This window comes from Lissotriton helveticus, chromosome 4_1 (genome assembly GCF_964261635.1).
Source record: "Lissotriton helveticus chromosome 4_1, aLisHel1.1, whole genome shotgun sequence".
Classification (NCBI taxonomy): Eukaryota; Metazoa; Chordata; class Amphibia; order Caudata; family Salamandridae; genus Lissotriton; species Lissotriton helveticus.
The window spans coordinates 613,795,927-614,084,284 of NC_136063.1; the positions used below are offsets into that span (position 1 = coordinate 613,795,927).

The 288,358-nt window shown below is 45.7% G+C and overlaps 1 protein-coding gene across 1 annotated transcript; it reads left to right on the forward strand.

The window, feature by feature from the left end:
- Positions 1–2,970: 2,970 nt before the first annotated feature.
- TTPA (alpha tocopherol transfer protein) lies at positions 2,971–145,554 on the forward strand. The gene is made up of 5 exons (XM_078687249.1): positions 2,971–3,333; positions 94,520–94,673; positions 115,305–115,498; positions 130,840–130,950; positions 145,048–145,554. Exons 1-5 carry the CDS (start codon positions 3,130–3,132, stop codon positions 145,219–145,221), a joined length of 837 nt encoding a protein of 278 aa, XP_078543375.1. The 5' UTR covers positions 2,971–3,129; the 3' UTR covers positions 145,222–145,554.
- Positions 145,555–288,358: the final 142,804 nt, after the last annotated feature.

The window sequence follows — 288,358 nt, forward strand, 5'->3', positions numbered from 1 at the left end:
TGCCCCATGGGAACAGTCCAGTCCGAACTACAAAAGCCATGTCCTTCCCAGAACGGAAACAAGCATCCGAGGACCGGCCCGGTTTCGAGGTAACACCTCTCATCAGCCCGGCTAGCTTGCTTCGAGTGGTGTGGAGTGCCTGGGACTCACGTCTGAGCATCCCCAGTACACTTAGAGCGGTTACTGCAAAAACAACAATGATGGACAGAATGTGGATCAATGTCACACATTCACCCCAGTCAAAAGATCTGGGCCCAAATCCATCGTTTTTCCACTCCACACCACCCTGGGTTAGACAATGGCGATATGCAAATCAGCGCTGACCCTGTGCCCCATGGGAACAGTCCAGTCCGAACTACAAAAGCCATGTCCTTCCCAGAACGGAAACAAGCATCCGAGGACCGGCCCGGTTTCGAGGTAACACCTCTCATCAGCCCGGCTAGCTTGCTTCGAGTGGTGTGGAGTGCCTGGGACTCACGTCTGAGCATCCCCAGTACACGTAGAACGGTTACTGCAAAAACAACAATGATGGACAGAATATGGATCAATGTCACACATTCACCCCAGTCAAAAGATCTGGGCCCAAATCCATCGTTTTTCCACTCCACACCACCCTGGGTTAGACAATGGCGATATGCAAATCAGCGCTGACCCTGTGCCCCATGGGAACAGTCCAGTCCGAACTACAAAAGCCATGTCCTTCCCAGAACGGAAACAAGCATCCGAGGACCGGCCCGGTTTCGAGGTAACACCTCTCATCAGCCCGGCTAGCTTGCTTCGAGTGGTGTGGAGTGCCTGGGACTCACGTCTGAGCATCCCCAGTACACTTAGAGCGGTTACTGCAAAAACAACAATGATGGACAGAATGTGGATCAATGTCACACATTCACCCCAGTCAAAAGATCTGGGCCCAAATCCATCGTTTTTCCACTCCACACCACCCTGGGTTAGACAATGGCGATATGCAAATCAGCGCTGACCCTGTGCCCCATGGGAACAGTCCAGTCCGAACTACAAAAGCCATGTCCTTCCCAGAACGGAAACAAGCATCCGAGGACCGGCCCGGTTTCGAGGTAACACCTCTCATCAGCCCGGCTAGCTTGCTTCGAGTGGTGTGGAGTGCCTGGGACTCACGTCTGAGCATCCCCAGTACACTTAGAGCGGTTACTGCAAAAACAACAATGATGGACAGAATGTGGATCAATGTCACACATTCACCCCAGTCAAAAGATCTGGGCCCAAATCCATCGTTTTTCCACTCCACACCACCCTGGGTTAGACAATGGCGATATGCAAATCAGCGCTGACCCTGTGCCCCATGGGAACAGTCCAGTCCGAACTACAAAAGCCATGTCCTTCCCAGAACGGAAACAAGCATCCGAGGACCGTGGTTTCGAGGTAACACCTCTCATCAGCCCGGCTAGCTTGACTCCAGTGGTGTGGAGTGCCTGGGACTCACGTCTGAGCATCCCCAGTTCACTTAGAGCGGTAATTGCAAACACAACAGTGATGGACAGAATGTGGATCAATGTCACACACGCCACCCTGGGTTAGACAATGGCGATATGCAAATCAGCGCTGACCCTGTGCCCCATGGGAACAGTCCAGTCCGAACTACAAAAGCCATGTCCTTCCCAGAACGGAAACAAGCATCCGAGGACCGGCCCGGTTTCGAGGTAACACCTCTCATCAGCCCAGCTAGCTTGACTCCAGTGGTGTGGAGTGCCTGGGACTCACGTCTGAGCATCCCCAGTACACTTAGAGCGGTAATTGCAAACACAACAGTGATGGACAGAATGTGGATCAATGTCACACATTCACCCCAGTCAAAAGATCTGGGCCCAAATCCATCGTTTTTCCACTCCACACCACCCTGGGTTAGACAATGGCGATATGCAAATCAGCGCTGACCCTGTGCCCCATGGGAGCAGTCCAGTCCGAACTACAAAAGCCATGTCCTTCCCAGAACGGAAACAAGCGGAGGCAGCAGTTAACTTGAAGTGCAGATTTTGTGGGCCCATGGTGAGTATGGTGTCTGTCAAATTCGATATTGTTTAACTTAAGCCCCGCCCCACACCCTCAGGCCCACATGCACTGGCTTCCAGGAGTCTCTTCAGACAGCCCTCCCATGGCTGAATGCTGACTGCAGCAGGTAGAATAAAATAAACCTTAAAATATATACGTTTATTCACATTTAAATGAGTGGAGCAACGCCTTAAAGGAGGAACCAGCCCTGCAAAGCGTCCAAAACATAGAGATGGGGGCCGCATATTTGATGTCATCGGTCCATAGGGGGCCTGACAGGAAAGCAACAGCGTACCCTTTATCCGTTAAAGGACAGATGATATCCTGACAACTAGAGGGGTTGGATTTCATCACTCCGTGTTTCACGGGTGCAGCAACTCAAGAATTACCAGGAGGCCACAGACCCACGTAAGAACAGCGAGCACCAGTGTCATGTACTATGAAAATTATTTATATGCTCGAAATTGTATTCCTGGTTTCTTTGGCTTGGTATTCACTATTCAGGATGGTGTCACCGAATCAGTTTAATACTCGGATCGCCGGTAAATAATCTCTGTGTGTCAATAAAATTAAAACAACTTGAGATAGTTTCCCCCAACCAACAACCGTGTTGCACGCAGCAACTATGGGAGGGGTGAATTCAATCACGAATGAGGCTTAGTGTGGAAACACGCTTCTAGTTTTTTTGGGTTGCAAGAACCACTGTTTGTGAAGCGGTGTCACAGAACGGAAGGAGACTGGACTGTCAACAAACACGATTGCAACGATAAAGGTCGCTTGCGAAAACCTGCGATCGTTTCCAAAGAGGTCGAAATCACATTTCATCAGATCACGAATCACGATCTCCAGGGCATTCGCATTGGGCGGGTTAACAACTACGTAGGCTGCGCGCGCGTCACGTGACTGTTGTAACCCTGGAGGCCGGGAAGGAGGAGGGCTGAATCCATAGGGGAGGGCGGATAACTTTCCCCATAGCTGCGGGGTGTATTAGGGCAGCTATCGGCATGCCTCATTCAGGCACCTTTGACGACGTAGAGGAGTGGGAAGGTGTGGGAGCGCTGCCGACCCCTCCCTGTCTCATACGTTTCATTCAACGACAGCAGCATGTCCGAAGAGCCCGCGGATTTCAACAGAGGCAACCCCAGACTCAACGATCTGCCCGGCCACACCGCAGTAGTGAAGAAGGCGATCCTTGTCATACGGCAGAAAGCTGAGAACGAGGGCTCGCGCTGGCCCCTGGGTTTGTCAGACGAGTTCTTGCTTCGGTTCCTTCGAGCCAGAGACTTCCACATTGATCTGGCGTTCAAGGTAAACAAACGCACGTTTTTGTGTCACTGATTCATATTGCTGTCTACGATGGTTTTCATTGCATACACTTGGAGTTGCTCATTATTTGCAAGGCACTTGCGTCCACCAGTTACCTTGCCTCGAGCTGTCTGTGGCTGTGATTCCTCCTGGAGAGGTTCTCAACCGATTGTGTTCCTCTGTCACGTTGGCGTTGGTGTCGGTGGGTAGTTTGTGTGATGTGGGTTATCCCCCCAGAGTTGTTTTGTCGGGTGGGGTTATTGTAACCTTCCTGTAACCTACCTTGCCTAACTCTGCAATGCTGTGTGTGTAGTGTAGTGCCACTACATGGCAGCCAGCATGGGGGTTTTGGTCTGGATGCGTGTTGTCTAATCTGTGTCAGCAATGGTAGTGCATGGCATGGGGAGTAAGTGGGTCTTGTCCCTTTCACAGTGATTTAGGTGGCTTCATGTCAGAGTATTTCTAGTACAAAGTTTGTGACTTCGTCTGGTGTGTATTGTTTCAGATCTAGGTTTTAAAAGAATGTAAACACTCTTGGTTCTTGTTTATCGGTCTCCTCTATGGAACAAGTGTTTACCTATCATCCAGTCTATTTTGCTTTTGGATACAGTGAACCTGTTTTGTTGTCTGATTCCTGACCCAATGTGTTTCAATTGTGAGGTTCAAGTGCCCCTGTACCCATATGTCCTTGCCTCACGAGTGTTGTTACTGAGGTCATCTTACCCCAAAGCCACATGCTACCTCTAATAACAATTACAATTGACTCTCCCAACAGTGGTTTTACTTGAAAATTATTTTCCTCTCAAAAAAAATGCCATTATAGATGCCAACAGGTCACATGTCATGTGTACAGCTTTGTGCCAGTCCTGGCTTTTTAGTCAATATTTTCTTTGTTTGTTGGTAGTTTTAAACCTATACTTCCAATGGTAAAGAGTGAAAGTAGAAGCTAAGGAGTGTAACATAATTTAAGTTAGAAAGTCAGGCTAACAAATGGTGCCATTCATAATATGGAGCCAGTGGTAAGTGATATAACATATGCATTCTGATCATGTTTATATGCTGGATAGTATATGCAATAGAAATTGTCGCTCAGTGTTTAATTCTCCCAGAGTACTCTGTGACATATCTCTTGGTTGCAGTGTGTCGTAAGGCCTTTCTTTGAAGTCTGTGATTACTTTAAATCATTTCGGTGGTTGGACTTCCCTGTTTAGGTCTCGCCTGTCGATGCGCATGCGCATCGAGCAAGCGAGACTATAGGGGCTCATCCAGACTTTATCTAACTTGCAAGGAATCGTGGCGATTCCTTGCAGTGCCCGTGACTTTTAAGCTCAATGCGCATGTGCATTGAGCTTAAAAGCGCGTGCACATGCCCCCAGCCGCCTGCCTTGCCTACTCTCTCTCACAGCCTCCCCCAGCTCCGCCCCCTCACTACTTGATTGCACGGCCGCTAGGCCGTGCCTCCCCTACTCTCCTCCCCCCCTCCTCCTCTCCTCCCCTGCCTGCCTGCCGCTAGGCCGTGCCTCCCTTACTCTCCTCCCCCCTCCTCCTCCTACTGCCGTGTCGCACCTCTCCCCTCTCCGCCCCCTCCCCTGCCAGCCGTGTTACGGTGAAAGGCTTGTTTTTTTACTTAGCAAAGAGAAAGAATTCATGCACTGGGATTTTTGGGGGCGCACTTGTACAACTACCTGAAAAGCGAGCAGTGAAAACACGTTAACTCCGCGTGCTTTTGGAGCAGTATTAAAACTTAACTCGAAATACATTCTAAATGCCAGCAGTAGCCTTGCAACCCTAACCCCTCCCGCAAACATAGAGCTAGCAAGGAATCTACAATGGCAGAGTAAAAAGGGCCCAACCCGACCCGACTCAGCCGCTAGAAATAATAAAGAGCGAACATGAGATACATTGTGGAGCTGTAATACTGCAAGGACGTGAATGACCGCACGTAAACCCGGCGGCCATTTTGAATCTACAGCTACGTCAATTTCCTAGGGAAGCCGCCCGCAAGCCCCTCCCCTGCCCCAGTCACAAGCCCTGCACGCCTACTCCTCGTGTATCGGTTGCTGTTGTCGGCGATCTTCATGAGCCTTTCAGCCAATCGCACAGCAGTTCACGCCTGCTTCTCGTGAGCCAGCAGGGCCTTTTTGGCTTCCCATTGGCTGCGATACTCACACCGTCTCCCAGTGCACGGACCTAGTCGTCTCTCATTGGTTGTCTTCACTCTCACTGCTGTAGCATTTACGAATCACGCATGCCCCTCGTGCACAGTTTACCAGCTCCCCGACTTCACCATGTATTGTAAACAGCAAAACTTGGCACAGACTGTACATCCTTTGACTCCAAAAAATATTAATACGCAACCCAGCCTGTTAAAACTGGTTTGTTGAAATAAATGTGTTGATGATACTTAAGAGGCAACTCTGTTTTCGACCCATTTCTTAAGGTATTTTCCAGGACATACATAAACTACTCACCCAAATAAAATGTCAAGCTGTGTTTACATGGGAAGCTTTTTATTTTGCTCTAGGCTAACTTCAAAGTGTCAGCGTTTATAGGAAAGAGGAATGCAGTATACTTGCTCCAAAGAGCCTGCTTGTGCCTTTAAAAAAAAAAAAAAACCTCACTCACCCTCAACCCCTCACCCTCAACCCCTCACCCTCACCCTCACTCACCCTCACTCACTCACCCTCACTCACCCTCACTCACCCTCACTCACCCTCACTCACTCACCCTCACTCACCCTCACTCACCCTCACTCACCCTCACTCACCCTCACTCACCCTCACTCACCCTCACTCACCCTCACTCACCCTCACTCACCCTCACTCACCCTCACTCACCCTCACTCACCCTCACTCACCCTCACTCACCCTCACTCACCCTCACTCACCCTCACCCACTCTCACCCTCACTCACACTCACCCTCACTCACCCTCACTCACCCTCACTCACCCTCACTCACCCTCACTCACCCTCACTCACCCTCACTCACCCTCACTCACCCTCAACCCCTCACCCTCACACAGTGCAATAGGTCTCGGAGCATTTGAGTTAGAGCTTTTAGAAATGTTTATGGCTTTTTTTTTTTTAATTCTTTAGCATTGGCTACAGGAAACAAAAATGCTTAAGATTTACAAAAAAACCCATAAACAATTCTAAAAGCACTAACTCTAATGCTGCGAGACCTATTGCATTTCCAATGCTTGTTTTGCAATTATTATCACTTTTGTATTGTGTTGCTAATTTGGCCGAAATTATATCTTATTAGGTGTTTAGTTACAGAAACTGCTATAAGAACAGGTTTCCAATGTCTCGAAATTCACTATAGCATGCCACGGGTACAAGGGTATACCTAAGGGTTCTAACTAGAACCTGGGGTAATTACAAAGTGCAAAAGAATGCTCAGTGAGGGAAGGAATATAGGCAGGCTAGAGGTCCCAATTCAATATATCAGAGTGGCCAGTTTGAATCACCAGGCCAAGGCTAGGGTACAGTACCTTTTTAGGTTTCGCCTGGCGAAAGCTGCGCAGTGCGCAGCTTTTCTGCGCAGACGAAATCCTAATGAGTTCAATATGTGGGGCTTTGTTCCGCCTCTGTCTTTCATTGGCTAGCTCTATAAATGGAGGCTAGCCATTGGAAGACAGAGCCGTCCGTCATTGTGCGAGGCGACTCGTGGGCGTTCCGGCAAATTTTTCCCTTTGTGCACGTCATTCTGGCCGAACACGCCCCCGAATCGCCTGGCCATCGCCTCGCCTTCCTGCACCGGCTGATGCGTGATATGTGGATTACTGCACGCACGCAGACTCTCAGTCCTCTGTCTAGCTCACGCACTCGCCGTGCCTGGCTGTGACGCGTCCTGCTCGGCGGAAGGGTTGGATCATAGCCTCTTTGGGATGCGGCCGAACTCGAGTATGCGGGCAGCAGCCGCAGGTAAGCCGACATCGACAAGGGAAAGCGTTATGTTATGTTATGTTATGTTATGTTGATTTATTATGCGCACAGATACTCCAGCCAAGGAGCGTCCCGGCGCAGAGACAAGGAGGAACATAACACAACAGGAAAATGAAGATATAAAAAAGGCAGCTAAAACAAGAATGTTTTTATAGCCCTCCGAAAGGTCAGGAGGTCCTCCAGCAGACGAATTTCAACAGGGAGGGCGTTCCAAGCTGATGCAGCTTTTACACTGAAAGAACGACCCCCCATACGGCTGAGTTTGAATCTGGGGACTACAGCGAGGGCCAGGCCCTGGGAACGGAGGGTACGGGTGGGGATATAGAAAGAGAGGCAACTAGACAAAATCTCAGGGCCTATGCCTCTCAAGATCTTAAAGGTAAGACACAGGACCTTAAAAAGGATGCGCTTCCTTACAGGGATCCAATGTAAGGAGCGAAGGACAATAGCCACCGAGCAAAATCTGGGCAAACCAACAATCGCCCTGGCCGCAGCGTTCTGAACCCGCTGCAGGCGAGTTAACTCAGCCTGATTAGCCCCAGCCAGAAGAGAGCTAGCATAATCCAGGCGAGAGATAATAGTTGCCTGGATCACCAGCTGCCTGGTCGGGGCATCGAAGAACTTGAGAACAGGTCTCAAGCCTCGTAACAAGCCAAAGCAGCAGGCAGCTGTTTTTTTGGTGTGTCCTACAAAGGTGAGGCCCGCATCCAGCCAAACCCCCACATTTTTCACCTCCGACACCGGGGTCGGAGTGGGTCCCAGCTCTGGAGGCCACCATTGGTCACCCCACAACTCCACTCCCCTTCCGACAACCATCACCTCTGTTTTAGTGGCATTTAGCTGGAGACAGTTGCCTGTCAACCAGCCAGCCACCGCCTTCAGTCCAGACTGAAACCTAGGGGCCTCATGCTCCGCCTCCCCGCTGAGAGTAACCGCCAGCTGTGTGTCGTCGGCATATGAGACCAAAGTTAGGCCCCACTGCCTAGCGACATCAGCCAGCGTCCGAACCGAGTGGGTAGTTCCTGACTTTTTGTGAGAAGCGGGATGAAACTGCGCGAATGGCGGGACTTTTTGTCGGGTGCAACTGTAACCGGCGTCTGCACGTGTGTTGAATACAGGGAACCGACCCTGCCCTCACACCCACTGTGTGTGAATGACTGCGGGCAATGGCTTCAGCTTAGATACTTGTTCACTTAAGCTGGCACTGAATTTAACCACACCAGCCGAGGTGACGTTTAAGTGCACGAAGCTGGGCGAGGATGTGGCCGAACGGCTAGAGCGGTCGACCTGAAAGCTGGGTAACCAGATTCGAGTCTCAGCAGGGACCTTCAACATCCTGTGATTTTGTGCAAATCACCTAATCTCCCCATGCCTACCAAAAATTGAATGTGTCCGTAAGTAATGCGACTGGTGCTCATGTTAAGCGGTCTGATACCGTCGGGTCAAGTACGTGCTTACAAAACTCAAAAAAGCCGGGTGAGAGTGAGTTTTCTGAAGGCACATGACACCCCCCTCCCCCCAAAAAAAATGGCACACAGAACTCTGATCATGTTGACGGGTATGCCAACATGTGAACCCACTTTCAAGGGGGTTTTCCAAACTTATCAAGCTCCCTCTCTAACAATAAAGCTGGTTTTGACCTATGTTAGTTTAAAGTTCCCATGCGACGTTGAAGTACCTGTGCTCAAATTACTTTGTGTGTGCATGGTTTATGCTTGTACGCAAAAGGTCAACTGTGCATAAGGACTGCCTTGGCGTCGACGGGGCTAGGGATTAATGGGACATAATACCAGGTTTCAATTGCGCACAAAATAATCCAGTGTACAATAAGAGATCGTCTCACATGTGGACATGAATACCACTGACAGAGCATATACCAATCCCTCGCCTAGCATTAAGAACGTCTTTCACAGGCGCGGGGCTTTCGTTTTCAATACTTAAAAAACAAAACATTGATTGGAGGTGTGTGAGCCACTGAAAGTTCGAGCCAGGCTCTGGCTCAGCTCGAGGTTCTGTTGGAACCTCGAGCCCTTAACGAGCCGAGCTTTCATTTGGCTGCTGCCTGCCTCTCTCTACCTCCCAGGTTGTGGCGCTATGGCAGGAGCTGCCGACTGAGGACCTTCGGAACTAGTTTCTTATCTCGGCTTAACATCCTGTGATTCTGGGCTAATCACTTAATCTCCTCATGCCTGTAAGCAACTGGTGATCATGCAAAGCGCTCCAATGCCATCTGGTCCAGATCACCCTGTATGATAACTCAAAAAATGCACAGAGGTGTAAAAACAAAACCTTAACAAAGAAAGACACACGGATAAGCCATTTCCTGTATGATGTGTAGAAAGTGAAACCAGAAATCCTGGATAAATCCCGACTTCCCTGCTTAAATTGCGAGATTTTCGGAAAATATTGTATTCGACCAACGCTCTTTTTTTTCAACATTATCGCATATGTATATGTGAATTTCGAATGCCATTTGTAGAAAAACCTATTGTGCTTAATGTCATAGACTATAATGTTGTTCTTCAATAATCTGGGCCATGTACAGTGTTTACATGATAATTGTCTTGCCTCTTAGTGCACTGATGGTTTGTGTTTACACGTGCCATTTTTTATAAGTGAATGACAAAACCAATAGGTCTCACCTACATGAGATATTGCTTTTGTCAATGTTTTTTAGCCATGTTGTACAGCAGTATTGTTGCTCTGCAGAAATACCTGAACTTATTTTAAAACCCCACTATGATGCAGTCAGCACTGTCAACGTCATAGCGCTTTTTTTATTGCTGGCAGGAGGCAGGGTGGGGCAGGAGCCAACACTGAAGTGGAGTGAAGGCAACAGGTAGGGCGGAAGACGTGGGTAGAAAACGCTTAAAAGTGGGCAGGGGTGTCTAGTGTCCATGTAATAGCTCGTCCGTAGGGTACAATAGGTCTCACATTTGCGAGAGATTAAGCTATGGCAATGTAAATGACAATGCCATTTATTTATCTGTTTTCAAAACCAACACTTAAATACAAATTTTGTCATTTACAATGCCAATAGCTCTAACTTTTCCAAAGGCGAAACCATTGCATTGTAAATGCTTGTTTAAAAAGAGACGGTCTAGCAAGAAGGCAAAAGGGCACTGCTGAGTATATTCCATCATTTAACCCATAATAAGACTCGGGGACTTTTTAGTGTGCAAATATTGGAAACCAAACAATAATTGGATTATCTTTGAGCATTTGGAGTTCCTGGTTTTTCAGTCTAAGGCTTTTATATAATGTGTGTGTATGTGAATCACTGGTGAGCACCGAGCGCATTTACTGCACTTTTTGGTTCGTCAGTGTATTGTCCATTGTTTAGATTAAAGATTCCCTTGACATATCTGTCCCTGGCATGCCGTTTGTCTCTTCCAATGGGTTTTGTCTGTTCATATCTATCTTCTATGGCTCTTTTGACCAATATTGTGCGTGTAGATGCTTTTACGCAGTTGGATATAACATTTTACGTCAGTATTTCATTCATTTCTTTTTTGTAATTCTTTCTTATTGGCATCCGTTCCAAAAAATAATAATATCCATCATGGGTACCGAAGAGACGGACGATCATCAATAGCAAGACATGCATGCCCAGCAACGGGGGCCTAATAAATCTAACCGCGTGGAGACAACATGTAGGAGGGATGGGGATGGGGAAGGGAGACCGCAGAACCCAAGAGGGCGAAAGAGCGGGAGTATAGAGAAAAGAGGAAGGAAAGAGAAGAAAGCTGTGAGAGATCAGTGTAGAGAGGGGAAGCCGGGGGACAGAGGACAGGTGAGCTGTGCGAGCAGGCTGCTTCAGGAGGCGGCCTGGTGGCGAGGTGAGGGCCAGGAAGGATGATGGGAAGGGGGCATGGAGGGAAGCAGGAGGGAAGCGGGGAATCCAAAGTAACCAAGAGTAGGGCCATCGCTCGGTCTGTCTTACAGAATTTTCTGAATTTCGAATGTACATAAAAAAGTTTGGAGGGACTAGAGCACATTTGTGGCAAAATACTGGCGGTGCATTGGCTAGTGCCAAAAAGGGGGTTACCCCACTGAGAAATTTCAGCCTTTACTGGGCAAGCCTTGATTATTGTTAGTGAAACACAAATGTTTCTCTTTGTAGAACTCTAAAACTAACCACTTTCATCGTGTGTTTTAAAAAAAAAAAAAAAAAATTAAATGTCTCTGCAACGACTTAGTTGCTGCTTTTTTAGGTAGAGCAGACCTACCCTCAATGCGTGAGCATTGATGGTGTCTGCTTCAGACCTAATGTTACCCGTATTTAGGAATGTGGACAGCAATGTGCCACGCGCTTTTCCTTTCCAGTTTTGACCGCGGGAGCGCGCGTCTGAGCCGCGCTTGCGCAGAGTAACTCACAGCCCCTGCTCACACACAGACACAGCCAGCCCCCACCCCTCTGCATGCACGCACACACAGGCGCGCGCACACATACACACGCACACATACACACGCTGCCGCCCCCCACCCCCCTGCATACACACAGACACGCACGCATACACACACCGCCGCAGCCCTCTGGCTCTGGAGAGATGCCGGCACTATCGTGGTGTCCCACACTGGAGACTCCAAATACCATGGCCCCCGCAGCCCGCAACATGCTCGAAGTACCTCCTGTCCCCAGAAACGCAAGCACGGAGCCCCACTCACCGGGACTTCTACTCCGCAGGGCTCTTCCGGGGAGACAAGGTGCCCAGTCAGGTCCCGCTCCGGGGCTGCTCCCTCCGACGTCAACGGGCACAGGGACACCGGCACTCCGCTCCTTGGCTTCCCGGGCGGACGCCGGCTGCACGCAGGGCTCTCCTCTCTCTGCACCGGAGCCTTGCGCCAGCCACTGCAGCCTGCCTCCTGGGAAGCTCCGGTCGCGTGTCCGTCCCCGCCCCCGTCCCAACAAACGTTGCCTGGCTTCCTGTTGAAGCCGGGCTGCGGCGGTGAGTTTGCTTGTTGTTTCAAGCAGCGCAGTAGGTCAGTTCCAGGCGGGGTATTGAAGGTGGAGGTCCTGCCATATGTAATGTTAATAAATCCTTCTAAATCTGTAGAGGTGCGCTCATTTAGAAGGCTATGATGTTGACATCTGACCTCCTCCATAGCTGCATGAAAGAACAAGATAACATTGCGTAAGTTACTTTAGACTTTACATGCGCTCCGTTTGTTGTGTCAATGGGAACCCCTGTGACTCAGTTTGTCTCTTCTGGTGTTTTCGTGAGAACAGATGTGATTCAGTTAGTTATGTTTGTGGGCACAGATGCCACTCAGTTTGTTGTGTCCATGGGCACATATGTGGCTCAGTTTGTTGTGCCCGTGGGTCATTAAGTCCATTGGCACATATGTGGTCTCATTGAAGAGTTGGGTGCTGGCAGTGGCGAGGTTCCGCCGGTTGCCGTCCCGCTACGGCCGCATTGTAGGAGGAGGGAGGGGGGGCGTTGCCGCCCCGAGACGGCAGGTAAGTGCGGGCCGCCTAAAGAGGTGACATGATAAATCTAACTTTAGTGCCGCGCCAACCTTGCCCCACTCTACAACGCTATGATAAATGTACCTCCGGATATGACTTTACCTCGATCTGAGAGTGGGTGAGGGGAGCAGGACGTCCACGGCCACACAGGTCAGTGGGGGATTGTTTTGGGTGGCAAGTAGAGGAGGAAGTGTTTCAATTATGGGGTTGTAAATGCCGACCTCCTCGGATTTCCAGTTGCAAGTCTGTGCCGTCCTACCCCCCTCCACCACCTCTGCTCTGGAATTCCAGGAATGTCGCAGGATCCTGGTAGTGTAAAGACTGACTGCTTTTTTAGGGCTGCTGGAGGGGGCCGTCCCATCCGTAATTCCACCCGGGAAGCAAGCCCTGCCACACCTTTTCTGTACTAGAAGCTGTGCACTGCACAGCCCTGCGAGCACCGTGTACTCAGCCAGGGTCTTTGGAAGTATGCGGCAAGGGCGGATCAAATAATGCAGCAGGAGTTCCTAATGTATGCGGCAGGAACATGCGAATAACGCGATACCTTTTGAAGCAGTATTACTTCTCTTTTGTCGTTTCCTTTTTTACACGTTACCACTGTATGAGCAAAGGTTACGCCTCACATTGAACGCCTAAATTCAGCCATCAGAAACTGAAGGTGGCCTGCCACTGTGCTGCATCACGCGCAGTAGCAATTTTAGTCGCTTTTGATCTTTTTGAATCGGAAACATGTTTTGGTTAACATCTGCAAATTATGCTGATTATATTGGATTATGTGGTAAATGCGGCAAATCCATTATGATGCAGAAAATAAAGTGAACTGCATGATTCCACTGGCCCTGCATATAGTGTAATGTAAGCAGACGTGCTGTGCATCATCTTGCGTGTCTCAAGTGTGTTGAACTTAATTTACATATTATAGACTCTGTTTATTCTGCTCGCACCATTAACTTGATTTTCTCTATTCTTAAAAATAAAGTCAAGTACAACAACAAGGTTGTGGATGGAATGCTTAAATGTAATCTCCGCCACTGCCAATCACTCGGGCCGAATCCCAGTCCATGTTTTTTTGCCCATTGCACCACTTTGTTTTGGACCCTGCCATATGTAAATTTGTCTTGACCGTGCTCCACTAGGAACTGATTAGCCCGAGCTACCAGGCCAGGTCCTCCCTTAATTGGAACACGACCAACCTAGGACATTGGTTCAAATATGTTCTCTCAATGTTTCAAGCTTTATTACAAATGTCACAAAAAGATGTTAATATTTCACTTCTGTTCTTGGATTTTCGTCATTAAAATACACTGAACATAATCTTCACAAAAGTTATTTACAAAAGTTTAAGCTATTGCCATTTATAAATTACAATCACTTTTATTTTAGTATTAATTATTAAAAAAAATTAAAAGCCATTGTTATTTGTAATATCAATACATCCAAGTCACGTAAATACAAAACATGTTGCATTACAAATGCTATAGGTGTCATATTTGCAAAAGTTATAACTATTGGCATTGTAAATGACAAAGCTATTAATTTAGCTATTTTCAAAAACAACACATTAATAAAAAAATAGTCATTTACAAGACCAATAGCTCAAACTTTCCTAATGCGAGACCTATTGCATTGCAAATGCTTGTCTTTATCTTCAGACACTTGTTCACACACCCATCTTAGTCGCGCATTAACTTTATTGTCCTTCTTCTAAACTATAGAGATCGAATACAGTACATTCTGATATTGTCTCTCAGATTTGTCTCTTGTGTTGTCAGACAAAATAAATCCTTATTTCTGTTGCTGCTGTAAATTAAACACCGCCAGCAGTGGGCATTTTTGGTGTTTTGAGAAAGTACTGCAGAATTTCCCTACTTTCTATACATCATAAATGCAGAACTGAAATGCAGCACTTCTTCCTACCTAAAAGGAACATGTCTATGCTTTGGGGTATGTTTAGCAAGTGCTTTGTAGGTCTTGGCCTGATCCAGTGCATGCGCTGATCTGCCCGAGACATTTAGTAGCTGCTTTGAAAAGTGCTACTTTCCCTGTGACCAGCTTACTATCACGCGCACAAGAGCGTGCGTGCATGCGCGTAATAGCAAGCTGGTGGCCGGCAAGGAAGCACTTGCGGTGACGCGCGTGCGCACCACTCGGGTTTTTTTTAGGTCATTTCGCGGCCGCACGCTTTACTTTTAGGGCTGCGCGGCCAATGCTTGTTTTTTTAAATTTAAATTCGAGGCCGCGCGGCGTTACTTTATCGGCCGCGTGGCCAATGCTTGTTTTGCTCCCCTGCCTATCCCTCCAGTTTGACAGCTCATGCACTCATCTTCTTACTTAGGACAACTGTAAACTTATAAATGCTTTGCGTCCATCCATTCCATCTAAGTGACGCTTATTTACCCCTTTTGATCGTGCCCCCGTTGCAGAAAACCCCAAATAAATAAAAGTGGGCTTTGTTTTTTGTGGAAACACGTCAGCTGGTTCCTGCGTGAGGTTTACCGGCTTCAAACTGCTTCGCAATGGTTGCGCCTTCTCCACCTGACGTCACCCCTGACAGCAAGGCTGCTGACTCAGCAGAACTGGGCTGCTGTTAGCTTCATGGAATCAAGCCAGCCATGTGCGCTTCAGCCCGGCCTGGCTTATTAACATACTTCTGGAGCCTGAGTCATCTTTAGGGAATGGAGGAAGATATCGCATGAAATGCCACTATAATGTGGAGGTGTGAAAATAAACAATGAGTGTGTCTTAAGAGGAGCCTGTCCGCTGCACTTCGAGGAAAATCCGTTGAGCAACGAACGTGAAGCCGCGGCAACTAGAAGTGATTCTCCAAAACGTGTCTCGGACGCAAAAATGGCGCTCACTGTTATTTAAATGTGGAAAAACAATGACTTACCATGACATCACCTCTTCGGAAAGCAACAATATATTCCTTTTCAGCTGTCAGCTGCAGTTATTTTTTGTTGCTTCGTGCCTAAGCTTGGGTTTAAGTCCTGTGGTTTCTCATTGTGTGTTGAAGCTACACAGCGGGGAATAAGCGGCAGTACAGGTGTCCTGTTGTGAATGAGCAGGGATAATTAATCAAGAGAATGCAACATTATTCGGAGATCAGTCTTTCTCTGTGCTGTTGCCCTGGTTAATTAATTTTTGTATCTGTATATTTACAAGTGACTACAAAATAATCACTATGAATTTGTGAACTACTGTGTGTGATGAACATCTCTCACTATTAGCACCTTCTAAAATGTGTGTGGTATTTACCTGTACTAGCGCAGCAGGCCTAGATTAGGGGCTGCTACTTATCTAGTATCTTATGCTGTATTGAGTGAAATACATTTGCACTGTTGCGCCAGGGTGGGTGACATGGCTCCATTCGGAATGGAGCCCACAGTGTAATTCCCTATCAATATGGAGTCCACAAAATTGACCTCCCTTATTGAACTGCATTATGATTGCATTTATATAGCGCTTACTACCCTTGACGAGGCGTTGTACACACTTCTGGAATCTAAGATTAGCGGTTAATCCAGGGGCTTGTGGTTACTATTGGTTATTGCTATCAGTTTTGTGGCACACCCTCCTTTGTGCAACATGTTTGGCGCTATTCCCCATTCCTGGGTTGCTGCATCCAGGTAATGCACACTATTATGCTGTTCCACTTTGACTCTTCAGGATTTCAGTCAAAAGTCCCTATATGGGGCTGCAGCACTTTTAGAAGTATGTGCCCTGAGGCCCAACTAGCCCAGTTCACGTCTTATCTGCTCTCGCAGCATTGAGGAATTAGGTGGATCAGCGACTGCCCTCGGACCGAGCACCCATGAGTCCTGCTCATTTCAGAGATGTCTGGCTGCTCGCGGCCCAACCGGCAGCACAGGCTCTCTCTCCTGAGCGGTGCTGCTTGAGTCCTTCTCAGTTGTTGGAGTAGCTCCCAGATCACGAAGATGTTGTAAGTTGGCTTTATCCAGTGGGGTAGAAGTCCTTTCTTCTCTCCTGACTTGAGCCCAGTGAAAGTGCTACGTCATGCAAAACATCCTCAGAAGCCCTTCAGTCAGTCCGGGGCAGTTCCCTTGCAGTGCGGTTCCAACCCGCCTAACACAACTTCAGTCTCTCCTTCGTGTAGTGACCTGAAACCTTTGGCACGTTGGTACCGGCAGTCTCTCTTGACATACAGGGTTTCTGCAGTACTTGGACAACACAGGTGCAGACTTTGTTGGTGCAATTTTTTGTTAAAGTAGAGACACATATATGTAGTATTTTACAAATAAGCTTCCATTGGGAAACACATTGTTTTTGGGGGAAAACAAAACGAGTATACAGGTACCGTAGATTAAGATCATGAGAAAGAATGTAACCCTTTTAGTCTGGACAAGCTAAACCACATCAACACATTTGTCCCGAGAGCTATGATGTGAAAGAGTGGCTTTTAGTGTCCTAGATGGACCCATCCTAGAGGTGGGCCAGTTAAGACAAGCATTAGCATAGCCAATAGGTCTTGCCTTTGGGACCTTATAAGTGTTTAGTTATCCAGCACAATATACTTGGTGCAACAGCATCAAGTGTTGCGTGGATAAACACTTATAAGGTCCCAAAGGCGAGACCTATTGGCTATGCCAATGCCTGTTATGCTTTATATATGTTTTTTACTTTTGAGTACTACAGGTTTAGAAGTTTTGCAAACTTTCATAGCTTTTGGAATTGGCCCAAATGTATTTCAGAATACATTGTGTAACCCTTCTCTAGTGCTAATCCTATTATAATGGCTCTTTAAATGGTTTGACTTTTTCTCTTTTGAACGCTTAACTTGATGAAGTACTGTATTTTAAAAATGCAGTTCTTGCCATTGAGAACGGTGTGTCTTTTCAGCCCCCAACCCATGTCTCAAGCAGAGTATGCGAAGTCACAGCAGGTGTGGAGCTTCAGTGGGACAGTTTCTCCTTTCTGCATGTTATCTTGATGTTAGACACGCACTTCACTTCCATGAAGTAAGACTGGAGGGATTGACCTCTACAAGACTTTTGAGACAGATATTCCAGTTGTTTGTGAAAGACAAGCACATGATGTGTTTCACTGCTTTTTTTTATTTTCCAGATGAGCAAATTCACTAAACTTCAGGGGAGGGGAGTGTACCTCATGGTCATGTATGCAACCATTATGAATGAGTTTAATTTGGTTCTGCTTTGTGTAGTCTTTTTTTTAAATTATAGGGTTTCATTTGGGGTTTATTTTTATAGACCTACATGCATGCCTTCAGGGGCACATGTGAAATACTCTTCCAGGAGGCTTTGTAAAGCATTATCTTCAGGGTTCAAATGGTGACTAGGTCATCAGCATTTGATCACTCAGACATAAAGAATCCTTCCTGGTATTCCTCGAGCGTTGCTTGGAATACATTGACATGATGTTGGTACATAATTGCGCTAAGGGAGCCACCTTATGTTGGTATTTCTGTTCCAGCCTGGCATCATTTTTCCCAATTCCTTACTCAAAGTCACAAGTCTTCACCTGCAGAAAGCCTCTTTTATTTAGATTATAGTTCTGTGTGTGTTGAGGAATCGCAGATAGTTCCTGGCGTACTACTTCAATTCTTTGATCGCTTTAGGCTTCCATTGTTACTGCTACAGACCAGTTTATATTAATGTGATTCGAAAGCTGTAGACGCATAAGTAGGGTAGTTTTGTTCTTTTGCACCCACAACCTATATTTTTCTTTCTCCAAAAGGATTTTATTTCTTCTGGAAAATGATTTCTCTACACCCTCTTAAAATGGGAGTACAGAAGAAATATTCCACCCCTTTACACTCTTAAAAAAATACATTTGGCGGGAGTAGTGTTTTTGGTATGGTTTTAGGACGAAAACCTCTGTTAAGAATGTTTGTCAATATGTACAAAGTTATGACTTCGAGTGTACTTCCATTTTTAATCGTCACTCCTCCGCCCTTCCCTGGAACACCCATGTTCTTACGCCTCAACCTACAAAGGTAGAGAATCTGTCATAATCTGTCTGCCTTTCAACATGGTATGTGAATTTAAATATACAAAATTCCCCAACCAGGTGTTGTGAATCAGGATGTGAAATTAGAAAGGCAAGTTACTTTTTTTTTTTTTTTTAGAATCCTTGAGTTACATTTAATAAAACATGTCAAGCGGGTGCTTAATAGGTCGTCCTCCGTGCTAAAACCAATAAAATGGTTTAGTCATTCAAAGAAAGGACACTTTTCCATTTTTTTTGTCACTTACATATTTGCTTGTAAGGGTATGGTGTAGTGCATGTTTTATACGGAAAACCGTTTAGGTTCTATATAAATGTTACTGTCAATTAGAAACTTCAGGACTCTTTGGTTCATAAGGTTGAAAAAACAGTTTGTTCATGTTACCCTTAAAAAACATGTCTCTATTGTATTAGTGAAGGGCTCCCCCATATTTGGAGAATTTAGTAATGGATGAGGCGCCCTTCAGTCAGCCCACGCGTTTGTTGAGCGCACAGACTGCCTTATGATGAGTGGTTCCCTTCTTGCATTTCGAATAAAAGTTGTTTGCACATCTGATACAGTATGTAATAGAAGTTGTTTGAACGTCTCATCTAGTTAGTTGTAACGTGAGCCTCGACATTTTTTTCTTTTACAGTGAATGCCCTCATTTAATTTGATTACTTCAGTTATTTTGCTTGTTGGTGTCTGATTTCCTCCAGGAAATCTGGTTTATAAAAATTAACTTTTTGAGGTTTATCCCCTGCGATATCACTTTTTCTGTATTTCTAAAGTGTTCAATTTTACGCCCACAACCTCTGTCAAAGAGCTAGTAGCTGATTTGTCGCTAAATCTAGCTGAGTCAGTTTACCTTTTAATGTATTAATCTGTTTTCTGTTACATTTTCTTGTATTGTATTCACCTGAGCGCGCAAGGGTGTTTTGAGTATAGCTCGGGCTGTACCGCCTCCATTACAAACTATGTAACCAGATGACCATTGTGTTCATCTTTTCGCTGTTCTTTCGTAATTGATACTGTTGCTCTGCTGAGGCGGAGTGTGCCTGCATCTCGGAAACCAGTTTTTATGTGAGCTTGTCAGTTTGCACATCCTGTTAACTCCTGAACTGCAGAGGCTTTTTCATCCCAGTGTTGAGCGCATTTTGATTTTGCCATTTGGGTTACTTTACGTTCACGCCTCAATAGCCTTTTTTTCACATACGTGTCGTAACATCATGGGGTTCTAAAGGTACCCGGTGTTTGTGGATTCCTCTTGAGGGGACCGAGGAAAATAGCCAAAATATATCTAAAGTTTTTTGTTTTTTTAAATGAAAAATGGCAAATCTATACTCCTCAAAAAAAGTGTCCTTTCACCCCTAAATATGGCATTAATGAAACGTTTGCTATGCTAAATCCCCATCTTCCCAGTTTATTTTTCCACTTTTGTCTTTAACCACGGTGTTGGATTTCTACTAAGAAGTGGCCAATTGTTCCAAATTTTTGTGCTTTCTAACTACTTCCAGTTTGTGGTGAAAAGGAATATGAAAGCCATGGGTGATGCTAGAAAGCTATACATCTCTGAACAGTAGACCACATTCTGAATTCAGCAAAGGGTAATTTGTGTAGATTTCTCAAGAATTTCACAATAAATTAACTGTTTAGTTAAAAAAATAAAATATAAACGAGTCGGCAAAAACAGCCATTTTTTTTACAACATTTTGATCTGTAACTTCTTGAGATTGTGGCCAATTTACAAAAGCAGTATACCATTACATCAGTTTGTCCATCCTGGCTGTTGGGTTTATATAGGGTTTGTAGGTTTATCAAGAACTAGAGGTACCCAGAGTCAACACCTAACTGAGCTACACCGTACAATAGATTTTCATTGTGACAGAGTAGAAAACTATTCATATGGTAAAATAAATGGAAAATGGAAACCCATGTATTTCTGAAATGTGGCAGCTTGTGAGATTTGAAAGTGGTGGAGCGTAAAAGTTTGTGGGGAGTGGTTTGAGCTGGTCTAGCGAGCCCACACACCATAAGGCTGGGGGGGGGGTTTCTCCATCTGGAAATGTTTGAAAAAAGAGGGGGTAAATGGTGCATTTTCAAGCAAATTTGAGAATGCAAGATAGTTAATGAACAACTGTCAAAGAGGGCTTGTGATCTGGTGCTGCAATTGGTACTTGGCAGATAGGGGTGATTGACTCTCTGCGACTTGCAAATGATACAGGAAGTTTGGTCATGCTTGTGCTATTAGATGTCAATGCAAAGTAGTACCACATGTTACAAAGTGTATAATTATTGTGGTTACTATTTGGTTTAGCTTGTTGTATTACATGATTTTTACAAGCTTCCACAGCTCCAGTTTTTTTTTGCCTGAAACTTTTTTTGTTTAAACCCTTTATTGTTTGTTTCGTTCTCTCCCTGTCCTTTATATTCGGTGCAGGATTGCGTCCTGTTTTTTTGTACATTGCTTGCCACCTCTGAATACATTGTCTTATTAAAATTCCTTGTCCGGCTGGACATAGGACATATATAGTACCCATTTAGGTCTGTATCTTATTTTTCTCTCTATATTGTCATTCTATGGACCATTGTTTTACGAAAATATTAGATGTCTCAGCAGCCTTCAACACGGTTTCTCATGTCAGGATGCTGGAGAGACTGCAAGAGATTTGGATACAAGGCCCGCGTTTAAATGGCTCCACCACTTTCTGAAAGGAAGACATCAAACTGTCCTCCTGGGCCCCTACTCCTCTCGTAAAATGCGATTAGACAGGGGTGTCCCACATGGCTCTTGCCTGAGCCCCACTTTGTTTAATATCTATATGGCACCCCTTGCTAAGGTCGTAGAGCCATATGGCTTTGAAATAATCTTGTATGCAGATGATACCCATCTGATGTTTACATTTGAGTCATACCTGACTGCTACATAAAAAGTGCTTTACCCTGGGTACGTTAGCCATCTCTGAATGGATGAATGAGAGTTGTCTTCACCTGAATGTAGACATGACAGAGATTATTCTGCTTGGAAAGGCCTCTTCTGTCTGGTCAAATGAGTGGTGGCCTAGCCAACTGGAGTCCACCCCTATGCCCAAACAATCTGTTAAGACTCTTGGTATGAAAATCGACCAAGCTCTCACGATGAAAGAGCACATTTTTGTCACCACTGGATTACGTTATCATAAAATGCGGCTTCTGCGCAGAATATTTCCTTGCCTTCAATATCTGCCAGAAGAACACTAGTACAAGCCCGAGTAATAAGCAGGTTAGACTATGGCAATGCTCTTTTGGTGGCAGCAAATGAGACGCTGGTAACTAAATTACAAGTAGTCCAAACACTGCAGCCAGGCTCGTTCTGAATCTTCCTCCTGGCAACTCTTCGACACCGCTGCTAAAAGATCTGCACTGGCTTACAATGTAAATGAGGTGCATTTTTAAGCTCTGCTCTCTTAATATACAATGCTCAAGAGGCAAAGGATCTGTAAAGGATCTGTATATCTCCAACTAAAAGTAGACCGTACCTACCCAATAGAAGCTTAAGATCACGTGAAAAAAGCCTTATTGTGTGTCCCCTGCATTGGTTAAGAGAGATAGGGAGAAGAGCTTTCTCCTACCTTGCCGCCTGTTATTGGAACAAGCTTCCACTAACTACATGTCCACACTTGTACGAATTACTGCAAATTCAGGAAATTGCTGAAAGCCCATCTATTTTAAATTCCTTTAATCCACTTTCTGCTGATACTTGTTACAACGACGAGATGCCCACAGGTGAGTTGTGCACTATATTAAATTTAAGTAACATAACATTTATTACCTGACTATGTACCTATCAAACACAAAAGCGTAAAACATGTCAAACCTTTACACGCTTACATACTGTATTTCCTTCCTTGACCAGCATTTAAGTTATAGAGGGATGAAGACACAGTGACTTATAACAGGCGCCTGAATGGAAACTTGGCCTGTCCCACAACGTTAATTGTTTGATTAAACTTGTATTTCAACTGCAAATCACAACATCAATAATTGATAAGGAAATTACCGAACAGAATGGGCAGCATTAGCATTGGAGGGGTGAGCAATTGAGTGATGCTGTAATCCCCACCGAACACCCCCTTCTTGCACAGAGCAAAAGGGACCCCAGAGCACAATGGTGGCTCCAATGATTCGTCAAAATTAAAGGAACCTGTTCAGCACAAACAAATAAAACATTCTGTACGAATGGAGCTGAGCTCCTTATTAATGTTTGTTGGTCCCTTTCCAGTGCAAATAGATCGAGGTGAGAAGAAACGAAGCATGGTATCCAGCGACTACTTCACCATTATTTCTTCAAAACATGTAATTTCCTCAGGTCTCCGAGTCCTAATCACCCTCACTTGTATGCTAAGGCTGTTTTATTCTATTGACTTTTTTGACTTTTACAACAGCAATGCTTAACTAAATACCCAGTGACTTCCGGAAAAGTAAATGTAAAAGTTACGGGGTCGAAAGGAGGAGGTCTGGGGTTGAGTAGGAATATGTGGCCAAAGGCCAAATGTTTAAAAAAAATAAGCACTCGGAGGTCATTAAGAACCCCCAGGAGAAGGGAAACAAACTGTATGTCCCACTATGTGCACAAAACCTTGTAGTTTGTAAATAAACTACTTATGGGACGCGCAAAATATGTGGGTGCAAATTATGTGCCACTCCTAATTCCGTGAAAAACGGTGCAAAACACCAGTACACAACCCCTGCTTAATTTGTGTTATGACTTCACTGTGGTCGCACCCCCGCGACCACAGTGAAGTCATAGTTCAGTGTTGGGACGTTCCACTGTGGCGCGGGGGTGCGACCACAGTGAAGTCATAACAATTTGTCACTCTCAAGAAATTAGGCCACTCACTCCGTGACAGGTCTGTGTGAAAGTCATCTGCATGGATATTCTCTTCAAATGGTCAAAGTAAATAAATTGTGCTGAATGACTGCCACTAACTAATATGTTAATAAAGAGACCGGAACTTGAACTGCACCATGGTAATGCTCAAAGTAGAACACTATCCAGAAAATGGAGACGCCAAATGTGAATGAGCAACAGTCTGCCACAGTACTACAAAGAAAAAACCCAGTATATGGCGCAGGAGGGTTGTTAAAGGTAGTTTGTGCATAATGCCTTGTCGAAGCTTATGCATTTCAACAGTATAATGTACTGGCTTTCCTAGCATCTTTTGTTCCCTTACAGTCACAGAACGGAAGAAATCTCTCGGACAATAGGGCCGCCAGAAGGCTGAAGTGAGGGATTTAGTGGAAAACTTAGCAGTCATTGGCCAATATAACCATATATTCTAAACAAAATAACACAGGGACATTAAGAGATCAAGGAGTGCTGAGTACCTAGTAAGTGCAAGCACAGACTGTTCGTTAGAATATGTAAACGCGCACACCATACCTCAGGCCTCAACGCTCTTTACATGCTGCAACCGGCCGGCAGCACCTGAAGGACTTTTTACTAGTAGTACTCGCATTTAATTAAGGGTATGGGGGGCAAATTCTGAGGTAGGCTCTGCCCCGACACCAGAAACTACATTTAGTACCATTGGCTATTTGTACATTTCTGAATTTATGGTAACTCATACTAGCTTGTGTGTCTTGCAAAATATCTTCTTTCCTTCATACTGCCTTGCATGAAAGACACAAATGCAAGGCAGTAAAATCAAATGTTCTATCATTCTGTGTTCCCACAAGTCTCCTTATAAAGACTCTGCCCCACTTGTGTGACTGGGTCTAGTGAATGCGGGAGAACGTACCCCAAAAAGTGACCTTGAAACATTATATTTCACCCAGCACAGTCGATCCTCTATTTTTTCCTTTTCAATGTGGTAGCTGTAGATTTTGAGCCCTAGTTCAGCCTCCAACCAGGAAAACCGACCATATTCAGACATTTCTGAAACCTAGACCCTCCGGTGTCCTGGATGGTGTGACTTGTGTGGTTCTAACAAGGTTGGCTTACACAGAAGCTCTTGCAAACCTAAAACTGTGGCAAAAAAGAAAACCCTCATATTTCTGTGAGTAAAAGTTCTGGAAGGTGAGGGGAGCCACACATTTCCCTTACCCTATAGTGTTTCCCCACATCTGCCGATAATAAGCATTTGCAGTGCAATAAGTCTCGCTTTTTGGGACCTTGTTTAGCTATGCATCATATTATTGATTTATATTACATTAGCCATTAAAGATATTATTGTTTGTGGTAAAAATAGGATATTGAGAGAACTTATATGCCACCACTCTCACAACCCTCAGACTATTTGTGTACTTAAGCGCCAGTAAAGTGTTTATGGGTTGCCTTCACTGTAGAATAATGAAAGTATGTACAGTCAGCAAGCCTGCCTTTACAAAATCTATCTTCGCACAAATATACAATCAGCACAAGGTCCTTTCATGCAGTCACTTGTCTAAATGTTCAAGTACAAGAATCATCTTGTACGCAGTCACACCAATGCAAGATCCTGCCATGCAGACACTGGACTCATGTGCAACAGTGCTGTGGGCATCTGCTTGGCCTGCATGATTAAACACACGGGCGAACAATAAATAGTCACTTGAGCTGTACATGATGTTATGATTTATAAATGTGAGTGGGTCAGTTTGAATGAGTTAGAAAAACTGAGTGAGTCAGACTGAGAATAAATGAGTGAGTGGGTATAACAGAGTGACAGTGTAAGTGAGAATGTATGAGCGTGTCAGTGTAAGAATGACTGAATGTGAATGAGCAAAAAATAGTGAATTCAAGACCATGTGTGAGAATGCATGAGTCCAAAAAAATGAGAATGAATGTTAATGAGTGTAAATGAGGGAATGTACGTGTGAATTAGTAAAAAAATAGTTATTATGCTTGTGAGTCAGCAATTCTTATCATGACAGGCACCTGTCACAAAATATTGGCACTGGCATACTAGAGGTAATTCTTGACATATGGGACACCCAATGCAAAATTCTGGCACTGGCATAGTGCATGTAATTTTTAGCATAAGGACATCCATGGCATATATGGGGCACCCATGAAAATATCTTGGCCCTGGCATCATTGAAATATTCTTTGACAAATAGCGGTAGACTGGGCACATTTTAATTAAAAAAAAAAAAAAAGGGGTAAACTCCTGAAGAGTGTCTTATAGGCTCAGCACACTATGAAAATATTTATCAAGATCACTTTCAGAGCCTGTGGTATTTTAACACATTTATTTGAAAATGTTGCTTTAAATGCACTGTAAGGCCCAGTTTTTTTTCTAGGTGTTCTTGGAGAAGAAGCCCCTTGAGTCCACCTGAAGGAGCTTCCTTACTGGCTTCATTCATTCACTACAAATCAGGGCAATATTAAACTCCACCACTTTAAAAGATTGTGGTACCATCCTACCATATTTGGTATCTAAACCAGCCATTTGTTGGTGTTGTGTTATTTTATTAATCATGCAGTTATTATGGAACATTAGATATGTCGATTATCGTGGTAGCATTAGGGTTATGGTCATGTGACTACTTTCTCGGAGGATGGTGATAGCTTCATACGATTTCACTTCCTGTGATGTCATGAAGTTCTAAGGGTGTGTGATGCCACTTCCACTACCCCTGCCATTTTTGTGAATCCACATCCATTTGTCGAATTTATATCATTAAATATTTTAGTTTTCTGAAGAAAATAAAACGGATGGTTGGTGTACCTTCTTTACGTGATGGGTACATGCAAGAGAGTTTAACAAGCGCGAGGCAACAAAGAAAACCAGCACTGGCGTTGCCAATAGGTCTCGCAATAGGAAAGTTGGAGCTATTGGTTTTGTAAATGACAAAGCCCTTTATGTTTTTAAAATGAACAGAAAAATAAAAGGCATTGTTATTTGCAATTGTAATAGCTCCAACTTTCCTACTGCGAGACCTATTGGCAACGCCAGTGCTTGTTTGTTGTAAATGGCTCTCTTCGCCTCCCTCGCTAGCCTCACTGCCCAGGACAAGCAAAGCAAGAGTTGGGAGAGCAGTCCCGGTGTGTTAGCCATAACAACATAAGAAACAACCTGGGGAGGCGGCAAGGGCGGCAGCCTCTTCCTCCACTTCACTTTGGTCTGGAAAGACCCGCAGGCCCTATGTGTGACGCCACAGTCACTTCCATCCTGCACAGCAGCCCCGGTGGTAGTGCTCTATTCCATGTGCTGTCCCGAGCAGAGACGAGCTGTTAATGGACTCGCCCTTGTGGAAACTAATCTCCTTCTCTCGCACCGTCGACCCCGCACTCAGCAGCACTTTAGAGACAGTTTGTAAAATGGGCAGGTTTGCTGGAGGCTGCCACACTGCTGAAGCGCTACAGATGAAAGAGGCGCTTTCGGAGGCTTGAGATAACGATGCAGCAGATGAAATAGCCCTCCAAGTTTGTCAGGGAGCGTCAATTTCGGCTTGAGACGGCCAGGCGCTGTGAGGCAGGAGGCGGTGAAGTGACAGGCGCTTCAGAGAAGAAAGGCTGTAGGCCAGGGGCAACCAGGGATGATGTGGGATAGCGTGGTGGGGGAAGAGGGTGCCTTCGTCCCCCGCATTACCCAACAAGCTCCCAGCGGGGGCTCACTGCTCCACAAACACTGCGTGACTGGGCGGGACAAATTAAAGGTCTCCGACAATACTTACAGATTTTTAATACAAAGATGAGGCTTGCCAGAGCGTCCTGGGATCAGCCTCAGACTGTCAGGCACTCATTTCCACTAAGCATCTATTATCTGCCTTTGGGCCTCGTGGCCCCTTCTCCCGTGCAGGCCAAGGGCTGCTGGGGGTGCAGGCAGGGACTGGAGACAAGGCGTAGGTAGTATGCTACAGCAAACAGCCTGGGAGCGGCCTTAAGAGCATGTGTGAGACTAGCGCTTAGAAACAGTCAGGTCAGGACGCTGTTCACAGAATGCAGTGAGTAAAACAGAGTGGCTATCGGGTATGGAAGAGGACGAGGAGTGCGGTTGGGGGCGTGTTGCCCACCCAATATGATCGCCTGTAAAGCGTACTCTGTGAGTCTCTTTATTTCTGTCTGAACTCTAGAGTATACTGCAGCGGTCGGCTCACAACGAGCGTTTCTTACAGGAAGGGATTTAAGTGGTTGCTCTACAGGGAGCCTCGAGAGGCAGACTCCTCAGTGACACATAAGTAGCCCGCAAGAATGAGTGCTAAGGGGGATTGCCAGTTGTGAGCAGAGCCTGGTGGGGGGCGGGAATGCGAGCGAGGGGAGGAAAATGGAGGGGGAGGCAAGACAGAGGCAAGGAGTGTGGCAAATGGCCGGAGGGAAGCCGGAGAGACATGGGAGAAGCTGGTAATTAGGGGAGGAGAAGTCGCAGAGCGCACGCTGGGCGAAGCCCTTTGATGTGCTGTGCGGCCGTGAATGCACGTGCTTGTTTGCTCACGTGAACTTCAAGAAAACCGCACGAACGAAACCCTTGGTTTCACGATTGTTTTGAGCACTTGAATTCTCGCTCCCTCAATGCGCTTGCGCGCATTTAAAGGTCACAAGACCTAAAAAAGGAAGCAGTGTATGAGCATATGCTATAATAATAATAATAATAATAATCCACATTTGTATAGCGCACAATCACCCGTTAGGGCTGTGTTGTCTATAAGATCAGTAGTTTTGTTTGTAATTACAGAGAAAATTGAGGAATAATTTTCAACTTCTTAATTCCATTGTGTCTATACAAATAAAATCAAGCGAATATATGAATGTTGAACTAGGAATACATGATTAGCAAATACAAATACACACAGGGAGTGCTGTAATGTGAAGACTGATTATTTGTTAGAGAACATGTTCAGCGAATTAAAATGTAAGGAAAAATGCATAGATAAATCAATTCACATTTTTTTGCACAGTATTTGTACAGATAGAGGTTTTCGTACTTTCTAAGTTGCAAACATAATAGAAATTATAGCGGTAAAACACAAGCGTGACCCGCGGCCGCGTAAGTTAACTGTTGTTAGAGAAAGGGGGGAGCAGGAGGTGAGCCCGCAAGTGGTGCACGCGCGCCTGGGAGAGTCTTCAGTTTTTCAAGCACTGCACTCATGCTTGTGGTGCTCCCCTGCGCGCTCCCGCAAGGTATATGCCGCCATAAGCACGAGTGCAGTGCTTGAAAAAGAGCTGAACGACGGCTAAAGGTCTTCTATGAATGCATCGCATGCCCGCTGTGTAGGCGAGACCTAAAAATGGTACCTGGTATTGTGGATGGGCATTGCTCCTATGACAGGAAAGGGCCCAAAATGCTATATGGACTAATCACGTTTTTCCACTCACAACTGACTCTTGTTTAGCAACTTGGGTAGCTGTTGATTTGGAGTACTAGCTCAGCCTGGACCCAGGAAAATCTACCAAATCTATAAATTTCTGAAAGGTAGATGGGATTCCAGTGTGGTATACCTCATGTGGATCTCTCAACGTTTTCATATCCACAATGCCCTGTAATTCTCAAACTTTGGCTACAATTACAAAATATCCTCTCATTTCTGTAAGGGAACGTTATGGAACCTTTAAGGAACAACATATTTCCTACTACACAGCATTCCCTCCAAGTCTCCCAATAACAATTATACATCATTTGTGTGGGTGGGCCCAACTCCTGTGACAGGAAAGAGTAAAAAACATAACCTGATCAGATGACATTTTCAATTCAAAATAGACCCTTTTTGGCACCATGACTAGCTGTTGATTTTGATCCCTAGCTCAACCGACAACTAGAGAAACCTATCAAATCTGTGCATTTCTGAATACTAGATGTCTGATGTAGTACAGTGTGGTGTGCCTTCTGTGGATTCCACAACTGTTTTTACCCTCCGTGCTCTGCAAACCTCAAATTTTGGCTAAAGCACACGTTTTCCTCACATGTCTGTAAGAAAGTTCTGGAGTCTGTGGGGAGCCACAAATTTCCTACCACCGATCATTCCCCTCCCAAGCTGCCTGATTAAAAATGGTACCTAATGTGTGTGGGTTGGTCTAACACCAGCAACAGGAAAGGGCAAAAAACGCAACATGGACACATCACATTTTTCCCAAAAAGCCAAAACCCAAAACTACTTTCGCAATCTAGTTAGTTGTGGGTTTTGGGGCTTTTCTCTTCTGCCACACAGAGGAGACTCCCAAACCTCTACATTTCTGAAAACTAGACAACAAGGGGAGTGTAGAGTGGTGCGGCTTGTTTGTGGGTCTCACAAGGATTTCTTACCCAGAAGCAAGCCTCCCTTAAAAACCTTAGACTGTAAATAAAAACACATTTTTTTCTGAATTTCTGTGACAGTTCTTGAATCTGCTGGGAGCCACAAACTTCCTACCACCCAACATTCCCACGTCTCCCAATAACAACGGTATCCTACTTGTGTAGGGTGGCCAAGAAACAGTGGCCACAGAAGGCCCTAAAGTAGTACGTGCAGAGATCAGTATTTGTTTTAGTTGCCGCATTTGCAGCGGGGCTGGACGCCAATGGTGGAAACCTACCAACCACAGACCTTTTTTAAAGCTAGACACCCAGGGCATTCTATAGTGGTGTGCCTTGTGTGGATCCCAACAACATTTTCTTACCCAAAATGCTCTGCAAACCTCTAAAGTTTTCTAAAATTATGCATTTTCAATTAATATCTGTGATGGAAGTGTCTGGAACCAGCAGAAATACACAAAATTCCTACCACCCAGAATTACCCCATTTGCCTGATAAAAACATTGCCTCACTTATGTCGCTAGTGCAAGTGACCGGAGCAGGAACGTACCATGTCGCACCATTCTGGACTCCACAGGGTGTCTAGTTTTCTGAATTGTCTGGGTTTGGTAGGGTTCCCTTGATAGGGGTCAAATTCTACAGGTATTCTCATTAGAAAAAAGCATTGGTTTTGAGTGAAAAATCTTGATTGTCCGTGTTGCATTTTGTGCTGTTTCCTATTGTGGGTGTTAGGCCCACCCACAAAAATCGGGTTCCATTTTTGTGTAAACATGTGGAAACGCTAGGTGGTTGGAAATTTGTGGATCACTGCAGATTCCAGAACTTTTCCTCACAAAACATAAAGAAAATGTGTGATCTTAGCTACTTAGGCTAAGTTTGAAGTTTACAAAGCATTGTGGGAAAGTGAGTGGGATCAGTGCAAAGTACACCAACCTGTACATCTCACGGTGTTCAGTTTTCAAAATTGTGAGGGGATGTTATTGTTTATTTAGAGTCCATCCATTACAGAAGTGAAGACTTACACTGGAGATTTTGGCAAAGCAAAAATTGCTAGCTTCAAAGAGCAAATTTTAATAACCGTATCAGAATATTGAACCCTAGAGTACTGGAGGTGAACTGTAAAGCCACATCACTGCACCAACCACTTTAAGGGCCATTCACATGCTTTTCCTGCTCCACAAACAATAACTTTCATGCTGCCAGCCGCAGGCCCAATCCAAAACAGCAGAACACACATCAACATACCGCCTCCATTCAAAGGCCTATCACATTCAAACAGAGGACAGAATCACCAGTCAAACCACCCCTCATCCAGTCGTTGACCAACTTGCACACAAACGCACCACAAGCAATCCTTTACACACATATGGACAGACAAGGTTGTCAGTAGTGGCCTTATTTACTTTTTGCGATCCATTTTAGGTCTGGCATTAGCCAAGACCTTTTTGAATTCACTAAAACTAAATGTAACTGCTAGGGACTTTCAACCTGATTTCTTCATCCGTTGCTCTGTTACATCATTCACATATTTGTTTGGCCCACTGCAGCATACAACATGCCGCAGCAGTTCAGCTCACTTATTCTATTGGCTAACTTCGCTTTAAGTCACAGGATATTTCTCTTTCCCTCCGTGTCAGGGGCTACTACGACATTGTGTGCTTTTTGAGAGTAAAAATATTTGTCATTTCAGTAAATTGTTCATTTTTTAAAAAGGGCAAGTGCGCTCCTCCTTCGGCAATAACGTTAAATTTAAAACAAGCATTGGAAAAGCAATCGGGCTCGGATTTATTTGAGTTTGAGCTAATGGCATTGTAAATGGCAATGTCTTTTCGCCATGTGTTATGGAGTGTGTGCATGTGGTGTGTAGTGGAATTATGTGGGTTAGATTGGAATTGTAGCAATGGTGGCATGCTGTGCTTTACATGAATATGTTTAAAAGTAAAGTGTACCATACTGAGATTGCTACAATAGTTAACTGTGGATGCGTTAACAATTGATGCATGCACTGATGGCTGGTGGTGTGTGTGACTGCCTGTAGAAATTGTGCACTGATGGCTGGTTGTGTGTGTGCTTGGTAAAAGACTGTACTGCCGCCTGGAGGTGTGTGTGCCTGGTGGAAGGGTGCACTGACGGCTGGTGGGTGTGTGGTTGGTAAAAGCGTGCACAGATGGCTGATGGTGTGTGTGTTTGGTGAAAGCGTGCACTGACGGTTGCTGGTGAGTGCGCCTTGTAAAAGAATGCACTGACGGCTGGTGTTGTACGCCTGGTGGCGTTTGTGGTTCGTGAAAGCGTGCATTGATGGCTGGTGGTGTTTGGCCCTGGTGAAAGCGTGCACTGACGGCTGGTGTGTTGTTGTGTGTGTGTAGTGGTGAGTGTGTAGTGGTGAGTGTGTGGTGGTGAATCTGTGGGGGTGAGTGTGTGGTAGTGAGTGTGTTACACCAATGTGGCGCACTGGTGCCACTGCACCTGCTGCAGCAATGGTAGCTACGCCACACTGGTGCCACTGTACCTGCTGCAACAATGATAGCTACACCACACTCCTGCCACTGCACCTGCTGCACAATCATAGCTAAGTAACACTGATAACACTACACCTGCTACACAACGCCATCTACCACACACTGGTGCCACTGCACCTGCTGAACAATCATAGCTAAGCAACACTACCACTGCAATTGCTCCACCTATGGTAGCTACCACACACTGGTACCACTGCACCTGCTGCACTAAACTGGTACCACAGCACCTGCTCCACCAATGGTAGCTACGCCACACTGGTAACACTGCACCTGCTCCACCAAATATACTTACACCACACCGGTACCACTGCACATGCTGCACCAATGATAGCTACGCCACACTGGTGCCACTGCACCTGCTGCACAATCATAGCTAAGTAACACTGATAACACTACACCTGCTACACAACGCCATCTACCACACACTGGTGCCACTGCACCTGCTGCACAATCATAGCTAAGCAACACTACCACTGCAGCTGCTCCACCTATGGTAGCGACCACACACTGGTACCACTGCACCTGCTGCAGTAAACTGGTACCACAGCACCTGCTCCACCAATGGTAGCTACGCCTACGCCACACTGGTACCACTGCACCTGCTCCACCAAATATACTTACACCACACTGGTGCCACTGCACCTGCTCCACCAAATATACTTACACCACACTGGTACCACTGCACATGCTGCACCAATGATAGCTACGCCACACTGGTGCCACTGCACCTGCTGCACAATCATAGCTAAGTAACACTGATAACACTACACCTGCTACACAACGCCATCTACCACACACTGGTGCCACTGCACCTGCTGCACAATCATAGCTAAGCAACACTACCACTGCAACTGCTCCACCTATGGTAGCTACCACACACTGGTACCACTGCACCTGCTGCACTAAACTGGTACCACAGCACCTGCTCCACTAATGGTAGCTACGCCTACGCCACGCTGGTACCACTGCACTTGCTCCACCAAATATACTTACACCACACTGGTGTCACTGCACCTGCTCCACCAAATATACTTACACCACACCGGTACCACTGCACATGCTGCACCAATGATAGCTACGCCACACTGGTGCCACTGCACCTGCTGCACAATGGTAGCTATGCCACAGTAGTGCCACTTCACCTCCTGCACAAGGGTAGCTATGCCACACTGGTGCAACAGCACCTGCTGCACAATTGTAGCTATGCCACACTGGTGCCACTGCACATGCTGCACAATGGTAGCTACGCCACACTGGTGGTACTACACCTGCTGCACAATCATAGCTAAGCAACACTACCACTGCACCTGCTCCACCAATGGTAGCTACCACTCACCGGTACCACTGCACATGCTGCACCAATGATAGCTACGCCACACTGGTGCCACTGCACCTGCTGCACAATCATAGCTAAGTAACACTGATAACACTACACCTGCTACACCTGCTACACAACGCCATCTACCACACACTGGTGCCACTGCACCTGCTGCACAATCATAGCTAAGCAACACTACCACTGCAACTGCTCCACCTATGGTAGCTACCACACACTGGTACCACTGCACCTGCTGCACTAAACTGGTACCACAGCACCTGCTCCACCAATGGTAGCTACGCCTACGCCACACTGGTAACACTGCACCTGCTCCACCAAATATACTTACACCACACCGGTACCACTGCACATGCATAGCTACGCCACAATGGTGCCACTGCACCTGCTGCACAATCATAGCTAAGTAACACTGATAACACTACACCTGCTACACAACACCATCTACAACACACTGGTGCCACTGCACCTGCTGCACAATCATAGCTAAGCAACACTACCACTGCACCTGCTCCACCAATGGTAGCTACGCCTACGCCACACTGGTACCACTGCACCTGCTCCACCAAATATACTTACACCACACTGGTGCCACTGCACCTGCTGCACAATTGTAGCTATGCCACACTGGTGCCACTGCACCTGCTGCACAATGGTAGCTACGCCACACTGGTGGTACTACACCTGCTGCGCAATAATAGCTAAGTAACACTGATAACACCTCACCTGCTCCACGAATGGTAACTACGCCACACACTGGTGCCACTGCACCTGCTGCACAATCATAGCTAAGCAACACTACCACTGCACCTGCTCCACCAATGGTAGCTACCACTCACCGGTACCACTGCACATGCTGCACTAAACTGGTACCACAGCACCTGCTCCACCAATGGTAGCTACGCCTACGCCACACTGGTACCACTGCACCTGCTCCACCAAATATACTTACACCACACTGGTGCCACTGCACCTGCTGCACAATGGTAGCTATGCCACAGTAGTGCCACTGCACCTCCTGCACAAGGGTAGCTATGCCACACTGGTGCAACAGCACCTGCTGCACAATTGTAGCTATGCCACACTGGTGCCACTGCACCTGCTGGACAATGGTAGCTACGCCACACTGGTGGTACTACACCTGCTGCGCAATAATAGCTAAGTAACACTGATAACACCTCACCTGCTCCACGAATGGTAACTACGCCACACACTGGTGCCACTGCACCTGCTGCACAATCATAGCTAAGCAACACTACCACTGCACCTGCTCCACCAATGGTAGCTACCACTCACCGGTACCACTGCACATGCTGCACCAATGATAGCTACGCCACACTGGTGCCACTGCACCTGCTGCACAATCATAGCTAAGCAACACTACCACTGCAACTGTCCACCTATGGTAGCTACCACACACTGGTACCACTGCACCTGCTGCACTAAACTGGTACAACAGCACCTGCTCCACCAATGGTAACTACGCCTACGCCATACTGGTAACACTGCACCTGCTCCACCAAATATACTTACACCACACCGGTACCACTGCACATGCTGCACCAATGATAGCTACGCCATACTGGTGCCACTGCACCTGCTGCACAATCATAGCTAAGTAACACTGATAACACTACACCTGCTACACAACGCCATCTACAACACACTGGTGCCACTGCACCTGCTTCACAATCATAGCTAAGCAACACTACCACTGCAACTGCTCCACCTATGGTAGCTACCACACACTGGTACCACTGCACCTGCTGCACTAAACTGGTACCACAGCACCTGCTCCACCAATGGTAGCTACGCCTAAGCCACACTGGTAACACTGCACCTGCTCCACCTACTTACACCACACTGGTGCCACTGCACCTGCTACGCCACACTGGTGCCACTGCACCTGCTGCACAACTGAAGCCACCGTCTATATAAACACAGCTGTAGTCAGTAAAGAAAACAAGATCTGCATGAAAAGAGGAAAAGTGAGTAATGTCTTTGGTAGAAGGAGAACACAGAACAAGCACGAACGCGCGCCACTCACTGCAGACTGGTGAACGCGCCCCGACCATCTGGATTCCATTACCACGGCCCCCTGACAGCTCCTATTTGAAATTTATGGACTGCCGTGCTCGTAACCGCAGACAAAATGCAGGAAATGCCCACCGTGAAATATATATGGCCTATTGCTTTGAGCCTACTACAAACACGCCACCGCGAGGACCAATTACCATGCAGATGGTAAAAGTAAAGTACTAAAAATCTCGCGCACTGAGGAATTTTTCCTGCACGATTCAGAACCCCTTTACAATACGGCTCGGAGCTCCGCCCCCCTGCTGACGCAGGGGATGACGTAGGCCAAGCCCTAAAAATTATATAGCATAACAAGCATTGACTTAGCCAAACTGCTTGTGGCCAATGGCAGACCTATTGGCTTTACCAAAGATATTTTTATGCCTGGCTTGACAGTACATCTTGCTGCTTACCTTTTGTTACTATAAGACCAAGTAGGCTATGCCTAGAGGAATATTTTTCAGTGAACTCATGCTATTGGCTGTTTGAGGTACTCAAGCTCCTATGGAGTGTTTGTATTGCAAGAGAATATTCTAAATCTAAATAGGATAATGAATCATGGCTCAATAAATCATTTACCTCCTAAATGTCCTTTCATTGTTTGCACTGTTTTTCAGGCACGGTTTTGTTTATTTGCTTCTTCCCCCTCTCTCCCCATGCTCTGGTTTATTCTTCTCCTCGTGCCCCTGTGCTGTCGTTGCTTCTTCCCCTCCCACCCATGTGCTCCTGTTGCTTCTTCCCCTCACAGCTCATTTTGTTTGTGTTGCCTTTGCCCCAACCAGCCATAACAAAAAAGTCTTATGGTGTGGCCATCCCTGGTATTATCATATAACTTATTTTACTGTCCTGTTCCCACCCTCCCTCACTTGCCCGTCTCCTCCCTCCCATTGTCCGTCTTGCCCGCCCTCCAGAAAAAACAAAGCTCCATGATGCGGCTAGCGCTGTCAGTATCATAGGGCGCTTGTTCTGGCTTTACATTTAGCCACGCTGTGGTACAACATGGCTAAACACATTAGCAAAGCCAATAGCTCTCACGTAGTCAAGACCTATTGGCTTAGCCAATGCTTTTTTTAATGAGAAGGCATGGCACAATAGCCTGTGTACAATTAACTATTACTGTTCCACGAATCACAATCAACAGCAGACAATTGTGACTTGCAGAACTGGCAGAATGGTTTTGGAAGAAGTAAAAATGGGGCTACAATATATACATACTTGCTAAATACTTCTAAAATGTGAAAGGTTTCTCTGCATCGGATCATTACATAGTTATCATGTAGCAATATCTATTATTAACTCAATTTGTTCCATCTTCTGAGTGATATTTTGGAAGGAAGAAGGCGAGCAGATTTAACCTAACTATTCTTAGCTGCATGGAGACATTCTTCAGTGTTTCCTGTGCTGCTTCTTGCAAGCGAAACTATCAATCTTCTTTTACTTTCGCATTAACCAACACTAACCATCGCTAAACTACACAATTAACGAACCATTACTATACACAACAAAGCAACCATTAACAACCATTCTTATAAGGTGCAATGTATTCATGTTTTTTGAGTAATGGCATGCAGCTTGTTAGTAAGTTTGTATAGTTCACTCAGTTGGTTCTTAGAAACCTCAGTTAACCACTATGACCGTGCGACATTCTGTATGATGATACAGTACATTTTAATGTATCCTTGGATATCTGCAAGACTATGGTGCTACCACTCTACGTATTTATTCTCTGTGCCGGTCACCACTGGCGAATTCATTAAGCATGATCCCAACAGTTCACTACTTTCCACCCCAAATCGCAGCTAGGCTGTTTCCTATATTATCTGATACAGTAATTTAGCACATGTAACCATGCTGTTCTCTTCTCCTATAATTAATTTCATTATGCCAACAGAAAAGTCCCTGTCAAATAGTCCACACTTAAGTCAATATCTCTAGTCCTGGAGCACTTTTGGGTTGTCTCTGTGTGGTCCAGAGACTTCAAAGGAAGAATGTTTCAGGTTGGGGTAGACGTCCTGCTTCCCCCTGGTGCCCACACTGAATAAATAGTGAATTCTCATGTGTAGTCCTTGGTAGCCCTACCCCTGACCTGCCTTGATCTTCTTCTGAGTTCATTGGGTGGACATTAACCAATCCCCACGTTGGGTTCCTCCCCATTCTGGGGATGGGCATTTGTGTCGTAGGGCTCCAGCCATAAAATAGTGTTGCCCCCTCCTCTCCGTGGTATTTAAGATGCCATAGAGTCCTAACTGGTTTGTCGCTGCTGCCTCTCCCAGGAAAACTTGCAAGGTTCATTGTATCCCAACCTCGGCCCGGGCTTCCGGTGAGTCCGATTTCAAACCTGCACTTCTAACTATTGTGTACACTCTGGGATACTTTGAAGCAAGTTTTTGGGAGGGTGTTGCCTTGAAAAATAAACATCCTTTTCCTGACAACTAATTTGGTAGGCTCCAGACCATCCAGGGGAAGCTACCTTGCCAGTCATGAAGGCCATTTGTAAATCTGCCTTATAAACAGATACATGCTGTTTGGAGAATTGCTGCGATGCCTTTAGGCTCAACCCAAACCAGTTAGGTAAGGAAGTTGGGTCCTCCCTATGAGAAACGCAATAAGCATACTATACATTTTAGATTCTGTGCCTAAGGTCCGGATAAGTATGGCTACTGAGTAGTTTTTAAAGTGGAAGTGCAGTTCTAGTGTTTTTATGAAAAGTTAATTGCATTCTTGCCCATTAAGTTAGCTACCTGTGAATAAATGTACATATTGCAGTTTGACATTGTGATTGTGATTGCATGTTGTAATATCATGTAAATTCTACTAACCATACACAATCAACCAGCCATAAACAACAAACCGACTGATACTTCAGAATTATACAAAAAGGACTCTCATATAAGGCATAGTAGTGGAATTGCAATGGTCCAATGTCATATACAAATGTTGATAGTTAAGATTGGTGTACCAGAAAAGAGACTGCCCTTCTTCAGTTGACTGTATTGTACTGAGATTTTTATATCCCTTTTCATAACTCTTGCGACGCCTAAAGAACAAGTGGCTACTCTGCATGTTAATTATACAGCACAGCCTAACCCTCGGTTGGGAAACAAGCGCATTGCTTGGTTTCATGGGTACATGTTTGGGAGTTGGTTGGTTACGCTTGTTTTATGCATGAGAAAGTTGGAAGCCATGTAGGAGGTTAGATGTGGGCTAGGAATGTTATGGAAGATTCTATTTAGAGCATAACCATGGATATGCTGAAGATGCGGCCGATAAAAGTACACCGCACATTCTGTTGGTTACAACACATGCTATATAGATCTGATTGTACATATAATAATGCATGACAACTGTGGGCCTCCGGTGATTTCTGGTATTTCCAGAAGTGGCACAGCCTTAGTTTTGCCACATTTGATCAGTCATCTGGTGCTTTTGAACTCTACTTTATCTGAATGCTATAAAGTCTTCAAGGATTGAAGTAATGTTTTTTGGGGCAGGAGGCTTTTATTGCTTTACTGAATTCCAGGTAGTTGCTGATCCAATTTTTCAGTTGCTGTTGCACAGTTTGTAGTGTTTACAGGTAAGTATGTTTTCCCTCTAATGTTTTTCTTATACTGAGGAATAATTACAAGCGGTGCCATTCTCAACGTTTCTTTCCTCCTTTGGGTATAAATTGTGAATTTTGATTGAGGAAAGATTGGTCTATTTTTGTGTATTACACCTTGCACAGGGCAGGGGATTTTGAAGGATATTCTTCTTGCAACAGCTTAACAGGCTCTGGACCACGCCCCCTCCCTCGAGCAACGCGGTCCGTGGTAGCTCCAGGGCGCCGCTTCTCTCCCTGTGCCCTGCTGTCGTCTCTGTTAGCCTTCCTTAAAGCTGTACTTCTGTATTTTGGGTAAATAGTTCTGTTTGTATTGTTGTTGCTTAATTTGTTCGTTACAGTGTTTTGTCCCTCGGTTTCCTCCCCGCTCCCCGCTTCCCGCCACCCGCCACCGCCACTAAGCCACGCCCCTTTTTGCCTTCTGTATCCCTCCCCGCTCCCGCCTCCCAGCTGCCCCGCCCACCCGCGCACTTCGCCATATATGGCGACCATGCGAACGCGCAGCGGTCACGCGCAGCGGGTGCGCCGATTGTGCGCCGAAGGCGCGCCAAAGGTAAGCCCGTCTGCGCCCGTCCGCGACCGGATCGCGACCAGCGCCAGGACCCCTGGCCCACGAAGACCCCGACCGACCCGCCTGACGTACTCCGCCGCCACCCTCATCGCACTCAACACCGGCCGACGCCCAGAATGCCACCAAGCCACCCCACGACGCACCCACGGACCGTTCAGCTGCCACGCCTGCAAGTTCACCTGCATCCGGACCTGCCTCGCACCAGCACCCGCCAAGTCGAACACCAGCAGCACCCACCTCCAGTGCATCCTGCTCAACACCCGCTCCGTCCACAGACACGCCATCGAACTCTGGAACCTCCTAGACGCCACAGCCCCTGACGTTGCCTTCCTCACGGAGACCTGGATGAACGCCTCTTCAGCCCCCGACATCGCCATCGCCATCCCAGAGGGCTACAAGATCGTCCGGAGGGACCGCAACGCCAACCAGATGGGAGGAGGCATCGCCATCATCCACAGGAACACCATCCGTCTCACGACCAGCACCGACAACACCCTGACCAGCGCCGAACACCTGCATTTCCAGATCCACACCAACCCGACCACCACCCTTAGAGGCACCCTGATCTACCGACCTCCGGGACCACGCACACAATTCAGCGAGGACATCGCTGACTTCGTCAGCCCGCATGCCCTCCCCTCCGCTGACTACATCCTCCTGGGGGACCTCAACTTCCATCTGGAGAACATCAACGACCGCAACACCAGCACCCTGCTCGACAACCTCGCCAATCTTGGACTCAAGCAGCTGGTGTCCACCCCCACCCACCTCGCCGGACACACACTCGACGCCGTCTTCTCATCCAGCAAAGACGTCGCCTTCAGCCACGCCACAGAACTCCACTGGACGGACCACAGCTGCGTCCACTTCACCTTCAAGAGAACGACGACCCACCACCACCAGCAACAGGCCGCCCGCAGAAGCTGGAACAAGATCACAGCAGACCAGCTCGCCACCTCCCTGAGCCAGCACCCTCCTGCCAGCTCAGCGAACCCCAGCCAGGCCGCCGACAACCTCACGAAGTGGATCAGCATCTGCGCGGACGAGCTCGCCCCGCTGAGGACCCCGCCCAGCAGACCCGGCAGCAAGAAAGCCCCGTGGTTCTCCGACGAACTCAAGAGCTCCAAGAAGAACTGCCGAGCCCTCGAAAGTCTGGAGAAGGGAACCTACACCGGACAACAGGACCACCCTCAAACTGGCCACCCGGAAGCACCACCAGCTGATCCGCGCCGCCAAGAAAACTGCATTCAAGGACCGGCTGGACAACAACGCACACAACAGCAAGGAACTCTTCAACATCGTGAAAGAGCTATCCAACCCCAGCGCAGGAAACAACGACATCACCCCATCGCAAGACCTCTGCGACTCCCTCGCTTCTTACTTCCACAACAAGATCGCGGACATACACAACAGCTTCAACAATCAACCAACGCTCACCATGACCGAACAACCACCCTCCACGCCTGGACCCCGATCAGCACCGAAGACACCATCCGCACGATGAACTCCATCCACTCCGGATCACCGACCGACCCCTGCCCTCACCACGTCTTCAACAAGGCCGACGCTGTCATCGCACCCCACCTGCGAGACATCATCAACACATCCTTCGACACCGCCACCTTCCCTGAGAGCTGGAAGCACGCCGAACTCAGCGCTCTACTCAAGAAACCAACAGCGGACCCCACCGAACTCAAGAACTACCGCCCCATCTCGCTCCTCCCGTTTCCAGCCAAAGTCATCGAGAAGACCGTCAACAAGCAGATGGCCGCCTTCCTCGAGACGAATGGATCCCTCGACCCCTCACAGCACCGAGACCGCCCTCATCGCCGCCACCGATGACATCCGAGCCCTGATGGACAACGGAGAAACAGCGGCCCTCATCCTCCTAGACCTCTCCGCGGCATTCGACACTGTCTGCCACCGCACCCTAGTACAGCGCCTCAGCAACGTCGGAATCCAGGACAAGGCGCTGGAATGGATCATCTCCTTCCTCGACGGAAGAACACAGAGAGTCCGCCTACCACCGTACAAGTCAGAGGCCTCCGAAGTCATCTGCGGCGTCCCTCAAGGATCCTCTCTGAGCCCCACCCTCTTCAACGTCTACATGAGCCCCCTCGCGGCCATCGCACGCCAACGCAACCTCAGCATAATCTCCTACGCCGACGACACCCAGCTGATCCTCTCCCTGACCAACGACCCCGCCACCGCCAGAGCCAACCTACACGAAGGGATGAAAGAGGTAGCCGAGTGGATGACGACCAGCCGCCTGAAACTGAACTCGGACAAGACGGAGGTCCTCATCCTGGGCTCCTCACCCTCCGCCTGGGACGACTCCTGGTGGCCTCCCGCCCTGGGCACCGCACCCAAACCGACAGACCATGCACGCAACCTGGGCTTCATCCTGGACTCCTCCCTCTCCATGACCAGGCAAGTCAACAACGTCTCCTCGGCGTGCTTCAACATCCTACGCATGCTACGGAAGATCTTCTGGTGGATCCCCACCGAGACCAGGAAGACCGTCACCCAGGCCCTCGTCACTAGCCGACTGGACTACGGCAACGCCCTCTACGCCGGTACCACCGCCAAGCTCCAGAAGAGACTCCAGCGGATCCAGAACGCCTCAGCCAGACTCATCCTCGACATCCCACGACACAGCCACATCTCCGGACATCTGAGAGACCTTCACTGGCTCCCCGTCAACAAGAGAATCACCTTACGCCTCCTCACCCATGCACACAAAGCCCTACACGACCAAGGCCCGAGCTACCTCAACAGCCGGATCAACTTCTACGCTCCCAAACGCCACCTCCGTTCAGCCAACCACGCCCTCGCCGCTGTCCCCCGCATCCGAAGAGCAACTACAGGAGGAAGGTCCTTCTCCTATCTGGCCGCCAAGACCTGGAACTCCCTCCCGACCGACCTGCGCCTGACCCAAGACCACCTCTCCTTCAGGAAGAAGCTGAAGACCTGGCTGTTCGAGCAGTAGCGGCACCCCCCCCTCCCCTAAGCGCCTTGAGACCCTACGGGTATGTAGCGCGCTCTATAAGTGTCATTGATTGATTGATTGAACAGTGTAGGGCCTTCAGGGCAGGGATGATGTGAGTGTGTCTGTTCAGGCTAAGTACTTGTCTGGAAGCACCATTCTTGATGTTTTGACTGTACATTGTAGAGTGTGTAGGCATACACCGGACACAATAGAGCAGTTGATGATGGACCCTGTGGATTCGGCTTGGGTAGAGTGAAATACATTGTAATACTCTCATAATGTTGACTGTGCTTTTTCTTATTAGATAGATCTGCTTTCCAAACCATCACTCCTAAGCTTTTTTCAGTTGATGTGGTTGGAGGAAGTCCAGTCTCCTTTTTCGTTCAGTCTATCATTTTTTGGTCTCGCGTGAGACCGCTCATGAGCTCTTGCATGTGAGAGATATTATATTTAACTAGAGGTTTGCAGCCCACCCATTGCTTAACTTTTGTTGGCTTTCCATTTGATTGGTCAGCATGTGCTGGCTTCACTTACTCTTCCTTTGGCTGGAGCATTAGCCAAGCACTGATTTCTTCAACTTGAGTGCTGTCCTGCATATCGCGCTGATCGAGGCACTGCTATTAATTTTTTTCTTCCTTGTCATCATTGTTGAACCTCTTACCATTTGTAGCTATTCTTTACTATGTCCACCTGAAAGAAGACCTTTTCTCATTCGAAATGGATGTTTATTGTGACAATAGATGTTATCTGCTTTTAAATGTATTTTCTCTAAAGCATAGGGGCAGTTGCTTTCTTTGATAGTTTTTTTTTTATTTTCACTCTTGGGGGGATAACTGATTTGCTCAGAATCACAGGGGTTTTGTACTGAGACCTAACAAAGATAGGCAAATCCAATAGGTCCCACCTTGGAGGCTATTGGCTCTGGCATTGCCTTTTGTTCGTGCTGTACAGCATATGCATTGAAAACGTTAGCAATAATTTTGTTGTGCTTGCGACTTGAGTTGAAACTGTTTGCTGATAATGCCGATGACCGCCTCTTTCAGAGTCTGTTTAGGGATGCTACTTGGTACGCCCACCAGCGATTCCCAACTCTTCGCATCAACACGCACAATGCATGCGCTCCTATTGGCAACCTTAAAACAACACGTCAGATCTCAGTCACAAATGCCACTTGGGTGCCTCACAAGAAATTCCTTTTATTGCTCCATGCCGATGCTGATAGAATCTCTCCGACGCCTGGGCTTCTTACCCACAATGGCAAAATAGGCCTCTTGAAATAAATTTTCTTCGATGAAATATATCGGCTTGTTCCTTTCGTAATACACTCAAAAATAAACTTCAGGCAGCCGATTCGGTGCAGTATGCTGATCCCATGCTTATCGTCCTCTTGTGATGCTGGGCACAAATTGCACAGGAGAGATGTAGTTTTCCATTGTGATTTATTGGGATCACAGCACACTGTGTCTTTTCTTCCTGCTCCTCGCCTCAGCCCCTCTAACTGCCTGATCTGGAATCTCCAGTACCAGGTAACCACACAACATTCTATCCCCCATTCTGAGCTGACCTCCATTCCTCCCAATACATTACAGATTTGTAGACAAGCTGCTTAGAAGCATAACTGCTGTGCAGCAATGTCTAAAAATAATAACAAGCATTGGCATAGCCAGTAGGTCTTGGCTTTGGGACCTTTTGTTTAACCGTGCAGCATATTAACCCGGGTGCTGTGCCCTGTGAGCTATCTCAGGAGGAGTGAAGCCTGGGAGTAGGGGAGATGGCAGTAACAATGGGCAAGCATCAGGGAGGGTGAGGAGTCATGGCTATCAACTTCAATGGGAAAGAAATTATGAAGGGGGTAAGAACGGGGGAACTAGCTGCTACAACGGGGAATCAACAGGTGAGGAGAGAAAGTGAGGAACAGGGAGTAATGAGGTTTGTTTTCATAAAGAAGGGAAGAGAACCCAGGCAACACGCAACAAAATGTAAATATCTGTAAGTGAACGGTATTAGTTCAACAGTTACGAAAAAGTAAATTAAAGCACATTTTTGAATAATTCAGAAGAGTGCGGGAAACGAAACCAATCAAGACACTCTTGTTGATAAACAAATGAAATATTCACTGAAACCTAATTTCCACACATTATCAGTATTTGTGCGCTATATCGCCTTAATAGTAAAACTGTATGTCTGTGCATAGTTAGTCTCCATTTCATTAAGAAATGCACCGTCCGGAAAGAACATTGCAGAACCACACAATGCTTCAGTTGCAGTCAGAAATCGTCCCTCCTCATGCCCACAGGGGTGTGGATTTTATAATCACTTATTAAATTGCACTAAGGCCCGATTCGAAGTTGAACAGAAAAGGGAGGGCTGCTTACCATGTATGCTGAATACCATTAGCGCGGGGTGCGGTTTTTACCACATGAGAGAGACGTCTTATTTTGAGAAAATAGAGAATAACGTGCAGAATGTATTTTAACACATTTAATTCCACATCTTTTGCGTTTTTACTAAACCTTTTACTGTAATGATCACACAACTCGTAATTCCGGAACTTGTGTAAACGCTTGTTTCCTCAGACTTAAGAGTTTAGCCCTTGACTTATAATTAGTGCCTAATACTGAACGAGGAGGTAGTCTGATGCAAGCTGAGTAATGTGTTTTTCTCATGCTTAAGAACGCGATACACTTGGGAAATTTCTAGGAACAGAGAAATATTACTCTGCTGCAATTACCGTGGCATTTGACTTGCTGAGAACGTACAACAGATCAGTGGTATTTCTCAGTTTACAGTGTAGAATAAGGGACAAGGAGGAGGAGATAAAATATACATGCACTATGCACTCTCACTGAACTTGCAATCGTAGAGAAGTGCTAAAATCACACTACTGCACTTTTCTAGCTATTCTGTTTAGATCAGTTCAGTAATTCTGCATTCTTTCTCGAAAAAGACAAAATGTTGGCGTGAACAGGTTTCACAAAAACTGTTGTAAAACGTTTGTAACAGCAGGTCCAGTTTTTTCACCTGTTCTTCGTGTTTCACTACGTTATGGTGCTTAGACCTCCTGCCCTGCGGTATTACCCCACACCCTAAATGGGACACCGTTGTCGTTATGCTGGAATACAAATCACACGGGTCCCATTCTAAAATATCTTAACAAGAAAGCAACTGGGATGCATAGCATGGATTTTCCACCTTGTGCTCTGGTTATTTTCATAGACATTTGATTATAACTACTGCACGTAAAAAACGCAATGCATAGAACACACATACGGATGAGCAGTGGTTAATATGTGATTTATTACCGTTTTGAAGCGAGACGAGGAGGGGCACCATGATCAACTCGAGGTTTTGCCTGCCCTGAATATTGGCCCCTTTCCTCACTTTGCCATAGCAATAAACAATCCATCCATCGACCCATCCATCCACCTATCAATCTCTCTGCCTGTCTGTCAATTTGTGCCAGCAAAGACATAAAAAATGCAGCAGACTCCCGGTAGTGCATGTAGTGAAATGTTTTATTCATGTGATCAAGGCAGTGAGCCGAAATGTGTGAGGTGCTGTGCGCATCCCGGCCACAAAAACAAAATTTCACTACATCCACTACCCCAAGTGCACTTTATTTTTTGTGTCCTCTCTGATGCCCATTTTGGATTTAATATCCCAATTTCTCCTACCAGAGTGGTGGCAAAACCACCAAGAGGGTCTGGTACTTTATATATATCATCAGTTATGTCATTTGAGATGTCATCAGTGATATCATGAATAATGTAATTTAACATGTCAAGAGTGATGTAATCGGTGAAGGTATAAGCAGTCCGTGATAGAGGCAAAAGTAATAGTTGGTTTTGTGAACCATTACTGCTAAATTTCATTGGGTTTTTGCTTTTGTTTTGTAACCATAACATCACTTTGAGCTTTTTCCAGTGAATTGCAGATTTTTAAATAATTATACATTATGGTCAGGGACACTGGAACTATGCAATCCGACTACTACTGCATTATCAGCATAATGAGTGATTTGCCACACTTAGCATAAAATCCATAATCTTCTAAACAGTTTGCCAATTTTAACAACAAAGTATTTCTACTTCAAATTGATCAAAAGTTGCACAAAATACTACCATACATGTTACTGCGCAGTGGGAGGCCCTTTGCTGCACAGAGGCAGGTCATCTTTCAGCTACTGACTGCTGTACTTAGGCGTTAAGAAGGTAAACCTCTGCCTATACAGTGTTAAAATGTGCAAAAATTTGAAAATAGTGAGGTCGTACTGCTTGAAAATCTGCCATATTATGGCACATAATTTGTCTTTTACTTGCATTTAATTTAATCAACCCCAGCATAATTTGGCCCTCGCCTGCTGCACAATGCCAGTAGCCCAGTGTATAGTCTTATAGGCAAAGCCAGCCTTAAAGAAAATTGGAAATGTCATTTTTGGGATCTCTAACTTTTTTGGCCCTTGCTTGACCGATCTGCAAGAAACTTGCCTAGAAGAACCCACACTGGATATACTTTTTGTTTGAGGGGTGCATGCATATTCATTGAATGGCACCAAAGCTATGAAGAAAACAAACCAGCATTGGCATAGCTAATAGGTCTCGCTTTTGGGACCTTATAAGTATTTTGTTCTAAAGCACAATATCCTTGGTGCAACAACATTAACTGTTGCAAGGTTAAACACTTATAAGGCCCCAAAGCAGAGACCTATTGGCTATGCCAATGCTTGTTGACCAGCATTGGTGGAAAGATTAATAAAAGCAGGATGACGTGTGCAAACATACTCACGCATCCACATGTATGCATCATGATGGTTCAGCAGCTGCCATGTGATGACATCTACACACGTCACCGTGCATGTATCGTGATATGGCAGTTGTCTTTTGGGTGGCGTACACCCTTGGAGCCATAAATTACAACAATCAATAAAATGTGTGCAAAATTGCATCCTTATTTAGGAGAGGCTCAGCAGCAAATTGCAGCTGTTGGACCTTTCTGAAAAGTAAAAAAAAAAAAAAGCAGGGAAAAGGGGCGCAATGAAGAGCAGGGAGAACTACAGACAGTAGCAGAGTTGGGTGTGAAGTGCAGGGGGCTTATAGAAAGGGTTAAGAAAGCAGTGGGATGAAGAGGGGTGCAATGGATGAGCTGGTAAAGCGAGTGTAATGAGGAGGGCACAGGGGAGGGATGTTAAGAGGGAGCAGCACACAGGGGAAAGTGAGAGAGGGCCTGATCACACATGCCCACCCATAGAGTGTTACAAACAGAAGAAAAACAAGCATTTGCAATGCAATCGATCTCACATTTGTGAAAGTTAGAGAGCTATTGGCATTGTAAATAACAAAGAGTTGTACTTATGTGTTTTTGTTTTCAAGCATTTAACACTACTGTTCCATAATCTGATCAATGAAATTAAGTTTATGGAAGATGCATATACGTGTGCTCTGATCTCCGACAAGCACGTTCCCTGACCACTTCTACAGACTAAGAAAAAAGTTTACATCAGCACAACGTTTAATCAGAGAGTTGTATTTACTGACTTAATGTGTGTCAGTGCTGGTGGGTATTGTGCATTTTTATGTATATTAAGTTACATGCTGCTGGGCATAAAATGCATTCCTTTCAAAGCGCATTTAAAGGGCAATTCAGCAGCATGACACCCAGAGAGGATCTGGCAAAAAACGTTTTTATTTGACAGCTTCCCGCATTGGAGAAACGTGTAAAACAAGTTGCAAAATAAACAAGGCATGAACTTTTTTCAAACGGATTACGTTTTCATCCAAAAAACACTAGCTGTATTGTGAGTAGAGACGCGTCAAAGGTTTTGCAGATTAGTGACTGATACAGAGACTCCTCCTCTCATTTGGTTCCTTTGTGCACATCGGCGATCCTGCTTCTGCAGCTCTTTGCTGTGCACTGGCAGGTGTGCAGATCTCTATTTGGGGCCACCCCAACTGCAAATATTGTAACAACTGTGCAAGAAATATTTTATGGGCTGACACAGCTGCTTGAAAGCACAGGGGCTAGATTCTGGAGTCCACAATCCAGGTAGCAGGTCTATCTACATGGGTGAGTGGGTGGTGCGACACTGACCTGCTTGGGCAGAAAGTCGTGGAGCTCGGTGCTGTTCATCTCGTTCCTGGCTACGTTGAGCTGCAGAGAGTCCAAGTTGAGCTGCAGGTTTTCCATGGTCCCGGCAAAGGGCTGCGCAAGACCGGGTGCCTGTCTGCACCTCCCTTCATGCTCGTACAACACAGCAGCGAGCATAACTGCCCTGCCACATGTGGGGAAGAACAGCCTACTGGGTGGAGAGTGCTTCCGGGGTGCCACGGCACTGCGATGGGTGTCCTAATAGGAGGCAAAATTATCACATCTTCACTCAGCATTATTGTAGATGAATGCAATTGACCACATAAGAGAATAGTGTTTGCTTCTTTTCAAACATTATCGTCTGATGTTTTTCACATTATGCATAGAATAAAAAAAAAATTTATTTTGTAAAATCATGTGTAGGAAAGTAGGATCTGCTTTTATGGTTACCCCCACTTTTTGCCTGGTGCTATGCTGTTTCTGACTAGTCTGACTGGGATCCTGCTAATCAGGGCCGGACTGGCCGTAGCTGGCCGCGGGCGTTTCCCTGGATTTCAGCCCCAGGGGGGCCATTTGTTACCGGGGCCGGCAATATTGGCCCCCTGTAACAAAAATGGACGAAATCAGCCCTAGTAAACAGCTTAGCCGCTCCCTCACCCTCATCTCAAGGGGGGGGCGGCCGAGCTGTTTGCCAGGACGTGTTTCGGTTGCCAGTCCGGCCCTGACCAGGACCCCAGTCTCTGTGCTTTCTCCCCTACACTGGTATGGTAAGTACTTAGGTACACCCCCAGATTGGATACTGTTGTACCCTTATCAGTCCCTAGTATATGGTACTGAAGCACAGGTCATAGGTACACCAGGGGTCTCCCATGGGCTGAAGCATGTATTATGCCACCGATGGGGGACCACTCAGACTGTAACTACAGTCTTGCCATTGCAACTTGTGTAAGCTGGTACTAGCACCACTTACGAAACATATAGGTTTCACCTATATCTAAGGTCACTGCACTTAAAACCTATGAGTCACCTTCATGAGCAGGACTCCCCTACAGCCTACGGAGTCCATTCTCCCGGGTTGTAGGTGCAACAGCTGTATAACATAGAGCAGCACCTCGTCATTACTCGATGACCATCTCGAAACTGGCTTGAACAAACCCTATCATGTTTGGTATCAAACCTGTTGGAATCATACCGACACACCATAAACGGTGTGAGAGGTATGATTCCATGCACTGTAAAGCTCTTTCAGAGGCCCTCAGTGCTCATGGTACCAGTCTTCTAGGCCCGGACAGCACAACAAGGCTGCTGCCGACCAGAGACCCGATTCTGCCCTCCTGCTGCTGAGCCAAGCTCGAGCAGGGGAAGGCTGAACAATAGGTATCCTATCACAGGAAGGTGTGGCCACCTCCCAGACAGGGTTTAGTGTATTGGGGCCAGATGGGAGCGCTTGCCAGCGCCCATCAGTCTGCTTGAAGGGCACATTCATTTGGTGCCCTCCTTGCATAGTCCAGTTCTATCAAATAACACAAGAAGGGAGTGTGAAGGGTAATTCTTAAAAGAGCAGAAGAGGAAGATACGTCCTCCTCAAGTTATATTGTCAAAAAACAAAGGGATCCACCATTATGGGAAAGTATAAAAGTGTTCCTCCAGACTACTTGTGTCTCCTACAATGGTGGAAAGCACACAGCTTTGTTTAAATAAAGCTTTGTTTTTTGACAATTGTCCAGTTCTAACCAGCTCAGGGAGCCCTTGGCTCCGGCTTTGGCGTGAAACTGAACAAAGAACATGGGAATATCCTCCCCACTGTCTTATCCCCTCGCCTGGGAGGGAACCCTGAATCACCCCAACCCTTTCATTAGATTACTTAAGGGCTTACCTGCGGGTGGGTCCCTAGATTCGTCGTGGGACAAGATTCATTTCAAGAGACCACTTCTTCGACCGTCTGGGCACCCTGGACTTCGCTCTAGGCATCACGGCTGCAACTGGGAAGACTCCTGCTGCTCCTGATCCTCTTACCCTGCTCGTCTGCTGCAATGTATGTGCTCCATACAGGAACCTTCCAAGGCCTGTGGGTATCCAAGACAACTGAAGGAATCTCCCTTGAAGTGAAGGAGTCACTTTCCTGCATCTGCAGGCACCGCAACTAAGCTGACCGGTCTGCTGATCCTGGGCTCCCACAGACTCCGGAAGGCTCAGCAACACAGGTGGTGGTTCTACACATCCGTCTAGGCCTGCCCTCTCGTCTCACCAAGTTTGAGGGAAGTATCCCTCGTTGGAGCCGCAGGAACCAAACCACTGTGCACCAAGTTGACTTGCTGTTTCAAAGGCTTGTTGGCTACCTTCCTCCAAGATCTTCAGGCTCCAAGTAGCCCCCACCTCAAGCATCTCCTGTGACTAAGATCTTCATCCTCACCGCATTCCTTGCACTGTGGAGCTGCATCTTTGGTGAGCTGCTCGAGGTACTTTTGTGACTCCAGAGCCTCCGGCCTGTGGGTCCTGTTGAGGCTCTTCTTTGATTTCTGTGGGCTCCCCTGATTGCTCAGGGCCTGCCCTGACTCCCCTGCTTGTGGTGAGTCACCTGGACCTTGCTGGTCCCGACACTGCACCTTCTTCGCTTTCCACGTTGTTTGCAGTTGCCAAGGCTTGTTGGTGCACCCGACGGACTAGACCCCTCAACTCTCAACATCTGGCATGAATCAGCTTGTGAACGGCTCCTGGTCTTCCACAGCGTTGCATTGTCCTCACAGCTGCAGCTCCAAGGTCACCGTCATCTTTCCTGCAGCACCCGACTTTGGTGGGCATTCGACTTCTGGGCCTCCTGGTCACTGCCAAGTGGCCTAGACTCTTTCTTCTCTGCTTGCAGGTACATCTCGACTTGAATCCACCTTTGGGTTCCACCGGACACTTTCACCTTCCCCAGCTGCTCCACCTTCCTGTCGTCCTCTATTGTGGTTTCTGACTCCACTTCACACCTATGCACCCGGCTTCCCTCTTGTAGGTATCCTGGTCCCTAGGGTATCCACGGGTGGGGTGGCTCTCCAAACTTCTGTCTTCCATGGAGTTTCTTCAGGGTCTACAGGGAAGGGTTCTTGTTCTTTAAAATTGCAACTGAGACTTACCCATTGGCTTGCATTGATCCCGCGGTCGTGTTCCCACTCTGCACACGAGTGCTTCCTTGGATCCCCTGCACTTCTACGTCTTCTGGGTACATTCTTGAATGGAGTCGTGGTTCGCATACCACTATTTTAGTATATGGTTTGGTCTCCCCCTGGTGTCCACTGTATATTTTGTGCTACTTACCTGTTTCTGTTGAAAAATATTGTGCACATTGTGTATATCTCCGGTTAGGAGATATCTGTATGTGTTAGTGAGTGTCTTATAATAAATAAATAAAATTATAAATGCACTGTGTGGTTCCTTTTCACTTAGTTTATACCCATAACATTATGTTCTGGTAAAACAAGCTGCTTTACACTGCTTCTGGACTAAGCCTGAAGGCTGCTCTCCACAGCTACCACTTGGAGAGCTTTCTAAGGTTGTCTAGGACCACTAAAATCACCATAAGGGTTGTCTCGATTGGTGCAAGGTGCCCACTTGCATAAGTGTGCATCATATACCAAGCCAGCCTCCCACATCATGTGAGGTAAAAACATTAGAAATGCATATTCAAACATCCAGTGTAAAGATTAATCAAAGAGCTGTGCAAATGAACTGACAACAAATATGCCTCCAAACCTAATTTTGATTGAAAAATGAGGCAGCTGCACATGAATAACAAGACAAGAAGCAGCTGAGAAGAATAAAGCATGTACAACCAACATAAGAATAAAACAAGTTAGCGAGCTGTTTACTTTTGAGCCTGGGGACACGGGTTTGAGGCTCGGCATCAGCTCTAAGAAAAACATGCTGATGGCATTAAATACATGCAAACTTGTAACAAACATAATTAAACAATGGTTGAATGAGTACAGTTACAGGATCGGGTAAACAAACATTGTGGGAGCAAAAGAAAACAAGCAGAAGGGGAAATGCACGGAACAGGTGCCCTCTAACTGCGTCTGAGCAGAAAACAAAGAAATGCAAATGCTGTGTGTGTTTGTTAGCTCGAAAGCCAATGTGGGAGGGGGCACTCGGACCGCATCTGATGAGTAGAAAACAAAGAAATTCAAATGCTGTGTGTGTTAATTGGGAAGCAAAAAGTCAACAAAAAGACTATCCAGAATTTATCATCATTAAAATGAAGAGTAACAGCACAAATAACGGGGGCAGTCCTCCTGGGAGGTTACAAAAGCCCAAAAGGAGGGACTGCTAAGTGTATTCACCAATCAAAAGCCAGCATTTACAAAGGACAGTGAGAGGAACCAATGAAAAAAATGGGCGGTTCTTGAAGCCCATATTCTAAATACAGCATGTCTCGAAGAGAAAGCGCATGCACTGCCTAGGCGAGACCTTTAATTAGCTCCCTAGATGTTAGCAAATTAAATCCAACCAAAACATGGCAAAGAAGAACTACACAAAAAAGGAACAGGGAGGAAAGCATAGGAGCAGGGAAATGTAATCGACAAGAAAGCCATCCAATCAAGAGCAAGTGTCTAACCTAAGCCTGCTTTATGTATATATTTTAATGTATTGGAGATAAGGGCTCTTTGACAACAGGCGACACCTAAAAAGAATTCCATTATATTATGAACCAGAGAGGCTTATACAATAAGGCCATACTGTACAAAAATGATGTTTAGTAATAAAACTAGCATATAAGATGAAGTACATGTCCTCGGGGTATCTAGATGTTCTTTATGTTCAATTTTAACATTGAGGAGGAGGGGGCTTTGTGTACTGTGGTATGGAATGAGTTCCAGAGTTCAGGGGTATTGCTTGAGAGAGTTCAGTATGGAGTAAGTTTCAGAATTTAGTAGCACTGCTGAAGAAGCTTGCTTCATAGTGGAGATTTTCTTGAACCCAGGGAGGTTGAGTTGTAATGAGGCTTTACCTCTCGGGTTCCTGGTTACTAAAATCTTTGGCACTTCGACATGGTGGAAATACAGAGTACACTTGAAAAGTGCTAATTTAAATTCCGGTGTAAATTAGGAAAACGTTTCTAACATGCAAAATAGGAGTTTGTGTTGTATTGATTACATTATTGATCGATAACAAAGACTTGTTAGGGGTTTTAAAGTAAAATCTGTTTATATTAGCAGCAGTGCAAAAGGTGCAAAAGCATCTGGAGTGCTCCTCAACTTGCAGATGCAAAAGAGTTCCGGCAGTATCAGGCTGTCTGACACATATATTCTCCAAGACAGGAGAGCAACTGAAGGAGGTCACTTAATGTTCTAGTTTCCCTCAACCAGGCCCACTGGTACAACGTTCTGCTGTGAGAGTTTTGTGTGCAGTCTCACCCCTGAAGATCCATACTTGAAAGGTGGAAGTAGCAAGCCAGCTATTTTGACTGCAGGCACTAGTTCATCTCTGGAGGCATGCCACAACAGCGCCATGCTTATATCAGTGGACTTGGGAAAATCTGTAATTCATACCATGGAGGCAGTTTCTTACGTACTTTGCATGGCCGCGCCTAATCGCGTGTTGCCAACGAGCACCGATGAAAATGTGGATATTTAAGCAATCCAACGTGAATGATTCATGTCTCCAAAGCTGTTTTTTAAAATTTATTTATAATAGCACCCATTTTCCTACTTAAGATGATTTCATAAAAATCTGCTAAAGAACACCCCAAAAAATTAAGACGTCATCTTGTGTTAGAAATATTCAAAGTAGTGAATCCTACCTGATTACCGGGTCACTTGGTTCCGTGGATGGCCAAGAAAGACATCCACTTGGCATCTCGCGTGGCCCTTAATAGAGGATAGATTCCCCCCTCAACCCCCCCCCCCCCCAAAAAAAGTTATTGTATAGTGTGTACCCTTAGGGCTTTCATCCACAAGATTGGCAAATTCTCCTGCTTCTGTTGCCCTTCGCTGGTAACAGATGTCAGACAAGGTAAGGTGCAACTACATGATTTTCTCAAGTTAATGCAGACATGAGGCACACTAACATGAGGAAGTCTAGTAGGTAATTGAGTATTTTAATTTTCAGTTAAAGTTGAAGTTTACTGGGATTTTGAACCACGAAATAGCAGACAATTTGTGCTAGAAGATGTTTACATTTTGAAGCGTATGGAATCCAGTCTAAGGGCTCGATTGCGGTGATGGACGGACCGGAGTCCATCCGATATCGCTCTGGAAATGGAACCAAACTACCTCCTGTTGTCGGTTCCAGCCCAGATATTAGGTTGCGACAAACCCTGTTTTGGTCGCAATGCTATACTTTGCTTTGGGAGCATGCATTCGAAACTGAATGCATGCTCTCATAGCAAAGAGCAGAGGTGCAGTTTATCCCTGCACCCTGTGGCAGGCACCTCAAGGTGCCCTCCACCGGGTGCAGGGATCAACAGGGGGGGAACCGTAGGTTCTCCCTAGGTCATCATTCGGCAGTCTTGCACCCATGGGGGCCCTGCTGTGGGCCGCCAATGACAGTTTCCCAATACCTTTCTGTGTTGGAAAGGCCAGCACTGAAAGACAGTGGGAAACTGCCATCGTATTGCTGAAGGCCTTCCGAATGGCAGACTGGCTCTCTGAGCCCGTTTTAAGCCATTCGGAACTCCTGTTTGGAATAATTTCCAACCAGCTCCATCAAAATGGGCCACTCTGAAATTATTCCGAACAGGAGATTACTATGCGGTAAGAATGGCTCCGACCATTGGTCGGAGCCATTCTTACCGCATCGTAATCGTGCCCGAAGTCTGCTAGAAGCAGTGTTTCTTTGAATCAAAGCACACTTTCAGAACCCAGATTGCATTGCTTTTGTTAGCCCCTTGTGAGGTCAGAAGATTTCTACTGCTTTGTACAGTCTTCAGGAGCACGCTAGGGAGGCTGAGTTATACTTAAAATGCCAAAGCCAGTTAGCATTGGGTCGTGTAATCCCTAAGGAGCTCATTAAGGCAGAACGAGGATATGACATAATGAAAACAAACAAATGTTTTTCTCATGCCTGAGGAAAACTATACACATGGGAGAATTTCTGGAACAAAGAAATGTGCAGCTACTCCGAAAACGATAGCAATAGGTTAGTCGGAAACCAATGCCAGAGAACAAAAAGCTGTGGTACCTTCCTTATTTGCCGTGGAGAGTAGCCTGCCAAAGAGAAGGAATTGAAACCTCACCAAAGAAACCACCTGTCAGGGCATTTTTTTGCATTGTCCCTTTTTTAAGCAAATACAGTCATTAGAAGGGAGAGACCTAATTCAGACTCCCCAGCAGTACATGACCCCAGAGCAAGGGTTGGTGATCCTCCAGTAAGGATGAGTGAGGCACTAGAAACTATAACCCTGAGTGAAGGGTGTCTTATTTCTCCTGCATGCTCCCCCATTCCTCTATCCTGGAGCAGACCAAACTTGGGGAAAATAGATGACGTGAATTGTTTGGAGCAGCATTGATGAGGCTACCTCTTCTCGACCCTCAGTGCTCTTTGACCTGAAACATCCAGGACTGAACCCACATTCTAAGAATAAAAGTAATCCAGCTGTGCCTTAAACATGGTTCCTACGGTGCTGTTGAAGGGTTCAAAGAAATTCTCTAAATCTGCTTTGTTATATGTTGTCAAGTTTCTGTGCAAAAGATAAAAATAACTAAATTGCTGAAGCTAGAGCTAAATTTGATTACAGTATCGTACTGTAGTGGCAGATGTGGTGCATAAAGATGAAAGTACTTAGCTGGGAACTTTATTGTGCAGTGGAAAATTGTGCCTGTTTAGTCGGAATGTAAGATCTGTTGGAGCAGATATTCTTCATCGCCACCAGTGGGGCTAAGAACCACATTTTACACAAAGGGGCTGCATATTGAAATAAGCAATGTGCTGTTTTCTTGGTGCTCTTCGAGTGTTAACTTGCATTTTATTGGCTAGGTGATCATGTGGCATTTGCAATACACCACAACTCATTTTGCTAGTGATCGATGACTTTCTGAATAGGTGAGATTAATTTGTACCTGCTCCAGCATTGTGCACCAAAGGCGGTCCAAGGCATCTGGACCCCGGCATAGAACAGAAGCGCGCGTCCCTCAGTAAATCCACAGTCGGGAGATGCGGTTTGCATTCAAATGCCACTCTTTCTCTTTGATGTCTCTCTTTATGATCACACTCTCTGACCATGGTACTCCAAAGCCTGCTATAATTTGTTCCCCGCTCTTGTTATTTAATTTAGTAATAATATCAAAGTCCATAGATATACCTGCTGGTGACCCTCCTCATTTCCTTACTTTGCTGCATGTTCATGTTCACCTTTTGGCTTGGCATCGAGATTCACCATTTGCAACCAGATGCTCATGTTGGCATTGAATGCTACTGAAAAACCACCCTGCCTCTCTTCTTATGCTGGACCAACATACTTTAATATTTTTTAATACAAATCGTGGATGTAAAACACTGGGAGGTAGGGAAGGACAGTGGCAGTGAGAGATGAGGGACCCAGATTATTTAAATAACGAAAATTTAAAAAAATAAGAGTACCTTGCCATTATTTGCCAACTTGCCTGTAGTTTGTCCCTTATCCTATAAGTTTTCATGTGTAACTCGTAAGGTCATGAAGGATAGTTTTCTTGGATTTCAGGAACAGCTGAAGTCTTAAGTGTCTTATCAAGTCTCGAATAATGGTTTTGGGGGCTGCATTTTTTTTGTTAGCCTAGATTTCTCTTATAACTTAATATTTTGACTGCCTAGTAGTTTGTCTTATAGCAGTTTTCTATATTAAAGAACGCAGTCAAACATTTTTCTCAAAACAATACTGCGAACAAAGTCAGTTGATTTCTTTTTTTTGGGTTGAACCTTAAGCCTCTATCAATATTTGCCAAATGATTTGATTATCCGGTTGTGGCATGGGGAAGAAAAGTATATATAAGACTCTTGTGGCTGTTGAACCATGCCTCTAATAAGCAGACTTCATATTTTACTCCAGCAGTTTGGTTTAACAGCTCCCTCAATTAGTGGGACGTCACTCCTTCCTGGACTCCCTCCGCGTCTTTTGTTGTGGTTTAGCATTGCCTCCATCGCATGTCGGTGGCCTCCAATTACTACCCTTCTGCTGATTTAACAGTGCCTCAAATGGGTGGGCTGCATATAGTACTCCCATGTTTTTTTAAAATTCTTTCCAGTAGGTGGGCCTAAGTCAGTTCTGGGTTGAACAGATGAAGAATTCCCATAGTGGTTTAACAGTGCTTCTGGTGAGTGGGCCCTCTGGACACAATACTCTAGGCTCATGGTTGCTGAACAACTCCCAATTGGTTGGGTGTTTGATTGAGGGGGCTCCAAATATCTTGTTTTACCCAAATAATGCTTATAATAGCAGGTTGTGCATTTCATGCTGTTAACCCTAAGTTGGTTTGTACGTCTATCCACAATGGCATCTAGTCTCACTCTGATTGCTACACCCCATACATTGTGTGCACTTTGCTTCTACCACACCATGAAAACCTCATCCGCCTCACCTAACCTGTCGCATACAGGTCAACCTACAAACACCACTCTTTTTAATCATGCACTCCAAAAGGTGCCTAGAAACGAGCTCACTAGGGATATGAAGCGCTATATGAATAATGAAAATGTACCGCCTAAAAAGCACTTTCTGCTACGGAAGGCGCCATAAATAACAATGCAATTGTTATGTCACACCTGTCAGTGCAGGGGATAATAGCGGATAGGAGCTTGACTACTAATTAAGTTAAGTCCCATTGTACTGTAAATTCGTTTCCTGTTGCAATACATGTCACCTACGCTTATCAGTGAGTCTTATTACAGGAAAGTACGTCACCTTTTATCTCACAGCCTTAATTGCCGAGTAGCGATTGCCCAACACTATCGCAACACCTCTGTCAGTGGCTTCCTCTACAAGTTGCAAAATATCCTGGATGTCGTGTTGAACTTTGCAATTGTTAACCTAAATGGCGCATTCCTACTAGTACTGTGGTTTTTCGCTTCCACATGTGACCGTAAACGCAATTTATTGTTTTCTCACATTTCACAATATGCTTTTACGTGTGATTATTAACCACTATTGGTTAAGGGAGCCCAGCTTGTCAGTTCATTGATACTTTGTGTTTTAAGGTGAAATTGCATTACTTAATTGACTGTACAATTTTTAACATTGCTTTTAGTATATATTAATGTGTTTTCTTAGTGACAAAAATCCCTTTTCATTGAGTACTGGAGGTACACTGGAAAGCCCCACTTCACTTTAATTTTGAAAATATAGCTCTCGGAATCCGGCATTTAAAAGCAGGCTTATTTACAGACCTATTATTATAATGAAAGCCCCTTCACATGGCAAGAGAATTTGGAAACGGAGAGCTGCAGTCTCCTAAAAAGCACATACACACCGGCCATATTGAATAACATTTTCATTGGTACACAAAAGGAGCAAACCCATTTTGCAACACATTTGTTTTTAGGGAATGGCGCAAATGGATTTTGCTAATACATAATCAGTTTTGCATCCTAGCAAAAATGGAGTAAAAAGTTTCTAAAGCCTTTACATGTCTGGATAGAAATTATTTATTATAAATTATTTTACACATTTAAGCATATTACAAAATAATGGATTAAAAGTGCTTCAATAGAATAAAAATAAACAATGGAACAACCTTATTTTACTAAAATGTAGAGATTGTCCCATATTTCACATGTGGAAATGTCAGCAGAGCAAAAGTAGGGTGAGATACGTTTGTGCTATTTTTTGCTGTTGTGCAAAAGTTTAGTTCGCAGCAATTATCGCTTGATATATCCCAATCATACATGTATAAAATTGGTGTTAAATGTGTTTACTCTTTTTTTTTTCTTTCAGTGGTGCATACATTATTAGCACCATATGATCCAAATATGAAATAGTATTTAATGAACTGAGGTAACCTACTTTCACTGAGATCTCTCAGGTGATCTTTGGACATATTCCAGACAGCTAGTCAGTGCTTAGGCACAGCATTTATAATTGAAAAGTCACTGCTTTGGAACAGCTATATTTGATTTCCTATTGATACTTATAACTTGAAGATTCCTCAACTTAGAATACTCCCCAGGTGCCAGAGTGGATCCGGAAACCTTCTCAGCAATGCTCCTGCATGCTGCTAGTTGGGGCTGTGTGACTACACACTGACTCTATAAAGCCCAGAAGTCATGGAGTGGAGGTGCATTTAGGCACCACCCTGACGTGCTGACGTCAGTTCCTTTTTTCTGCATCTTCTGACATGGGTCTGTAGGCTGGCTCCCACATGTCTGCCCTTCTGCTTCTAAAACATTGTAAACCAGTGTTTTAGGGAACAATATCCCACCCTAAATCAACAGACTACAAGCTAGGCCATAATTGCAGAAAACAAATGCCGATAACAGACCTGCACAAGCTGCATCTATGGTTTTTGAGCTTGGGACACAATTCATAGTCCTGCAACAGGAGCACCCTTGTGTACCCAAAGGAGATCCATGACTGTGAGGTGAAGCTGTATATCTTTGAACACAAAAAAGAGATCCTTGTTTAAGCCCCACCCTAGGTCGAAGGTACAGCTTTCGTGTTGCTCTCAGGGCCACTTGTGCAATGGTTTAAGACAGCTGGTAAGCCTAAATTAAAGCCTAAATGCAAACATAAAAAAGCTAAGCGAGACCCCAAACCCATTCCATCAATTGATATTTAGGGAGGAGGTGCAAGTGTGTCACAAAGTTAGTTGGTCTCCTCGAGGGTCCTTGAGCGCAGAGCTTATTCTCCAGCTGAACCTTGTGCACCCCACATTTTTCAGGCCAACGACGATACTACAGCAAATTGAGACTTTGAAAGAGTCCATACCGCAGATCTACAGTACTTTTCCGGCTCCCTCTAGCGTGCCTTTGGGCCCCATGGATCTGCAGTGGCATCCTGTGTGGTTACTGTTGGCAGGCCCTTCCCCTGCGTCAACTGGCCCATTGGGGTCCGTTCCAGGTCCAATACAGACTCAGTTACAGTCACCTGTTCCAGTGCCTTGACCAGCTCTGTCCCCCACTCATCATTGCTGGTGCCGATGGCGCCAGAAAAGGATTGTTTTCTGATCCCAATGTCTGACCCTGAACTAAATTTAGCCCGTCTTGACTGATGTCACACTACGAAATTACTAAAGCACAACCGGTCAGCAAACAGCCTGAATCTGCACCAATTCTTCTAAAAGGGCGGCCATGCCAACAGAGGCTCCATTATCTTTTCAGCTCTGACTTTGAACAAGGTACACCACCAGAGGGCGATGATGATGGTGGGGTAAAGAATGGTGATTTTCTGCCTCAATATGAGATGACCGTTTATATATGGGTTTCCAAGACACCAGTTGTCTTGCTGCCGCGCCTGATATGGGGCTGAGCTCACCTTATAGACCACAGACTGAAGAGTGCTTCATTTGCAGTTGTCTGACAGGCGGCTGAGGTCCTGAATTTGCAGCTGCCCTCTTTTGTGACTAAAACATATGTCCTTACAGAAATTCTACAGCCATGGCTTGCAAAATCTGATTTCCTTGCTCACCTTCAACAAGGTCCTCACTGATACTTTGATGAGCACTTAGTCGAAGTCCTGTCTCTGCCTGCCAGGCAGACTACAAGGCATCACCGACTAGCTCCTTGCGACTGTGATAGTCTCACTAATCCTCCTACGCCAGAAAACCTGGTGGTTCATTCGGTTTCAACCAATAAGATTGACCCCAATTCTTTCCTCCCATTTCCTCCCAATAGAGAGTTCGAAAAAACTGAGGCATTTGGAAAACAAAGGTCTCTTTGGCCAGCCTTACGCTGAAAACGGTTAATGCAGTCTGTTTGCTCAGTCGCTATCTATATTCCCTCTCAGCCTAGCCAACGAGATCTTGGCTTTGCTCCATGAAGACCTTCGAGATTCTCTGTCTCAAACAATTCATGATGGCAGGTCCGGACCAAGTACGTGATTTGTGCTGGTTTAAATGGTGTGGACTGATTGGGAAGGGTGGGTGTCACCAGCATTGCAAGCTTGGCCGCCACACATAGATGCACTCTGTGGTTATTCCCTTTTTGACAAAAAAGTTGATTCAGCGCTGGAGTATTTTAAGGACAGTAGGGCAGGCACTCTCCTTGGGACTGTTAACTCCCTCTAGGTAGTTTCTGCACCACTTTGGGAAACTCTGCGCCTACTCTAGGTGACTTGTGTAAAGTGTCAATCTTCTCAATCACTGACACAGTCACCTCAGTTCTTTTGAGGACCGGGTCTATCAGGCATAGCTCCCCAGTCTCCCTCGCCTGTGGCAATAACCTCTAAGCTGCTTTAGTCTGCATTTAGCACTGCACACCCATTCCTTAGGGGCAGGATTCTGTATTTCATCCCATGATGACGATCCTTCCCTTCCAAGAGATGGATCATAAAAAACGTTCAGCATGGTTACGCCCTACCCTTTCCGTTTGTTCCGCCTCCTCTTCCTCCATCCCCACATCTGATCGACTTTCAGAAGAGCACCTCACCATTCTGCTGTAGGAGGTTCAAGTATTGCTCTCCAAAGTGCTATAAATTGGACTCCGAAAGAAGAGAGGTTTGTTAATCCTATTTCCTTTTGCTAAAAATGGACTTGAGCCTCAAGCATATTGGATTTTTGAACTCTGAATTTCTTTATGCTGAAGGAAATATTCAGAATCCCCATGTTGGCCCGGATCTTGGTGGACTGAACTTAGGAGACTAGATGGTGTCATTGGACCTACAGAATGCATTATTATAGTCCCATTCTGCAGTCTCACAGGCATTACCTGTTGTTCAGGGTTGCCAGTAGCATTTCCAGGTTGCAGTGCTTCCTTATAACCTCATCAGTGTTCCTTGGGTCTTCACTAAAGTGATGGGATAGCGGTGGTCATGGTCCATCTTCAGAGGTTGGGGATGACTGTTTTTCCTTACCTCAGTGGTCTCTTAGCCTCCTGCATCTCCCTGGTAAACTTAGCCAGGTAGCACATGTGGGCTTTGTAGTCTGCTCAGGACCAAGGAAATCTGACGGATGACACCCAGATTTCAGAAGAAACAATTCACGATCTGCAGTGGTGGATGCTCAAATGCTGTTGGTCCAGCTACAAGCACTTGCCTTTCCCAATCCAGAGCTGAGGATGGCAACCGATGTGTAACTGTTGGGTTGAGGAAGTCAGCTGGTAAGGTGGTGATCAGGGGACTCTGTTCTCCAGTGGAAGCCTGGCTCCCTAGCAATCTCTTGGAGTTGCAGGCCATTTATCTGGCATTGAAGGGCTTCTACCACCATCAAAGGGTGCAAGGTGGAGGTTCTCATGGACCACCTCAACGCCATGTCCTACTACAGCAAGCAGGGCATAGTGAGGTCCTAGTTCCTGTGCCAGGAGGCTCTGCGCCTCTGGAATTAGCTGGAGCAATAGGGCATTTCCATGGTTGCATATCACATGGTGGGATCCTTGAATATCAGGAAGGGCAAGCACAACCGGTGGCGACTGGTGGATCATGAATGGAGTTGAAATCCCAAGGTGGCATAGGATATCTCCTGACAGTGTAAAGAGCTCTGGCTAGATCTTTCTTTCCACCTTTGATAAGGTTTTACGTGTTCGAGTTTCTGCAAATACACAGCCTTGGAGATGAGTTCAAGCTGGAAAGAAACACAAGACTCCTGTACGTCTTCCTACCTGTGCCTCTCCTGAGTTAGGAAAAAGATCTGAAACAACTGGGCCCAAGTAGTTATAGTGACTCTGGGTTGAGACAGGAGAGTGTGGTACCCACAACGTGATATGGACAACTGCCCTCTGATCAAGCTCCCTTTTCCAGAGGATCTCCTGTCGCAGCAGCAGGGCAGGCCTTTTGCTTGAACCTGTGCTATCTACAACTCCGTGCATGGAGATTGAGTGGCAGCTGTTAATTCCGTTTGATCTGCTGCCTGAAGTGGTAGATGATCCTCGTTGCTAGACGCCCTTTCACAAAGTCAATTTATGCCAGGCACTGTGACAAATTTGTGGCCTGGTGTGGAGTTTGAAAGAGACCCTTTACAAGCCAAACTGTCATTTGTTTTCCTGTTCATTTTGTGTTTGGCCCAACAAGGCCTTGAAATAAACACTAGTAAAGGTTAATTATCTACCCTTTTGGTCTTTCTGCATTTACCAGACCAGATATTCGTGTTTAAATCACCTGTTGTGATCTGGTCTATTAAAAGTTTGACACATGATTCCTCCCAAACTGTTTGTGATGCCACAGTGGGAGTTTAACATGATCTTGACATTTCTCAATTGTATGCCCTTCCAGCCAGTGCACAGCTGCGCGTCATGTATGCTGACTCTAAAGACTTCCACTTTGTGATCACTTCAGCTTGTCGCTTGAATGGTGTTTCCATTTTTCCAGACAAACTGGCGCTGAGGACTTAGACTGCATTCTTGCCTAAAGTTATGCCTCCCTTCATGTTGGACAATCCATCACCATACGTGCATTTTTTGCCCCCTCTTCACCCCATTAAAGAGGTAGAGAGGCTTCATCAAATACACCACAAAAGGGCTTCACGCTTTTACATTGATCGTACCAAGAAAGAGGGAGAGGTGTGGCGCCGGGGCCAGGGCGCCGCGGCCAGGCGCCGTGGCCAGGGCGACTGACGCTGGAATCTGGGGATCAGGGTTCGATCCCCGGCTCCGGCGGCAGGTTAGCCCAGCACCATGCGACTCTGGGCAATAGCTTGCTTAATCTTCCCGACGGCCCCCCAGCGCCTAGAGACCCTAACGGGTGATTGTGCGGTATACAAATGTGGATTATTATTATTATTATTATTATTATTATTAAGAAACGTGTGGAAGATCTGCTTGCTGTGAGGTTTTCAAGGGCAAATAATGGTAATGCTGTGCAGAAGTGGACCCTGTCAAAGCAGATATTACTTTGCATCTAGAACTGCTACACTAGCCAAGAAGCAGCCTCTGGAAGGATGAAGAGCCTTCCACCAGGGCCAAGGTTGCTACCATTCCATTGACGCACAGATAGCCTATCCTTGACATCTGCCAGGCTACGAGGTGGGCGTCTGTGAACACTTTCACAAGGCTTAACTCCGTCAGCCAGGAAGAACATTTCGCTCATTTTTCTTAAGTATCTATTCTAAGGTAAGGAGTTGTGGTTGTAAGGATCCATCAGAAGAAGTTATTTACCTTCAGTAACGAATATCTGATGGAAAGTCTATTTAAAAATGGATGTCTCATCCCCCCGCCCCCTTCTCCCCATTCTGTGGTTGGGCCTCTCTTTAACATCCTAAAAGGTCCCAATTTAGGAACGTGTACACTAGTGCCAGCATTTGTTTTACTATCTACATCTGAGAGTGTGCAAAAAGTCAAGCAGGAAACCGATATCGGCGTGCAGCAGGGACGCTTATATGCTGCTCTACTCTACGCACAGGAGGATTGCCGATTTAAAAAAAAAAAAAAAAAAATCTTTCAAAATCCAGTCTGGCACCCGAGGAGTATTCTAAGGTTAGGAATTTGAATTTGGAGTATCCACCAGAAAGAGTGTTAGCAAAGGTGAGTAACTTGTTCTTCAATTCATTTCCTTTAAGTGGCTATTAAGGTGTTGCATGGGCAAAGAATATGGAAGCTTACTTCTGTGGATTACATACTGCTAGAAAGGAAAAGCACAATAATGTGGAAATGTACCCCTGTGATGGCACACTGGTGCAGGGTCACCCTCTCATCCACGGGTTCGAAGACTGATAAAAGAGAGATCGGCACTGGAGTGAAGTAAAACAAACTAAGTTTATTTAACACTCATGAGCGGGACTGCGTCCGAACAACACCCTCAAGTGTTGTGGGAGGAAGTACATTCAATGCAAAAACCATCACCCTTATATACGGTTTGTTGCAGTAAAATCACCTGGGAAGGAAAACTGAAGGAAACAAGTTTAAGCACGGAAATAGCTATAGTCAAACGAGCAGATGGGTGAACAGGAGATGAGGAGGGGGAGTAAGGAATGTTTATGGCGGCAACAAGCAATCATTTGATAACATCTGAGACGAGGTGCAGCTGCAGCCCCCCAGCACATACACCAGATTGACAATGTCAGAGAAGTCAGCTAAAGTTATGGACACATGCTGGGTGAAAAGGCGAACAGCAGAGAGTAAAATGAATATGATAGAAATTAAATGGACCCGACAGTCAAAATGGCTTCCGCTTATGCTAACATAGAATTTACACTTTTCCACAATAGAAGTCAGAGATTCCCTTACAAACTTTAATACCATGCTCCTACTTTTTGTTTCTTGTGGACAGCAGTATTAAGTCTTTGGTGGCTTAGCCCTACTGCAGTGGTCTTCAAAATGTTATGCCCCCCCCCCCAGTAAAAAAATAACATTAATAGGCCCCACACTCAGAATTTTCTACAATTTTTCCTTTAAATTGGCAATGTTTAAATGTGTATTGATTTATTTAAACACAAGACCTATTTAAAAATTGCAGGTAATTTGTCTTACTGTTTTAAAAATGCAACCAAATACATGATTCCCAAAGATATTGTTCTGGTCAGGCATGCCTTGCCAACGTGCACAAGTATCCACAGTGTGATTATTAGAAATGGGGGTGAGGGTTTAGAAGAATATTTGGAGTCCCTTCCCTTTTGACACCTTCTCCCAGCCAGCTGTAAATGACAAAAGAGGTCAGTGATGGCCCATTAGGGAGTGGGTTCCTGCTCCTCGTTTTTTCCCTGCTTAAAATAAAGCACTGCAATCAGCATAATGCTTCTTTTGACCACAGCCTGGTGCCCCCGCTGGGATAACTTGAGGCCTCCCAGTTTGAAGAACCCTGCACTACAGGCACGTGTCTGATAAGGCTGCCATATGGATGCTGAAGCTCATGATTTTAGATGATATGTGCACTTTACAGATTCAGAAATCATGGAGTGAAGGTTACGTTTCTCTGTGTGCCAGGGCGGGATTGGAAACCAAAGTGTTCTGAGTACGATGGTACTGGCTCTGCATTGTCATATATGATTTATATATTCTGTGTCCATAGTTTTCATATTGCAAAAGATTTCTTTTAGGCTTCAGTACAAGTATTGGCCCTTGGTGTCACAGAACTGGGATCAGAATCTGGGCACGAGTCGGGGGTACACGCGGGTGGACAACGTCCACCCACTTTTTTCACAGGATGAACGCCCTCCAATCTGCCAAGAATTTGGGCCCCACTGAATAATGTGCTGAACTTGTCCTGGTGTAATTTCCAAACACCGGGACACTTTCAGCAGCGCCTGCACGTTGTCTGCTTTCCATCTGCAACACGCAACATCGTGCAGGCGGGGATGTGGCTTTCTTATTTAAGACTCCTGCTGGGCCCATAACAAAGTTCGAATTTGAGGGGTCATCACGTCTCCTTTTGTTCCAGTCTCTTGGCTGGGAGCAGTCAGGAGCCTCACACCTGATGCAAATGAAGCAGAGGGGAACAAAAGCTCACACCTTGTTAGCACTTCACACATACTTGAGAGGCAGCTGTTCACTTTGTTCAGTTCCTGTTTAGGAGATATGCATGCACTGTAAGAATATCAGATGTGTTGGTCTTTCCCAGTATTTACACAAAGCAAATTGCATTTACTTCCCCTGAGGAGGCATTGAAAACATTTCAGTACCACAATTTTTAGGTCTCGCCTGTCGATGCGCATGCGCATCGAGCAAGGCGAGAGTATTGGCACTTATCCGCTCTTTATCCACACTGCAAGGAATCGTGGCGATTCCTTGCAGTGCACGAGAAATTTAAGCTCAATGCGCATGCGCATTGAGCTTAAATGCGCGTGCACATGCCCCCAGCCGCCTGCCTTGCCTACTCTCTCTCACAGCCTCCCCCAGCTCCGCCCCCTCACTACTTGATTGCACGGCCGCTAGGCCGTGCCTCCCCTACTCTCCTCCCCCCTCCTCCTCTCCTCCCCTGCCTGCCTGCCGCTAGCCTTGCCTACTCTCTCTCACAGCCTCCCCCAGCTCCGCCCCCTCACTACTTGATTGCACGGCCGCTAGGCCGTGCCTCCCCTACTCTCCTCCCCCCTCCTCCTCCTACTCTCCTCCCCTGCCTGCCTGCCGTGTCGCACCTCTCCCCTCTCCGCCCCCTCCCCTGCCCGCCGTGTTACGGTGAAAGGCTTGTTGTTTAACCCAAGTGTGCATATAATCCAGATATCTTCCAATAGAAATCGGTGCTCCTTTTATGGGAAGGATGTTTTTGCGTCTTGTTTTTGGAAAAGCATGTTATTTAAAAAAGGTAAAAGAACATTGGTGGTAGTTAGATACATCTGAGCCAGCGGGGTCTCTTTTCTTTCTGATTTGAATGGTCGTTTCTCTCATTATCTGCGAACCTAAGACGAGCCGAACATGTATAAATAAACCGGTTCCACAATGGATGTTTTTTTAAAGCAAAGATTGCAACACAGCGCAAGAACCGTTGAGAAAGAAAAGCGCGAGGCAAATTCCCAGCAGGCTGCTCCTGTTCTCTCTCTCCGCCCTCCCCTTTCTGAGAAGCCGTGGAGTTTTTTTAATGCAGCTTGCTCGCTCGCTCGCTCCCTTCCCTCCGCTCCCCTCCCCCGCACGTAGGCTCTTGGAGAAAGGAGGGGAAAAAAGCTCCCAGCCTGACTCGAAAATCAGCCTCGTTTCCTCAGAAACCGCAGCTGCTGCTAGAGCAGAAAACACGTCAGGCTGGCCCTCCAACGTACACAGATGTGCCTTTGTAACTCCACATAAATGCTGGGAAAGGATTGCGCGTTGGAGCAAAAAAAAAAAAAAAACTCCCATGCAGGAAGAGGCGAATGTTTCGTGCAGGCTATGTTTTTACCCTCGATGGCGCCTTCCTTCGCCCCTCCCCTGACCTTGTGTAACAGTTACTTTTGAGCTTTAAAGTTGTATTTATTGTTGGTGACTGAAAGGATTTAGACTTGAGGAAGAAAAGGCATTCCGATTTGCTGTGAATAACAGTCCGCTTTTAAGTTTTTTACTTTCGTTTTTTTAGGTTTTCAAAGACCGAGGTAAAATGTCAAGCTGTGTTTACATGGGAAGCTTTTTATTTTGCTCTAGGCTAACTTCAAAGTGTCAGCGTTTATAGGAAAGAGGAATGCAGTATACTTGCTCCAAAGAGCCTGCTTGTGCCTTTTAAAAAAAAAAAAAACCTCACTCACCCTCAACCCCTCACCCTCACTCACCCTCACTCACCCTCACTCACCCTCACCCACCCTCAACCCCTCACCCTCAACCCCTCACCCTCAACCCCTCACCCTCACTCTCACTCACCCTCACTCACTCACCCTCACTCACCCTCACTCACTCACCCTCACTCACCCTCACTCACTCACCCTCACTCACTCACCCTCACTCACTCACCCTCACTCACTCACCCTCACTCACTCACCCTCACTCACTCACCCTCACTCACTCACCCTCACTCACCCTCACTCACCCTCACTCACCCTCACTCACCCTCACTCACCCTCACTCACCCTCACTCACCCTCACTCACCCTCACTCACCCTCACTCACCCTCACTCACCCTCACCCTCACTCACCCTCACTCACCCTCACTCACCCTCACTCACCCTCACTCACCCTCAACCCCTCACCCTCACACAGTGCAATAGGTCTCGGAGCATTTGAGTTAGAGCTTTTAGAAATGTTTATGGCTTTTTTTTTTTTTATTCTTTAGCATTGGCTACAGGAAACAAAAATGCTTAAGATTTACAAAAAAAACCATAAACAATTCTAAAAGCACTAACTCTAATGCTGCGAGACCTATTGCATTTCCAATGCTTGTTTCTTGTATAGCCCTACTCATTCCAATGCAAGATGTGAGAGCGCTTTACATCAACACTTGCATATTACATGTCCAATAAATGATATGTTTGTAAATTAATTTACAAGATGTTTTCCATAAAACTGGGGGAATGCTAAGTGTAGACGTCACATATCATCTTCTATAGCTCACTATGCTATTATCTTTGCAATGCGCTCAAACGTGTACGTGTTACACCTGTTGGACATATATGTGAGGGTTTTAGATCTGATGTCACTTCTTGTGATGCCACTTCCTGTAAAGTCGTGGCTTGTGATGCCACTTTCTATGATGTCAATTCATGTGATGCTATGGATGTCGTCGTGCTCCGTGACGTTGTGCGCTGTGAGGTCGTGCGCTGTGATGTCGCACGGCTCGATGTCATTTGCATACTGCCAAACTAGGTCCGTCCCCCACTTCTATTTTTTAGAATTTGTTCCCTGATCAGAATACTAGGATGGACGCTGCTGGCTATTGAACTGTCCTCTCTTTCCCCCGCCGATCTTTTCCTCACCCAGCCCCTGAGACCAGAGAGGAGCAGACCTGGAGAAGAGGGCTGCTGTGGGAGAGTGACCTGAGTGTCTCCCGGCCTGCCTGGGTGCACAGTCAATGTGAACCTTCCACTTGCCATCATGTCTGCTCCAGCAAGTGCTCTGGAGAAAGACCTGCCGACTTGTGCTGGCTCCGCCTTTGCTGTGGCCCAAGGGTCGTGACCCTGCACTATGGACCGGATGAAAGAATCCTCCAACTACGAGTGCTGCACCAACCTGATCGAACTTCCTTTCCCTGCACAGCTGCAGTTTGCATGGGCCTGAAGTGACTAGAGGCGCTGGCAACCTGAACAAGCCCCTGTGACTGCAAGAGCACTGCTCGTCCTGTGTGTTTGGAGACTGAGCACCGGCGCTTGGAGGTTCCTAATGCACATCACCTCAGATAATGCGGATGGCAGAGCGGCCAACTGAGAACTTGATTTTGGTTGGACTCTGAGCTTATTGCAACACGCTTATAAAACTGCCAGGTAAACACATTCAGAGTGACCTTCAGGTCACAAAACCCAAGAAGGCTGGCCCATTTCACCAAAGTTAGCCTACACCTGTGTTCAAATCTAAAGCTTGTGTTTGTGCAGAAAACCCTGCAACATCCATAGAATACCTTATGAGACCTGCATATTCATTTTATGTCATATTGAGTTGGGGTGTGCTTAAAGTACTACTCTTGAACATTAAGGTATTGTCTATTTTTTTAACTGCTGGATTTCTGAGTCCCTCACACCACACTACTTCACTGAGGAGTCTTCGACTGCTACCCCGCGCTACCATGAGTGACGTTTGGTAGGGGTTTTCTTGGCCCAGTTTTGCAGACGGACACAAGAGGCAAATGACCCCCACCACCAGAGTTGAGGCCCACTAGCCCCTGTCTTTCCTGATTGCACTGTGGCCTCCTGCACAGGGTCTGACAGATGGTCGAATCAGTCATTTAGAAGAGTGTCTAGAGTTTGTACTATGCCATATTTGGCAATTATTTACAAACCTGATCGGTCTGGTTTATTTTAGATTTTTTGCATGACCTGCTTTATATGTAGCTAAAAAAAACCATGTTGCTGTTGGATGTTAGCACGGTGAGGGGGGAAACGTATAGTGTAGTGTTGTGGTGGATAGCAATGCAGTGGTGAAGGATGTTCGCGCTGGGGGCTGGTAGGGCTCTTCCTGGGCCTGTCACTGTGAAATATGGCAGTTAGTGTTGTGCTACGGTCATATGGGAGGACCAGCCTGTAGAAGTGGGTTGTGGGTTCGAGCTGCTACTCTGCATCAAGTATAGGGACACTAATGAAAGGTGATGACCCATTCCATACCTCAGTATCGGTAGATTTGTCTTACATAGCTGGTAAAACTGTCTCGTTACATAGTAGGTACCCTGCACATCTCTCCTGTGGGGAATCTACATAGGGGTTCATTCACAGCAATGCTGGAATTTAATGATGAGCTCTGTACATTGCTCTTCAACTCTGTCTCTAAATCCACAATTAAAATCCTCACTTTACTAGTGCTGGTGAGAGATACTGACATCTCCTGGTATTTTTGCGGTTGCGTACTATCACAGCTTGGCTATAGTTGTCTTTCCAAACATATTATTCTCTCATTGCATCTCTGGAGCTGCAGTTTCTTTCTCTTCCTTCATAACATCAGATAACATGAAGAATGCAGTTTTCAACCCAGTAGAATTTAGTAGCTTAGCCTAGTGTGATTTGGGGTGCAGCCGTTTCTGGCATCCTGAAGACTAAAAAGAGCAAATTTGGTTTCTACTACTTCCTGTGAGTCTGAACAGTGCACTGTTGATACTTGCTACATTTTGCATAGCGTCACATCAGATACCAATTCCAGTTCCAGGTCTTCCTGTAGGCCAGAACCTTTCACTGTGGGAGATGATGTGCGTTTGCTTATGCATGTTTGTTTTGACATTGTCATCTAGGAATTTCTCTTTTTCTTTGGGGAGAAAACCGTTCCAAACTGGCCTCTGTTGTGTTCCTATGCCTGTGAATGCATGGACCGCAACCTCGGGATGTTTTTTCATAAAGAAAAAAAAGCATTAGAAGGGCCACGTGTGAGTGAGTGTGTCTGTGTGTGCCGGTGTACTATCAATAGAGCCACCCCATGCCCCTGCAGCTATTTTGGCACCTTTTTAACAGAATTTAGTTTCTCATGCCAAGATCTTTTCAAAACGTAACTTTAAAAAGAGTATGTGTAGGAGTGGTAAAAGAAAGAAGCGAGCGGCATGGTACCAGCTGCAAGCTCCCCCCCACCTCCCCCGCACCCAACAAAATGTTACATGGGAGCAAAGGGTGAATGGATATGGGGTGGTAAAGAAGGAACATGCGGCTGGGAAATGAGAATGTGTGAGCTGGGTAGAGCTCATGATAAGACATGCGCTCCCATCCTGTACTAAAAATAGCGAAAACAAGTTATGATGTCAACAGTGGAAGAATGCAGCTCCTTCAGTCACAAACTTAGCTAAAGAAGATACACTCCAGGGACGGATTCAATGCAACAATAGGAACGAATGCCATCCAATAAGATGCAAGGAACTGAAATAGACCTGAAAGCCACCCAGTAATCAGCAGGGAGTTGACCCAATGCCCCCTCGTTCTCTTGTACTGTGGCCAATAGATAAAGCACACAGTTCAAGCTGCCTGTAGGCCAGAACTAAAACTTGATTCTGCTCTAGAGAGCAGTGCAGGATACTCTCCATGGAAGTGCAAGGTTCAAACGTTTTCTGAGCAGAACCTGCTTTCCGATTCCTCTAATGTTTTTATTTTAGAAAGTTAGTTGCAGATTTTTTAAGCTATAACTTCTTATGAAGGTCTTAATACCTACCTGCACTTTCTGTAAGGAAGCAAAAGACATTCTCATGCTTTGTCCAGCAGTCGATCCTGCCTTACCTCTGCGGCCCAGAGTGTTGCTTTCAGCGACCATCTCATGGCTAATCGCCATTGTATCTTTTATTTTAAACTTTGGGATGTTATAATTTAGCCGCTTTATAGAATAATACAAATATCTACTGTCAATAAGACTGACCTCAGAGTGCCGCGCTACTCCTGTTTGCACACTTTTTTGGACTTTCCATTTTATATTTGGTTTTATGTTTCTGCCCTGTCAGAATAAATTACCCTCTCACTTTGTGCACCCCTCCACCCCCAAATAAACCCACCTCATCCTTACATGATTCTAATGCAGGAATTAGGTCTGAGGAAGCTTGGGCCTGTTACAAACAGCCACAGCCTTTCCTCTTCCACCTGCGAGCTGTAGGAGGGGTGAAGATCGAGATTGTGAATTGTAACTTTTCCTATTTATGCATTTATTGGTGTTTGTTCAGTCGCCCGTGTTGCTCAGAGGCTGCTTTAATTTTAGAAATGTCATTTTACATCAATAGTCTGATCGAAAGGAGGCGCCCAGTAAATAATTCAGTTGCAGAAAGACCTCTTATTACTTCAGAATGTAGATTTTTTGGGGGGATTACTTGCACTCCACTGGACTGGTGTTATTGTCATTGTTGCATTCGATTAATATACATTTTCTCATTATGTGAATTGTTTCATACACAATATACTGCATATAAAAATCCTCGCTTTAAGACTTTGGTTGACTTTGGAAAGAACCCAATGCAATGATTTTTCAAGGCTGGTAAATATTTGCTGTTGACTTTGGGCCGAAGTTTACTTTGTATTCATCAAACGAGGCAACTTACCTTTGTACAGCCAAAGTCACGGAGTAAGTAAGTTCGTGCACAGTTATGTCAAAACCAAAACGTGTTAATGATTAGCATGTGTGACTAGAAATCAATAATACACTTTTTCATCATGTTTTTACATTCACTTGGAATTTTATTCAATGTGGACAGCAATGATATGCTCTCTCTGGTCATTCGTGTGATCTAACTCTATAAAATATATTTCAAACTCTTAAACTCCTGTGTGTGTACCCATGGGAGCAGAGAAACCAACAGATGTCCTCTGGCAGTAGGGTATGTGTTAGAAATGGGGTCTATAGTTGGCAAAGATATGCACTCTGTCCAAGGAGGGACCCAGAATCCTAATCGCGGTAAGTAAGTTGCACAGCAAACATAACCCATGCTCACTTCCTTGGTAGCTTGGCACAGAGCAGGCCAGTTTATCCACAGTCGCAAATCGTAAAGTATTTGTGTGCAAACACACAGTGAAACCACTACACAAACGTACTCCACACCAGTTTAGAAAAATAGCCAATATTTATCTGAGTAGAACAAGACCAAAACAACAAAAATCCAACATACACAAGTCAAGATATAAATGTTTAAAGCTTAAATAAAAATGCAATGCTTAGAAGTCTATAATTCCAAATGGGGCTATCTGGTAGCACTTGACCAGGACAAATCCAAAAGTTCAGTCCGACCATGATGGAGCATGGGCCTTATACTGGAATCATGCAGATTCCCTCACAGTACCTTGGATGCATCGAAATTCAAAGACAGTGCATGGCGCAGAGGAGGTGAGGCGTCGAAGTTGCAAATGATGCGTCTGTTCCTTAAGGTGGTGCATGGTAGTTGAGCTTCCTATGCAGGTATGATGCGTTGTGCTTAGGATTTGAGACATCAGTTGCTTGTGCAGGGCCTCTGTTCCTGAAGACGCCCTGGTGTTGATGATGAGTCGATGTTGAAAGTGCGCTGCATTAATTCTTCCATGTCGATGTCGAACCACTGGGCTGAAGGTGCTGCGGGCTGCATCAGATTTGGAGTGGTGCATCACGGACTTAGATGAAACGGTGCTCGAGACTCACACAGCGGCTGTTCTTCAGAGGTGCTGCATCAGCAAAGTCTTGGCTGCATTGTAAGTCACAGTCATTGCGTTGCGGACTCAGTGAGCAGGGGCAACAGCTTTTGTGCACCCAGCAGCAATGCGTCGAGTGTTGCAGAAACGCGCCAGTTTCGAACTGATTCTTGAAGTCGATGTGCGAGTTTTTGGTTGCAGCACCAATGTCACCTCCAAGAGCCCAGGAGTGGATTTGGCATCAATTGGCAGGACAGGACTCGCCGCAAAGGAGCTCAGGTGCTTGTAGCAAGATGCAGGTGAAGTCTTTGACAACAAGCTCCTAACGAAAAAGCAGTAATGGGTGGACAGGTTGCAAAAGCACAAACCGAGTCTTAACGACGAAATTCTATGGAACCAACTCAACACTGGTTGGACCCACTCATCAGTGTCATGAACTACCTAAATATAAACCTCCACAACCTTATGAGGGACCCATGGTGGAAATGTGACATGTGCTCTCCCTTTTACCATGGCAGCACCCCAACCCCCCACTAGGGAACTGACAACCAAGCACCTTAGAGCCATCACATACGAGTACATGTATATCACAACACACAGTCCCTAAGTTAGGAAAGACAATTATAGACTCCTCATGCAGCGAACATATGGGTCATACAGCTTGTTCCCTGGATCACTTCCCGCCTTAACGTAACTTTATACGTATCTGACACCTGATCTATATTCATTACTTCACCACTTTAGACTGATATGAAATGCAGTCCCAACACAGGCCATTTACATTTCCCAACTACTGCGAAAATTACTAGTGTGGTCAATACAGGAAACGTACACTTCCCAGTGATAACAATGGATTCATCATGCAATAGTTTGGGATGATTGACATATTGTGTGTCCCCCCTCCTGACCCCCACATGGATGCTGCTCATGCTATTGCTCACATTTTATATGGAACCTGTAATCCCTGACAATATGCCGCTGTGAGCTCTTTTTCAACACGGCCTAACAGCTATTGGTAAATCTGGACTACATCTCCCTTGATACCCTGGTATGCGCGTATGCACGTACCTACCAGGTCTGGGAAAAGCAAAGTGTCAGCTGGAGGTGTACCAGTTTTTAAAAAATAAGTGTGTATATGCGACTGAATAAGACTGCAATGAGTGGAACGTAAATGTGTGCATTCTTTAGGATGCACATTTTTCACACTGAGAGAGGACAGGATATATGTGTGTCATGAAGGGTGAATCATATGATGGCCAACATCCTTATACCATGTGCATCTGTATTTGCAGGTATATCCCTGAGTGGCAAGTATCACAAGTTATGTGAATGCTTTGAGTATTTTTGCATGCCAAACACAAAAAATGAAACGTAAGACATGTCAATGGGGAGTGACATAATTATGAACCCCCCCTGATGAAAGCCCCGGACCTTTTTATGCCATGAGTATAGGACTGAAATAGGTTGATATTTTAGGGTCCTAAGACTATTGCATCCTAATACTCCTACATAGTGTTTATTTCTAACCTTCCTACCCACCCCAATAATAAAGGGATACCTTGGGAGTGGGTGAGGAATTTTCTCTTTAAAGTTACGTTCCCTATCCAACTATCTTCGTAAGTGCTCCATGGAATACAGTCGACCACACTGACCTTTTACGAGTCAGAGTGAACCCGATGATGAAACATGCCACTATTGGAGTGGGTGAGGTTCGTATTTAGAGAACACCGGTGTGGCACATCACAGATTTCAACTTTTTTCTTTGTGGAGATTTTTGAACTCCAAAAGGGATACTCTTTGGTTAATAGAAGTATTTGATGTCCCGGAGACTTCAGCAACAGGAGGCAAGCTCAGTCAAGCCCTTGGAGAACCTCCAAAAGCAGAATGCAGACAGTAAAGTCCAGTCTCCTCACTCTCAGGTAAGAAGCAGCAGGACAACACAGCAAAGCAGACAGCAGTTGCAGTCACCCCTGGCTGCACAACAGTTCTTCTTCCTGGTAGAATGTCCTCAGTCCAGAAGTGTTCTGAGAGGATGATGTCAGAGGTCTAGTACTTATGCCAATTTTAGCCTTTGGAGTAGGGAGACTTCAAAGAAAGGTCTTTGTAGTGCACAAAACCCGGCCCTTCCCTGGCTCTATACATACTACAGGTGGTGGAGGCTTCTTTGTGTGGGGACAGGCACTGCTCTATTCAGGTGCAAGTGTCAGTTCCTCCCACCACTTTAGCTCAAGAAGGCCCATCAGCTGGGTGATACGTCATCGGGATATGCATGGCACTCATCAGCTCTTTTTGTGGGTGACTGTCTAGAAAGAATTTGCAAAGCCCAACTGTCAACCAACACAGACATGTATTCTAGGGCCAGGCAGAGGCACAGGATGGTTTAGTTAGAAAATGCAATCTTTCTAAAAGTAGTATTTTCAGACCTGCAATTTAAAAATCAACTTCACTAAAAGCTGTATTATTAAATTGTCAGTCCAGAGATACAAAACTCAAAATTTCTATCTGCTCCCAATTGGAAGATAGACTTGTAAGATGTTGCAGGGCAGCTCCAATGCTAACCTGTGGGAGAGATAGACCTTGCAGTAGTGAAGAATGAATTCAGCAGCTTTTCACTACCAGGCCATGTAAAACTTAAAAGCACATGTCCTACCTTTTAAATACACGACAGCCTGCCCATAGGGCTAATTAGGGCCTACCTTAGGGTGCCTTACATATAATAAAAGGGAAAGTTCGGGATTGGCAAGTAGGTACACTATCCATGTCGAAATGGCAGTTTAAAACTCAACACACAGACTCTGCAGTGGCAGGCCTGAGACAAGTTTTAACGGCTACTCATGTGGGTGATGCATCAGTGCTGCAGGCCCAGTAGTATTTACAAGGGGTGGTGATGGACAGAGTCTCTGAATTAAGCAGAGTACTCTCACCCAGTCAAGAGATCAGGGCTAGATCCAACACCGTTTTTTAGCTCATTGCACCATCCCAGTTTCAGAACCTGGCTGTATGCAAATTAGTCTGTCCCTGGCCCAGTGCATCATGGGAACAGGGCAGACCAGACTACAAAAGCCAATTCTTACACTGGGAAGGAAACAAGCTTCCGGGGACCGGTTTCTGGCATTACAGCCGTCTTCGGCCCGGCTTGCTTGAATCCTGATGGTGCAATGAGCAAGGGACTCACATCTGAGTATACCCTTCCACGCTTAGGGTGGACAAAATTATTTACAACAAGGGGTGGTGATGGACAGAGTCTCTGAATTAAGCAGAGTACTCTCACTCAGTCAAGAGATCAGGGCTAGATCCAACAGCGTTTTTTAGCTCATTGCACCATCCCAGTTTCAGAACCTGGCTGTATGCAAATTAGTCTGTCCCTGGCCCAGTGCATCATGGGAACAGGGCAGACCAGACTACAAAAGCCAATTCTTACACTGGGAAGGAAACAAGCTTCCGGGGACCGGTTTCTGGCATTACAGCCGTCTTCGGCCCGGCTTGCTTGAATCCTGATGGTGCAATGAGCAAGGGACTCACATCTGAGTATACCCTTCCACGCTTAGGGTGGACAAAATTATTTACAACAAGGGGTGGTGATGGACTGAGTCTCTGAATTAAGCAGAGTACTCTCACCCAGTCAAGAGATCAGGGCTAGATCCAACACCGTTTTTAGCTCATTGCACCATCCCAGTTTCAGAACCTGGCTGTATGCAAATTAGTCTGTCCCTGGCCCAGTGCATCATGGGAACAGGGCAGACCAGACTACAAAAGCCAATTCTTACACTGGGAAGGAAACAAGCTTCCGGGGACTGGTTTCTGGCATTACAGCCGTCTTCGGCCCGGCTTGCTTGAATCCTAATGGTGCAATGAGCAAGGGACTCACATCTGAGTATACCCTTCCACGCTTAGGGTGGACAAAATTATTTACAACAAGGGGTGGTGATGGACAGAGTCTCTGAATTAAGCAGAGTACTCTCACCCAGTCAAGAGATCAGGGCTAGATCCAACACCGTTTTTTAGCTCATTGCACCATCCCAGTTTCAGAACCTGGCTGTTTTCAAATTAGTCTGTCCCTGGCCCAGTGCATCATGGGAACAGGGCAGACCACACTACAAAAGCCAATTCTTACACTGGGAAGGAAACAAGCTTCCGGGGACTGGTTTCTGGCATTACAGCCGTCTTCGGCCCGGCTTGCTTGAATCCTGATGGTGCAATGAGCAAGGGACTCACATCTGAGTATACCCTTCCACGCTTAGGGTGGACAAAATTATTTACAACAAGGGGTGGTGATGGACAGAGTCTCTGAATTAAGCAGAGTACTCTCACCCAGTCAAGAGATCAGGGCTAGATCCAACACCGTTTTTTAGCTCATTGCACCATCCCAGTTTCAGAACCTGGCTGTATGCAAATTAGTCTGTCCCTGGCCCAGTGCATCATGGGAACAGGGCAGACCAGACTACAAAAGCCAATTCTTACACTGGGAAGGAAACAAGCTTCCAGGGACCGGTTTCTGGCATTACAGCCGTCTTCGGCCCGGCTTGCTTGAATCCTGATGGTGCAATGAGCAAGGGACTCATATCTGAGTATACCCTTCCACGCTTAGGGTGGACAAAATTATTTACAACAAGGGGTGGTGATGGACAGAGTCTCTGAATTAAGCAGTAGTAGCATTTGATTTACAGGAATTGTGCACTGTACTAGTGACTTATTAGTAAATCCGACGTGCCAATCATGGAGAAACCAAATGCTTCTACCTTTTTGACACAGAGCCTAAGCACCTGAACGCTGCTCAGCAGTGGTAAAGTGCCCAGAGTCCTAAAACCGGCAAAAATAAAGTTCAGCACAGCCAAAAACAGGAGGTCAGAAGCAAAACGACAGGGGAACCCACACCAAAAGTTGCTAGGTCAAACATGTGTCCCTAACTGAAAATGGGGACAACTACCTATCCTGTTGGGAGTTCTCTCCTATAAAGTGGAAGAAACTGGAAAGACTATTAGTGTTGACGTGTTTTGTTCCAGGACTGTGTTCCACCTTAAAGTCCATTCCCTGTAGAGAGATGGACCACCTCAACAGTTTTGGATTTATACCCCTCTTCTGTATTAACCATCTGAGGGGTCTGTGGTCTTTCTGAACCCGAAAGTGAGTCCCAAACAAGTAGGGTCTTAGTTTCTTAAGTGCCCAGACCACAGCAAAAGTTTACCTTTCTATTGTGCTTCACCTCTGTTCCCTGGGAAGTAACCACTTAGTAATGAAAGCTACAAGTTGATCCAGGCCATCTTTGTTTAGTTGTGAAAGCGCGGCCCCCACGCCATGCTCTGAGGCATATGTTGGTCCCATGAATTACTTTGAGAAATCCGAAGCCTTGAGCACGGGTGCCATGCACATGGCTTCCTTCAGGATGTCAGAAGCAGTCTGGCACACCTCTGCCTGCATCACCTGATGTGGCTGCTTCTTGGAAGTTGGCTGTGTCAAGAGGGCAACAATGGTGCTGTATCACATGATGAATCTCCTGTTATAACTGGTGAGGCCTAATAAGGCTCTTACCACTGCACCATGGGGGTGGGGGAGGCTTGGCACCCAGAACCACTGGACTGGACCAAGGGCTGTTGCCGGACTCAATAACTCCTAACTCCAACATCTTAGAAACTTCCTCTGTGATGCTGGCCCTCACTCCATCAGATAACCTGTTAGTTTTATGCTTAACAGGATGGCTGTCCCCGGTATCAAAGTCCTGAGAGCACCAATGGTTGAATCTCTCCACTGACCTATGCTGCTCTTTGGAAGACAGGAGGTCAGGGAGAGGTTAATTCTACCTTTCCACCCCATCACCACCAATAGCATGGTCAACTCTGACCTTTCAAAATGTGGTTTGAGGCTTTCCACATGCAGAATCCTCTAAGGGTTCCTAGGAGTCTACAAGTCCACCAGGTAGGTGAGGTCACTCTTGCACTCTTTTACCTTAAATGGGCCAGATTATTGGCCATGTAGAGCATGAGGCTCTACTGGTGCCATCATTCACGCCTCTTGACCAGGCTGAAACCTTAATTTCATGTTTTCCTGGCTAGCTTCCAGATTCTGCTGGATAAGTTTCCAGAAGCATACGGTCTGGTTTCTGTAGGCTAGCATGTAAAGGACTACATCCTGGGGTGGCTTCTTGAGAATGAACTCCCAGCCCTACTTCACCATATTGAAAGCTCCTCTCACAGGGGGCCCAGGCAGAAGTTCATATGGGCTGAAGCCAACCCCCTTTCTGCATACCTTCCTGTAAGCAAAGAGAAGGCATGGTAAGACGACATCCCACTTACACCTCATGAGTTCTGAGAGGCTCATAATCATGGATTTCATGGTTCAGTTGAACCTTTCAACTGGTGGTAAGGCATGGAGAACTTATAGGTAATTCCACCTGACTTTATGTTCAAGGACATGAAGTTGGTACCGCCTCCTTAGGGAAACCCACACAGGGTAAAGATCCCCATCAGAGCCGGGGCCACTCGCCAGACAGGGAGCACAGGACCTGCAGAACACATCTGAGGCCTTCCTCATTTGGGGCCAATAGAAGTGGATGACAAGCCTGTCAAAGGTCTTGTCCTGCCCCAAATAACCTGCAGAAGGCACATCATACGCTAAACCCAGTAGGAACGCTCTGAAGCACTGCGGTATCACCGACACACAGGCTGCCCCAGGCTCCGCAACCTTAGGCTCGCTATATAGGAGATCATTCTGTCAATAGATTAGGTGAATGCCAGAGGCATCACCAGCTGCCCAGGCCTCGGATAGCTTCTGAAGACTCACAACAGTAGGACACTATTTCTGCACTGCTCAGAACTGCTCTCTGGAGGTACTTCCATCCTGCTGCCACTGGGACAGCTTAGGCAGTTTCCCCAGTTTGGCCACATATTCCCCTCTTGGTTCTGGGGTGTCTCCCCTCAGGTTCAGCCTCCACCCAGACCGTGGGAATCTCAGGAGCAGGTTTCTTGTACCCCTTGCCCTTACCTTCATAGCAAAGACTTGGGTGACTCTTTCAGGCTACAGGTCCTTCTGACCACTTTCACATGCTGCCATGGACCATGTGATCAGGCACACCCACTCAGGCAATACCAACATCTCCAAGCGTGACCTGAGCTCCACCTCCTTCCAGGTAGTATGCTAAAAGTCATTGCCCATCAGACAATCCACAGGCATGGATGGACTCACAGCTGCTCTTAAGGAACCTGAGACCCCTCCCCCATTCAAAGGGAACCTCAGCCACCACACATTGGTGCTCACTGTTGTCTACAGCAACTACTTGGTGGACCACATTAGGGACCACCTGCTCTAAAGACATCAGATGACATCTGACAGTTGTCATGCTGGCTCCTGTGTCTCTCAGAGCCTCCACCCTCTTCCCATTGATGGTCACCCACTGCCTGTACTCCCTGGTGCTGTCAGGTATGAGGGTTCTCCAGACCATCTCGCTGTCAACTATGGTCATCTCAGATACCCCCCCATTCATTAACTGGGACCAAGTCCTCCCCAAGCGCTACGTTGGCCATCCCCTGGGTGTGCCCACCAGTGGGGGATTGTGTCTGCTTTGGAAACTTGGGATCCCCTCTGAAGTGCCCTTCCTGATTACATTCAAAACACTTCGGGGTCCCTTCCCTGCAGGCTTTCCTGAAGGGAGCCAACTATTCTTTTCAACGGGGAGTTTGGAATCCTTACCATGCAAGATAGTTTGGGGCCCATTTAGAAAAATCCTTTTATTTATGTCCCCCACCCATTCTTCTGTTGGGAACCCTTCCCACCCTTGGCTTAGCGTCCCACATACAGCTTTTTGTGTTCCCTGGGGCTGAGCCAACTGTTAGCCTCCTTAGTAAGCTTCCTGGGGTCAGTAAGCTTACTGCCAATTAAGTGCTGGTGCAGCTGTGGAAAACTTCTTGTTCAATCAAATTGTCCAGTCCCCGATAGTCTGTTACCTCACTGCCCTTCACCCAACCACCCAAACATTCTACACATGCCTGGGAACCAAGCTTCTCACTTGTCCTAAACTTCTGCCTGTATTTATCTGTGGTCAGACCATATATCATGATCAAGTCTTCCTGCATGTCTGAGTAAGTTAACTGGGATGTTGGCCCTAGAGTCAACAAGGTGTCCCTCCCCTTAACTGCAAAATGCTTCCACAAGCCCACTCCTATCTCTATCAGGGATCCTGTACATGTGTAAAGCTGCTTCATAGCACTGAAACCACTTATCTGTGTCCTCTCCTACTTGATAATCAGCCACCACATTCTTGGTTATATGTTCTTTTCCCTGAACCTGTACTGAAGAAGCGCTGCCACCATCTGTGCTGGACTTGGCTTTTAAATCCAGCTCCTTCAAGTTCCGTTCCTTAGGTAGAAGCATCTTCTCCTCCAATACCAATTTATCTTTTTTTTCTAATCGACTTTGACTTTGGCAGTCTCCATCCTGAGCTTCCTTTCTTCCCGCCTGTCTTTCAACTCTGCTGCAGACAGGCTCTTGGATGAAACACTACTGCCAGCTCTGGCTAGCCCCCCACCCCACAGGCAATGCTGGATCCTGCAGCCTTTCCGGATGCCCGCTTGGTTCCTCCTCTACAACAACATAATGCTCCTCCTTTGGGTGTCCATTCTCTGTCTCTGGTACTGCAGGTACTCGTTTTGCTTTCTTCACGTCATCACCAGTGTAAATGAGCTACAATTTACTGTAGTTCTTCTACGTGTTTAATAAAGCTTATTGGAATAAAGCGCTACAGACCTTAGATACTCCCTTATCACCTTGAATTCAACCACCTGTTCACTAACCAAACCATCTCACGCAGAAAGGTGATGACCCTTTACCCTGATAATCACACATAATCACAAAACTTGCCTAGTGTCAAAGACCACTTTAAATAGACAAGCATTGTCAGTTTTTTCACGTTCCGCAGGAGTTGAGCTACTGTACAACATGATTTAAAGTAAAAAGAGAAAAGCGATATGACTTAGTCAATGCTGACCGCATTGTAGCAATTTTTTTTTTTTTTTACTTTAAGCCATGTTGCACCGGACCCCAAATGCTGTGCAACATGTGGAAAAAACATTGACCAAGCCAATAGATTTCGCATAGGCGAAGCCTGTTGGCTTTGCCAGTGTTTGTTAATTTTTCGTTTCTTGGGGCTCTGGACTCAGTCGTTTTGAATCGCAGATACTGGAGTCTGTCTCCTCGGGTGACCTAAAGTGAAACCAGAGCAGAAAATAGGCAAGAAGTAGAAGAACTTGGTATTACATGGGATTAACATTTATTATGTATTCAAACCCCAGCACAGATATTTAGAAACATAACAGTAAATACCTTCCAAGTAGCTCTGTCTTGCTGTCTTGAACCAAGGCTTGTCTTTATTTACACTTGTGTTGCCAGTTTGTTTTATTATTCCATGTATACTACTTGTATAGTCAACATGTGAATTAATCATAGCATTTGAGGGTACCTTCCTATATAGTGTTTTGGAACCAAGATTAAGAGCAAATTGTGGTCAATGCGTTCCCATAAGCGCATATCTTTAGCACAGTTCAAGCTCTTCCCAAGGCTTGGTGTAGAGTTGTCACTTTTCCTAGATTTTTACTTGTCATGTTACATTTCAGAAAGCTGTGAGTGGTTGATGTTGTAGCAGAATGTGATGTTGCCTAAAATGGGAATGATTCATAGCATGTAAACACATAAAGGGGTGGAGAGGACTAGACCCAGAGAGAATAGAAAGACGAGCAGTGGCTTGTGTTTTTCCTTGTTTTTGTGTTTTACGTTTTCTCCCTCCCTATGCTCCGCCCCATGCGTGGCTATGCAGGGGCGTTTTGTAAGCAGACCTGATGATGAAGCATGTCACACACATTCGTGTGTGAGTGAGGGCAGTTTTTCAAAATACACATCTGTGCCACTGCTTGTCTTTCTATTCTCTCTGGGTCTAGTCCTCTCCACCCCTTTGTGTTTACATGTGATACTTGGGGGTTCGGGTGGTAGAGTTTGTTTTCGACCCTCTCCCCTTTTTTGTGAATAATAATGATTCATAGCAGCCAGAGGGGTAGGCGGAGAGTCGAGAGGGAAGGGGTCTGAATAAGCGTATAGGAGAGTGACTTCAGATGAATGGGATGATGATTAATAGCCAGTACACCTGAGAAGTCTGGAAGTAGAAGGGAAGCTTGGTGTGTGGAGCAAAGGGAGCCATGTGAGGTGGTTAGTGAATGCAAGGAATGCTGCATTCGCTCATTGCTTACCAAACTTTTTTTGTGGGAGGTGATTAAACTTTCAATGAACCTGCCCCTTTTCCATGCCCCATTTAATGGTAGCCAAATCCTTTCTCATTAGCGAGTCTCCACATCCGGCTTCATTCCAAGTTCATCCCTCTCCCAGTGCATACTCAGTGTCAAGATCATGTGCATGGGATGCTCCACTGTCCTCACTTTTTACAGGCTGGTATCATGCAGTCTTCAATCTGCACATTTACTCTTCTAATCCTGCAATTTAGACCCTATGCATTTCCTTTCCAGTAGGTTTTCTGCACTCAGCCATTCTTCCAGACCTTCTTCAGCTAACCATAGGATCCTGCTCACTCCGCTGGACCACACCTTCCTTTTTCACGTCTACATGTTTTTATCCATCCCTCCGTTGACTTCAAAAGCCTGTATGTCAATTGGGCCTCAGATTTGGTCTCAAGCTCCATGTGGTCCCTTCCTGTCTAGTCTCTATTTGGGACTTGGTGCTGACAAATGGCACCATTCTCCCCCCCACCAAAAACACAATATTCTAGATGGCGTTGCCTCCCACAGTCTTTGGTTGTCTTCTGGCCTTTGATTCTTGTGTGTGACGCCTACTGTTCTGAAGAACTCCTGCCTTCTTGTGTGCAGAGTCTTGTCCTCTTTCGGGCAGAAACCTCTGGGGCCTGTACCTAGAGGTGGCCGAGCCAAAACATAATGGGGAAAGATGAGCCAGAGGCGGGTCAAGGGTCCAGCTTGGCTCTAAGAACCTGTGCACGAGACGAGCCATGAAAATAGTTAGGCTGCCCTGTTTTCAGTTTCTATTTTTGGTAAATTCTGGTGGGGTTTTTTCAGTGTTTTCAATATTTTAAAAAACAGTTGTTATCAGTGGTTACACATTTTCACGCCACTAAAAACAACAGAAAAAGTGTTTTTCTGGTGTTTATGGAACGTTTTGCTTTTATCATTGCTTGCTTTCTGCACTGAAAGAACATGGTATATAGACAGTGTACCTATAGTGTATATGAGGTCCAAAGAGATTTTTGCAAATTAATCTTAATGTAGTACACCATACAATACTTCTTCAGCGAGTTTTTGGTCCTGTGCGCTCGTGCTTTCTTTTCCATGTAAACTTCTGTGAAAAGGCCCTCTCAGCATTCATGGGCTGAGAAACGTCAGCTAAGGGACACAGTTGGGATGACTCTTTCTTTGATGCCACATAAAGCACGAAATGATAAATATTTACGTTTTAGTTCCTGGGCATAAGAAAACGGTGCACCAGAATGGACTAAAAAGTCAATAGCATTCCTCATTAACTCTGAAAATTGTAAGGATGCTTTCAGCATACCATCTAACCAGTGGCAAGGATCTCCTACAGGGAATCACTTCAGCTCGGGTATCAATTTTGACAGGTCATCACACAAATGTTTTATATACGTAGCTGAATCACTACAAATACAAACAATACCACTCCAATCTTTGTTGAACTTGGAAAGAACCTTTTTTGCAGAGCATAACAAGTGACACTGCGTTACATGTTTTCCAAAAGTCTGGTGTCACGTTTTCACCACAATCCCAGATGCTTGGTGATATATATACTTGTCACTATACCTTGCAATTAATGTTTAAAGCCTGAGGTGTTGGCAATTCGCCTACTATCAATATTGACCCACCAGAAACTACGGTCTGATGTATTAAGGGTTTTTACCTATTCTCTGTGGGTAAATGTGATGACACATATTAGGAAAGATTTTTATGAAAATAGCCATTTTACCTATCCGTGAAAGAATCACATGCAGCCAAAATATCAAATGTGAGTTTGATATGTCTTGATTCTCTACAGTTTATAAAATAATTAAACTAAACCTAAACCGTGAAACGAAACCCTGCATCTTTAGACCAAAGGCCATAAAACTGAAGAAGAAACAATATTTTAGTGGCATCCCTAAAGAACAAAACTCAAGCAGAATAATGTTAGCCAGTCTTTCTTACTGCTAGCTTGTATAACAAAGTTACATTTTATTGACCCCTTCAGTAAGAGCAAAATGACTCTTTCACTTTCTTTTTCCTTTCTTCGAATGGCATTTAGTTTGTGGTTGTGCAGGTGTTTTTTCAGTGTTTATATGTTTCAACCGGTGAGGGCTATTTTTCTTTCAGTGGGGTTTTATCAGTTATTATAGGTTTAAACCTAAAACCCCACAGCCTAAAAATAGTTTGCATGTAAATAATGCAACCGATATCATGTATAAATATGATCATGTCTCCACAAACACGGAATACGGAAGCATTTCACTATAATACATCCAAGTATATCTCTGCATAGAGAGATAATTAGTAAGTGATAATTGTCCCCCCCCCCTCACATCAATGAACTGAGAGGCAAATCAGTTGTCATATCTACGCTATAAGTGGGCTAGATTCTTGTTACAAATGGAGCAACATTATAGTCTGTTAAATCAAACATAAGAGGTTTTTGTACGGCGCAGATCCTGAATTCACATAATTAAAAGCTCTAATACGAGATAAAGAAAAAAGAGGCTTGGTGAAATAAAATATTTGCCTGGGATCAAACATTTTGTTCAAGTGGGGAAGCCAGGATTGATCTAGGGTTTTATGGTTTCACATTATGTAAATCAGCCACTTGATGTGTCACAATTTCTCTCCTTTTTAACATCAAAGGTTTAGACTTTGGAGAGCTTTGTTTTTATTTTTGCCTCGTGGGGGTTGAGCTTGGTGGCAGTAGAAGCTACATGAAAGCTTGGCTCGTTTTGGGCTCTAGCTAATCCAGGCATCTGGTTCGAGTGGTCAGTGACTCGCCCACCTCTACTTACACCATCATCGCTTGCCTTGTTGAAGACTCCTTCTTTGGGAGCTGCAGTAAAAGTACTTCCCAAGGCTTGTTGAAGAGTTGTCACTGTTCTTAGATTTTCACTTGTCATGTTACATTCCAAAACGCTATGAGTTGGTTGGTTTTGCAGCAGAATCTGTTGATAAATAAAATAAGGAAATAAGGAATGATGCATATGAGCCAGAAGGGTAGACAGAGAGCCAAGATGAGAAGGTGTCTAAATAAACATATAGGAGAGTGGCTTCAGAAGGATGGGATGATGATCATCTATAGGCAGTGCTTCCGAGAAGTCTGAAAGTGGAAGAACCTTTTTTAGATTGAGTGTACGAAGCGCGTGCGCTGTGTCTGGAGTATCGACTCTGGGGGTTTTCAGCACGCCCAGCACTTTATTGTTCCTTCTTGTGACTTTCAAAATGCCTTGTTTTTCAGAGGTCAATCCTTGCCATTTGTTCCTCCTTCTGCTCAGTTGTTCCCTCACATGCTACTGGCCCTCTTACATATACAATTTTGCATCTGGACATTTACTTTTAATTTCAGGCACTATTTTTTACATTGGTTTCTGGGCGTAACACCAGCACACGCGCCTTCACTCGCTCTTTTCCTGTTTTCAATCGGAATTTAATTTGATTTCAGCATTGTTTACATTTAGTTACAATTGTTATGCGCTATGCTTATGATAATATTTTTTTTAGGCATCAGGCATTTATTCGGTTTTGTTTGTTGTGGCTCAGGGTGTATCTGCAGTAACACCATTGGTTAACTTTGATTACAATTAAGCTATAGTTCGAGCGCAGTGAGCAGTGATTGATCTTTTATTGTATTTTAAAACGTATTTGTTTCATCTATTAATGGTGTTTGGGTATCTAACCTAACCCGAGCAACTACTCAACATTACCAGACAGTCAGACTGCAAGGGCGACTGCTATTTAATTGTGGTAGGATCATACAATAGTCCTACCTCTTTCTCCATAGCCTCCCAACACACCTGCGACTGTTTGAACATATGCCAGACTCTGCGTTTTTTTGGCAGAGATACACTGCGGGCGTAAGCTTAGACTGCTATGTATGTCCCCTTTGCATGCTTAGGAGTGTCCTGGGTTTTTAGGTCTCGCCTATTAATCCCGCAAGGGATAATAGACGAGAGTATAGAGGGCAAACCAAGGTCTGAAACTATCGCGGATTTCATACAGTTCGTGTGGTGCACTCGTGTGGAAAGCGCGTCCACATCAAAGCCATCAGCCTCCCTCCCACAGGCATCTGAAGCTTCCCCCAGCGTGCGCTCGGCCTCAGGCATTTCTCCTCCCCCTAATTATTCACCCCTGCTGTTGCTGCCCACGGCCGTACTTTCACTTTCACGGCCGCCAGGCTGTGTCTCTTTCAACATCCTCCCCCCTCCCAGTGTACTTCTTTATTTCCCCTCCAATCACCACGACCTTCTTTCCATTTTCTTCCAGTATGCTATTCTCCCATGATTTTATCCATTCTCCTGTCTGCAATTCCCATCACCACGACCTACTGAGGCCAAATAGAAGACAAATGCCCTCATGCAATATATCTCTTCACATAGATTCAGCATATTTACGTAAGCAATCTCCTGATTACTGAATGCATATATTTGTTCTTTTCGATTTATGCCATACATGCCATCGGACTTGATTCAGATTGGGGACACCCTATTTTTAAGCCCAAAATGTTTTTATTTTAGCTGTCTCCCACCTAAAATTGACTCTGTTTCACAGCTGACGCTCGGCCGCGTCTTTTGCTTTTGTCTCGCGGCCGCGTTTAAAGCATATTTGCTGCCGCGTCTAATGTATACTCGCGGCTGCGTTTCATTTTTAATTGCGGCCGCGTTTAGTGTTAAGTCTCGCGCCGCATTCATTGTTTATATTTCTCTTTTTTTCAGCACTATTTTCTATCTTTGCCTTCTTATTGTCTTACTTTTCTGCTTCTCACTGGGTCAAAGTTTAGTGACGAGAAACAAGTTTACAGACATGGGAGCCGGCGTTCACTACCTGCACATACAGAACTGCTCCGTGTGCATACTGTGTAATATATTAACTCAGAACTTAAAGTGCTAAGGAAAACCGAGCGGTGAACAATACCTGCGAACGCTATAGAACACCTAAGCATTTGAGAGTCTGGGGAATACATGGCAAGACTGATCTTATCATCTGTTTTTTTGTGTGTATATATACTAGTTTGTATATTTGTCAAGTCTAAAACAAATCTTGCCATATTTACTCAATACATTTATTACTAAAGTGCAGATTTCAAACTGAATTTTACCAAAATATTACAACTCAACATTCCAACTTAAATGGAAGTAAAAACTCACTGGAACCATGCCCACTAAGCGCATTAAAATTATTGTATGTCACTGCAGCTTGTGTTCTCTCAATGTTTCAAGCTTTATTACAAATGTCACAAAAAGATGTTAATATTTCATTTCTGTTCTTGGAATTTCATCACAATAAAATACACTGAACATAATCTTCACAAAAGTTATTTACAAAAGTTTAAGCTATTGCCATTATAAATTACAATCACTTTTATTTAAGTATTAATTATTTAAAAAATTAAAAGCCATTGTTATTTGTGATATCAATACATCTAAGTCACGTAAATACAAAACATGTTGCATTACAAATGTGTCACATTTGCGAAAGTTATAACTATTGGCATTGTAAATGACAACGCTATTAATTTAGCTATTTTCAAAACCAACACATAAATAAAAAAAGTAATTTACAAGACCAATAGCTCAAACTTTCATAATGCGAGACCTATTGCATTGCAAATGCTTGTTCTTTTTCGGATTGCTCACAAATCTTTTGTAAGACCTGCGGGTCTGACACAAGGGTCCCATCACACTAAAAAACTATTAAAAAAATCTGTAGTCTATGGAAGATGTGACTAGTTTTTACCAAGTGCAGAGTGTGACAGTTCATTGAGAGTTATGAGGTTAATCCAGACGACTGGCAGTCCCTGAAATTGAAGCTTCTCCAGCAAAAAGCCTCCATCCCAGTTCTCAATGGAACTCTTGTTTACTCATTTATCCGTCACCCGAGTTTCATTCTCCTCATCATCCATATCCGTGCAAGCGCAGTAAAGAGGTCTAGCCACAACCAATCTATTTGATATCGCTTATCTGAGTCCATTTCCTTCCAGCCGCCGTCTGGGTGTTCCCTTTTTAGGTCTCGTGCCTAGCGTTGCAGTGTGCAGCATTGCTCGCGCAGCGAGAGACCTCATGTACGGGCTTCAGAAAGCTGACCACACGCTAGTGCGTGTACTTTTGTTGTTGTTGGCTGCAATTGGCTTTTGCATGTTTTTTTTTTTAAAGCCAGCACGCAATTGGGCAAAGGCGGGCGCATGTCCCGCCTTTGCTCTGCCCATTCCCATTGGTGTCTGTTACGCGCAGCAGCGACACTGACAACAGGCTCCGCGAACCCCGCTCCTCTGTGGTGCGCGCGCACCACTGCTTCGATTCCCGCTCATCTGTGGTGCGCGCGCACCACTGGTTTCATTTCAGCACGGAAAGGGGCCGGGAAGATGCTGCTGGAGTCGTGTGACACCATACTTTTATAGAGGCTTTAACTGCAGTGTGAGTAACCAATTCTTCAACCCTATTTTCTATGGCCAGATTTAGCTTTGCTGCTGATATGTTCAAATAATCGAGCCATGGATTGTTCTCAGTAGTGAAGATAGGTTTTAAGACTGCTTTTTTTGAGTTCTTGGGTGCTAAAATCATCCGAATAAAGTATTTTGCATCCGCGGCCATGCATTCAAGTTTTTGTGTTACGAGGCCGAACTCCAAGCGAATCAAAGTGCTCCACGTGGGTGGAGGTAGATGTAGGATTCGCTTATAACCCATACATTGTCAATTCTGACCCATGTGTGCCAGGAAGCACTTGTTTTCGTTTACCACTCGCTCACCCTCCTTTCCTTCAGCTGCTTTGGACATTGCGCTTTTTCAGCCGTTTTATTTTATATGAAGTGAGCCGCGTCATCGACCTTTGACTTAAAATATGGTAGCAGCACCTCATGTGTGGCCGTTTTATATTTACAAAAAGCGCCCGCTGCAACATCGCACTTTAAATATTATGTTTTTGTTTACAGTGAAATACACTGCGCTTCAAACTTAACAAGGCGGTTGTGTGCCTTTCTTTTATGCTTAGCGGCTCGCCTGCATAAACGTTTACAAAAAATGTTTTCCCCCAACAGTACGCCATGCTGCACTTTAACTTTAATAATGGCGCTTCATCTTAAACAACTTTACCTATGGCAGCTGCTCGCCTTTCTTTAGTTGTGCACAGCTCACCTTTAAAAAAAAAAAAAATGAAATGGAAATTAAGTCATCGCAAACAAATCATTATTGCTTCCTGACGCCATCTTTGTTCTCCAGTGTCACCGGATCCATGTCGGGGATAAAAGCAGAAAGTTGTAAACAGGTTTATTTGCTTTTCCGCCATCTCTTTTAAAACTGTTCACTCTTCACAATAACTTGCAGCCAGAAATGGCATTGTTTCTGGCCGACTATCTGCGCCTATCAGCTGCATAGCACATCCCTGCAACATTTTTGTTTCCAACAGCGTGCCATGCAGCGCTTTAACTTTAATAATTTAGCTTCATCTTCAACAACTTTTAAATATGGCGAGTGCGCACCTTTCTTTGGTTGTATGCAGCTCGCGTTAAGGCATTCCTGCTTCCTGCCATCATCTTTCTTCTCCAGCGTCCCTGTAGCCAGGTCGAGGATAGAAACATCATTTGCAAAAGCAATAGCTTTAACTTTTACTAATGCGAGACTTATTGCATTGCAGATGCTTGTTTAGGTCTGAGGTAGCACCGCAGCTGTCTGTTTGACCTACTTTTATTCTTTTATTAATCCTTTAAAATGTACATATGGTGGCCTCTGGCTCTACCCAGAGTATTTCTCTCACATTTCATTCTGTTTTCAAGTGTATCTATCTGCCTCCAGTTGAAGGCTTATACTTTAATCCACTATGACCTATTTAACTTCACAGAAGAAAACCGAATCCTCACTCATTAAATACTTTGTCATGCATGCATTTTATACAGAAAGCAGTTACTTTCTTTTTTGTTTATTCCACTCCAACAGTAATAATATTTTCGAATAGTTTAGTCAGCAATTGAAATTTGCCTACTTAAGTGTCCGATATAGACGGACAAGGAAGCATTAGCAAAGCCTAGAAGTCTGGTTTTAATATGCCAACCCAGGCATGCACAAGTGATGTTTGCATGCTGATACACGCTAAAGTCAGACCCATTGTCTCTGCCAATGGTTGTTCTAGTTGGTGCTCTTCTGCTTCTCCTGTGGCATCACAGTGAGTCTTTCGTACCAGGCACAACCAAGTAATGCTTCAGGAGTTAGTCTGTGATCCTGGTGTGAGGATACCTAGGTGAGATAGTAAGCAAAATTAATTTGCTGCATTTTCTTTAACACATCCAACATGTATAATGTTTTGTTTTTTTAAAGACATGAATGAATATTTTTGGGCTCTGAGTTTTTGTTAACAGCATGATTTCTTCATAAAGCCTTAGACTGGTTGAAGTTGTACAGTCCTGATTTAAAGGCAACAAACAATCCTTAGAAGACCTGCTTTTGTGTAGGTGTGTGGTTCGGTTCTTTGTGTTGACTTACTAAACTAAACACAGTCCTAATTGGCTGTCATCAGTAGGACGATCTGTTTCCTTCCCAAATTCATATGGTAAAGGGGTAGCGCGTGCCCTGCCTACTGGTTGGGTTTTTCTGTTGTGTGTACAACCCTGCACAAGCCTGACCTCAGCATTGCAGTCACGCACCTTGAATACAACCCACAGACATCCTCCATTGTGATGGAGGTTTTAGACATTCTGGTAGAACTCTGAGCCACCTATCGCTGCAGACAGTATTCATCACTGTCAATGGACGGGTCAAAGTAAGGACCAGTTGGCTCATCATCCACCATACTGTGCTGTGGTACTTCATCAGCAAGTGTTAGTTCGACTCAGTAATACCCGTCTCCCTTCTATCTGTTCACTGCCGGACAGTAGAGGGCTGTTGAAGAATTGACCAAGAAGGCATGGTGCTTCTTTCTCTGCATGTGTATTTGGGAACATAGTTCTAAAGGCATGTTATCTGAACAGGAAACACTTTTACTCGTTTTCTAATCTAAATGTTTGGGTCATAGTATCGTAGTATGTCGCGCACATAGTTTGGTTACAGTTGTTCCACTCTACTCACATGCCACTTACATTTTCTTTTCAGCTTTTCAAAAACTATCACAAGTGGAGAGCTGAATGTCCCGAAATAACTGCAGACCTGCGTCCATCTTCTGTGCTTGGCCTTCTGCGTAGTGGTTACCACGGCGTGCTTAGAGAAAGGGACTCCCAGGGGAGCAGAGTTCTAATTTACAGGATTGGTAAGAGACCGCTTCTCCGAATTGTTCTGTCGTTGTCTTCTCTTTTTAGTAGGCATCCTCTAAAGGCTGGTGCCCTTATTAATAATGTCCTGAGGAAGGGTTTCACCCCTTTATCACCAAAATAGGAACATAACTGTACGATATATTATGAAATAAGGAGTGCGACCGTTGTAAGTAAGTACGACTTTATTAAATAAAGTTAATTAAAACTGATACAAAATTGAAGATAAAAAGGCGTGCAAATAATGCTCGTGAATGACTAAAACAATAGATTAAAGCCAGGTAAGAGCATTTGGAGAGTAAATAGTTATCATGTGTGTTGCCAGGACCGATTAAGCCCAGTGTCCACTAGTCCTTTCTTTTTACACTCTAAAAGTATTTGCCTGTTAGTTCTTTAGTCTGCCCGCTTGAAAATTCACCTGGGCTCCATTAGTCGTATGTGCTTTACCCGCTACACGGGGATGTACTAATATTTTCCTGTGGTATTATCAACATTTCCCAGCTTCTCATCTATCCGTGCTAAGAATTTTACTAGCTTACAGTTCAACTGTGGATCATCTAAATTAAAACAGAACTATCACAGCTTGCCTCTGTGTTCGGATCCCTCACTGTTTGAAGTAGCACTTGAGCAGGCACGATCTTTCTCTTGTCAAACTGGGGCAAATGCATATCAGGTGAGCCATGTCCTCAACTCAGTTGTTGCACAACCGGAAATCTGGAGACATTTGCCCCCGCAGCCATGGTGGTAAGTGCTGAATGGCTGGTAATTTTCCTAGTCAATGTTTCAGGAAATTATCCTTGATGGTCCTGGAGTACCCTGCACTGAAATAAGGTTGTGGACTGAGCGATGCGGAACGGTAAATTCTCATCCAGGCTTGTTTTCTCTGTGCGAAGGTAGCTTTACCTTCTATTAATGACATGCTCCTTATTGTCTTCCACACGAGTTTCTGCATGCCGGCGTGTGTGGTCGGGACTTCCCAGGCCTGGCTGAGACCGGTGTTTTTAAGACTCTGATGTAGCTGTTTACTTGCCACTGTTCCCTGTTGAAGCTCCTGCCAGAGTAGATGGCTTAACCTGTTTACGGCAGTGTTCTTAATCTATCCCAGCAGATTATATACGCTCCCTGCCTTGCTAGCTGTTGTTTAATATGGCCAAATTCTAGCCTGATCTGAGCAGTAGATGCATATGAAGGGATGTTAAACATAATTCTTTAGGCCCTGATTAGCGTGCTGTCCAGGGTATGTGCATCTCTTCCTCTTAGTGCTTCACTACCGTATGTAATTGTGGGCAGGGTTTTGGCTTGCGCAATCTGAAGGAGTGGAGAGAGCCTCGGATCCGTAATCTGGGATTTTATTTGCCTCAGAGTTATTGCAAGGATCGCTCCTTTCCTTTTTATCATCGCTAGCTGACTTGTGAACTGGCCGCTATTGTCAACGATTACCCATAAGTATTTATAACTTATTGTAGTTTGTATTTTGGCATACTCGTAGTGCCTGTGGTGGGGTTTTTCCCCTCATCTTTTGATGGACATTAACTTGTTTTTTTCCAGATTTAGTTCCAGAAAGTTGTCGTTAGAGAATTTTTGAAGAGATTTTAAGGGGCTATGCATACCCCCGTACGTGTGGCTAATTAGGACTACGTCATCAGCGTACAGTATGCTGGTTAGAGCCTTGCCTCCTAACCTTGGAGCGTGTGCATTACATTGGTTGACCATTTAAAGGTTAAATCGGGTTGGGGTAATCACATAGCCCTGTTTAAGCCCTTTAGTTGTTGGAATATGCCTTGGCAAGCGTGTGCCATCACCCAGTTTAACCAGGTATCAGTGTGAAGGGATATTAGTGATAGTAGTGCGCCCAGCAGTGCTTGCGGGATCTTCCAGTTTGTCAGTTTTTCCCAGAGTTTGGCTCTCTCTATGTTCTCAAAGGCAGCCTTGAAGTCTACAAAGCTCAGGTGAAGTGACTGTTTTGATGATGTTGCCTTGTCCATGAGAAATGACAGTGTTAAGATATTGGTTGAAGTCCCTGTGTTTTTAGAGAAACCGGTTTGCTTGTGTGGTATAATTTCTTGTTTTGCTGGCCATAGCTGAAGTTCTTCAAGTAAGGTTCCTGCAAAGTGTTTGACTTTGTTGTCTAGTAAAGCAACTAGACAGTAGTTTTTAGGAGGCGATTTCTCACCATTCTAGATGGGAGCAATAATGGAGCCTTTCCAAGAGGCCGGTAGTTGACCCAACTGTCTGACTTCCTGAAATAGTGGGTCCAAGGCCACTACCCAAAAGTCAGCGTCCTGCTTAAAAAGGGCTGGTGTGGGATGCTATTGGAGCTACTTCTCCTCCTGCCTTTGGTGATCTGGCGTTTGATTGTTGCAATGTTGGCGGGCTCTTCCATTTCCTTGTGTAATGTATCCATTTTAGAGTTGTCATTTAACTCGTGGCTTCTTTAACCTTTAGGACACCTATTTCAGTGCACCTCCTGGGCACGTACCGATGGTTGAAGTGAGATGTCAAAAACTCTGACCATGCCTCTTCTGTAATGTATGAGGTTAAGCCATCATGCGAAGGGCGAATTATTTTGTTTACCGTAGACCAAAAGTGTGAGCTATTGTGAGATTTGGAATTGTGTAATAGTTTCGCCCATAGCTCCTCTACCCTGGATCTTCTCTGTTCACATTTCAGCTTCTTGAGGCTTTTCCTTTGTTGTTGCTGGGATGATTTGAGGTTTAGATCTTCTGGTTTGAGCCTCAAAAGTCTCAGCGTTTTGTTTTAGAATTTTTTTATTACCTTTAATTGCTTATTTTGGGCTCCAGATAGCCCGCCAGTTCCCATAGGGCCGTTTGACAGCTGCTTTTTGTCTACTGTTGAGAAGGTACTTGATAAACTTAGTTGTTCCCAATTGACAATTGGACATTTTGTATAAGCATTTGGGTTCTTTAGTAATTCTTTTGTGACCTCCCCAGTGTTTAGTATGGAAGATTTGATTCTTTTGAGACTGATTGTATGGTTGGACAAGGGACCTCCTAGCAGGGGCTCGAATGTAGGTGGAGTTGCCAGGAGAATGATTTCCTGTGCTCCCTGTCCGTCTGGTCACATATCCGAAAAGTGACCACACTGTGGAAGAATGAAAGGGAAATCCGAGTATAGTCCAGAGTTGAGGATGCCTTTTTAGGTCTCGGCTAGTAACGCGTAAAGCGCGTTCTCGCCAGAGAACAATAGTCGGCGTTTCAGCAGAAAAACGCGACGAAGGGGAGACAAGAGCTGGCCGCGCGCCCAGCATTCCCTATGGTGGCGTCTGATTCCGACGCGCGCCTTCGGATCGAGTCGCGCGCGTTAGCTTCTACCGTAGGCAGCTCACGTGACGTCGCGCGGGCCAATCCGAAGGCGCATGTCGGAATCGGCTCTCGCAGTCCCGCCCCTTCTCGCCGGACATGTATCTATAGCTCCGAGATCTTGCGCAGGCGTCTGGGCGCTTTACGCACAGATTACGAGTTATGCTTGAGTCGCTCAGTCTATGCTTGCTCTCTCTCACCTTGCACTGCAGCTCCTCGCCCGCGTGCAGCTCCACCGCCCGGCAGACGCTCTCCCGCCCGTCCGGTTGCAGCAGCACAGTGGGCTGGGCGGGGACGAGCCCAGGTAGTCGCTGCTGTCCGGCGAGGGGCACTCGGCGAGCTGGGGGCACTTGGCGGCGGGCTCGTCGCTCTCCAGCCTCTTGAGGCAGCGGGCACGGAGGTAGAGGCCCCGCTGCCTCCGCCGCGGGTGCTGGAGGGTCACAGACATCGAAGTGGAGGTCTTCCAGCCGCAGGGGAGGCGGGGGCTGTTGGGACTCGGTGGGCATTTACTGACCGGATTCAAGGCGCTGCTTCCTTCCACAAAGCAATGCCCAGGAATCACTTTTCCTAAAAGCAGGATCTGGAGAAAGCAAAGTCCTGCTCCCACAGGCCGAGCCAGCCACTCTCCGCCGCAGGGTGAGGAGTCCTGTCCCACAGGCAGAGGCCAGGAGTGTGGGAATCCCTCTCCTTCACAGGCAGAGCTGAGGTCACTTGCAGTGCCAGGCTCCAGGGGGCATGGGCATTCCTCCCACCACAGCCAGAGCCCTCCTACTGCCGGCGTCAGGTGCAGGCACCAGCCCCCTCTGCACAGGAGCCGTGCTCTACTTCAAAGATTAGAGATACTAGTCTTATTGAACGTGTATCCAAGACAGATGTTTGCTTTGCAACTTGTCCAGATCCTGGTTTCAATTTATAAATCCTCTAAATGCTTTTTTACTGCTCCTTGCGCGGCCAGTTCCAGGTGTTGTGCTGCTCTGGTGATGCACTCCTTTACTGCGGTGAAGACTGCCCGAGAGTGCTGGCAGCGGCGAGAGTGCACGGAGTGCAGCGAGAGCGAGCGCCGGCGTGTGTGCAGTGGAGGCTGGATCCCTTCGCTCTGCCCGTCATAGGCTTCCACACCAGCCCTCACTGGGGATTACACAGTGCTGGCTCAGCCCTCCTGTGACTCACACTAAACTCCTCTTATAACATCCACCGTGCTTTTCACAACACTCAAAGCCAAGGATTGTAGTTCATATCCACTAACAGCCTTGCCACCCCACAAAATAAGCCCCATGTAATCTTCAAGGCCAGAGTTTATACACCAGGCCACAAGCAAACTCTCCTGTACCACCCTCCAAGCCAAAGCTCCTAAAGCATCCATGCTGTCAGGGAACCTACGCCATCACAAGGCCCAGCAATTCCAGACTGTCCCAAAGACATTGCTTTTACACCATCCCAAGAGGCAGCACCCCAGACTGTCCCAAAGCCTGCGCTCTCACACTATCACAAGAGCCAGCATCCCAGACCATCCCAAAGCCTGTGCTGTCACACCATCACAAACCATGTGCTCTCACACCATCACAAAACGTGTGGTCTTACACCATCCCAAAGCCTGCGCTCTCACACCATCACAAAACCTGTGCTCTCACACCATCACAAGAGCCAGCAATTCCAGACTGTCCCAAAGCCTGCGCTCTCACACTATCACAAGAGCCAGCATCCCAGACCATCCCAAAGCCTGTGCTCTCACACCATCACAAAACATGTGCTCTCACACCATCACAAAACGTGTGCTCTCACACCATCCCAAAGCCTGCGCTCTTCCACCATCACAAAACCTGTGCTCTCACACCATCACAAGAGCCAGCAATCCCAGACTGTCCCAAAGCCTGCGCTCTCACACCATCACAAGAGCCACCAAACGCCTGCACACTCACACAATCCCAAAGCCTGCGCTCTCGCACCATGACAAATCCTGCACTCTCACACCATCACAAAAGCCAGCAAGCCCAGACCGCTCCAAAGCCTGTGCTCTCACACCATCACAAGAGCCAGCAATGCCAGACTGTCCCAAAGCCTGCGCTCTCACACCATCCCAAAACCTGCACTCTCACACCATCACATAACATGCGCTCTCACACATCACAAAATGCATATAAGTACAACAGTAACTTACGATATTATTATAGTATAATATTATTGCCAACATTGCTTAATATTTTGCAACAGCTATCTTGCAAATCATCTTTATACACCAATACACACTTTGCTAAAAATTTAAAGCAACACATTGACATATACAATGCCAATAACTCAAACTTTAATGCTGCAAGACCTATTGCATTGCAAATGCTTGTTAGATTAGAAGGAAGCAGCTGGTGGCGAATCATCAAAGAATCTGCCATTGAGGGCCCTGAAGGTAATATGCTCTAGGTCTTCCAGCAGGCGTTTGGCTGTCATGCTCACTCTACATTGAGGTTTGTAGTTTTGTTCCGGGATGCTTCATGCCATGGACTGGGCCAGAGTCTCTCTCCGTCCTCTGAGGAGCCTAAGATGAAGGTTAAAATCGCCTGAAAGCACCAGGTTAGGGGTCTCATGTTTTGTAATGTGTGTCAATATACAGTCCACCAGCACAGTTTCCCTTTAGTGTTGAGGTTGATCTTGATCACATTAACATTTGATATGGAAGTGGGGGGTCTTTTATTGCCTTTGAGATAGTTATTGATACATAAGTTGCCAACCTTCCTGATAGGTTGCCTTTTTGTGAGATCCTGATTGCTGGCGCATGAAAACAGATGTAGCCCTGCATTAGAAGTGGTTCAGTTGTCCATGTTTCTTGGAGTAGAATTATATCATGAGTTCTGAGGTATTGGTTGAAGTCTGGTTCTGCAATTTTACCTTTTAGAACGTTTAAATTCCATGAGCAAAGACTGATGGTTGCGTTGCTCTTTCTAGTTCTCCCTAGGTCTTGCTTGATTTGTCATTGGGGAGCCCCCAGTCCAGTAAAAGGTTCTAGTGATTAGCTCTAGTACTCGACGAATGGGTGATTGTCAAAGAAAACTGCTGTCAGTGGCTATAGCAATTGCTTCTTACAGGGTTCCTCATAGGAGCTTTGTCCCTGGCACCCTTGACTATTGAAGTTGTTTTCTGTTTGGGGCCACTATTGTTCCCTATGTTAGAAAGGAGAGGAGATGGATATTCTGTGCTCTGATAGCCAGATATAGTTCTGCCTCATGCCTTTAAGGTGGCTTGTTATTCTTACTTCCCTTAAGGATTGTATGGTTGATATTAGTTGCAGAATGTTTCTTCTGTTCAGTGTCCCAAGGCCCTTGGGACTTTATTTTGGTTTCAGAGGCGTGATACAGTTGTTAGTTGGAGAGCTGATGAAGTTTGCCCTTGGGCGGTCTTGTCCCCGCAGTGGTCCTCCAGGGGTGTGGCACTTTCTTCTCTCCTCGCCGAAGTTTGATTGGGCTGTCAATTCCAGGTGAGGGCTGCTGAAGAAAGGCCCTGTATCCGCTGGCTTGTGATGGCGGAGAGAGATCCTGATTCTTCTGTACTTGGGGCTCTCCTCATTGTGGAAGTTTGCTGGGTAGTTACTGGCGCACAGTTGACCATAGTGTCTGTGTCACCGTTCGTAGAAATTACTTGCTGCCCTGGTTTTCAATTGTTGCGATTTCTTTCGAGGCTTCTGGATATATAGGCCTGCCATGTAGTATGGACTTGGCCGTTCTGCTGGTGGAGGTGTGTGAGGTTATTAGCGGTGTGTCTTCCGGTCCAGTTTAGAGAATTGAGACCTCTTGGTGGGTAATGTCTGTGGTTGAGCTATTTACTTCAATGTTGACTATGCTTTGTGTGGTGGCCTCTATTGACCATCCATTGCCATAGCTCGCCCCCTGATTCGGGCTTGGACGACTGCTATTTGTGTTGTGAATTTGCGTTTGGGCATTTCCAGGCATGTGGCTTTTCCTTGGGCAAAAGAGGGGGTATATGGTTGGCTGTTTTAGATCCGGGGCCAGATGTACGAAGAATTTTAGCATGCGCAGACGGGTTAGGGACCCGTTTGCGAAGGCCAAAATTGGAATGGCCATGTACCAACTCAATTTTACGAGTCGCAAATTAATTGCAACTCGCAAAAAAGTGTTAAGTCTCGCTATATGGAAGGGGCGTTCCCTTCAAAATAGCGACTCTCTAACCCATGTATGAATGTTTTACGATCGCAATTGCGGTTGCAAAACACTCGCAAATTGCCACCCTCTTCAAGAGGGTGGTAATGCAGTCGCAATTTGGAAGTGGTCTGTCTCTAAAAATATTTTTTACGGTCAGGAAGTTGTCCCAGGGACCACTACCTGCCCTTAAAAAAATGAAACGAAGAAGTTTCATTTTTTTTTTTTTTTAAATGCATCCCGTTTTCCTTTAAGAAAAACGGGCTGCATTTAAAAAAAAACAACAAAAAAAAACGCTTTATTTAAAAGCAGTCCCAGACATTGTGGTTTGGTGAACCCACTTCTTATGTCGTCTATGTTTGAATTTTTTACATCTTTTCTTGCAGGGGTTTGTGTTTTGAGGACTTCAGCATCACTGGTCAGTGAGTTGTTATGAGATTTCCATTCTTTTTTCAAGTCCTAAACGAGGTCAGTCAGCACCACTGGAAGGGAGGATAGATTCTTGACAATTGGCTCACAGCCGCAGATCAGACTTTTATCTCGTTGAGCTCAAGTTATTAGATTGTTAAGATCCCCAAGTTTTTTGCTTATGCTGCCCACATATTGCGGTAGGGTGTTCAGAAGTGACAATTCTTTGTCCATCTTTTCTGATTGTTGCAGGAGAGCTTCCACTGATCGTTGTATGTTGCTTAGCAGGGAGATGAACACACTTTCCCTTTGCGGCGGAGCTGTGTTGTTCATGTTGTTTGGATGCTTTCCCTTACAGGCTTTGCTGTCTCTGCCGGAGTTAATTGAGGGTGGTCTGAGCAGGGGCCTTTTTGGGAGATCCTGCTAGTAAGAGGCCACCATGCCCGCCCATTCCTGGGTGCCAAGATAGGAGAGGACTTCTTGATCGTCCTCTTGCTTCTCTTTAGGGCCGGCCTCTATTCAGTGCTTATGGTCGGCTGCTTGAGGTGATGTTTCCAACTGGCGATCTGGAAAATGGAGAGGGGCCTTCAATGGACCTGGGGGGCAGGGTGTGAATTGAATTTTCTTGAGCCAAAACTTCCACCTCTGGCTTCTTGATGTTGCCGACCACAGGTACCACGCAGAGCCTTTCAGGGTTATGGGGGAGAAGCTCTAGTTGTTGGGAAGATTTACGCGACTGTCCATCTCTTGACGAGCGACTGTGTACTCGGTGGACGACCGGTCCTAAAAGTGCAAGTGCATTTCTGCTGGGGTTTGCCTTGGAGCCCATCTGCTCCTTGGCTCTTCTGGGCTCACCCCTGAGATGGGGGGGTCCTTGCATCCCGATCCTGGTCAATGGCGGTGGTCCGCTCCGCTGGAGCTGCCGGTTACACTGCTGTTAAATTTTGGGGAGAGTGCTCCTCTGGTGCTGTTTGCCTGGCTTGACATGCTGCAGGCTGTGAGGACCATGATCTAATGGGTTCTTGAAGACCTTGTATCCCACTGCTGGAGGAGAAGATAGAAGAAATTAATTTTTTAAAATAGATTTTTGGCTGGGAAAGGGTCCGGCGTGTCCCATGCTAGGCCTCATGTCTCGTAAATAGTAAGTTCTGTGTGCCTGGGTCGAGTGAGATTAGTGGTGTTTGCGGCTGAACTTCCTCGCCTGAGTTCTCTCATGCCTTCTTCTTGCCTTTCACCCCTCTGGGATGTGGGGGAAGAGACCCTCTTGTCTTCCCTCACCTCATGTCCAAGTCACGTGGTTCGCCTGGTTTCCTTGGCCGAGCCTTGCGCTGCCTCGGCTGCGTTGTGACCTTGACTTGAGGTTGCAATCCTTTTGATGGCTCTTTCCTCAGTGCCAAACGGAACACCGCCAGGGCCACTGGCATTTTCTGGACTCTAATTCTCACTTTTTGGCATCGGGAGTGTTCTGAGTGAGGAGGCGGAGTGCTCTGGTGGGGGTTCCTGGGTGGGCTGAGATAGGGGGGGGTGACAGCGCCTCAGACCAGCTAGGGTGCCTCTGTTTCAGTAAACCCTCACCACCACCCTGCTCAACCCGCCGCGCCCTGTCCCGATCACTGTCATTATCTCTGCTGGAGGGAAGCCCCCCCAGAGCCTCAATGCTGTTGTGGGGGGGAGGCAGGAGAGGGGCATCGTTTGAGGGCTGGGCAAAAAGGTCAGTTACGGGTGACCAGTGAGGTGACTGGCTTGGTTTTGGTAGCTAGCTTCCTGGTCAGAAAGCAGGATGGGGTCACCGCGAGGGAGCAAGCCGCTCCAGCCTACCACCAGTCGCTTCTTACCCCCTCCCCCCCGTAACCTCCACAGCTCCACAGTAACTAGTAGCTTGATTGCTGCTGGTTACTGTGGCCTTTCGTTGGCAGACTGGAGGCGGTTCATCTGCTGGTGTCGGAGGAGGCAGGATCGTGTATGGACCGTGTATGCGGGGCAAGGACTGGTGCTGAGCAGCCTTGAACCAGACGCCTTACACCTGATGCCTGACACGCTGCTCCCGTCCTGTTAACCTGCTGTGGCTGTCACTCAAGAGCCCCACTGGTGTCCTTCCTCCGGACCCCAGGTATCAAGCTCCTGGAACAGAGTCCCCTAGCCCTCTAGTCGCAGTGGGGAGGGTGGAAATGCAGCTCATGATCTCAGGTTCAAATCCCGGCTGGTCCACTCAGTCATTCATCCTTCTCAGGTCAATAAAATGAGAACCATTCAATTGGGTACCAATAAACATCTGTTATTCAGTGCCAAGATGCCCTTCTGTGTGAACATGCGCTTTACAAATGCATTTTATGCTATATTTACCTTTAAAGCACTGGCTGTACATAACCAGATTTAACATACTCAATTTACTATTCTGAAAAGGAAGGAATCCGAGCTGACCTTGCCAATATGTGAACTCGTAACTAGCAGGACATAGACGGCTGCAGCGAATGTTGAACTCGCCAAGCTGTCTTTCTGCCACTTGCCACAAAATACATTTTTAACTGTTAAAAATTCAGATTAAGGGTTGCCATTCCCCCCCCCCCCCCCCAAGTGTTATTGTTTATTGATGAGTAAAGATAACCTAATTTCGTGAACATTATTTCCCTGCACAAACGTTTTTGGCAGTTTAGCTCACTCAAGCCTCCATTCAGAAGGGCCAAATAAAAAAATTAAATAAAATAAGCAAAAGGCTATTTCATTATGAATAGGTCTGAAATGGTGTAGCGCTTTGTAGTTTGCAAAGTCCTTCTATGTGAATATGAACCTCGCAGAAAGGCATCGTAAATTTCATAGGATGATGCCTCATATGAAAGAGTGGATCCAGATATTGGAAGGTGTGACCTGGACTGATTAAAGGGAACAGATCAATTCACCATCTATTTTCCACTAAACAGATCAATATTCTGCACATTCATTAAATTCACACATGTAGTTCGCAGGAAACATAGTCTAGGCAATGCTTAAAACCTAAATACATCAAATCAAAGTCAGAAATGAAAGAATAGTGAAATGTTAGCAAAATCACGAGTTTCAGAGCTGAACCTAAATAGACTCCAAGTATGCACTTGCGTCTTCGTTTGTCAAACTTAATTTTGGAAGACCCTCAGTCCCCCTACTGCTACTCTACTCGTCATATGGAAGGAATACCATAAATCACTGCAAACCATTGACTGATGTGAACTCCCCTAATGACATTAGTTTTTAACCAACTCTTGTAAGCCAACTTAGTTGTACCACTGTGTATATTTCTGCTTTGGGCACTGACTCCTTCCAGGTGCTGCTAATCATTTCCATGTATTGAAAGCATTCCTTCATCTCCTGCAGTTAGGCAATCTCTATTCAGCATGCACTGTGCAGGGCAATGACTGGTGGTATGATTAAATTAGCAAGGTGTAATGACTTGTTGGCTGGGTCAGAGGCATGACAATGTAACATTATATAATTATTGAAAAGTACTGGGTAAGTGAGGAAAGCAGGCAGCCATTGCTGCAGTTAACTCGATTTGTGGAATAGGGCTGTTTTACAGACTTGGTGTATTCTATAAAACTTTATAAATAAATAAATCCTAAATAACTCTCCAGCCTGCGAAAACTGAAAGGAGCACGAATACACTGTTATAAAATGAAGGGAACACCCAGAATTAATTTTTAGGTTTTGCCTAGCCAATGCGTACGAAGTACGCATGCGCTAGCAAAATCTTATGTTTTTCTCTGTGGGGTCGGGTATCCGCCCCCTCCTCCCATTGGCTAGCTCCATAAATGGAGGCTAGCCATTGGGAGAAGGCTCTGTCCGTCAATCCCGGACCAGATTCGGGGGCGTTCCCGAGATTTTTTCCATGGGCGTGGTTATCTTGTGTCTGTCCGTCAATGCGGACCAGATTGAGAGGCGTTCCTGTGTTTTCTTCCGTGGGCTCATGTAAAGCGCTCTAACCCCTTCGGGTCTCGTTAGCGCTATATACAACTTTTTTTAAAAAAACATTAATGTGTCTGGGCAGGGAGCCGCCGGCGCTAGGACCCAGCAGAGTCCGCCCGCCAGGGTTGCGCTGCTGTGTTGACAGCAGGCTCGATCACGGAGTATGGAGTCTTGACATCAGTTGAAGTTTAGAAACTTTAGTTTCCAAATCTGCCTTTACTCCTGCATATATTTGTTCAGTGCTATTTTTGTGCATTTAAAATGAGCCGTCTCTAGTGTGCGGAGAAAACCCTGCTGCGTCCACCTCAATGGACCGCCTGACCTGTGCTTCGTCGCCTGGGGTCACAAGTGGATAAGGTTTCCAGATGACTCGATGACACAAACAATGCAGTGCTGTGGTTCTGGTCTTTTGTTTTTAATTTTACATATGTGTGTTTTCTGATGTTAGTTACATTACATCAAGCTCGATCCGGCAGGACCACAACTCCCAAAATGCATTAGCATGTAGCGTTGCAAACTTTATTATGGAATCGCCTGGTAATCTTACATGTCGAGGGCAGGCGTTAGAAGCTCAATGGCTGATTGTTGCATTTGAAACAGTTTTACTTGCCTCTACTCACAGGGTAGCCCAGTTCCTGAGCACGCCACGCGCCCGGGTATATTCTTCCCACACGCTGCATCCACCCGTTTCTGGATCCCCGCTGCTTGTTCTGGGGTCTCTGCGCCCACTCTGCTTGTGTGTGCCGGTGCTCAAGCTCTTATATCTCACCCCCATAGTGCGCCTCCCCTCTCTCCGCCCCTTCCCTCTCCCTCCTCTGTCTCTGTTCCTTCCACCTCCCCTTTGTTTGTCCTATCTTTGGCTTTTAGTACTTCATACACTTCGGTCCCTATCGGACTGACTGGTGATCACCCTTAGAGCCCAGCAGGGCTGTGTCAGCCTCTCATCCTTCCTTGTAAAGTGGATATTAGTAGCTGCTATGACGAGGTATTGGGTGTGATATCATCTTACATCGAGTTTGATGTGATGCTTGTTTAACACACTTAACAATTGTGTTGTCTTCGTGCTCTGGTATTAGCTTGTCTGCGGTTGTGTGTTCGCCCACGTGGCAGAGATATTGTGGGCTCTCACGCAGTGAGCAAATGTGCTGTAAGTGTAATGTTTCCCTCTGGGTGGGATCCAGGCGTGGAGGGGGATGGATCCGGGGGGTGCAGTTGTCAGGGGTTGTTTTAGGTCGCAGCTCCTGCAGACATCTTGGGGAGTGTCAAAGTGGCCCTGGGAGTGCATGCGTCGTGGCTCGCTCATCACATTTGCTGCAGATCAAAGGTCAAGTGCTGTCTTCCAAGGTGGGTTTGTAAAGCTGCCGCGTGGAAGGAGCACATATACAACCAGAAACAGCAGAGCAGGGGCACTTTCACACTTCTGGGAAAGTGCCATTGTGATGTAACGCTAACAAAATCTGTGTAAACAACTCCCTTCATCTTGGGCCAAACCAATGTAAATTGTTCATTCTCACACCTCCGTGAAAAGCATAGTTTGTAACCAGTCATCCTGCCCAGGGTGTGCTAAATCCAGACCGTGGCTGGCACGGTCACTATGCAGCCCTTTGGCCGACGCCATCTCCCAGACTTTGCTGCATAGCTTCTGATATCTGCTCTCGCCCATTAATGCCTGCTTGTGTCTCCGTTTTCGTGCCGTGACTCTGTTGCTTGCTTGTGCCCCTGTTGCCTGCTTGTGCCTCCGTTTTCGTGCCTGTGAGACTGTGAGTGCAGACTGTGAGTGCAGGCTGACTGTGAGTGCAGGCTGACTGTGAGTGCAGGCTGACTGTGAGTGCAGGCTGACTGTGAGTGCAGGCTGACTGTGAGTGCAGGCTGACTGTGCGTACCTGTGTATGTGTGCAGCTATGTGTACAAGAGCTAAGTGATGCTGTGTATGTGTGTGTGATGCTATATGTGTATTATGCTATGTGTATGTGTGTGTCTTTAGCTGTGTATGTGTGCAGATATGTGTCCAGGAGCTGAGTGATGCTGTCTGTGTGTAATGCTATGTGTGTGTGATGCTATGTATGTATAATACTGTGTGTGTGTGTGTTTGTGTAACTGTGTCTGTCTGTATAACTGTGCATGTCTGTAGCTGTGTGTGTATGTATCTGTGTATACAAAGCCTGTCAATGTGTGTAGAGGAGGAGCTCTGTGTGTGTGTATAGCTCTGTGTACATATACCTATGTGTGTATAAGTGCAAATGCAATAGGTCTCACATTTCGTAACCATAAAGCTATTTACTAGTAAACGACAAAGCCATTTGTTTATCTGTTTTACAAAAAAAAACATAGGTGAAAATTTTGACATTTACAATACCAATAGCTCTAACTTTATCAAAGGCAAAACCATTGCATTGTAAATGCTTGTTCTTTAGTAGTTGTGGATAAATGTGTAGTAACGCATCTTTAGTTCATTCGAAACCGTATACGCGTAAAACATGACAGTTTTCATTTTTTTTCATGAAAAGCACAACATAAATCTGCATAATCATCTTTGTTGGAAAACAACCTATAAAGTTTATTCAATTTCATAAATGTCTTTGACGTCCGTTCAGTGTATAATTTGTTATTCTTGTGTCCCAGCTTTTGCTTCATGTCTACGGAGTTTCTTTTTTAATTTTAAACTCTCCAGGAATCGAACTACACTACTTAACAGTTCAGTTTAATCATCTAACAAACTAAAGACTCGATCATCTGCGTAGTATTTCGAGGTCATTCGTAAACTGTATTAAGCACATGTTTCAGGGTCTAAGCATAACCTCACAATTTGCAGAGACATTGGGCAAGAACTAAACAAACCTAAATCCTTTACAATCTGATAGCATAACAGTCTGCCTAAAACACGTGTCCAAAACAAATAGTTGGATTTTGATCTTAATTTAACCAGACTCCGATGGCTGCTTCACCACTGTCTTAATAAATGCGTCATCAGCAGCTTCTGCCATCCCCTTTTTAGGTCTGGCCTAGGAAGTGCTTGCGCTGTCTCTGCAAGATAAGCTATATTCAGGATTTGGGCTTTAAAAGCTCCGCCCATTTTCAGGGACTGCCCCTGTTACATGTGTTGTTACTCAGAGCTTGTGAGCACTATTTCTTTCTTTAGGATAGAGCACTGGAGACCAGTGCTCATGGTTTACAGAGCTATGTTTTGGCTGCAGCTGCCTCCTCCTCCCGTCTACTTTTGAAATGCACTGCCTGGAGTCACGGTCCCTGCCTTCCTATGGCTCTGCTTACCAAGGACCACAGACAGGCTTTAGTGTGAATGTAAATCTGAAGCATTTTGAATAAAATTCAGTAATCTGCAAACAGCCATTAAACTGAATTTGTGACATGCTATTTTTGTTGCATTAATGTGTGGGATTAGGAAATAGGCGATAGGAGGAGGAGCTCCTTTCTTATATTGTACTTATGTGGGAAAGCTGAATCCCTGTATACTGGGATGCAGATTTGCATATGAAGCTAGTATAGGTAACTTTGTATGATAGGAGGCTGAAATAGTTGCTCCTTTATGTCCGATCTTTACAATGACATGTCGTTGTCTTCCCCCCCCCCCCCCCCCCCATTCCAGATGCGATGCCGGTCACTTTGTTCCTAGATTTCAATATGGCTGGAGTCTTTTCTGCGGCCTATCAAGAGACCTTTAGTCAGCCGCTGCTCTGCCTGGCAACACAATATGGCCTTCGTACCCTATGCCCAGGGAAATGTGTTCAAACAAATCTCGTGGAAATTAGTACAAGAGATTTCCAAGTTGGTGTCCAGATTCCTGCTGATCTTCTGGTTGTTTTTTGAAGATTTTTATACAGAGCGACCCTGACCAAAGGGCACTAGAACACATTGCATAAGAACTAGATGTTTTCGATGAGATCAAGACATTACACCTTTTTTAAGGCAGGGGGATACGTGATTTGCCCAGAATCAAAGGATTTTGAGGCAAGGCCAGATTCAAACCTCCATCCCCGGTTCCTGCTCCGGCAGCTCTAGCCGTTAGGCCATATCTCCCCAATGACATCTCTCACAACGCAGTGAAAAACAGCAATGACTTGCACAATCAATTGTATGGAGCAGATTTCATAAGACAAATTTATGAATGAAGAGCTGAGCATGAGTTAATCCAGGCCCAGATGGTGAATATTTATTGAGTTATTAATTCATTACTTCCCACCCAGTACCCCTATAAACCTAGGAGCCCGAACCTCAAACACAACTTAAAAAGTAACTATTCCATAACTTGCATAGTTAAAATAAATTAAATAACTAACCTTTAATAATTGTTAATTATTTCTTAACTCCCCACCCTATATCCTTACAAAACTAATAGCCCATAAATAATATATAATGAAAATATGTCAATATGACATAAATTACATAATTAAAAGCAGTCCTATAATTAAATTGAATGTATTAAATAATTCCTAATTAACTTCCCACCCTATCTCCCTACAAACCCCACCAACTCGGTACAATACTCTAAAGCACTATCTATCAAAAATTAAATAAATTCGAAATTATTTAAAATTACAATCTGTATTTTAAAAACAAATAACATTTATATAAATAAGAGTAATACATACAATTCATATATCAACAACAGTAAAATATTTAGAAAATGATATTTTTAACCACTATATTAGAGAAAACATTATTAAAACATCGATATTGTTGAACACAATATTACTTCAAAAAAACGATATTCTTGTCAGCAATATTTGTGCATCACCATATTTGTATGCCACAATATTTAATTTCCGATGTTTCTATCTCTCTATATTTTTCACTCAATAGTTTGTCCACCTGCTGATTAGTCTTCCTGTAGCACTACCATTTGGTAGATGGTATAGGTGAAGGGTGGGACTTCATTCTCTGTTCAATGTGAAAGTGGCCCAGTCTTTTGTCTTTCTTCTGATTACCTGTCTGCTTGGTCTCTATAAAAGCGAGACCCACAAACCCACTTTTTTCAGTCCCAAGTTTCTTTATGACTTAGGAAAGGAGTGCTCCACAGAGTAGTCTGGACTGCTGTGCAACCATAGCTCGTGTCTTCTTGATAGCTAGCTTTCCAGATGTGGAGTAACATCATCAAAATCCATTCCTTGCTGCAATAGCTGATTACCTGCTCTGATGTGCCTAGAAGTGGAACACAACAACTGCGGGAGAGCAGCCTCTGTGCCCTGGTGTCGGCAATCCACAGACTCTCTTATGCAGTTCCTCGTAGGAATCGTGAAGAATGTGGCATGACCTTAGCTGCTGTAAACGAGCTCTGAAGATTGGCAGTGTACTGAGGTGCTGCACTTGAATTGGGAATCCGCAGCACGGCCCCAATCATTGCTTCTGTCCGCGTTGCACCCTGATGTCCAGTGCCACCAAGACCATGGCATTCCTGAAGCTGTTGCCCCAGTGTCATACCTGAGAGGCCTCTGCCAGGTCTCCACCTCTTCTCGAGTTTGGCCAAGCTAGGCCACACCAACCTGGACATGAACAGTTCGAACAGGCTACAATAAGCACCAACCTGACCAGTTAGGGAAGGAACAGCTCTCTCCTAAGCAGCCCTCTCTGACCGCAGTGGCATTGCCTGATGCAATCCCTGAAATGGCCAGGGAAGACTGATGACTCAATCTCATCCCAAACGTGGGTGAGGGAGCAAGACCCAGAGGAGCAGGGCTTCCTCAAAAGAAGCTCCTGCCCCCATCATGGACTATGAGGTCTGTAAGATTCAAGTGCAGCAGGGGTTGCACTTTTGGCCCAGTTTGTAGACCTATAGTAGGACCAGAAGAAAATGACCTGCGCCCCCATGGTTAAGGCCCAGTAGCCCATTCTTGCCTGATGCACCCCCACATTGGGTCTTAAAGTGCAGCTTTGACTAGAGATGCTGAGAACTTCAGGAAAGAGCTCATTTTATTTTGAGTATCAACCGAAGCAACTATAACAATGGAAAGTATGGATTCCTGTCCAAGTGATGACTGGAGATATTGGAGCTTTTGAAAATAGAAATGTTTCTGGCCAGTTCAGATTGTGTCTAGAACCTCTCAATTGCGACAGTACTTTATGCCAATGATCTCAGGCAAATAAGACCTATGACCCTAAGGGGTGAAATTGAAATTATCCTTATACTTTCACAAGGTTAAAAATAGCAGACCCTGCTGTTTATACAATACTGCTTCTTAGTGATAGAATACACACATTGCAGCAAATTACATGAGCAACCATAACCTCAATCATGCTGTCCGATAAGGACATTGTGCCAGCAGGCCACATACCCCAGTCAATGAAATTTAAATTGGCAAAATATGATGCTACAACTATTGTCTCTTGTTATAAAAAAAAAACGGTTTCCTAGGAGTAAGGATGTGATACCTATTGCAGTTATTTCCACTGTGGACCATCAAGCAGTGCATATACGAGCATTATTTATGGAGGACTCTATATTTTAAGGATGAAGGTACAAGTGGAAGGAAAAAATGCTGTCTGAGCACTTTTTTACGCTTCTCCAAAATGCTGGAGGAAAGGAAATGGAGCGAAAAGGAAGGTCCACGAACGAGGAAAAGTAGGCATAAGGGTATGGGAGTGAGGAAGGAGTCTTGTCAAAGTGACATGTCACAGTGCTCTGATATCTCACTAGCTGACCGTGATAGTGTAATATGGGTCACCAGCTTCGGATGTCTGCCATGCTTCAGAGCAGGTTGGGAGCGGAAGAGTCGAGCAAGAGAGCCAGAAAGCGAATGAGGATAGGTAGAGAGAGGGTAGGAGGAATCAAACCTGGCAGAGTGAGAAGTGCATTTGCCTGCTGGCATCTTGAGCGGACTATGACACGTATGGGAATATTGGTTTCTTTTTTTCCATTTGATATAAAATGTCTAGCCTAAAAGCTACACGACCAAACAATAGTCTGACCTTTTGTTTTGAATTGTTCACATTTAAGCTAGCATTATATGCTGATGATCTCTACTTCTATACCTCATATCTCAATGCACCAACATCAACATTTCACTGTAAGATAACCAGATCTAAAAACATGAGTTCATCAAACCTGGAAGGTAATTTATTCTGTTCAGGCGAGTTCCTCGCTGAATGCGTTTTCCCATGCAGAGATCAACATAATACTTCATATGCTCTGAAAGTGAGAGCTGACCGAAGTCAGTGTTCACTGTGTCTTGGTAGGGTTAATATAAATAGGCAAAATATTTTTAGAAAAGTAGAAAGACAAGGGACTGTGCCTAATGCTTAATTCTGAGCGCTTTGTTGGTATATCGGCATACAGTGATGACGTTAATTCATCTAATGTGGGATACTGTACGGCTTGGAAGCTGGTTGATAATGCTTATTTCAGAATTTCAAGTTGCTTAAAGCTGGTGGTAGCAGTCCTGAGAAATTTGTGTTGTTACTATGCTCAGTTTCTGGCAGGCGCTGGGCTTTGCAGATTATAAATGTAGGCTTTATTCGCAGCAGGTTGCTTTCAAAGAGTTAGTGGTACACACAAAAAGTGTTTTCACGTTTAGCTGACCTTGCAATACTTTACTGTTAAGCCCTAGCAGGAAATACATTTTGAAGGTGTTGGGGCACGTTTTGTAATTCGGATTGGAATGAGGGTTGGTTATCAACTACGATTCGAGCCTTCTTTCCAAGCTCGCAGAATAACATTGGGCCACAATCTGGGTGTAAAACATTTATGTATTAGCTTGAAGGATTTACCTCCTAGGGGGCAGATATATTTTGTCATAGGCTGATGAGCACCACAACAGATGGCTTCACTTGAGTGAGGTGCACAAGTATGGACGAGCTACTATAAAGACTGGCTCGTGGCTATATGTGTAATATGCTGTTGCAACGGGAAAATGACGATTCTGGAGGGAAAAAAAATGTGTGTGTGTGTGTGCAAGTGTGTGTGTGTGTGTGCAAGGGAGGGTCAAATAAAGTATGTGGGGTGTGTGTGTCTCTCTCTCGCGCACACGCATATATATATATATATATATATATATATATATATATATATATATATATCTAAAGATAATCATCCTCACACATATTTGGAAACATGTACATACACTCTTATGCACAGATTAATGCACATAGTAAACAAACGTTTTATAATATTTACCTGTGTCGATGGTGTAACTTTTATGGTTTGGTTTGCCAGCACAGCTATCGCCAGAAAATTAGGTGAGCATCACCAGGAGAGAGGTTTTGACTCCGTCCACATGTTGGGAGCCAGGAATACATGTTTTGATTGGGCAGAAGTTGTGTGCTTCCTTTAAAAAGGTGCTTGTCTCCACACTGCTGTGATCATTTTGTTTATTTATGCAGCTGGCTGGCCTTGACCTTTCAGGGGCACGCGTATGACCATAAAGGGACTTAGATAATTAAATGATTCATGTTGTTTTTCACTGGCATCCCATATGGGACGAGGGCAGTCATTAACCTACATGGGTTTTTATTTGCTTCACATTTCCATGCAACATTGCTTTAAAGTCTGACCTATTGGCATTGCCAAATGCTTATGTGCTAAATGGAGAGGATGCACGCTCCTTAAACCTCTGCCAGACAAGTTCCTATATTGTTATCATCTGACTAAATATATAGGTCCTACTTCCTCAAGGACATGTTCATATGCAAGGGATAGCGAAGGCCATCTCATAAAAATTAATAGCAACAATTCTGTAAATGCTTTCTGTGCTGACGTTAACCGCAGCAAGTTCTCCCGCATGCTTCCTTCCCACTCTCTCTTTATGTGCGGCACGCTCCCAAAGGTGCAGTGCTACTCATTACAAAATGTCTTTCATGTTTCTTTGTACAGCTCAGTGGGACCCGAAGTTGTTTACAGCGTATGACGTATTCCGCGTAAGCCTAATAACCTCAGAGCTCCTGGTGCAAGAGCTAGAGACCCAGTGCAATGGGATCAAGGCCATCTTCGATCTTCAAGGGTGGCGGCTCGTGCATGCCTTTCAGATTACTCCAATGCTTGCCAAGAGGATTGCTTCAGTGCTTGCGGTAAGTCGCATGAAAGAATCATTTACTTACACAGTTTTTTTTTTTAATTAAATCATTATTCTATATTCTATAATTCATAGGGGGGGTAAAGTACTGTAGTCATTGGATAAAATTGGCATTTCTGGTTTTATTGAATTTTTCTGTTATATTTCTGTGTAGGTAGCAATATTTGTGCCAGTGAAAAAAAAAAACAAGGTGCAAACACTATATTTCCACATGTATTTAACTGTTGACTCCACACTGTAGTGTCCTGATTACTTACTGATAATCCTCATCACTCTTAGTCCTACTCGTCCTTGACCCAGTCATGACACATGAGGTATATTTCACAAACAGGAAACAAAACAGGAAATGCTTGATGGCTCCACCCACCCTCCTGCCAGGGCCTATAATGCCATAGCCAGCACAAAGCACTTCTTGACATACCAAGCACAACAAAGGCCTGACACAGTTAGGGTAGGTGGGAAATATGACTGGGTGGAGGACGAGTAGGACTAAGATTAATGAGGATTACCAGTAAGTAATTAGGACATTACCTATATATCTCTCGTCCTCGATCCAGTCATGGCACATGAGGCCTACCAAAGCAGCCACCACAAAGCGAAGGCCTTTGGAACACTGGCAGAAAACAAACCAGACAGCACACAGGAGAGTTGCGCACCACAGTGAAACCTTTAATGACATGAAAGAATCAACAAGGAGCATCAAGCTCCATAGCACGCAAAACACCAGACCCACAATTTCAAATGGTCATTCAGAGAGCAATTCAACCTGTAATGCTTAATAACCGTAGACTCAAAAGCCCAATGCCCTGCACGCTACATCTCATCCAAAGACACCCCATGAAAGGCAGCCCATGAAGCCGAGACACTCCTCGTGGCTCGGCCTGCACACGCGAAGGACACAGCAAACCAGAGCCCTGATAAGCCAAGGACATAGCGGACTTGATCGAATGACCCAGGGTAAGCCGAGAGGCAGCCTTCCCATGGCCAGCCAGCCCAAAAGTCACAAACTGACTGTCAGATGCATGAAAAGCTGCTGACTTGTCCACATACACGGTCAAAGCACGCTTCACATCAAGACCGTGCAACAAGTGATCTTTTGGAGAAGAAGGGGCATGGTAGATAGAAGGCAACATCCACCCCTGAGACGTATGAAACTTAGAACATATTTTAGGAAGAAAACCAGGATCCAAATGCAAAATCATAGCATCCTCTACAAACCTCAAAAAGGGGGACAACAGCACAAAGTAGAAAGTTCCTCCAAGCCAATGTGATGACCACCAGGAGAGCCAAGACAGGAACTTAACATAAACAGACAACAAAGGATCAAAAGGAGAGGACTGCAGAGCATGTAGGCCCAGAGAAAGATCCCAGGCAGGCACTGAAGAACGGACAGCAGTTGAGGAGAGAGAAAATCTCCGGAACAACCGGGGCACCAACAGCCCGTCCAAAGAGAACAAAGAATCCGGATCCCGGAAAACCCGGACAGCCGCCTACTGGCCCTTCAGGGTAGACAGGGCAAAAACCCTTATGGAATCCGCCAAAAAGAACTGCAGAATCTCTGAGATAGAACAAAGAGAGGACTGACCTCAACCTGAACACCAGATGTTGAAAGAAGACCAATGCTTAGAATAAGAAGACAAAGTTGACCTCCTGCATCACAGAAATAATGTGGTCAGGCAAACCCCAGCCACTTAGTGTCTAACGTTCAACCTCCAGACTGCTTAGGTGAGAGGGACCAGCAGGTGAGGAGTGAAAGACTTCAGAGGAGACGGGCACCTTGGCAAGATCCAAGGAGGACCCACCGCCAGACTGCACAAGAGCGGGAACCAAGACCTCCGGGGCCAGTGAAGCAGCACAGCCACCACCTGAGCCCCCACCCTCTGAACTTTCAACAGGAATGCACAAATGCAGGAAAAGGTAGGAAAGGCATAAAGCAACCAAGGAGGCCACGTGAGTGACGAGGCCTCCACACCCCACAACCCCCACTCTGGAATCCAGGAACAAAAGATGGGCAGGAGAGGATTGGTCCTGGAAGCAAGCACGTCCATCTTGGGACTCCCAAACCTCCAGATAAATCATAGGAACACTCTTGGAAATAGGCACAACGTCAGACAGGACGAAACCTGTGACTCAGGGCATCTGCCACCATGTTGTCCGAGCTCAGGATGTACTGAGCCTAAATGGCCTGGAGATGAAGCACCACCCAACCTGCAATAGCAAAGGCCACAAGATTCAAAGACTGACTGCGAGTACTGCCCTGATGATTCATGTAGCCACAGTCAGTGTTGTCGGTCCTCACCAGAACATTGCAACCCAACAGAGGACACTGGAAGTACCGATTGACCCGATCCACAGTAGACCGTTCCTTCCAGTTGGAAGACCGGCGGGACTCAGACCCCTGCCAAAGAGCCTGCACGGTCCACTGACCCAGAGTCGCAACCCAACACACTGGCATCTGTCATCCACTGGTGGAAATGGATGCAACCAAATGCCGTGGGAGAGATTGGAAGAGCCCTGAATAGGGAAATGAACAAAGCGGAAAAGATGCCACAGCAAGGGGCGAAGATGGAACAGTGAACACAGAGGCCGCCATGTGCCCTTGCACCTCCATCCAACTAAGCAAGGAAGCCAAAGTCTGAGACGACAGAGCCCACAATAACGGCTGTAGATGAAGGATCATGGTGGGGGGACAGGAACACCTTGCCCAGAACAGAGTCAAAGTCTTCCCCTATAAGAGACTGCGTCGTGGCAGGATGAAGATGGCATTTTCTGAAAATTCAGAAAAAAAACGTGGCCCTCTAGCATATGAATTGTCAAATACAAATGCTGAGACATCACCAGGGCAGAAGGGGACTGCAGAAGCCAGTCGTCCAGGTAGAGAAACACAGACACCCGCAGGAAGTGAAGGTAAGCCACCACCTTGGTAAAGACTCTAGAGCCTCTCCTTTGCCGTTCAACCTCAAAGTATCAACTGCAGGAGGAGGCAAGGACGCCCACTTCCGGCCGTAGGCATAACACTGAGAAAGTAGTGTCTGCAACACACTATCTGTACATGAGGCCCCACAGTGTTCAGCTTGAAAATACAAAGAGATTGTGACCAGGGCCCTACCAAGCCCAGCAAGCCAGACACCCGCTTGCAACACAGAGTCCAGAAGGCCTCAAACCGCGTCCTGACTCTAGTCACTCTCACAACGGTCTCAAGGCACTCCCAAAGCTCAGCAGAAGGAGAAGCCAGGAGACAACATAATGGCAGTAAGAGCCCGGCAGCTAACTCAGCGTTCCCCATCATGTCCACCGACCGGAAACAAAACAGGAAGTGCTTTGTGCGGGCTATGGTATTATAATTGCTGTGATAGGTTTAAAGACTATGTGGTGAGCTCATATCTGGAAACACCAAAAACTCCTGATATTCAACAACTGAATTTGCCACCGTTAGTTGGACCTTTTAAATGCCATAATTGCAAAGCCTGCAATCTTACTTTGGTTGGCTCATCATTTATCCATCATGGCCAAACATATTCCCTGGCACATCACACCAACTGCAATAGCTGTACTGTAATCTACGCTATAAAATGCCCCTGTGAGATATGTGTGGGCCAGACTACACAAAAAATCAAAACCAGAATACCGCAACATTGTAGTAGGATCTGGTGCAAAGTTCAAGGGGCACCACTTGTGGACCACTACTCTGCCACTGGTCACACAGCATATAACCTACAGTGGTGGGTGTTGGAAAAAAATCTGTCTACACCCTAGAGGCGGTGATATACTCTTGGCCCTTAACTTTACGGAGTGCAGATGGATCCATACTATGGACTCTGTAAATCAGGGAATTAACTAACAGGAAGAGACATATCGACAGATGGGCAGGTTGTAGCTCACTTGGAGTCCCACTGTTACCCCACTCTGAATGTTAGTATCCCTATTATTGAACTCCACCTATGCTGTGTATGACGTGAAAAATGATATCAAAAGCCTGTTATTCCGTACTTGCGGGTGGTAATACGCAATTAGATTTCGGGTATATTGCGGATCCATAACTTTGTATATAAACAGGTCTTTATCTGTGTGACAGCGGGACATAATGTAATTTGAGTCAACTCTGTGCACGGAATTGTATTTAATTATATGTGTAACTACGTTCCAAATATGTACATAACATGCACATTTCTTAAATTATTAAGTTTGTGATTTTGACATTGTTTAGTAATCATTGCTTGTAGGCCACTGTGAGGTGCAATCTACAAATTCATATACAAGCTGTTTTTTTGCCTTAATCATGTACAAGAATTACATGATTTAATGTCATGCCTCAAATCTGTACAATACATTTGATTGTATGTGTAACCACGTTCCAATTTGTACATAACGTTTAAGTGCCTACTTTGAAACACCAAGTTCGTGATCTAGGTATTATTGAAAATAATTGCTTATAGGCCACTAGGAGGTGCACCCTGTAAATTGGAATACAAGCGGTGTATAAATTACAGGATTTATTATGTTGCGTTTCATGCGGCCGAAAAATGCACATTATCAATATTCTAATCGTCATGTGCCTTTAAACCTACAAGAGATTTTATGAATATATATTGTCAGGTTTATTAGAAACATAATGTAAATGTGTCATATTTCACTCATATACACTAAGGCACAGTTGGTATGAGCTAATCCAGTATTACTTTTACATTTCTCTCCAATATTTTTCGAACATCGCAGTGCTCCAAAGTGTCACCTCCACAGATAGGTCAATCAAACCGAGCCATCAGCGATGACAGCAAAGCCTTACGATAGCCCCATTGAGCTGCTGCACCTTAGCCTGCACGTTAGTTTATCCAGCTGATTATTACGTCAGCTAGCTGTCTTAAGCGAGCGAATCCCACTGCGCTGGTGTGAAATCGCTTGACGTACGGTCCTAGGACTTCTGAGGCCCCGGGCGAAAGGCAAATGTGAGGCCCCTCTAATTGCATCACAAGAAGTGATATCACAGAAAGTGACATCGCAGGACTATTGATCTTATTTAGCATCACTGAAGCAATTAACGGGGATATCAGTAACATGGGCAAAAAGATGAGGGGATAGAAAACAGGTGAGCAAATATCCATTTCTTAAAAGGAAAGATTGCAATCAAACAATGAGGAGAGAATGAACACATAAATACAATTCCAGTGAAACATAAATAGAGTAAATCCAATGTTCTAGATTATTCTTGTTGATTGGCTCCCTGGCATTGGTTCATTTAGGGAAGGCCAAGTATCTGGATGCGTTTAAAGTGAAGGTATGCTGCAGATTCAAGGGGTTTTTAAACACTGTTTTTAATTTGGTGTTAGAACTGTAGGGAGTGGTAGAGGCAGGATGGCAGGATTCTGATGACAATCCTCAAACTCCCCAAAAAGACAGCACCATTGTTGTTTATATTTCCAACTTTATGGGGTTGTCCAACTTGGGGAAAATTGGGGTAGGGGTAGGAATGGGAAAAAAAGACATTGTCATCTTCATATCATGTCCTGTACGCATCTGGAGGTTAGTGGTCGAATCTGCTGTCCTTTTCGTAGGTGGCAGCGCACCCCCATGTTCTATTTTAAATAGTTCTTCACACATTTTTGTAGATTAACTATCTTGCCTGGTGGCTTGCTAGATCAATGCCGCCCTTGCAGCAGTTTGAAATTACCTCTTATTCACAGGTTCGAATCCCAGCAGGTCCACTCATACTTTCAACATCATGCTAAAGTAAGTAAGTGGTACTAAGATCCACTGTGGTTTGAACGTGGACTTTGCATACATTGAGGGACTGCCCTGATTGATGTATGTAACCACTTATTCATCTTTAACAGCTGCGCCCACATTTGAAGTAAATAAATCGAGAATTTTGGAGAGAACCTCCGCTTATGACAAATCTTATAACCACTTTGAAACTAAATTGAAGTGTGTTGTAACCTTTCTGTTTGATATTTTTGTGGGCCCTCAATTCTTGAGGAGCCCACCATACAAAACACAGGGTGTTTCAGTTTGTTTTGACTATCACATTGTTACACCACATCTCCATATTGCCGTCATTGTGCCTACATCTCTACTGCAATGACATACTTGACGAGGATGTGCAACTAAGTATAATCCCTGCAACCAATGTAATAACAAACGCCTTTTGCAGTCAGACTCCTTCCTATTTTACATTACTCAGGAGCACTGTACTTTTACTGTAGGCCCTCTTTTCCAGGTTTGACCTCTTCTGTAGCAACCTGAGACAAGACCGATCACTATCTTCACTGTTTCTGAGCTGTGATGGAGTTAATCAGGGGATTTATGTAATGGCTAATGCTGAAAGTATGCTTGATAGTACTGGTAAGTGCCTGCTCGGATGATTAACTGAAATAAAGGCACTAACAGTATTTTATCCACCATAAGTCGCAAATCAGCACCTTCAGCGATAGAGGAATTTGAGTATTCATAATATACAATACATGTTCTGGAAGTCCCTAATTAGGAAAAAGTTTCTCCTTTCTATGCTTTTCTTTTTTTTATTGCATTTTGCTCTTAGGGACAAAGAGGAGAATAAAAGGTGCTTCTCAATGTTTAATTCAATTATTGATACATACTCTTATTTTGCAAGGTGTCCTAGTGCGACCCTCTTTTGCTGCCCCTGACTTGCTTCTTTAAAAGTCATAAAAGGGCTCGGGTGTTAGAAAGGTGAGATTGGTCCTTTTTTTACCTACTTTTCCAGACCGGAATAGTTTCTTTCTGTGGCCGAGTGCTTATTATAACTCAGCAAGGCACACTTTATTTTTGCCAGTCAAACAGCTATCAAATAATGATATGCTATTATTGAAAGTGTGTATGAATAATTGGTATTCTTGATAATCTCTTTGGTAGGAAGAGAGACAGACTGGGTCCTGCTCAAGATTAAAACATTTGAACTTTGTGTTATCCCACTGTGCAATAAATACATTAATCTAGGTTTGTATACCTTTGGCCGTGTATGCTGTATCTTCCTTGCAAAAGACACATAATTGATGGACAGAATACAGAACAAATCAAAACATTCACCCCAGTCAAGATATCTTGGTTAAATCCATCATTCTTTTGCTCACCATGCCACCCCAGTTTAGACCTGGCCATCTGCAAATCAGTATTGACCCTGTGCCTCATGGGAACAGTTCAGCCCAAACTGCCAAACCAGGTCTTCCCTGGACCGGAAATAAGCATCCCAGGACTGGTTTGGGGGTTTCACCCCTCATCAGCCAGGATAGCTTGAATCCAGTGGCACAGTGAGTCCGGGACCCGCGTCTGGGCATACCCGGTGCACTTAGGGTGAGAAAGCAAAAGACACACAATTGATGGACGGAATGCAGAACAAATCAAAACATTCACCCCGAGTCAAGATATCTGGGTTAAATCCATCATTCTTTTGCTCACCATGCCACCCCAGTTTAGACCTGACCATATGCAAATTAGTCTTGACCCTGTGCCTCATGGGATCAGTTCTGCCCAAACTGCCAAGCCAGGTCCTCCCTGGACTGGAAACCAGCATCCTAGGACTGGTTTGGGTTTGGGGGTTTCACCCCTCACCAGCCTGGATTGCTTGAATCCAGTGCACCTTGAGCCCGGGACCCACGCCTGGCAATTCGGGCTGGACTGTTCCCATTGGGCACAGGATCAAGACTGATTTGCATATGGCTGGGTTAAAACTGGAATGGCATGGCGAGCAAAAAAACGATGGATTTAGTCCCAGATCACTGTACTAGGGTGAATGTATGACCTTGTTTTATATTCTGTCCATCAACTGTTGTTTTTGCACGTATCATCCTTGCAAGCACAAACACTGCAGCTTCAGTGAATCTTGAAGTCTTTGTTGTAATGTAAATGCATTTGCTTCTACTAAATCTGTAAGGAGAATTTTCTTCTCATTCTTTGCCCATCTCCTGCTGGGAGTGCAATTGCACCACTTCTTAGAATATCACAATCATGTGGCTCTTTATTTCCGACATCCCATGCACTGAGTACGTGATAATGCTTCCCGCTTTTACCCCTTCCGACTTGGTGCTCTAAATTTGTACATACACAATTTCATGTCTTCCTTCTACTTCCTGTAACATAAATGACCGGTCATGCTGCAACTATGGCCATTCAGTGTTGCTGCCTACAGGAGCGACTTACCGCTGCAGCTTAGTTCCCACACTTTCTTGTTACACGAGAGCCTTGATTATGATAAAATATCAAATTTGCCTTGCTCAGCTAATTGCTAATTATTTGGACGTACCAATCGGTATCTGAACAATTTTAAACGGCAGACAAGGTTCCTAAATCCATGGTGCAAGTGACTTTCTCTTACACATTGGTGGACCCAGGAGTATCATATAACACCCATTAAGGGCACCATTTTTGTTACTAATCATAAAAGCTATTGCTTCCGCATTCACAAATTGGAGGGACAATAGAGCACATTGAAACTTTTTGCCTTTCCAAAATAGGAAAACATAGCTTCTCACAGCACGCCCCCAGCCAGCATTTGGGTGCCTCTGTGGGTTTTCTGTTACTTCATTCAGACCTGCCACAGTAACTAATCAGCGGTCAAAGGGCGTTAAAAAAAATAGCATTTGCAGTGTAATAGATCTCGTATTTGCGAGAGTTTAAGCTATTAGTATTGTAAATGACAATGCCTTTTATTTGTTTTCAAAAGCCAAAACATAAATAAAAGGCATTGTCATTTACAATGTCAATAGCTCAAACTTGCGTAAATGCGAGACCTATTGCGTTGTAAATGCTTGTTTTACACGGAGCACCAAGATTCTGTTACAAAAATAGGAATGGAAGTCTCCAGGGGAAGAAAAAGCAGAATCCGTTAGTAAAGTAAGCGGAGCTTTATTTAGCCAGTGAACTCCAGGAAGGTACAAGTAAGAATAACCGTAAACCGTCAATCTCCCACTTATACATGCCGCTCTCATTCAAACCACAACACACACTCGAGACACCAGATCTACATTCACATAGCACGCGACCCACAACACGCGACACACACACATTTGAATCACAACAGCACGCATATTGTTTGTGGATGACGCACGTGCATACACACGCGTCATTCCAAACAATAACACAATAACATAATACTACAGATTCAATATTCAAAATTAAATCAGTGCAAAATATTTTGTCCAAGGAAAATTAAAAAAAATGCATTCTTTATATGCCAGTGGGCCGTGGAAATGGCTGCTGAGGCCCCTTCAGTTCACAGCAGCAGAGCAAGTCCAAAATGAGAAGTAAAAAACGGCCCACATCAAGCCTCTGGTACTGGACCTCGAGCACCAGCCAAATATCGCCCTTCTCAATTCCAGCCCCCACACCTGGACCTTGCGGCTTGATACAGTGCTTCGAGGCCCGGGTAGAGGGGCCCCCTCCCCATGGCCTTGAAACAGTGAGGAGGCAATTCCCAAAACCAGGCAGTTCTACAGACAAAGGTAAAGGTTAACAAATGCCAGTTGATCGGCTGCTCCCTCCTCCCCTCATCCACCTCTTACCTGTGTCCGGCTGGTCCTGGAAACAAAGGGGCTTTCTGTCGCCTGGATACAAAATGCACAAAGGGCACCTAGAATGGCCGGTACTTAACAGAGGCGCTGCCCCTGACACTGTGAGCCAACATAATTTCTGGCCCAGCTGCTGTGCTGTCCCCGATTCTGTATGTACCTTCCCCCCACCCCTGCACCCCCAGGAATGTCATCACGCTCTGACCAGCAAGGTCAAGATGTAATGTGATGTGATCTGGTGGGGCAGGGGGCCCTGTAGGAATAGGTGACCTAATTGTGAAACTGTGGCCTTTCACAGTGACGCGGGCCCCTTGTTTTTTGGCAGAGCGCGAGGCCCTGGGCAGCTGCTGACACTGCCCATGTCTAGCGCCGGCCCTGGGTGAGAGGGTTGCTTGTAGACACACATGTCTTGTTACAATTCACTGCACCCCAGTAACCGGGATTTGACAGAGTATCCCTTTTTTTAATTCTGTAGTACTTGGCCTCTTTTGGCGGCACTAAATCATCGCAGATTGGACTACGACCTGCTAGTGAAAGTTAACTGTGCGAGCTACGGCTCTTTTCTAAGGTAGTACAAAAGGGGGTGGTGATGGACGGAGCATCTGAATCAATCAAACACTCACACCCAGTCAAAAGATCTGGGTTTAATCCATCACCGTTCTTTAGCCCACTCTGCCACCCCAGTTCAGACATGGCTATATGCAAATCAGTCTGACCCTGTGCCTCATGGGAACAGTCCAGCCCGAACTGCCAAGCCATGTCTTCCCTGGACCGGAAACAAGCTTCCGAGGACCGGTTTCTGGCATTCCAGCCGTCTTCAGCCCGGCTTGCTTGAATCCAGTGGCAAAGTGAGCAAGGGACTCACGTCTGAGCATACCCTGCCACACTTATGGCGGCCAAAAGCGGTACAAAAGGGGGTGGTGATGGACGGAGCATCTGAATCAATCAAACACTCCCACCCAGTCAAAAGACCTGGGTTTAATCCATCACTGTTCTTTAGCCCACTCTGCCACCCCAGTTCAGACATGGCTATATGCAAATCAGTCTGACCCTGTGCCTCATGGGAACAGTCCAGCCCGAACTGCCAAGCCATGTCTTCCCTGGACCGGAAACCAGCTTCCGAGGACCGGTTTCTGGCATTCCAGCGGTCTTCAGCACGGCTTGCTTGAATCCAGTGGCAAAGTGAGCAAGGGACTCACATCTGAGCATACCCTGCCACACTTATGCCGGCCAAAAGCGGTACAAAAGGGGGTGGTGATGGACGGAGCATCTGAATCAATCAAACACTCACACCCAGTCAAAAGATCTGGGTTTAATCCATCCCCGTTCTTTAGCCCACTCTGCCACCCCAGTTCAGACATGGCTATATGCAAATCAGTCTGACCATGTGCCTCATGGGAACAGTCCAGCCCGAACTGCCAAGCCATGTCTTCCCTGGACCGGAAACAAGCTTCCGAGGACCGGTTTCTGGCATTCCAGCCGTCTTCAGCCCGGCCTGCTTGAATCCAGTGGCAAAGTGAGCAAGGGACTCACGTCTGAGCATACCCTGCCACACTTATGGCGGCCAAAAGCGGTACAAAAGGGGGTGGTGATGGACGGAGCATCTGAATCAATCAATCAAACACTCACACCCAGTCAAAAGATCTGGGTTTAATCCATCACCGTTCTTTAGCCCACTCTGCCACCCCAGTTCAGACATGGCTATATGCAAATCAGTCTGACCCTGTGCCTCATGGGAACAGTCCAGCCCGAACTGCCAAGCCATGTCTTCCCTGGACCGGAAACAAGCTTCCGAGGACCGGTTTCTGGCATTCCAGCCGTCTTCAGCCCGGCTTGCTTGAATCCAGTGGCAAAGTGAGCAAGGGACTCACGTCTGAGCATACCCTGCCACACTTATGGCGGCCAAAAGCGGTACAAAAGGGGGTGGTGATGGACGGAGCATCTGAATCAATCAAACACTCCCACCCAGTCAAAAGACCTGGGTTTAATCCATCACTGTTCTTTAGCCCACTCTGCCACCCCAGTTCAGACATGGCTATATGCAAATCAGTCTGACCCTGTGCCTCATGGGAACAGTCCAGCCCGAACTGCCAAGCCATGTCTTCCCTGGACCGGAAACCAGCTTCCGAGGACCGGTTTCTGGCATTCCAGCGGTCTTCAGCACGGCTTGCTTGAATCCAGTGGCAAAGTGAGCAAGGGACTCACATCTGAGCATACCCTGCCACACTTATGCCGGCCAAAAGCGGTACAAAAGGGGGTGGTGATGGACGGAGCATCTGAATCAATCAAACACTCACACCCAGTCAAAAGATCTGGGTTTAATCCATCCCCGTTCTTTAGCCCACTCTGCCACCCCAGTTCAGACATGGCTATATGCAAATCAGTCTGACCATGTGCCTCATGGGAACAGTCCAGCCCGAACTGCCAAGCCATGTCTTCCCTGGACCGGAAACAAGCTTCCGAGGACCGGTTTCTGGCATTCCAGCCGTCTTCAGCCCGGCCTGCTTGAATCCAGTGGCAAAGTGAGCAAGGGACTCACGTCTGAGCATACCCTGCCACACTTATGGCGGCCAAAAGCGGTACAAAAGGGGGTGGTGATGGACGGAGCATCTGAATCAATCAATCAAACACTCCCACCCAGTCAAAAGACCTGGGTTTAATCCATCACTGTTCTTTAGCCCACTCTGCCACCCCAGTTCAGACATGGCTATATGCAAATCAGTCTGACCCTGTGCCTCATGGGAACAGTCCAGCCCGAACTGCCAAGCCATGTCTTCCCTGGACCGGAAACAAGCTTCCGAGGACCGGTTTCTGGCATTCCAGCCGTCTTCAGCCCGGCTTGCTTGAATCCAGTGGCAAAGTTAGCAAGGGACTCACGTCTGAGCATACCCTGCCACACTTATGGCGGCCAAAAGCGGTACAAAAGGGGGTGGTGATGGACGGAGCATCTGAATCAATCAAACACTCACACCCAGTCAAAAGATCTGGGTTTAATCCATCACCGTTCTTTAGCCCACTCTGCCACCCCAGTTCAGACATGGCTATATGCAAATCAGTCTGACCCTGTGCCTCATGGGAACAGTCCAGCCCGAACTGCCAAGCCATGTCTTCCCTGGACCGGAAACAAGCTTCCGAGGACCGGTTTCTGGCATTCCAGCCGTCTTCAGCCCGGCTTGCTTGAATCCAGTGGCAAAGTGAGCAAGGGACTCACGTCTGAGCATACCCTGCCACACTTATGGCGGCCAAAAGCGGTACAAAAGGGGGTGGTGATGGGCGGAGCATCTGAATCAATCAAACACTCACACCCAGTCAAAAGATCTGGGTTTAATCCATCACCGTTCTTTAGCCCACTCTGCCACCCCAGTTCAGACATGGCTATATGCAAATCAGTCTGACCCTGTGCCTCATGGGAACAGTCCAGCCCGAACTGCCAAGCCATGTCTTCCCTGGACCGGAAACAAGCTTCCGAGGACCGGTTTCTGGCATTCCAGCCGTCTTCAGCCCGGCTTGCTTGAATCCAGTGGCAAAGTGAGCAAGGGACTCACGTCTGAGCATACCCTGCCACACTTATGGCGGCCAAAAGCGGTACAAAAGGGGGTGGTGATGGACGGAGCATCTGAATCAATCAAACACTCACACCCAGTCAAAAGATCTGCTGAAGACTGCTGGAATGCCAGAAACCAGTCCTCAGAAGCTTGTTTCCGGTCCAGGGAAGACATGGCTTGGCAGTTCGGGCTGGACTGTTCCCATGAGGCACAGGGTCAGACTGATTTGCATATAGCCATGTCTGAACTGGGGTGGCAGAGTGGGCTAAAGAACGGTGATGGATTCAACCCAGATCTTTTGACTGGGTGTGAGTGTTTGATTGATTTGGATGCTCCGCCCATCACCACCCCCTTTTGTACCGCTTTTCTAAGGTAGGCTCCACTTTACAGCTTTTAATAGTATTAGTTAATTCATTCACATAGCACTTTTTCATAAAGCGACCTTTTGCTCATTTTCGTTTAGACCCCAACCTGGCGCTGGAAGTCGCCCGTAAATCTGCTTAATTCTAAGATGAGGTATGTTTTCCATCTTGCACCACTTAAATATTAGTTTTAAAGGGGCCTTCCTCTCCAAATTACAGATGTTTAAATATTCCCTAGACTCCAACCGGATGGTGGATGTCCTTAGCTAAGCCAATTGATTCACTTATTTCCATCACTTTCTGATTAGTCGCAAGATTTCTGGTAAGGCTCCCTTCCACATTTTAATGTCCTTGAGTAGAATTAGTCCGCTCTGATTAGTTAAGTTAATTTCATATCCTGGAGTGGAATTTGCCCCCTCTATTTTGTTAAAATTATTCTATGCTGAGCCTATACAGTTGGTTAGCCTTATGTACCAGGAGAACACATATTGACTCGCTTCCTATTAATGTCATAGGCGGTCCATTTTAATTTGTTATGAACAGTGAACTTGCATACAGCAGTTTATGATTTGTGTTATCCTTAAACTAACTGTATCACTAATGAGAAGAATTGTTTTCTAAAAATACTTTACGCCCTGGTTCTTGTCGAGTAAGGGCTGCCCTTGTTTCCCTAAAGAAAGCTATTCCACTTTACAATATGTGCAAAGTCACAGGGTATGGCCCTTTATGAACACGATGTGAATTGACTTGCATCCGCCTCAGATGAGAACTTTGGCAAGCACGAATTGTGCATGGGGGAGTGAACAGTGAGATTTCTATATGACTGAGAACTGTCTGTCCACAGGCAGTTTCTCTTTTATTCTTTGAGGAACTATATGATTTGCTTTATAATCCTGTGACACAGAGGTCCGGTATGTGTGTCATTCGTTCAGGGATAATGACTGCAGCAAAGAAGGTACACTGATCTATAATACATCTGACCTTATTGCCTTCCAGCTTTGTTATTCCTAGCGCCAGTCATGGTTGCATTGCTGATAATATGGGGTATTTTCACCAACCATCCTTTTAAATTGGTCTCATGAATAGTTGGGCATACATACGTGTTTAATGAATTCTGTATTTTTTTTTAAAAAGCTTTTACCTTTCTCCCAACTCCCTTCAGCTTTCCAACAGCAGCTTTTCATTTTCTTCTAAAACCTATGCCTGAACTGCCTGGGGTGTTTTTAATTAAGTTCATGCATTTGCTGTCTGTCTCCCCACTGCCTTACCTATTCCATTTTCTTTTGTAGATATAAATTCCTGCTTTCGAGATCGTGTTCCCTTTTAATAGCTATGTGTCCTTTTTGGGACTTGATAATTTGCCCACTTTATTCATCACTCTTGAAGTGAGGAAAATGACTGATCATGAAGGGGGAGGCGAGAGGGGTGCGGGGAGAGTGGGGAGCGGAAAATTGAGTGGTGATAATTTCTTAACGTGGATGCTGTATATTTAGGGCACCTTTAAGCAAAATGTGACGGTCTGTTTGCTTAGTATCTAGTCTCTTTGCTAAAGTGAGCCACATGCAGCAAATTTTGTCAACTCCCAGTTCCGTTTGAGGAGAAGGGTAGATTTGACTACTTGAGCTCAAAAGATTTCGCATTCCTGGATGAATGAGCTGGGTATCTCCTCTTCAGCAGTGGATAGACACACACGTTAAATTGTATTCTCATATATTCTGTGTTCTTGTGGGTATTATATGAGGTGAGTAGGGCAGCAGAACTGAATTTATTCCTATAGATATGTAAACAATGTGGATCTCATTGTTATGTAAGGTGAAACTTGAAAGAAAACATACTACTTTTGGGCTCTTAGAGCTACACACTGTAATATATGCGTATTCTCATTATTTGGACAATTTTGTGCATTCACAGGATTCGTTTCCCATCAAAGTTCGGGGCATCCATCTGATAAATGAGCCTTTATTTTTCCATCCCGTCTTTGCATTAATAAGGCCTTTTCTGCCTGAAAAAATGAAGGAAAGGGTGAGTAAATGTTGTCAAATGACTTTTCAATACAATGTGTACTGGCTACCTTGATGTTCTGCTCCTGATGCAAGATAGGTTTTTAAAGTATTTTGAATAATTCAGGGATGTGGAAATGTTCCAAAAATCTACTTGGCCAGGGGACAAAATGTTATACCAATCTATCTGTCCTGAGAAGGTAACAGCTTGCCCCGCCTATTCCATTAATTGCTAAGGGAGGTCTGCACGAAGAAAACCTGTGCTGCTATCAGTGCAACATACATTTCAAGTGCAAGTCCAATTATGCAGTGCATGGTTATGCACTCTTAAATGCATCTGTTGTAGTGGGTGGTTGCACAGCATGCATGCTGATGTGTCAGTGTGTACTGCACCTAATTATCGACTAATTTGCATGTAACACATTTCCATGTGAAGAGAAATAGTACCTAAAGGCAGAGTGCAGACTGGTAACTGACTACATTTCTTGAAGTGTTTTTGGCACAGACAAGACTTTGTCGAAATATGAACCTGTAGAACAGAAGGGTGTTCATCATAGGACGAACTCATAGCTGTCCAGCTTCAGATGTGATGCTCAGATAAACTTGTGAATGGAAATAACTGCACTTATTGGCAGAGCTTATGAACAGTTCATGGGGCAGCAAAATCACGTAGCAAATGTGCTGTGGCTCACTGAGGTAGTATCCACATGTACAAATACACAAGAGGCAGTAATAATTACTGTTACATCAATCTCTCCTTTTACACTTCTGGTCAGGTGTAGTGTGTTTATATTATTGTGCACTCACCGCTACATCTCTACATTCTTATCCCACACAAAGAGCATGTGCAGCACTGGCAGGAGCAGTACAGGATTCTCTCTTGCATATAGCAACGGCAGCAGCTGAGTAAGCTACCCTAACATGAAAAAGTGCAGCTCACCAATTGACCAAGTTTGTCTCTCTCCGATAAGTAGGAAATGTACCAGCAGTGAAATCTTTATACTCACACAGCTGGAAAGCAAGTGTTAGACTCACAGCGAAGAGAAGGAGTGTTAAGTTGAAAAGACAGTAAATCTAGAAGTGCAGAGCTGAACATCGAAACGGAGGCTAGTGAGTAACTGCAACCACTCAAAATGTCCTGTCACACCTAGCAAGGACGCCTTGGCTCAGTCACAGTAGAGTTGGAAACACCTTCCTGACCTCCTGGATAGTCAAATGCCATCTCGTGAATGAAGTTGGTTTATTCTTCAGCGGCTTTAGATGAAATAATAGCTCAACAAACACCCAAAAGTGCCACTACTTAATTTTTCTTTCCTCTCGTGATATATCGGGTCTGGTGGCTTAGTGAACTAGTGCGTCCACTGTAGGGCTCTGTGTTTGACCTATGGTCACAGATTCAAATCCTGCTGGGTCCACTCAGCCTTTCATCCTTCTGAGGTCGACAAAATGAGTACCATTGAGTTGGGTAACAATATAAACATCTGTTATTCAGCGCCAAGATAACCTTCTGGGTGAACATGCGCTTTAAAAGTGCACGTTAGGTTATCAAGCCATGACACAGGCCTGAACACCGAAGCACATTCCCTGCACCTCTTGCACTGATCATGGTAAAGTCGGATTTCAGGATTCTTTCCTTTCACCTTTAAAACTGGGAAAGTAATGCTTCGGAATTTGCTTCATCTGTAAAAGGAAAGCACCTTGCTTGTCATGTGAGCCTGGTGTGGACATTTATTTTTTGCAGTTTTTTTTTATATAGCGCGATCACGACCCAAAGGTATTGGAGTCGTTCTCATGAACACCAGTTACATTACACAAGGTCATGCTCATTATGTTTTAGGCATCCTCTGATCTGGGTTTGACCCATACAAGTCAAACAGTTAAGCAAGTAATGAGGTGCGAGAAACATCTTAGGAGGGCGCTTTGAGGAGGAAGAGGCAGGGCCGAGGCGCTTGCAGCACTTGGCTGCAGGCAGCACTCAAGATCCTCACGAGCCAAGCAGTTATTTCAAAATGTTTTTAAACAGTCACATGTTACCAACAATAGAAGGAAAGAGAGCATAAAACATGGGCCCCCGAGGGAAAAATAAAGCGACGGGGAGAGAACGAGACCGATAGTGTTAACTCAGGTCACATTGTGTGCAATGTGAGAAGCACACTCTATTAGCCCACCAATGAATGAGTGTCTGAGATATGTGACTGATTTGGGACGCTGGAATTTCAACATCTTTTCGTCTTTACATATATTATGTAACCGCATACAGGACTCACTGTTCATAACCTCAATTCTCAAGCGCCTTGACGCCCATGGGGCTAAGTTGCGTATGTGTAAATCCCACTTCATTCATTCATTCATTCATTCATCCAGGCTAAAAGTAGACGACTTCGAACAGGAACTTTGCAGGTAACGTATTGCAGCTTCTGTTCCTAAAGGAAATTAATATAAATCACCCATCTGCCTCATCACTTTTAAAATCCACCAGCTGTTATGGGCAATACGAGGTTAAACAAACATATTGCTCATTTGCTCTAATGCTACCGTTTGTTGAAGCTGAGATACTGATCATGGGAATTTTAAATGTTTACTACCGGGTACAATTCTTTAATGCCACATTTAGTATAATATGAGCCGTTGCATAGTGGAGCTCCACTTAAAGGACCGTCCGATCCAAACCCCAAATTAGCTCGCTCTGTTTTCTCTTGTGGAATCTGAACTGAGCACTAGCGAAATGCCATTTTTTTTTTTTACTGTAATGCATTGAGCTCCCAGCAGGATGTTTGCCTCTCTTTTTCCCTTCTTGAAGCAGAGAGGATAAAGTTAATTGTACTCCTATGCCCCGCCCCCTGGTGCCGCAAGCTCACTTGGCATTAATCTTGTAACATTAATGCCACCCTTTCTCCTCACCTGTGTCTCAGGTCGCGCCACCAGCAGCAAGATATTATTGCGACCCTTTTGTGTTAAAATTGAGACCGCTTCCTCGTGGTTCTTCATGTGCACTCCATTAAGCTTGAGATAGCAATACACCCGATTGCAGAGAATACCGCTTTTTTAGACTGTCGTTTGTCACGCAGCCAATCACTGGCTAGAGCCCAGCCATGGGCTGATAGCCAATCACAGGCCTCAAAAGCGTCTCCGGCTCGCGGTCAGGCTTTCTGATTGGCTGCGAGTCCCGGAGAGCCCAAAGCCTGTATTATGTATGCGGTTTAATGTCTACTTGTCCGTCGGACAAAATAGACATTAAATCTTCTTGCCCGTGGTAAAAAACAACATGGCTCGGGCGTCTGGCGATATGATTCCCCGACCCCTGTAATTGAAAGAACCCGGTAACTTCACATCTTACTGATCAACAAATGATATTACAATCCAACCGTTTAAAATGTTTTATTCAACTGGAAACTAACAACAAAGTTTACTATAGAAGCAGGTGTCATGCAATAGCATTTCATCACTGATCAAAAATTAAAACCCCAATCAGTATGACAAAAATATACATTGAATTCATCTTTATAAAACATTCTTATTTTTGTTTTGTTGATCATTCTGTCTAGGTCTATTCAAGACCTTTGGATTTTACTAAAATTCCTTATAGGGGCTTTCCACCGGCCTTGTTTATCCATTAGTGTTGTTGGTCTGTCTTTCACATTTTTCGGTGAAGCACTACTGCATGTAGCTAACTATAACTTCACTGTGAGTGGCAGCATTCTTCCCTTACACAATGAGCACATCCACACTCAAAAAGCAGACCAACCGGGGCCACCTCTCAGGCCTCCGTGGAGAGCAAGATCGGCAAGGTGCAGGTCGATGTGGCCCTTATCCAGCAGGACCTCCGCAATGCTTGTCGGAGGCAGAATTGCGCCTCTCCTCCTCAGAAGACGGCCTGAGCCAGTTGAAAACGCAGGGGGTCCCGCCTGCAGACTCAGACCTCAGAGCTACACCGCCAGGCTTAGAATGCAGAGAATCACTCGAGGCGGAACAACCTGCACCTCATAGACTAATTTGAAAAGGTTGAACAGGGTCATGCGGACACCTTCATTGAGACATGGATTCGGTCTTGGATACCTGCAGAAGCCCTCTCGCCGTGGTTTGCCATCGAGCGCACACATCGCTCTCTGGCGGCCAAACCTCCCACCGGGGCACCTCCACGTCCTATTATCATCCGGATCCTCCATTTCTGCGACAGGTATGCTGTCCTGAGAGAAGACCGACTCCATTGTCCCTTGAAATATCAGAACAGTACCATAATGATCTTCCCAGATTACAGGAGGGACATTCAGACCCAGCGTCGTAGTTATGCAGAGGGTAAGCAGAAACTTCGTAACTTGGGCCTGGCTTATGGGCTTCTCTTCCCAGCTCCTCTCAGAGTTACTTTTCAGGACAAGGCAATGTTCTTCGACACACCTCAGACAGCCTGGACATGACTCACGGAAGAACGGCCTCTGAAAGTCCATCCTACCTCTCCCCCTCCCATGTCGGACCCTTCCAGACCACGCCCTTCTCCGCCCAAGCAGCAGCGAAGGCACAATCGCTCCCGTAGGAGGGGTGAGCGGCGTGGAGACCACTCACGATCGCCTGGGACTGGCTCGCAGCAGTTGATCTCCTCTGAGGTCCCTTCGAACTTGGGCGACCGTAGGTGGGCCAGCTCCCTGCTGAGCCTAGCCCATGACCAGGAACCCACTTAGACGCTGCGCCTGGCTCTCCTCTCTCTGACTCAGTTCTATGTCGAAGCCTGGCGCTCCAGGAATCCGGAGACGATGCTGGGCTCTGACCGGGAGGCCCCATGGAAACAACACTGACTTGAAACTCATGGGGCTTGTGGCAGTGATATTTAAATGTTGACAGTGTATTATCTGACTAAATGGAGGGGTCCACCGCCGTCGCCACGACTTGCCCTGCTAACCGTTTTAGGATAGCTTCTTCTTTTTGTTTGGGGTGACAGATGCTTCGGGTTTGTGTCACTGTATGCAGCTTTACATATGTTGTTGCCTTTTGTTTCTCATGACAGCCCACGACAGCCTACTACACACATGCACCGTCTTCACCAGTAGGAGATACACAGCCAAGCACCGGCACCGTCCTTATTTTTTGGCCATGTTACGTCCTCTTACCCGAGGCCTAGATCTCCCCTGACCCTTCTCACTTCGCACCAGCCACTCCCCAGACGCACTTGCAAGGTAGGTCCCCCAGATCCAGTCTTGGAATTTCAATGGATTGCTAGGCTGCATTAAACATACTGCCGTCCTTAGAAGCGCTCAGCGTCAGTCCCCCGATGTCGTCCTCCTGCAAGAGACACACCTCCTGGGAATCCAATGCTCCTTCCTTGCCCAATATGGGTTCGACAGGGACTGGCCCTCGGGTTTCGTATGGAGCTCACAGGGGTGGCTATATTGATCTGGCGTGGGCTCCCCTTCACACCTCTCCATGTCTCAACTGATACACAGGGGCGCTACGTATCACTGTCCGGCAGGCTCGAAGGAAAGGTCTTTAATTTCCTCTCAAGTTACATTCCCCCTACCACGCTGCCCTCTACCATCCATTGCCTTATGGTTGGTTGTAATACTTTATTCGATAACAGAGTATCATAAAAGTAAATACAAATTCATCACAAAAGATAAAATTAGATAAAAACAAGTTACAGGATATAAAAGCAAAAAAGCAAGTTTAAAAACCAATTAAAATACACGTTAGTGGTGATAACAAGTCAAGTCTGGTTTGTTTAAAAAAGATGCTGATTAATAAAATGCAGTTAATATGATGAGACAGTTATACCACTTGATGTCCTACCCCATTGGAGGTGATCACCGTTCTGCCCCACGGCCACACCATAATTGGCGGGGACTTTAACGTGGTACTGCAGCCAACCCTCGATGCTACAGGGAGCCCCTCCTCTTCACGCCTCACCTGTTCAAAACGACTCTCGGGCTGGTCATCTGCACTCGGGCTCTGCGATGCCTGGCTATGGCACCCCCGCGAGAGACAGTACGCTCACCACACCCACTCCTGTATTGATTTACTTTTTCTCCCCGCCCCGACTGCCAACTGGTCTCCGGTGTTTCTATCCTCCCATGGGAAATTTCGGAGCACTCCACTATTTCTCTCCGCTTTGGTACCTCCTCCGGGGGTACACGCCTGGTCTGGCGGTTTAATGCCTGGTTTCTGCAGGACGCAGAGATTAAGGATGCGCTAGAGTTGAGGCACTATTTTTTGGCTATCACAGGCTCGGTCCCCTCCGTCGGCACACTGTGGGATGCCGGCAAAGCCGCCATACGTGGGGTGGCCAGAGGCCTAGTCCACTCGAAACGGGGAGAGCAAAATGCTCGCTTGATTCAGCTCGAAGCGCAAGCAGCACGACTAGAGGTGACCTCTGGCGTTGCGGAAGATGCCCACTCAGAGAGACCACTTGCGCTGCTTCACAAGGAGATTCCCCAGATCTCCCTTGACTCGGCCAAGACGGTCTTCTGTAGCCAGTGTCTATGAGTGGGGAGACAAAAAAGGTAAACTGCTTCATAACCTGGTCTCCTTCCCTAGAGCTAACAGAATTGTCCCCGAAGTCCGGAATGCCACTGGTACCCGCCATTGTACCTCTAAAGCCATAGTCCAGGCCTTCAAGGGGTACTACGCCCAGCTCTACTTGGCTCGACCCTCCACGACATCTTTGGCCGAGGTACTGGAGTGTGCGGAGGTCCGACTCCTCTGCCTCTCCCAGTCTGACTCGACAGACCTTGACCGTCCCTTTACTCCGGAGGAGATCCAGGGTGCCATTTCCTTATTACACTCAGGGAAGTCGCCGGGGCCTGATGGTTTTCTGCAGGAATATTATGCGGCATATCGGGACTTGCTGGTTCCTCACCTCGCTGATCTTTTCCAACACGTGGTCAAGACGGGGTCCTTCCCTCCAGAGACTGACGTGGCCACCATTGTGGTCATTCCAAAGACTCCGCCACCTTCCCTCTCCTGCACGGGCTACCGCCCAATGTCCCTCATTAATACCGAAATTAACATTTTTGCTACAGTCCTAGTTCAACGTCTTCGCCCCTTGCTACATGACTTGATCCATCCCGATCAATGCGGCTTTATGCCTGCATGGAGCCCCCTCCATCTGGCCCTAGCCCATCGCCACCGACTCACCCCATACCTAGCCCTGCTGCTAATAGAGTTTGAGAAGGCCTTTGATACAGTAGACTGGTCCTACTTAAGAGATGTTCTGACCGAGATGGGCTTCGGCCCCTGCTTTCGGTGCTTCATTCAGGTCCTGTACTCGAGCCCTCAGGCAAGGGTCCTGACTAATGGTGCCTTCTCTGAAGCGTTCCCCATCCGAAGAGGCTCCTAGGAAGGCTGTCCTCTTTCACCACTTTTATTTGCACTGGCGATGGAGCTGTTGGCATGCCTCATACGCACTGATCCCCCGATTCAAGGGTGGTCTTGGAATTCCCATCAGACCGGCAAAATCACCTTCTACGTGGATGACGTTATGCTTTTTTTGGCCGACCCGGAGAATTCCAGTTGCGCTGTCTGGAGGTGCTCAAGTCCTTCGAGGAGGTCTCGGGCCTGCGACTCAACCCTGCAAAGTCCACTTTGGTCCCCCTTCACCCCTCGTGATCCTTCTTTGACTGGCAATCTACAGTCCCTCTGCAGAGACAGTCATTTAAATATTTTGGGATTTGGATAACCCTGCTTCCTGAACTGGAATGGGCTCTCAATCTTACCCGCCTGGTCACGAAAGCCAACTCCGATCTCAAACGTTGGCAGTCTCTCCTGCTTAACCCTCTTGGTACAGGGGCACTTTTTAAAATTATGATCCTTCCCCGCTTTTTGTACATTTTACTTAACATTACTTTTCATCTCCCAGGTAGTTGGTTCGTGAGTTTGAAGGGGTAATTACCAAGTTCCTGTGGGGGAGCGGCAGACCACGTATGGCCCTAGCCCGCTGTCGGATACCTCTCTTTGATGGGGGTATGGGAATGACCAACCTCCATCTCTATTACCTGGCCACCCGACTTATTTTCATCCATGACTGGTTTGCTGGGGGCTGGTCTGATCCAGCTTACCGGACCGAGCTCGGGACTATGGACTTCCCTCAGCTGCAGGCCTACCTGTACGGTTCCCCTATCCCACAGACTATCCCACCCATCACTAGGGTGGTCCTAATGGCATGGCCCTTGGCCCTGCGCTACACACAATGGTACAAGAAACTCACACAACACACACCCCGGGACTTGGCTGCTGGAGGTACCGGCTCTCCGGGGGTTTCACCAGTGGGACTGGTTTGGGATTACACATCTCGGGGTCATCTGGGTTGGTGACCACATCTGGGCCTTCTCAGATCTGCAACAGCGTCTGTTACATACTTAACAGAAACTAAATTAAAGGAACAAACGGTTATGGTGAAAGTTCCAACAATGGAAATAATTGTGACATTTCAGAAGAACAATCTTCCTTCGAAGAAGAGTTGGATATCGAGGACAGTTCTAACATTTTGGAAACACTGCATCTTGCTGCAAGTGGCACCACATGTGCATCAACACTGGAAACCATTGAAGGAATGGCTCTACAGTCGATGGTCGTGGAGATCGAGGGACTTTGATGATTTAGTGTTGCAACAAAGGTCTTAAAGCAAAGACTCTGCTAGTACACATGTGCTTACATTTGGAGAACTTGCTTGCACCCATTAATACAGTGCATCAGTATACGGTTGAATAGCACAGATGATAGATCCTGTAGTGAAGGGTCAGTGGATGTTCAAGAAAACTACCTTACAGAGAGTAAACTATTATGACAGTAATGTATCTAATCACGGCAGAAGAACTTGAGATATTTTCCGTTGATCTTCACTTTTCTGAGCCATTTACACATTTTCGAACTATGGGCCTTATGTATTTGGAACACTCTTCCCCCAGAAATCAGATTGAATGCCTCTACTGTCTCTTTCAAAAAGGAAGTTAAAGCGATTCTCTTGGCAAAATTCACTCGATTGCAGACTAAGTAACTCTATAGACGCAGTAGTACCCTTACTAGTTTTTCACTTTCTGGTCAAGAACTCAACAAATCATCTTAGCCACATGTTTTCTGCCCGACTTGTTTTAACTGTGATGTTCCTGCTATGTTCTCCAAGGTCTTTCCTCTGTACACAAATTGTTTATGTGAGGTGTGATCTCTCCTGCATAGTATTTTCCTTTACAATTTGTAATACTATTCTTGACTTTTCTCGCATTTATTGTTTTGTATACCTTGTGATTGTGTCTATTGGAAAGTGCTCTGATATCTGCAAGGATCTTGTCCACACTATATAAAACCTTCTAAAAAAATAAATACATAAATAAGTACTGATAGGTTCCCATTCAGAGTGGAACCCAATACGAACTACCTCCTGAAAATTGAGGTAGGTCGCAAATTGAGACTTATCCTGATTTGATGTCATGACAGGGATGGTGGACTGCTAAGGACCACCTTGTCAGTGATCGGATTTAAACCAAGTAGACTTTTTTTTTAATGCAGTCCGTTTTCCATAAGGGGAGGGAAGGAGGGAGGGAGGTCTCAAGTTTAGGTGGAAAGCATTTCCAGTATAGAGCACTCTCAACGCACAACACTCTAGATCTGCTCACCTCAAATGTCTGCTTTTTATCAAAGTCTTTAAGCATACGATTGGCACAGTGCTATCCATGCCAAGCAGTAAAATGGCATGGCAGTTTTTTATTACTGGGGGATTTTAATATACATTTTGACTGCCCGCCTGGGGTCGATACGTTTGAACTGTTGGACTCCCTGAAAATGGCACAACTTACCCAATGGATTAACTCCCCCACGCATATTGGGGGGCATATCCTAGATTTGGTGTGCTCTAACTTTCCTCTGTCTGGCATTCATCCTCTTCAAATACCCAGGTCCGATCATTTTCCTGATTCAGTTCTCCTGGTCAATTGTCACAACCTGTGCTTTTTAAAAAGTCTTCTCAAAGTAGACCCTCTCAGAGGATTTACGCCTCCGTCTTCGGCAGGGTCCTGTCTACTTCCCGGCCTTTTGCCAACGTGACATTGGAGGGAGCTATAATGAATTTCACTGACTGGATCGCCCAGGCTGTAGAGTCTGTTACCCCTCCCCTCCCTGACAGGCACGTTAGAAATGCGCCGTCCAAACCATGGTACACCAGCAACCTTAGAGCACTAAAACACTCCTGCAAAAAACTTGAACGCTGTTGGAGGTTAAATTATTGCTCATTGGCGAAAGTTGCACTTAGAAAGGCCCGGAGGGAGTATTACGGAGCTAATAAGGAGGCTAAAAGCCTTTTCTTGGCTGAGCGCATTGCCGGCTCTAGAAATAACTCAAAGGAAATATTTACCATCGTACAGAATGTCCTCAATCCTAGTGCAGAGCGGATGGACCTGCCTGTCTCGGCAGAGTGGTGTGAGAAACTGTCAGACTTTTTCATTGATAAAATCCAGGCTATACAGGATTCTCTAGGGTCAGACTGTATTGGGCAGGCCGATGCACACACTTCGAGTCCACCAGTTCCCCCTCTGCCCGCTCCCTCACTGGCGGCCTTTCTGCCGATTACTCTGAAGGACTCTCTATCTATCCTTTCATCACTCAAATCCGGGTCTCCCTCTGACCCGTGTCTTGCTAGGCTGCTCGCCGAGGTTGCTGAGGTAGTTTATCCGGAGGTGAATGCCATTATAAATCTTTCACTTCAGACCGGCATTGTTCCCAAGGTTTGGAAGGAGGCTAAACTTATACCTCTTTTGAAAAAGCCCTACTTAGATCCAAACATACCTGCCAGCTATCGCCCTATTTCTCTTCTTCCGGCGGTGGCCAAGATATGTGAGAAAGCAGTTTTTAGGCAGCTATCCACTTTTGTTGAGTCATCAGGTGCTCTCCATCCTGCTCAATCCGGATTTAGAGCCTCCTATAGCACCGAGACCGCTCTTGTGGAAATATCAGAAGCCATAAGGGGGTGTCTGGATGGAGGCGGCAGAGCGGCCCTGATTTTGTTGAACCTCTCTGCCGCCTTCGATACGGTCCCTCACCAACTACTCCTTTCTAGGCTCTCTCACATTGGTGTTTCTAGGCAGGCCTGGAAGTGGCTTGAATCCTTCCTAGTAGATCGTACCCAGCAGGTCTGGATGCCTCCTTTTTCTTCCACCCCCCGGATAGAGGCTACTGGAGTTCCGCAGGGCTCGACTTTGAGCCCCCTGCTCTTTAATGTTTGTTACCCCCCTGATCTTCCTCGCAGAGGAGCTGGGTGCAAAAGTCATCGCATATACGGATGACACTCCGCTCCTCTTTACTTGGAAGGAAGGTGAAATATCTCCTTCAGCAGCCCAGCGCTGCCTTGCAGCGGTCTTTGGTTGGCTGGCCCAGGCACAGCTGAAGTGCAATGAGGGTAAGTCGGAGGTTCTCTTCTATGGCCCTTTCCCTCCGTTCTTTAAAGAGACGTTGTGGCCCCCAGAGTACCCCCAGCCTCTGTCATCTGGCAATCCTGCTAAAAATCTGGGAATCTGGTTCGAGGAAGATCTTAGATTCACTGCTCAGATAAAGCGACTGGCAGGGGTGTGCTTCGGTATCTTAAAATCTCTCAGGAAGTTCTTCCCTTTGTTACCTAGATCTGCCAGGGAGATGGTCACTCGGGCACTTATCTTGTCCCGTATCGACTATGCCAATGGCTTGTACATTGGACTCCCGGGATATCAGTCAAAGAAACTGCCAGGAATTCAGAATGCGTCTGCCAGGGTCTTGTTGCAAATCCCTGGGTGCGCAAGCATGAAGCTGCACTTACGAGACTTGCACTGGCTGCCCGTTGTCCACCGTATCCAGTTTAAGGCTCTTACGCTGGCTCATAGAGCCTTGCATGGTCTTGGGCCGGTCTACCTCCAGAGGCGATTTTCCTTCTACACGCCTCGTAGAAACCTCCGCTCTACCACTCTACGCCTGACCACCGTTCCCCGCTTTCGCAGGGTTCGGCTAGGGGGTAGCTCCCTTTCGGTTAAGGCTGCGGAGGCCTGGAATTCCCTCCCTCTGGAGCTGCGTAACATCCAGGACACTACGCTATTTAAGAAACAGCTGAAGACCTTCCTTTTTAACCAACCCATCTAAATATGCTGCTCGCTGTTATGGTTCAGCTCCGCGCCGGGACACTCTTGAATATCCGTGCGCGATATAAATGTCTAAAAACATAACATAACATAAAATGGCCAAAGCCTTTTACCACTCCAGGCACAGTATTACAGCTTTTGCTTGGTAAAATACCATCCAAGCCACCTGAAATGTGTGTGTGGGTGTGTGTGTGTGTGTGTGTGTGTGTGTGTGTATGTATATGTATATAATGCAAATTTGTAGTGCACACCATCACCTGGGAGGGTGATGTGAGGCTAGGCACACTTAGGGCCTAGTGGAACAACTAAAAAAGTCAGGTTTTCATCTTCTTGTGGAATTCAAGAAGTGAGGAGGCTCTTATCTGTAGAGGCAGATCGTTCTATGCGTTATGAGTGATGTAGAAGGCTTGACCATCAGATCTGGTTTTCCGTATGCATGGGATTTGTGCAAGTAGGAATCCGGATAAGCGGAAGTGTCTGGAAGGTTTCTAAAAGCAGATGTGATTGTTGAGGTATACTGGGCCAACGTTATGTAGGTAGTGATCTCAAAGTGTAGGTGTGGAGGTTGAATTGTGCTCATTTGTGAATAGGGAGCCAGTAGAGCTCCCTCAGGTGTGGTTCTTTGTGAGTGCAGCATGTGAGGTTGAGAGTCATTCTGGACACCCAAGTTCTGAATGGTCTTCAGCCTCCTGGTGAGTTTTTTGTTGGTCCAGACATAGAGGGTGTTCCTATAGTCCAGCTTCCTTGCTATCAGGGCATGCATGACTGTTTTCCAGGTGCTGATTGGGAGCCATTGGAAAATCTTCCTCAGGATCTTCAAGGTATGGAAGCATGAAGCAGTGACCTCATTGACTTGGGCAGTCATGTTGAGTTTACTGTTGATGATGATCCTGAGATTCTTGGCGTGTGTGTTGGTCCTAGCTCTGTTGGCCACCAGGTGGAGGTCAACAGTGATGTTCTCTTCCCCAATAGCATGGTTTTGTTCTTGTTGGCATTCAGCTTTAGAATTTGGTCTTCATCCAGTGGGTGATTTCAGTCATGCAGGTATTTAACTTGATCCGCTTACTGAGCATTTTGTTTGTGATGGAGAGAATGAGTCACATGTCAAAGTTGTAGGAGAGGACATTGATACAGTGAGTGCGGATGTTGCTGTCTAGAGGGATTGTGTGCGTGTTGAAGAGGGTCGGTTTCAGCGAGGTTCCTTGTGGTACTTCACAGATTAGGTTGCAGGCGCCAGAGGTGTATGGTACCAGGCTGACTGAGTTGGTCCTTCCAGTCAGGAAGGAGCAGATCCGTTGTAGTGCTTGTCCTTGAATTCCGATGTTGTGTGGGTGTCTGATGATGGGTTGAGAGAATGTGTCACATGCTGTGGAGATGTCCAGGACCATGATGACCATCAAGTTTTCTTTGCCCAGAATCATGTGGATGTCATCTGTGGCAGCAAAGAAGGCAGTTTCTGTGCTCTGGTTGGGTCTGAAACCAGACTGAGTGGTGTCTAATAATTGGTGGTCGTTGAGTTATTCTCTGAGGTGTCGGTTAATGATTTTGCTTCTTAGAACTTGGCCAGGAATGGTAGAAGGGAGATAGGTATGTTATTGACAAGTGTTGAAGGGTCCAGAGAAGGTATGTTCAGCAGTGGAAGGACTGTTGCATTTTTCCAAGCATATGGGAAGGTCACAGAAGAGACGGAGGCATTGAGAATGGGTGTGCGCATGGTGCTGATGGGTTGAGGTTCTCTGGAGTAGGGGGAAGGGGTCATATGGATGGACATTATGGTGGCGGCAGTTTTTCCTGGAGGGATGATGGTGCAAGTGGTTAGTAATGGCTCTTATCTGCATGAACTGTACAAAAGTCAAACCTGCTTGCTTGGATAATGCTGGTTGCCTTCACTGGATCTTTCCAATCCTGTATCACTGATTTATTTGTTTCCTTTGTGAAAGCTGCTGTGAAGGAAAATAGAAAAAACAAAGCAGTGTGAAAGAAGAGCACTGGTGAGGCTTCACATGACATTTTCGTAACCCCCTCATTTGTTGTTTCAGATCTATATGCATGGAAGTGACTACACAGAGAGCCTGCAGCAGCACTTTGGAGCGAACATCCTCCCTCCAGAATATGGCGGTGTGGGCTGTGGCATGGATGAACTGTGCGAGGAATGGACCGAATTTATAATGAAGTCAGAAGAATATCTTCTTGACATTTCTCAGGTTACCTAGTACGAGTACAAAATTTGTCAGCCAAGCATGGACTGTTCTTCACAGCGACAGCAGAGATGGTCGTGCTCAGTGGCAACTCAGCAGCAATAGATACTGTGCTGTAGGCAGTTAAAACTAACCTTAGCACATAACGTTTCAAAATCCCCGAAACACAAGTGAGAAAGTTCTCTGTCCAAAACAGTTTACACGGGGCAATTGAATCATTGGTCAGCATCATCTCATGCGTCGGACAAGGTTTTACGAATGTACCAGAATACTGTTTACAAAAGAGACACTTTTTAACCTGCAATTTCTGCGTGTATACAAGTTTGTAATTAAAAAGTCTGATCAACAGGTGATTTATGAACTACGTGCAATTTGCAGAACAAGAGAACCTACCCTCTCATGTCACTGTCCTAACAGCTTTTCTCTTGAAATTGTGTACTAGCCTGACTTTTCAATCATAAGCTAGAGTTTAGGTCTTTCCCCTGTGCATCAGGATTTCATATGGCCAATCAATGCTTTTGAGCGGTACTGGTGGCTCAGTAAAACACAAGGCTTCTGGCAGAGTGGTTTATAAATGTAACCAGAACCCTGAGATAGCTCTGTTGGACCATAACTGCCGGTACCCATTTAGTATTGTTTGTACTACAGGTTTACTTTTTTCGTACGTTTATTTTCAAACAGGGTTACGTTTTTTGACAACACAATCACAGTTCAAAAGCACACTAATACAATAACATGAAACTAAACACAATGTAAGCCCAGCTCAACCTAAAAAAAATAGCACAATGTTTTTGTGTTGATGTTGCGTTGCTATGGGATCCAGTCCTGCTCCTTCCATTGGAGGAAATCCTTAATTCACGGAGATTATAGTTCCTCCAGTTAGGAAAATTCCCAAGTTTTATATCATCCCTATAAAATATAGGCCTTGAAACCACCCATTTCTGTGGAGTTGCCAGTCATGCTTCTTTGAGCTGGAGAAGCAAGGTTAATAGCAAAACCATCTTTTCACTTTTTGCTAAAACAAGCAAGATCCTGTTTACGGTATGCTCAGAAAAACAAGGGCATTCAAGTAGTAGAGCAATGCAAATTTGCTGACTTGGCATCTGCTTTAATAACCTAGATCTGGTGTAGTGCCATCATGCAATGAGCAGCTGTGGAAACCTCATTCTTGCACTGGTTTGTCAGTACAAATGTTGGTGTTTGAACAAGCAAGTTAGGACCAAGTTGCACTGCGAATTGATAATGTAATCTGGTCCGCATAGATGTATATATTTTTTTATAATTCAAAACCGCACATCCTGCTTGCATTACCAGCTGAAATGCCATGGTAGGTTTGTAGACCTCTTAATCTGGAACCAAAGAGCTGAAACACTTTTAAAAGTAGCGATTTATGGTTTAGCGCATTATGTGCGAAGTGTGAGCCCAACAGGATCCCAAGAGGTACTTCCAACTTCACCACTTTAAATGATCCTGTGCTAATTGTCCTCTACCTGGGTCCCCTTTCCTTCTTCTACCAAAAGTACACTGCGTGGTGCCAAAGTGAAAGCTGTACAAGCAACTGGACTTACTCCTGGAAGATGATATAAGCTAACTTTGTGCTCATGTTGGGAACAGGACCAACATGATCCACTGGATTTTCTGAAAACGTTTAGGGTGATTGAAGTTCACACTATCTGGTATCAGGGATTATATTCAAGCTATTATGTTGTATTTAATCCTTTGAACAGTAGGGTTCAGGAAGAGAACGTTTTCACTGATTTTCCATCAATAACGTGTATCCCTCTGCCAGCATCTGCTACAAGGGCTGATTCGGAGTTGTACTACCAACTTTATATTTGCAGGCAAGAGATTTGTTTGATTTGATTGGGGGTTTTTTCTTAATGGAACCACCTATTTTTATTGAGAGAGTACCAATTGCTGTAGAACATGATTGAATATCTGGATGGATTGCACAAAGCGCATTTTATAAAACATAAATTGCAGGAAATTGCATTTTATTTCTATGATACGGGATTCACTAGCTATGTGAGGATCCCAGGAGCTCTGCTCCAGCTGCTTGCAGTGATGTATACTGTATGAACCATTGATTAGGCAACTCGTTATCCAGTGCTTTAGTACAAGTGGCAGAAGGTTGCCTCCATATTTCTGCTGATTTGATCTTCCAGTTGCTGCTCTCCTAAACTGGAAGTGAGAGGATCCAGCTTCTTTACCAAATACATTTTTGGGTTGGATGAAGGTTCTGTGGTGTTTTAGCAGTCACAAACTATTCAGTTCCCTGTGTTTGAAAACCTAATTACTTGAATAATCCTGTGAACCTTAAATTCCTAAAATATTTTACTTAGAATAGTTTTTAATATGTGAAGATTTGAATATATGTAAATAAACGTAGTTATTGTCAGGTGACATAGCTGTGAGTCTGTGTAACTATTCATACATATCAACCAGATGTTTGTGTCAGATGAAACTAGAACTACTCCATAAAATCCCAAGGCCATCAGCAAAGCCATACTGCCATACCCTCGCAGGTCGAGTACAGTTTGCAGTAGTTCTAAATAACCACCTGGAGTACACTGATGTCTTCTATGTGGTAGGCCACAGATAATAAGCTTGATTTTTTCACAAAAGAGAATTAAAGATCTACCTTAGCAGGGATGGAGATTAATCTCAACACCGTTAACAATACTAAATTAACAAGCATTTTTCAAAGCCAATAGGTCTGGAGTTGACAGCCAGCCTTGTGACTTGGTCAATGCTTGTTTTGTTTTGTCATGGTTTCTGCAAAACTCTTATGTTGGGGAAGTGGTGCGGTCATCATCAGTCATTGTTTTTGGTCTCAAAAAGCACACATTGCCATAGTAGTCCCTGCCCCTTTGAGTGACTCCTTGTTGCCCTTTCACGTGCAGAGTGAAGTTAGCCAGTGGTTGAAGTGTCGAAAGTTCCGCTGACCCCAGTCTTAAGGCCAATATATGTGGGTCTTTTGGTGTCTAATCTGGCTGCGTACCTGGATGTTAGGTGCCTTTTTCCAGAGGGTGCTTCAATGGGCGGCTTAGCTCTGCACCATTTGGTGAAGACTTGCTCACAGGCTGGACTCTAAGCTTGATGCTTGACTTGGGAGTGGTGCTTGCCTTGGTCTGGGGATGATTGAGCTTGCTGTGGCAGGATTGGAGCCCTAGGCACGAACCAGGTCTTTAGTCCGGAGTGCTTGGGGCTGGGAGCTCAGCCTTCACTTGCTCTACTTCGGGGGCTTCAGACGACACCACCTTTAGGCTTTTGTCCCCCTGAGCTGTTGGAAAACTGAACAACTCAGCTTCCTCTTCGGCACCAAACATATCTTCGGGCCTGAAGATATCGGGGGCTTCAGGAGAGGCATGGCCTTGCATTCTGTGATGCCATCAATGCCTCGCTCATAAGTGCCAGTGGGTTTTCCTGCAGCACAAGGCTTGAAGTCGCAGGTAGGCTTGTTGTGCTCAGGCAATAGGCACAATACACATCATAATAGCCCGATCAGGGGTACTTGGAATTGCAACTAGGGCAACTCTATAAAGGTGTTTGTTTTGTAACACCCCGGCTGTCATTCTCCAGAATAAGACCTGAAAAGCATTGTTCCCCCCCTTGGTGCCAGTTGCTGGAGGCTGTGTCTAGTCTCAGTGCATCAGTAGTTGAACACAGTGTGTTGAAAAAAAGATGCTCAATAAAGAATTCTTTCTGTGTGCTAAATAGAGAGCGATTGTTTTCTAAGTTGCTAGGTTGGAACAAGTTGAAGTCTGCTCCCTAAGAATCTGGTGAAAAATACATCAGTCCCAGAACAGCTACTTGAATGTCCAAACCTGATGGCAGAAGAAAACAATCTGAGGGAAGCCTTTGTCCGTGTGCAAGTAAGGGAGGAGTCACAACAGATTGTATGACACAAAACAAGTTGTAAATGTCCAGACCGAGAACTAAATGGGTGAAGAATGGGACTCAACAGTCCTACATGCTATGAAAAGATGGTTACAGGGTAAATAACGTTCTCCTTGCCAGAGCATTTTTGCTGCACAAGCACAAGTAAGAGATTGATGGTAACCGAAAGTAGGCTTGCAGTAATACCTATTTTGTTCATTTTTGTCCTCAATTATTCTTCTGCAAAACTGAAAATGAAGACTGCAGCCTTTTACTAGTATCATCCTGATTCTGTGGCATCCTTCGTCCCATGCTGTTGCTGTTTCTAGTTGCATTTCTCATTCTTTGGAGCTAGACTATATTTGAGAAACCTCTGATAGGCATTTCTGCATATCGGCAGCTTAGAGGAAGTCTTACTCCTTTCATGACCTCCAATTTCCTATAGGTTTTGAAGGTTTGGTAGCTGTTGAACCACACCTAGGGGGTGTAAATAAAAGGGATTACAAACATGGTACTGACATCAAAGGTGAGACTCAACTTGTTTGATCTTATGAGCCACAATGGTCCTCATTTTGGAGGGCCACGCCTTCCTTTTCACACTATTTTCTGTTACAACGAGTCTGCTTTGAGTTCTGACCCTTCAGTGTTATACAGGTTCCAATATATTTGTAAGGTATATTCAGAATTATACATGTCATGTTAAAGTAAGGGGTGTACAAGGTTCCAATCCTCATCCCCACCATTTTCACAAATTTTGCAAAGTGGGAGAAAAATTCAACCAAAAGTAGGTTGGCAGGAGAAATGAGTGAAATATAAAAACCTCTTTGGTGGGAGAATTATCATGCTGCAAGTTATTGCAGGAAAAATCCTGTGGACTTCAATTTATTTGGAAAACTTCTCTTGTAAGTGAAGGTGGTAAAATATTGAAGCTTGGCAAACTGGATGAATTGCAGAGTTTGACGACTTTGTCAACTTTTCCTAAGAATTTTGAATACAATTAAAATGGCAATGTGATAGCATAATATGGCCTGTGTGAAATGTAAATATGAAGACCAGAACTAATGCCATGACATCGAAAAATGAATACCTGAACAGGCCCAGACCAATTTGTTCTGATATTTTTGTTGGATTTGCCATTTGAGACACTGTTTCTTTTGTGCTTCAGATTCGAGCATTCGCCAAACTTCCAGGGAAAAATTGTAAAGATGTTTCCTCTGACCGTGCCCTCCCCAATTCTTCCAATGCACATTTATTGTCGAACTTGCTCTTCTGGGAAGTTTCTTCTTCTCCTGTATGCAACTTCTCTTTCGTCAATGTGATTTATGAGGTAGTCAAATCAATCTTTCTGTGATGCAGCTGCCTCGTTGAAATAATTCTCTTCGCATTCCAAAACATTCTTGTTCATTAAAGTTCGTTGTGCCTTGTATTCTTTTACAGTGTAGTGAATAAATGGAGGATTAGTCTTGCGACATGATTTTCTACATGATCTGTATTTTTATAGATTGAATTCTGGAGTTGTCCTTCTGTTGCTTGTAGCAGTCACTAAGTCGTAAACAATGATGCTTCTCTGTTACTCTTAGCCTACGTTTTTCAACAAATGCTATCATGGACTGAGAACGTTGTAGCCATGATCTTACCTGTTCTGTTTTTTGTAACCGTACATCCGCAATAATGTTTTCGATTGCTCCAGTCAGGACTTTTTGTCTGTATTTTTGTTTAATTGGAGGATCAACATTCTGTATGTTGTTACATATATATAAATTCGGTCAACGGTACCATCAAATTGCTTACAGTGCCTAAGTGTCTTTATGGCAGGGCTCAGTTTTTTAGTTAGTTAATGAAACCATTATAAAACATTCCTAGTAATACAGCGCATGATACAGAAGACTCATAACGGTTATGATGCTACAACGCCAACGAAGGGCTCTGATGACATAATGATAAATCACAAGGCCTAAAGAAAAGTGGTTTGCAATTGTCACCAGAACCCAATTAAGGCTTTATTGCACCATATTAGACCTGGTAACCATTTTTTAATTTGTGAAACTGGTTTCTTTTTCCAGGTTTTCCTCTTCCAATATGCAGTTCACACGAAGGGTGTTGTTGCCATAGAAATAGCCTACTTATTATTAAAATATTCATAGGTACCCTATCAGTACATTATAGGCTCTAAATAACTGCTATAAAATAACCTATATTTATACTAATTGTTTCAAGGTGGAAGAAATATCTATGCAATATGTTCATATATGTCTGAGCCTGGCCCTATTGTATATCTTGTGATCCATGAAAATATGAAAACTGGATTTCTTACACAGAGTTTATTCACTGGGAAGAAACTGGAGGAGGCCTTTTGTTATAGCCAGGTGCCTGCTGGTGTGAATTTTGTCTGCTTGTTCGGAAGAACTGTTTAACAAAAGTGAAAAAGAAGTCGTATCAAATGTAAAATGTTATTTTAGATCGGATAGATATTACTTTCAATGGCACACCTTCTATATCCATCATGAAGGTACAGTTTTAGTATGTTTGTATTGGGAATAAATCAGTGTTTTATATGTTTAAATAAAGAATAATGCAATCAGGTTTCATGTTGAAGAAATCATGTAATCAAAGGGCAAGCAAAGCCTTTGGTGTGCTGGATAAGTGTGCGCAACTGATTTAACCAGCAGCAACACTTCCATATGATGCATAAAATGTAAGTGCACTATCTTAATTTAGACTTGGTGAGAAATGTGCTGTATTGCAGGCCATCTTGAGTGCTCAATATGAATCTGTTATTTCTCCACCACCAGAATTACAGTAACTGGAGTTCTCTGTAAATGCAGGGATGTAGAAGTCACATGGATTGCACTTTTTGGAAGATAACCCACAGGAATCTGTATTCCTGTGGGCTATCTTCCTGTGGGACCGATTTGCCCGTCTTTCCCCGCATTGTTTTACTCTGAAATTGTTGCTGTTTTTAGTAGTCTAAATCTCACCACAAGAAACAAAAACTTGTAATTTCGACAGGTTACCATGCTTATCAGAATTTACAAACCACTTATAATCGAGGCCTAATGATCATTTACTGTGAACGCTGTGCAATAATTTTTAAAATGTGTTGTGTGTGTTAATATGATCTATCTTCTAAATAAATAATATATATAAATTCTCTGGGTAAACAGAGTCGTCTCATTTTCGATATTTGCCTAAATATGTTCTTCTTTTGCATATCTGCATTGTGTGCATATGTTACCTGGAAGTACACAACCTCAACGCTAATTAGGAGAGAAGTTTCATTTTTTTGGGTGCATTTAGTACTTTATTGGACGCATTGATCGCACTGTACGCACTATGTAACGCGCTTAAAAATATTGAAACAATACTTTGTGTTGAAAAAGTCCTTTATTAAAGTGGAAACATATTCTATCTGTATAAGCAACTCGTTTCATGTTTTTTATACTTACCTAAAATTGTTTTCCCAGCATATATCTACATTCTGTTCAAGCACAAAAGGCACCACTGATGAAAAGCTGGTAGAAATCTTGTATTAGGTTCAATCAATCAATGCCTTTTGTACAGCAGGCAGCTACCTCAACTGAGGTGTCCCCGCGCTCAAAGCAAGACTGTAGAATAAACTGGCCAGCACTATTTAAGCTTGACTGAAGAGACGTTTTTAGATCTTTCCTGAATCCCTGTTTCGTCTTGGCCATGCATAGTTGGGTTGGCAGGGAATTCCAGAGCTTAACGGTCTGTACCAAGACTGACCTGCCACCTTGTCGTGCTTTGGCAAACCATGGAGTGTGAAGGAGTTGCAGGTGGTTAGAGCTCGAGACTCGCTCCTGCTGTACATGCTATGCTTATTCCTGAGATAGTTTGGCCATATGCCCCTTAAGGATCTGAAGGTAAAAGTCAGGGCTTTAAACTCAACCCACTTTGCAACCGGAAGCCAATTAAGTTGCCTCAATTAGGGGGAGATGTGATGGCAAAAAGGGACCAGACGAATGAACCTAGCTGGCGCATTCTGTTTTATTTGTAATCTACAATTCAGAAAAGCTGGGGGGCCCAGATATAAGCTATTGGCATGATCCTAATGTGATGCCACCACCGCATGAAAAAATATCTTTCGGGTCTCCTCTGGGAGAAAATGCAATAGCTTTCTGACGAATCTCAATTTAACAAAACAGGATTAAGAAATATGCTGGATTTGGGCCCCAAAAGAGAGATTGACATCAAACCTAATTCCTAAATTTCTAGCAGACTTAACCGGCAGTGATGCGGGATTAAATTCAGAAGGCCATCAAAGGCTAGATGGAGGGGATGCCGACTAAAACAGAGCACCTCAGTTTTATCTGTGTTTAGTTTCAGAAAGTTGCTGTTCATTCACTTTAAATATGTTTAAACACTTTGAAATTAAGAGACTGCTTCTGAGTGTTCTCTGAACAAAAACATAAGCTTGATGTCGTATGAGGCAATCTTCACTCCCCAGGATTCTATAAGAGTGGCCAGAGGGGCCAGATATAGCTTGAAAAGCAGCGGGCTAAGAGCGGGGCCCTGTGGCACTCCACAAACCAATGGTCTGGGTGAAGATGAAAATGGGTGCAGAAGACCCGTTGGGATCGATCTTCCAAAAAAGATTGGAACCAAGATAACACCGTTCCCTGAAGGCCAACATTGCCTAATCTCTTCAGCGGGGTAGAATGAGCTACTGTGTTGAACGCTGCAGAGAGATCAAGCAGCTCTACCATAGTGGAAGCGCCTCCGTCCAGCGCCTCTCTGACCGCTTCAGACACTTCCAGTAGAGCGGTCTCCATGCTATAAACTGCATGGAAGCCAGATTGTGTGTCATGCAGCAAACCATTGGCTTTTACAAGGAGGATAGTTGGCGCAGAACTATCTCTTTTTTTAAACATTTTCGCAGGTGCCGATAGTTATGAGTTGGGTCTAAACTTGCTAAGCACCCCCGGGTCCTCATTGGGCTTTTTGAGCAGTGGCAGCAGGATTGCCTGTTTCCAAACTGCTGGGAATACGCCAGATTTCAGAGAGACATTCCAGATTTGATTCCAAAATAGGTTTATACTAGAAGCAACCATTCTGAGATTTGGAGATTGGAAAAAAATCCGAAAAAAAAACTGAGTGTTGTTGGATGATGGGGCAGATACGACCAAGCCAACTACTAGCTGGAACAAACAGTAAAGCATTTGAATTTTTTCCGCAAAGAAATCAGAGTGCCTAGTATAGGGGGTAGAGGGCAGTGTGAAAGTCACATCCGGTGTGGTAAAAGATTTTACAATATTAAAAATTTCTTTAGAGGAGTTACCCGCATTCCGGATACACCTCGAGAAGTGTTCTCTCATCGTATGTCGCATCAGCTTGCAAAATCTATATTTTTTTTGCGGGGACATCAGTAATTGTTTGAAGCAATTAAAGGACCCTATACTTTATGGAATGAGCAGAACATAGTTTTATTTTTTAATATTCGTCTAATTGAAATTAGAAATCCAGACTGTAAAATACAAATCAGCGAACTAAGGGAGTCATTATAATGGCGGAAGGACCGCCCACGCCGCGGATGGTGGTGGCGAACCATCCGCCACCACCAAGCGTATTACCCACCGCCAAATTAGGATGGTAGTGGGTACCCCGGCAGACGCAAAGTCCGTCTGCCGCTTCACCACCAAAGGCAGTCGCACCGATTGCCTGGCGGATGGTGTAGGGCTACTAAATTGGTGGCTGTGCCTAGCAGGCACCATCTACCAAATAAGGATGTGGGTATAGGGAAGGCCTTTCCATTGCGGAAAGGCTGGTGGGGATTGGGTTTGGGGGCCCATTGCGGGCCACCCTTGTTTGGGGGGGGGGGGTGGTCACTGAACTGGCGGGGTACCCATGGTACCCCCTGCATTTCCATGCACCAAGTGGCAGGCTCCGTGTGGTGCCTGCCACGTAGTATTGGGAAATGCAGTGCAAGCCCTTTTGACATTGCGTACAGTGCTGCAGCCAGCAGCACTGCCCGCAATGTTAAAAGCTCTGGATCACAATGGTTGAACCGCTGCATGTCTGGTGGGTTGTCCCAAACACAGCTACGATGACGGGCGAACCTAGTCCGCCCGCCATCGTAATGAGCCCCTAGGTCTTGTGGTATAAATTATCTTTCAGGAAATGGACTGACTAGATATGCCAATCATACCCTAGAGACCACACACATATCATCATCGGCCCCGCGGTAACCATAGGCATTCGTTTTGGAAATGTACATCTTGGCAATGATAAATGTTGTCGATGTACAACTGTGAAATCTGAGTGGCCTGCTCCTGCAAATTGATCTTCAAAGCATCGTAAACATTTTTATAGAATCATTTCAACAGGAATAACAAATATAATCTTAAATACTGCTATAAAGCTACAGTCATTACTTGTATAAAATCTACTATTCTTGTTCAGTGATTGCTTATTCTAGACTGCACGTACTAAAGGAAGGCCTTGAAATTTGCTTTTTAGAGCATTTAGTTATTGTGCAGCACCTTGAAAACCATATCGCATGGTCTTTGAATGTGCATGTTTTAGAAAATATATTTATATTTTACATTTAAAGGTGGAAGAGCTAATATCTATGTAACATGTGTGTCTATCAGATTCTATTTTATATCTTATGCCTCATGAAAATACGGAAACTACACATTTTCGGTTACTTGAATACCTGTCTGCACATTGCCTGTTTCATGAATACTCCCATTGCCTGTGTTTTTGAGCACCTCTCTTTGTTTCCCAAGAAACAATTCCTCATTAACGTCTTCACGGCCTTGAAATGGAAAGGAGGCCTTGAAAAATACGTTTTGGACACACACATGCACACCTCTTTCACACACATACACCAAGCACATACAAACACACACACACACCCATTCAAAGCATGCAAGCACTAATATTCATACATACTCACCCACCCAGCATTACAAAAAAAGCATACTATCTAATAGTGACTTCTAGCTGTAGATTCCGCACATTTGGAACATTCCCTAAATGTTGGACTGGATCTGTCAGAAAAACAGAGAGGCTCCCTGACTTAACTTGATACATTTGGAGAAGACGGCAGGGAAATCACAATGGCAAAAAAGAACACAAACTTCTCCAAACGGCTTCATATACTAGGCTGCAATATGTCCATGATATACAAAATATCATGCACCCGACCAGTGGTTTTTAAAGTTTATTTTATCGAACAAACAAAAATATATATATTCAATGATTCTTCATCTTTTTTTTTAATATATGTGCATCTTTTTTTTTATCTAGAAGCAAGAGAGAGAATTCATACAATAGAATGAGTCTAAATTCACAACAATGATACAATAGTACAAATGCATACAGAACATATAATAACTCACAGTGCCAATAACAAAACCAACATAGATCTTAAGACTAAGCAAAATAATATACAAAACAAGTGAACATATAACATACAAGGAAAAACATTCACAGAAAATCTGAATAATTGTTCATTATATAAATGTACACAATGGGTACTTTCATTGACAGAAATGCGCCAACGCGCGTTTTGGAAGTAGACAGAAAAAGAACAAGTACTTCATCAGGGCGCTGTTTGTCTGAATATATTCAGTGGCAGAGTGCCATCCTCTCAAAATGTAGGAACACTGATTTACTGACTGCGCAGGGTGCTCACGACCACTGGTCTAGGAACAGGAAGTAAAATAGAATAACATGAGACGATTTAAAACGGGGACAATATGGAGCCAGGAGAAAACCGAGTGCAGTCATGCTATTTATACAGAATAGAGTGTGCCCAAAAAGTACAGCAAAGCAAGTTATAACCATTGGTCGGTAAGAAAGAGCCAAGTGCAGATAAAAAGTACTCCTGAAATAACGTGAGATTTAAGAGGTAAGCCAAATATAAATTAAGAAAAAAAGCTACTGTAAGCGAAGTTCATGAGAATGTAATGTCAAAGGCACATAGATGTAGTGGCATCCACATCTCTAATGTATATATTACAGGTGCCACTCGATCTCTGCAATACCTAGAAGAAACATACCGTCATGAATAAACCGAACATCTAAGAAGTCCAGGAACAGGGGGGCCGATAACGTTAACCAACCTAAATTGACTTAAATTTAAAGTAGAACAACATGTCTCAGGGGTCCGATAGTTGGGTCCCACCGAAATTGGTTGTAGAAAAATCTCCAAGGAATAAAGAACACACCAGCTGTTTCTGTGCACCGGAAGGTGGCCTCCCGCAGGTCCGGACTGACTATTTTCTGCTCTGTAAGTGACATGCAGGCTTTATATAGGTGCCTCTCCCACATGATGATGTCAGTTCCTTTCTTTTCGTGCTTCATAGAGGCTGATCCAAGTCCTCGGGTAAGCACAAAAAAACAATAGAAGTCAAAGCAGGATTTTGCTCCTTCTCGCCATTCCTACTCACCTGATGAGGTGACAGCAGTTCCGCTCTCAAAGTTGGCTGACTTCAAAGCAGATTCCGCAGCTCGTTCGAGCACAGCCTGAATTTCTGAGTCCTTCAGCCACTCTGCACCAAATCGAAGAGTATTGTGCTCTGGTTCTTCGCATCCCTACCAACTCCCTCTGGCATGCCTTCATTCCCAATGTAGCAGACAGGCCTTCCACCTTGATTGTCGCTGATTGGCTCACTCTTGGTGCCAGTTGGACCCTCTGAGCCACTTCTGCCCTCTGCTCCAGTACCGATACTTCCCTCTGCACCCACAACAGGCTCGAGCATGTTGACTTAACCATCTCACCAGGCGGCCCCTTTTGTCCTCTCTGACGCTATCTCCATGTTGGTTGACTTTGAACAAAGTCGCAACCAAATAAGACAGAAATCTCTACACTCTCCTTACCTCAAGGCAAGCAACATTCATTGCCTTTGACTGATGAGGACTATGACAAGGGTGAATAGTTTGCTCAGCCCTATGTTGTTGATAATTGGTATGAATACTTACAAGAGGCTAGTGGGCTTCGATGCCTCTCCGGAAGCTGCCTTCTTTACACCATTGAAGAATCTGCTTCCTACACCATGGTCATGTGTAGGGCAGCCAAAGTTCTTGATCGTCAATCCCTACTATGGAAGTCGAAACAAACGTTTTGACTGAAGTCTTGCAGCTTGGCCAGACTGCTTTCAAGCCTCTCCTCCCAATGGGCTTGACGGCTACCCTTCTAGTGGCCTGGGCTAAAGCCTGTAACAGCCCTCTAGTTACCACCAAATTACCAGTTGCCACCACCCTGCCCCGGGTGACCTGGCCATTCTCTCTCAGCCCTCCTCTGTGGAGAGTCTTGTGGTGCAAGCTTCCACTAGCCAGAAAAACCGTAACAATTTACCTATCACTCCCTCTGACAGGAAATGTCGATTCTCCAATTAACACGAAGAGAGAATCTTGATTTCATTAAAGACATACGGAGGCTAACATTATGCAAATACTTTTATTTGCTGCCCAAACATGCAGCCCTTTAAAGAATACTATTACATCACAATAAATAAAACTTTAACACATAACAACTAGGATGAGCAGGTTCCTATCTTCCTCGTGGGCTGCGATGACACAGGAGTACACTGAAGAAATTTAATTGAAACAATTATTCCTTAAGATTGTTATCTGAGAAGGAACAAAAAAATATCATATAGTGAAAAAGGTAAGAGACAAATATCATGTTTTCAGATATAATAAGAAAAAACATTTGACATCAATCAACCCAAACCTCTCAGGGAGAGGAGGGTGGGATAATGTTAGCCTCCGTATGTCTTTAATGAAATCAAGATTCTCTCTTCATGTTAATTGGAGAATCGACATTTCATTACAAGACCGGAGGCTACCATTATGCATGTTTAAAGCCATGCAAAGCTGCACCGCTAACATGCTCTATTGGTCTCAAGTAGAATTTCGAGAAGGTACTTGCATTAGACCAATCTGCAGCTTTAAGTATTTCGGGCAGAGAGCCTCCAGCCCAAAAGACTTTGCTAGCCATTGCACCTCTAGAAGAGTGAGCACCAAACCTAGATAGATCTACACCTGCTTCATGCATAATAAGGCGTATCCATCTCGCTAAAGTTGCTGAAGACACTGGTCTAAAAGGTCTAACAAAAGATAAAAGAAGTTGATCACATCCAGGAGGTCTAGAAATTGAAATCTTATTTTCATAACACTTCATGCAATTAACAACACATAGTTTTTCACATTCATGAAAGAAGGGATAGAAAATAGATTCGGACATCGTTTTCGTTCTTTTCCAAATATCGAAATGAACACCATCAGAAGAATAAAATCTGTAGGAAAGATCAAGAGCTTTGATATCAGACACCCTCCTAAAGGATATTAAACATAATAGGGTTGCTAACTTCATTGAAATTCTCTTAAGGGAGAGTAACTCATTAACAGGCCAGGACAAGAAAAGGTTAAAAATAAGATTAACATCCCAAAGAGATTCATAGCGAGCTCTAGGAGGCCTCCTAAGCCTAATACCCTTCATGACCCTTTTGATTAGTGGATTACTTCCGATAGCAAGGTTATTAATCAAACAATGACCTGAAGAGATGGCTGTAACAGTTGATGGTCCTAAAAGAAAGACCTGACTCAAAAAGATGAGCGAGGTAATTAGCTATATATTGTAAAGGACATTGAACGGGATCCAGATCCCTTTCAAGGCACCAACCAGACCATTTGTTCCATATTCCTCTGTATCTCTTTCTGGTCCCAGGGGCCCATGATTCTTCCAGTAAGCTTTTAGCTTCTCCCGAAAGTTCAGAATATCTCCCTGAATCCCTGATATCCTCCAAACAAGAAGGTTCATTTTCCCCTCTAAGACTAAAGGATGTTCTTTTCCATCTGGGCCTTGTAGAAGACCCGGACAACAAGGGATTAACCATGGGAAGTCTACCGCCAGTTCCATTACACCGGGGAACCATACCTGGGATTTCCAAAAAGGAGTCACCAGAATTATGTTGCATGATTCGAGTCTCACTTTCCACAACAATCTCTGAATCATTGAGAAGGGAGGGAAGGCGTAGCAGCCCTTCGTCCCTTCCCAAGGTTGGAGAAAGGCATCTACCCCCGACGCGTTTGGGTCTGGCCTCCAGCTGAAGTATTTCTGAACTTGGTTCGTCAATCGGCTGGCAAAGAGATCCAACAGGATTGGACCCCAAACTTCCTGAATTAGATGAAAGAAACTGGGATTTAGCATCCAATCGCTGGAATTGTGAAGAAAACGTGAATTCCAGTCTGCTCTCAGATTCAAGGAACCTGGAATGTAATCTGCTCTCAGGGTGATTTTGTGTTCCCAACAGAAATACCATATTTCCTTCGCGATATCCGAGAGATTTTTGGATTTCGCGCCACCCAACCGATTTATGTAAGAGACGGCTGAAAAATTGTCCAAACGGATTAAAGTATTGGAGTTCTTCAGAAGTTCTTTGAAACTCATAAGGGCATTTAAAGCTGCCAACATTTCTAAAGAGTTTATGTGGAGGGATTGTTCTGAAAAAGACCATCTCCCACCGGTTTCTAGGTTGTTCAGACGAGCACCCCAACCACGGTTGCTCGCATCCGATTCTAGGGTAAAATCTGGTACATTTCCAAATATAGCTTTTCCATTCCAAGCTTGGAGGTTGTTTAACCACCAATGCAGGTCTTCCCGAGCGTCTTCTGAAAGGGGAAGGGAATCTTCGTACCAGAGACCCTTCCTCAGGCCTTGAGCTTTCAATCTCTGCAAGCCCCTGTAATGAAGTGGGCCCGGAGAAATTGCCTGTATAGAAGATGAAAGGAGACCCAAAACCCTGGCTAGGTCTTTCAGGCGGATAATATCTTTTGAAAGAACGTAGGAGACGTGTTTTCTGATCTTGGTAACCTTCTGATGGGGAAGGATTAGATTGGATAGGATAGTATTGACTTTGAAACCCAAGAATTCTATTTCTTGAGTAGGGGTTAAAATAGATTTCTCCAAATTTATGATAAAACCCAAGTCTCGAAGGAGGGTCATAGTGATATTTAAGTGTTCCAAAATTTCTGTCTTGTCTTGAGACATGATGAGGATATTGTCTAAATAAATTATAAGACGAATCCCCCTTTCCCTTAGGTAACTGACCACTGGACGAAGAACCTTGGTGAAGCACCAGGGGGCTGAAGATAGACCGAAAGGGAGGTATTGGAACTGATAGAGAGTTCCTTTCCAAGTAAATCGGAGATATCTGCGACACTCCTCGTGCATGGGAATGGTGAAATAGGCATCTTTCAGATCCAATTTCACTAGCCAGTCTTTGGTCTGAAGAATGTCCCTCAAAAGATGGATACCCTCCATCTTGAAATGTCTGTAGATTAGAAAATTGTTTAAATTTTTTAAATTTATAACAGGTCGCCAACCCTTGTCTTTCTTTTTGACTAGAAAGATAGAACTTAGAAAGCTTTTCGTTAACTCTGAAAGTGGAATTTTTATAATAGCCCCTTTCTCTAACATTTGGGAGATCTCTGTCTCTATTAACTTCGAATTTTCCTCGTCTAAAACGAGTTCTCTGGGAGCTCTTTCCTGAAAGGGTCTTTCCCAAAATTCTATTTTGAATCCCACAACAGTTTCTAAAACCCATGGATCTTGAGTGACTCGAAGCCAATTCTTTTCGAAGTGTCTCAACCTTCCTGCCACCTTTAAGGGGATAGAAAGAGTTGTGCTTACCGTAGTTTCCTTGATTGGATGATCGGGGTCTGCCACCACGGGATCTTGAGCCCCTTCCTCTTTGCGGATAGAAGTTTGAGTTTCCACGGGAGCTTCTATAGGGGCGATAGCCTCTGTTGTCTTGATAAAATTGGGACCGAAATGAGGAGCGGCTAGCAGATTGTCCCCTTCTGTCAGCCCTTCCAAAAAGTGGTTGAGTGCCGAAGACTCTACGCATATTTGACTGTGCCCTACTAAAGGCATTGAAAGTGGAGACATACTTCCCAAGTGTCTTAACGAAGTTATCTCCGAATAGGAGGCCTTTGGTGTTGGACATATCTTCACTAGCCGAGAGGTCAGCCAGTTTCGGGTTCATTCTAAGGAGAACAGCCTTTCTACGTTCGGAGATTAGGTTTGCGTTAGCATTGCCAATAAGGCAAATAGCACGTTGTGACCATCCTCGAAGTACTTCAAGGTCTACAGGTGAGTCATTGGCTTTAGCTTCCTCAGTGATATCCAGAATTTTAGAGAGTGGACCCATTACATCAAGAAGCTTATCTTGTGCTTGTTTGAGGCACCTTTCGATTCCTTTACTGGGATCCCTTCCTGATTTGAACAGAAAGGTGATTAGGTCAGGATCAAGGTTAGGAGTATTACAAATCTTGTCCTCGGAAGAGGGACGAGGGCATTCATTCCTCAAAAGATTGCGAGTATTGATATCAATGGGTTTTCTAACCCACTGTGATAGGTATTTGCCAACATGATCCATAGGCCAGTGAGTGGAGACTTTTGTCTCTGCTAACAATCAACCCATCCTGTCTACTGGGTCTTTATATTCAAGCCATTTGGGATTTGGTGGCTGAAGACCTCCCTGGTGTTCCGGAAGACCTTCACTCGTTCTCTTCCAGGCCATTCTGGATGGTGGTGCTGCGATCAAGTCCACAATTAGTTGTGGCCTGGACACTTCTGGCTCTGTTGGGTGACCCATAGGCACTAGAGACGCCATTCACCACCATGCATGGCTATGATCCATTGGGTACTCGGGTGACATCCAGTCCACCTTAATGGGCATGGCGTTCAAGGGGATCCGTTGGTTCGGGTACAAGACTGACTACTCATGAACAATTTAAAGAGAGTGGGGCTACAGCTCTCTCTCTGGGTTTTTCCACCCAGCCTCACTAGCGACAATTGCAACGTTCCTTTCATGGCTTCAACAGAGTCATTCCATACTGCCAGCCTATCCCACCCCAACCTGGAACCCTGCAATTTCCACGAAAGGTTGTGGCACCCACTGCCCCGCAACCCAGATCAGTGAGCCGCTCAGTCCACCACCCCCATTTACCCCCACCCCCATTTACCCCTATCTACCAAACCCTTATAGCTTATCCTCTCAGGATCACAGCCACCTGGTGAGAGGCAGTATCCACTGATTGTACCCGGGTTGGCAAGCGATAATGTCACACTAGTGGGTCTCCCAGATTGTCTGCCTTACCTTACCTTTCATCCCGCCCCACTGTCCACCCAATGACTGACGAAGAGTCGTCTCTCCATTTTGCGGCAGGAAGTGCAAGCACTTTGGCCAAAGGGGCCATTGAGAGGGTTTCTGCTCAGGAAGTTGGATGCGCTTGTTATTCCTGCTATGTTCTTATACTCAAGAAGGACGGTATCCTCCAACCCATTCTCAGTCTGCACCCTCTCAATCTCTTCCACTGAAAGGAGAGATCCAGAATGCTCACCCTAGGCCTGGTCTTGGCTGTCTTTAAACCTGGTGACTGGATGGTGGTGTGGGACCTGCAGGAGCCCTATTTCCTTATTACAGCCCTACCGGCCCATTTCTGCTACCTGCGGTACGTGGTGGGAGAGGAGCATTTTCAGTTTGCTGTACTCCCCTTTGGTCTAACAAGCACCCCTTGGGTGTTCATGAAAGTGATGGTGGTGGTAGCACTGCACCTTCGGAGGTCAGGAGTGCTGGTCTTACCCTAACGACTGGCTGTTGAAGGCAGGCTCGTCCCAGGCAGTAGTCAACCATCTCCAGATCATGGCAAACATTCTGTCATCTTTGGGGTTCACTATCAAAGTGCAGAAGTCACACACACCTTCTTCCCAGATGCCCCCTTTCATCTGAGCAGTACTGGGCACAGCTCAGTTTCTTGCTTTCCCCCTGTGAAAGATTCCAGGACATTCAGGCTATGATCTTTAAGCCTTGGTCCTGGTTTCAGTGAGGTTGACTCTTGAGGCTGCTGGGACTGATGTCCTCTTGCATCATGCTGGTCGAGCATGACAGGAGGCATATGAGGGCTCTGCAGTGGGATCTAAAGCCCAGTGGTCCCAACATCAAGGTGACCGCTCTAACCATGTCCAGATTTCGGAGGAGATTGCGAAAGATCTGCAGTGGTGGCTACTGAAGCATGATTCAGACTGTGTCCGATACCTCTGCTTTCCCCACCCAGAGTGGACAGTTGAGACCGATGCGTCGCTTCTGGATTGGGGCGGCCATCTGGTAGAGGTAGAGATATGGGGCCCATGTCTCCGCCAGAGACTCTGCTCAGTATCGGTCTTCTTGAGCTGATGGCTGTACTCTTGGTGCTCCAAGTCTTCCTGGCATCGAACAAGGGAAAGCTAGCACAGGTATTCATGGACAACTCCACCACCACCATGTGGTACTGTAACAAACATGGAGTTGGGTGGGGGGATGGGGCAGACACAAACCCTGTGCCAGGAGGCCTTGATTCTCTAGAAATGGCTGGACCACCAAGAAATATGCCTGGTGTGGGACTGCTTGGCAGGATTGTTGAATGCAAGGGTAGACCGCTCTGCCATGTGTCTAGCTCAGGCTTCTCCCAACAAGTAGCTCGTGAGCTGCTAGTAGCTCTCCAGCAACCGGTAAGTAGCTTTCCTGTGTGCAGTCCAGCCTACTAAATTGGAAGCTTCTGCTTTAGTGAATTAATATACAAATGCCAAAAATAAGAGTGTATATTTGAGACTCAAATGTGTTTATTTTCAGATCTAATACGCCAATATTTTCAGAAAAATAGCAGATTTTCCAAAATCTATTTAAAGCGGATATTTGAGTGATACATCATGTGGCATTAGAGCTATGGCTGTTATGTATTCCCCATGTAGAGGCATTGAATATTGATAAAGCCTTTTTAACATTACTGCTGGCAACAATACCTTATGCACTGAAGTGATCCCTACAAGTAATCTCGCTTATAGTGGCTGACTGATGTAATCTTGTCTGATGTGGTCACTATTACAACACTACTAATATTAGTAAAGGGGTCCCCTCCCAGAATAAAAAAAAGTCATTAGAGGCCCCCAGAATTTTTCTGAATTATTCTATTGTATTTGCAATGTTTAAAAATGTTTACTTATTTAAATGTTACAGTTATATTAAACCTTTTAAAAAGACAATCAAATATATGATTGCCAAACATCCTATTCTGGTCAGGTAGATCTTACTAATGTGTAAATGTATTCAACAGTGTGATTATTCAAAATGGGGGTGGGTAGGTTTGAAGAATATTTGAAGTCCGTTCTCTTTAGACAAATATATAAATGACAAAAGATGTTAGTAATGGCTTATTACAAGGTGGGTTACTGCTGATCCTTTGTTTTCAGCTCAAAACAAAGCACTGCTATCAGCATGATGCTTTTTTTTAAACCGAGCCTGATGCCCTATTGGGACCCATCCCCAGTTTGAAGATCCCTGTATTAGAAGCTCGTGATGAGTTTCATTGAACATAAGTAGCTCTTGTTACAGAAAAGGTTGTAGACCCCTGGTCTAGCAGATGACGAGTGGCAGCTACACCCGGAAATGGCACAAGGGCTGCTCCGCGAATGGGAAGAACCTTGGCTCGATCTGTTCGCCAACGCTGAGAACACACAATGACCGCAAGGTCTCTCTCGCTCAGAGTGCGTTCTGCCTTGTGTGAAACTTGGAACTCCTTTCCACTGATACCATTCCTACCCCAAGTTCTCAAGGAGATCAGGAAAGACCGGGCCCAAGTCATCTAAGTGATGCCAAACTGGTCACAGACAGCATGGTATCCTGGGCTTAAGCATCTGCCCTCTGATCAGGCTGATTCTCTGGGAAGTTATACTGTCATAACAGAATGTTTGGGTTCTCCAACCGGGCCTTTGCATCCTCCATCTTCATGCATGGGGATTGAGCGACAACATCTCAGCATGTTTGACCTTCCTCAGGAGGTGGTTGATGTCATCTTGGCAGCCAGGCATCCGCCAATGCAAACTATATACGCCTATCATTGAGAAAAAATCTCCTGTTGTGATGTGGTTTTTGAAAGGGCTGCAACATTTGTTTATCCCCATCTCAGACTGTGATGCCCCAATGGGACCTAATCTTGTCTTTACGTATCTGAGTTGTACTCCACTTGAGCCATTCCTCAGTTGTCTACTTAGTACTTGGTTGCCATCACTTCAGCACGGTGTGTGAGTGAGCTTTAAGCTTTGTGTATTATTCTGTGTACAAGGGCATCTTTTCTCTAACAAATTGTGATGTTGATCCACATCAGCCAATCCATCACTCAGCCAGTGTTCTATGCTCCATCTCACCCCTCTAAGGAGGAGGATGAGAGGCTCCAGTGCTTGGACCCTAAGAGAGCTCGTTGATTCTACATCGATCGCACAAAAGGACAGTTGGTAGTCTATCCGCTCTATGTGGGGTTCGCTGGAGTGAAAAAAGGCAAGGCTGTGCAGAACCATACCATCTCAATCTGGATCATGCTCTGCATTAAGATTTGAATTGCACTAGCAAACAAGCATTTACAATGCAACGGTTTCGCCTTTGCAAAAGTTAGAGCTATTGGCATTGTAAATGACAACATTTTTATTTATGTGTTGGTTTTGAAAACAGATAAATAAATGGCATTGTCATTTACAATGCCAATAGCTTAATCACTCGCAAATGCCACACACACACACCCATAGAGTCCCCCCACACAGAGCCCCCCACAAGCACACATAGCCCCCCCCACACACACACCCACACAGAGCCCCCCACACACACAACCACACAGAGCCCTCCCCCACACACCTACACAGAGCCCCCACACACCCACACAGAGCCCCCCAAACACACCCACACAAAGCCCCCCCACACACACACCCACACAGAGCCCCCACACACACTGCGAGCCTCCCCCACACACCCACACATCCGCTATCCAAGAGCAAAAGTAAAGGAAAGTGGCCAGGGTGGGCAGGTTAAGCACAGCGGCCCAGTCATGGAGATAAAGAGGGTGAACGCCAAACACCCCAGAGGGCTTTACAAGACCTGCGACGACCCCCGGATCACGACGCTGCACCTCTGATGACGCGCTCCCGGGATCCTGTCCAATGGCAGAGCGAGCCAGAAACTTTACGCCACCAGCATTTGGCGTTATGGTTCCCATCGTGTGGGGCCCTATCGCTGCCCCGACTGACTGCAGCTGCCCCCTTGGTTTTGTGATTTGGTCCTGCCATTGTTTGGTTACACTTTCATAAGTACTCCTGTTTGCCATCGCCCTAGTGTCTGTTCCACCCGAGTCCCTATAACTGCCCCGCCAATCAGACCCACGCCACGCCCCCATTTCCACAATCACCTACCATATCCGTTCCACCAAAGCATTCGTAAATGGTCTAGTTTTTTTTAAGTAGGGGAGTAGTTGCCGTGTGGCCCGGGCACCAGAAGTGAGACTCCTGCTTACGCCCTTGACAAGTATGGCTTTATCTTGCACAAATTCATGTATTTCACTGAGCTCTGGTTTGGCTTCCACACTAGGGATCAGTCAGAGTGGCTAATTAAAAAGGAAACATTCTGTAGCGCCTGGAAGCACCTAGCCGAGATTCAGTGTACAACACTGTTTCTTTGCCACGTCTAACTTACGCCACTCACGTCCGTCCCCTGATGTACCCACCATCTCCCCATCACGCCTCTCCTTTTGCCCCTCTTTCTGCCCTTTGACCTCGTCCCTGCCTCCCCCGCACCTGGCCCTTATTCCATGAAAAGCTCACCTGGCGCACGTGAGCGTCCGCAGCGCTACTTCCTCCGCCTACTACAGACGCTGCACTCTCTGCAGGTCCCCTCAGCACCCCGGCGCCCTCAAAGAAAGCAATAACAAAGAAAGGACATGCCCATGCCAGCCTTCCGTGCCATTCTCCCAGCCCCTCTGCCTTCGGCTGCTGCTCTCCACCAAGCAACCCTGATACGCGAGAGAAGAATAATGGCACTGGCCTTGAACTTTATGATTTTTGAACTGAACGAGCAACTACAATGAACTTCATTTACCAAGATGCAACAGAGGTAATTCAGCTGGGATATGTTCGCGGTGCTCCCTCCCCCCTTGACCCTGGAAACGCATTCACGCCAGGCCCCCCTCGGCGGAGAGAGCCCGACCGTCTCCGCAAGGATCAAACTAACTGTGAGCTCCCGCAGGGCTGGAGGTCTCGCTCAGCAGCTGAGGGCAACCCTCGGCCGACCGAGCCTTTCCCGCCCACGGAGCAGTCTAATCGCCCACCTTCATTCATCCTCACTTTTTCAAGTTCTCACCCACCTCGGCGAGGGGCCGCTGGAATCCGATCAGAGGCGTTCGAAAGTTATTCATGCAAACAGCACAAGCACCCCAAATCTTACCTATTCAGTGAGGAGCTAAACAGGCATTTTTCTGGGGCCAGCACATTGGTGGGATGACAAATTGTCTGCAATCCTAGCCAATGCTTTAAAAACAAGCATTAAGCACGGGCACACGGACAGCGGGGGGGGGGGTGGTAACGGGCAAACGACAGCGGGAGGGGGGCGGGTTTACTACACAAGGACAGCGGGAGAGGGGGCGGGAACGGGCAAACGGACAGCGGGAGGGGGGGCGGGAACGGGCACAAGAAGGCTCGGAAAATAAAACAGCACTCACCTGGACATCTTCCGGCGGCAAATGATCAAAACATGGCGTCCAAAAAAAAAAATAAACACGCCCACTGCCGCATGATGTAGCGAAAAGCCTAAAAATCCCCGGAACGCCCACGAATCTGCTCCGGCATTGACGGACAGATCTCTGTTCCAAAGGCTAGCCTCCAGTTATGGAGCTAGCCAATGGAACAGAGGGGCGGGACTACACACACACACTGTACACAAAAGTTTTCGCCTGCGCGAAACGCCGCTTGCGCAGCTTTCGACAGGCGAAACCTAAAAAGCAGCCTCCGGACAAACTTTGAGCCCATTCCACTGGGACCAAAGCAGCTACCACTGCATTGGCTTGCTCAGTCCCTGTCCTAGGCTTCTGCTTGGCAGCTATGTGGTTATCCCTCCATACGTTCATGAAGCTCTATTGTCTGGATAGCCAAGTCTGCAGAGAAGGGCACTACTCTGCAGAACTTTCTGTTTTTAGTCCATCCATAGCTCTCTTTTTATTTCCCTTGCGTACTGCTCTGGTGCCTATTCCAAAGATTAAGAAACTGAGGCTAGAAATCTCTATCAGAAGATAAAATTACTCTGCTTCTAAAACACTCTTTCAGGTAGAGAATCTAGCTGCAGATTCCTCACCAACCCTCTCATCTTCCATGTTCTGTGGTTGGACTCTACTCTAAATGAGATCCCAAGTCTAGAAATATGCACACTGTCTAGTAATTTGCTTTTAGGGATCCCTGTCTGGGGCACGAACAGTCTCAAAAGCAGCTGACGTCAGTGCGCAGGAGTGGTGCCTATATAGACCCTGCATGTCATTTCCGGAATGGATTGGCATCTGTACGGGGCAACAAGGTGCCACCTTCTGGCGCACAGAAGCATTGCTGAAAACGTTCGGAATCCAGTCTGATGACAGGGGAATTTTTCAAAGGTGAGGAATCTGCGGCTAGATAGACACTACCAGAAAAAGCATTACATAAGGTAAGTAATTTGTTCTACCGGACCACATCACAGGTGGCAGAAAGGAAGCCTCAAGATTGGGACTACCTCACCCTCTCAATAGCTGACGTTCAGAAAATGAGACTTGCCGACCCCACAATATTCTATGATGGACACTCAGCCTTGGGCACTTCATGGCTTAAGACTAAAGCACACAGGTCGGAGTCTATCAGTGACAGGCCACCTCATCATTAGGGGGAGGATCACAGACGACTTTACTGGGCTGTTGAATCTTCAGGCCAGCAAATTTTAGTTCAGGTAGCCTGGCGTCAGCAAATTTAGCACATGATCTGCCCGAATGCCCAACCTGAACATAAAAAGTGTTTGTCAAGCTGACCGTTGCTCAGCCTGACAGACCCCTTTCATGTGTCAGAAAAAGACAGAGGGGTAGGGCCCCTCCGTCCTTAACAGGCTGCTGCCCGTAATGATAGAGAAATGCACACAGGAATGGACAGGGGTTATTCAGAATTTTTTGAGGGGAGTTGCTTTGGTTTCAAAGGGCTGCACAAGGGTAGATTGGAGATGGTTTTCTATAATAACTAGTTGTACTGTGCCAGTGGGTATTTCCCTTTTGTTAGACCTGTCTGCTCTTTGGGTAGTCCCTCCTAATTATTTATTTATTTTTAACCCCTTTTTGCTCCTCAATCTCTTTGTTTTATGTCTACCAGACTTTTCAGGTGGTGATCTAGGGGTTAGGTGTTCTTTGTCCTCATAGTTTTTTTTTCTGAGGCCTAGGTGCCTTTCTGTCTAAATTTACAAGACCCACAAAATGGTGGCTTACAACTGCCACAACTGCCACCTCAGAGAACTGACCCATAGGTTAACATAGGGACACTCCAGAACCTTCTAGCTGGTTCTGGAAGTCTAGGGTCAGCCTATATAAGGGACAGAGGTTGGGAGGCCATTTTGTAAGGGAATGACCAGAGAGCCAGGGCAGAACCCGGTGAGGAGTGAAGCAGTAGAGTGGGGAGGAAAGCGCACTGAAAAGGGGTTTGATCGTCCCGTGGGGCGGCTACTCCATTTGGCTGACGTGTCCCCCTGCCTAGTGACTAAGCCGGTCATCGTGGGGGGTCATCATTTGCCCTGAACCCCTGGTAGACCCCCGGTTAAGGATGTCCCGGAGCGGCCTATAAAGTGCCAAAAGAAATCAGCCTGGGAATTCCACCGGGAGGGGGGACCTCAACTGTCCATAACAGAGACTATTCCGCATTTTCCATCTCCTCATGCCCCCGTCTGAACTAATCTCCGAGGGTATGTGGGGAGAAGACCTGGACCCTCATCGCTATTGACACTGAGGGGAATCCAGACCCATAAGAACGAGGGAAGATCCCTACCTGAACACGGTTGGTGGCTGAGAACCCTGACGCTGCATTGCCGCCGTCTGACCACGGGCCCCCGCTGAGGAGCATTTGGCGGGGAGGGCCCGGTTTTCGTTGATGGAACTGGGGTTCTGTGGGGCGGAGTCGCGGAAGCCAAAGAAGGCTGACGCCGGAGCGCTGAGAGGAAGGGGGCGGGTTACGCAAGTGGCTGCACCGCCCAGTACCTCCCTCACTGCTGACGGAGTCAAGCGAAGCGCCGAGGGAACCAGAGCGAAGGCCCGGCCCAGGCAGCTGCGAGGAGCCTGCAGCGCTGGGACCGGGAGATATCACCGAGTAGCTGCCAAGGGATCAGCGCAGGTAGCGCGATCGTGTGAGGTGACCGGGACACATTTCCAGGAATCCGGTAAGGCCTGAAGTGTAGCGCGGGCCTCAGCGTTCTGAGTGGGCCCGCTTCTGTGCTGAAAGTTGAGGCGAGAGGGGAGAATCAGAAATTCCCAGCTCTCCAGAAAACCAATTAATTGACTATTACGGGTGACTTTAAGAGAACTCCACGGCTTGAGGAAAACCTCCTGCTGGTAACTTGCACCAGTGATCCTACCCTATGAGAGTCTGACCCTGTGTACAAAGCTTACCCTATTTGATTAAAGTTGCATAGGGGAGAGAAATCCCGTAACGAAGCGGGACTTACCACACTTGAAAGCTGAGTTACCAGGGTGGTTTAGGTAGAGGAAAGCATTGGTGGGGAAGGGGGTTTGCTCGTGCTGTGTACAGTTGTTCAGAGCCTACAAATGTCACAGGGATCACCTGTCTAGTTACTGTGTCTGAGAGCAAATTACCAAGTTGAGTGAAGTAAACCATATACATTGCCTGTCATTATCCAGATTTCCAGCTGCTTGCGCCATGATATTAGGGGCCTGGTAGTGGACTGTTGCTGAAAACCTGTACTCCCTGCCTGTAGTAGCGTTGAAACATCGAGGGTAATGTACACAATTGTCAAGCTGTAGGGCAACCTGATAATCTGTGTACCTTAAATGGAGCGGTGAAATGTACATTTCTTGTTTGAGCTATAGGAATTATCCCTGAGAACTTGTCTTGAAGAAAGGTGAAAGTTATTAATGCTGCTTCGTGAAATTGTGCTTAGACAATAAATTGACAACAGAGATATGTACTGTACTGAAGGGATACTGTGCTAAAAGTTAAAAGAATCTGCTAAAGATTATTTTATAAAAAACAGCCCGTATTTTTCTAATTGGTGTAGTGTCCTTATTTTTGAGTGGATGGACGTTATGTTACTGAAGGGTGTGACGCAAACTTAACACATGTACCTTTGGGACTAGCCTACCTACTTTGTGCCAAGCTACCCTATGTAGACTGGAAACCCCAGGTCCAACATAATTGGTGTCCAGCGGTGGGATGAGAACTGTGCTTGCGTCCACTCTATAGTAACCTATTGTACTCCGCAGGCCAACACCTGGAGTTTTCTCCTTGCGGACTCCCTAATTGTCTTTTTGATTTTCCAAATTTACTCCTGGTAGTGGGTGGAGGTAGCTTCTAAAGTGTCCTTTGAATTAATTCCTTCTAAGTGGCTGTCCCCGTCTCTCATTGGCAAAATGGAATTTGCTCTGGAGGAATTGGAGACCTATACTGTGGCCCAGCTTAGGGACTTTTGCCAAAATATGGGAGTGTTCTTTAAGCGTGGTGCTAAGAAGGGGGAACTTCAAACCAGCTTGAGGGCGTGGGTGGCAGCCCACCCAAATGGGAAGGAGGAGGAGGAGACAGACAGGGACACTGTCATCGGGGTCGATGGATTGTTCCAACCTGAAATGGGGAACCTACTACCGGGCCCTAGGACATCTTCAAGGGAAGGCAGCAGTGTCTCAGCGAGAAGCCGAACTAGCGGACAGGAGGGAAAAAAGACAGCTAAAGTGGGAGTTAGCCAAGATGGAAAAGGAGAAAGAGGAGCAGAGGATGGCACACGAGTTGAAACTCAGAGAGTTAGATCTCAAGGCCCTGCAGATAGGAACCTCCAATTCTCCAAATGGTGGCAGCGAATCAAAGGATTTGACCAGGGAACCCAGACCCTATTTACCCAAGGATGTAGTCGCCAGCTACGGTACAGCGGATGACATCGCCAAGTGGCTGGCTGCCTATGATGTCTCCTTAAGAGCCCATGGGATATTGGAGAAACACTGGGGAGGGTGGCTTGTATAAGTACATGCCTCCTGCAGGGAGGGACACACTCTTAGCCCTGGAGCAGGGGGAGCAAACCCACTACCCCACCATGAAAGTGGCGCTAATCAGAAAGTTTGGACTGACTCCAGAGAAATACCGTCAAAAGTTTAGGGGTAGTCACAAACTAGGCACACAGAATTGGGTGGATTTCCTAGACTACGCAAAGAAGGCATTAGAGGGCTGGGTGCAGGGCAGCGAGGTGGAAGACTATGAGGGTTGTATGACCTTATACTCAAGGAGCACCTACTCGAGAAATGTTTTCCCGAGCTGCGTCAACACCTGGTGGACAGCAAGCTGACCAACCCCCGGAAGCTTGCAGAGGAGGCGGACATCTGGGCAAGTACCCGGGTGTCCTCAAAGGGGACTGGAGGGGATTCCCAAAGGGCCGGACAGGGCACCCACCAGAAGAAGGAGGGGGGAGATAAAAAGCGGGAGTTCTCAAAAGGCCCCCAAAACAGTTTCCAGGGAAAGGGAACAGGATTCACCCCTAAGGCTAACCCGCCCCGAAATCCTCATCCTGGCCAAAGCCAGCAGCCAAGGGTTGTCCACTGCTTTGAGTGTGGTGGTGTTGGACATTATAAGGGAGATGTCAAGTGCCCAAAAAGACCACCCCCTCCCACCGGAGGAAAAGCCCCGGGAGTCGCTAGTGTAGTGCTCGGGGAGGAGTTGCCCTTAGATAAGGGGGGTGAGTGGGCGGGTGTCACCTTAGTGTCCCTGGGAGATCGGGAGATGGTTCCTAAGATCCAGGTGCCCTCAAATACTGTAAAGTATGGGCAATGGGTCACCATCAATGGCCAAAGAGGGGAGGCTCTGAGAGACACAGGAGCCAGTATGACTATGGTAAGAAGTCAACTGGTATCTCCAGAGCAGGTGATTCCACATGTACTCGACCCCGCCGCGATGGCTGACGGCAGATTGAGCCACTACTCTGTGGCCAAGGTTCCCTTTGAGTGGGAAGGGGTTGCAGGTTCACTTCGAGTTGCCGTAAGCCCTGCCGTGCCAGTCGATTGTCTGTTGGGAAATGACATGGAGCACAAAGCTTGGAAGGAGGTGGAATACCGGACTCATTCGGAGATGCTGGGTACACCTCACTGGGCCTGTGCAAGCACAAGGTCCGCGACTACCCGGAGGGGGAGTTCGCATGGGCTGGAGCCTGGAACAATGGCCCAGCCCGTTGGCAAAAAGGGAAAGAACCGAGGACAGGAGAAGCCTGCTTCGGCTTCCACGCCCCATGAGACAGATCGGCCACCTGCGGTGGTGGACCAGGAGTCTGTGGGGGAGGAAGTAGTCTCCCTGGAGGACCTACCTATCCCTGCTGAGTGGCACGTGGAAGGAGGGCCTACCAGGGAGGAGTTTTGTAAGGGCCAGAAGGAGTGCCCTACCCTTGAGGGACTGAGGCGACAGGCCGAAGCCCAGGCAGCAGGGAACTTTGTAGGGCACTATCATATTTACTGGGAGGACGGACTCCTCTACAGTGAACCAAAGGTACCTTTGCCCGGTTCATCCCGGGCCTTGGTAGTCCCTCAACGATACCGAGCCTTCCTTCTAGAATTGGCTCATGAAATTCCTTTGGCAGGACACTTAGGACAGGACAAGACCTTTGCCCGGCTTGTCCCCCACTTTTACTGGCCTCAGATGAAAGTGGCATCCGACACATACTGTCGGACATGTGTATCCTGTCAAGCTAGTGGGAAGACAGGGGTGAAGCTGAAGGCTCCCCTGGAACCACTTCCTGTCGTTAGCACCCCCTTTGAAAGGGTGGGCATCGACATTGTGAGGCCATGGGATCCACCCACTACAGCTGGTCACAGGTTTATCCTGGTTCTGGTGGATCACGCCACGCGGTACCCAGAGGCAATTCCTCTGAGGACTGTCACTGCACCTGTAGTGGCTAGGGCCCTGATGGGGATCTTTACCCGAGTGGGTTTCCCCAAGGAAGTTGTGTCCGACAGGGGGACCAACTTCATGTCAGCGTACATGCGGGCTATGTGGAAGGAGTGTGGAGTTACCTACCGGTTTACCACTCTTTATCACCCACAGACCAATGGTCTAGTGGAAAGGTTCAACAAGACCTTAAAAGGCATGATAAGAAGTCTGCCTGAGAGCCTGCGGAGGAAATGGGACCCTGTTTGCTGTTTTCCTACAGGGAAGTGCCACAGAAAGGAGTGGGCTTCAGCCCCTTCGAACTTCTGTATGGGCATCCTGTACGTGGACCTCTCAGCCTGGTGAAGGACGGATGGGAAAAGTCTCCCAGAAACTCTCCCCGGGATGTGGTGAGTTATATGCTGGCCTTCCGGAGCCAAATGGCAAAGTTGTGGAAGCAAGCTTCTGACAACTTGGAAGCCAGCCAAGCAGTGATGAAAGAGTGGTATGACCACAACGCTCACCCTGTGGAGTTGGAGCCTGGCCAGAAAGTGTGGGTGATGGAACCTGGAATGCTAAGTGCCCTCCAGGATCGCTGGACAGGCCCCTTTGAGGTGAAGGAGAAGAAGGGTAAGGCCACCTACCTGGTGGACCTTAAGACCCCTCGACAGCCCCTACGGGTGCTGCATGCCAATCGCCTCAAACCCCACCATGAGAGGCACGAGGTCATCTTGATGATGGTGACTGACGGTGCAGAGGCAGCGGAAAGCGAGCCTCTCCCAGATCTTTTTTCGTCTCAGGAAAAGGATGGGTCGGTGGAGGGAGTGATTCTCTCCCCATCCCTCACTTCTGAGCAACGAGAGGACTGCCGCCAGGTCTTGGAGCAGTACTCCTCGTTGTTCTCCCTTGTCCCGGGAAGGACCCACCTGTGTACCCATGATATGGACACAGGAGACAGCCCACCAGTGAAGTCAAAGACCTACCGGCTGTCAGACAAGGTGAAGGCTAGCATCCACGGTGAGGTTACCAAGATGCTGGAGCTAGGAGTCATTGAGCCTTCCAGTAGCCCCTGGTCTAGTCCTGTGGTTCTAGTACCAAAAGCTGCTCCACCGGGCGCCACTCCAGAACTGAGGTTCTGTGTGGATTACCGGGGACTGAACTCAGTGACCAAGACTGATGCACATCCGATCCCTAGGGCGGATGAATTGATTGACCGGCTGGGAGCTGCCCAATATCCGAGTACCTTTGACCTTACTTCAGGGTACTGGCAGATCTCCCTTACAGATGGAGCAAAGGAAAGGTCAGCCTTCTCCACGCCTGAGGGCCACTACCAGTTCTGTATGATGCCCTTTGGGCTCAAGAACGCCCCTGCCACTTTTCAGCGTCTGGTGAACCAGGTCCTCTCTGGAATGGAGGCTTTCTCCGCTGCTTACCTGGATGACATTGCCGTCTTCAGCAGCAGCTTGGAGGACCATCTGTGTCACTTACAAGCTGTTCTCCAGGCCCTGAAACAGGCTGGCTTGACAATCAAGGCCAGTAAATGTCAGATCGGGCAGGGGTCGGTTGTGTACCTAGGCCACTTGGTGGGCAGGGGAGCAGTGCAGCCCCTCCAGGCAAAGATTGAGGCGATCATGGCCTGGGAGCCCCCCCAAGACCCAAACTGAGGTCCGAGCTTTCCTGGGCCTCACAGGTTACTACCGTCGCTTTGTGAAGGGGTATGGCACTATTGTAGCGCCCCTCACAGAGCTCACATCCAAGAAACAACCTCGACGGGTAGTCTGGACGAAGGCTTGTCAGCAAGCGTTTGTGAAGCTGAAACAAGCAATGTGTGCAGCACCGGTCCTGAGGGCCCCGGATTTCTCCAAGGAGTTCATTGTCCAGACAGATGCATCGGAGCATGGCATTGGGGCAGTGTTATCGCAACTCAATGAAGAGGGTCTGGATCAACCAGTTGTCTTCCTATCAAGAAGGCTGCTTCCCCGGGAACAGAAGTGGAGTGCAATTGAGCGGGAAGCTTTTGCAGTGGTATGGGCTCTGAAGAAGTTGCGGCAATACCTGTTTGGCTCGCACTTCCTGGTTCAGACTGACCACCGACCCCTTCGTTGGCTGATGCAAATGAAGGGAGAAAATCCCAAGTTGTTGAGATGGTCCATCTCCCTACAGGGAATGGACTTCAGGGTGGAACATCGGCCTGGAGTGGACCACGCCAATGCAGACGGTCTCTCCAGGTATTTCCGCCTTAGTGATGAGGACTCCCAAGGGGTTGGGTAGCTCTCCCCACTTTCAGCTGGGGGGGACGCGTGTTAAACCTGTCTGCTCTTTGGGTAGTCCCTCCCAATTATTTATTTATTTTTAACCCCTTTTTGCTCCTCAATCTCTTTGTTTTATGTCTACCTGACTTTTCAGGTGTTGATCTAGGGGTTAGGTGTTCTTTGCCCTCATAGTTTTTTTTTTCTGAGGCCTAGGTGCCTTTCTGTCTAAATTTACAAGACCCACAACATGGTGGCTTACAACTGCCACCTCAGAGAACTGACCCATATGTTAACATAGGGACACTCCAGAACCTTCTAGCTGGTTCTGGAAGTCAAGGGTCAGCCTATATAAGGGACAGAGGTTGGGAGGCCATTTTGTAAGGGAATGACCAGAGAGCCAGAGAGCCAGGGCAGAACCCAGTGAGGAGTGAAGCAGTAGAGTGGGGAGGAAAGCGCACTGAAAAGGGGTTTGATCGTCCCGTGGGGCGGCTACTCCATTTGGCTGACGTGTCCCCCTGCCTAGTGACTAAGCCTGTCATCGTGGGGTCATCATTTGCCCTGTACCCCTGGTTTACCCCCGGTTAAGGATGTCCCGGAGCGGCCTATAAAGTGCCAAAAGAAATCAGCCTGGGAATTCCACCGGGAGGGGCGACCTCAACTGTCCATAACAGAGACTATTCTACATTTTCCATCTCCTCATGCCCCCCTCTGAACTAATCTCCAAGGGTATGTGGGGAGAAGACCTGGACCCTCATCGCTATTGACACTGAGGGGAATCCAGACCCATAAGAACGAGGGAAGATCCCTACCTGAACACGGTTGGTGGCTGAGCACCCTGACGCTGCATTGCCCCCGTCTGACCACGGGCCCCCGCTGAGGAGCATTTGGCGGGGAGGGCCCGGGTTTCGTTGACGGAACTGAGGTTCTGTGGGGCGGAGTCGCGGAAGCCAAAGAAGGCTGACGCCGGAGCGCTGAGAGGAAGGGGGCGGGTTACGCAAGTGGCTGCACCGCCCAGTACCTCCCTCACTGCTGACGGAGTCAAGCAAAGCGCCGAGGGAACCAGAGCGAAGGCCCGGCCCAGGCAGCTGCGAGGAGCCTGCAGCGCTGGGACCGGGAGATATCACCGAGTAGCTGCCAAGGGATCAGCGCAGGTAGCGCGATCGTGTGAGGTGACCGGGACACATTTCCAGGAATCCGGTAAGGCCTGAAGTGTAGCGCGGGCCTCAGCGTTCTGAGTGGGCCCGCTTCTGTGCTGAAAGTTGAGGCGAGAGGGGAGAATCAGAAATTCCCAGCTCTCCAGAAAACCAATTAACTGACTATTACGGGTGACTTTAAGAGAACTCCACGGCTTGAGGAAAACCTCCTGCTGGTAACTTGCGCCAGTGATCCTACCCTATGAGAGTCTGACCCTGTGTACAAAGCTTACCCTATTTGATTAAAGTTGCATAGGGGAGAGAAATCCCGTAACGAAGCAGGACTGACCACACTTGAAAGCTGTGTTACCAGGGTGGTTTAGGTAGAGGAAAGCATTGGTGGGAAAGGGGGTTTGCTCGTGCTGTGTACAGTCGTTCAGAGCCTACAAATGTCACAGGGATCACCTGTCTAGTTACTGTGTCTGAGAGCAAATTACCAAGTTGAGTGAAGTAACTAATATACATTGCCTGTCATTATCCAGATTTCCAGCTGCTTGCGCCATGATATTAGGGGACTGGTAGTGGACTGTTGCTGAAAACCTTTACCCCCTGCCTGTAGTAGCGTTGAAACATCGAGGGTAATGTACAAAATTGTCAAGCTGTAGGGCAACCTGATAATCTATGTGTACCTTAAATGGAGCGGTGAAATGTACATTTCTTGTTTGAGCTATAGGAATTATCCCTGAGAACTTGTCTTGAAGAAAGGTGAAAGTTATTAATGCTGCTTCGTGAAATTGTGCTTAGACAATAAATTGACAACCGAGATATGTACTGTACTGAAGGGATACTGTGCTAAAAGTTAAAAGAAACTGCTAAAGATTATTTTATAAAAAACAGCCCATATTTTTCTAATTGGTGTAGTGTCCTTATTTTTGAGTGGATGGACGTTATGTTACTGAAGGGTGTGACGCAAACCTAACATGTACCTTTGGGACTAGCCTACCTACTTTGTGCCAAGCTACCCTATGTAGACTGGAAACCCCAGGTCCAACACCTTTGCATGCCGGAGAATGGAGAAAATAATTCTTCCCTTACTAGCATACATCAGTCATTCATGTTAGACCCCTTTTCAGCCATTCTTGCAGTAACAAGAGGGGCCAGGGGGATAAAGGTGAGCTAAGTGAGGTGATGAGAGAAGAAAGGGCAGATGTAGTGGTAGGATCGACAGTGAGGGCCAGTACCGGGCCACAAACAAATGGCTATATTTTACTAAAATGCCTGCCAAACTTTGTAAGTTGCCAAATCAGTTGCAATAATATTGGTGATTTTATGTCAAGGTCAGTCCATCATAAATTACACAGAAACAGGTATAAGTACCACTTGCAGTAATCCAAAATAAAGTTTACCTGTCGGTGGGTGCAGGAACGACACGCAAGGGGCATCCAAGAAAAACAATCCATTTAAGCAACTTCAGAAGAAAAGCAGTGGAGTCGGCATAAGGAAATGGTGGAAGAGTGACAGTGATAATCTTGAGTCCCTTTTTAAATCCCCATTGCCAAAGCCAATAGGTCTGGCTTTAGTCTGCTTTTGGCTAATATAAGTAAGCATAAGCACGCACAGATGGGTACTGACTGTTTATGCTATGCCCCATGCAGCCTGTCTTTCTGTGCCATTAATTGTATTCCCCAAGCTTGTGATCCTTAGGAAATTTAAAAAAAACTGCATAGTGTACAATTTGAGGAATAATAAAGAGTTGACAAGAATTGGTACATTAGGGCAAAGGTTTTGATTTTGTCTGTTTCTTGGCAATATTTTTGACGTTACTACCGGTTATCCTTTTTATTTTGGGGTTCACATGGCGAGAGTTTACTAGGTCAGTATTTTAAAAGGCGCCTATAAGTGGCATGACTAATCCAGTTTCAGAGGGTGAAAGATTTGTATGTGGTATTTCTTTATGAACATTAGGCCCATGTAGAGCCCTTACTGTGAGTAAGGTATGTGCAATGTTGCAGTTAGTTGTATTGTGTGCAGTATGAAGGATTTAAGGGATGTGAGTGTCTGTCTTTTTTTCCCGGGAATTTCTCAATAACATCACAAGACAACATAAGTTAATCAGTATTATAATCAAGAAGACTCTTTGTCGCCAGTTGGGTGATATAAGATCTTCTGCCTTTTTAATTTAGGTACCATATTATAATTAACAGATTAAGGCATTGGAATGAGTGCGAGTTTGTGTTAATCTGTGTAAGAATTTGGAATATTAATTGGACTGGGTGACTTCCAGCTCAAGGAATATTTACAACCCTTGTCGGGATAAACTCTTAAAATCACTAAATTAAGCTGAGTTCAACCACCTGGTAGCTATGGCACAGTGCAAACAGGTTTAACTTGGGCCAATGTGTAAAGTAGTTTTGCTATACCAAAACATTAATAAAGCTAAAATGCTAAACAAACCCCTGACCGAATTAGAAAAATAGAGTAAAATGTAATCAATAGAATGACATCCACATGACAACAGTCTAATAATTGGAACCAGAGATATTACATTTTACTGCTTTAAGTAGACATAGTGGCAAAAGGCTCAGTGCAAAAATGATATTCAGTGGTTGCGCAAGACCAGAACTGAAGTGCAATTTGAAGCTGACTGCGTGGCTAGTCGGTTGGATAAACCAACTAGGTTTCTCCTAGTCAAAATGTTACTTTCTGACTTACCCCTTTAATTCCCAATCCACTTCAGGAGCACACTTCTAAGGCCCCCCATGACCTTAGGGGGAGGCTCTCGGGGACTCAGGGTGTCCGGCTGAAGCCAACAGCAGAGGCCTGTCCAGGTACCACTGGGCATTAGCAGGAAAGGCCTCTTGTAGCTTATTTTCTTCCCCCTGTAGCCACTCAAGGTCAGTCATCTGACCCTTGGAGTCCGCTTCTTTGCTCTTGGTACAAGATGGAGCAGATCGACTCCTTCAGGGCTTCTCTCAGGTCACATCTTCTGATCTTTCACAGGTCCAGGAAGTGTGGAGTAGGGGCTTGGTGGTATCACATTTGGTGGGTGGAAATGACTTCTGGGTACACCCTAACCAATGGGGTAAAGGTTCCTGGGGCCAACCCTAACCTTTTAGGCATTTTCAAGATGGCAAAGTCTTTGGCCACACTAAACTTGGGCTCTGAATGCTCGGGTGTGTGTGGGCAATGTACTTTGGTAATCCTATTGTCCTCTTCCTTCTTACACCAAAATCCAGTTTGAAGCAGCCACATTGTTTCCAGTAAACGCAGTCAGAAGTCTCATAGTACTAAACCAGGGTTGCCAAGCAACCGTACAGTGGCTATACAAGAAGTTTTTTGACATTCTTTCTCTTTCCTTTTAAGTGTGCCACAAAGTATTGTATGTAAACCCAGCAGGCCTGTCAAGTAGGCTTTGACACTCCAGCAGGGTTTGACCCTGTATTTTCGAAAACGAGTATCACAGGCCCATCCTTCTGCTGAGCTCAAAGGAGTCATCACTGCCCATTCAGGTCGATGTGTCAATGACAGTAACATATTAAATAGCTCCTGGGAGGCATTTCACACACATTCAGATGCTAATAACTGGCTTGAAGAAGTCCGAGAGCAAATGCAAATAAGCATCCAGGAACTACAGGCAAAGAAAATGCCTTTCTAATAGCTACTTTTCTTTAATATTTATTACAAATATGGCCACCTTTGAATTGGAATTTTAATAACATTAAAAATAGTTGTTTAATTATTTTCCTATCTGTTTCTTAGCCGGTTATAGCTTTACTAAATATAATAGTGCATACCAGTGATTCTCTATAGAACAGCCAGCCTTGCTACAGTGAAAATAGCTTTTGGGGGCTAGTCACTGTAAGGACATGTTTAACAGGAAATCTTTACATTTCCTGCTTTGAAATACCATGCACCCTGCCTTATTGGCTTTAAGACCTAAATAAGGGTCAGTTATTAATATTCAAAATGAAGGGCTTATTTTGACCGGATTGAATTGCAGTTTTTCTACTGCTACAGCTCTTTTATGCTGGTAGGCCTGAAGCCATATTTTACACTCATTGTAGTAGTGGATGACACAGTAGGTGCTGCAGTCCACTAGTGATGTTTAACTTGCAGGCCCTGGGTACAATATGTACCATATACTAGGGAATTATAGGTTAAGTTAATTATGCAAATTAGGAGTGTACCAGTTCCACATTATTGAAATGAGGTGCACAGGCACTTTATCGTTGCTTAGCAGGGGTGAAGTGGACAGAGTTCTAAAGCTGGCAAAAAATCTGGTATATTATTTAACGAGTGGTTAGTGATATGATATCCTAACCATGCCAAACGCACAGCGCAGTTATATTATTTTTCCTCCTTTTCTTGCTAGTGGAAAACCATTTAATACAAACTAACCATTTTTTCTCTTGTGATTTTCACATTTATTTAAATCATTTTTTTGTCTTGTTATTCAATTTATGACCATTTTTTAATTTAAACATTCATTGTTATCATTTCATTACGAAAACCCTTTTTGTTCTAATGCATTGTATTGACATTCATACAGACATTATGAATTATTCGACGATAGTTGAAGTCGTTGGCCCGATGCATTTCGGGAATGATGTCCCTTCTTCAGGGGCCTCTGTGAAAAGAACCGTGAACAAAAATGTAATTTAACCACTTTCTCTGTTCAAAATAGATTATAATAGCCACTTAAGGATTCGGAGTATGTCACCATATTCATGTTGTCAATAAGATTGTATCGCTACCTTCATTCAATCTCTCTAAAGTTTACAGTCCATGATCATTTTATACATTGTACATAGTTTAGAAATGGAACTCATTGATGGAAAACGGTATCTGTGTGACCTTATGCAGATATAAGCTCTATTTTACACTAGCTAGTTCCTCTATCTTGTGCCCAAACTCCGTGAGTTTTACATATAAACTGTAATATTATCGTTCAAATATGCTTGTGGGATAAACACTCACGTGTTAATGTATCATGCGTAGTTTCGCTCGCCGATGTCGTAGTAACTGGGCACCTAGTTAAAATCTAGTGAGTGAAGGAAGGTCGGTTTTAGTCAGATTCCCTCTAATATCATTGCGTGATTTGTGCAAATAAGAAACAGCGAGTAGATGTTCGTTACCTTATTCTGTAGTTAGTTTTGCTTTTCTGAAATAAAAGCAAATAGCCACTATTAGTATCGAGCAAATAAACCGTGGCTTTTTGAACTGTACTGTTAAGCCGAATTGAGTTGACAGATAGCTCACCTTTAGTGTTGTGCAGGTGCAAGTTAACTCGTCGCGTTTAGTCCTCAGCGCCCTTCCAGGTTTCCGAAATCGGAAAACCATTGCCGGTGTACTATCAATAGACCCACCCCATCTGTCTTTACACCCCCCGCGTTTCCACGCATGCGCATAATTATACGTATGCGTGGAAACCCCATGTCTTGGCTGCCTGTATTTTTAAGCTCCCCGCCCTTCTGGCCGTTTAGTGCGCATGCGTGTGATTGCACGCATGTGCTTTTAAGATCCAGCGGCGAACACTACTCCTGCTTGAGCAGCGTTAACAGCTGCCAGGGTTTCAAATTGCTGTGCGTGACATTTTTATAATGTAAGTGTCATTATGAGAGCAAAGTCACGTAATGAAGGCGAGGGAAACCTAAGATTACATTCATTTGAGCAACTAGACACTGTACAAAGTCACTGAACTAAAGTATATTAATGGCATGGAGTCAGACGGCGAGGGGCAGGGGGCACCGGCGGTTCAGAGAGATGGAAGCATTCATTGTATGTATTAATGGCAGCCACAGCAGGTCAGCTGCACTACTCTATACCGGCGCCACGGGTTCAGGGAGGTGCACTGGCAGAGAGAGATCTGTAAATATCATACTATCCTGCTGACTTTCAAAGGGTCTGCTCCATTAGGACCGGAGTATCACGGGGTCAACTGGTGGCAATGGAAAATTGATACAGCTTATATAGCTGCCACAGAGCACTCACCTCCGAACTACAACTTTCTGCAGAGAACGAGTTCACTGGCTCTGGCTGGTGATTCCGTTCCTGGGGCCGGCCTTGAGAGGCACAGCAGAGCAAGCACAGGGCTCTCTCTGGCGCGCTCCACACTGCGTCCTCCTGCAATGCAGTCATTGCTGTGGTGAAAGGGACAAGCTCAGTGTGAACTAGTCCCAATCGTCTATGCAAATTAGATGCCTAAGATGAAATGTACGACTTAGCAGACCCCCACACTGGGGTCTGCTGGCCCAGCTCCTTCCCTGCCTCCATTCCCTATCACTACCCCCCTCCCTAGGGAAAGGGTGCATCTTAAAGCACAGTGCGGCAGGTGCAGCCCGCGCTGCTGAAGAGGCCTCTTTCCATCTCCTTTGCTGCTCTGCCCTCCTGGCTTCCAAGTGCCCCCTGGGAGAAGTGGGCCTGTTCACGCATGCGCAAGGAGAGGGTACACAACCAGATGGGGCAGCGCGAATATACAGGCAGAACCTGCATGTATCGGCACCCCTCTGACGTAGGGGGTGCAGAAAACGACGGGGGTGGAAAAATAGTTAGAACACCGGGATTCTGTTAAGTACGGGTAGCGAGTGGGAACATTATCGCATCGAAAATAGAAAGAGGCCACAATACTGCGGCGGCCATATTAAGTAGTTTCATGCCTCGTACTACAATAAAACATAACGTGTGGACACTCCATAGACAATGGAGATAAGAACACGCTAAGAATGTAAACCCGATATGTACTAAATGAACTACAGGTACCCGAATCAATAATGTGTGAGATAAACTTGACAATGTATTATTTAGGTCGCGATTAATTTTGTATCAGTTAATGATATAGCGCTAAATCTGTTTGTATCTGGTATAGCCATGCGGGAGAGACGGATTTCTGCTATGAGTATGCATTTAAGGAGCTCCTTGTGGATAAAGACAAACGCCTTCCCCATAATGTTTTATTGTTCTACCAAATGTTGCATGTTGCCTTCTAATAGTAAGATCACTGTATAGCAGATATGTAAACCACAGCATCAACTCTGAGTGCAATTGTGTTAAGGTCAAAGTCCAAGATCAGGTACTGCAGCACTGAAAGGGTTGATGGGGGGGGCGGAAAGCCCCCATGGCCAATCAGAATTCTGATTTATTAGATTTGCGGTAGTGCTGGAGTACAGACCAACTATCCAGGTATCTCCATATTTTGAAGCTTAATTTCTCAAAATTGGTGGAACAGATTTACACCAAATCACAAAAAACTAGCCTTTGAAGCCAGATTTGGTGTAAAGCAGTTTTTTTCTCTATCGCTTCCAAATATTCCTAAGGGAAAAATTGTGTTTTGGGACTCCTCTTTTTCTCAGCCCCACCTGACAAATCGCCACAAAACCTCCCTGGAAGATGAGGTAGTTTAATTATTTTGTTTTGGAAAGCTTTGTAAAGATTCGTCAAATGGCACTAAAGTTATCAACAAAACAAAAAAAATGTTTCCTATGGAAACTCTGACTTAACTATAACAAATACTTAGAATAATAATGAAGTTCTAGAATATGCTATATGCGTATAAAAATAAATAAATAGGTGCAACCCCAAAAATTGCAAAACAAATATACAAAGAAAGGTAGATATATAAAATGTTTGTAGTATGTTTGGCAGTAGACACGCATGCTCTACATACTCCATAGTGTTCGGCTAGATGTTTGCAACTTGTTTTTCTACAAAGAAATTTGAATCACACCACCTATTGTGACTCCACCAACGTTTCGCTTCAGATTGTGATTTTTTGGCCACCTAGCTCCGACGTTTGGGATCGCGCTCAGGGAATGACGTGTTCCTTGTGGTGTTTTCCAGTACCAGCTGCTCACGTTTCAAAACTTGCCACCAGAACAACATTACTGTGTGCCAAGATATTCTACCCCCAAGTCCAGGATTTTGAACGCAGCAGTTAACAACCATTACTCTTCAACGCACTCCTCCTCCTGGATCCAGAACTTGACGAACTCAAGTCTTCTTAGTTGTCCTAGGGCGAGGGTATTGAACATACACCCTTCCAGTTCTGCCCTGGGTGTAACATCAAATACTCCTTGGGTTAAAAAACATTGTGTGTCTAATTTGCGTCTCTCACCAGACAATGAGAAGTCCTGTTAGTTCGCCCGCACCATGTTCTGTAAGAAGACCCACTTGTGCTGAAGGGAGAGGTAATGGTCTTGCCACAAGAAGCAGCAACAAACCACCTGGTAAATGCTAGACATCTTCAGGGCCAAAGACGTGTCTGGCACTGAAGAATAATAGGTCTTGCCCTCTGGCCTTTCAGTAGTGCAAGGATGAGGGAGTCTGTGGCCCATCTTCACAGAAGCCCCTGAGACAGAGGAGGAGGAGGAGGAGTTGCACTAACTCACTGCCAAGTCACCAGAGGGTACTCCACATCTCCATGTTAACGGGATTGCTCAGGTCACCCATGAATAACTTTAAAGAAACCATAAAGGCAAAAGTGGTCACAATAAAGGTTGAGAAAATACCTTTCACCCTGATGACTTGCTCTATGTCTGTGGCCAGATCGTCCTGACTCGTTTGTTGTGCACACCGAATGCAAGGGAGTGTCCACACAGACAACAGGTGATGCTCAGCTATCCGATAAGGTGTCCAAGTGTTTAGACACAGCAGGCAAGTGGAAATGAAGGAGCTGGTCAAACACATCCCAGAGGCCCACAGGAAATGAGTGCAGGCATTATTTGGGGAGGGAAAGACCGTCCGCAATGAAAAGATAAGATGTGCCCTTGACACAGTGGATCGTGCCACTAGAGGGATTAACACCAGGATCCTCCTCCACAGCCAAGGTAGACATTTGTTCGGCCACCAGGTGTAACCGATGCTTTGAAAAAATGGCAAGCATTGGCAAAGCCAATAGGTTTCTTCTTTGGGACCTCATGGCTTTGTCAATGGATTTAGCCATACTGTATACTTGACGATGTGCAGCATGGCTAAAAAATGAGGAGAAAAAAAGCCTATGGCTTTCTGTTTACCAGTCCCGGTTGGCACTGTAAACAAAATGAAAAAAAGTAGCACAAGCAGGTGGGGGAGCAACACGGAGGGGGCAGAATCATGGAGGACGAGGTAAGGAATCAATATGTGGGCAAGGTGGTAGAAACTTGTGGTGGGTGGGAACGCATGGAGGGTGTAGGGTAGTAAGCCAACAGAGTAATTTAGAGTGGGGTAAAGCAAACAGACAAGAGGAGTGCAACATGGTGATGGGTGAGAAGCACGTGGGGGAGAAAGCAACAGGAGAAAGAGAAGCACAGAAGGGCATCCAAAAGGTGAGAGCAGGTAGAAGACCTCGGGCAGAGAAAGAGCCACACCAGTGCTGTGGTGGGGCAGAAGTACACAAGGGAACCGCTGGAAAAAACCATACACTCTTGTGAAGCGCCTAAACAAAAATAATAGGGGCTCCTAAAAAAGTGAGCAGCAGAAGGACATAATTCATCCATAAACCGATGAGCAGAAAATAAAGTCCATACAAACTAACAACTAAGAAGCAAGCACTTGAGTGCCAATGAAGCGAACGAATGGTAAGCAATGGGCAGGTGTTAATCCCACTGCATGCTGACAATACGAAAAATGCGGATGTGCTTTGTAGTAGGTGAGACTTAACTGCAGGACACTCATGAACTTTGTGATGTTAGTGTCCTTTTTATCTGTCCCAGATCTGCCTTTTTTGCAGACCGCAAACCAGGGGTGTGTTAAACCAGTGTTATCAGGCCAGCAACCTTAACCACCCCAACAGCCATTTTAGAACCCTCAGTAAACTAAGATCTTTTAGGGTCTGCAAAAGTAATGGGTGTGGCAGATGTTGCTCCACTAGAGGCACCTCTGCAGAAAATTACAATCTCCCCATCCATTCTACCCAATCTCACGACACCTGGCAGATGCTGGCTGAGGTACTTCTTCCTTCAGTGGAAAAACATCCCCTGAGATTAGTGGGTACTGTACATCGTCCAAGGGTACTGCCTAGAATTCCACATCACGCCACCCGACATACCATCCAACCCCTACATACACAACTGGTCTCACCTCCAGCTCTTAGAGGAAGAGGTTGAACCACTCTTTGCAAAGGGTGCTTTAGAGCTGGTGCCTGTCAGATCATTATATTCCCCAAGTATTTTACCGAAGTGGTATGGAAAACACACTTTTCAAGTTTAGCTAAAAGATGAAAAGTCTTTTTAACACTGCTTTAAATTGTTTCAAATGTGTTTCCGTGGAATAAAAGTAAATCTCTATATCATCTAAATACACTGCACAAAATAAATCCCCAAATCATCTTTGTACTTTACCAAAAAAAGCAAAATAAAAGAAGCAGCTGGAGCTTTACAGAGCCGGAAAGTCATGACATTATATTTAAAAAGGCAGAGTAAGTGCAAAACGCAGTTTTCTATTTATCACTCTCTCGGATTGTAACTAAACAATATGTTCCCCTCCAGTGAACTTTGGTAATAATTGTTGCCGGTTTGATCTGATCTAAAAGAACAGGTATTAAGGGAGATGGGTTCATGTTTTTAACTGTTATCCTGTTGATTGATGTGTAATGTATTTGTGTTCTTTAACTCAACCCCTTTCTAGGGCACAAAAACATATGGGAGACTAGGATGTGGAATCTGACTGCCTAATACCCCGGTTAGCTAAATTTGCATCCAAGTACTAAGATATTATGTTTCAGATTCTGTAGGTGCATGCACATGCCTACATGAGATACCCCAGGTTTTAAATCCGTTTTTCAATCATAATCTGTGTGTGGGAGTAACACACTTGGTATTTTCTTATCAAACACATCATGAAACTGTTCATAACAAGATTCCAAGGTAACTGCTTTATATATATATATATTACCTACTGGCGGTCGCCAGTAGGTAGTTATAGTTAGGACCTAGTTTCCATAGGAAATCCACAACATTCTATTTGGAATAACTTTGGCTTCGGTGGACGAATCTTCGTGAAAGTCTCCAAGAAAATGGCCTGCTTGGTTCCGCTCCTTCCCTGAAAGTTTGGGGGTGATTCATGAAATGGGGGCCGAGAAAAAAGGGGGGTCCCAAAACATGTTTTCCCCATGCAATTTTCCCTAGGGACCTTTAGCCAGGGCTTCAGCCCGAACGGCTGAACGGAATTACACGAAATTTGGCATAGAGTTAGAGTTCTGCTCGCAGATTGTGCTTTTAAATGGTGTAAATCCGTTCAGTAGTTTCTGAGAAAATTGCAAGTAAAATCATAGCGATATCTAGAGTCGGAGTTTAGTACGCATACTGAAATCTGTTCATTTACGAGCGCGAGCTGAATGCTGATTAGCTGTGAACTCTCTGTCAACACTCAAAACCAGGAAGTGTTGGTGGCCATCTTGTGCCTCGCTAGAACCGAGTCAAAAGAAAACAGTAAAACAAAGTTGAGAAATAAGGGAAGGGGGTAGGGTAGAGATATTCTGACCCTCTAGGCTTGCTCAGGGGGTCGTACATGGATGTTTAGGCTCTATTTTTTATTTATTGTTTTTTAAAGAAAAATCGCAGCGCACGCGTATGTAAGTACCTCCAATTACGGGCAGGAGCTGCATGCTGATTGGCTGTCAATGCTCCAAACCAGGAAGTGTTGGCAGCCATATTTGTCGGGAGAGCAGAGTCACAAGAAAACAGTAAAACAAAGTTGAGAAATAAGGAAAGGGGGCAGGGTAGAAACATTGTGAGCCTATAGTCTTGGTCAGGCGGTGGTACATGGATCTTTAGGGTCAATTTAAATTTTTTTTAAAATAAAAAATGTCGGGGTACTCATGCAGTACTTGTTCGTGGTGGAAAAGGTGTAAAAAAAAAGTAGAAGTCTGTTTTATTCATTAGGTCCCGGGGAGGGTAAATTACGGCAATTTTTTTGCATAATGGGGGCTTGTAACGTGCCCCGAGCACTGGGGAACGGCACTCCTCTGGTTTTATTTTGAAGTATGCGGGGGGGGTTACGGTCCTACTCCCCGCAGTTTCGGGGAGCGGCACCTCTCGGGTCTTTTTAAAAAATATATATGTTTTGAGCTCTCTCTCTCTGTCACCGTACACGTCGCGGAGAACGCCACCTTTCTGGGGCGGTGCTATGTAAAATGGCCTTCCAGCTCCAGGTATCTGCATGGTCTGGAGTTTTTTATTAATGTTGGGAGGGTGGGCTTGATAATACGTCCTTGTTAATTCCCATAGAAGCCTATGTTCTGATGCTAACATGGGGTTCTATGGGAAATAACAAGGCCGTATTATCAAGCTCATTATCTGCGTTTTATCGGCAGTTTCTTGCCAATAAAACGGCGATAATTTTAACACCGGTCCTTGAAAATATGCACCTAAGTTTACTGGTAAAAAAAAGAGCAATGGACCATATTATCAACAAAAGGAGATACATTATCATCGCTTTTATTGGCAGTAAACTGCTGATAAAGCGGAGATAATGGGCTTGATAATATGTACTTGTGAATAACCATAGCAGCCTAGGTAAGGATCAAAACCTGGGCTGTTATGGGAAGTTACAAGGGCCTATTATCAAGCACATTATCGCCGCTTTATCAGCAGTTTCCTGTCGATAAAAGCGGCGATAATGGATCGCCTTTTGTATGTAAAGCTTTCCTTTTTTTTGGTGTAGCAGTTGTACTCTCTTCGCATGCTCAGCGTCGTTTCGAAGTTCACGTTTTTTTCTTCAAGTTCAACAAGCAAACCTTTCTTTATATCAGTTAGTAAATCTGTCGCTTTCTTTTCCCGGTTCGTGTGATTCATCCGGTGCTGTACTTTTGTACAGTATTAATAGTCATATTTTTATATATTTATTTGAAAGGTAGTGCCGAGGCGCCAAACATTGATTACGTACTCCGTCCACCGCCATTTTAGTAGTTTCTCACCGTTGTATTTATTATATCAGTTAGTTAGACCTCAGTAGTTTTCAATCATAGTCTTGAATATCTTACTATAGTATTTCAACATTTTTTTTTTTTAAAGACCTTTATTGAGTGTATGCACATAAGTTGGAGATGATGCATTCCAGGGCCTACAACCCAGTGGGCCGGCCGCTACAAGTATAGCCATGACGAGTAGTAGTCTAAAATACACAGCCGTGTGTCCGGCAACCCTGAGGTCCGGTGGTGCATGTTTTGTCATTTCTCCCACAACCTTCTCCTTAGCTGTAGTACCCACCCATACCACCTAAACGCCCTCCTCATCTTCTTCTGAGCTTATTTCATCATCCTCTGGCAAGGGATCACACAATTCACCTCTGTACACATTCCAATCTGACCATACCTTGTATCAACATTATTTTTATTGTGGACCATCATACCCCTCCCCACAAAATAAAAGAAGTATGTAGTTTTTTTTAATTAACTTTTATTAAACAATAAATATAAACGAAACTCAATTATAACTATATTAGAACTGGAAAAATAACTTAACCAATGTTATAAAGAAATTGTGAAATGGATTCCAAAAGATGTCCGATTGGTAATCTGCAAAAGAAAAAAGAAAATTTGAGTTTAGAATTATGTAGATGTGAGTAAATGAGCTGAAGCATTACAAGTTGTGGTAACTCTACAGTTTTACGTGTGCAGTGTGACTCGTATATTCCTGTGCTGTTATAGTGCCGCGTTCAAATGGTGTCTATATGGAAGTGTCTATTGCGTTACTGACGCCCGATATGGCGACTTATTTCGAATGCATTCCTATGAAGGATTTGTGGATCTAGGCCTCTGTGCTTACCGTTGTATAAACCTTGAGGCCAAACACTGCAGCCACTGGGATGGACAACTTCGGTTGGGCTGATCTTCTACACGTCCAAGTAGACAGCAGTGTCTAAGTTTAAGAGAGATAGAGAAATGATGTCACAGAGAGTGAGAGAGAGAGAAAACATTAAAACTGTGTCGCAGAGTCTGGAGTTGAGATTTTTTGTTGAACCAGACGTAGATTTACTAGCTCCTTGCATCACTTTACCCATGTTAATAGTGACTCAAAAGTGGCGTAATAAGGTTGATGATCTGTTTGTCAGACTGTTGTAACCTATCTGTTGTCACTGCTCGGAGGTAATTATAGATTTTACAGAGAAGCTGCTGTACACTACGCACTCTGGGCCATAATATCAAGACTGAGCGACAAAAATTATTGCCACTTTATCGGCAGGAAAGTGTCGCTAAGGTGGCGATAATGGGTTTGATAATATGCTCTCTGGAATTCCAATCAAAGCTCATGTCAGATGTCCTCTCATCTAACATGAGCTTTGATTGGAATTCCATAGAGCATATTATCAAACCTATTATGGCCACTTTAGCGGCAGTTTGCTGCAGATAAAGTGGTGATAATTTTGTCGCCAAGGGTCGATAATATGGCCCTCTCTTGTTTCACAAACAAAGCTAACACTAATGTTTTACGAGTGCAGTGTACGTGGTACATTTTACATGTTATAGTGCCGTGTTCAAGTGGTGTCTATATGGAAGTGACTACTGCGTTACTGACGCCCGTTATGCCGAATTATTTCTAATGCACTCCTATGAAGGATTTGTAGATCTAGGCCTCTGTGCTTATCGTTGTGTAAACTTTGTGCCAAACACATTAGGAAGTGGAGTTCACAACTTAAGTTGAGCAGATCTTCTACACGTCCAAGCAGACAGCAGTGTCTAAGTTTAAGAGAGAAAGAGAAATGATGTCACAGAGAGTGAGAGAGAGAGAGAAAACAACATTAAAACTGTGTCGCAGAGTCTGGAGTTGAGATTTTGTGTTGAACAAGACGTAGATTTACTAGCTCCTTGCCTCACTTTACCCATGTTAAAAGTGACTCAAAAGTGGCCTAATAAGGTTGTGGATCTGTTTGTCAGACTGTTGTAACCTATCTGTTGTCACTGCTCGGAGGTAATTATAGATTTTACAGAGAAGCTGCTGTACACTACGCACTCTGGGCCATAAACTCAAGCCTGGGCGACAAAAATTATTGCCACTTTATCGGCAGGAAAGTGTCGCTAAAGTGGCGATACTGGGTTTGATAATATGCTCTATGGAATTCCAATCGAAGCTCATGTTAGATGTCCTTCACATCTAACATGAGCTTTGACTGGAATTCCTTAGAACATATTATCAAACCTATTATGGCCACTTTAGCGGCAGTTTGCTGCCGATAAAGTGGCGATAATTTTGTCGCCAAGGGTTGATAATATGGCCCTCTCTCATTTCACAAATAAAGCTAAAACTACAGTTTTCCGAGTGCAGTGTACCTGGTACATTTTACTTGTTATAGTGCCGTGTTCAAGTGGTGTCTATATGGAAGTGCCTACTGCGTTACTGACGCCCGTTATGCCGAATTATTTCTAATGCATTCCTATGAAGGATTTGTAGATCTAGGCCTCTGTGCTTACCTTGTATAAAAAGTGGGGCCACCGGAGTTCACCATTCGACTTGAAGTCTGCCTATACGTCAAAGTATATTCAATAATTTGCAGAGAATTCCGTTGCTCTTGCTCGATAGGCCGTGGTTGCTTCTGAACGATGTTTGGTGAAGGAAACAAAAGGACATTTTGATTAGTCATCGTAAACTGAGTTGCGTAACTACTATCAAAAGTGAATTTTAATGTGGGTTCTTAATATTCCGTAGTTTAGACTGTTGCTGCTCCAGCACACAAAGGAAGAGCAATAAGTTAATAGAGGCCTGGGACGGCCTCGTGATGCAGAAAAGAAAATAGTATCATGGACGCACAGTTAATAATAATAGGGGCCTAAGCACGTGGCGTAGTACAGAAATACGACACAGAAATTTATGCACGCACAATTTTTAAGATTAGAGGTGTATAGGACCTCGTGATTTATAAAGAAATATTTCAATTATGTAAGTACAATTTAAAACCATTGAGGAGTAGGAAAGCCATATGAAGGATAAAAAAATAGCATTATGTATACACAATTTACAGTGGAGGCTGATGTTGTGACGTCTTCTCTTACCTTTGCTTCTGTCGTCTTTTGTCGTGTCTTGAAAGGCTGCGGTTTTGCTGAGTCTGGGGTGTTTTCGACAGTCAGTCTGTCTTCGCAGCACAGGCAGGCAGAAGCGAGCGTGCTCACGTCAGTGCCCGCATTATATGGGAACAGTGGGGGCTGATCACACCAAGGCCAGGGCAGTCATTGGTAGGGTTTTCGCGGTCTGCAAGAATGATGGCCCTGGGAGACATGCCATTGGGTAATGTATTGGTTTCCAGGCTAAATGATAGCAAGCATGCTAGGTGGTGGCATGTGGGTAGTGTGGGCGGGCGTGCACCGCGCATGTGCAAGTATGAGTGTGTGCACTAACCATTAACAACAGAGAGAGATGGGGGTGCTGTTATAATGTACGCAGAGGCAGGCCCAGAATTGGATCTGCAATGAGTCAGCACTTCTAATAATTGTCCTTAGCGCGCCCTGAGGTCTGATTTGTCACTGAGAGGGTGATCGCACAATAGTTTGTACTGCTTATCATACTCAGCGTGTACCCGCGCATACGGTACAAATATGCTTTGACGTTACGCGTCGCATTAAAGCTTCGGTGTGACATCATGTACGGCGCTCTGTACGCGAAAGGGGGCAATGTTTCTACTTGGTTTAAAATATGTATGTATTTAATGTTGGTACTAAGGGCAGACATTTGGGATAACTATGATTTTTTTTAAAATACTTTGAATAATCCTATATTACTTTTAAAAATAATTACACAAATCGCGGTAGAACATCATGCGAACCCGTATTGAAAGAGGTGCGCAAGTGCTTCATAAGCGTACACAAAGCCATGTGACTTTAAAAGTAGAGATTTGATTGGTTCGTAACTTTTCCTATTGCGAGTGTTGAAAGTTCCGTCCCATTATAATTATTCGACTTTGACTTTCTAAGAAGAAGCATTTGTTGTGAGAATCTACTCAAATAGAAGGAAGATCACTATAATAAGAGCAATGGAGTCCTCTTTCAGCAGTTCTTCAGAGGAATATTTAATTCCTGAAGAAGCTCCAAAGAAGAGGAAAGAAGCTCTAATTTGGAAGTTTTTCACTTTTCCAGAAGGTCAAAAAAAGGTTAATGCTGCAAAAGTAACATGTAAAATTTGCCAAACAACTCTTCCAAGGGGTGATCCATGTTAAAAATACTCCTTTTAGCAAATATGGTGCGACACGTGAAGAACTTGCACCCCAAGAACTTTGCTCGAGCTGAAAGACGGAGGTTGCATGAGAACCCACCTGCTGCTACACCAAGCACATCAACTGCGGCAGCATTTTCAGCAAGCAGTCCTCACCCACATATTGATTCTGACTTTGCTAAAGTTAAAATTCTTTGCATTTATTGCGATAAACTTTTGTGTTATGGGGAACAGTCTATAGACCTGATGAAACGCAGGATCATTGCTGTCCTCGACATTAGTTGTTCTTTTCTTCATTCTTTTGTTCCGCTTGGAATTTGTTGAGAAAACAAAAAAAATACAAAACAAAAAAAACAGTTCTTTTTAGAACTACCTTCACTGGTCAAAGAAAGAACTATATTTCTATGTTAGTGTGTTAAATTTTGTCAGAATGAATGTGTAGTTCATAAATGAATGAATAGATTACTAGTGTATGGAGAATGTGAAAGTGCAGAGCTTTAAGGAAGTGCTACAGCATAAATCTATAAGGTGTTTACCTATAGTATACTGTAGTATGTGCGAAGCACTTGAATGTAACTTATGTACATAAATATGTTACAAATCTATGCTTCAATTTGCGCTGCTGGTGAAACTGCCTGGATGAATTTGTATGTGTTAGGGGCGGATTTACAATCCCCTTGTGCCTCTTTTACACCGCCGTTGCGTCACTTTTGTGACACAGCGGTAGTGCAAAAGATGTGCCATGGTGTGTGCTATTAACAATGTGACGCATCTGGAGGGTGCATTACATTGTAAAGCCCTGCGCCAGAAGAGGCTTTCCTGTGCAGAAGGGGGTGCAGCAACGCCTCCTAAAAGTGACTGAGTGAAATATAACATTTCATTCAGTCACTTTTGAGCTTATGCTGTGTCAAAAACTTGCACATGCTTGAAGCAGGTGTAAGGATTGATACAGCTTTGTGAGCATAGGGCCCCAGAGCATTGCTGGAGTTGTGTTATACTTGCAACCGAAGTCAAGCAATAATTAATCCAAAAATTACTTTGCAATTTAGTTTGGTTATTATTTTATAATAAGAATATGAAATATAATCTAAAAAATAAAATACATATAAATATAAGAAATTAGTAAAAAAAGAAACACACTAATTAATACATTTATAACTTATCATTTGCAAAACCTTTGAAATTCACTGAAAAAAAATAGGTTTCACAAACGTTATAGTTAGGAATTTGCATTTAAAAAACCTTGCAAATTCATTGAAAAAACCATAGGTTTCACACACGTTATAGTTAGGAATTAGCATTTAAAAAAACATGTAAAATCATTGAAAAAACCCTAGTTTTCACACGTTATAGTTAGCTGAACATTTCTCTCATACAAAACCTTTGAAATTCCTCTGTTATAGTTAGCTCAGCTAACTATAACGTGCGTGCCCGCAATGCACTGCTGATGACGTCACATATAACATCACTCATGACATGGTCAGTGACATCACTCATGACATCACTGATAACATCTCACATGACATCACTGATGACATCACTGATATCATCCTTGTGAAAGAATGGCAGACCTCCTTTTGGCGTAATATAACCTTTGATACACACCTTCAGAAATTGAAAGTAAAAAAAAAAAAAAAATGGATATACCAATACCACTTACCAACAACCTATTCAGTAATTCCGCCATCTACATGCCCATGTACTCATTCACCAACAGTTCTATATAGTCACTTATACATGTACTCACTCATCATATGTACTCATATACTTATAAATACTGTTACACGGGGGAGGAGCTCCGCTATGACTCAAGATGGCCGCGTAAGCTCCCGGCTCCGCTGACCTCCGCCAGCTTCTCGATTATCCTGTCTTCAATCCTGACCTTACACCTGATTTCCTTGTTTATGAAGGTCTACTGCTTCTAAAGGTGCAATCCCGAGATTTCGACCTCATCGGCTGACGAAGATACGCCGTGTTTCCATTCTCAGCCTAACAACGTGTGGAAGCCGGGGCCTCGATTTCTAGACTATCTGGGTCAGAGTTGAACAACATCGGCCGTGGGACCTGGACTGAGCCCGGTCTCCCGAAGAGTGCCTGAATTGTTGACTTTTTGTGACGATCCTTTGAACGATCTACACCGAGGACACACCAGCGTGCCACGCCGGCTGCTGTGGTGGGGGTCCGGTGCCCGGGGACCTTGCTGCCCTCCCGGGGTCGGCGGGCTGGGGCCCTCTCTGACGGCGAAGGTGTGTTCTGTAAGACGAGGAGCGCCCATTACTTGCTATCAGATTTGCGTGGCCTGCGACTCCGGAGCAGCCGGCCTCCGGGGTTCGAGTCCGGCTCTGTCGCCTATTGAGAGGGGATGGAGCGGACGGAAGGCGCGCCCTTGCTGCAGGCCGTTGTGGCCGCCATTGGGGCGCTCCATTCGCACATAGTCGCTGTGTTCCGGACACTGATGGTGAAAGTGGACGGTATCCTGGAACCTGAGGACGACACCTCGATTGGTTTCCAGCTAGAGATGGTACCAGCGGTGCATTGCACATCAGAGGTCGAGGTCCCCGTGCATAACCCGGAGTTCATGAGCCTTGACGGTCCCCTATTACCGACAAGCCAGCCCGTGCTTCTCGCTAGCGTCTCTTGCCTGATCCTGCTGCCGCCTAACGCATCTATAGACGGTCTTCCATGTGGCTACAAGTTCCTTGGTGATGGTTTGGGATACTTGCTATTTTTGGACACCTTTCCTCGTTCGAGCCGTGAACTTTTATCCTGTATTCGATCCTCCTGTGCTGACAAGAACTTTTGTGGACGCTTTGCCTTTTCCTTCAAAATGGCGGCTCGAGTGGCAAAGACTCTTATGACGGACCGTACTGGCCAGGGCTGAACTTTATCGCTGGGTTCAGATAAAATAGTTTTTAGCGATGCCGGGGTTGTGCCTCTATTGTGACGGGAATTGGGTGGTTGTTGTTTATCCTCCCCTGACTGGTTTGTATAATTGCTAAATATTGATTTGACCATGTCTCGGGGTGGTCGCTGTTGGCGGGGGGTACGGGAGACCGGGAGTGTGTTCGCTTTCTCCTCCTCCGCTTTCTCTTTTCCCTTCCTTTAGGGTAGTTCTTGGGCGACAGGCACGCTGCTAGTGGGGTTAGGCCGTAGCCATTGCAGGGGTGCAGGGTGGGGGGTTAGGGGTGTTTTTTTTTATTTTGAGTTCTTTTGTTCTATGGCCCCTTTTGTCTTTTCTTTTTTCCTTCTACGAGAGATGGGCTGTTTATTTTTCACGAATCCTCTATTGTCCGGGTGTCTTCGCTGGCTTAATTATCCTGTAACATTGTGGACGAGGTCACGCGGGTGGGATTGCTTTGATTGCTTAATAGATTGCTTATTTCCTATTTCCGTTATGTGTACCCGTGATGGGCCTTTTACTTCTTACAGTGATTATTGTTTGTATATTTCCCCCGCCTGGCCCTGTTCTGTATTTTACTGCGAAACACCTGATATCTGTATTGCCTGCTCTTGTCTTACTGTTAAAATTTAAAAAAAATTAAAAAAAATACTGTTACACACCAACACTCATCCATACAGTTACTCACACACATACTCACACATGCAAATAACTATCAAACATCCATTTGTTTGCATATACAGCTATACACACACCACTACACTTACTTTTACAGAAACGTACACATACTTACTCTCTTAAACAATCAGTGATAGAAACATACTTATTTATACAGGAACTTTTTGAATCTGTCACTGTCCTATATCCTTACTTATATACATGGATACACATACTTGTTTAAAACATATGTACTTACTCATAAAGACACTATTGAGGCAGTCATTCACTCACTCGCACAACCATACACACATTCATCCACCCGTGCAGTCCTGCACATATGCTGTCTTCAAAACACATACAAACAGTGAGTTAGTCATTCATGCATCTGTGCCCTAAGTAATACCCGCCACCAAACCATACAGACACTCATTCTGATACTCAAAAAAACAACTAATAACCGATATAGACACTCGTGTAGCTACTCACCAACCCATGCAGCCACTTATACACAAAGTGAGACAGTGATACAGATATTTACATATTTAAACATTACTCGCTAATACATGTATTCAATAAGATACACTTAATAAGTCAGTTATACAATGAAATTTACAAAAAAACATCCATTTAGACACTTATTTACCCATTTATTCTTCCATCGACCTTTAGATATACATATATAAAAATATTTATTTTTCAGAAAGACACACATTCAGTGGATGATGTCATCAGTGATGTCATTTGAGATGTCATGAGTGATGTCATGAGTGATGTCACTGACCATGTCATGAGTGATGTTATGTGTGACGTCATCAGCAGTGCATTGCGGGCGCGCATGTTATAGTTAGCTGAGCTAACTATAACGGAGGAATTTCAAAGATTTTGTATGAGAGAAATGTTCAGCTAACTATAACGTGTGAAAACTAGGGTTTTTTCAATGAATTTGCATGTTTTTTTAAATGCTAATTCCTAACTATAACGTGTGTGAAACCTATGGTTTTTTCAATGAATATATATATATTTCCTAAAAAACAAAAGTTGCAGGGATGTTATAGTTAGGTTCTGAATTTATTTACATAGAAATTCAGCAGTTATAGTTCTACTTATAGGTAAATTTATGTTAAGAAACTATGACTCATTGCCTTAAGTTACTCTCACCCAAGTGCGCCAGGTATGCCCAGACGTGGGTCCTGGCCTCACTGTGCCGCTGGAATAAAGCTATCCTGGCTGAAGAGGGGTGAAACCCCGAAACCGGTCCTAAGATACTTGTTTCCGGTCCAGCGAGGACCTGGCTTGGCAGTTCGGGCTGGACTGTTCCCATGAGGCACAGGGTCAAGACTGATTTGCATATGGCCAGGTCTAAACTGGGGTGGCATGGTGAGCAAAAGAATGATGGATTTAATCCAGATCTCTTGACTGGGGGTGAATGTTTTGATGTGTTCTGCATTCCGTCCATCAATTGTGTGTCTTTTGCTTAAGTTACTTAATGGCATGAGTTATAGTTTCTTCAGATAAGTTTAACTATAAGTATAAACATAACTGCTGAATTTCTTTGGTTTTGTGCGAGTAAATGCAGAACCTAACTAAAAAGTCCCTGTCAGTGAATTTCGATAGCTTTTTTAGTATGCATGTTAATATAAACCCCACCATGCACGATCTTTACGGTAGGGGTTTGGCCACAGGGCCTGGCTGCCTGCTGCATGCACCCAAACACAAGAAAAGGCATGCGCTGCATTGCTTTGGATGCAGTGGGTGACTTTTTTTTTACTTTAATTTTTTTTCTGGATCCACTGATCCTGTTTCTGAATCGGAGAATTTACACAGGAGGCTGCAATGAGACTCACGGGTGGATCTGCAGATAGGATGGAAAAAAGGGTAATTTTTGCACCCCTCTATGTGTCCTTTGGGGTCAGGATACCCTTATGTTTTTTAGTGCTCTTTTCATCCCCTGCCCCCCGCCAGCCAATGCATCAAACAAATTGGCGGCCACTACTTTTCTGTGAGATTGGGGCCAGAGAATCACAATCTTGCTTTGGCACATGTATCTGCAAGTCCACTGTAAGGATCCGCGTCCCTATGTATCCATACTTTTTTGCTCTTTAATATCCCTAACAACTACTGATTACACCAAATCATGAATATCACGCTTTCTAGACCAACATCTAGCTTTCTGCCAGATTGGTTTAATTCCATTCCACAGTTCGGGCTGTACGCATGTTCAAAATTCCTATGGGAAAATGCATTGAGAAAATGCATTTTGGGACCACCCTGTTTTCTCAGCCCCCGTTTGACGCATCACGAGAAACTTTCAACACAGCAGCTGGACGGAATAAAGTATATGTTTTAAAGATTTTATGAAGGTTCGTCAAGCGGTGCTAAAGTTAAAGGAAAAACAAAAAATGCTCTTCTTATGGAAACTATGTCCTAAATAGGTCTGACCACCTCTATAAGTTTCTGCAATCAAAGAATAGCAGCACTCCAAAGTGACTTAATTCAGCATTTATTAAATATTGCATGGTAGATAACAAGTAGTCCTACATTTGTTTTTCCTTTTATACCCCTGCTGCCAGTACCTTTCTGCTGCATTGTAGCATATGTAGTATACAAGTGTGTGATTCAAACATTACAAAATCAACTTGGCGAATTATACTAGCATAATATTGATACATTTAGCATCAAGAATAGAACCATTAATCCTCTTAGGGAGGTAATCCTCATTTGTACAATTGTGATCAATTAAAATACATAATTTGTCCTGCCAACTAGTTGTTTCTCTTGTGTTATAGGCAACAGTAATATGTGTGCAACAACCAATAAGCAAACCTTTCAACATACAACCAAATTTTGTGATTTTGAACAGTGTTAAAGTTAACTTGTAGTGATTTCAGATTATTGACCTCTAAGTTTGGTAACCTGAATCTCATAGTCCTATAAAGTCTCGAAGCATGTTTGTGTGAAGGTCAAAGTCTGTACAGTGATAGAATCCTTTTGAAGTTACTTAAGATGTACAAAACAATCCTCGTAATTACTAAGGCCATTCAGGCTTTTTGTTTTGAGCTTGATTATGTACCCTGATTCTTTTTGTCGCAATAGGCAATCTCTTCCTCCTCACACACCCCCCACCCATTACACCATTCCATGTTTCTCCTTCGTGTTCCTCTGTGAGATGTTTAGCAACTGCATAAGTTGCATCTTTGTTTCCGATAGCCATGTTCAAGAATCCGTTATTAAAAGGGAAAATTATGCTCCCAACATATTTCAAGCCACATTTATATTCGAGGATATATACAACATGTGTTGTCTCACAATCAATCCTTTGTTTTATTTTCATCTATTTTCCATTGTGATATCTTATCTCTCTCATGTTTTTGCCTATTTTGCATGCCTTGCATTTCAGACATTTTCTTATGCCATTGGTTGATCTACCCAACCAAGTTTCTTGTGAATTTCTCTTCAAAATGGCTTTGTACCTATTTATCTCCTAGCGATTGATTTTTTTTTTAGGTGACGGAGACTGAGACTGCTGCTTTGAGTTTTGCCCCTATGCCTGGATCATCCTCCAGAATATTCCCGATTTTTGTGAAATATTTTCCTTAAGTTTTTCTGATTGCCTTTCTTTCTTAGTAATGAGAGTGTCTACTTGATTTAAGAGTGTGGATCTTTCATATGCTCTCTGAATGTGTTTTTGTTGGTATCCTTTTATACGGAATCTCTGCCATGTTTCTTCACAATTTTTTCAAAGCTATCCTTAGTTGAGCAACTTATTTTCTGTCTCATTATTTCTCCATAGAGAATAATGTTGAGTAGTGTCTGGGGATGAAACTTGAGCCATGCAAAGTAGAATTGGTAGATGTATCTTTGCAAAATAGCATTGTCTCTAGTTTTCAATTTAGATTATGATGTCAAGAAAGTTGATTCGTTATTTGTCGATAAAATGAGTAAACTTTAGAACACATTAATTTCTGGTGATATTTTTGAAAAAGTTTTCAAAATCACAACTGGTGCCATTCCATATTATCAATACATTGTCTATATATGTTGTCCATAAGACGATATTTCCCAAATATTGCTTGTCTTCCTCTCCAAGGTACTACTTTCTTCAACCAGCCCATTGTCAAATCTGTGTCGCTGGGAGAAAATTACCTACCCATGGTGGTTCTACATTTTTGTGTGTACACTTGGTTGTTAAAAAGAAAGACATTATTTAAAAATATCTCCATCATTCCTAGGAGCATTCTTGAATGTTCAAATTCACCTACTATTAGTTATCAGAGAAAGTATGCACATGCTTGCAGTCCAACTTCATGTCTGATGGCAATGTAGAGAGATACTACATCAATGGTTACCAGATAGTATTCTTTTTAAAATATAATGCCTGACAATATCCATAATAATTCTCCTTTGCCCCTAATATAGGAACTAAATGTTTTTTACCCTTTGCGCAAAGTAAAGATTCACATATTGTGACATGTCCGTGGATTGCTTAGGCTTGTGTAATAGTAAATAAATGCTGAATTAAGCCACTTTGGAGTGCTACCATATATATATATATTCCAGCTCATAAATCCTTTACGCAGTAAAGAACGGACCGGACTCAGTTGTCTTTTCAGAAATTGAAAATTCACGATTTTATTTCATCGTCCGCTTTAAAAACAGGACGCGTTTCGGCATCTTGCCTTTGTCAACTGTTACTTGTATGTCATTTTCACACAGATTCAAATAAAGTTGCACAGTGATGTCACATCCTCTTCAATGGTCAACATGAAAAACGGACAACAATTCATTCTTGTTGTAACGGCGGCCATCTTATAGTGTGTTTCACATTAATCAATAACATACACTTTTTACAGTGAGCGCCAAATTAAATAGAAATTTATTAAGCCCTGGATGGGCATTGGTCAGCCAAGCATTTTGCTGTAATCACTTACGAATATATACATATAGTTCATTCAGGTTGATGTTCTATACAATCCATTATTTTAACCTAAATAAAGCCGAACAGAGGTATGTACAAAGTATGCAGCTACAGATAGCAGTTCATTGAGAGAAAACTCTATATAAGATCACATAGTAATTAAAGAAAGGAAAGATCAGATCCTTTGAGAGAAAAAAAAACCCTTGTGATGTTAGATTACTGACCAAGATGACTGGCTAATTTTTCTTCTGTATTTAGCCCACGTGGAGACTTAGTTTGAAGTTCTAAAATAAACCTAGATTCTAGTCTCCGCATCTGCATCTCTCTGTCCCCTCCCCGATCTTTTAGGGGGACTTGGTCCAAGCAGAAAAATTTCAAAAGGTTGCGATCACTATTGTGTACTGAGGCAAAGTGTCCGGCAACTGGATAATTTGGGTCACTGTGTTGGATTGCTCTTGCATGTTCTAAGATTCTCTTTTTGACCGAGTGTATCGAACTGCCAATGTAATGAAGTTTGCATGGACACTCTAAACAATATATACAGAATTAACTTGTACAGGTTAAAAATTTGTTGATTTTTCTGACTCTGGATGTTCCTGGAATTTCATATGTAGTCACTTTGGAACTAGACTTACATGCTTTGCAGTTTTGACAAGGGAAGAACCCCGTTAGTTTTCCCAGTCTTGGGGTACTTGGAATAGAATCAAAGTGGCTGTGAATCAGAACATCCTTTAATGACCTGTTTCTCCTGTAAGTAATTTTCGGGTGGCTAGATAGATTTTTCCCTATTATCCCATCTGTCTTAAGGATATTCCAATGACGAACCATCGTTCGATGGATCAGATGGGAATCCCTAGAGAAGGAGGTTATAAACCGAGGGGTATTGTCATCAGTTCTACTCTATCCTTTTAACTGTCTTAGCAGGCTCTCTCTCGGAATCCGGTGCACTTTATCATATGCCTTCTTTAAAGTGTCAGCGGAGTACCCTCTTGCTTTAAACCTCATCATAGATTCTTGAGCAGTTCGTTCAAAATCAGTCTCTAATGTGTAGTTTATTTTTAAACGCAGTAATTCCCCATAGGGGATACTGCTTTTGAGAGGTTTAGGATGGCAACTGCTTGCTTCTAAGGTAGAATTACCTGCGGTAACTTTCCTGAAGAGCGATGTACAGATTTTGTCCTCTTTTATAAACACCTTTAAATCCAAGAAGTCAACCTTTCGATTGCTAATGGTGCCACTCAGATGCAAATTTACATTATTGTTATTTAGATGATTGATATATAGTTCTGCCTCAGATTTTGGACCTTTCCAGAAGATAAGGAGGTCTTCAATATATCGGTACCACCCGATTACTGACGCAACACATTTCTGGTTCTCATCAGCCCAGGCAACCTGCTTCTCCCACCAGCCAACGAACAAGTTCGCATAGCTGGGGGCGAAGCAGGTGCCCATCGCCGTCCCCCTCTTCTGTCTGTAATGTTGCTTTTGAAACAGAAAGATATTGTTAGGTAAACAAAAATGTAGAAATTCGATCAATATACTGTTATGCTTCATCATTCGTAGAGAACACGTTTTTAAGAAATATTCAACAGCTTGAATGCCATGATTATGCGCGATACAGGTATATAATCCTGTTACATCCAACACGATCATTAACATATCTGGTTCCCAGACAATATCTGAAATGATACGTATGAAGTCCGAAGAGTCTCTAATATATGATGATAGAGTTTTAACATGTTCCACCAAGAAAAAATCAAGACACTGTGACATTCTTTCTGTCAGGCTGCCTTTAGATGAAATTATGGGTCTCCCCGGAGGCAGTGTTGCGTGTTTGTGTATTTTAGGCAGGTGGTAGAATGTCGGAGTGGTGGGTTGTTGGCACGTGGGAAATGTAAGTTCATTTGTGTCAATCATGCCTTCGGACGACCATTTGTCCAGTAATTTGTGATACGTGATAATACTCGTGTTATATTCATCTTTACTGATTTTTGTGTAGCACTCAGTATCCTTTAGTTGTCGCAAGGCCTCAGTGCAATAGAATTCTCTGGTCATTAAAACGATATTACCACCTTTATCTGATGGTTTGCACACAATGTTAATATTGGTTTTAAGTTTGTGCAACACTGTTCGTTGGGCCAGTGATAGATTCCATTGTTTGTTATTCTGATTCATGGATCCTTTTGTTCTCATTTTGTCCAAGTCTATTTTAACTGCTTCCTCAAATACATCGATCGCATCGTGTGGCATTGATGGTATGAATCTCGACGGTGGTCTGAATTGGGTTATTGCTTTAGTTTGCAGTATTCCAAATTCATCTGCCGTTTCTGATAGGACACTCAGCGGTTGTTCTGGTTCATGTCTTTGGATGGCAATTATTTCCAGCAAGTTCAGGTCCTCAACTCCCTGATTTGAAGTTGTATCTGAACTCGGTATTCCAAGGTGGCCACTTGATGTACTTTTCAGTTGATGAAATTTCTGTAGTTTCAATTTGCGTATAAATAGGAATAGATCTATCCTTGTTTGCGTATATTCAAACGCATTAGTGGGACAAAATGTTAATCCCTTCTTCAAAACTTGTTCCTCTATTGTCGAAAGTTTGTATGTTGTCAAATTAACTATGGTTAGATCATCCTCTGAGCCTATCTCCTGTTCCCTCTTTTGCTCCTTGTCTGCGATCCCATGCCTTGATTGCCTGCTAAGGAAGCCCCCTCGCCTTGTCTGCCTTGTCTTTGTCTTACTTCTGGTGGTTTGCCTCTGGTGCCCTTCTGATGTGATTGGCGCATGAGTTGGAATTCCTCGCGAAAATAGTCTTGCGAGGAAAGTGGTGCTCGAATTCCAACTCTTTCATCTCCAGATTGGTCAACGTCGGTTGCGTCAGATTCGGATGTTACGACTTCAGGGGCTGCTTTTTTGGTTGCTCCACTTTTTAGAGCCTTCATCGGAGCGTCAAACTTGCGTGCAAATGTCAGTATGCGTCCTTGCGCATAGTCGCGGGCGTCTCTTTGGAATTTGGTTTGTTTTCTTTTTCTAATTTTGTCTTCATATGCTAGCAGCCTTGTTTTCATTGCGTCACGCAACTGGTTTATCAGAGTAGAGTCGGGATCCTGTGCGATGAGAGCTTCAAGTGTTTCAATCTCTTTTGGCACTTTTCTCTATCGCTCCATGCAAATTTGATTAGTATCTTAAGCATCCCGCCCGACATCTCCGCTGTATAGCTAGACCGTTCATCTAACAATTGAGGGTCTGGGTTTTCATACGCCGGGACCGTATACACTCAAAGCCCACGAGGGATACGTTGCACTTCCAAAAACGTTTGGAGGGAAGTGGCTTCCCACCAGTTCCTGATTTCCCTTTTTAACATAAGTTATGTGAGTCACTGTGTGTATCTGTGTGTGAGTGGGTGTCTGGTGAATGTACAGGTGACTGGTGAATGTACAGGTGTGTGTGAGTCACTATGTAAGTAGCTGTATGGGTGTATACGTGGGTGTCTGAGTAGCTGTGTGTGTGACTTAGTGGCTCTCTGAGTAGCTCTATTGGTGAGTGAACTGTTGCGTCAGTGGCTGTATGGATGGTTGTGTTGAGTGGGTGTGTCATTGCCTGTATAGGTGAGTGAGTAGGTTTCTGAATGGTTATATGGGTGTGTGACTGGGTGTGTAAGCGACTGTATGAGTGAGTGAATGGCTATTTGAGTGGGTGTGTGGTTAAGTGAGTTGATGTGTGAGTGGCTGTATTGGAGAGTGTCTGTAGGATTGGCTGTATGGATGAGTGAGTGGTTGTGCGAGTGGTTTATGAATATGTGAATGGGTATGTAGATGGTTGTGTTGGTGTGTGTGTGTGTGTGTGTTGTATGGGTCAGTGAGTGGCTCTGTTGAGTCTGTATGGGTGAATCAGTTTGTTTGTGAGAGTGGCTGTATGGGTGAATAACTGAGTGTGCCAGTAGCCTTATGGATGAGTGTATATTTGTATGGGTGAGCAACTGGCTGTATGATTAGGCTCTATGAGCGAATGAGTGGCTCTATGTATAAGTGAGCGATTGAGTAAATATTTGTATGGGTATGTGAGTTGATGTGTTGGTGTGTGAGTGGGCGTGTAAGAGGTTGTATAGAGATGTGGCCATTGTTTTTTGTCAATAAATGTCTATCTTTTTCAAATGCTATTTTATAACTATAACTTCCCTGTAACCTTTGGTTTTTTAAGTGAATTTGTACGTTTTGTTAATTGTATTTCATAACTGTTACCACTAATCTTTGACACAGAGTGTGTGAGTGAGTGTCTCAGTGGGTGTATGAGTGTCTGAGTAGGTTTGTAAGTGGGTGTGAGAGTATGAGTATGAGTTGGACTGTAATTGGGTGTATGAGTGTCTGAGCAATTCCAATGTAGGTGACTTACTTGGAGTAATAATAGGGGTTCTTGGCCCCCAACTACCATTGGTAGCCAAGAGATCTTCAGCCCCCAACTGGTAGTGCACCTGGATGCACGTTTGTAGAGTGGTTGAGAAAGTGGGTGGGGTCTTGGAGTTCAGAACAATCCCACTGTAGGGGTCTTACTTGTGGCAACAGTAGGGATTCTTGGCCCCCAAACGATCCTCGGTTGCCTAGGGCCCTTCATCCCTCAACCAGTAGGGCATCAGGAGGTGTGTTTGCAGAGTGGTTAACAAAGGAGGCTGAGTCACAGGCGAGGTCCGAGCAATCCTGCTGTGTGGGACCAACTGGTGGCAACAATAGGAGTTCTTGGCCCTCTATGACCTTTAGCAGCCAAGGGGTCTTCAACCCCCAACCAGTAGTGCACCAGGAGGCGTGTTTGCAGAGTCGGTTGATGGGCCTCCAAGGTATTTGCAGTCCCACTGTGTGGGACTTGCATGTGACAACAATATGGGATTCATTGACTGCAACGACCCTCGGCAGGCAAGGGGACTTCATCCCCCACCCAGTAGTGCACCAGGAGGCGCATTTGCAGAATCTTTGAGAAAGGGGGCAGGGCCTCTGCGGTCTGAGCATTCCCACTGTGGGGGACTTACTTGTGGGTGTTATTTAGCCCCAGGGAACTGGTGGTCCCGAGGCTTCTGTGAAACTTAGGAGGGGGCCTGTGTGCCCTATCCTGTTAAAAAAATATATATATATATATATACCTTGGGCTGTATTCAAAACAAGGGTGGGAGCCTGCACTTTTTTATTTTTTACTTTTTGCTGGCTCAGTTGCATTTTTTCGTGGCAAAAATGTAAAAACTGAATGATGTTTGGCCACAATACCTAGAGGATCATGGTATTCCTACCTGCCCCCTTTTCTTTTATTTAATCATTTTTTGTGGGGCTCTGCTTAAGCCAAGTCACAAGTGTTGGCTGCCAATCAGATCGGACCATGAGATCTGTGCTTAGGCTCCGTCCAGATATCCTTTTTCGCTTTCCCTTAAACTTCCCATCAACCACTAAACAGATTTACACTGGATAACTGAAAGTGTGATTTTGTGTAATTCTGTCCAGCAGGTCGGGCTGTAGTTCTGTTCAAAGGTCCTATGGGAAATCCTATTTTTCTTTACCCCCTTTTTCTCGGCCCCCACTTGACAAATCACCATGAAACTTCCCATTCACAACAATACTTACTATGACATTTGTTGTGGAAAATTTCATGAAGATTTATCATATTACGCCAATGATATAGGCAAGTCAAAAATGCTTTTTCTACAGAAACAGTGTTCTAACTATAACTACCTACTGACGACAGCCAGTAGGTTCTATTTATCTATCTATATATCAGGATCCATTACACGTTCTCCCTTTCCCCACTTAGATCTGACCGATTGGCCCAGGATCAGGCAGAGACCCTCCTCCTGACCTCCATGTGAGTATCCCCAGCTCACCTGCCTAGCACATGTGCAATCTTCACGCACATTGTTCAAATACGTTTACACCTAGCTCTCTGAAACACCCTCCTTTGTCCTTTTCAGACTGCCAACCCCCACCCCTATTGTCTTGATCAAGACCCGACGCGACCACCAACTGGGGCGCATTAGGGTCGAAACGTCGAGGCTCACCTATGGCCCAGAAACTCCAGGATCTTTGAAATAAATCCTATGGTTCCTTGGATGTGAAATGTATTCTGGCCTACTATACCCCTGTACATAATTGTATATATGTATATAATTCTTGATCTCACTGCATATTACTTCATGCACCAAGCACTTGTCACCAATTGTCACAATTCTTTCACTTATGTTTGATTGTTATAATGTAACATGATTGAATTGCAATATATATTCATTACAAACTACCCCTTGGGTTTAAGAAATTGATTTTGCTTGAGGATTCATTATCTCATTGCATAGCTGTCTCAGAGAGTTTTTCATACTTTTGTTTTGCATTAACCAGCATTTTCAAAGTGATTTGCCTTACCCAACAGAACCACCTTTGTACTTAACCACTATCACCCAGGTTCTGAGGGACACAGGGTTACCCCTTTTTCTATAACCCACACCATTGCAGGTGCTGACCTGCGAGGGTTTTTGTCTTTGATTTTTTCTTTTATGTAATTGTTGATTTTTCCTTCTATGAAATTGTTGTTAATATAAATGGCAGATTAAAATACTGAATATGTCAGATAAGGAAACTCTTTCTTATAGCGAGGACTACATCGCTAGATTAATACAAGAGCAGGGTGCCTCCAATTTTCTACTCGATGCTGATCGCACCTCAGTAGATGCTACGCCGAATGAAAAATTGCTCAAGATAGAGAGTCTAGAAAAGAAGCTAATCCGGTCACGACTCCATGGGCATGTCCTAACGAAATATCTCTCAGCTAACATAATACCCAAAGGCCTACAGGTTAGAAACGAACCAGGAATCTTCATTGATGTGCCTAAATTCAGGGAAGGCTTCAGCTTTGTGGCGAATAACTGCTCCAGGCACTGGATGGTGCTAGGGGTGGAGACCGCCATAGAGTATGTGAAGTGACTAACACAAGAAATAGCCGACCTGAAGAAAGAAATACTAGAAGACGGTCCACTCGCCAATGCAAAAGAAGCCCTGGAAAGGGCAGAAAAAACGCTCGCTGAATTCAACACAGTGACCCTAAACAGAAAGCTGGACAAACTTGCCAAGGATATCCATAACTACGATAAGAAATACACCTACCCTTACGTGGCGGACAAATACTACCAGCAAGACCAGTAAGGTTTCTTCACCAACAGAGGCAGGCAGGGCCCAAGACGTTTCACTACCTTTTCTGACTCATCAGTGGGTAGTGGATCTGAATCTGAACAAGAAGGACCTTCAACCAGTAGGCAAGTTCCTCAAGCCCCACAACCACAACATTTTTTAGACCAAGGCTACCCCCAACCCAACCGAGGTGGGAGTGCCGAACAAGCTTGGGCTCCATGAAGACAATGGAACAAAGGAAGAGGGGCGCGGAGAGGGAACACGCGAGTGAGGTTTTACCAGCCGGAGGGACACGACGAGATTTCCACCCGCAAGCAGACCTACAGATGGTAACCCAAAACACCATGACAACTGAGGTGATCTCCATGACTGTGATGGAAGCACGCACTCTGTCAGTAGGAGAATCTGATGGGAGCCACTCAGCCATCTTGGTACCAACACAAACAATTTTGGAACCCGAGCTACCTGATGGGAACAACTCAGCCATCTTGGCACCCACACAGACCAGTTTGGAACCCGAGCTACCTGCTCCTGGTCACACCAGTTCACCGTTATCAGACCCCATCATCAACCTCTCGGACCATGAAATAACCACCGCGGAAAGAAATATTCTGAGCAAAGGACTTTCTTTTGTCCCAACGAGCAGGCCAGACGCATTCACCACCAAATTGGAATTACAGAAATTCTTTCGCAAGATAAGACTGAAGTACCACTTTGGTAGAACGGAATATACTCCAAGAATGACAGCGACACCATTCAAACCCACTTCTACATTCACGCCCAGATCCTACTGCATGAGCCAACGCATCCTGGCCTTTGAACAGATAGTAATGCAAGAAGTGATGGCCGGTCTGAATGAAAGTTAATGCATCAAATACAATGTCACGAAGGAAGAAAACATGGCACTTAAAGAACTAAGCAGGAATAGTTCTATCATTGTGAAGGCAGCAGATAAAGGTGGGGCAGTAGTGCTGCAAAACACGAGCGACTACATCTCTGAAATCCAAAATCAGTTGAGTGTGAGGGACAGTTATCAACCTACACCCAGGGACCCGACATCTAGCATCAAAACACTTATTGAGACACTGGCAGTGGACGGGTTTGCAAAGGTTTTCTCAGTCCACCTGAAAAAGAATTTCTATTGAAGAAGGATCCACGCATCCCTACCATCTACACGCTGCCCAAAGTGCACAAGAGCTTGGTTAACCCACCCAGCAGACCGATCATATCTGGATGCGGCTCAGTCCTGGAACCTGTGAATCAATTCATTGATCATTTCCTTCAGCCCATGGTGTCGGAAACCAAATCATACATTCGGGACTCAATGCACATAATCCAGTTACTAGAAAACCAACCATACGACAAAACCACACAATACATGGTCACACTTGATGTCGCCTCACTCTATACCTCGATACCTCAAGATAATGCCATTCGCATCATTCAAACCACACTTGAGAAACACCCAGCGCCACACTGGATACCCACGAACTTTATAATCAACCTTTTAGAGATTGCGATGAAGAAAAACTACTTCCTCTTTCAACAACAGTTCTATTTTCAGTGCAAAGGAGTTGCTATGGGCACGACCTATGCACCCAGTCTGGCTAATCTGTACATGGACAATTATGAAGAGCAATACCTATACACAGAGGAAAACCCATACATCGACTCTATATCAATATGCAAAAGATACATTGACGACATCATTATGACATGGTCGGGAACGGAATCTGACCTCAAAAATTTCTATGAATGGCTGAATAAAAGGTGCAATGACATTCAGTTCACCATCAACTATGATCAACCAAGCATTGCATTTCTAGATCTCACCTTTCAAGTAGAAGATGGACTGATTTACTGTGATCTCTACAGAAAACCAACTGAAAGAAACACATTGCTTAAATATGACTCTCACCATCCTCGTAATCTTCGAGACAACCTATCCTTTGGTCAATATCTGGGAATGAGGCGTAATTGCACCAAAAGGGAGGATTTCTTCAAAGAGAGACACTAACCAGACGGCTACGTGAACGTGGTTATCCACTGGGCCTACTCAAACGTGCAAAGAAAAGGGCCTGGTATTGCCCTAGAGAGGGACTGCTTATCCCGAAAGAAAAGAAGCAAGTCACTAACAAGATGGTATGTGTCACCACCTTTCATTCTAAGAGTAATATGACAAAAAAGATTGTGAAAAAATACTGGAACCTGGTGGCTTCTGAACTCAAGGTGAAAGAAAGCCCGCTCTTTGCATTCAAAAGAGGACGCAATGTGAAGGACAGTGTGGTCAAAGCGTTTCTGGAGCCAACTAAACCACCAAACCTCAGAGACCACCTTGGCCTGCCCCCCATGTTAGGTCACTTCAAATGCAGCACATGCAAAGCCTGCCCATTGAGCATTGAAGGACCGACGCTGATCCATGAGAACAGAACATACAAATTACCCTCACTCACGAACTGTAACACAACGAACGTGATCTACCTGATTATGTGTCCTTGTAACAAACCGTACGTAGGTCAAACCTCGCAAAAAGTAAAAATGAGGATTCTACAGCACATGAGCAAAATCCGCGGCAAAATACAGGGAGCACCCCTAGTGGATCACTTTATGAACCATGATCACGTTCCAGAAAACATCCGTTGGAGAGTATTGGAAAAAATCAATGCCAACCCAAGGGGCGGCTCCATAACGGCTGCACTGAACAGAAAAGAGTGCAAATGGATACACATTGTGAACTCTGTGGAAGCAGGCCTCAACGAACATGAGGAAATATCTAAACAGATGGGCCTCCTGTGAAAGCCCCACACACCCAGCTGAATCGCTTGTATATGACAGCCCTAGCATCACTCACAATTGGCGTACTATTCACCTCATCACCGCCAATTCCCAGTGTTGAAATACACATGACTGCTAGCGCTACCTTAAATATCTGGCCCTTTACACACTGTATATCTAATGTGAAGTGCCAACTTATGCCCTCTACGTCGATCCAATACGCGTTAATGTATATATGGAATGCATTACTTTTCTTTTATGTAATTTTTACTCATTTTATACACAATGTAAATTGCAGGTACATGCCTTTCTCAGTCTATTGCTTGTTATGCAAATGCTGTATGCAATTCTATTTATTATTATTTTGATCCTTTCTTAATGCATTTGCTTCGTGCTACCTCTCTAATTAATCACGAACAGCGTGTTTCTTGTCAATGAGGGATCTTGCGTGTCCATCCCATAGGCTCCCTCCACCCCAGACTGACTTCCACCAATTAGCGCAGGCTCACAGCGGCCAATGTCACCACGCCCTTTGCGTGGTACAGTCAGATCCACTTCTGAGACGCCCTTTAGTCACGGGGTGCCTACGTCCTCCCTCCCACGTCATTGCGCACGCTGATTACTACTGTAAGGCAACCCCTCGCATCGCCCAGCAACGGACCTTCCAGCCGTGCACGCCGCTTTGACTTGGAGCAAGCAGCCTTCCCCGCCACCCAGGGAAGGATGTCCAGACTTCCACGGAGACCGGGTAAGAGCACCATCCTAGCTTACACATAAGGGACGACCCGCCCTTTCTCACGATTCACTGGTATGGGCTTGATCGCACCCAGTCGCCATCTAATCGCCTCAGCAGCGCGATTAGTTTTACCGTCCCCTCCCCTCACCAGACGACCCCTAGATAAATGCACCCGTCCCGAGGCCCCACCAGAATGCGCGCTTGCATCTTCCCACCATGCGTTCTTCACTCACTGTAAGAGCACTTCCCCAAACTCCACCCGAATTGCTTTTATCTCACGAGCAGCCCAGTATTCCCCCCGTGCACCATAAGTAATCCCCACCTCACTCGGATTGCTTTAATCTCACGAGTGGCACAGTCTTCTCCCCGCGCACCATAAACTATCTCCTCAAATCTCCTCGTGTCATTAGCCCTCTAATGTGCAACCGACTCACAAGCAAGGGGCAATGCACTACCATTTAGTGATCACGGCAGCAGCACTTACTTAGAACTGCTCTCATGGGTCAGGATCCATTACACATTCTCCCTTTCCCCACTTAGATCTGACCGATTGGCCCAGGATCAGGCAGAGACCCTCCTCCTGACCTCCATGTGAGTATCCCCAGCTCACCTGCCTAGCACATGAGCAATCTTCACGCACATTGTTCAAATACGTTTACACCTAGCTCTCTGAAACACCCTCCTTGTCCTTTTTCAGACTGCCAACCCCCACCCCTATTGTCTTGATAAAGACCCGACGCGACCACCAACTGGGGCGCATTAGGGTCGAAACGTCGACGCTCACCTATGGCCCAGAAACACCAGGATCTTTGAAATAAATGCTATGGTTCCTTGGATGTGAAATGTATTCTGGCCTACTATACCCCTGTACATAATTGTATATATGTATATAATTCTTGATCTCACTGCATATTACTTCATGCACCAAGCACTTGTCACCAATTGTCACAATTCTTTCACTTATGTTTGATTGTTATAATGTAACATGATTGAATTGCAATATATATTCATTACAAACTACCCCTTGGCTTTAAGAAATTGATTTTGCTTTAGGATTCATTATCTCATTGCATAGGTGTCTCAGAGAGTTTTTCATACTTTTGTTTTGCATTAACCAGCATTTTCAAAGTGATTTGCCTTACCCAACAGAACCACCTTTGTACTTAACCTATATATAAATATATAAATATATATGAAGCACACCCAGTCCAGGAACCCTCGAACTCCAACATCCACCGGAGCACTTCAAGGCGAGGAAAGAGGAGCTGACCCAGAGAATGCAGTGAGCAAATTACATTTTATTCGTGGAAGCTCGCCCTGCTAGCATAACGTTTCGGCCTTCACAGAGGCCTTGATCACATGTAAATATATAAATTCCAATCTTGAATCCTTGCATATACAATCAGGCGCTGACACCGTGGGATTAATATATCAAAGAAAAAGTTTATTCCATGCGATAGACTTGACGCGTTTCGGCGGTAAAACCGCCTTGTTCACAACAACCTTTTGTGGACATGTACAGAATGAAGTGCATTATATACGTGTGATTGGCTTGGCAGCAGCCTAGGTGGGTTGTCATGGAAACTTTCCTCGCACGAAAGGCATAGAAGAGGTGCGCTCCGTGACAGGTGATTAGTCATGGTTCTACTTGCAGTATTTTTTTTGGCATCATTAAAGTAAAATACTTTGAAATACGTTTTGTTGCCGTTTACAATTTAAATAAACATACAATTATGCAAAAAGTAGATTTCAATTTATAACTGTTGTGTATATTTTTTTCATTTGTCATTTAAATAAAGTTATACGTTTAAATAACTGCATTTCCCGACTCTGGTGAAAAATATGTGCAATATATACATTGTGCTCTTTAAATTATAGGTGAGTTTCGACTGTGCATTTACCATGGTTTATCATGAACAGAAACAAAGTACTGGTGTCATTACTGCGTTCGCTTGAATTCCTTGAATGTTTGTGCCGATAGGGATGCTTCGAGTTCACATGGTTTCTGACTACAGTGTCGTATTCTTTGTGTCTCTACTGTTTGTTCTGCTTATGCCCATTATTGCATTATCTGGATTCACAATATGAACCTATCCCTGATATGCATCGTAGGTGTATTTTTATATTCAGGCCTTAAATTGACGGTTGTCCTGCGTGCTACCTTGGCATTCATGTCATGCTAGTGCAATGACTATTAGATTCAAAACCAGTTAGCGCGCCTGTCTTGTGGTGCTCAAGTGGGCATGTGGGACATGGAAATGCTACGGGTTGGAGGCATTTGTGTTACGAGTACTTACTGGGTCGACGTGGAGTCGAGTTTGTTTTACATGGATGCACACTGCACAGTGAAGGTCAAGAAGCATGTGATGTGAGTGGGTCACTTTTTTTACAAAAATAATAAGGGGGAGAAAATGAGAGAAGAAAAAAAAGACAACCAAATAAAAATAAAAAGTTAAAAAATTAAATATTATTGCGAGTTTGCCATTGCCACCAAGCAAAAAAATGTTACTAATAGTAATTGTTGGAAGCACAAGAGTTAAATGTTTCGAGGAGTGGGTCTAGGAAAGGGGGAGTTAGTTGATATCTACGCGTTGATTCTATGTTATGTTAAATGCATCTAGTTTTAGAGGTGCACACTCATTGCTTCGTCTGCATTTAGGCCATTGGGTGTCTTGGAGTCTAGTAGGATAATGTATCTGGACTCCAATCTCTTGAGCGTTAGTTGTCTGTTGCCGCCCCTAGCATTTTTCTTCACACTGTCTATTACAAAGTACTTTAGGGCCTCTGCCCTACCGCCATGTTGTGCATTTATGTGGCGTGCCACAGGATATGCGGGATCCTCATTATTGATCACGTGTAAATGTTGCAATATCCTCACATGGACAGGGTGTATGGTGCTCCCTACGTATCTTTTGTTGCATGTGCACTGCAAGACATAAATTGCAAAGTCTGTTTTGCATGTTAAGTTCTCTCTTATCTCTAGAGGAGTTTTTCTGAGCGGAAGCTGTACTTTGCTTGTGTTGATGCCATGCCTGCAGGCTTTACACTTTGTGCATTTTGAAAGCCTTTTGTGCTCTTGAGCCAAAGGGTGTTCTTCTCTTTGCGGGGTGTATTGGACACTAATTTTTGCTTCATGGACTTTGCCCGTCTGAACGTTAATTGGGGCAACTTGGCAAAAGAGGGACCTATGGTGGGGTCGCTACGTACCACTGGCCAGTGTCTGTAGAAAGATATTCATAGCTGTGTGTGATATGCATTGAAGCCTGTGATTAGTCATAGTGTTTCAGCTGATTTGGTTGGCATGGATTGCATATGTTGTTTAAAGATAAGCCCTTCTCTACTCTTGGTGGTGCATTTTTGCTAAGCTTTAGTCAGGGTTTTGTTATTGTAACCTCTGACTCGTAGTCTATCAAACAGCTCATGTTTAGATGTTTCAAAACTTTCCTGTGTGCTACAATTACGCTTCATCCTGAGACGTTCTGCGTAGGGGATGCTGGAGATGAAGCTAGTGGGGTGAAAGCTGTCAGCGTGTAAAATTGTATTGCCTGACGTTGGTTTCCTGTGTGTGTGTATATATATATAAGGAGCAGAGTTTGCCAAAACGAGGGGTTGCTTAATCCGACGAACTCATACTCCAGCTTCCCTTGGACCCACTGGGGTTTTTATGAACGGAAGTACGAACTGGGCACAACCCACAGGGGTAATACTTTTGGAGGAGAACTGCAAGTACCACAAGGCACTCTGGTGCCGAAGCCATGTGAGGCTTAATGACACGCCCAGGTGGGCGGACTGATTGAATAAATGCAGGTGTTCCAAACTCCACGTAGCCAAGTTCTTTATTTCTTGAGGCTCGTGATCAAGGGCGGTGACCCGAAACATGTTGAGCTGTTTTACCGATGGAAGGCTGGCTGATGCGTCTGCTGGGGCTCTCGTAGAAAGGCGTCAAACTCTGTGAGGCCTCTTCACCTAGGGCAACCTGTTTTGAATTATATTGGCGGCCGGCTCGGTTGCGAGGAGAGCCCGTCGCAGAGATGCGGATCCTGTTACCTGGATACCCCGGGTGATGGAAGGAGCAGAGTTTGCCAAAACGAGGGGTTGCTTAATCCGACAAACTCATACTCCAGCTTCCCTTGGACCCACTGGGGTTTTTTATGAACTGAAGTACGAACTGGGCACAACCCACAGGGGTAATACTGTTGGAGGAGAACTGCAAGTACCACAAGGCACTCTGGTGCCGAAGCCATGTGAGGCTTAATAACACGCCCAGGTGGGCGGACTGATTGAATAAATGCAGGTGTTCCAAACTCCACGTAGCCAAGTTCTTTATTTCTTGAGGCTCGTGATCAAGGGCGGTGACCCGAAACATGTTGAGCTGTTTTACCGATGGAAGGCTGGCTGATGCGTCTGCTGGGGCCCTCGTAGAAAGGCACAAACTCTGTGAGGCCTCTTCACCTAGGGCAACCTGTTTTGAATGTTATATATATATATATATATATATATATATATATATATATATATATATATATATATATATATATATAAATCATTTGGCTAGATATAATTCTAAAAATGAAATTAATTAAAAAGGTGTAAAGGAACATTGAAAGTTATAAAAAGAAAACATATTTTGGTTAAATTGATAAAATACATTGAAAATAAATGTTATTGTGAAAGCTGTTTTGGAATAGTTATTTTTGCAAAAGCTGTTTTGGAAATCTATTTTATCACCTGGAAGCCAACAGAAATGCAATAACGTTTTAAGTTGCCAAAACGCATTTAGGAGCAAAAATCCCATGTTGGTGCTCAATACCCCATGCCTTGCTTCTGTGTGCTGGTGCATGGAGTGTTGTCAGTGTGCAGAATGTTCCCTTTCCCAGATTCCATCACTGTCTGTTGTAAAACCCTGGACTGGAAAATCAGTAGCTCCTGGTGGGTTTTCAAAACCAGAGTACTTGAACCTTACCTTTAACTATGAATACACTCATTCTTTGTTGTATTGCATTTTTTTAAAAGACTTCCTTTTGCCAATGCATTAGTGGTGACATAGAGAACTAAAGGGAATTTTACAACAAGGAATTAAAGAAATTGCAAGTGAAGAAAGAGTATAAGCTGGAAAATAATAATAAGGAAAACTCCAGAAGTGCCAAGAGTCATCTGGTTGCTCTAATGTAACTGGTTCTCACGTAAAGCACTCTAATATCTTCATGTTGAGATTGTGCTATTTAAAACTGCAAAAATAAACCAAGCATTTGCAATGCAATAGGTCTCACACTTGGGACCTTATAAGTATTTAGCTATCCAGCATATTATTCTGGTACAGCAACATTTATTTACTGTGAATGTGTGGGTCAACAGCCTTCACCCATCTCAGGAAGCCTTTGAGATGGAGAAGGAGTAACATAAGAGTGCAGAGTTGCCCTCCACCCATAGCTTACAAACAGCCAGGTGATTGGTGGCTCATGAGTCTTATATATACATTCAGAAGGGTGGCTACAGTCCCATTCCAGTTGGAATTATTACTCAGCCTACAAGTATCTTTCTCAAGTGTAAGGACAGTTTGCAGAGTGGTGACTATCTCAAGAAACGTTCCACATAAGATCTAATTAAGCATCAGAAATATTCTGATTTCTTTGTGTGATTTCACAAAGTTAGTGAGGGTTTGGAAACATGTTTGTGGTAGTTGGTTCTACGGCAGACACTGGTGGTGCTTGGCCTGCTAATCTGGAGTTCATGAATGGCGTGGATGGTTACATTTCAGTCAAGTTTTTATGATTAAGTTAAGTGTTTGACCCAAACTTATTCCACTGGATAAGCCCCTCTCTGGTTAGCTGATTATTTAACAGGGGCAGGAGATTTAAACACTATGCATGCTGCGCACATATCGGTGCTCCTTTTACTCATGCCTGGAGATGGAGTGAAGAGGGGGAGATACACGTTACTATGTGTTTATCAGCAAGAGCGGTATCTGCGCAGTAGCAGGAAAACACCCAGAGCAGCATGCTGTAGAGAGGAGGGAATCACTTTCCTGCAAGGCGTGAGATGTCTTCTGTGGCCCGATATAACACGTGTATTTGTGTAGGAGGCCACTAAGCGCAACTGACAACATATCTATCACAAAAAGGGCTACTGCAGTCATTCCCTCAATGCAAATATCCAGAAATAATAACATTCCAGGCAAAACAAGATGCCTGTTGGCTGCGGTGCTAGAATAGAATAATGCCCATCGATGGGAAGAGGAGAATAAAATATATCATGCAGTTGAAAGAGCTGGTCCATGCAGCGTGTCACGTATAATTACCCCATGCAGACACTAGCTCCTACCCCTCTGAGAGCTCCGGTGGCACACTCCTCTCACAGGCTAGTGCTCCATCACCAGGCCAACACTCTCTCCAGACCACTCTAGGAAGGAGTTCAGGGAAGGCTCTGATGGGTACTGCTGCCGCGGGGATCTTCAAAATGAAGGACAAATTACATAGTGCGCATGAATACAATGAAACACATGCGCAAACAATAGAATACTGCTGGGAAGCTTAGAAATACCTGTTTCTATGACAAATTCCATAGTATGCATGCGTACAATGACAGGCATGCATACATGTGAGGATAGGGTACAAACAGCAGTAATGATGCACCAGACTGCACTCGCATTTTAGTTGTTGAATTTATATACGTAGGGACCCAGTGCGTGTCGCAGGTCCTTTCCGCGGCCATACTCTATGGGATTAACTTGTGAGATAAGTGGGACATGCACCAACCATTAGCCATTTGCAGGCTACGATTTTTTAATGACACAGACAAAAGCCAATCCAAAGCAGTGGGAGAAGTCAAACCCTACGAAGTACATACAACAGATCATCTGACAGTGCAAGCGCAGTCTAGGTTCGAACTAAAAAAAAAATATTAGAGTTATGCTTCAAATTTTGCAACGAAGATTGTGAGCTGGTCCTTTTAGTGCATCGGGTGCTTTGAGGAATTTAGCTCACGGGTGGCTGTTTTATATATGGTTTCTATGCTGTTTCCATTGGATGAGAGAACATTTTGAGGAGTCAGCACTCTTATGCCTGTCGGCGCTTGTTGTGTGAGAAGGCAAAGTCCCACAGGGGCTGTGGAAAATGAAGAAGGGTGGTCTGTCTGCAGTTCAGCTGACGACCTACAACAGTGAAAACAAGCATTGGCAAAACATGTAGGTCTTTTGTATGGGAGAGCTATTGGCTTTGACCATTTATTTTGCCATGCTGTGTGCTGTATGGCTACAGAATGCTTTTTTTGTGTAACCTTTAGCCATGCTGCACACATAGTTGCCAACAAGGCAAAACATTTTTGTTGATGCCAATAGCTCTAGCATGGGCAAGCCCTATTGGCTCTGCCAGTGCTTGTTTCCAATTTAGCACTGCTGCCACTGAGTGTTCGGAGTCTGTTGTGTGCAAAAAAATACTTCACTGCTGCTGCCCAGTGCCCTCAACTTGCAACTTCACTGTGGTATTGCTATACCTTCAAGGCTGTTAATCCTTTCGTTTTTATTCGCCTTTTTCCATTTCAGACTGATTAATAATTAATAAAAATGTGCTTTTCAAGTAATTTTATTTGATTCAGGGTTACAATCTGCCAGAATCAGCAAGTCAGTCTGCCTTAAAACTCATTTGTTGCAGACCGTGTTTGAATCTGCAAGTCCATGGACGAGAGCTGAAAGAGAAAATAAAAGCCCACTAGCAGCAACAGACAAGAGGGTAATCCTCAATATATGCATGTTGTACATCGTGTTGCTTGTGGGACAGTGCTTTAAATGGGCCGGGACTCACCGGTACTGAGTACCGGCACTTTTATTTTTTTCCCTTGTGAGTACCGTAACTTCTCCAGGCCTGAGGAGAGTACCGGTACTCACTTGGGCCTGTCTGGTTTTGGCCAGAATGGTCAAATGAGTGCAAACCTGGCACTCTATCACAGGCGCACAAAGCCCATTGGTCTCAAAGGGCTTCAGCAACCCCCACCCCCGGCATGTGAGACGCTTTCCGGGCACTCCCCGTGGCTGCAGCGACCTCACCAGCACTACAGGTCGCAACACACTATGGGGACTAGTCAGGTGGCGAACGAGGCCTCCACGCCTGCCGCTGGCCATACCACTCACTTGGGCCAAGGGACTATGCCCTGTCTCCGAACCTATAGTTGTGGGATGCAAGGGCTTGCCGAAGTGTTGCACACTGGCTTCCAGGGACAAGCAGTGCTAGAAAAGGCTTGATTCTGCAGGATATTGCTGGGGTCGACAGGGAGCCTCCCAGAAGCATGTCCTGTCGGCCTACTTGCAAGGCCACACTAGCCCCTTTTTATGATTTCTTTAAGTTGTAGGCAGGCTGTGTGTAGTTGTGCTTTATAATTTGGTTTATTTTTGTGTGTGGTTGAGTGGATGTCTACTCATAATTGGTAAGAGGAAGGTCTGTTATATGTCTTGTATGCTGTGTATCTAGTGTCTGCTGTTTGTGTCTGCAATGTCTGTGAGGTAAAGTAGAATTCTGATGTGCACTGGATTACAACAGTCACTTGGAAGAGCTCAGAAGGGCTAGAGCTGAGCTAGTGTCAACATGCCCCTGAAGGCGAGTAATTATTTGTAACTTACGTTATTAAATGAACTTACATTTTCATCAACGCCCCTAATGGTCATTACTTTGCCCTCCTGTGGGCTGTATGAAAGAGATAAGGGTAATTTATGAGAGGGGGGCTTGTCCACCTAGTTACATACATATTGATAGAAACTGGAACTCTTCTCCTTAGTGAGTGCTAAACCTCCTACAAGGAGAACGAGCATTGGCATAGCCAATAGGTCTCGCTTTTGGGACCTTATAAGTATTTAGCTATGCAGCACAATATTCTTGGTGCAATAACATCAACTGTTGCATGGCTAAAAACTTATAAGGTCCCAAAGGCGAGACCTATTGGCTATGCCAATGCTTGTTTTTAGAGGTCTGACTTGCAGTTTTAAATGTAGGCTGGTACGAAAGGTGCCAACCCGAGGGGCAAGGTCTGGAGAGAAATAAAATAGGAAGAGAGGGAAGTTATAACGAGTTAGCACAAATAGAAAGGTGAAGCACAGAATGACCGACAAAAATCAAAATTAGTGAGTGAAGAGGTGGTGCTGATCAGCACCATGGTGGACGCACCCTCCTCCAGTAAATGGTTCAGATAATCATAAAGGTCCAACCTCAAGTAATTAACTGTGAGATCCAGATACTGTTGGCATACACAGTGTTTGTTAAAATACCCCTCACACACCAAAAGGGCCCTTGGTGTCATGCTTCATCATCGGGGTCTTCCCGTTCCGCTGCGGGACGGGGCGTGCTACGACTAGCGACTACGCTGGAGCACCTTAAATAATTGTGAGTGCTATGCGAGTTGGAGTGAGTGTAGGTAGGGTAAGGGGTGTTTGGAAAAGTGAATCTAAAATGATACCTGGCTTTGTGAAAGCAAAAAACTATTTATTAGTCACAAGCTGGTATCGTTAAAAAGGTGTAGCGGAGACTGATAGGCTTGACAATAAGCTTAATCTCCTAGTGGCGTCAACATGTTTCGAGGCAGAGCGCCTCTTCGTCAGGACGGGGTCTGATCCCTCTGTCACTCACTAATGTTGATTCACAGTATGTGCAATGTGTATATGTAGGTGAAGATAATCTATACCTATGTGGTATTTATTAATTCCTATAGTGTACAGTCCTATCAGTATTGCTGAATAGTGGGCTGTCACAAGCAGGGGTTAATGCCTTATGAGCCGATAGGGATGAGGGGTAAATAGAACTTCCATTAGGCCACAAATAGTTCTCGCATCCTCCCTCATCCTCGGCTTTACAACAGGGAAGCCGAGGATGAGGGAGGATGTAGAGTGTGAATAAACTTAGTTGAGACAAACGCACTCACTGTAACGATACCTACAATCATAATACACTCTAAATTACAAAATATCTATAGTTGTATTCATGTTGTATGTAATAGCACACAAGGCAAGAGATAAATACGCAATTATCAAGCATACAAATAAACATTAAAGGAAACAAGCTCTTGGCATTGCTGTGGGGAGGGAGGGAGGAGAAATGCGAGACACGGCCTGGTGGCCGTGAAAAGTGTGAAGCAGGGGGCGGGGGAGCAGATCTCTTTGAAGTGAGGCTAAGCTCTCGGAGGCAGGAGGCTCGGGCAAGCGCGTGCACGAGCACATGCACTCGACGAAATCCGCGATGGTTTCGGAGCTTGGTTGAGCCTCTATACTCTCGTCCTATTATCGCTTGCGCGATTAATAGGACGAGACCTAAAAAGGAGTCTTGAGTTGACATTTTTATCCATCGCAAGCTTTTCTTGTTGCAAGTTGTTGCTTTTTATATTTTCTAGTACTTAATGCTGTTTTTTATGTAGCTGCTTAGTAATAGAATGCATTAAAACTGAATCTGAATTTTGCTTGCTAGAAAGGAAGCCACCTCACAAGCGAATAGCGTTTTTTTCTTCTATTTTTTCCGAAAGGGCAAATCAGTTTGATAAATAAAAACAGTGCTCAATGTCCTGTTTTTTAACGAGCACTTTAAGTGCTGCTCCAACTACACATATTGGATGTGGGTTATATAAAAAAAGGCTAGTGCCATAACTCTGTGAGCTTAAATGCTAGCAAAGTGTGTTATAGGACTGCGTAGTCTTAATTCGCAAAAAAAACTATCACGGGATGGCTGTGAAATTACGTTCCTAATTAAGTCACAAAGTGAGCACATCTCGAAGTAAACACGGGCGAGACATCGAACTAAGGATGGAAATAGGCTTCATGGGTAAGTGGTTCTACACCACAACACACAGCAAGAGAGATTTTATGCACATTCGCAAAACAAAATGTTAAAATATCACAAGCCTCCTTTCGAACTGTTAAAGTGTGTACTAAATTTATCTCGATTAATATTTCCAGAAAAATCTGCCATGGCTCCACTTCTTGGCACTCTGAATTTAGCATGTATGCCAACACATCTGATGCAAGCCGAAAACTCAAAATTTATGCGTGGTTCTGTTGTGGTGTGCACGCAGGCGGTGACGCTTGGTTCTCTTGTGGTGTGCACACAGGCAGTGATGCGTGGTTCTTTTGTGGACACAGGCAGTGATGCCTCGTTCTGTTGTGGTGTGCATGCAGGCAGTGATGCCTTGTTCTATTGTGGTGTGCATGCATGCAGTGATGCGTTGTTCTATTGTGGTGTGCATGCAGGCAGTGATGCTTGGTTCTGTTGTGGTGTGCACGCAACCAGTGATGCTTGTTTCTGTTGTGGTGTGCACGTAGGCGGCGAAGCCTGGTTCTGTTGTGGTGTGCACGTAGGCGGCGAAGCCTGGTTCTGTTGTGCACGTATGCAGCGATGCATGGTTCTGTTGTGGTGTGCACATAGGTGGCGATGCCTGGTTCTGTTGTGGTGTGCATGTAGGTGGCAATGGTGGCAATGCCTGGTTCTGTTGTGGTGTGCACGTATGCAGCGATGCCTGGTTCTGTTGTGGTGTGCTTGTAATCGTAGGCCGCGATGCCTGGTTCTGTTGTGGTGTGCACACAGGCAGCCATACCTGGTCTCTTGTGGTGTGCACGCAGGCAGTGATGCCTTCTTCTATTGTTGTGTGCAAGCAGGCGACGAAGCCTGGTTCTGTTGTGGTGTGCACGTATGCATCGATGGCTGGTTCTGTTGTGGTGTGCACGTAGGCAGCGATGCCTAGTTCTGTTGTGGTGTGCACGTAGGCAGCGATGCCTGATTCTGTAGTGGTGTGCACACAGGCAGCCATACCTGGTTCTATAGTGGTGTGCACATAGGCAGTGATGCCTTCTATTGTGGTGTGCAGGCAGTGATGCCTGGTTCTGTTGTGGTGTGCACACAGCAGCCATACCTGGTTCTATTGTGGTGTGCACGCAGGCAGTGATGCCTTCTTCTATTGTAGTGTGCACGCAGGCAGCGAGGCCTGGTTCTATTATAGTGTGCACGCAGGCAGTGATGCGGGTTTCTATTGTGGTGTGGGGAAGCCCACTTTGCCATCAGCAGACGCCAGCAGTCCCCACACTCACCGGGGGCAAGGACCACAGAGACCAGCCTGCAGTGCGGCCGACGACGTCGTCAGCAGTGCCAGGAGGCGCTTCAAAAGCGTGCAGCAGCTTCAAGGACTGCTCGGAGGAAGGCCCACATGAAGAGCATATAATGGCCGAAAGTGACATGGCTGTGCAGCCACGAAAGTGACGCGGCTGCGAAAGTGAAAGAAAACAAGCACGTGAGTGGTGCGTGCAGAGAAAGCCAGATGCGGAGGCGCTTCAAAAGCATGCAGCAGCTTCAAGGACTGCTCAGAGGAAGGCCCACGTGAAGAGCAAATAATGGCCAAAAGTGATGCGGCCGCAAAAGTGAAAGAAAACAAGCACATGAGTGGTGCATGCAGAGAAAGCTAGATGGCGGCTCTGCGGGATCACACGCACGTAACCGCAAGCTTGAGGCCAAGCTTGTGGTAGCACTTTTAAAACTCCACTCCTAAATGTCTTGCCAGAGCAGCGCATGTGCTAGCTCAGACAAGACCTAAAAAGTGCAAGGCTTTTTCTATTTAAAAAAAACTCCTTGCGCTTTTTCTCCCTGTAGGAGGTTTAGCACACACAACAGAGTAGGGCTCAGCTTTTTCTATATACTCCTCTGGTCTGACAGAAAATATGAATGACACTGCTTTTTTCAAGCAGTGGCTTAAAGGGCTGATCTAGAGAAATCAGTTTATGAAGGGAGCTGACAAAACTCCTCTCTGTTTTTCATGTTGGTTTTATAAGCTCCGTTAACAGCAAAATCCGACAGAAGCCATAACCAACAAGCATTTACAAAGCAACGGTCTCGCCTTTGCAAAGGTTAGAGCTATTGGCATTGTAAATGACAATTTTTTTTATTTATGTGTTGGTTTTGAAAACAGATACATAAATGGCATTGTCATTTACAATGCCAATAGTTTAATCTCTCGCAAATGCAAGACCTATAGCATTTGCACCCACACACACACACATACACACAGAGCCACACACACACATAGATGTGGTGGATGTGGTGGTGGATGTGGATGTGGTGGTGGATGTGAATGTGGTGGTGGATGTGAGGGTGGTGGATGTGGTGGTGGTGGTGGTGGTGGATGTGGTGGATGTGGTGGTGGTGGATGTGGTGGTGGATGTGGTGGTGGTAGATGTGGTGGTGGTAGATGTGGTGGTGGTGGATGTGGTGGTGGATGTGGTGGATGTGGTGGTGGATGTGGTGGTGGATGTGGTGGTGGTGGTGGATGTGGTGGTGGATGTGGTGGTGGTGGTGGATGTGGTGGAGGATGTGGTGGTGGGGGTGGTGGATGTGGTGGTGGTGGTGGTGGATGTGGTGGTGGTGATCGATGTGGTGGTGGTGGATGTGGTGGTGACCCACTTGTGGGACACCCCCGCGCCGCACGGCCACCAGCTGCTGCGTGTGCCCCCTGCCTGCCCTCTGCCTCGCTGCTGCCTCGTTTGCCGGTTGCCGGCTGCCTCCGCTGCGGGGATTGTTCTGTCGAGCATTTGTGCCTGTTTTGCCAAAACTTCGTGTATCTCCTTTTTTCCCTTGTTTTGTCAAATAGTTGTGCCTGTTTTGTTTACTCCGTGTAACTTCTTATTCTTCCCCTGATTTCCCTTGTTTTGTCGCAGACTTGTGCCTGTTGTTTAATCACATTTTTGCCCGTGTTTCTGGCTCTCCTTCCTTGTTGTCCGCCGCCCTCCGCCCTCCCTTCCCGCCACCGCCGCTTGTCCCCGCCCCTTTTTTCTCTTCTGTAACCCTCCCCGCTCCCGCCTCCCAGCTGCTCCGCCCACCCGCGCACTTGGCCTTAAATGGCGACCGTGCGACGCAGGTGAGTGTGACCCACTTGTGGGACACCCCCGCGCCGCACGGCCACCAGCTGCTGCGTGTGCCCCCTGCCTGCCCGCTGCCTCGCTGCTGCCTCGTTTGCCGGTTGCCGGCTGCCTCCGCTGCGGGGATTGTTCTGTCGAGCATTTGTGCCTGTTTTGCCAAAACTTCGTGTATCTCCTTTTTTCCCTTGTTTTGTCAAATAGTTGTGCCTGTTTTGGTTTACTCCGTGTAACTTCTTATTCTTCCCCTGATTTCCCTTGTTTTGTCGCAGACTTGTGCCTGTTGTTTAATCACATTTTTGCCCGTGTTTCTGGCTCTCCTTCCTTGTTGTCCGCCGCCCTCCGCCCTCCCTTCCCGCCACCGCCGCTTGTCCCCGCCCCTTTTTTCTCTTCTGTAACCCTCCCCGCTCCCGCCTCCCAGCTGCTCCGCCCACCCGCGCACTTGGCCTTAAATGGCGACCGTGCGACGCAGGTGAGTGTGACCCACTTGTGGGACACCCCCGCGCCGCACGGCCACCAGCTGCTGCGTGTGCCCCCTGCCTGCCCTCTGCCTCGCTGCTGCCTCGTTTGCCGGTTGCCGGCTGCCTCCGCTGCGGGGATTGTTCTGTCGAGCATTTGTGCCTGTTTTGCCAAAACTTCGTGTATCTCCTTTTTTCCCTTGTTTTGTCAAATAGTTGTGCCTGTTTTGGTTTACTCCGTGTAACTTCTTATTCTTCCCCTGATTTCCCTTGTTTTGTCGCAGACTTGTGCCTGTTGTTTAATCACATTTTTGCCCGTGTTTCTGGCTCTCCTTCCTTGTTGTCCGCCGCCCTCCGCCCTCCCTTCCCGCCACCGCCGCTTGTCCCCGCCCCTTTTTTCTCTTCTGTAACCCTCCCCGCTCCCGCCTCCCAGCTGCTCCGCCCACCCGCGCACTTCGCCTTAAATGGCGACCGTGCGAACGCGCAGCGGTCACGCGCAGCGGGCGCGCCGATTGTGCGCCGAAGGCGCGCCAAAGGTAAGCCCGTCTGCGCCCGTCCGCGACCGGATCGCGACCAGCGCCAGGACCCCTGGACCTCGAAGATCCCGACCGACCCGCAGGACGTACTCAGCCGCCACCCTCAGCGCACTCAACACCGGCCGACGCCCAGAGTGCCACCAAGCCACACCACGACGCACCCAGGGACCCTTCAGCTGCCACGCCTGCAAGTTCTCCTGCATCCGGACCTGCCTCGCACCAACACCCGCCAAGTCGAACTCCAGCAGCACCCACCTCAAGTGCATCCTGCTCAACACCCGCTCCGTCCACAGACACGCCATCGAACTCTGGAACCTCCTAGACGCCACAGCCCCTGACGTTGCCTTCCTCACGGAGACCTGGATGAACACCTCCTCAGCTCCAGACATCGCCATCGCTATCCCAGAGGGCTACAAGATCGTCCGGAGGGACCGAAACGCCAACCAGATGGGAGGAGGCATCGCCATCGTCCACAGGAGCACCATCCGCCTCACGACCAGCACCGACAACACCCTGACCAGCGCCGAACACCTGCATTTCCAGATCCACACCAACCCGAACACCACCCTCAGAGGCACCCTGATCTACCGACCCCCTGGACCACGCACACAATTCAGCGAGGACATCGCCGACTTCGTCAGCCCGCACGCCCTCCCCTCCGCCGACTACATCCTCCTGGGGGACCTCAACTTCCACCTGGAGAACAACAACGACCGCAACACCAGCACCCTGCTCGACAACCTCGCCAACCTGGGACTCAAGCAACTGGTGTCCACCCCCACCCATCTCGCCGGACACACACTCGACGCAGTCTTCTCGTCCAGCACAGACATCGACTTCAGCCACGCCACTGAGCTTCAATGGACGGACCACAGCTGCGTCCACTTCACCTTCAAGAGAACGACGACTCACCACCACCAGCAACAGGCGGCCCGCAGAAGCTGGAACAAGATCACAGCACACCAGCTCGCCACCTCCCTGAGCCAGCACCCTCCTGCCAGCTCAGCGAACCCCAGCCAGGCCGCCGACAACCTCACGACGTGGATCAGCAACTGCGCGGACGAACTCGCCCCACTGAGGACCCCGCCTAGCAGACCCGGCAGCAAGAAGGCCCCATGGTTCACCGATGAACTCAAGAGCTCCAAGAAGAACTGCCGAGCCCTCGAGAAAGTCTGGAAAAGGGAACCGACACCGGACAACAGGACCTCCTTCAAAATTGCCACCCGGAAACACCACCAGCTGATCCGCGCCGCCAAGAAAACAGCATTCAAGGACCGGTTGGACAACAACGCACACAACTGCAAGGAACTCTTCAACATCGTGAAAGAGCTTTCCAACCCCAGCGCAGGAAACAACGACATCACCCCATCGCAAGACCTCTGCAACTCCCTCGCGTCATACTTCCACAACAAGATCGCGGACATACACAACAGCTTCAACAACCAACCAACGTACACCATGACCGATCAACCACCCCCCACCACCACGCTCCACGCCTGGACCCCGATCAGCACCGAAGACACCATCCGCACGATGAACTCCATCCACTCCGGTTCACCGACCGACCCCTGCCCTCACCACGTCTTCAACATGGCCGACGCCGTCATCGCACCCCACCTGCGAGACATCATCAACACATCCTTCGACACCACCATCTTCCCGGAGAGCTGGAAACACGCCGAACTCAGCGCTCTACTCAAGAAACCAACAGCGGACCCCACCGACCTCAAGAATTACCGCCCCATCTTGCTCCTCCCGTTTCCAGCCAAAGTCATCGAGAAGACCGTCAACAAACAGATGGCCGCCTTCCTCGAGACGAACGGATCCCTCGACCCCTCACAGTCCGGCTTCCGAGCCAACCACAGCACCGAGACCGCCCTCATCGCCGCCACCGATGACATCCGAGCCCTGATGGACAATGGAGAAACAGCGGCCCTCATCCTCCTAGACCTCTCCGCGGCATTCGACACGGTCTGCCTCCGCACCCTAGTACGGCGCCTCGGCAACATCGGAATCCAGGACAAGGCGCTGGAATGGATCATCTCCTTCCTCGACGGAAGAACACAGAGAGTCCGCCTACCACCGTACAAGTCAGAGGCCTCCGACGTCATCTGCGGCGTCCCCCAAGGATCATCTCTGAGCCCCACCCTCTTCAACGTCTACATGAGCCCCCTCGCGGCCATCGTACGCAAACACAACCTCAGCATAATCTCCTACGCCGACGACACCCAGCTGATCCTCTCCCTGACCCACGACCCCGCCGCCGCCAGAGCCAACCTGCACGAAGGGATGAAAGAGGTAGCCGAGTGGATGACGACCAGCCGCCTGAAGCTGAACTCGGACAAGACGGAGGTCCTCATCCTGGGCTCCTCACCCTCCGCCTGGGACGACTCCTGGTGGCCTCCCGCCCTGGGCACCGCACCCAAACCGACAGACCATGCACGAAACCTGGGCTTCATCCTGGACTCCTCCCTCTCCATGACCAGGCAAGTCAACAACGTCTCCTCGGCGTGCTTCAACATCCTACGCATGCTACGGAAGATCTTCTGGTGGATCCCCACCGAGACCAGGAAGACCGTCACCCAGGCCCTCGTCACCAGCCGACTGGACTACGGCAACGCCCTCTACGCCGGCACCACCGCCAAGCTCCAGAAGAGACTCCAGCGGATCCAGAACGCCTCAGCCAGACTCATCCTCGACATCCCACGAACCAGCCACATCTCCGGACATCTGAGAGACCTTCACTGGCTCCCCGTCAACAAAAGAATCACCTTCCGCCTCCTCACCCACGCACACAAAGCCCTACACGACCAAGGCCCGAGCTACCTCAACAGTCGAGTCAACTTCTACGCTCCGAAACGCCACCTCCGATCAGCCAACCACGCCCTCGCCGCCGTCCCCCGCATCCGAAGAGCGACGACAGGAGGAAGGTCCTTCTCCTACCTGGCCGCCAAGACCTGGAACTCCCTCCCGACCGACCTGCGCCTGACCCAAGACCACCTCTCCTTCAGGAAGAAGCTGAAGACCTGGCTGTTCGAGCAGTAGCGGCACCCCCCCCCCCAGCGCCTTGAGACCCTACGGGTATGTAGCGCGCTCTATAAGTGCCACTGATTGATTGATTGATTGGTGGATGTGGTGGTGGATGAGAAGTGATTCTGAACAAGCAGATATAACAAAGGTCCTGACAGCCCTCACCCAAGCTAAGATCATATATGAAGACTGGCAGATTCAAATTGAAGCTTCCCCCCCCCACACACACTTCAATACAAGTCAATTGCCCCCCCAATTATTTTTTTCAAAATATTTCTGTTCCCTGCTTTTAAATGTTGGTGTGTACGCAAGACCTAAGTAAGTGACATACGTGAATCTTAGGGACACCTCGGAATATATTTCGCAAGTGATCTGTCATTTTAAGCTGTGCCACTGCAGGTAGAAATGACAGAATTAAATCTTAAATGTTGCGGAGCCTGCAGCTGGTATCTATTGACCCACCTCAGTGAATCAAATCGGAAAAATACATTTAAGAAGATAAAAACTGAAAAATAAAATAAATGTTTTTCATTTAAATGACTAAACAATGCACCGGTCGACTTGAACTTTGGGAGAGATATGGATGGCTTTAGTTCACAATCCAACGTCTTTCATGCCCCTTTCCTTATTGGCGCAATTAAGGTAGGTATAACGCACGAGCTCTGCCTTGCTGCCTGTTAGCGCAGGGTTTCATAACCTTCAAACCGGAAGAAACAACAGGGAGTGGAAAACGACAGGCTCCTCGTTGGAAGGTAAAAGGACGGAGCAACAACGTTTGCACCTTTTCCTCACAAACAAGGAAGCTGCAATCACATTAGTATGGCCACCGACTGCCAGATCAGAAGGAGCCGACGGTGTTTTTTTCCTGAGCTTAAAAAACAAGCGCTCGAGTGAGACGCGCTAGGTGAAACTTTATGAAGGGACACCCTCCGTTCGCCCTGAGCCTGTAGAAAGCGCTAGAGTGAGACAACCTGAAAAGGGCGCACACTCATCTGACGGCTGGTGTTGGTGAGCTCAGTCTAACACGATCATATCTAATGCTCGAATCAGTCACTCGAGAGCCTTTAGAACTGTGCTCGGACGGATGTTGTTAATCTGCCAGAACGGGAATCAGCGGCGAGGCAGGAAATATCTTAGCCAGCTCATGGGTGCTCCGTAAGATGAAGCAAAGTGGAGGAGGAGGACAACACAGGTTTCCTTTAAACAGGAGCTCAGATGACACCACAGGCATCTGTTGCACAAAGTGAGTCAGGAACACACTACAGCCCGTGGCGCGTGCAGCAACTCATGGCCGCCCGTGCCGATAGAGGAGAGGTGTGTTTACCTCTCTACTGCAGGGGGCGACTCTGAGGTGAGGAGGGGGAGCCTGCTGCGCAGCCTACATTGTGCCACCCAGCTGGTGTATAGGTGGCCCTGTTGAGTGTTGGGTGCTTCGGAGGAGTTAGGTGCTTGATGCATGACTGAGAATCTTCCTAGAGTATTTAGCAAACTGCTGTTTAAAAACAAGCGCTCGCCATGAAGCTGAGGTTTCTCTTCCAGGTCTTCAACAACAAAGTAATAAGATGGGCTGGGCTTTGAAGCTATGAACAGCCGATCTCCGCCCGGTGCCACCGGTAACTAACGCACAACGAGGGGGTGGGCAAACAGCAAGCACAATGAGGGGGGGGGAAAGCACGAGGGAACAGTCGCACAACGAGGGAACAGACGCCAAAAAACTTACCTGCTCGGGGGCGGGGGAGTCTCTGTTGTGCAGCCAGACAACACCATAACACCACCATCTTCCTCCGAGGCGAAGCAGAAATGCCTCGGAGAAAGCATCGTTATTTTCGGATTCGGGGGGCGTGGTTTTCTTTCTCTCCTCTTCCCATTGGCTGGAAGGTAAAATTCCAGCCAATGGGAAGAGGAGAGAAAGAAAAGAGAAAGAACACCAAAAACACCCCCCCGAATCCCGTCTTGAACTGAGTGACACCCCTCTCCTCCAATGGCTGGCCTCCGTTTAGGAAGCCAACCAATGGAGAAGAGGGGCGGGTTCAAGCCCCCCTACTGTAAACATAAAATCTCGGCTGCGCAGTGAACGCTAGGCCGAGACCTAAAAAGTAGAATTAGTTATTTGTTGGACAAAAGACAGACCAGAGTTGGAGGACACAACCGCTTCAAGAGGTTGAAACTGTGTCTACTGCTACTTTTCAAACATCTTTGAATGCGGTCTCCCCTTAGATGTATCTGCTTACTCAGGAAAGTGTCTGACAATCACAAAATGGGATGAAGAGTGCCCCATCAATATAGCCACCTGTAGATGCCAGCAAGTGCGTCCGGCACTGATCGGAGGTAGGGGCCAGACGCATGAGGTAGGATGAGGATGCAGAAGGGGGGGAAGCAGTTACGATTTTTTTTTATTAAAACTCTTACCTATTGTCCGCATCCTCACCCATTTCTCCTCCGTAGTCCTCCCTCGATCGCAGTAGGCCATAGGAAGCACCCCCAGGCTCCCAGTCAGCCAATCACATCGCTGCCTTAGCAGCGTTGTGATTGGTCTGAGCGCCGTTTTTCAGTGCTCAGACGCTGACTGGAGGCCTGGGCCTGTTCTCCACGTAGGGTGTGATGCAGCCTGCATGGAGAACATGCGAAGTTTGCAAGACTGTTTTGGGTGGCCCATAAGTGCCATCCAAGAAGCCATTGCCACTTTAGGAGGGTGATACCACTCCTCCTCCCCCACATGCAAAGCTGTAGTCAGAAGTAATAAAAAATTAAATGATAACGCAAGATATCATATTATTTTTTACTGTCTTTCACTGCAAAAAAGCAGTGCGGGGACGCTCCTCTGTCTTAGCGGAGGAGCCAGCACTGGATGCCAGCTAATGTAGAAAGGCTGTAATGATAATGCCCGTCACAAATTGTCTTCCTAGCTAGGATATATGGTATTTAGTTTTGCTAAAAAGAGCCTGGTCCACCACATTCAGAACTGACGAGTATTGTGGAAGTGCAAAGATAAAAATTGTAGTGTAAAGAAAACAATTGTAATTCTGAAGGAGAAGCTTCAGTAAAACAGAGCGTATGATCTGTCACAGCCATCCCTCCCTACTCCCTGTTCTTTGTGTGTATGTTTATTCTTGATTATTCAGAATGTAATAATCAAAAGAATCCCATCCATTGGTTTAAAAAGATCAAAGATCATTCCACAAAAAAAAAACAGAGTAGCATAAAAGCAATTTAACACATTTTCATAAGGTGCAAGTACCAGCTTCAAAATCTTCACATGCTTACAGTGAACGTTTAGGCTGGTCATAAATGAACTACATTTACAATCAATTCAGGGCAAGGGTTATTTAAACAAGCAGAAAGCACCTCTTTCAGTATTCTTTTAGGCGATGATTATGCTATAACCCGTAATCCCTTTCTGTCCCTCTTGTAATCCCCTGAAAGGTGCCCTGTTAGGCCCATCCCATTTCCCTACAATGTGGCCATCATCCATTGGTGTTATCCTGTGGACAAGCTTTAGCCAGTTTTAGTTGATATGTTGTTTTGCTATAACTGTTTAGCGTATGAAACGTCAGGTGTCTGAAGTGTATTTCTATTTGAAAATATGACAGCACTTTGAGGTGCAAAATTACCCTGAGAGAGAAAGAGAAGCTTACCTTGATATCTATGATTTACCTATTCTGTTTGGGGGCGGGATAGGATATTAAACTGTTCTCTGCTCTGCATCTACTCTGAGTTTGTCAGAGAAGTCTTCACTGGTTGCAGTCTGCAGGTAGGCATTCTGTAGTAGTTGAAGGCAAGGTCTTTACACCAGGGTCTGGAGGCCCTCAGTTAGGGGTTACGTTCTTTATTTCATGTTAGGCCCACATCACTACACGTGCACTGTTCAGCTTGTCCTGTGAGTGACGGAGGCTTGCAGTGCGGCTGCCTGTATTGTTTGTGTTTGGAAAGATGCACTGGTTCTACCCACTCTCCACATAGACGGTATGAGGGACGTTTGCAGCAAGCAGTTCTATACAGTTGTGTGAAAGGAAGTCTGCGCTGCTGAATGCCGTGCTGTAACTGGTCTGTGTGTATTTGAAGAGTTAGAACACCTTCCCCTATAAAAATTATTAATGCTAGGTTTGGTGTTACTTGCTTTTCAGGGTAATTACTCTTTGAATGTCTCTGTATGTTTCCTCCTTCCTGTCTGCTTTCATCCTATTGCTACATTATAAAGCGCCCTTTTGTCCCCGGATGTGGTTCGCCCTGAATAGTTAGTTCAAATACATTTTTGTTGTTAAGAAACCGCCTAACACAAACTGGTCAACTGTATAGTTAGGCAGATAATCACCGCATCGGCACCCGTTAGAAATATCCTCGAAAGTAACAAAAAAAACAAAAAAAGCCACCCGTATAATTGTGTTTGCAAAACAATAACAATCGTCGCTGCCATTTTACCTACTTCAACACTGTTGCGCTTTCTGGAAGTCACTGATTCCATCCGGGGCTGGACTGCTTGTTCTTGTAGATTCGGTCATTGCAGCATGTCTCTGAGCCCGGGCGGGGAGCCCAGACAAGTCCAGTAGAGCAAAGGCTGCGTCTCGTGTATTATCTTATCACGCGCCAAATAGAGAGAAATGGCACTTATTGTTGTTGATGCAAGAGAAAGCTAACGAAGAAGTTACGTTTGGACAAGGGGTTACACTAAACATGTTTTTTATTTTTAGTGATTTCGATGTAGACTGTTGGCTGCTGCTGATGCCTCGCCATTGGGCTGAAAGGGCTTTGGCCCAGGATTTTAACAATAAATAATCACATCTCTGAGCTAACAAGGACTTTTCACCATAACTATCCTGAATGACCATAAAACCAAACAGATCCATTAACGGCTTGAAACGTTATGCACGACTACTTAAAGTTTATCTGAATGTTGCCTACGTTCCATAGTTTTTAGATTGTCTTTGCCATCAGAGGTTTGGACTAAAAGTATTTAAATCATTCGTGCACCACAAGGGTCAATTCAGTTAAATGTCTAGGACCGGTCTCTTCTGAACGGGTACACAAACTGCCTCAGATGTGCCTTAGCCACATAAGGCTTCATTCTTCAAATCCATCTTGAGTGGCGGTAGCAATGCAGCTCGGGTCCATGGTGCCGGCATACCTGTGTCACTCAGAGCACCACAAGTTAAAAGAAAATGATAAATGGACAAGTTGAACTCAATCTGAAGCAATAGTTATTACTCTGGGTGCATTTCATTCCCCAATAACGTATCTGTGCCATCACACCATCTGCTTCCACTTTAGAATGGATAGTCTATCCAAACTGCTAAGCCAAGTCGCATGTGAAAGCGACAAGCCTCCCTGGACCATGTCGGCCACATTAGGCATCCTTGGTAGGATGCAACTTGAGTACCTGTGACACATCAGCTAGTCAAGGATGTATGTCAGTACAACGCGATCTTTTAGATTGCGGTACTTTACAACACGGTTATTACAACGCAAGTCGTTACAACGACTTGCGTTGGAGGGCGCGGATTGAGGAATATTATAATTTTATATTTCAACACCATTCCACGTAACAGTAGGGAAGGTGTTGGAATATAAAATTACAATATTCCTTAACCAACAGCGCCATCCAGCGCAAGTCGTAGTAACGACTTGCGTTGTAATGGCAGCCTGGTAAAGGTCGTGCGGTGTAAACACCGCGTTGTAAACAACGTTTACCACCAGTCACCCATGTTTGAGCATATCCATGCCACATACAGGAACTCAAATTGTAAAAAAGTGATGGCTGAACATCCTGGACTCCATCTAAAGCAACTACAATTTATCGGAACGCAATCCATACCATCATGTTTTTTTAGGTTGTCAGTACCACCACAGACAGAGAGATTATGTAATTCAGTCTGAGCCATGGCCCAAAAGTGTTAATCTTTGACTGCTTTGCCAGATCCCCTCTTAGGAGGAAAAATGCCACCCGATATCCATTTCAGCATTGTAGGTCATTCATCATTGACAAGAAGTAAGTAGAGTGTAAAGGAATTTTGCGAACTGACCTATGTACCAATAGCTCCGTTGACAATATTCTGAATCGTAGTGGGTTGCAATTCGACCTACCTCATTAATATGCACGAGGGAAGTCACAATTTGCCACCCACAATGATTAGCTAGTGTTGCAGGCATGATGGCGGGCTGGGGTCTGCAGACTACCATGCCTGTGACTGATTTTAAATGAAACAATCTTTTTCCTTAAAGGAAAATGGTACGAGTTTAAAAAACAAAACAAAAAGATAAACATTTTTTAGGAGTAGGCACATGGTCAATTTTGCCGAATCTGAGAGTTTGCAACCTTTGAAACACTGTGTACATGTAGCGATTTTGGACAACAAATACAGGGCAGGGTATTGTATTAGCTGCAGCACTACATCTCCCAGAACGCCCTGGGCTCTAGCAGTCCGGAACTGGCAATCAGGAGTTGTTATATAACCTCCTCCCAGGAAGGACTAGGTGCTTGTCAATCCTACCCGATTCCTTGACTGAGCCTGTTCTACGTGTCAACGCCGACGCTGCTGATTCCGCGGACGCTTTCTTTCCCGCTTCTGGAGGAACCCGCTGCTGGGTTCCGTGGACGCTTTCTTTCCCGCTTCTGGAGGACGCCGCTGCTGGGTTCCGCGGACGCTTTCTTTCCCGCTTCTGGAGGACGCCGCTGCTGGGTTCCGCGGACGCTTTCTTTCCCGCTTCTTGAGGTAGGATCTGGGCGACTAGGCGATAGCGCGGCCGTGCTTTCTAAACTGCCTTTTTGTTTGTATCCTTTAATTTTTCTCTTCTTGTACTTGAATTCGTACCTTATCAAAGACACCTCCCGCATTGCAAGCAAACATGGCCTTCCCTGCGGGGGATTGTCCGATTAACTCAGGAAGCCTTGCAAACGCATAAAGACCTTGCTTCCCTTCGGGTATTGTGAATTTAACAGCCAAAGGATAGTGAGGGGTATTCACACATCAGACCATATTACCGCTGACGTGGTTCCTGACTGTAACATTGTGGGGCATCTTGTGAGTATTTCCAGTCCCAGAAATACTCTTGTATGTAACGGTATAGGTCAACCTACAGTCCTGGGTAATCAGTTTTTCTTTTGTCTTCATAGCTACGCTGTGCCAAGAAGAATTCCCTACTCTAGACCAGACCTAGACGGGTGCCCTATCGACAGTGTCTTTTCTTATTTTATCCACTTCCCTTTTCCTCGGAGTGCGATCTGTCCAAAGTGTGTTTCTCACATTGGGAGTGTTGGTACTTGTGGGAACTGGGAGGCCTCTCTTCAAGCTGTGGTCCCCGCTGGCTAGAAGAAAGCAGGTTAGTGGCATGTGCGTTACTCTTTTGGGCTACTAATCGTCTGTTAACCGTGACAGTACATCAGGCCCGAAGATTCAGTCCGTCATTTACTCGGCATAACATTGGAATTGTTTGGAGTTCATCACTTATAGAACTGTATTCCTGGCACTGAAATAGAATGAAAAGCAATTGTGATGCCTAAGTCTACCCAGGGTTATGTTTACAGTGACACTGCCTGTAACCCTATTACATTAATCCTTAAGCACATTTTACCAGATCTTCACAATTAAGGGTGTTTCTCGGGTTGGAGTAAAGCTCTAAATACATTTTACTGGCATTCATTTACTAAAGGGCTCTTCCCTTCAGTGACATTCATTTTCATTATTTCTGAACTACTTTCTTTTTGCCTTTCACCGAGTTTGGCCAAGGAAACTATATTTCTAGGGTTTAATGGACACATAGAATATAGAAAAAAATTAAGTGAGGAACCTAATGAAGTTATGCAATTATGTTAGTCTTCCTCTGTGTCATAGGAAAGGCTTCAGGAGAGCTGTCTTGGTAAACAGGAAGAAATGAACCACTGTGTTGTGAATAACAACCATCAACCGAGATTTCGTTTTTGTACAGGCGCTGTGTAATTCCTTATTTGTTATTTAAACTGCAGCTATTTTAGAGCAATATTAATTCTTATTTTCTGTACTTGCTTATAGGTTACTAATGGCTGCCTCAATTTAATTAAATTCCTTTGAACATACATAATTTGTTTCCTTCTAAGTGCTCGCATGCCACCTCCTAAGCCATTTTTTACACTCCTAGCTAAGGTTGGACATGAGTTATCGGGGACCACAGGTCCCTTGAAACCACCCCTAAAACAACTGGATTATTTGTCTACTTTAATATTCTCCTTATGACTGTAGACTAACATTGCTCCTCATGGGGATTCACGACATGCACAGTCCTTCAAATCTTTACCCTCCTCCTCCAATAAGTCAGTAATTAGTTTGTTTGTAGCCTCGGTTCAACATGATATCTCTATTAGATTCTCTGATGTGAGACACTTCATTAAGAATATTTTTCTTGTGTACAACTATTAGTGGTTCTCTGGAAAAAATATTATACCTATTAATTTTATCGTGAAATTAATGGCAAATGCAGATGGTTCCAAAGGCCTGGAGCACAGCTATGTAGCATTGAACAGTCTCTCCAGTTAACTAGTTCCTCATCAACATTGATGACTTCCTATTACATTTTTTTGCCATAATTTTCATATAGCATTCAAAAGGAAATCTCATTTACATGAAAGTGGTTGTCTTCACATGTACTCAACTATGGCTTAAGGAGTTAACATTTTACATTCACATCTGTTGGAATCTGTAGGTCGCAAGTATTAATCCTGGCAAGAACATTTCAGCATTTCATAACTTGGAGTTTGGTAATTGAATACCTTTAAACGGGGTAGATGTTTTAAATCATCTCTCACTTCCCATACCCAAATGTTGTTTGATCACTGTGAACGTTCTTCTTCTAATGTGCATTTGCTCTCTAAATATCTTCAAATAGCTCTCCAATTCTTTCTTTCCTTGTTCTCAATTCAAAAAATGTGTTGGCAAAAAAACCTAGAAAAATTTAGAACGTGCTGCATGTTTTTCCAGGAAAATCAACACCTTTAAAGGCTTTTCAAGTTCAACTTCTGTTGGTCCCCTCCCATCCCGGTGGTAAGTTATACATAGAAAACAATGTAAGAATTGCTTCTCTGAGAATATGTAGAGAGAAAATCAATTTCAGTTTCTCCAAAAAGTTTGCCAAAACTGTATCTTTAGCTCCAGGAACACCCTTGGAAATTGAAAGAGCTTACAGATCTCTGGCTAACAACAGTGCCCAGTTGAAGTCCACAAGCACCATTAGCGAATTTGCGTGCTTCCAAACATGAGCAATAGGAATTGATTGCAAAGTTAATGGAGGAAAAGGCTTTTTCATTAACCCATAACCTAGCCTAAAGATAAAACCTAACAATTATTTTTCTGTTCAACTACATTGCAATTTAAAATGTAAACTTTGTAACCTACTGCACTTATTGACAGATGGCTGTAATGCTCAAAGGTGTTTGTCTGATTATTCTTCAGGGTATAACTGTTATTTTGTAGTCTTTCTTTACATTAAGAGATGTAGCTTTAACTTATTATCTACTATAATTAGCTTAATTTCGTCCTTTTACAGTTGTCTAGTAGTGGATAGCTCATTTTCGGGGATTGTTCATACTGTGCTTTAAGCAGTCAGTTTCATGAATTTATTGGCGATGCAGGAGGGGTATGAGTGCCAAGTAACTTTCATGTGATTTTTTGTGTTGTGCTTTATCTTAAGTGTTTGATAATACTATTTATTTGGAAACCACTTTGCTGATGTATTTTGGCTTGGACATTCCATGATGCAATACATACATCGAGTTGTTTGCTGTGAAGAGAATTTATTTCTAAAACAATTTTGACTATCTGCCTATCCTACACATGGCAGGTAATACTGAATACCATGTTAACTTATTTTGTTCCATCTAATCATCATGTCATAGTCTGACTGAAGAGGTACATTTCTGTTTTTGTTTTGTAGTCACTTTGAGAGTGCTAACTCCTGGAATGAAGGTGTGAGGCAATTTTGAGCTTTGATCTGCACCACACATTCCCTTCCCTATAGGTACAGATTTATTTGAGTATTATCCCACAAGCAATGTGACCTGGGGGTTGCACATTCTACTGTGCCTGGCTTTCTGTCAGATTGTATAAACTGAGTGCAAGTCACTCTACCTTAGCTTATTTACATGCATCACTGTACTGGCCGAAATATTAAAGGTATGCTACAATAGACTGTTCGCCCAATGAACATGTTGCATTCTTATATGCAGTTACTCAGGACACTTGATCAGTCGCCACAAGCTATGTCTCTGGTACTACTTTAAACTGGGAGCAACTGTTACACACTTAGTAGTAAAAAAACATAACTAAAACAGTCTTTAATAATTACCACCTTATTCATCCTGTCACCCACTAAATTAAGCATCATGCTTCTCCACCTTACACGTCTCAAAACTTCAGTCCTTTATGGTACTTTCTACGACCTACCTGAAACACACACCCACTCACTCTTCCTCATATCAATTGATTTGTCACCAGGTTCTAATCATGCATGAAAGCAATGAAAACGAAATATGCCTTTGTTTTATCAAGAAAATTGTGTGAAAATAGATTTCTTTGTCTTTTCTATTTGAAAGAAAGCATGTTGAGATTGACATTCACTTTGTGGGATTTACCTATGACATTTCTTTTTGCAATTAGCTGTTCTTCAGTCGTAAAGAATACCCTATATCTAGAATTAAAGAAGCTAAACAAACAGCATAATGAACATGATGGAAATATGCTTCTTTTCAGACACATGAGAAATTGCATTCATAGAGAGAAAGGCATGTTATTTGTGATTAAAATTAACCTTAAGGCAAAGCATGCATTTAGTAGATTGTGTAGTAATTATTGGTATTGGGAGATATATATGTTTGCAGTTTTAGAAGCAAATTCGGTTCAGCTTTAGACATTCAAAATCCTCTGGACAATGGAGGGTGAATCCAACACAAGCTAGGGTGTCAGACAGACTATAACCCATGTACCTTCTACAGCACACTTGAGGATGGTGTTTATATGTTATTGAACAGTCCCCTGAGACTACAAGATTACTTAAAAAAAGGCTTTATTAAAAATGGTGTCTAAATTTAGTTCACACTATATGAATAGATGTTTCCACAAAAGTAAACCTAAATGCTGTAATTACGCAGATGATTAAAAAGAATTTCAACATTTTGGACAGTGTTCTTTAAATCGAACCATTCACTGGTGAAACCAGACTACATCTCCCTCTCTAGCCCCTGGCTAAAGGTTTCTTATTGTGAAAGTGCCCATATGAGTTTTCAGAATCACCTCTTAAAGTGCATGCCTCTGCTGAATACCAGAGTTGTTTTTGATCAGCTACTGTACTGTGAGAAGGTTGTAGCTTGTCCTTAATATGGTGGGTTCAGCTGTGAAAACAAACCACAAAATCAGTCTCCCCAAGCCTGTGGCCTTCAGCTCAACCAATTGCAATGCAGACCTCGCTTGACTCTCCCAAGAAAAGCTGAAGGTGCCTCTCCTCAAAGATGCTTTTTCATGATACTTAACCTTCTCTAGCTATTACAAAAAGGCCAAAACGTGATTATTTTACTGTAGAATGCAAGAACGAGCATATGAATTCTGATGCACACTTCATCAAATATGTCTGTATTGTATGTCATATATAAACGATTGGGAAATTGGTAGATCGGTGACTGGTAGAACAAGAAAAAATGCATTTTTTAAAATATTACCCCCATGTCCCCAAAGTTTTTCATTTACCAAAAGTACACACAAGGTTATATAACTCTTCAGGATGTCCAATAGTCTCCTCCAAAATGAGTCTCCTAAAGAATGCATCAATGTATATAGACCACTACCCATTAGTACATGTCACATCTTTGTGTTGGTATTTAAGAGTCACAATTATCTTTTGGTGACATTGGATGTCTGTAGTTATATGCAAGCATAAAACATGAAGACAGCAGAGTGACCTGCGAATATTTCTTGAGGACTAGATCATTAGTGTATTATGAACAGAACCTAATGCTACTGGACATGTTAAATTTCTGCTTGATGGAGAGTATCTTTATGTGTGATGATGTGGACAATAGAAAGAAACAAGGGACTGTGATGGGGACCCGTTTTGCCCTCAGCTATGTGAATTAACTCGTGGGCTGATGGGAGGAACAGGTGGCCAGAGCAGAAACCATGTCCCCGTGAATGGATCAGGTGCTGGTATGGCATCAATACTTCGATTACTTTTTTCTGATATGGAAGGGACTGGAGAGCAATGTTATGTTCATGAAGGCATTTAATAACAATTGCTATCTAGAATTAACAGCTAACATAAGTTAGAAGGAAGTGGAATATTTGGAATTACGTCACCGTTGAAAATTAAAAGGTGGTAACCAAGCTGCTTAGGAATAACCACGGCTGGGAACAACCTATTCCATGCTAAGAGGGGACATCTTGCTACATTGAAATGGAACTTCCTGATGCAGAGCTCTTGAGTGCCACGAGAAATTGCAAATTGGATTCAGAGTATGAGGTAACGCAGGAGGAGATCTTGTTAAGATTTAGAGAGGGAGGATATCTCCAGCGAGCACAATAACAAGCAGTAAAAAGTGTATCCACATTAAAACAAAGTGACACTAATAGAAAAGAGACTGGAAGATAGGACATTATTAAATAAGAATTGGAGGATCTTAAAAACAGACCCTGTTGTAAGACGATTGGCACCAGATCACTTATTGAGCACATATTTGAAAATCTACCTGATTTTAGCCATGGGGACCCCATAACCCGGGCCCTGGCACTAGTAAAGGTAGGTTCCCTGGTGCTAACCCTGGACACCTACCATAGACTCACCAGGGGCTGCGGTGGAGCCCCGCGGCCCCACAGTTCCATTAAAAAAAAGTGATTGTAGTCCTTTTACAATGTTTACACATTGTGATATTTACACATTATGTAGCACGTCAGTAGTTTAAAAATGGTGGTTCAGGGGGTGTGGCCAGGCAAGATTGCCAAGTGAAAGTCATCAACAGAAGCGCAGCCACCATCAAGAGCAGATGGCAGGTCACACACCAGTAAACGGCCAACTTTACTAGAGAGGACAGTCCTAAAGAAAACAATGTCATACATTCACCCCAGTACAGAGATCTGGGCCTACATCCATCGTTTTTTGGCTCACCATGCCATTCCAGTTTGAACCCAGCCATATGCAAAGCAGTCTTGACTCTGTGCCCAATGGGAATAGTCTAGCCCGAACTGCCAGGCCACGTCCTCCCTGGACTGGAAACAAGCATCCTCGGACTGGTTTCGGGATTTCACCCCTTATCAGCCAGGATAGCTTGACTCCAGTGGCATGGAGTGTCCTGGCAGCATTGAGTGCCCGATGTTTCTTGGAGAACTGATTCAAATCAGTAAAGACGAAAGATGACATTAGATGACATTAGATTGAGAACCGGGTGAACGAAAATAAAATGGTGGCGAGCACTACCTGAGACGTTTCAGCCTCTGGTAAGAGACTTAATGGGCCCCAGTTTTATCGACTGTGGCACAGGTACAGCTGTGCGTGAAATGGTAGACAAAGCTCTGAACAGAAGTGAGGTGTCGTAGCAACAGCCCGGTGAGTGCAGCGCAGCAGCCAGAGTCCTGCCCAGTGTGTGTGGACCCAAGGGGAGAACAGAGATAGTCCAACATTGCCCACACCAAGTAGTGGTGTAGAGGGGAACCCGCAATAACAGGCAGAGATACCAGTGACATGGAGGGGGGGCACAGACAGCACTGAATGAACCAGAGACGTTGTGCTTAACAGGGCGGCTTACTCCACAAGATTTACTGGCAGAAGGAATGGAGAAACACTGTGGGTAGATACCACCTCACCTGTGTTAGACTTGAGGACTCCTAAAGGGCATAAAAAGTCCTGATGGACATAAGGAGTCACCCTGGTCTCCACTAGAAGGAATTATCCCATATCACCACGCCTGACTCTAACATGGCGGCATCAACAAACTTTGCAACAAGGCTCCGTACACGGCAGAATGCCCTGAAGGCCTCCAGATAGAAGAAAGCAGCGTTTGACGCTGGGAGACCCCAAACATAAATAACACAGCACTATAGGAGGAGGAGGGCCCTTTCATTTCCCCACCACGACCGTTCTAGCATAGACTCTCTTTACTGTAAAGCTATGAAGGGGATCGGAACATCTGCAACAACTTGGGTGTCGGGAGACCTTGCTATAGATACAATCCCCCTCCTGGAAAGCAATCTATGAGGAAGCACAAGCACATTGGGCTGATGAATAGTGCATGAAAGTAAAGCAAGGACACAGAGTCACTCAGATATAGGCATTGAGGGCGCCAGACAGGTGGAGGAAACACTGTTTGAAGTCTATGCACCAATGTAGGAAGCTCCTCTTGCCAGAGCCACCTCCAAGTGGGAAATCCAAAAACCCTATAACTGTAGAAGACAGAATATCACTCTATCAAGGCTAACGGTAAATTGTAAACGTAACTTTTACCGCCCCAATTCCGAACACATTTACTACTAACAATTAAAACATTGGGCAATCATTCCTGAGGTTAGAGAGGCGGCAACAAGAAATCTTACACCTATTGAACAATTCGCTAAGAGAGCAGGCCCCTCTAGAGGCACTATCACAATCTTCTACTCATTACGCATCATACACCACAACCACAACTTATTTCCTTTTGGGAACAAGTTGTGGGCAAAGACATAACGGAGGCGAAATGGAGGAAACTCTGGAATGACATTCCCAAATGCAACCACTCATTAGGGATGAGGGAAGTTCATAACAAGATACTTTATGATTGGTATCTCTACCCCACAAAATTAAAGAAGATATTTCCTGACACCTCTGATCTATGCTGGAGGAGATTTTGCCACATCTGGTGGGACTGCCCGGACATTCAACCTTTTTGGGCAGAAATATTGGCACAGATCAAGGAGGTGCTAGAGTACCCAACTCCAGATACTCCAGAATGTGTACTGTTAGTTTCTGAGATGACGCTCTGAAAAACCTAACTAAAGTGTAGGAACATATTGTGGTTATGTTTAGAAGCAGCAAAATTAGCAATAGCAGCAGCATGGAAAAAGAAGGAAGAGCCATCTTTGACACAATGTCATGCATGCTTATGGCATGGAAAGAATGGTAGATATCTTTTGAGATGATTTAAAAAAAAACTGAATATGCCTATAGAACACTAGTGACATACGTAGCACGAGGTCTCCCACTGACCGATTGCTCCACAAGAACTAGGGCGCTACACTTATTCCAATTCTTATATAGCAGCTCTCCCCTTACAAACAAGACCCCCTAGACGACAGGCACCCCTAATCTAGAGCTACACTACAGAAAGCTGATCCATATAAGGCACCATAGACATCCGTTAGATTACTTGATTCAATTCTTTTTTGCTTTTCTTTAGGAAGGGGGGAGAAAGGGAAAGAAAGTGTTTGTTTTTGAGATAAAGACTTTTTAATTTTCCTTTGTGGGGAATGCCCGCTTAACAATGTACTACGAAATGTAATACAGGACCTTACTGATTGGTATGAAACTGTACGATACACTGGCATATCGTTGTAAAATGTAAGATTTTTTCGGGGAAATGGACATCTCCATGTTAGAGGTTGCATCTGTGGAAAAATCCAATAAAAAGAAATTTGACCAAAAAATGGTGGCTTTGTATTGCACAGTAACAAGTGAGCAAGGCTGAAGAGAGCCGAAATGTGTCTTGCTTTACAATAAAAAATATAAGCTCCGGGTTGTGTAGCTCTGACTGGTCTGTCTTTGTGGAGAAGTAGGATAGCTGTGACTCTCACCACGGCTCAGCACCATCCCGCAAGGAAGCACTTACGTAAAATAAAGGGGAGGGGGTGTGTGTGTGCGAGTGTGTGTGAGTAAAAAAAACAAGCTTGTTTTACCAATGGTGGTTGTATGTAAAGATGCTTCTGAGCTATTGTGCCCTTATTTTACCTCTAATGGTATACCAGTTGAATGATATCATATGTGAGGTCCTAAGCAGTGCATGGCAGGGGTGCATGTTACAGTTTGCACGGCTATCTATAACTGGTGAATTTCTATGTTTTTTGTTGTTCAAAACGTTAATGGTGTCACTGAGAAATTCACCTAAGTATAATGTTACTTTAACCATTAGAGATCGGCCCCTACAACCCCATCACCTGCTGTCAGTTTTAGTTGGAGGGGAGCCTGCGGCTCACCTTTCCGAGCCAATTCCAGCTCTAGGAACCGCATATGCCGGGCCTACTGACATTTTTAATGTGAGGGGGCATTTGTCTCCCCTTCCCCTGCCAATTTTGCCCACAGAGACTCTATCCCCTTGGTCCCGCTGTTATATTTAGGGGGAACATGTCCCCCTTCCCAGGCTGATTTTAGCCATGGGGACCCCATAACCCGGGGTCTGGCACTAGTAAAGGTAGGTTCCCTGGTGCTAACCCCGGACACCTACCATAGACTCGCCAGGGGCTGCGGTGGAGCCCCACGGCCCCACTGGCATTGCTCCTGCCTAAGGAGAGCTGCTCCTAATGCTGCTCCCTGTGGACGGAAGCAATATTTAAATCTGTTTCCCTACCCATTTCAGTGTGGATCTAAAGTCCGCTCCCAGCGGGTGGGAGCATTTTTGAAGCTCACCTCTGTTGGGAGCCGACTTGGTGTTTGCTTCTACTGGGCGGGAGATTTAAAAAATGCTCCCGTCAAGCAAGACTAAACACAGATTCCTCTGCCCATGCCACTGCAGGCAGGGAAACTGCTATGTCCCAAGGTGGGCTTCCGGGACATAGCCTGTGAGTCTACCCCAGGGAATGGGGTCTCAAGGGTCATTAATAGCTCACGGAGGGGGAGTTGTGTGGCGCCCCTCCCTTAAAGTAATCGGGTAGGCTCCCTTGGGCCTTTGGAGGTACAGGGATAGAGGCTGTGTGGCCTTCCTCCCCATATAAGGTGTTTTTGGCTCTGGGGTGGGCTCCCCAGGGCCTCAGGCAGGTTGGGGAGGTGGTTGTGTGGTCATGTCCCTAAATCAGGTAATTTGAACTCCAGGGGTGGGCTCCGCAGGACCACTGGTGGCTCAGGGATGGGGTCAGCGCATCCCCCACTCCTCTTTATAAAACCGCCCCCGGAGTGGGGTCTCCGTAGCACAAATCAATCAATGTGGCCCAGCCACAATTTTTTCATATTTTATTTTTCAATCCCATGAGTCTTGCAATATCTCTGCATTTTTTTCCATGTTTGGCCCCGGATGGTTCCTTTGGGCCCCTCTTCTCGGCATAGGGGGTCACAGAATCCTTATCGTGCCACCTTATATTATTTTTTTTAAGTTCAGTAAGGGTACTAGGTTGTTGACGTGGTCCCTTACCTAAGGGCTGCTTTTATATCAAATCACTGGAGGCAGAGGAGTGGTTTGATACCACTTGGAGGATACCGCCAGAAACACTGCAGCAGAACCACCACAGCTCTCCTTCCTGAGTGTGAGGAGCTGGGTGGGGAAACCAAATGCCTAAAGCAAACAGGGGGGGAAAGCAAATACAGTGACCGGCTTGATCTTTAAGTACGTGATTGGTCTGAGGACCCTCACAGACCCGCAGAAACGAGAGCAGCCCAAAGGTGGGCAGGAGGATCGGGCCGGGCATGACTGAGCTGTGGACAGTCTGCCTGACTGCGCCACCACCTGCTTGGGTGGCAAGGAGTGGTGATGGCCTTCCCCAACCAGACCTCTGTGATCTGTGAAGGCCGTGGCACCGAGGGGCGGGTCAGCCTAGCATTGGCCTGCTGTGCGGCCGAGGTCAGCTGGAGGTGCGGCCAATAAGGTGCGGTGTGGTTTTGCTTTCAGGCCTGTTGGGAATGGTCCCACTCGTTCACCGCTGCGTCCCATAGTCCACTATTGGCTTGTTGGATCCTGCCTTGCAGTGGAGCACACCTGAGGGGATTGGGAGCGACAGCGACTAGTTACACAGGCCTTTTCCTGTACCACCTGAGGCCCTTCAGCTTGGGATTACCTTTCTGTGGCAAGGGCTGGCTGCACATTGCCTGAGACGGGTGAGACCGGTACGGCACAGTGCTTCTGTATAGCTACGCTGTGGTATTGCAGTCATTTCAAGCCAGGAACTCAGTATATATACTTGGGGCTGCTCTTCCTCTTCCAGTGTTGCCACCGTTGATGTTGTTCCCTTTTGCTGGGGTGAGACTCGTTCCCTGGCATTCCACAGGGCTGAAGCTGGAGCCAGGAGGCCGCGCACCTACAAGATCACTGAAGCAACCATGCAGGGATCTTCTTTGCCCGTCTCTGTCCGGAAGAGGCTGGGCAAGGCCTATTCACTTCCAACTCTGCACTGGGATCAAGTATGTTGTGTTCTCTACATATTTCTTTCTATGCCTGGTCCCGACATACCATGGGCAAACGGAAAGCAGGAGACTGTTAAACTGGAGATCAATGCCAAGAAACCCCGGAAGTCAACGAATAAAAACCCTGAGACTTCCTCACAATCTAATACTAATACGCTGGCAAATATTGACTCATTAATTGAAGAGGTGGAGTCCCCTTTGAATCCTAGAACAACCAAAGTGAAGGGTAAACCATCAAGGGTTCCCGATATGTTCAGAAAAACAAACAATCATCTGCCTCGGTATGGATATGGACATTACTGCTCATGCCTCTAGTATCTCTGCCCCAGATTATCACCACCATGAGACTATATAGACTACAGAGCCTGCTTTTCCTAAATCGTAGGAATCATTATTCACTAAGCCGCTTATTCCGGGTCCGTGTTCTCTATTTCCCGATATCAACATTGTTCCTTGTCACAATCGATTTGCTCTGTTATCAACCGTTGGCGATCTAACATTGACCATATTGATAAAGTGACACATCAAGACTTGGGGGAATTGGGAGGTGCCTCCCAAATGCCCAACCAGTTTTGGGTATGGCCCCGGTGCTCTCCTAGAAAACATTTCTAATGCCACCACTAAGTAGATGCTGAGAACATGACTGGGGTGATATTGTTTTAGCCTTGGTGTTCTTTTTTCATAATCTGCATGTACCTAAGTATAGATCGGGCTATATCTTTGTAATCTGTGGCCATCGAGAGGCATAGTCCCGGAGTTTCTTGCAGTTATGGGAGACCGTGGCCAGATCATATAAAGTCTATTCGGCTTCTAGGTATAACAACCATGGTCCTACAGCTGGACACCACTGCCCCATTTTGTTGGAAAAAGGACAGGTGTGAATCTTCAGCAGGTCCTCTATCACAGTGTGGGCATGACAATTATGTACCTTACTAGCTTACCCGTCGCGCGTTGCTGCGATCTCAGAAGAAAGGAAATTCATAAAGGAAACTCGTTATGATAACATTCAATTTACATTGTGTAATTTTTTTTTAAACGTATTCATTTTAATATGGAAAACATTTCAAAGGGTCGTTTTAATTCTATTTATTTATTCGAGTGCTTGTGGATACAAAATATTTTTGGTTTTTCCGTCTGGTGCGTACACAAATAAATCAGAAGGTTTTCCGACGTGTGAGCTGGCCACATACAGTTGTCCATGTAAGAAGCACGGATTCTCCAAATCTAGTCCACACACTTGCAGCGATTGTCCTTGTGCTTTGTTGATGGTTATTGCAAAAGCGAGTCGCACCGGAAACTGTAAACGTTTGAATTCAAAAGCCATATCTGTTGGGATCATTGGAATACGTGGCAACAGTACATCTTCCACCTTGAATTTCCCATTCAAAATTGTAGCTTCAATGACATTGTTAATCGTCTTTTTCACTCTCCGTTGGTCAATTGTTTCATTCGAGCGGGCTTGAGCAGTGCGTAATCGATCTGTTTCCAATCTTGATTCTCGTTGCTCTCCTGTTTCATTCGAGCGGGCTTGAGCAGTGCGTAAACGATCGGTTTCCAATCTTGATTCTCGTTGCTCTCCTGTTTCATTCGATCGGGCTTGAGCAGTGTAGCGCTGGGAGCGGGTGGCGGCGCTGCAGGGATAGGCAATAGACGTGTTCTGGGTAAGAGGGGTTTTATTGAGGCATACAACTGGTCTGTACAACTCTTTCTCGATGAAGGGGGTCTTCTGGGGGACCGGCTTCTGCTTCTCCTCCGCTGTCGAACCTTCTCTGTTTTGCGACTCCCTTCCGGTACTCTCGGCGGGGGCTCTTCTTCCTCGGAGTCCGTCTCGTCGTGGGGAGTAGCTCTCCAGCCCAGAAGCAAAAGAGAAGACAAGACCGGGGTGAGAGTTCCGTTCAACACCAACAGAACAGGGAAGGGAGTGAAGGGATTTCACACCGGTGCTCTATTTCTACAGTGCACTAAAGTGAGGAGGGATATGTGCACAGGGTAGGGGCACCGGGTGTCAGACGTCCCGTGGGTTTGTACCTAGTGTACTCTTGTTCCCTACCCAGCCCCTAATCCGATCACGCACCTGGCTGAGCCACGCACCTCCCCAGGGTGAGTGGCTGGGCGGCTCACAGGAACGGTGGCCTCCTGGCTTTCCTCCGTCCGATGCAGGCGCCGAGTCTGCTCTGGTGACGTCCCAGGGTCTCTCGCTTCCCCTGTCGCTGGTGGGCTCCCTCCGGGCTTCTTCCTCCGATATTTCGCTCCTCCCGTCCTCCTCTCGTCCTGCCTCCGATGTAATTCTCCTTTCGTCCTCCGTCTTCTCCTCTCGCACTTCCGCACTCCAAACACTCCTTCCCGCCGACCTCCGGGTGAACAAGCACACCTGGGTCTCGGTATGCTCACCTTTTGTTGGGAAGCGGTGATAGGCCGGCTCCTCCCACTCCGACTCCGTCCAAGATTTAAAGGGCCACTCCTCGCAGTCCAGATCCGTCACGCTGGCTCCGGGGTCCTGCGATGGTGGAAGAGAGAGAAGGGGGGGGCACATTCATTAAGGCAGGCTTCCCCTCGGTCCACCCTCCGCCTTGGGGTTGACAGGCACAAAGTTTCTGGGGAGTCGTGACATCTCCCGGACCCCTCCGGTAGACCCCGTTACACACCTCCCCCCTAGGATGCTCCCGATCGGGGAGCGGATGACGGGAGAGATAGTCCGCGCTGAGATTCTCCGACCCTTTCCTGTGATGTACTGTAAAGGAGAAAGGTTGAAGGGCCAGGAACCATCGCATTACTCTGGCGTTATTTGATTTGTTGCGGGACATCCATAAGAGGGGAGCATGGTCAGTGTACAGGTCGAACGGGCGACCCTCCAAATAGTAGGCTAGCTTCTCAACGGCCCACCGTACCGCCAAGCACTCTTTCTCAATGGTGGCGTACTTCAGCTCGCGGGGAAACAGCTTTCGGCTAACATACACTACGGGATGTTCATGCCCATCGACCCCTCTCTGAGACAATACAGCTCCTATGCCATAGTCGGAGGCGTCAGTGTGAAGTATAAATGGAACTGAGAAACCAGGGGACGTGAGGACAGGTGTTGAGGTGATGAGGCGCTTTAGATGTTGGAAGGCTTGTGACATTTTGTCAGTAGGATAGATGGGAGCATTAGATTTGCCTGGTAGGCGTAAGGCGTCTGTAAGGGGGGCTGCTATGTCGGCGAACCGGGGAATAAATCTCCTATAATAGCCAACCAACCCCAGGAAGGCCCTCATCTCTTTTCTGGTGGTGGGGAAGGGAGTGTCCGCTATGGCCCTTACTTTTTCTATCTGTGGTTCGATCATACCGTGCCCCAGCACGTACCCGAGGTATTTGACCTTTTGGAAGGCCATCCGGGACTTCTTAGCGTTGACGCGCAGGCCTGCGTTCTCCAATACCACGAACACGTGATGAATGTGTTGCAGGTGTTCTTCCCAGGATTTACTGTGGATGACGATGTCGTCCAAATACGCCGAAGCCATGGAGGAAACGAGGGCCAGAACGGTGTTCATGAGGTGCTGGAAGGTGGCAGGGGCTCCATGTAGCCCGAACGGGAGGACGGTAAATTCGTAATGGCCTTCGTTGGTACTGAAGGCTGTCTTCTTTTTGTCCTCCTCCCGCAAGGGCACCTGCCAATACCCTTTGGTAAGGTCAAGGGTTGTGATGTATCTGGCTTCCCCTAGGTTTTCAATCATTTCGTCGACGCGGGGTATCGGATAGGCATCGAATTCGGAGATTGCGTTGAGGGCTCTGAAATCCATACAGAAGCGCCGGCTCCCGTCGGGTTTAGGTATCATGACGATGGGACTCGACCATTGGCTCGTAGAAGGACGTATGACCCCTAGGTCCAACATATCCTGTACCTCCTTCTGGACGGCAGCCCTCCTAGCTTCCGGCACCCTGTATGGTTTAATCTGTACTACTTTCCCCGGGGCCGTGTTTATACAATGTTCCGTTAGGGTGGTTCTGCCCGGCAGATCCGAAAACAACTCTTCGTGTTGTTGCAGAGTCTTGTGTAAGTCTTCGAGTTGGGTTTGGGTGAGGTCTTCATTGATAACCAATTGATCCCGGGTGGACTCGGGCGGAGCGGTCGTCTTAGCCACTTGTATGTCCACGGGAGGTTGTCCTAACCATTTTTTTAGCATGTTAATATGGTAAGCCTGAGTTTTCTTGGCTCCAGTTTGTAAGGTATAGGTCGTCTTCCCTATGGTTCCCACCACTTTGTAGGGACCCGTCCAAGTGGCCCTGAATTTCTGGGTGAATGAGGGTAATAGCACGAGAGCCCACTCTCCTTCCTTCATCTGTCTCCATTTCTTCCCTTTATCATAGGCCTGTTTTTGCCTTAGTTGGCTGACCTCCATGTTGGTGTATGCTAAGTCTCTCAACTTTCCGAGTTTTGTTTTGAGGTTGAGGGCGTAGTCCAGGGTAGAGGAGGTTTCTTCCGGCAGCTCGTTTTCCCACGCTTCTTTTGTCATCTCCATCAGGGATCTCGGCTGTCGGCCGTACAACAGTTCAAAGGATGAGACCCCCAGACTACTCTGGCGTTGACCCCGGATCACATAGAGGGCTAGAGGTAACATCTGATCCCACTCCGTCCCGTTGACTTCCATCATCTTCCTCAGGGTAGACTTCAGAGTGCGGTTCTACCGTTCTACCAACCCGTCCGTCTGGGGGTGGTATACGGAGGTCCTAATTTGGTGCACGTCCAGGCATTTACACACTTCCTTCATCAGCCGAGAAACGAAGGGGGTTCCTTGATCAGTTAGGAGTTCCTTGGGGAACCCCACTCTGCTGAACAGTTCGATCATCTTGTCGGCCACCTGCTTTGTGGTAGTGGCCGTTAGGGGAAAGGCTTCGGGAAACCGCGTGGCGTAGTCCACAATGACCAACACATATTGGTATCCTTTTCTGGTCTTGGGTAGAGGGCCTATGATGTCCATTCCCACTCTCTCGAATGGTTTGCCGATTATCGGAAGAGGTTGTAGAGGCACTGCTGGCGGACGCGTCATGTTTTTCGTCTGACACACCCCACACTCCTGGCAGTGTCTGTTGGCGTATTTATAAATACCTGGCCAAAAAAAATACCGTAGTATAGTCTGTGTGGTTTTTTCTGTTCCGATGTGTCCGGCTACTAAATGGCTGTGAGCGAAAAACAGTATCTGTTCTCTAAAGGAGACAGGGACCAGAAGTTGCATCTCGTCGTCTTCCTTGACTTGTCGGTACAGTAATTCCTTGTTGATTACAAACCTGGGGTACCGGGGGTGAGGGTTATCCGAGTCCCGATGAGCCTGTTCCCAAGCGTTATATAGGGTCGGGTCGTTACTCTGGGCGAACTTGAAGCTCCTGTCCATTATCCAGGGCTCAGGGGTCAGGAGGGCGGCTTTTGGGGTCTTATGGCAGGATTCCCTGTTCCCTAAACTCTGTCGGAACCACTGTAGAAACCGGGGGTTGTCTGTCCCTATGATCAAGGGTTCAGGGAGGGTGGAGAGAACGCCTACTCTAACCAACTGCGGGGGACCCCCCTTGGAGTTATGGGAATCTGAGCCAATGGATAGGTTTTAACATCCCCGTGGACACAGCGTATTGCTACCGACTGTTGGAATAAATATTGGGAAGGAACCACATGCAGGGCTTGAATAACTGACTGTCGACATCCCGAGTCAAGAAGGGCTTGGATGGGGGACCCGTTCACCTGTACACTTACTCTGTAAGAGCTCCCCATTTCCGCAGAGTAGAGGACGGCCCTAGGCAAATAACCAACTTCCATCGGTTCTTCCGGAGGCCTCTTGGAGGGGCAAAACCTTGCTATATGCCCCCAGTTGCCGCAGTTGAAGCACTGTGGTCCCGATGTAGTGGGGTTCTCCGGTTTCCAGACTCTGGGTTTCGGTGGTTCGACAGGGCGAGGAGGGGGGCGTCTCTCGGGTTTTATGGGAGGTTTGTGTGCCCGTTCAGGTTCCCAGGTGGAAGAGCGGGGTTGTGCTCGGGAGAAGGTGGTGGCCATGTCCACGGCTTCGGCCGTGGTCAGGTTGTGATGCTGTCTGAGCCACCTTTGGGTGGCGTAAGGGAGAGCCTCGAGGTACTGCTCAAGATAGATGCGATCCATAATCTCAGCCTTAGTGCTGGTGGAAGGGGTTAGCCACTTATCCGCAGCCATCTTGAGCCTCACGAACAAAGTCTTGGGGTTCTCTCCCGGAGCCCCTCGTTCCTTTCGAAACCGAATCCGGTAAGCCTCCGGGTCAAGGCCTAAATGGTCCAGTATGATCTTCTTCACCTCGTGATAGGGGGTGTCTCCATTAGGGTTGGCCACCTGGTAGGCGGCTTGGGCCTCGCCAGACAATAGGGGGGCCAAAAAGAAGGGCCATTTACTCACAGGCCATCCACAGGCCCTAGCGGCCCTCTCGAAGTTCAGCATAAAGGAATCAGGGTCGTCTCCCGAGTGGTATTTTTGTAGTGATATAGCGGAGGTGCCATGGGGAATAGGCCTCTCCTCCCTCACTCCGCTGGTAGGTCCAGGGTCAACCCATAACGGCTGGGTCCCCTCCCTTGCCTCTAAGGCTTTCTTCAATATCTCGCGATCCGCCTGGGCCGACGTTAGTTGCTGTTCGGCCACCCATCCTAGTTTTTCCTGTCCCTTGATAAGCTCCTGGAGGAGCGTCTCCATCCCTGTATCGGGGTTTACTCTGCCCGCATTCTCCACCACTGTAGCGCTGGGAGCGGGTGGCGGCGCTGCAGGGATAGGCAATAGACGTGTTCTGGGTAAGAGGGGTTTTATTGAGGCATACAACTGGTCTGTACAACTCTTTCTCGATGAAGGGGGTCTTCTGGGGGACCGGCTTCTGCTTCTCCTCCGCTGTCGAACCTTCTCTGTTTTGCGACTCCCTTCCGGTACTCTCGGCGGGGGCTCTTCTTCCTCGGAGTCCGTCTCGTCGTGGGGAGTAGCTCTCCAGCCCAGAAGCAAAAGAGAAGACAAGACCGGGGTGAGAGTTCCGTTCAACACCAACAGAACAGGGAAGGGAGTGAAGGGATTTCACACCGGTGCTCTATTTCTACAGTGCACTAAAGTGAGGAGGGATATGTGCACAGGGTAGGGGCACCGGGTGTCAGACGTCCCGTGGGTTTGTACCTAGTGTACTCTTGTTCCCTACCCAGCCCCTAATCCGATCACGCACCTGGCTGAGCCACGCACCTCCCCTGGGTGAGTGGCTGGGCGGCTCACAGGAACGGTGGCCTCCTGGCTTTCCTCCGTCCGATGCAGGCGCCGAGTCTGCTCTGGTGACGTCCCAGGGTCTCTCGCTTCCCCTGTCGCTGGTGGGCTCCCTCCGGGCTTCTTCCTCCGATATTTCGCTCCTCCCGTCCTCCTCTCGTCCTGCCTACGATGTAATTCTCCTTTCGTCCTCCGTCTTCTCCTCTCGCACTTCCGCACTCCAAACACTCCTTCCCGCCGACCTCCGGGTGAACAAGCACACCTGGGTCTCGGTATGCTCACCTTTTGTTGGGAAGCGGTGATAGGCCGGCTCCTCCCACTCCGACTCCGTCCAAGATTTAAAGGGCCACTCCTCGCAGTCCAGATCCGTCACGCTGGCTCCGGGGTCCTGCGATGGTGGAAGAGAGAGAAGGGGGGGGGGCACATTCATTAAGGCAGGCTTCCCCTCGGTCCGCCCTCCGCCTTGGGGTTGACAGGCACAAAGTTTCTGGGGAGTCGTGACATCTCCCGGACCCCTCCGGTAGACCCCGTTACAAGCAGTTCGTAATCGATGGGTTTCCAATCTTGATTCTCGTTGCTCTCCTGTTTCATTCAAGCAGGCTTGAGAAGTGCGTAATCGATCGGTTTTCAATCTTGATTCTCGTTGCTCGTTCGTTTGAGAAGAACAGGCTTGAGCAGTTTGTATTCGAACAGCTTCTAATCTTGCTTCCCGGTGCTCGTCTGTTTCTGCAGCCCGTAATGCCTTTTTCTTTCGTGCTTTAGATGTAGATCGACCAATCAATTTCCGTTTGGGGGGCATAACTGTTTACGATGCTCGCAAAATTCCCTGAAAATAAATAAATGGAAAAATTCAGTATTCGAAAGATTATGAGGGCCCTGGGGGGCCGATATTTAAAAAAATGTTATGCCAGAAACCTTCGTGGGAGTATACTCAACAACTTCCCAAAGTTTCATGGCGATTGAATGAATGGTGTAGTAATGCATAAAGGACAAACAGACAGACAGACAGACAAACATACATTCGTTTTTATATATATAGATTAGAGCCAGTGCATAACATTACAGATCAAAGAATAAATATTCTGTGATGTGCCGACTAGTGGGAGTATTGGGTCTGCAGTATTCGATTATATGGGCATTTTCTTCTCCCTGCCCAAGGTGCTGCATGGGTTAGGTGGCTTCGCAGTTCAGATGTGTGTTGTTGCAGCATCAAAGACAGGTCCAGAGACTGTGGAACCAGAATCACTGGGTCTAGATAAATCCTAGCCCTGGGACACTTGTAACTGCGGGTGATGCAATTCTAGAGCTATCAGGCAGGGTAAAACTGTACCCCTCCTAATAAGGGCCTAACAGCCTGGAAGAGGTCAAAGTGTGGATGGGTGTTCCTAAGGGGACACAACTGAGAACAATAAAGGTGAAGTCGAAGCAGTGCAAATCAGTGGTTCCTAAAGGTGTTCAGGCGACATGCTCATCCGTCTCTGCGGAGCGCAGAGTGATGGTCTTTATATGTGCTAAATGTAAATACAATTTAATGTGAAAGTGTGTTTAGGAGGAATGCACAAGTGGTGAAATATTGACAGTGCCACAGGAAAGGAAACTGCTGATTGGGTGAGTGTTTGAGAGACAAAAAGAAAGAGAGACAACATGGTGACCCGATGAATTACATGCAGAAGAACAGAGTGAAAATACAATAACGAACAGGAAGATGGTGACTCATAAGACATGCTGAAGAAGGACGTCTGAAAAATGTTGACAAAAAAAGGTGCACGGTTCAAATAGAGTGAAAGAATGCAGAGGCCCCCACCCTCTAAGGCATGCCATTGCCTGTCTTGCAGAATGGATGCAATGGAATAGAATAAGAAATAGTTAAATATTCGGGAAAGCCACTCTGCTTTCCCGAGCAGGCCCCTGTAGTGTAGGGGTGGGGAACCGTTCAGGAGGGCCTTATTTGTCCCAAAACCAATGAATATCTGTGCGACTTGAGAGACACAGGGGTCCTCATCCTATTCTGCAGGGTGGTCCTATCATTTTGTATTGCGCCACTGGATTCAGGCATACGTTTGTTGTGTGATATATCTTGATACAATAACAGAATACTCTGAGAGGCATCCAAATAGTGGTCAATAGGCAGGCTGTATGAAGCACAGGACTATAGTTCTTAACTACATAAGCCATGCCTCTTGGAAAGGAGCCTTAGTTATGCGTCTTTGGCATCGGAAATTAAAGAGATGTAACCTCTCCATGCCTTTTTCATGACACTTAAAGCTCTCACTCTTTAATCGTCTATGCTCCTTCTACAAAAAAGAAAGTGGTTTGTAGTAATGAGTGTAGATGATTAAAAATTAAAGAAAAAATACAGACACTATGATGTTAACATTTCTTCTTTACTTTTCGGACAGTGAGCAAAATCACAAACTAAGACAACACTCTTCAAACCACCAGAAGTGCTGGAACAATTTTCAGAGTAATAAGTCACACCAATTCAACAGGAGAGTGGTAATGGGGTTGTGTGCAGCCTGTGGTGCATTTTGGAGTACACTGTACCAAATATATTACTAAATCATCAACTGTCGTTTACAAACGCACATTTTACATTGAAATGGTGACAACTTTTGCACTGACCTGCCCTTTTTTCTGATTAAACTATATAGCGCGCAAACGATAAAGTGGAAATTGGGTTTCACCAAATATTTATCAATGACATACACATTACTAACTAAAGTGTTGTGATTGTTTTTTTGTTTCCACCACACTTCAGAATTACAAAAAAGGGCTAATTTGTGCTTTCCTAAATGCTAATATATATTTTTAGTAGGGCTGGGCGTAGTTTGCGAAGTAGCGCTACCCAAAGTACACTTCGCACTACGCGAACTGCGTAGTACCCTGTTCGCACTGTGCAAGATGCCGTTTTCAATAATTGCACAGTGCGGACAAGCATCCGGCACTGTGCAATCATTGAAAACGGCATCTTGCGCAGTGCGAGCTGTAGTTTTCTGCCGCTCGAGTAGATTTTTACTCGAGCTGCAGCTTTCTCAACGCGGACTGGTAGTTTCTCATCGCGAGCGGTCGTGAGCATACACGACCACTCGCAATGAGAAACCTGACCTCCCTGCGTTGAGAAACTCGTCGGGAGGTTTATTTTCCACGCTCGCGATCGCAACTTTATGTTGCTGATCGCGAACGAGGAAAAAGTCTCACCGGGATGTCATTTTGCTTGCTCGTGGTCACCAACTTGACGTTGAGGACCGCGAGTAAGCCAAAAATGACCGCTGCACTACACTACGCGTGTTTGCACTGTGCTGCGTGCAGTTCGCATAGTGCGAAGTAGCGCAAACTTCGCAAACTACGGGAGCGTAGCGTAGTGCTTTGCCCAGGGTTAATTTTTAGATATTTGTACAGTTCATTTACAGGTATTTAAATTTTGTTGTGTGTAGAAAGCAATTTACAGCCTTTCCTTTCATACTCCATGTAATCCTATAAGATTGTCAAGCAGTTCAGTTTAGAAAATCCTTGAACTTTGAGGTCAGACAAAGAAAAGAAAACACCAATCTAAATGCTAAAAGAATAAGACGCTTAACCTTTTTGGTTGAAAGCACCGCAAATGTCACCAAATATGAACAGAACATGGAGCCATGTTTATTGCTCATTCACCTTCTGAAATCCAATATGGTTATTTTAAGGGTGATGCAGCACCCCAGGCACCCATACTTCCAGCGCCTATACAAACTTTTGTAAACGACGATTGCTGTAGCTGACCGACTCCTGATTCCAGCGTGTTTCGTCCTGAGGGTTTACCGCATTCAAAGAAGAGCAACTTCCTCCCCAGTGGCGGATCCAGTGTGCGGCTGCTTCTGTCTCGTCCCGTGGCACCCACAGAGAAATGTTGGGGGATTTTGACGATATCGCGTGTTCCGGATCTCATCTGGAGGGGAGCACCGACGTCATCTCCAACGGTAGGATACGTCACGGCAAACACAAGTCTCGTCACATGAGTGTTCTCGCGTCAGAGACTGATTGCTTAGCAACCTTTCCCTGCGTATTTGACCTGCATGTAAGGGCTGACCTTGCGTAGTGACATCATCACGTCTTACGAGCGGCCATTTTGGGTGCCAGAACTCATTTATCGATTTCAATGTGAAGAGGATGACCGCTTCATGCATTTTCTTGCAATTATCTCCACGCAGCTAAGGAAATAGTTTTCCACGATTGACAACTCTACTGGCTACAAGATACTGGTGATTTATTTATGCTTTTGTTTGTTTTTGAGTTTTATCTTTTTGTTGCTGACTGTGTTATTCTACCTATATGATCGTTTTGAATCTGATGCACTTTCTTAAGAAAGGTTCTGTGACACACATGTTTCATCTCAGCAGCATTTTATAAAACTCCTGCTCACTTTATCCTGTGACTTATTTTGCTGGTGCACACTCCAATTATTATTATTTTTTTTTAAATGGCACAACAGATTAATGTTGCACTTCCCCCACCCTTCTTGTCAGAACCAGGCACTTCTCAAATTTCGTGGGAGGATTGGATAGGTATGTTTGGGAACTATCTTGATGTTTTGGATGGACAACAATTTGCAGCTAAACGTAAGAAAGCTTTGTTATTAAGTGCCCTTGGTAAAGAAGCACAATGTATCTTCAAATATCTCCCTCAACATCTACAAGCTAGTGCCCAATCTGCTCCTGATGAATACAGTGATGCCATTTCACGTCTAGAAATCAGATTTGCTAAGGAAGAAAACTTAGTTATGAACAGGTATAGATTTTACACGCACAAGCAACGTGTTGAAGAGTCAATTGACGGTTTTGTGGCGCGATTGAGGGAATTATCTGTTAAGTGTAATTTTGGTGCAATAGCCGACGAGATGATGAGAGACCAGCTGATCGTAAAGTGCAACAACAAAAAGGATCCAAGAGAGACTATGGGCAGCTAAAATTCCATCGTTAAAAGTAGCTGTAGATTTGGCTAAGGTTGTGGAACAATCCGAGATTTGCATGAAGGAACTGCAGCAATCGAGTATACAAACACCTGTTTCAGTGGTATCTGACAAAAATATACAAGAGTGTGAATATATGGATGAAGAATCTGTTGCAGTTTTAAAGTCCAAAGGCAAATTTGTTATCAAACAAAAACAATATGTTAAAACTAATACTAAATTTTGCTCTAGGTGTGGTAGCAATACCCATGCTTCTGATGCTAGATTTTGTTTTGTGAATGATAAGGAATGTTTAAAATGCGGGAAGATGGGTCACTTTTCAAAAATGTGTAGGTATAAAGGTAAACAAAAGATAGCAGTTGTTGAAGAGGCCTGTATTGAAATTAGGAGCGAGAAAGACAACATTTTAATTGTCAATGATCCTACTGCAGATATAAATGTTGTTAACGAGAAAAGAGAAATACGCCATAAGGCGGACTTTAAAATCAATGGGCATATAATAACTTTAATGGTAGTCACTGGTTCAAGGTATACCATTATCCCTGAACCCTTATTCAAAAAAAGAGTGGTCTGACATTTCACTTACACAGTGTGATATTTGTCCTACAGGGTTTCAGGGCGAACGCATAGATATGTTAGGCTATTTTGATGCTAACATCTCCTTTTCTGGTAGGTCTATTGATGGCAAAGTGTGTGTAGCAGTTGATGGACCTCCAATTCTTGGTTGGATTCATCAGGACGATCTTCACATCATGGTTAACCCTAGAGCTGCATGTCTGGTTATGGTTGTGGATGAACTTTCTTTGGATTACATATTACGTGAATCTGAGAGTGTTTTTAGAAATGAATTGGGTGAACTAAAGGAGTATGTTCACAAAATGTTGTTGAAGGAAAATGCTATTGCTATTCAACATAAACTTCGGAGAGTTCCTTTGACTGTTAGGGGCAAAGTTAGGTCTTTGATTAATTAAATGCAGCAGGGAGGCATCATAGAACCTGTGGAAGCTTCAACCTGGATATCTGTGGTTGTGATTTCTCGCAAATCGGATGGAAAAATTAGGTTCTGTGTGGATCTCAGATCCCTTAACAGGAGTGTCATTGCTGATACCTTTCCCCTTACCAACATTGGGGAATTAGTATCCACATTAAATGGTGCAAAATTCTTTACTAAGCTTGATCTAAAGAGTGCATATCACCAGATCAGTCGCCCTGAAGAATCTAAAAGTCTCACTGCATTCATTACCACTGAGGGTACATTACAATTCACACGCCTTCCATTTAGTGTAACATCTGCTGCCAGCGTTTTTCAGCGTATGGTTACGGAATTGTTCAAGGGTGTTGAGAGAACAGTATTTTTCCAAGATGATATTTTGATTTTTGGGAAAACTGTTGAAGATCATAATTTTGCATAAGATTGAAAGAGCTGGTTTGACTTTGCGGAAAGAAAAGTGTTCTTTCTAGGTACAACAGATTGAGTATTTGGGGTATGAGATTTCTGCGCAGAGGATTAAACATAAGAAGAATTTGTTAGAGGCTATACGCTTGGCACCTTGCGCTGTAGATAAGGATCAACTCAGATCATTTATGGGGCTCATTGAATTTTAGTGTGTGTCAATACAATAATTAGGAACTAGCTTACCCGTCGCGCGTTGCTGTGATCTCAGATGAAAGGAAATTCAAGGAAACTCGTTATGATAAAATTCAATTTACATTGTGTCATTTTTATTGAAACGTATTCATTTTAATATGGAAAACATTTCAAAGTGTCGTTTTAATTCTATTTATTTATTCGAGTGCTTGTGGATACACAATATTTTTGGGTTTTCCGTCTGGTGCGTACACAAATAAATCAGAAGGTTTTCCGATGCATGAGCTGGCCACATACAGTTGTCCATGTGAGAAGCACGGATTCTCCAAATTTAGTCCACACACTTGCAGCGATTGTCCTTGTGCTTTGTTGATGGTTATTGCAAAAGCGAGTCGCACCGGAAACTGTAAACATTTGAATTTAAATGGCATATCTGTTGGGATCATTGGAATACGTGGCAACAGTACATCTTCCTCCTTGAATTTCCCATTCAAAATTGTATCTTCGATGACATTGTTAATCATCATTTTCACTCTCCGTTGGTCAATTGTTTAATTCGAACAGGCTTGAGCAGTGCGTACTAGATCGGCTTCCAATCTTGATTCTCGTTGCTCTCCTGTTTCATTCGAGTGGGCTTGAGCAGTGCGTAATCGATCGGTTTCCAATCTTGATTCTCGTTGCTCTCCTGTTTCATTCGAGCGGGCTTGAGCAGTGCGTAATCGATCGGTTTCCAATCTTGATTCTCGTTGCTCTCCTGTTTCATTCGAGCAGGTTTGAGCAGTGCGTAATCGATCGGTTTCCAATCTTGATTCTCGTTGCTCTCCTGTTTCATTCGAGCGGGCTTGAGCAGTGCGTAATCGATTGGTCTCCAACCTTGATTCTCGTTGCTCTCCTGTTTCATTCGAGCGGGCTTGAGCAGTGCGTAATCGATTGGTTTCCAATCTTGATTCTCGTTGCTCGTTCGTCTGAGAAGAACCGGCTTGAGCAGTTTGTATTCGAACAGCTTCTAATCTTGCTTCCCGTTGCTCGTCTGTTTCTAAAGCTTGTAATGCCTTTTGTTTTGTTCTTCAGATGTAGATCAACCAATCGATTTCCGTTTGGGGGGCATAACTGTTGACGGTGCTTGCAAATTCCCTGAAAATAAATAAATGGAAAAATTCAGTATTCGAAAGATTATGAGGGCCCTGGGGGGCCGATATTTAAAAGAAATGTATGCCAGAAACCTTTGCGGGAGTGTACTCAACAACTTCCCAAAGTTTCATGGCAATCGGATGAATGGTGTAGCAATGCATAAAGGACAAACAGACAGACAGACATACATTCGTTTTTATATATAGATTCGTGAAAAAATGTTCTGACAAAACACTCACTTTGAGACTTCTTCTAAAGAAAGGTGTGAAATTTTGTGGGATGAGTCTCATACTGAGTGTTTTAATTCAATCAAAAAAGAGTTATGTGATGCGAAAGTTTTATCACCCTTTGATGTCAGACGTCCTTCTAGACTTATGGTTGATTCTAGCGCAACTTGTTTGGGTGCTGTCCTGCAGAAGTGTGATGCTGGTGAAAGGACCATTGCGTTTGCTTCAAACACCCTATCCATTTCAGAGAAAAATTATTCAGTTATCGAAAAAGAAGCTCTAGCAGCTGCACGGGGTGTGCAGTATTTCAGGATGTATTTGTAGGGTACACGTTTTAAAGTCTTGACCGATCATAAACCTCTTATTAGTGTTCTTTCTCCTGGCAGTTCGGGTAAGGGTTCTCCGAGATTGGCTAGGCTTGTGTCTAGACTTCAGGAATACCAATACGATATTTCCTTTATCCAGGGCTGGCGCAATATACAAGCTGACTGTTTGTCTAGATTATCTATCCAGAGTGGAACAGGCAATGATGGTTCAGTTGAAGAACAAGATGATGTTGTCTTTGCTTTAGTTTAAGATATTTTGGCGTTAGGTGTTGGTACCTTTGATTGAGCGGAGTGGTCTTCTGCTATGTCTGAGGATAGTGTGCTGAAGAGTGTTATTTATATGGCGAAATTAGGTGAGCGACGTGAGAGTTGTGTTCAACCATCTGTTCGTTCATATATCAAAGACATTGATGAGCTATCTGTTTCTGGTGATGACATTCTTATGAGAGGAGACAAATTCATTCCTCCGTTTACTATGAGATCTAAATTGATTGGTGTAGCTCACAAGGGACATCTAGGGCTAACCTTTACACAACGTAGAGTCAAAGCGGATTTTTGGTGGCCAGCCTTGGATGCACAGGTTTCTTCTTGGGTTCAAAATGTTTCTATTTGTAAGAATAGTGAGAAGAGACTTAAATTAGCTTTTCATCAGACTAACAGTAATATTTTTGTTCCACAGCAACCTTGACATAGTGTATGTCTTGATTTTATTGGCCCAATGGCTGAATTACCTTGTGGTCAACGTTTTGCCATAGTTGTTGTAGATTTATTCTCTAAATGACTAACTGTAAGGTTTGTTAAAGATATCACAACTGAATCTACGATTAGGTTTCTTACTGAATTATTTCACGAGGAAGGATGCCCTTCCATTTTCATTACGGATAATGGTACTCAACTCACTTCTCACAACATGCATTACTTTTTAGGTCTCGCCTGTCAATGCGCATGCGCATTGAGCGGAGCGAGACTATAGGGGTTTAAATAGACTTTACCTAGACTGGCGATTTGGTGCTGTGCCCGGGCGCTTTTAGGTCAATGCGCAAGCGCAATGAGTTAAAATGCGTGTGCACAGCATCAAATCGCCAGCCATTGCCATCTGTGCCCCCACCCCAGCCTCCAGCACCTCCCCTCTCTCTCCCCGCACACAGCCAGGCTCGCATTTCTCCTCCCTCTCCCCAGCCGCCAGCACCTCCCCTCTCTCTCCCTGCAGACAGTTTCACGGCCGCCAGGCACCTCAACAGTAACAATTCAGTTGCTCTGAAACCTTCTTATTTAATTATTTTATTTTCCTGCCTTTCTGTAGTTAGTCCACTTTGTGCAATATATTATTTTTGCTTCCTCTCCTGACATGTGCGCATAGTCTTTGTACATTATACGCTCAGAAGTTAGATGGCAAAAGCTTCTATCTGGTCATACATCTTATAAGCACGTATCGTGTACCGCTTTTAGCATTTACTTTGTGACAATCATTACATACACGGTGTACTGCTTATTTGTACGCCTCTTTTGGATGCATGTAGGACAATGTGGCGTTCAAACCCGTGAATTGTAACATTGTAGTACAGGTTATGTACGAGCCTTTGGTACCTCTTTTATCAGTTACTCTGTGAAAGGGCAATATTTAAACCGTACATGTTTATGAATAAATGTGCGTTAGGTATATTCCTAATCTAGCTTTTCTAGTGTGTTTGCTGCCTTCTGCTTTAGCTTTTTCAAAATACAGCTAGGCAGACAATGCGGCGCGTATAATTAAAGCCATATTAGTCATTTGTTTCCTTCCTGCTAGCACCTCAACAGTAACAGTTCAGTTGCTCTGGCGCCTCGCCAGAGGTCCACTTTTTTCCTTCCCTTGTAACACCTCGTGCACGATAATTGAGTTAGGCTGGCGCCCATTGCTACAAAAGAAGTGCTTGTACGGAAGGCCTTCTCCTGTGCATTGGTAATAGTGTTTTGTATTTAAAGTTGCCTTTAACCCTTATGCTTAATATGGTGTAATGAGCGCTTTGTGCTAAATTACTAGCACAGCGTGCATGTGGTTTAAAAACACGTGCGTAATGTGCATGCATTAAACAGCACTTAAGTTGCTAACGCCTCACGCACAATCATTAAATTACCCTGACGTCCATTGCTACACACAAAATGCTCCTATGGCACGGTTAAGCTTTGCGCAGTTAATGGCATCATGTACATGGACTTGCCTTTCACTTTCTTCCTTTATACGTTGTTATGAGCATTTTTATATACAACTGTTAGTGCAATTTTAGCTAGCAGTACAATGCATTTACATTAAAAGCATCATCACATATACGTTCTACTGCTTATTTGTATGCCTGTTTCTGAGTAATTTGTTTCCCTTTCCTAGCGCCTCACAAACAGCGCTTAAGTTGCCATAGCCCCTGGACAGCTTTCCAATTTGTGCATGTTTTAGTAACACCTTACGCACAATGACTAGGCTAGCCTAAAGCTCACTGCTTTTACCATTTACTCTACAAACAGGCAATTTTTAAACTGTACTTGCTTATAAGGAAAATGTGTGTTAAGTATATTCCTAAGCTAGCTTTCCTGGCGTGTTTGCGGTCTTTTGCTTTAGCTCTTTCAAAATACAGCGAGGCAGACAATGTGGCGTGCACAACTAGAGCCATATTAGCCATTTGTTTCCTTCCTGCTAGCACCTCTACAGTAATAGTTCAATTGCTCTGGCGCCTCGCCACTGGTCCACTTTCTTCCTCCCCTTGTACCTCGTGCACGTTGTTTTTTCAGCATTATGCCTCGACATATGCATCTCTCTGTTTTCCAGTGCCAGGCGGAACAGCTCACTTGGGGTTTGGGTGCTTGTTTAATTGAGCTGAACAGTATGAAGGGCTTCCATTTGCTACCACTGTTGCCACAAAAGTGCTTCCATTTGCTACCACTGTTGCCACACGCATTGAACTCGCCAGGCAGCACACCCCCTCCCTCTCCAGCGCGCGCCGCGCTCTCCCTTGGTTGCCACACGCATTCAACTCACCAGGCAGCCCACCCCCTTCCTCTCCATATGGGTGTTAGCGTTTTCTTTGATCTCCGCCGCACGTTCACACAGGCTCCTCTCTGCCCACGCATTTCTCCTCTTCAGTAAAAATAAAATCACTCTCACTCCACAAACAGCACTTTTATTAATTTGATCACTACCACATCACTCTGGGGCAACACTCATTGGCACCACCACATCACTCAGGAACACCACTCAGGGACACCCCCAACACCACTCAGGGACACCCCCACACATCACTCAGGGACACCCCGACACATCACTCAGGGACACCCCCACACATCACTCAGGGACACCACCACATCACTCAGGGGCACCACCACATCACTCAGGGACATCCCCACACATGACTCTGGGACACCAACACATCACTCAGGGACACCAACACATCACTCAGGGACACCACCACATCACTCGGGGGCACCACCACATAACTCAGGGACACCACCACATAACTCAGGGACACCCCCACATCACTCAGGGACACCTCCACATCACTCAGGGACACCACCACATCACTCAGGGGCACCCCCACATCACTCAGGGGCACCCCCACATCACTCAGGGGCACCCCCACATCACTCAGGGGCACCCCCACATCACTCGGGGGCACCACCACATCACTCGGGGGCACCACCATATCTCTCAGGGACACCCAACACCACTCAGGGACACCCCCACATCACTCAGGGGCACCCCCACATCACTCAGGGGCACCCCCACATCACTCGGGGGCACCACCACATCACTCGGGGGCACTACCACATCACTCGGGGGCACCACCACATCTCTCAGGGACACCCCAACACCACTCAGGGACACCCCCACATCACTCAGGGGCACCACCACATCACTCAGGGGCACCACCACATCACTCAGGGGCACCACCACATCACTCAGGGGCACCACAACATCACTCAGGGGCACCAACACATCACTCAGGGGCACCAACACATCACTCAGGGGCACCACCACATCACTCAGGGACACCCCCACATCGCTCAGGTACACCACCACATCGCTCAGGGGCACCCCCACATCACTCAGGGGCACCCCCACATCACTCAGGGGCACCCCCACATCACTCACGGGCACACCACATCACTCGGGGGCACCACCACATCACTCGGGGGCACCACCACATCACTCGGGGGCACCACCACATCACTCTGGGGCACCACAACATCAATCTGTGCAACCATTCAACAACAACTGGTTCAAATATGTTTTCTCAATGTCTCAAACTTTATTACAAATGTCACAAAAAGATGTTAATATTTCACTTTTGTTCTTGGATTTTCGTCACAATAAAATACACTTAACACAATCTTCACGAAGGTTATTTACAAAAGTTTAAACTATTGCTATCATAAATTACAATACGTTTTATTTAAGTATTAATTATTTTAAAAAATTTAAAACCATTGTTATTTGTAATAGCAATACATCTAATTCACGTAAATACAACACATATTGCATTACAAATGCTATAGGTGTCACATTTGCGAAAGTTATAACTATTGGCATTGTAAATGACAAAGCTATTTATTTAGCTATTTTCAAAACCAACACTGAAATAAAAAAAATGTCATTTACAATACCAATAGATCAAAATTTCCTAATGCAAGACCTATTGATGTAGATGTAACATTTGCTAACTTAATAACTATTGCCATTTGTAGTACCAAAATTAATACTTTAATATTTTTAAAAACATAAACAAAAAATCAAAAATCTTTACATTTTACACACCAAAAACTCAAACTTTTCTATTGCGAGACCTATTGCATTTCCAATGCTTGTTTTTAGTGGGTTGTGGTGTTACACACCACTGTACTTCTCTGTATAATCCCCCGGCAGATGGTGTTTGTGAGAGGGCCAACAGAGTTGTTAAAGGCATCATGCATATATCTTGTGCTTCAAGTGGATTTACTCATGAGATGGTCCAAAACATGGTATGGGCTTACCGTACTACTTCACACGATTCGAATGGTAAATCTCCATTTGAATTCATGCGGGGTAGACGTCCTGGAACTAAATTGACTCCTTCCTGGTTAAAAGATGAGATTGTTAATATTCCAAGTCCTAATGAGTCTGTTTTTCCTGAGAATAAAATTTCTCCTGGTGACTTGGTGAAAGTCAAATCTGGGAGAGTTACCAAGGGTCTCAATAAGTTTAGAGGTCCTTATAAAGTTAGACTATCCTTTCCCAACTATATTGTCTTAGATAATGGGGAAAAATGGAACCTTCGCAGGGTGGCTTTGTTCCAGAAGTCTGGTACTTCTGGTTGTCTCCCTAATCAGGTTGAACTTGAATCTGGTTCCACTTCAGGTTACATGTTGTCTATTTCGGTGGAGACCATTCCTTCTTCCTCCATAGGTGTTCATAGGGAGGAAGGTTGTGGTGATGCTTTTCAAAGAGAGAGTTCTCAGGCTTGTTCTTCATCTGTTCAAGCATCTCCTGTTTTTAGAAGTGTAAGAACTCAGAGACCTCCAATGTATTTGAATTATTATTTATGTTAGTAACTTCCAGTGTTTTTTGAATGATGATTTACGTTAGCATTGCCTTATTTTCTTACTAATATTATTTTGTTTTCTTGCATTGTTAAGGGGCAAGATGTGTTGTAAATGTTTATCTTCCCATTTCTGTAACCCTTCCTTTGTGTCTTTCACTTATACTGTTCTAGAGACGTATGAGGTTCTTAGGAGTTTCTTGACTCAGCTACATTCCACTCTTGCCAGTTACGAGTTTGGTCAGCTGGGAGGTTGTATGCTCTAACCGTTGCTTCTGAATAAACTACAAGAATCGATTACAAGACATCGCTGGTTTCCTGCATTTATTACTTACTTCACAAACCGCACACTCTACAAAGTGTAGCATATTATTACTTGTGAGGGCAAGCACTTCAGCACCCTGCTTAAGGGTAGTAAGCGGTAGATAATATTTACAATAAGGTACAATACTGATACATTATATGGCGTTGAAAATAGGGGGGGGTTACACATCAATTGTACCTATAACTCCATTACAATGTTGTTGGTGCCTAGAGCCATAAGTAACTTGAATAAGGAACTCACAGTTTAGGAGCCTAGGGGAGCATAACTTTAGGGTACTCGATGAAAACATGATATTTTAAAAGAAATGTTTTCCCTGAAGTGGGGAATTAGAAGGCTCCATGTCACCAGGACAAAACTTTTCAAGTCCTTGATTTAACTCTTTAGATTTAACACATCAGCGCATTCTGGGAGTTGAGCCAAACATAAGACCAACACACCTTACTACAATGATTTAAGTCTGGACAGGGAATGGGGTGCTGCAGTAACATGGGGGCATATGGTCATCCTACGCAGGGCACATTCAGGGCTTAATTTGGGCCGGGTGCAGCCGGTGCATTCTAAAAAGCAGGTGCTGAGACGGGTCCTTATCGGGCTCTCCATTTTGCCCTCACCCTCAGGATGAAAAAACAAGCATTTGCAATGCAATCGGTCTCCCCTTTGGGACCTTATATGTATTTAACAATGCAGCAGATTAGCATGGGTGCTGAAACATCTCCTGTTCTTTAACATGGAGGGATTGTAAGCACCAAACTGTGTAACACGCTAGGTATGGGAACACATGGAGAAAAATATTGCCTTTCAGCTGGAAATGTTATAGTTTGAATCTCTGTTTTTAATATAAAATCAGGGCTTTCGGTGGTTATATCACTGAAAATACAAGATTCTAAAAAAATATTATCTACAGGTGCTAGTGGAAGACGATTACTATGGACTGTAATCTAGAGAATGCTAAAGTGATTCTGGTGTTTTACTAACCTCTGCTGGTCTTTTTCTATCAAGAAAGTTAAATAGAGGCAGTTGCTAGAAAAATAAAATAAAGAAAGTCCATCAGCAGTAAGGAATTCTGGTATTTTACTGACCTCTGCTGGTCGTTTTCTATCAAGACAGTTAAATAGAGGCAGTTAAACAGAAAAAGGTCCCTAAGCAGAAGCAGACAAGTCCTAGGGCTGCTCTTCAGAGCCCACAAAGTACATACACATATAAGTGTATATTAAGTATATACTAAAGTATACACAAGAGGTCTCAAATGCTCGATCCATAAATGCTCCACTCTAGTGGGAGTTGGGGTGGGGGAGAGACTACTAGATGTTAAGTTGTTAAGAAAAGATGTTCCACTTATTAAATTAAACTTGTACTCACATAAATTGATTTTAAAAGCAAAGAATACATTGTGTATGTACAGCTTAGGTTCCCTAATCTATTTTCTCATTTTGGCTTTCTATCAAGACAGTTAAATAGAGGAAGTTTCAGAGAAAAAAAGTCCCTATGCAGAAGCAGACAAGTCCTAGGGCTGCTCTCCAGAGCCCACAAAGTACATACACACATAAGTATATAATAAGTATATACTAAAGTATATACAAGAGGTCTTGAATGCTCGACCTAAAAAAGAAAGAACAGGACCTCTCCTCTGCCCAAAATGCTTTTGGTTGAGGGGATGGGGAAATAGGGAGTGGAGACTGCCTCAAGTGGAAGCCAACCAATAAAATGCTACTACGATAGAATGTAAATTTGACAAGATAAAACTCCATTCCGAGTTGAGCTTGGCTAGAAGATGGTGGTAAAATGAATAAAGAACCAGACAAAGCGTTGAGCAAGGTGATCCAAGCGACCAGTTCACAGGGAAAAGCTGGGTAACCAAACAGTGAAGGAATTCCTTTGCGGACAATATTGTGGCTAAAGATAGAGATTAAAAAGAAGAATTTAAGAATATAATAGCAAATCGTAGTGAATGAAGTTTTGCCTTCAAAAAATTCAGGGGAGTCATTTAGCTCCCTCATTCTACAAAACGCAAAGCCAAATAGTTTTACGAAGATGCGATCAATCTATCCAGGCCTCCCACATTCCATCTACTACTTCTACAATTATCAGAGACTAAAGCCATTATTGCCATCTTGGCTGCATTAACTACAATTACTTTGATAATACTCATACAGTGCAGTTAAACTGATCTGTAGCTTGGCTCGCTGTAGTCCATCCAACTTTGTTAATCTGCAAACTGAACCATGCTTAGTGAGAGTGGACAGACTTTGTGGTAAGGACTGGGCCACAGAAACCACCACATCAATGACTGCCGTATAAAGTCTGACTAACATGGGAGCACAGACACACATCTTTGTTTTAAACCTCTGTTGGTACAAGGTTTTTGGACAGGTTAAGAGGTCTTGCATAGTGCGTCGCTGTGAATCCAGACCTAGCATATTGAGTTGCCCATTCCATCCAGTGGCTCAAACCAAGGAGATATCTTGGTGTAACCTACACAGGTTTGCAATAAGTCAAATTCATAATGCTTACTTCGTGGCAGAAGACCACTAAGGAAAGGTCTGGAACCTCTATGTTAATTTGATGACTATTGGGACAGTAAAGCCTTATCTTACATTCAACATAGCATTTACAGATCTGAAGGACAGTATACGTGACTGGGCAGGACGTCGCTCGGGTTGTGCTGCGTGCCAAAAAGGTATAAGTGCCAAACATCTCACGGGTTAAATTAGCCATAAAAACTCTTTCTGGACTGGGAAAGCAAATAGAACTTGGTTTCTTCAAGAGGGAGCCATTGCAAGCAGAAATTTGAAAAGCCTTGCACTAAACACAACTGTGATCTACACAACTCAGCAACTGTGTACACTTTGGAACTTGTGTGAAACCAGATTAGTGTCAAAACAACCAGTGAACACAGCTTTAAACTTAGATCAGATCTACAAGCAAACTGCAGTAAGTTCCAAGGCCACGTGCATCCATTAAGGTTTTCCAGGAAGGTGCACAGACTGCCTGGGGATATATGTAGGTTATTAACCGGAGGAAACCCACAGCTTCCACTTCAACACTCAACTAAATTGACGAGAGGGATCCATGTCTTCAGAGATCTCTTTTTAGTCTTTCCTCCAACAAACATAGCCTAGCTTCCATTGGTTCAGCAGGTGCAGTAGCACCGAGGTCCAGAAACCTGAAGGGGCCCACTGAACGCTGATTACTTGTGTATTTTATAATTCAAAGATCAGAAACACCTGTCCTTCCTTGCACTTGGCCCCTAGCAGTGGGTACACTGCCAAACCATTTCTTCCAGCTATGCAGTCTAATCCGTTCAATTAAAGGGGGGGCGTGGAGTGGTACAAGGGGTACAACTTGCACAATTAAACAATATCAAGTACTAGTGCAACAGCTGACCCTATGAACTAGCTGGCAAGGGTGGAATCCGTCAGTTTCACTGCAGGCGTACAACATGAAGGAAGCAGACACAAACTTGTAGGAGACTGCTGCGAAGTTTCCAACCAGGAGGTATGCCTTTCAAAAGGCCACGGTTCATGCAAGGTGCATTAAAAACCACCAGCAGTGCTGCCAGAAAGCATTGGCGAGCCACAGTCTGCGCACCAGACAGAAAGCAAGCAGCCCCACAGGGAGGGACCGTCAAGCCCACATCGCATCTGACGAGCCAGGTCGGCAGCCACCATGGCTCGAGGCCTTCAGGAGGTGTCCTCATACCTGGCATTCCAGTTTATTCAGAAGAGGGGTGCCTGGAAGAGCATCAGCATCAGACAGGGGCGATCCAGAGTCCTTAGTCTCGGATTCAGAGCGTTCACATCCACCAAGGGATGCGTTTGCCATGAGTGACTCGTGGAGGGTGCATCCATTGATCCTTGTTCTAACCTCGATTGTGTGAAGTGCAAAAACATGCAAAATCAGTTGAAGAAAAAAAAGTATACTTTGCACGCGCAGGTAACTCCTCATTCGACTGATACTGGCAGTAAAGGACTGTTTCTGTAATGAAAGCTGGCTCCTTACAGATTCGTGTTCATAATATTTGCTTATGTTCTCAAGATGCAGGCAAAGTGTTCCCTCCAGACTTTTAACTCTACCCACCCCAGTGCCAACACAAGCCCCCCCATCCCCCTCTAAAAAAACAAGGGGTACGCCACGAGATGAGAAATGAAACGGAAACACCTGTGCAAGTTCAGATGACTGCTCCCAGACTGTGCCAAGATCGTGAGTAGGAAACCCCCTTGAGCTGTGTTTAGGTGATTGACAGTTCCGGTCGATTCTATGTGCGACGTAATCGACACCTAAAAAATAGCCAACACATACAGAAACCACGAGGTGCAAGAGGTCTCGGGAGGTGCCCGTTTATTCACCATTTCTTGCTTCAGACCTGCAGTTTAGGCAGCGCCTTCTCCCTCATTCTGAAGCCAGACTCAGAGTGCACAAGGTTCGCTGTGCAAACTGTTATAGAGTTTAAGGCAGACATCAGGCACATTTGGATAAGATACTCCAGCTTCCAACTGAAATCACAAGTGTATTTGGCAGTAAATGAATGCCTCCCTCTGCTCTCGTTAGCTCGCGCTTGTTCACGAGGCCTGAGAGAAGGTAGAGTGCATGCGCCGGTGATGGCACGTGCCTCTTCCTCATGCCAGTAATGGGAGACCTCTCCACAGACACAAGCAGCAGCAGGCAAAGCGGAGAAGGCGCTTTTCAATAGTAAATCATTTCACTTCACTTCAGTGACCCCTGAGGAATCATGTCTGCTCAGGATCACCGACTCCAGCGAGTGCATCAATCATTAGGACAGCGCGGGGGAAGGGGGGCACAGCTGCCACAGACAGCACAGACCGAAGGCGATTTACAAAAAGCGTGGTCCCGAAAGATAAAGGAGGACCGCGCTGCAGCCGGAGCATGGCGATCTCTTGTCTTTCTGGGGCCATGTGTTTCTAACACATGGCCCCATAAAGATAAGAAACGGCTTTGCGGCATACGCAAAGCAGGCCACCGTGTCTGGCTCGATGGCCAAAGGGCGTCCACCAAAAACCCTAATTTCAAATGGCAGGCCACCGTTTACCATAAACTGTGACGCCGCCAATGGAAATAAGGGGCGGAGCTTAAAGCCCTTCTCTGAAAGTACTCAATAGCCATAAATTTCACCGAGCATGCTGCGCATGTGCGCAGCTAAGATAGGCGACACCTAAAAATCTTCAACTTGGCACTTCACTGAAGTAACTTCAAAGACACTCCTTTTTAGTTCTTTCACAGTCTCATCATTTCAGAACGGAAGCATTTTCAATATTATATGCAACGAGGCCAAAGTTGTTGCATATTTGACTTATGCAACTTGTAGAGGGCTGGGGGGGCCGGCAGTGATGCAAACCTTATGCAGCGCAGAACAGAGACACCTGCACACTGATCACAGTTCGGCCGTCAGGTCACGTGCAACCTTGGCCCCATTATTATATACCCTCATACCGAGCCCAGTCACGAGGGGTGCTGTGCGTACGCATAGCCACGTAGAAGCCGGGTGGCACTCTACATCCCTCCTTTCCTTTAGCTGTAGCTGATCCAACATTGAAAGTGAAGAGAAGTGGTGATAGAGAGAGGAGAAAGGAAAAGAAAGAAAAGAGATTGTTTAATGTGGAGGTGTTAAATGTTCACGTAGTCTCTGACTTGCACCCCAGGCGTTCTCTCGCAGGTCCAGTCACTTGACACACTTAATCTTGCAGCTTCTCATTGGGCGCGGGGTTAGGCCTAAGCTGGTATAGTTGACTGCGGGATGGCATCTCGTCCTGGCTCGAGGTGACAATGCTTTGACGCCCACCGGGGTCGGTCTCCTCGACTGGACTGGGCTGGCCTTCCACATGGCTGCCCTCTGTCTCCTGGCAGGTTGACTGCGTTGGATGCTCTCGTGGACTGGGGACGGTTACTGCAGAGAAACCAGGGAGATCTTCTTCTTCGGGTGCCACCTGTTCTGTTCTTGGGCTGCCTGAGATCTCCTTGAACCACGATATGTTCCTCACCACAGTGTGCCGTCCCCGTTGCGCGGTGTCCATCGTTCCATTGATCTGGGTGATGACCCACTCCTGTGGTTCATATGGCGTGCAGAACTTCCAGCCTGAATGGCGATCCTTTATAACTACACGAGAGCCGACTCGTATCGAGGGTACCTTGGCTCCCTGGGTGAGGGTGGCTTTGTTGTTGGTCTGTTGGCGCTTCTGTTGAGTTTGTTCCCGGTTGAGGCCTTGCGGTGTCCAGTTAGTGTCTTCAGGGATTTAGAAGGAGCGTAGCGGGGGCACACCACATGGTTGAGTGGGGTGTTTGCCGGTAGGCGAAGAGGAACTGGTGGAGACAGGTCTCTGGTTCTTGATGCTGGTCCACCCCCATGCGTAGTGCCCTGTTCAGAGTCCTCACAAACCGCTCAAACTCACAGTTGGCTTGATGCCACAGCGGTGTGATCCGCCGGTGTCGGATAGCCCATTTCTGTAGAAAGTCCTGAAACTACAGACCCTGAAAGGGTGGTCCGTTGTCAGATTTAATTTCTTCCTGCAACCTAAAAATTGCAAAGATCTTCTTGAGTGCTGGCTGCACGTGTGTCAACACTGTGGACGGCACTATCTCGATCATAGGAAACTTAGAGCATGAGTCAATGACTACTAGGGTGTGACACCCGTCTGGGAAGCCGCCAAATTCGACATTCACCTTGGTCCATGGTGTGTCACAGGGTCCTTCCGTGATGACTGGTGCGTGAGCAGGGTCCGCTCCCGTGATGGTGCAGGGGTGACAGGTCCTGACCTCTTCATCAGCCATGCTGTCCATCCCCGGGAACCACACTTTGGTCCTGAGCCTGGCTTTTGTCTTTGCCACCCCTTGGTGCACTTGATGTGCTAGGGTTACTAGTCGACGGTGCAGGTCCCTTGGGACCACAATCTTCTGGCCTCTGAGTACTAGCCCGGATCCCCAGATGCTGAGTTCATGTATCACTCTTCATATCTGTCTCGGGGCATTCTGCTCTTCCTCAGGGAGTTCTGCCACCCCATCCAGGAATCAATGCCATCTTCCTGTTGTTAGGGCTTCCTTGACTCGTTGGAGAGTGGAGTCGGACTCTGTGGCGCAACTCAGTTCCTCTTTGGTGACGGCCAGTGGACAGGCATTGTCCTCAATCATTTGCACGAAAGCTTCATTGCTCGGGCTGTCATCCTGTGCCAGACCGGTCTCTGCCCGCAAGGGATGCCACGACAAGAAGTCAGCGGTGTTGTCCACCCTGGGACCATACAGTAGTTGAAAGGAGCATGCCTGCAGCTGCACTGCCCACCACTCAATCCTCGGAGGTGCCAGCCAGTTGGACCCACTGAACAGGGGTATGAGGGGTTTGTGGTCCGTTATGACCCTGAAGGAGTGGCCACACAGGTAGAGATGAAAATGTTGGCATGCCGAGCAGATGATCAGGGCTTCCTGCTCTATATGAGTGTACCTTGTCGCTGTTGGCAACAGTGCACGGCTGGCATACGCGGCTGGTGCATATATTCCTTGTCGGTCTTCCTGTAGCAGCACTGCGCCAAGCCCCACAGGGCTCGCGTCGACAACCACCTCCATGTTTTGCTTGGGGTGAAAATAGGCCATTGTCGTTTGGTCAAGCAGGGCCTTTTTGATACATTGCAATGCAGCCGATTTCCCAGGGGGTCCAAGCACAATGGTTCAGTGTTGAAAGTTGGGCTGAGACCGTCAACATTATCGGCGCCCTCTTGCTCTCCTTAACCTTTTTGTGCGCGTAAAACAGCCGCCATTTTGAACACCATGGCTTCCCTGCTCTCGCCGAGAGCCAGCGCGCCTCTCTCCCCCTCCTAGCTTCGCCGGCATCCCCCACATACTGACAACCCCCCTGCCTGCACCTGCCGCGAATCATAAAACCCCTCTTCAGCGCTGCTCTGCCCCGGGCCCTCGTCCTGTTCTCAGCGCAACACCTCCCCTCTTCCCATTTATGATCCCCGGCCCTTTAATGCAAACCCCCTTTCTTCCCGTGTGCCCGTTCGTCCTCCTCGTTCCCAAGCCGACACCCAGCTCTGCCGATACTGTTCCTTGCCCCTCCCCGTACAATAGAAAGTTTCCCCCCAGCAAGGGATCCCCGGGTTGATCAAAGCCCCCCCCGCCCTACGAGATCCGATCGAACCCCACACACACCATGAATCGGCGGAATATCCAGCTGCGCGATGATCACCACCTGTTGTGAACGGGGCAGGGACTTCCACTGTAACCTTGCGTGGGAACGGGTTGGGAAGGGGGGGATTCTGAGGATGTCTTTCCATACATCAAAGCTTTAACATGAATATGTAATCTGCAATAAAGTCATAAAACAGTGTATAAGAGGCCAGGCCTCAAAAATGTAGCTAGAGCACCTCAGAACGATACCTTCTGTCCGTTTCGTTGTGTTCTCCTCCGGAGTGAATAAAAATCTTGTTTCCTGCCTTCCAGTCTCCAGCGCCTGCCTCTTCAACAGTTTAACTTCTTTGTGGGTTCAAGAGGCGACACCGCCGGGCAATACTTAAGGATCGTATATTCTGGTTGGTAGTGCTACCCTTTTTTTCACAATTGGCGTCCCAAGCGTGGGGCCCATCAGCGACCCATGGATCCAGTGGGAGAGGTCCTGACGACAAAGTGAACGACTGCAACGATCGGGAACGCGTCTGTCCGATAGACCCTCGTCTGACAGCCGATCATCCGAACTTCACTGGTTCCGAACAGACCTCTCTCGAGTGATCTACGGTCCTGACTGGGAACCATAAGGAGTGCCGCGAGGATAACGGAGAAGAGAGGACGATCGGGCGCTGGATTCGGAAGACAAGAAACTGTCCATGCGGTCCGGGTAAGGTCGTGTAATCACGACAAGTTGCGAAATGATTGCTTGATTGCTTGATTGTTTAAAAATACTAGTATTGCTCTTTTTATTTATTTGGAGATTCACTGTCTGCAAACGGAGAAACAACGGGCTCTCTCTTTGCAAGCAGTGGAGGATAGGTAGGGCAGCAGCCGTGCTTATTTTTTCTCCCCCACTCAATAATTACTTGAAACTGAACTGTTGTTCGCAAAACTATTGTTTCCTGGAGATTCCCTGTCTGCAAACAGGGAAGAGACCACCCTTTTTGCAGACAGTGAAAAGGGTAGGTAACGCAGATCTTTGCGGACCTACTCATTCTCCCCATTGTTATTTATTGGTCTTTTGGTATTTTGATCCATGAGGTATTCACTGCCTGCAAACAACGTAGAATAGAAATATTCTGTCCAGTCTTTGCACCTAGTGATAAGATAGGCAGTGCTGACTTTTTAGTCCCTCGTTACGAGCCGTCATGTCTGTCTTCTCCCCACTGATTAGTAGCCTGTTTAGCCCGGACCGCTTATTAGAGATGGACCATCCAGCCCCACTGGAAGGCACCCCTAATAAGGACATGTTCATGAAGCATGGATTGACCGCTATAGCCTATAGTAAACTATGGCATAAATATACGAAAAAGGGTCAAGAAAGTCAGTGGCCCCTGATAGGATCCTTCGATGATGATAAAATAAAAACGCTAGAAACTGCCCTGGGTAAAAACAAGACAACACCCACTATGCTTGACAGTTTCGGCATGTGGCGAAAAGAAACTGAACAACGTAAAAAGAAAACTGAGAGTAGGCTGGAAAAAGAGCTGCGAAAAGCAGCCCACCTAGCTGCCCAGAACTTAGAAAAAGAGATAAAGGAAAGAGAGAAAGCTAAACAGAAACTAGAAATGGAAACGCCAAGCCAGTGTCCGGTTAGAACTCCCTCCATGCTTTACCCTGATTTACCCTCGAAACAACGAGCCAATGAGGACCTGCTATTAGGTCCTCCTATCATCTACATGCCCCCTCCATATGCCCCTTCTCAACCCTTGGCGCAGCACGCGCCACCCCCAGGTACAAACGAAGGTACCGCCACAGCGTCGGCCCCAATGGCCTCTGTGCCAGCCGAACCCCTTGTATTAAAACCCGCATCAACAACAACGTTAGACGACCATGAGACTCGAGGGGCTGGCCCTGCAAGAACAAACAGACTAGACAAAGATGAGCGAGCGGGGATCGACAAAATAGCAAGGACACTGGTAGAAAGGAAGGATGATGAAGAGTACATCACAGATATGTTCAGCTCGTATACAGGGAGTCACAGACGACATTTTACCGTACGACTGTGTTATCATGTCTTGAATGCATACGAGGACCGATATCGAGACAAAGGTCCCGAGAGCCTAAGGACTCTGTACCGGAAGGTCGATATCGGGGATGAGGGCGAGTGTGATGTGTCGGACCTCCTTACGCGTACGCTTGAGGTTTTCCGCCACCTCACTGAACGAAAGCCGGGAGCTAAATCCGCAGCCTCCGTAGTGACCGAACCACCAACCGAGCAATCTAACACCATGATGCCGATACGAGAGGCTGCCCCTTACTGGGTTCCTCCTCGGGGTACAGGGACTCACGATGATGCAAACAACCAAGATGCGAAGGGAAGGGTAGTGTACAACTGGGTCTACCAGGCATGGGACCGGCAAGAGATACTGACATTCCGGAAATCTCTACCCGACCTACGTAAAAACCCCACTGCCTTCTATACTGAATTGGGTACAGCCCTGGGCTCAACGATTATGACCCTGGCTGACATCGACTTGTTCTTCGGGTTATGTCTACCAGCTGATGTGTGGAAGCAAATCCGGAAAGTCGACCACCTTGAGCTGTTTGGACATACCTGGTCACAACTCAATGACCTGGATAAACAACGGGGACCAGGACAAAAGCCTTTGAAATCCATTCTAGACCTTCCAGATAAAATCGTAGAGAAATTAAAAACCCATAATCCCAGAAAGGAAAGTGGACTGGTCGATAGTAACAGCCTGTCGCCAAAAACCCCAGGAGGATGTATCGGAATACTTCTCCCGGTTTGAAACGGTGTTCTCCGATTACAGCGGCCAGGACATGACCACTGCAACCGGACACCATCTGTTTGTCCAGAATTATGTTAAGGGCCTATCATCGGAAATCTCCCAGAAACTACAGGCCAGCGAGAGTAGTTGGGCAGCCTCCAAACCTACAGCGATTCTCCAAATGGCCCAATATTATGAGCATCAGAAAAATGAAAACGATAGGGCGACAGAGAAAAAGAAGAAGGACTTAAAAGAGAGGGTGATGATTGCCAAACTGCAAGGGGTGACTATAGGACGAGACCAATACCGGGGAAACTACCAGACAAACGTCCCTAAGACTACATTTCCCCAGGACCGCACTCTGACTTCCTACAGTGGACGCACAGACCTTAGAGAAAACCAGTGCGCTTTCTGCAAAGGGACTGGCCATTGGAAATCCCAGTGCCCAGTTCTTCTGGAAATTATCAGAAACAAAGACCCCAGGGATGTAGCAAACGGACCGAGACCTAAGGGACAACAACGAGGGCCCCCAAATGACGCGACTAACGACAGATCAAGCAGACCAAATACGTTCGATCGACCCAGGCAGAACCAATATCAACAATCTGACTATGACGACACTCACACCTTCGCATAGGACAGCCAAGGGCGAGGGAGGGATCCAGTCGAGCTCTATGTTGACCAGCAGGGCCCTTATGTCACTGCTAAGGTCCTGGGTACCAAGTCTCCATTTCTGGTAGACACTGGCGCAACACGTAGTGCGTTATCTAAACGACTGATTCCAAGGGCACCCTTGTCTGGCTTACTCATAACATCGACAGGTTTCGATGGAACGCCCTCCACCAACCCTTTGTCTGCCCCGATTCTCTTTGACGTAGAAAACAACACCACCGACACCACGTTCTTGCTTTCCTCCAATAGCCCTGACGCCATTATGGGACTTGACTTACTGAAACACTTCCGAGCGACGATCAGGTGTTCTCAAGATGGAGTTCGAGTGTTTCTTTACGACAACCCCGTTCTGCTTAGACATTGCTCTCCCCGACACATGTTTTCCATCACCGACGTTGACGCGTCCCTGCTTGACACTCTACCTCCGTATCTGTGGGCCAAAGCGGATTCGGACGTAGGGCGTATGTTAATTGACCCAGTGCACATTACTGTCCGACCAGACGCAACACTCCCAAAACTCCCACAATATCGGATATCGCCAGAGGGCGAGAAGGCATTGGTAATGATTATCCAGTCTCTGATAGACGCAGGAGTGGTAGAGGAAGTAGTTAGCAACGTTTGCAACAGCCCTATCTTGCCCATTATCAAGAAGCAGGGAGAGGGAGATGAGAAAGCATACCGTTTTATCATCGACCTCCGAGAGATCAACAAAGTGGTGGTACCCCAGTACCCTGTGGTCTCAGACATCACCACCATCCTGACTTTGATTCCATCCACTGCCACCACCTTTTCCGTCATCGACCTCAAGAACGCATTCTTCTCCATCCCCATCCACCCAGACAGCCGATATCTCTTCGGCTTTACCCTAAAAGCCCGCTCATATAGGTTTTGCCGAGCGCCTCAAGGCTACACGGAAAGCCCTAGCATTTACAGCCAGGCCCTCAAAAGACAACTAGACCAAGTCCAGTTACCTGACGGAGTGGTGTTGGTACAATATGTCGATGACATCCTTTTGGCAGCCGACACCACCCCTCTAGCGGTTACCGCCACCATTCAACTCTTGCACTTCCTTGCGGAAAATGGCCACAAGGTCTCCAAGAAGAAGTTGCAATTCTGCCTACCCCAGGTCACTTACCTAGGCCACCTTTTGTCCAAAGATGGAAGAAAACTCACCCCTGATCGAATCCAAACCACTCTAGATACCCCTGTCCCTAAGACCCAGAAGCAGGTTCGCTCCCTATTAGGCCTCACCTCCTTCTGCCGACAATGGTTACCAAACTTCAGCCTCGTTGTAAAACCACTGCTTTCTCTGCTAAACAAAGACGTCCCTTTCCCACTCCCTTGGACCCCTGAGTGTCAAACTTCCTTCACAGAACTGCGAGATGCCCTTTGCTCAGCCCCTGTCCTAGGTACCCCTGATTACAAAAAGCCCTTCTCCCTTTACACTCACGAAAGGGAGGGGTGCGCTTTATCTGTCCTGACCCAGGCCATCGGCCCTAAGCAACGACCGTGCGCTTACTTCTCTGCCACTCTTGACCCTGTCGCCAGAGCCTTGCCTGCCTGCCTTCGAGCTGTAGCTGCTGCTGCAATCTCTATCCGACAGAGTGAGGGGATTGTACTCTCGAATTCCCTCACGGTACTGGTACCCCATGCAGTCGACACCCTCCTGAACCAAACCAAGACGCAACATCTGACGAGTGCACGACTGACTGGATACGAACTGACCTTGCTTGCCCCCCATATCACCCTGAAAAGATGCACCACATTGAACCCAGCAACTCTGTTACCCTTGCCAGAGAACGATCCCAATGTGCACCCCGTACATGACTGCGTGACTCTTACGGACGAACAGACCAGGAGTAGGGTCGATCTCAGAGACACGGCTTTCCCTGACCCCGACGGGGAGCTGTGGGTGGACGGTTCGTGCATCAAACTCTCCGATGGTACCACTTCCGCTGCCTATGCAGTCACCACGGCTCGAACTGTAGTAGAAACAGCCCGCATCACCCAGCGATCTGCCCAGGCAGCGGAACTGATTGCTTTGACGCGAGCCTGCATCCTGGCAACAGGAACCACAGCGAACATTTACACCGACAGCCAGTATGCCTTCAGGGTGGTTCACCATTTTGGGCTCCTCTGGAGGGAGAGAGGATTCTTGACCTCACACGGCACACCCATCTTGCACGGGGATTTAGTCTCCGCCTTAATCGAAGCTGTCCTGCTCCCCAACAAACTTGCCGTTATCAAATGCCAGGCACACAAGAAAGTGACAGACATTATTGGACAGGGAAATGCACTAGCCGACATCACCGCCCGAACGACAGCTGAAAATAGAACGACAACACGTATGTACGTGACCAGGTCACAAGCAGAAAACTGGACTGACGCCAAGGACACAATTAGAGACATACAAACGGCTAGCACACAACACGAATTGACTGAATGGACACGGGTGGGATTGAAAGACGATGAAGGCTGCTGGCGGACAAAAGACACGAACAGATGGTTGCTACCTGATTCATACTTGATTCCCATATTAACCATGGCACACTCCCCTGCCCACATAGGATCAGCCCCCATGATCGAACTTGTCTCCAGGGTTTGGCACAATGACAAGATCCCAGATTCCGCCAAACGCCTGGTCCAACAATGCTTAATATGCCTGCAACACAACCCCGGGAAAGGAACTGTAGTACCCCGGGGGGGATTTGGGGTCCCAAACCACCCATTTGAAGTCCTGCAGATGGACTACATCCAGCTAGACAGATGCCAAGGCTTGAAATATGTGCTCGTCGTGGTGTGCGCATTTAGCAAGTGGGTGGAAGCATATCCAACCCGTGACAACACCGATATGGCCACTGCAAAGGTTCTGTTAAAGGAGTTTTTCCCCCGTTACGGCCTCTGTCGTGTTTTATGGAGTGATAATGGCCCCCACTTCGTAGCCAAAGTTATCCAGCTCATCCTAAATGGGCTGGGTATTAAACAGAAATTCCACGCAGTCTTCCACCCTCAATCTGCTGGGCTTGTCGAACGACACAATGCCACACTAAAGCTTAAACTGGCCAAAATAGTGGCTACCACGGGCCTGAAATGGCCAGACGCCCTCCCATTGGCATTGCTATCGATGCGCTCTATCCCCACCCGACATCACTTAACCCCTTATGAAGTTGTCTTCGGTCGACCCATGAGCGTCTGGTCTGCCCCGAAACCAACTTCCATTCATGACGTTCCGGACGTCCTAATGTCTGATTATCTGTACAAATTGACTGAAACTTTGTCTGTCCTTCATCAGCAGGTGCAGCAGGCCATCCCCGATGCTTCCAGGGGTCCGGGTCACGCCATCCAGCCGGGGGACTTCGTGCTGATCCGAAATTTTCAGCGATCAAAGAGTTTGGAACCCCGGTGGACGGGCCCCTGGCAAGTGCTGATCACCACTCGGACCGCACTTCGAGTGGAGGGGAAGAAACACTGGCTGCACGCTCATCACTGCAAAAAGGTCTCTCCAGCCCTGGCCACGACAGACACCGTCAACACCCAAGAAGAGCTCCTGAACCAGGACCGACCATCGTTGAACTGCTATCCTGATACTGAGACACTTGAACTTTCAAAACATCCTGACCCCACTGTGCCATCTCGAGAAGGGTATTTCCTGCGTCGAAAGGAGGGAGCTTCGGCTAAGTAGGCCACGGACTAGGTTAAAGGATCTCAGAACGGTGACCCAAACTACCAAGGGTTACCTGGAGAGAAGCTAAATCTAAGTCTGTGGTCCTGCCCACTACCGAGCACCTTGAAAACGAAGATGATGGAAGCGCCAGATAAGAAGATGATGGAAGCGCCAAACAAGAAGCCGACGGGGACAGCAGGAAATACCCACTACAGAAATCCGAGAACAGACAGACTCCATAGCTCAAAGACAATTGCACTCTTCATCACAATCCTCTTCTGTTTTCTCCTCATGACCACGCTCTGGATTTTGGAAGAACATGCACCTGCTCACGAAACATTCCTAACCACTGCTCAGCCTACCACCATGAAGGACCATTATCTAATTTCGCTCTCTCCTCAACTAAGAGAGAGGCGAAAGGAGTTTTGGAACAACTCTTTCGTGCAGCTACTTCACCAGCACAATCTTGCCACCAATACCACCAACTGCTGGATCTGTGGGTTGCTACCCCATGCCACTGGACATTCAATACCATTCATCCCTTCACCCTTCTCTGTCCACGGCTCCTGCCTTGCTTGGCTGATCCTCCTGCAAGAAAGCTATACGGGCAATGCCACCTCCAGCAGAACTGCAGCACATTCTTCTCACGGGGCCGGGCGAAACAAGACAAAGACACACTTCTGCCCGCTGACCCCCAGCGACTCGATCCAAATGGACATCCCGGCTAAAGAACGAATCGAAATGCAGGTGTTCAACAATCCAACCAGACCCACCTTCTCCTATCTGCGGAAACGAACGGCTGCCACTCTGACTGTGGCCCTGACGGTCATCAACGTCACAGGCAACATGTGTGTAGAAGGACTTGGGACACAGCTGGTGGGTCGCAGCGCTTGCCGCTTTACCAGAACTTTGGACTCCACGGATCCACCTTCCTTTGTGTCATCCCCAAACATGT

Excerpts from the sequence above, each read along its gene's own strand:
- TTPA (XM_078687249.1), top strand. The coding sequence starts at position 3,130 with ATGTCCGAAGAGCCCGCGGATTTCAACAGAGGCAACCCCAGACTCAAC. Across the intron at positions 94,674-115,304 it reads AGTTCTAATTTACAGGATTG|CTCAGTGGGACCCGAAGTTG; the intron begins GTAAGAGACCGC and ends TTCTTTGTACAG. Across the intron at positions 115,499-130,839 it reads GGATTGCTTCAGTGCTTGCG|GATTCGTTTCCCATCAAAGT; the intron begins GTAAGTCGCATG and ends GTGCATTCACAG.